The 288,358-nt window shown below is 37.8% G+C and overlaps 3 protein-coding genes, 2 long non-coding RNA genes and 1 pseudogene across 7 annotated transcripts; 4 read left to right on the top strand and 2 right to left on the bottom strand.

Annotated features, from left to right (window-relative positions):
* The first annotated feature begins 72,813 nt into the window (after positions 1-72,813).
* Positions 72,814-82,388, top strand: LOC121393629. 2 transcript variants are annotated; one of them, XR_005961202.1, is made up of 4 exons: positions 72,814-72,916; positions 78,244-78,309; positions 80,479-80,670; positions 82,027-82,388. It is a non-coding gene; the product is annotated as an uncharacterized LOC121393629 (long non-coding RNA). The 2 variants fall into 2 exon arrangements; XR_005961203.1 differs by lacking the exons at positions 72,814-72,916; positions 78,244-78,309 and adding an exon at positions 80,067-80,157.
* A 6,900-nt stretch (positions 82,389-89,288) lies between these two features.
* On the top strand, positions 89,289-140,923 carry LOC108716106 (annotated as a pseudogene).
* A 20,611-nt stretch (positions 140,924-161,534) lies between these two features.
* On the top strand, positions 161,535-223,262 carry xrn2.L (5'-3' exoribonuclease 2 L homeolog). The gene is made up of 30 exons (XM_018262855.2): positions 161,535-162,169; positions 179,796-179,923; positions 180,007-180,118; positions 181,592-181,703; positions 184,119-184,177; positions 184,263-184,352; positions 185,233-185,305; positions 186,079-186,129; positions 187,472-187,629; positions 189,243-189,317; positions 189,397-189,530; positions 189,616-189,673; positions 191,943-192,050; positions 192,139-192,183; positions 192,278-192,412; positions 193,885-193,973; positions 196,657-196,792; positions 199,154-199,261; positions 199,614-199,703; positions 202,745-202,817; positions 204,889-204,972; positions 205,496-205,593; positions 207,630-207,709; positions 208,465-208,521; positions 210,445-210,513; positions 210,628-210,759; positions 211,646-211,782; positions 217,054-217,114; positions 221,418-221,526; positions 222,441-223,262. Exons 1-30 carry the CDS (start codon positions 162,095-162,097, stop codon positions 222,498-222,500), a joined length of 2,796 nt encoding a protein of 931 aa, XP_018118344.1. The 5' UTR covers positions 161,535-162,094; the 3' UTR covers positions 222,501-223,262.
* Positions 223,263-232,886: 9,624 nt separating this feature from the next.
* On the bottom strand, positions 232,887-234,400 carry nkx2-4.L (NK2 homeobox 4 L homeolog). The gene is given in 2 exon segments (NM_001088562.1): positions 232,887-233,827; positions 234,027-234,400. Coding segments are annotated over 2 exon segments (1,023 nt in total). The 5' UTR covers positions 234,388-234,400; the 3' UTR covers positions 232,887-233,165.
* A 136-nt stretch (positions 234,401-234,536) lies between these two features.
* On the top strand, positions 234,537-237,928 carry LOC108716604. 2 transcript variants are annotated; one of them, XR_005961201.1, is made up of 4 exons: positions 234,537-235,020; positions 235,516-235,531; positions 235,957-235,976; positions 237,242-237,928. It is a non-coding gene; the product is annotated as an uncharacterized LOC108716604 (long non-coding RNA). The 2 variants fall into 2 exon arrangements; XR_001935710.2 differs by lacking the exon at positions 235,957-235,976.
* Positions 237,929-256,961: 19,033 nt separating this feature from the next.
* On the bottom strand, positions 256,962-260,087 carry LOC121393628. The gene is made up of 2 exons (XM_041562655.1): positions 259,497-260,087; positions 256,962-259,458 (listed from the first exon to the last, which is right to left on the bottom strand). The coding sequence occupies exon 2, from the start codon at positions 259,382-259,384 to the stop codon at positions 257,549-257,551; it is 1,836 nt and encodes a 611-aa protein (XP_041418589.1). The 5' UTR covers positions 259,385-259,458; positions 259,497-260,087; the 3' UTR covers positions 256,962-257,548.
* Positions 260,088-288,358: the final 28,271 nt, after the last annotated feature.

Here is a 288,358-nt window from a genome sequence, read left to right as displayed (position 1 = left end):
CACCTTGTACTTGATCCAAACTAAGATATCATCAATCCTTATTGGAAACAAAACCAGCTTATAGGGTTTATTTAATGTTTACATGATTTTCTAGTAGACTAGAAGATCCAAATTACAGATAGATCCATTATCCGGAAAATCCCAGGTCCCAAGCATTCTGAATAACAGGTCCCATAACTGTACTTGCATTATTGATACGTAAGAGTGTAAGTAAAATAAGGGCAATAATGCCATATTTCTTGGCATGCTTGTATCATTGTTACTAGGCAAATAATGGCTTTTCAAAATTAAAATGCTGTATATGTTATTGGGGGGGAGGTTGCAGACACAAAGAATATTTTAAATGATATATTTCTGCATGCTGCACCAGTAACATGCTGTACTGTACAATGACTGTGTATAATGCAGGTTTTAATGGTTTTAAAAACCTGGAAAAATTATAACAATATATATAGATTCATTCCAATAGGAAACATGATACAAATACCCATCAGATCTCTTTTTTTCATCCCAATAAAGAGAAAAAAAATAGAGAATTCATTTTATCTGTGGTTCTAAGTGCCCAAGCAATACAATGGTACAGGGCTGGGTTTTCTTTGTATATTGAGGCAGATTATAAAATGGCATTTTGACTGTATTGCAAAGTTGTGATGAGATGCATTCCACAGTTGCTTCCTTGGAACTAAATGCCAGGAAATTCATTTTAGTGACAAACGGTCATAGTTAATATAACGGGAGGGGGGGAGGGGAGCAAGTTCATAAAGTTCATTCATTTGTCTTTACACTGCAATACAATCTTATGTAAATCTCATAGAAGGTAGGAAATGTCACACAAAAGCCAGTTGGCAGTTCGGCTATAAAATGAGGATGGTAAACTCTCAGGGACAGTAACTCCCTGTGCTTGAATGAATTAAATGCCATTCTCATTTTCCTCCTTGCGAATTCTATTATGTGGATTCCCTGAAGAGTTTTGTATTTCCTTAACTGCTGCATGACATAACGCAATAAAATATTAGTGGCAGCTGAATTTCTGCCCCAAGGATGATAAAGAGATCTATTAATGGGTTATTGCAATGACACCTTCAGACGAATTACCATTATGTTATGTTAAGAGTCATGAACCATGACCCACATTAAAAAGCATTCTTATTCATGAATTGTCATTCGTTTGATTCAGATTCCTCTCTATATATTGTGCAATCCTCCACTGTAGATTAACTGAGAGACAACCTTGAAACAAAGGGGAGCATAACTCCTTCTTTTAGAGGGTAGAAAAACCTTTCAGGGGTGGCTATAAGATTATAGCATAAAAAAATAGAAATTGGCAATTTTTTCGCAGCAAGCCTAGAAAAAGGGGGTCCGTTAACATTTCCACAGTTTAAAATGTGAGAATAAAGAAAATATACAGGTATGGAACCTGTTGCCAACAATGCTTGGGACTTATGGTTTTCTGGATAAGGGATCTTTCCCTAATTTGGATCACCATACCTTAATTCTACTAAAAAATCATTTAAACATTAATCAAACCCAATAAGATTGTTCTGCCTGCAATAAGGATTTATAATTTTCTGGATAAGGGATCTTTCCATAATTTGGATCACCATACCATAATTCTACTAAAAAATCATTTAAACATCAATCAAACCCAATAAGATTGTTCTGCTTCCAATAAGGATTAATTATATCTTAGTTGAGATCAAATACAAGGTACTGTTTAATTATTACAGAGAAAAAGGAAATCATATTTAAAGATTTTAATTATCTGATTAAAATAGAGGCTATGGGAGGGGGCCTTCTCGTAATTTGGAGCTTTCTGGATACAGTTATGAAACCTGTTATCCAGAATGCTTAGGACCTGGATATTACCGTAACTTCATGAAAATCATGAAAACATTAAATAAATCCAATAGGCTGGTTTTGCCTACAATAATGATTAATTATTCTATCAAGTACAAGCTACTGTTTTATTATTACAGAGAAAAAGGAAATCATTTTTAAAAATGTTGATTATTTGGATAAAATGGAGTCTATGGGAGACAGCCTTTCCGGAATTTGGAGCTTTCTGGATAATCGGTTTCCGGATAACGGATCCTGTGCCTGTAATAGGTTTCCAGATAATGGATCCAATACCTGTGTATAATACATTAACATTCAGAATATGAGTGCCTGGTTTGTTCACATATTGGCCTTTTAGACTTAAGATTTACAAATATCAGACTTGTTTCATGCAGATTTGGCACTTATTTACTATGAGTGTAATGTGAATAAATGTAGTATGCCCACAACTGTTTACCGGTAGTCACGCGGTTATAAATAGAGGCAATTTACCGGTTGTATCTACGCCTTTGATAAAGCCTGAGAGCAGCGGGTGAAACGCGTGTCAGGTGTTTTTTTTTTCTTCAATTTGGTTAGGCAGGGGTCCGTACGATTATACAGATTATAAGGGCAGTTACAGATTCACAGACTGGGAGGGGACCTACTGCAGGTGAAGGAGTTGGTGGCATCTGCAGATCCGGAACCTCTGAGCTAGCAAGCAATTGCCGCATGGTGGCTTCTATCCGACGGCCTGAGGCACATTACATATGACAGGCAGTTAGCCGATACCAGTGCTTGAGGCACAGTATAGCCATTAGCTGTTGGTCCGTTCCTTTGCCTTTTCCCTTATTTTAATTCCATTGGCACGTACTGGACACATGGGGGCAAATTTACTAAAGGACGAAGTGATGTCATTTCGGAACTTCGCCTATTTACTAACGGTCGCCGGCGTAACTTCGCTAGTGAAGGAGAAAGACCCAACGCCTGGCAAATTTGCACTCTGGCGAATGGACGTTCGCAAATTTACTGCGGATTTTACTGAACTCTTGCGCCAGACTTGCCTTTTCCACCTCAGACCTGGCGAAGTGCAATAGAGTAGATAGGACTTCCTCAAAAAATAGTTGAAAAAAAGCTGGCGTCTTTTCCTTTTTTCAGGGTGATAGGCTGCAAAAGAGCGTAACATTGTTTTGGGGTAACTGGCTTACCCCCTACATTTCCTAACATATGGGCTCATGTGTAGAGCAATATAACAACTCTATTTTATTTTAATGTAGTGTAAAGTATTTTGCTGCAACATATACGTCCATTGAACTTAAACTTCCCGCCGTATGCAAATGAGGCAACACTAGTGCAACTTCGCTTTGCTTGGCGCAGTAATGCTAGTGCAACTTTGCCATCATTTGGCGCCCTGGACGCAACTTTGGATTTTAGTGAATTAGCGTTGTCCTGGCGAATCTATGCCTGCCGAAGTGTTAGGCTGTGAGCTAAGCCGTCGCTGGCGAATTTTCGGAGGTTAGTGAATTTGCCCATTAGTTTTTAATGGTAATAGTTTAATAAAAGTTACGTTTTATTAACCATACCACATGTGAGTTATTGGATGTGATGGATGGTAGGGTTCAGACACATGGGTCTTTTTTATTCCTTTTTTTTTTGATTATATGCCCATAATATGCATCGCATGCTTCAAACAAATAAAGTTTCACTTTTCGAAACTACCACGGGATCACCATGGAAAGTGTCAGAAGAAGAAATACAGCACTTTATAAACATGCCATTTATTCTGCACCACTTTTTACAAGGGTTACCAGTGTAAATAATTTTTTTAAATATACAGTATATATATATATATATATATATATATATATATATATATATATATATATATATATATATATGTATGTAGAAAGCTGACGCACACTGGGATTTCTCAAAAATGAATCATATTTTATTGGATCGACGTTTCGGTCCTCACATAGACCTTTATCAAGAAAGATAAATAATAAATAGTAACAATAACAGTGCCTTATAGATCATTAGTTTTTTGGTGCCGGGGTCCCCAAATAACCCAATAGAACGCTGGAAAGAGCCAGAAGAGGAAGTAAAATAATTCAAAAACTATAAAAAATTAATACCAATTGAAAAGTTGATAAGAATAGAGCTGTTCTTTATATCTAAAAGGTAATCTAAAGATGAACAACTCCTTTACATATATATATATATATATATATATATATATATATATATATATATATATATCTTCTTCATGCGGCTGGAGCACTCTAATCTTTAGGTACTTGCCCGGGTGCAGGTTATCATGAATAATGCATAGAACAACAAAAAAACGCACACATAGGACTTATGAAGTGCAAAAAATAAAACAGATTTATTGCAACGTTTCGGCTCCTGTACTCGAGCCTTCTCCGCCTGAAGAAGGCTCGAGTACAGGAGCCGAAACGTTGCAATAAATCTGTTTTATTTTTTGCACTTCATAAGTCCTATGTGTGCGGTTACCCCTCTTGTAAAATATAAGGATATTATAAGTTACCGAGGAGTTTCATGATCATATAAAAACACAAGGCCGAAGGCCGAGTGTTTTTATACAGGTCATGGAACTCCGAGGTAACTTCTAATATCCTCATATTTTGCAACTGGGGGTACTTTATTTATTATAATACACAAGTTTCAGCGAGTCATGTGACAGAAATGACATCAGAACTCAACGTTTATAACTGATGACATCAGAACTCACCATTTATAAGTATATGATTTACAAGATATTCATAGCTTTTGTGTATTATATAGTGAATAAAGTACCCCCTCTTGTAAAATATAAGGATATTATAAGTTACCGAGGAGTTTCATGACCATATAAAAACACGAGGCCGAAGGCCGAGTGTTTTTATACAGGTCATGGAACTCCGAGGTAACTTATAATATCCTCATATTTTACAATTGGGGGTACTTTATTTATTATAATACACAAATTTTAGTGAGTCATGTGACAGAAATTACATCACTACTCACCGTTTATAAGGATATAATTTACAGGATATTCATGGCTTTTGTGTATTATATAGATATACACTTAACTTCTAAGTCATACTTTATTTAAGAGATATTATATTGACCAATTATGGGTTTAGAAAGCTATAAATTCTTTCTGTTAATTAACTTCTTGAGTAACACAAGTGTACTCCCTTGTCTGAGATATGCTAAATTTAAAAAACTAAAAAAGAGTAATCTGCCATTTTTAATGATTTTTTGGTAATCAGAGAACACTGTCTCGGATTGTTAATTTTTAGATTCACGTTTAGTATGATGTAGACATTTATATTCTAAGCCAATGCTTTTATGGTTTAGCAGCTTTCCATTTTGGTATTTCACCAGTTCTCTGGTTGTTAGGATCTAATTTACCCTAGCAACCAAACAGTGGATTGAATGAGAGATGGGAATAGGAGGTGGCTTGAACAGAAAGGTAAGTTTTAAAAAGAAACAATAGAAATAAAATGGTTGCCTCACTGGCTGTCTGGGCCAGTGACCCCCATTTTAAAAGCTAGAAAGAGTCAGAAAAGTGAATGCAAATAATCCAAAATTTATAATAAAAAAAATACATTATGAAAAACAATTGCAAAATTTCTCGGAATAGGCCATTCTATAACATAATAAAATGTAACTTAAAGGTGAACCACCTCTTTAAAAGAGTAAAGAGAAATATTTAGATAGATAAATAGATAGATAGATGACAGACAGAAATAGATAGATAATAGATAGATGATAGATAGATAGATAGATAGATAGATAGATGATAGATAGATAGATAGAAAGATAGATAGATAATAGATAGATAGATAGATGATAGATGATAGATAGATAGACAGACAGAAATAGATAGATAGATAGATGATAGATAGAAAGATAGATGATAGATAGATAGATGATAGATAGATAGACAGACAGACAGAAATAGATAGATAGATAGATGATAGATAGATAGATAGATAGATGATAGATAGATAGATAGAGAGATAGAGAGATAGATAGATGATAGATAGATAGATAGAAAGATAGATGATAGATTCAGATGAATAGACGGATGGATGGACAGATAGAAGGATGGGTATAGATAAATAGATAGATACGAGCAGATTTACTAAAGGGCGAAGTGGCTAACGTTAGCATCAATTCACTAGGGTTACCGCCCACAGGGACATCACAGGGACAATTTACTAATGGGCACTGGCACCAATTCACTAGCAAAAAGAGACTAGCGGTCATTCGCACTCTGTCGCCAAGTGACTTTTCGCTCTGGCGAATGGACGCTACTCCGCAAATTCACTAAAATGTGGATTTTACTGAACGTTACCTCTTTCGCTCAGACCAGGCGAAGTGCAATAGAGTACATAGATCTTCCTCAATCTTCTGTCACTTACATCATTCTGTGAGTGGAAAATGCATTAAAGTTCAAAAAACTCTGGCGACTTTTCTTTTTTTCAGAGTGATAGGCTACAAAAGTCCTTACAACATTTTAAGGCCCAGTACGAAACTCAGCATTTAGTGAATTGGCGTTGTCTGAGCGAATTTTTGCCTGGCGAAGTGTTGCGCTGGGTTCAAAGTGGACGCTGGCGAATTTTCGCCGGTTAGTAAATCTGCCCCATAGAGATAGATAGATATACTATCTTCTTGTAACCCACAAATAGATATTCAGAGTGTGGCACACAATGAATACTTTATAATGTAAAACATTCAATGCAGTTGTTGTCCTGTGACATATGGAAATAGGACAATGATTTGTGTCCCTCTTCTTTCTGTCTTCTCAGTGTCAGGGTAAAATGGGTTAGTTGTACACTGGTAGCATTTAAGAAACGGTGCAGCATAGGGGAGGGGAAACAATGGCCCCTTCACTTTTTCCTGAATGCATTCTGTTCTTTTCCACACGTCCGGAAGTCATTTATTCTGTCCTACAGACATCTGCAGGCCCTGTTTGTTCATGGTGCTTTCAGGGCACTTGATTTGATCCAGAATGCTGTAAGACACGTTTGTTATTACTACTGGCATGCATTGTTTGGAGAACACTAACATTGGCACTTTGTGCAATAGATAAGCAGAGTTACTGTAAGAAAAACACTAACATTCTGTTGTGCTTTAGAAATAGTCAGTAGGATACAAAGCAATCAGCCTTCAAATAGTTAAATTGCAGCATACTGTATCTATGACCTCCTAACTACTTTATACAGCCTGCTACAAGCTCCCTAAATCGCTGCATCAGTCTCCCACACACAAGTACCATTTCCCATACAGAAAAGCGTACAGGGAGCCCTTTCCATCTTTTTACATTAACGCTCCACTCCATCTGTAAAATAATACAATTCTTTTTAGTGTTTGCCTAAGTGTCCACTTAACATGATGAATTAATTTAGGATTTATTATCCCACACCAGCCACGAGGATTGTTTAGTATGCATGTCCATGTAACATGCAGTTTTAATTTTGCAACATAATTTAGAGCAAGTTAATAGACATTATAAATAGCCACTTACATTCCTTGCTTTATCTGCGTTCTGAAAACAAGAAACTTAAGACCTCAAAAATTAACATTCATAAGATGGTGATGCAAAAATTATTATTATTTTGTAAATAATGAGCAATATAATCCATGACCCCCAGCCCACAGTAATGTGACAGCTAATTTACCATCGTAAATGACTTCCGACACCAAGAAAAACTGGTGCTGGCCCTGGTTGTATGGCAATTGTAGTGTCACACCAGCTGGAATGGCACCTTAGTAATCTTTGTATTACCTAAATTGACCTGTTTTATTTAGAAACTCAGATGTTGGCATTAAACAGGTCTATCCTATCTGTCATCCTCAAGCTGCTCTGGAATTAAAATGTACAGGAAGGGGGACAGGCAGTTCCAGCCCTGGGGTTCAGCGTGCTCCAAGGCAAGTGCCCCAGGTACCTGTCCGCTCATTTATCTCTTGAATGTGTGCACCCCCTTGCGTGCATGAGCTGCCGCACACGTGCACAACTCCTGAGAAGCATACCAATGCACAGACTTCCTGACAGCCAAAACTAGAGGAAAGGCAGGAGAAGAGGTACTTGCCAGCACCCTGCCACTGTTTTGCCTTAGGCGTGTGCCTCTTCTGCCTACCCCTAATTCCTGCCCTGGCCACTTTAAGGGCTCCCAGTGCAAAGAACTCATTGGAGGGACCCTGTTTCCCAAAATGCTCAAAGGTCATAGCATGTCACCACAATTACCGCAATTACTCCCTTATTTTGCCAGACTTGCCACACAAAGAAAACTATAACCCTGTTACCCAAGACATTTGCGGTAGTACTGCCTGTAAACAGGTGCACTAAAAAAGTAATAAGGCAGGCAATATAACAATTGTGTGAGTTACAAAAGAAGCAGCAGGTTGCAAGTGTGTCACCCTGAACCAATAGCCATAGGGCTGATTTATAAAGTTCAGGGCAAGATGCAATGTGTAAAAAACAGGTGCAAACTGCTAGGTTTCTTCAATGTTTGCAGACTGCTCTGCACTTTGCACCAGGGACACAACGGTCTTTGTGCATCAGAATGGAGTTTGACAGAGCTGTGTTCATGATGAGCGTGGGTTGGAGGAGTCATGTCGGTGGTAAGGTAAGGCTTTATGCCCACCTCATGCTGGCAGAGTGGGCCTTTGCAAATGACCTATGAAGTGCCTTGTGTGTGTGCAAACAAACAATGGAATAATTGTACTTGCCTGTAGGGGGTGTTTGCCTTCTGTTTGTAGTTTGTGCCATTTGGTGCTTGTACCTCTAAGAGGTTGGACTGCACTAGTGATATGCAGGTTGACTGGAAACCCACAGGACCTGCAGGTTTACCCACAGGCAGGGCCGGATTTACATAGTGGGCACCCCTAGGCCCACTGTCGTTCGTCAGCCCTGTCCCCTTCCCTTCATTTGTGCACATGCACAACTTTTCATCATCAGTTCGTGAGCACTGAAGATTGGCACATGGGAAATTTAAAAAACAAATGTAATCCCTGAAACAGCCCCAGAGCTTCCAAACCAATGCGGATGTGGTTGGGCTTCATGACGCCCCCCTTAAATTCTGCCTTTCCACAAATCTGGGCCTGCCCACAGGTCAGGTGGGTTTGGAATGAAATTTGAGTGACCATTGCATGTTAGGGTTGGGTGCAGGTCAGACTGAGGAAGTACACTCTTCCTCTACTCCCCAAGACTCCTGTCTGTACATCACTAGACTGCACTACACAGATATTAAAGGGATAGCATGTTCAATGTTATTATTTAAAAAATATGTGAGCGTAAACTCTGCCATACTGAAATGTACCTTCAAACAATATAATAACCAGTGCAAAAAGAATCAGAAACACCAATTTTTATGGGATTCAGATGCACATACGCCAGACCTTCAGCAAATTATATGAGAGTTCCACTGTCTGCATTGTCTTTGAAGAATCGTATTGCCTGACTTCTGTGAGTTAGATCCACTGCCATTGTTCAATAAACAAGTTCACTGGTTTGAAGCAACCCTCTGGACTACTGTTACTTTCAACCTGATTGATCTGTACACCAGGAGACGCACAGGATTTAACTGAGGGTAAGGTGTTTAATGGGGCCAACACACACTGCTGGGAATTGTCCATGGCCTAGGGGTATACACTGCCAGCCAGTCACACTACTAAACTACATTTCTCAGGCCCACCTATGGGTGTGCTACATAATTGTTGCAACTGAAAGCAATATTTTTGTCCCTTTCCAAATTGTTGCTTTTGTCTCTGCAAGGGTTTAAGGGAAAGTTGATGTGTCCTTTAAATACAGTCAGTAGGGTTTCTCTATTCTGATCAGAATACACCTATTAGCATGCTTTGGTTAACAACTTGGAAAGTGTGAGGTGTCAGAGAGGAGCCACAGAAATGATGTGTCACTGGGGATACTCACCCTGCAGTCAAGGGGTCTTCCCAAAAGTCCTACTCGTCCTTCCCATTATAACACATTTTCAGAGAATTTAAGACAGTCAACCTAATGGACAACAGATATGTGTCATGGACCCCCACACCAAATATATAAAACAGTGTTAAACTTTTTTGCATTTTATAAACGTCTGAAATTTTTAAATGATGTTTTCTTCATTGGTCTCTAAAAAGAAAGATTCATGTCAAACAGAATTTGTCCGTAAAAACGACAAAACTTGTGAACTGCGTTGAGCAGAAAAAAAGTATCTTCTCTGGGAGGAATTTCACTGGTACTTTTTCCTTGGGCATTTTATTTTATCATACTATCTTAATTGAAGAATGTTCTTTTGAAAGGTTTTATAATTAATGTGTAACACTGATGAGAGAACAGAAAAAAATCGTTTTGAAACACTTAAAGCAAAGAGGCGAAATCATTTTGCAGTGGACCCTTCCTTTCAGCATCTGTTTAAATAGGAAGTCTACCAACGCGTTTGATTTGTTTTTCAATTTAAATTTCAAAATGTGTGATGTTCTGAGACTGAAAAAAGATACACATATATATTTAAAATATCAGCTCCAGCATCTGCAGATTATAATTTGCATTTTGAAATTGGCTTATTGAATTGCACTGGGACGACTTCTGTCAGGCGGCTTTTTATGCGGCTGGTTTATTTAATGAAAAGCTATAGGTCAACCCTTTGTCCTTAAATTAGTTCCTCTAAAAATAAACCTTCCAGTACTTGTGCTACTTGTTATGAAGTCTTCTGAGAAGGGAAAAAAAGGGACGGTGTTAATTATGCCTTTGTTAAATATGGATATCTATTCACAGTTAGTTAAACATTTTCAAATAAAATTAGCAGAAAGAAACTTGAAGGCCAGCTTTAGGTTTCTTATCTGGAATTTTTCTTTCAGTAAGAGAATGCTCTTCTGTGAGTGCACATTATCTAATATATTCAGCTTACAGTTGCTGTTTCTTTTCCCAGATGAAGATGGGCCTAATTGAGGTTGCGCTTTCAAGTTTGTAGAGCTCTTAAGCATCGCATACAAAAGCATCTAGAGGCTTCTCATTTGTCTCGAGTATGTTTTAGATGTCTAAATATTATTTACTTTAAACTCTAAATCAAAAGGTAATGTAATTATTGTGTATGGAATATTCTGCTCCTGAGACATATGTTTACTGTTAAAAAATGTATGTTTTTTTGCGCCAGGTTCCTTTGCTGGGAGGTGGTTCCACATTTGTAATTTGGGTGATGTGGCCAAAACAAAAAGATACCAGATATAAATCTAAGCTGAAATTGATCCAGATCTTCTAGCTGTTGATACATGAAAAAGGACAACCACTACAACAAAAACTAGAATTCATTATGGACAAGGTTCCACATTTTTTTGCTCTTTGCCTGTTACTACCCCCACTATATCTATGCCTAGGAGAAATCAGCCCAGTTCTCCAGAAGCCTGAAACCCTCCTCCCTACACCAATCTTTCAGCCACGCACTACTCTTCCTAAGCTCCCCCTGTCTTCTTAACGTTGCTCATGGCACAGGTAATACCTCTGAGAAAATTAAGTTGGAAGTTCTGGCCACAACTTTTCACCTAGTTTTTTAAAATCATCTTGAGGACTTGAGGACCCCCTCCTCTAACTTTGTCATTGGTACCTATGTGTACCAAGGCCTCCAGGTCTTACCCAGCCCCTCTCCATAATCTGTCCACTCATTTCAATAGTGCCGAACCTGGTTCCTGCTCCATACATGCCAGTTCAGAGCTGTCCTCCCCAGCATCCTCACCCAAAATGGCAAATCTGTTGATTTGAACAACTATTTCCATAAACCAGTAATTTCCATACTGTAGGGGTGGGGGCCTAGAGCAGTGGCAGATGAAATATAGCCTGTATGTCAATTGGGGTAAAATTTGAGAAGAATTACTTTTTACTCTCTTAGATACTCTTAGATACACCTGAAAGCCCAGCTTAATGGTCACTTAGGTTGAGATTTGGGTAGAAATTATCTGTACTTTGTTATCAGCTATAGGGGTACCGGGTCCCATGACCAAGGGTAACCACGAAGACCAGGCTCCTTTAATAACAATGCTAGACTTTGTTACGTCATTTGTTTTCTGAACTAGGATAAATTCAGTTTGGGTTGACTTCTTAAAAGAGCTGAAGAGAAAAAGAAAGGAAACCGTTAACACTACCCACGTGGACTCTGAGCAAGTGGTCACCATATTAGTGATGCTAGTCCCAAAAAGTATACAGTATCAATTGAACTATATTTGATTCTTTTTTTAAAAGGTACTGGATAAATATTGGCTACTTTTACACAGAGGATAAAAATAAATCCTTGCCTAAATAGAATTTAATAATGTATGCAAATACTTTTAACATAATTACTTTTGCATAAATACTTATGCAAAATCTAGTTGAGTTACAAGGTCACATTCTTTTGTGATAATGCCTATCACGTCAGATTTTAACACTCACTTCAGGTTGGAACCCCTTCCACTTACAGAGTTCTGTTCTCCAGAAAATATAACAATATACAAGTCAAAGGAGGCAATGTAATCTTTACCATACCTAGTGATTAGATAATGATTATTCTTAAAATGATTGATAAAGCTCGGCAAAATCTGGTACAGATACCATAGTTGATTGCATTATATTGAAAAATGCCTTACCTATGTTTATGGACTGATCCCATGCCCATGTCACCATACACAAATACAGGAAGAGGGAGGCAGTGGATCTCCTTAAAAACCACCATCCATGTTCCATTAGCCCAAGGTTAACCTATCATATGTAAAATTAGGGACTTTTCAAGATAATCAGTTTGCAATCAGTGCAACCTATGTTTATGATTAAGCTTATGAAAAGCCATGTATTTCTGGTCAGGTGATCTCTGAGGAGCACAGAGAATATCATACAATTGTGTCTCAAGGGAAATATGTAAAAGGACAATATTTATTAATATTTATATTCCAGTTTGGTAAGATTCTTTAATAGGCCACTTAATATGATATAAACTGTTGGTATTCACGGGGATAAATGTTTCCTTTATGTCTGCTAAAAAATCTTTTATACAAAAATAAACTCAATAGAATTGTTTTGCCACCAAATCAATTCATCATATTTCAGTTTGGATCCATTATAAAGTACTGTTTTATTATCACAGAGAAAAAGAAAAGCATGTATAAAAATGTGAATTATTGGATTTAAATGGAGTCTATGGGAGATGGTCTTCCTGTAATTTGGAGCTTTCTGGATAATGGGCTATTGGATAACGAGTTCCATCCTCTGTATAATGTTGTTGCCAACAATGGGAAGTTATTTATCTTGCAAAGAATCCAATACCTGAACAGCACAGACACATATAATTATGCAGCCCAAATAAACCTTTTATTGATGCCTGTTTAAAAGAGAAGGTTATCTGTATCTGAGGGCATAATACTGGAGAACATCGCTAACATTAAATGATGATAGTAAAGGGTAAATTAGGTCCCCTGACGAGAGATGTCAAAGAAAAGGAAATTAAAATTACTTTAATCACCTAATGATGATTAAAGTCTATGGATAACTTATTATGTATAATGTATTATGATGTATACTGGCACATGCTAGTACTTTCATAATTAATTTAGGAGGTAATCCACAGACAGGTCATCTCTTCAATATCATATGGGTGGGGTTTTTAGATGAAAGAATAAATGAAGTACTAGACAAAGGATTAATATATAAAAGATTTGCAGTGTAAAGCATTTTTAAAACAGAAGATATTAACATGACTCCTGCTATAAACATTAGCACTGTCCTAAAACCAAAAATAAGCGGAATCATGGGTAGAGACATGAAAATTCAACTTTAATGTCTCTAAAGCAGACTATGCATCCAGAACTACTGACTTAAAATAGTTCAGATCCACATATCCAAATTGCAGACAGTCTGTTTTGATGTAGTGTGATCAGTGCAAGATATTAGAACATGGATTCTGATGGGGTTGGACTTGGAGAGCAGCAAGGGACCATAATGGTTGGGCTGAAAATGGCTATAGGGATCCAAAATCCCTTAGCAATGCAAGACATGCAGTATAAAGACTTCTTAAATCCTATTCAAATGCCTCATGCTATACACAAAGCACTGCCTTAGAAAAATAGGCTTTACCCCTTCCATAAAGAATTCCAACCGCTCAATAGCCATGTTCCAATGACTGCAATGTCTGCAAGTTTAGCTATATGGCTCTGAATGATTAGACATATCTGTGCTATTAAAGGGATTGTTCTCCTTCTTTTCAGTTCAGCTGTCTTGAGATTATTTACCAGAAATAAAGACTTTTTCCAATTACATTCTGTTTTCTATTTGTGAGTGTTTATCCTAATATTGAAGTATGAAGTGTCATTTTTCACCTTCTTAGGTCTTTCTAATGCCGCTCTGGGAGGGCAGTCACCGAGGGCGGTCACTGTTCTAAATTAATACATTAGTTGATACATTTCTTATCTTTGGCCCTACTGTAACGTTCACAACGGGGAACCGCTGTAACTGAGGATAGCCACTCCAAGGGGAGTGGATATGGTGGACGCCCAGGGGTGTAGCCATAGGTAATTGTAGGCAAAGACATGATGGTGATGAAGTTATAGTAGGTTTATTGCAGTCGGAACACAGAAACACAAAAGGCAGGAATAAGCAAAATGGCTGATCGAGGAATCCACATGGTGGGGGAAAAGTGGGGAACACAGGAACAAAGGTACTCACTCAGGAAACAAGGTAACAAGGTTTTCAGGAACAAGACATACAAGGTATTCAAGGTTCAGGTTCAGGTTCAGATTCAGATTCAGATTCAGATTCAGATTCAGATTCAGATTCAGATTCAGATTCAGATTCAGATTCAGATTCAGATTCGCAGGTCAGGAACAAACATAATACAATCAATGACTCAGCCCTGAGCAAAGCTCAGGGCGGGGTTTATAAAGGGAAGGTGATTAGGAAATGGGAAACACATGAAGGTAAACGAGGTGGGTGGAAAACGGACTGTGAATGGCAGATAACAGAAAACAATACACACCAGAGTTCAGAATCAGCCCTGAGAGCCCCCAGTGGCTCATCAGGTAAGTGCTGCAAATAAGCAGAACAGCACTACCAGAGTTCAAGTTCCAGGCTGATCCTGACACCTACTAAACAGAATCCCTGAGTTTCATTAAAGGCAGCTGTTATAATTGATACAATAGTTGCTAATAACCCACAGATTTCTAATGAAATTCATATGTGTTTTGTTTTTTTATAATGTGTGATGCAATTTATTAAAATCTTGTTAGTTTTTGCAATTGGCCACTGTAAATAAACACACAGGGCTTCCAAAAAAAGTAGATAAATCTGTGCAATCGAATATGTTCTGATGTTTGCTCTGCTTTGCTGCATTTGAATCAAATAGAACAACATGGTATGGATTTCTGTTTGTTGCAAATGTTAACAATTCTTTGTGTGTCATACTGCTCTGTTCTTCTAGTGACGTGTTGAAAAAGACATTTTTTTCCCTTAATACTTTCCCTTTAAACTCCTAACACAGTTAAGAAAAGGTTACCCTTGAGTTATTTGTGCTCAATTGACTGAGTAAATAATATGTTTCCCACCAAAGTGTCTGCAAATTTGCACTGCCTTGTTAGCAGTGTTCCCAGGCGACACCAATTATTTCTAGACAATAATCCACTTCATTGTCTTCAAATGCAAATGATTTCAATAACAAAGTCAAAGTGGCCAGGTAAGTGCTCAAAGTAAGAAAATGTGTAAGGTTTATTATTGTCAATAGCAAAGTTTGGGTGAGAATTCTAGTTACTAAACCAGCATATAGTTCTGCGGCCAGTTAAAAACCCAAAAAAGTAAGCTTCATGCTAGCAAACTGAAATTGAAAGGTCTGGTTGAGTGGGGACCAGATCAGATTATTCTAGGGTTAGAACAAGATCATGGAGGGCTCCAATACTAGAAAGACATTTTTTATTTAGAAATCATTGGTCCCCTAACAGCAGTTGGGCTGCAATGTAGTGGAATTTGAAGCATGCTAATGTGTATGCAATGCAAAAATATTTGCACCTTAAATCACAGTGTAGCTTTGCCCATTATGAAAGGAAGCATGGCAGGTGACTCAGTGGGGGTATCTCAATAAACTAGGAGACCAAAAAATCTGCACTGATATTTAGGTCAATCACAGCACTAAGCTTCAATTTGACTGCAGGTTTGTAAAATTGTAAATCTTGTAAAGATAATCTAAAGCCTGGACATAATATGTATAGGATTCTGTATTCTGGACTTAATGTTCAGTAAATGTTTCAATAAATGATCCAAGCTTTTCCATAGCAGGTACCATCTTGGACCTGGTTAGGCCATCTTTTAAATGCCAGTGGCATTGCAATCCCATGAACTTTTTACTTACTCCTCGGTGCAGATTCAGGGATCTGAGTTCACAGCAGCCATCTACCGGGTCTTTGGTAATTTGAGAACGAAACTGGCGTGGTGGCGCATGCACAGTTGGAGCAATATGCCGGTTCACAACAATTGCGCATGCGCCGAAATTGACGCATTGCCGAAGTGCCGTAAGAAGACTGTTTTTGCTTTAGTTTTAAAATGAATGACAGGAATGGTCATGGTTTGCCAGTGTTTAGTGCTAATGATAATAATAGATGCAAGAAACAGGAACTCTCTTATGGGGACTTATATTTAATTATTTTTTTCCATTTGTGTAACTGAGTCTATTGTTGTGTAAATCCATACACAACAATATACTGGGACAGCTCCACCAGTTACTTCCTCCGCACACAGCCTAAAGCAATTGGGCCAAATCAGGGTTCATTTTTTATATAGAGGTTAGGGTCATACACTTTTTAAGAAGGACGTTTTATGATGTATCTAATAAAAAGATATTTAAAGAACTATGAGATATTTGGATCCAAGTGTTGTCCTTGATTGCTGTGCCCACGTCCCTTTCCCATGCCGAGGGCATGATAATGGTTTCCTCCAATCATAATTTTTCCATTTCTAAAATGTAGAAGTTTGACATTAAGGTAGGGCATACAGATATGAGAAGTGAAGTCAAGAGTTTGTTGATAGAAGTATGTCGATGACAAACAAATATTGTTTATGTTTATTGTTTAACGGCCTATCTAGGTTTGGCTACAGGATGTTTATTGAATGTTTATAGAATTGTCAGAAAATCGGATCCAAAGCAATGTTTGTTTTTTAATGATCGTGTACTTGTTTTTTATAATGACTACTCATAAACAGTTTCAAACTACAACCTACAAGGTAAAGGACATGTTGCAGGTTACTTACTCAAAGAAAGAACTGATTTTTTTAAACATTTTAAATTGCGTCTGTCGTGCCCTAGGAAACTGTTGAACCTGTCATCATAAGAAATAATTCGAAATCCTTTTCAATCATGTTAAATAAGCAAAACAAACATTATTTACACTATAGAAATTATTTCAATCTTGTTTCCAACAAAAGCGAGACAAACAATGTTTGATTGACAGCTCAGCTTTTTAAGTACATGTTTTAATAGGTATGGATGTTTTAATAAAAAAAGAATTTGGGTTCCATGTTTAATTTGCAAACGGCTTTTATTATACAGCTTTTTATGTTTGGATGACAGGTCCCCTTTAAAGCTACTGCTATAAAGGCTTTGTAAGCAGTGCAATAATCAATCATATCTGTGATACATTGCTGATAGTATTACTATAAGATAAAATGTACATTGGAACAGTAAATATAGTGATAACTGCAACACAAGAAATTTGACAGGCAAAGTTAAGCACAAAAATCTATTAAGCTCAAAAATGTGTCCTGTAATGAGATTTGTCTACAGTATACAGGCTCAGCAAGCACACAGACTTTCATGGTTTTCTTTTTAAATGAACCAGGTGTGTCTGTGTAAAAAAAATCTACATTTATATTTATTTCTGGAGTATTATTTATGTATCTGTTTTTACATAATGAGCTCAAGCTCATGTTAAAAATAGGGGCATATTTTTTGTGCCTTAAAGTGATACAGTGGTACTGACACTAAAAAAAAACTACTCTTCAAACTCGTTAAAAGTACCTACAGTTAGGGGGTTATTTGTCAAGGTCCAAATTTATCTCAGTATTTATAATATCAAACTTCGAGCAACTCCGAATTCCTGAATGGACCCTATTTATGAAGAAAAAAGCCCAAAAAAATAGGGTTGGGCAAACTTTGAAGCTTTCCCCGAAAACTTCAAAATGTTCAGAGTTTTCCGCAAAAACTACGATTTTTTCAGAGTTTTATGAGTTATTGGTGCCGAAACCCTGAAATCAACGGATATCGGTACGGACATCAGCACAGACACTGGGACCTTCCCCATTGACTTATACAGGACCTCGAGAGCTTTTAGATGGCGGGGTTTCGGATTCAGAGTTTTTAGACCATCGGACTTTAATAAATCTTGATAAAAATTCTTAGTTCCCCCCCCCCCGAAAACTACGAATTATTCGAGGTTTGGATATTTGGAGTTTGATATACAACCCCGTAATGTTGATCAGTTTTCACTGATAGGTCTGCTTTTGTAAGTAATTGTTACTTGAAGTTCCTAAACCTGAGAGTTTCTAACAGACTGACAGACTACTGCTGCACAAATATGGCAGCTACCTCAAAGAGGAACATGGGGGATCAGATGGGAAATGTAAAAACATTGTTCAAACAATTTTATGTTGTTGTTTATGATGTTACAAAAGGCTGAATTTCTGGTGTCAATAATCCTTTAAAACTCATGCCCCAATGCTTAATTTGAAAATGGGGGCTATTTACTGCTACTTTTCCTAAAGCTTGCATGTTGTAATTATAAAGATGTTGTGCATATATAGTCAGGGTCATACTGGAGCATTGGAGGGGCCCACCATAGCTGCAACATGAAGGGCCTTCCAGACAGTCACGACTTCTAAACTTTTGCCCAAGTATTTTGTTTTAGGGGGCAGCCAATCTGTGGGGCAGGTCCATGACGGCCGAGGGCCAATGGGTTTTTTCCAAGTTTCCCACCGGCTTAGTCCGACCCTGTTTATAGTAGGGTATATTTATTTTATTCCTTTCCCTTTTATAATGCATTAACTGTGTGTATTAATACTTGTCTCTCTTCTGCTTGTATACTGTCTCTCTTGCACTTTATCCATGGCACATTCTGCTTTCGTTTTACACTATCCTTACATATTTCCATTACAGAGAGGGGAGGTTGTATTTTCTGTTCTACACACTGTCTAAACAGACTTCATGGACAGAATCCCAACATGGCAGCTTACTTGCAGGGTGCTTTGTATACAAGATCATGTATACATGATCCACAGGTGTAGTGGACACCAGGGACCTGCCAGTCACATACAGTGAGCACAAAACAACTATACAGGGGATAAACCAAGTGGCACACCAGATCCAAAATATGTCATAATGGGCCAGATTCAAACAAGGTTTATCATGTAGAAAGTCATGGGCAAGCTTCAATTTGAGATGCAATTCAATTCAGAAAAACGTATCTCACTGTTTATCACATAAAAACTCTACTGAAGCCTATGGGAAAAAAATTGGAACTCAATTTGGAGAAAAGTTTTTTCTCCTCGATTTGAATCTCGTCCATGATTTTTCACGTGAAAAACCACAAGATACATTTTTCTCACTGAATTGAATCTGGTCAAATGTTTGGGATTTCTTACTGAACCCGGATGGACAGCAACAATATGTAAAAAATACATAAAACTCTGTTGCCTTTCACTGTTGGGACAATATTTATTGTGGTGCATGGCAGAAAGGCATAATGGTGATGCAACTGAGATTGCAGGGATTAAAGTCTTCCAGCACTAACACCCTATTTACTAACTTTAAATTTTTTCACCAAATTGATTTTTTTCTCCAAAAAATTTGTTTTTTTAATATCTCTAAAAATTTGAGATTTATAAAGTGTAAAAACCACATAAAATACTTTCATGAAAAACTTTTCCAAGTATAAGAAGTCAAGGTCCTATAGAAGTCAATGGGAGTAACGTTTATCCAATTGGACCTTTTTCTTGTCCATCTTTCCACCATTAAGTGCTGCTGTCTTTAGGCCACCCAACTTGCCTCTATGGCCCCTCACATGTTTACACCACCAAATAAATTGCTTGTATATTAAGAAAGTGGGTGTAATCTACTAACAAGATGCTGTATTGTACAAGTGTCATTCCCTAAAAGAACCAATTAGATCTTTGCTTTCACTGGTGCGCTTTACAACTTCTTTTAGTAGATTAATATAAATGTGGTATATATAAGGGCAATGCAAAGGAATACAATCCTAAACTAGGTTCAGTTATAATAACTGTATTTTAATTGCATAGGGATTAATTAATGAATAGATAAAAATAATCACAGAGGTTTATTCACTTTTCTACTGGGTTATCACAAAGGTCATGTGGCATGTAGCCCCTTCATGCTGTTCTTCACCATATCTTTTTCGATATCCAAATCTCTATCAAAAGTGCAAAAAGTTATTAAGACACTGTTCAGACTCAATGAGGCAGGATGTATTTTTTACGGCCATCTATCTATGTAGTTGTTAATGTAGACTTGTTCATTCGGGTGAAGTGTTTTCATTATGAAGCTAATTTTCACCATCTTTCAAACAGAGCGATGAGTTGGAAGGAAAGAACTCACAGACAGAAACTAAAATTTGCTCTTGGCTCACCCAGCTGTCAGATATGTCTTCATTAGTTTTTGTCATTCGGTGATGGCAAATGTTGTATAAATGAGATGACGACCGGGTCTGCCTTGATAATACGCCTTATCTCATTAGTTCCCACATCAAAGTTAATCAGCAATGTGAATTGTAATTGCCAGTGAAGACAATGCAATAGATCACCGGACCCCCTTTTTGGATGGCATCTTTAAACATCAGCAGGCTGTTGTGAGTAGATAGGCTCTGGAAGAACATGATGTGAAAGGCATAATAAGCAAGCTGCTCAGAATTAATGAGCTTACCCAATACGAAAAGAATAACCAATCAATGTGAGCTAGGCAAATATCATTTAGAAATAATTGTTTGATTGGTTGTCTATAGCAAACTGATTTGACCAGAGAAAAGGATTAGGAATTAAGATGTCAGCATGGAAAATGAAATCTAGGAACTGAGGGGTTGTCATCGGGTTGCTTTATGGCTGCATTTGAATCTTATATTTCGTATGCATTAAATTCATGCAGTGCCTTGACACAGTCTCAGTAGCCTTTATGTGTATAACGTGCATGCCTTTATAGCCAGAGACTGGCAGTCCATTCTACAGACATTATTGTTTTGATCACGTTAATGGATCGTAGAGATAAATTATACCTATATCTATAAAAACACTCCCATAGGCTCACATATTTAGGGAAAGAACTGGTAGCATGAAAACTGAATTAAAAAAAATAAAACACACACACACACATATATATATATATAGCTTAGATTTAAATATAATTATATATTGTAATCTTCATAGATTGCAAGCTCTTTGGGTCACGGACCTCATTCCAACTGTAGATGCAGAACTTGTATCTATTATCTGTCCTCCCTATTTATATTGACTAAACCTTGTTTGTGCTTTCAACTGGTAAAGCACTGTGTACATTTGTAATGCTATTTAAATGAATGTACACAATACAATATTGGTTAAAAGAGAACTTTTATTAATGTGTGTGTATATATCATTGCTGAATATATATTTATATTATATATATATATATATATATATATATATATATATATATATATATATATATATATATACACACAAGCAGAAAGGCTGTTGCACAAACCGGGTCTTGCTAAAAGAGCTTCCAAATTTATTTACAAAATCAACGTTTCGATAAAGACCCCTGTGAAGGTCGAAACGTCAATTTGGTAAATAAAGTTTGAAGCTCTTTTTCGCAAGACCCTGTTTGTGCAACAGCATTTCTGTTTGTATTTATATTCTCTGTTAGCACCAGGGCAATTTTCCCTTAAAAGTGAGTGCATGATATGTCGAGAGATAAATACAATAAAAGCTTAGCGTATATATGGACTAGTGATAATTTGAGTCCTATGAAATCGTTTATATTTAAAAAAAAGTACTTTATACTGTTTTCTTTTTTTTCTTATTTAATCCAAGCCCATTTCTGCATTTAAATAATTGTTAAATTGTTCCCCAAAGCTTATCTGATGGGAATTACCGGATAAATACTGTGTTCCACTGTCTAAACTGTAGTTTTAATTCTATATTATGTTTCTCCTATTGGTACAAATCTGATATTCATAGAGATACATATATAGAAAAAAGTCAGTTTATATTTTTATAGCTAAGCATGTATTTAAGGCTATATATTTTATATATTGATATAATTTATACATACTGTATATAATATACACATGTTGATAGATATATTTTTGTCTATTGCAGTTAATTCGGTCTAGAAGAATGCAATATTAAATGACAAATAAACAACCATTAGTGTCCCGCTCACTGCTTGCTCTCCAACATACACACATGCATTTCCTGCCATTCTACCGGCAGCTTTTCACATTTAATCAGGCCGCTTTCTATTCTGCTATCTAAGCCACAGAAAAGGTTCAGCCAGAAGGTAAATTTGCTTTGATCTACATTATACCTAATTGAGTCACCAGCAATGTCTCTATCCCAACATCAAGAAATGTGAAAATGTTAGATTATTTCACTGGGGATTAAACCTAATTTTCGCGTGTTCTGCATTAACCTATTAGGCTGACTGATCTGCATTGCTAATGCCGCTCTGGCAGCTGTCACCGCTAAAGAAAAACATGATCATGCAATCCTTGAATGAATGATTCCAGCACTGATTAGTTTTAGTGAAGTTAGCTGAGCCACTGTGATAAGGAAGAAAAATTCCCAAGTTGCCAATAGCTTTGAAAATGATCAGACTGTAGGCTACAAATGTACTGTGAGACTCATAGCCGTCTGCACGGGCTACAGTGATAATATTTATGGCCGCCACTGCCTCGTACCCTTTTTTTTTTATCTTAGTATATTCCAGTTCTTCCTAGTATTCAGTCATATTTTAATCATTGTTATGCTGATGGGCCTGCCATGGCAGTAAAGGAGTTAAGGAATATAGATTCAACATTTCTACTGAGTAACATGCAAAGCACTCATTTATTGTATCTCTGGTAACAATGATGGGAACATTTTTTAAAGCATGTTTCCATGCTGTCTTTTAACGGATGATACAAAAATAAAAATTCAAAAATAAAAAGAGCCAATTCATTTTTATTTTTCGGGGCATTTTTTTTTTCTAAACACAGCTTTTTACTAGAGATCTCATCTACAACAAATTCTATTTTGCAGACGACAATAAATCCTGCTAAACAGTACCCATATTATGATGTTGAAAGATGTTTAGTTGGAATGTAGTATTGCTGCACCGGTGCTCATCCTGAGGCTTTACCTTCATTGTACGAGCGCATTGCTATAATCTCATGTCTATACGTGCTTCTTTCTATCTCTCCGATTTAAACAGGGAAGTCGAGGAAAGCAACAATAGCACATCCCCTTGAGATGTGAACATTTTCGGAATGGGTTTAAGCTTGGAGCTGTAGAGCTAGCAACCAATTTAATCCGATTAGAGCCTCCTAACAATGAATGTTGCTAACCCATTGTGGACAGAAGTCCTTACTTTATTTGTTTCTATTAGTCGAGCGTTGAAGATACCGGGAAAGTGGAATATTGCCCCATCTGATTTCTTGGATACTCCAGAAAACAAATTTAGAAAATAATCTAGTGTGTCAATATTTATCTCTGGCCTTAATTGTTATGTAAGGAGGGCTTGTTAAGTGCGCAAAGTTTGCAGCATTTGGTTTGTGGAAAGAGCTCTTGATTCAGGCTTTTGTGCATTTATAGTCACAGTGAAGACATAATGGTTAAGAAGCACTAAAGAACAGAATATACAAAAGAAACATCCTAGTGGGGCAGAGAAGAGCTGAACACACTATAACTGCTCTGCAATATGAACTGCGAAGAATAGATACCAAAAATATCTTTTTACAGGACACATGCAATGTCATGTCACTGCATTGACTAAGGAGCTGGCTTGTTGCGTATATACCCCAAATTCTATTTACACTTGTGTTGAACTTATTTTTGATATTTAAAGCCTACAGGTTTTTTTTTTCTCTTCAAATGTTCATCTTGAATTTCAAGTGGCATATAAGACGACAAACAATGCTGTGCTTAGTTCAGAATACAATGGATTGTCCTATTCATTTCCTCTGCTCCCTGCAAATCTGTTTCATTTGAATCCCCTCATTGGCTGTGCCTTCTAGCTGCTTGCCTTACACTACAATGGTTTCACACAGTTCTCTAAATATTACTCAATGGAAAACATTTCTAAATGGCTCTATTGTTGCAGAGTCCTGAAACATGCCTTCAGATACCGACTTTGTTTTCTAAATGTTAAAGAAACCTGGTAAATGGGACTTTTTACAGTGACCCTATCTCTTGGCTTGTCAGCCTGAAATTTGAGAAGGATAAAAATAAAAAAAAAATAAAAAAAATCTAAGATTTTTTTTAAAATTAATTTTGAGGTTCTAGAGGTTCAACAGTTTCCCCTAGCAAGTGTTATTTACTGGTCTGGTGTCTGGTTTACAGTATCTAGTAATAATAATATTAATAATATTAAGTCTAAAGGATCTGGGCTTGCTGTGTAATCTTTAAAACCTTTAACCTGAGTGTTTTTTTTAGTCTAATGCCTGACTGACAAAGGAGTGCTGCTTGAGGGGAAAGCAAGCAGTGCACCTTAGTGAGTTGGGCCTAGAACTGAGAGTGATGGTCACTCTGAAAATAGTTTGATAAACAACATTTTCAGTCCTGGGGATGCTAAGGGTTTGTTATACCTTGAACTATTATTTATGTTAATTAATTTTACTGATAGTCCTTATTTATAACTCTCCATATTTATAAGACTTGTGGCTGGGGGGTCTCCATTTTGCTTATTCTCTTCTCCTGGTAGAGTATGCACACCAAACACAGAATAATATATTTCATTATACTTTTGTCCCTGTACAAGCATTGATTTGTTACATTGGTGTCATACATCATAGTTACAAAAGGATATACATTTTTTTCCCGATGCTTGGGACCTTGGATTTCCGGATAAGAGATCTGTAATTTGGATGTCCATACCTTAAAAAGCCATTTAAACATTAAATAAACATTTGTCACCAATAAGGATTAATATCTTATTTGGGATCAAGCACACGGTACCATTTTATTATTACAGAGAAAAAAGAAATATGTTTTTATATTTTAAATGGTTTGATTAAAACTGCATGGATGGGACATGACCTTCCCCATAATTCTGAGCTTTCCGGATAATGGATCCCATGACTGTACTATCCATTCATCCAGTTAATAATGACTGACATAAACTTGGTCATCAGTGATTGGCTACAGGTGTTGCAACTTCAACTGCTATCTAGACCTAAGGCACCATAAGCAGCGATGATTAATTTTACAAGGACTTGTTAATGTCATTTGTAAAGAGGATTATTGGTTTCATATAATAATCAAATAAAAATAATAATGACATCATAAATACTGAATGGGCAAATACACAATGTCAGATGCAATGTATGCAGGTGGAGAAAGGGGTGGGATAAAGAAACAGTTGGTTATTTCGGATAAAGCTTTTTATAAATTGGATGGCTGGCATTCTGCTTTCACTGCTCTAACTGCAGAAGAAAGCTAAGAAAGGGGGACTGTGATTATTGAAAACCATCTCAGTGTCCCTTTTTGTAAAGTTCTTGATGGACTGAACGTGATGACACTGTTTACACATGGTCAAACTTGTCTGTGCAAATCTCCACATGGCAGTTGGACGTTGTTGGTTGAGTATCTAGTGGAAAACTCTTCCACAAAATGCAGAAGTTCATGAATGCATTTCAGTGTTATTGGCAATTTGACAAATCAACCATCCCCCTTTAGTAAACAGGCCCATAAATACTTCTTTTCACTGTGTAGCACATAAACAAAGATATAGCAGGTCCTCCTGCTGAGTATTTGCAGAGCCGTGTTGTTAAACTGACGACCCAATGCTCGGGCTATTTTATACAGATTAAGAGCGTGACTAATCTTATGCTAGATACAATGGCTTCCTAACCTAGACTTGTTAAAACATGTCAATTATCCCAGGATAATTCAACTTTCTCTTTGGTAGCCTGGCACACACAAATTAAACGTGTAATTCTGATATGTCTAAAAAGAACAAAGTAGAGGTAATCCAACTGATCATTCACTTTTTGTGCTGTAAGGTGGAACTTAAAATTTGACTGTGCAAGTAAATAAAAATTATTACTTAAACACATAGTTCACCTTAGTTGACAATTGTATTCCAGGTCAATTTGCAGTTAGTCATCTTTTAATTATTTATTATTTTTGCTCTGTAGCTCAGACTTGAAATTAAGCCAGCTATCTGGTTACTAAGGCTTAATTGCCCTAGGAAACAGGCAGAACTCAGAATGGAACTCAGAATGGAAGATGAATAGTAGAAGGCCTGAATGAAAAGATAATCAGCAGAAAATAAGAACAATTGAACTGAAACCTGCATATTGATCTGATTTTTATTCTGGGGTCAGTAACCCAGATAATAAGACTGGTATAACCCAAAGTATTACAACTGATAAATCAAAAAGCATCCAAAATAAAAAATATAAAGACAAATTAGCAGAAAGTTGCTTGAAATAGATACTATACATTTATCATATAGGAATAATGTGGTTGAGTTGCTGGTGCCACCATTTAAAACAAGGAAAGCAAGCATTTGGTTTACTAACCTAGTTCAAAAATAAATTGCTGCTCTAGCAAAATTCTGCTCTGAAATCTGTTTCTCAAAAGAGCAAACAGATTTTTTTATTTTATATTTAATTTTGAAACCTGACATGGGGCTAGACATGTTGTAAGTTTCCCAGCTGCCCCTAGTCATGTGACTTGTGCTCTGATAAACTTTAGTCACTCTTTACTGCTGTACTACAAGTTGGAGTGATATCACACCCTCCCCCCCCCCCTTCAGCAGTCTAACAACAGAACAATGGGAAGGTAACCAGAAAGCAGTTCCCCAACACAAGATAACAGCTGCCTGGTAGATCTAAGAACAGCACTCAATAGTAAAATCCATGTCCCACTGCAACACATTCAGTTACATTGAGTAGGAGAAACAATAGCCTGCAAGAAAGCAGTTCCATCCTAAAGTGCTGGCTCTTTCTGAAAGCACATGACCAGAATATGACCTGAAATGGCTGCCTACACACTAATATTACAACTAAAAAAAAAATAAACTTGCTGGTTCAGGAATTAAATTTTATATGGTAGAGTGAATTATTTGCAGTGTAAACAGTCTAATTTAGAAATAAAATCTACATCATAAAATTCATGACAGAATCCCTTTAACATTATATTTTTGGAAAATGCACCCTACCGTGAATACAGAAGACATATAAATAATATACAGGCTAATTTTATTGGAAGTCACTTAGGAGTTCCATGCCATATAAAAGCACAAAGCCAAAATAAATTCTCATAGCCTTGTAAATTATAGTAGGAGGTAAATTATACTATTTAATCTGCATTTCACTTTATGACAACACATTCACTTGCACATTTCAGCACTTTCACTCAGGTACACTTGCCTGAAAGTGCCTCTGCCTTCTGTTTCTCTAAAAGTAAGTTTGGTCTCTGTGAGTAACAAGGCTACAAATAGCTTCTTCAATTGTCCAAACAACACCCAGCAACAAAGTTCATGACCAAACCCAGTACCCCTTTTTCTATGCATGCATTGAATGTATTGAGGAGCAAACACTTTAACCATATACATCCAACCAGCTAGGTACCATATTTGCCCTTATTAACAACTCCCAGCATCTTCACCCTGATCTGACATTTTTGGTCCACCTTTCATCTCAGACATTTGAAAGATCCAGTACAATGTTTAATTCCTTGCACCCTTATTGCCTTATGTAAATTGCTGCATTAGATCAGTTTTACCTTTTTAAGTTTTTGTGTTGCATCCTCCATAAATATCCAAGAGTTCTGGTTTTATATAGAAACAGGGCCAATGACTGAGGGCAGTTATACAGGCTGGAGAACCTTAAGCAACTTCTATTTTTTTGGGATAATGAGGTGTATTATCTGATATATAAACAGTTGTTTAACACTCAACTTGCAATTTCAATAATAAGAATATTGTGTGTTGCTGTTATTATTTTAAAATTATTTAATTTGAATGATCCTAATTCTACTTGTTGGAGTTTTTTTCTTCTACTTCTTCTACTTAGAGCGACTGGATAATGAAAATAAAATTATAGGCACTTAATATATGAAGATGTCTTGAACAGCCATCAGGTACATGGCATTTGGCTTTGCAGCAGTCCTAGATGGCTGTAAACCTTTGATAAATGGAAACTTATGTCTTATCTGCCAATTAACTACGATAACAAAGTACTGCATAAATATTATAATTTTGACATCTTGTTCCAGGGTGTCACTATAGTAATAGGATGTAAATTGTGTGGGGAATTGCCGTGAAGTCCCACTGACAGACAATGGACAATAGATAGCATTTGTCCTGACATACACTGATCTATTCTGAAAATTAGCATGTTGTGTAAAGCCAAGTTAACATAAACCAGGGAATGATTGCTCAAAGACAATGAGGAAATCATATTTGAAATATTTTTTCTATTAACATTTAATGCTGCCACGAGTTTGAGTTTGACTAGAATATGTCAACGTTACTTGGGATTTATTTATCACTAATTCCTGGCCGCATGGCGTGTGTTTGCATTTTCCATGGGACCCCCTGACCTTCGTGTTTAATAACTTTACATAATAGCCATTGACCTGAAAGAAACAAAATTCAGCTGCAGTTACTTACGAACGTTATCTGACACTTACACATTTTGCTATATAATTATCTTTGCATAAATTCCTCAACTAGTTTTGGCTTCTGTGCCCTAAATGTATCAGTTTATTGGAAAATAAGTAGTCTGTTCTGAGAATAAGTACTGGTCATTTTAACCTATATTATTGCACCACCAGTATAAGATACCAGGCAAGGTAATTAAATGAGTGGCTCGGAGAAGTCTATAAAAAAAAAGGTGGATACAAGGGGGGCTGAGATAAAAATACAGAATTGAAGAGAAAACGTGAACAGAAAAAAGAGGAAATTATTGTAATAAAAGAAAGTAAAAGAGAAGTTAATGGAAAAGAGGAAGAGATGTTTAAAGGGGACCCATCACCCAAAAAAAATATTCAAAATCCTATTTTATCACATTAGTCAAGCAAAATGAACTTTAATTTAACAATATAAATTACTTGAATCTTGTTTCCTTCAGTCTGGGAATTCATAATTATAGCAGGGCAGGCAGGAGCCATTTTGTGGACACTGTTATTAAGAGAAGCCTTGTATCATCTCAGAATCTTGTTTGTGCACCAGAATGGGGGACCCAATGTCCATCCCCATGCCCTGGCTACACAATTAAACACTGAAGAGAGGAAGGGAATGTGGGGAGAGCAGTGACATCTAGGAAGTGCTGAATGGAAAGTGAAAGTAAATGTCTGCCCCGCCTCTATGCCTAAGGCATAGAGGAGGGGCAGACAATATTTGATTGACAGCTGAGATTTTTAAATGAGCTTACAACAGCTATGAATGCTTTATTAAAAAATAGAAATGGAATTATATGTTTAATTTGAAAAGGACTTTTATTATATAGATGTTTGTGTCTGGGTGACAGGTCCACTTTAATAAGCCCTGCAACAAGTCTTCTATTGCACTTCCACCCCACTCCAGTACCACTTTTGCCACACAATTGTTTCTCCAACAAGAGCGACAGTTTAAAAGTTTAATCCTGCTAGCAGTGCCCCAAGGCAGGAATCAATGTAGTGTATGTAGTCATATTGCAGACTTTGTATGCACACATCTCACAACTCCTGGCTCTGATATGTTCATGGCATATGCACAAATGAATGCCCTGTCACTGTGGGGCATATACCTCCATATATTGGGCCATGCATACACATATCTAATGCATACCTCCCAACAGTTTAAAAATGGAAAAAGGGGAAAAAAGATCTGCCGCACTACACTCAGCAAAACGTTCAACCGCACCCATTTTTGTGGCCAAACCCCCAAATACCACATCCATTTTACAAAATTTGGGTCGTATTTTTATGTCTTACTACAGTTTAAAATTGCACTTTAAGTTATCAGTCTCAGTTCCCCAAGAGACTTGCTTGCCTTATTAGTTACAAGCCTCTAATTTAATTATCTTTCAGAAAGTTTCTTTCTCAGAATCTTTTTTTTTGGAATGAGTGCAGGATACATGCGGGACATTTGAGTAAGAATCCAGGACTATGGGCTGAGCTGTCATAATCGTAACTGCCCCTTGAAAATGAGGATAGTTTGGAGGTATGCTAATGTATGTCCTGGATGCAGACACATGTATATGAGTTTGCCAATATAACTGCATGCACCAGCCCCAGTTAATACCCTGCCGGAACAGCACTATTTTGCCCAAGTAAATTTTTCCACTTAGGCACTGTTTCCTCGATTTACCTTTTCTTCTCATTATTAATCTCCACGCGCATACCCGCTTGTCCATGACCCTTTAAACTTGCATAGTTTCAGATTTATGGTTTCTACCCTACTTGTTTATTAGGACACACCAAATCCAGGTTTCCCTTTGGGTTCGGCCAAGGTTCAGCATTTTCAGCAGGATTTGGCAGAATCCAATTGCCTGGCCAAACAGAACCCGAATGATTAAAAACAGGCAATTTGCATTTTTTTTTACTGAGCACAGTTCTTTTAACCCTTATTTGGGACCCTTATATAACCAGTTCTTTTAACCTTCATGAAAGATTTGGGATCTGACTGAATCTCAAACTAGTGGCTATGGAGCAGCCATAATGTATTAAGTGTGTGTGGTTGTATAATTTCTGGTGCCCTGGTATCTTTGTGTGCATTTGTGTAGTTTGGTGCAAGAGCATCTATTTAAGGCTTGGATTCTGTTTAATGCCGAACTGGTACAACTTTCTCTAGATTTTGGTTTCTCTGTAAATAACCTTTGGCCTGTTCTTGGTATTTGCTGTCTTTCCACTGCTCAGACATTAGCCCTTTCTAACCATTGCTGACCTTGTCTGTTCTTTAACACTGTCTTAGCTCTGCCCCATGTTTTATTAGCCATGGCTTTCTGTCCTTGACACAGAGCTTCTTGGCACCCTTGCTGAAGATGGGTAAAGAAAGTGGCTTTTCGTAGTAGTTACTGTTCTGAACTCTACTATTTCTGGGACTAATTTAACTCCATTAAAATTACAGCTTTCACAACACAATACCAGTGATTTTCAGCATAGGCATGGGTTGCCTTACTTTCATTCTTAAAAGCATGATATTAGGCTAAGTGATAAAAAAAATGATATAGAATTTCACAGAGGTACCATACCCTTGACCCAGTGTCCTGGTGGTGTTATTTACTTTTGTTAGAATTGCTGTATTTTAGAAGCTAGAGCAGCCTACAAATACAGAAAAGACAGTTTATGAAAAACTTTAGGCGATTGAATGCTGCGCTCCATTTGGGAATCCAAGCATAGGATCCATTATCCAGAAACCCATTATCCAGAAAGCTCTGAATTACAAGAAGGCCATCTCCCATAGACTCCATTTTGATCAAATAATTAAAGTTTTTTTAAAATGATTTCCTTTTTCACTGTAATAATAAAACAGAGCCTTGTACTTGATCCCAACTAGGATATACTTAAAGGGGTTGTTCGCCTTTGAGATAACTTTTAGTAAGAAGTAGAGAGCAATATTCTGAGATAATTTGCAATTGGTTTTAATTTTTTTATTATTGAAGGGCATTGAGTTATTTTGAGTTATTTTTATTCAGCAGCTCTTTAATCTGCATTGTAAGCGATCTGGTAACTAGGGTCCAAATTACCCTAGCAACCATGTATTGATTTGAATAATAGACTGGAATATGAATAGGAGAGGGGCTGAATAGAAAGGTGAGCAATAAAAAGTAGTAATAACAATACATTTGTAGCCTTACGGAGCATTTGCTTTTTAGAAAGGGTCAGCGACATTTGAAAGCTGCAAAGAGTCAGAAGGAAACGGCAAATAATTATAAAACTATAAAAAATAAATAATGAAAACCAATTGTAAAGCTGCTAGAATTGGCCATTCTATAACAAACTAAAAGTTATCTTAAAGGTGAACCACCCCTTTAAACTGTATTAGAGACATAACAATCCTATTGGATTTATTTATATATATTGGGTATATGTTTAAATAATTTTCTAGCAGGCTTAAGGCATGGCGATCCAAATTACAGAAAAATCCCCAGGTCCCGAGCATTCTGGATAATAGGTTCTATACCTGTAGTGATCAGAAACCAGACTTGGATGTGTATTTTTAGTCTGCTCTAGTTCCTAAAATACAGACATTTTGACAAGACTAAATGCCATCCCCAACACATTAAATAGTGGTAGTCATAGTATTTGTTGACCTAACCTTTAATCATATACCATATAACAAAGTGCTGTACCATTCTTATGACCACAAGGTGTTTATTGAAGTTCAGAAGGTGAGTTTAGGGGAGGAACTTGACGACAAGAGACCATACCATATACCATACCACGTGTCTAGGCTCAGAGCTCAGTAGTACAATTTAGAAGAAAATTTAGTAGGTACTTTTCAAAACCCGGCAATCGTTTTTAATCACGTAAACATTGTTTGCTATATATTATAGTAAAAGGCTCTACATAAAAATGATAATAACTATAAAACTATATTAGATGTTATATTGGACTACTGATCTTTTTCTGCTGCCATATTTCTAGAATCCTGTAGTTATTTAAGCCCCCTTAAAAACATTGCTCTTGATCTCACGGTTGGCTCAGGCTGGTTTTAATTGGCTAAGAAAATGCCTGTGTTGTGGCCGTTTATGAAATTACAAAACGAAAGTACCTTCTGTGAATCCAAATTGATTTTTATTTTTGGCAATAAGAATATAAGATATAGTGCAATATGTGTTCAATGCAATATTGTTTCAACAACAACAAAAAAAACCTTTCTAATTACTATGTTTTACTGTGAAAATGCAAATGCTATTAGTGGCCTGATTGTTGATAAGCATGCTTTTGTACTATGCTTTAACCTCTATTAGTGAGGATTATAAGGACATATCCACAGTGGCATTTTGTAAGTGTCACTATGACAGCACTTGCTGCACAAATGCCTGGCTGTCAGAGTGAGGTTTATCACTAGGTTTTTTCCTCCGAATGCAGACTAATAAGCCCAGAAATTACAATTGCCTCCCTGCCGAATCTGTGATAGGCGGAAATAATGATATCAGTGCCCTGCTAATCTTCTTGCCTCTCCGCTTGGCACCATCCTATTGAGTCACCTGTCATACTCCGCTTTGATGAGGCGAATTCAATCTCTCAGCTATAATGACAATGGAGTAATTTTAATGTTTGGAAATGATTATGTGAAGGTTTCTCTTTGCTCTGTCTTGGCAAGCAAACCAGGTTAATGTTCCCTGTGTGGCTTGCTCCGGCTGTTTTGAAGCAATGATGTATTAAGTGAACATTACCTCTCATAAGGAAGTATATATTGCAAAAACCTTCATTCCCTATCAATCATCAGTGTTTGTGTGTGTGTGTGCGGGTTTATGTATTCAGTATGTACTGTATAAATGAATGTTTGAAGAGACATTAATGTAAGAAAAGGTGAGGTGGGTGGTAAGAGAATTTTAATTCTAGGCTATTAAAAGGCAGTCAGAGGAGGCAACTTTTCAATAGGTCTATAAAGTAAATAAAATATAAGCTGCAATATGCCCCACCTTTGTATATCACTGAATAGTCCTGAGATGCTAATGCTTATCTAATATTTCAAAATATTTCATGCTATACAGGTTATCCAGAAAGCTCCGAATTATGGGAAGGCCGTCTCCCATATACTCCATTTTATCAAAATAATCCAAATGTTTAAAAACGTTTACCTTTTTCTCTGTAATAACAAAACAGTACCCTGTACTAACCAAACTAAGATATAATTAATCCTTATTGGAGGCAAAACCAGCTTATTGCGTTTATTAAATGTATTAATGATGTTTTAGTAGACTTAAGGCTTGAAGATCCAAATCCAGACACAAGATCTGTTATCTGGAAAACCCCAGGTCCCAAGCATGAAAAGGTCCCATACTGTATCCATTCCCTACCATGTAATATTAAAATGAACACTCCTTTATTTTGTATTCATGCACTTTGTTCACAATAATGAAAAAACGTATATATTTTTATAACGTGTCAATGTTTTTTGGAGAAATCAATAAAAAAACCTAGCTTCAAAGTATTCTAAATAACAAATGGTCTCACAGTTTGTTCATGGGCTTCCATAGTCTGCTCTCTTGTTATAAGAAATGATATGTTGACGTTTTAGAACCAACAGACATTTGTTTGACTGGACAGCCAATCGTGCTGCCACCTTCATTATCCGCTTTGGACTTTGGCATGCAAATCATTGCATTGGTTATGTACAGATCAGCAGAATGTCCCAATGTAGAGGAGGAACTCTGGTGGAAATCTACTCATTTGCACATATCCAACGCACTTAATTGAATGGAAGTTTGGATGGGGTCAGGAAGGATGGGCTTTAGCTGCAGTGTCTTTGCGTACAATCTAAAGTATCAAGTACTACATTTATGCAATTGTATTGTTAGGTTTAATAGCTTTGAAATATGTATAAATGAATAAACAGTGGCAAATAATAAAATAATTACTTCAGTCCCAGAATAATAGGTAATAACAATGAATGCAAAGCAAAACTATACCCAGCAGAGAGGAATGGGTCTGACAAATAAAAATCTGGGCTGCTGGCTCAAGTTTTTAATTGAATATGCAGGCGGTGTCATTAAATCACTCTGTCCACAAATATCTGGGTCTGCAGATTTGCAAACTGGCCATGCTCAAATATGTAGAGTTGCCTAAACATTCTTCATTGACTATCAAGTTTTGAAAATGAGAATCTTCAAAATCTAAGAACCGGGGTCAAACAAAAGATGCTCATCTAAAATAGCTTCCAGCAAAACAAAACAGTTATAGTTAACAGTTATAGTTAAAAAATACATATTTATCATTTTACAGAGATATAGCCAAGGGACTTCTTTAAATGCAGTCATACAGACAATTTACAGTGTTAAAGGGGTGGTTCATCTTTGAATTAACTTTATGGGGGTTATTTACTAAACCCCAAATGCAAAAATCACGAAAAATTCGTGATTTTTTAAAATAAAAACGGGCTTTTAAAAAATCACGAATTTTTCGGATTTTATTAAACCCGAGGCTGGAAAACCCTAATTCTGAAATCCGGCATCTCAGACCTGTCAAGGTTGCATATAAGTCAATGGGAGAAGTCTCAATGATTTTATTGATGTGCGCTGGGTCTCATGCCATAACCCAAAGTTTTTGGAGGTTTCGGGCAAAAATCTGAGGTTTTGGGTGAAAACTCTGAAAAAATCTTGAAAATCTGTTGAAACCTCTGGATAAATCGTGAAAATCTGAGTTTTTACCGCAAATCAAATTTTCGGGAAAATGTAATACTAAATAACCGTTAAAAACCTGAGCGGCTTAGATCGGAGTTTGTAGCAGCCAATATTGAGATAAGTTCGGACCTTGATAAATAACCCCCGAAGTGTGTTATAGAATGTCCAATTCTAAGCAGCTTTTCAGCTAGTTTTCATTATTTATCTTTTACAGTTTTTAATTGTTTGCCTTTTTCTTCTTACTCCATCTTAAAAACAAATGCTCTTTCTGGGAGACATTTTATAAAGAAAAAAGTATTTTATTCCATAAATATTTAACAAATATACAACAGGCACTTTATTAACCATCCAGATACAGAAGCATTTGATGGACATCCATGGGCCACCCTGCTAATAATTTCTGCAAAGCCATATAGGTCTGTAATTACCTACCCCAATGGTGTCAACGTTATACTTGGGGACATCAACTGATTGGTTCTCTTGCTTTATCATGATATTAATTTTAACTGCTGTTGGGAAGGTTAAATATTGCTTTATCACATTGGTTTATCTACTTGAACAAGGTTGTGTTGGAAGTCTGTCTGGTGTAATTTTCCAGCATTTGACGTGGAGGTGATATCTACACTTGATTCTTTCGATGCAAGAATGTTGTGCGTATTGACTGTGGGCGCGAAGGGAGCTCCCATCTTGTCAGGAGGTGGCGGTAAGCTACAGGGTACCCCTGCGTCAATAGATGCAGCAGCTCTTTATTTAGAATGGAAGGCAGGAAGGACTGTGCGGCACTGAGCGCAACTATACAGAACTGCCTTTCAGGGATACTTTATTATGCAGTCCCAGACCATTGTTTACCAAATAACAATTTTACCTACTGCCCCTGTATTTACTGTGTTTATATTGTATGTCAGTTAAATACGTACAGTGTTGGGTATGTTATATACATCTATACAAACGTTCATAAATGCTCTGATGTGTATGTTTGGAATCCTTATTCCAAAAAATCCTATTCCGAAACTTGCAAACATATTTATTCCATAAAGGAAATGATAGTTTATGTAGCCAAATAATTTAGGAAATGAGTTAGGTTATTGCGAGAATAATGGTTTCAGTATTCATGGCATATTCTCAGGCACCAAGGGTACTGAATATATAGAGTTCTTAGATACAGCTCCAGGGTAATGATTGGGTTAAACTTATTCCAGGCTTAACCCTTGCACTGCCTGCTAACCAGCAGAGCATTGCAGAGAATTTTATAAAAAACGTTTGGCTTAAAAGTCCCTGCCCCATCCCCCGCATTCCTGACTGAGACCTGATATAACCAGCTTCAGCCTTGTTTTATTTACAAAGAAGAAATAAGATATGTTATCTCTGTAATTTCTGTAGGATCTGTTTGTACTGCTCAGACTTAGCCTCTGTTACCATCCCTTGGATCTTAAATACCCTTGGTGGCCTGATTTGGATGTGAAAAATACATCGAAGTGCATTGGCTCAGCAGGAGGGGAGCTTTGTATGAGGACCTCCTGGGATCACTATGTCTAACCATCAGAGCCCACCACCGAAGAGACAGCTTCCATTTAAAGACAAACTTTATTCTTTCTCTCCCCTAATTAAGCCAGCCAATCTAATTATGTGCAGTTATATCAAATATTTCTCTAAATGCATCCCATTGCAGCCCTGTTGGATTGATCAAAGATTCTGAGGCTTGTGATTAGGATGCTGGCCCCGGTAGGGTCTCACATAGATTTCATCTCACTTGGGTGCATCTGCCTCCGAGTGCTCAGCAATTCGCCCTCACTCATTTGCTCTGTTGCCTGTATAAAGCATAGAATATAATTACCAAACTTAAGAAAACATCTCTGTAATTAGCAAGGCAACTCTAAGCACAAGAAATGGAAATTAGTCACAGTATTACAAATTAGCTTGTGCATATATTACATGCGACAAACACCCTTGGGGCCTTATATTTGCTGTCTTTGGCTTGCAACCCCATGTATCTCAATAAACCATTCATCCCTGTATGATTAGCTTGCAGCCAAGAGAAGGGCTTTTTCTGTTTGTGTTTTTTGTTACTTTTCTTGTTATTGGTTCTGCAATGTTTTCTTTTCCATGTTTTTTTTTTTTGTCTTTCATGCTGTTACAAGTATACCCAATCTAGTGGCCATGGTTCTAATTCACATCCACCATGTCACTGTAAGTTATTGTTTTTGCTTTTCTCTTAAAAATGTGTATTATACTGTATGTGCCTTTGTGTGTGTAGCTGTGCTTAATGCTGAGCTTAACATATGTGTGTTTGTGTGTCAAAGTGTGAGTATGCGTTGTTTATTTCTGTGTGTATGTGGCTAGACAGATGGAGAGATAAACAAATAGATAAGCCCATGAGCCTTTATATAACAAATTAAAAATAATATAATACAGTTATTTAAAGAGTTTTGATGTTTTAATATGCTATGGGTAGACTAGTGGAAATTGCCATCCATACTAAGATTTTAGATATATTTGTACCTTTGCATATTTGTTTTAATGCATACAGTTTTGCATGTATATGTATCTACATAAGTAATTACTTCATCTATGTGCATCTTTCCATACGTTATTCCAAGTTTCTACAAAACGATCCTACTTACTGCCAATTTGGTGTTGCTCCACCTCTGTGCAGCTCCTGTTGGTTGCAGTAGGTAGCAATGTTGATGGAAGCTGAGGATGAAGCAGCTGAGAAGTAGGGGACTTCAAGAATGGCGGAGCTGATGGATAATGCATGGGAAAAAATAGGGCAGGCAAAATTGAGGGGAATGTAATTAAAAAAAGCAGGGATGGATTAGGGAGAGAAAGGGACTGAGAATGGGAAAAGGAATGAGACTGTAAGATATTAAATGGATAGACCTTGGGATGAAGGAGGGACAGTGGGAAGAAAGAGAGAAAGAAGGGCACAAGAACAAGAAAGAGGCACAGTAAGAAAGAGAACCTAAGGGAGATGAGCGAATAACTAAGTTTTCCCTTGTATTTGATAGCTGTTTCTATTGCAATTGGCAGCTGGCTTGGTTGACCTTTAGGTTGTAAATTTTCTAATTGGATGTTAGGTTTCTAACCATTTCATCTTCAGGTCTGTGACCCACAGAGCATAAATATATAGTTGCCAGCACCTCAGTGAAATGCACATTAGAAAATGATTGTGAATAGCTATAAAGGGTAATTTATGAACGCAGTGTAAAAAGTGCAATTTACATAAGGAAGTCATCATTTATTTACCCACAAAACAGTGTTTTTACCCAGAATTCCATTAGTGCACTATTGCATCGGAATGAACGCAATTCTGCATGTGTGCACTTTGCAGAACTTAGCACTATGTCCAGGGTGACGGTAGCTCTAGGGTTCCCCAGCATCAATAGTAAACTTGATTTTAGACTAGACCACAGTTGCACTGTTCATAAATTAAATTCCTTTTCAAAGTATATGCAATATCTGCAAATATATACATAAAGTATTTATATATAAGAAAAACCCAGCTTAATAAATACACCATTTACACCCTTTTAACACAATTTCTTTGGTGTCAAATAGTGATGAGCGAATAAATTTGGCAGGCGCGAATTTCCATGTTTTGCCACCGGTGAATACATTTGCGAAACTGCAGCAAAAATTCTTTATCGAAAAATCCGAGGCATCAAAAAAATTCATCAGAATAATTGCTTGCATAAAGATTGGCGCACGTCAAAATTATTTGGATGCCCATTGCTTTAATGCCTTTGGACAAAATAGACGAGCGTATACAAATTGTCGCGGCCGTCAAAATTATTGACTTCAATGCGTTCAAAATATTTCGCAAATTTCGCGGTAAACGGGAAGAATTCGCCCATCACTAGGGTCAAATTTTAAATACAACTTTAGAAATATGCCCCTAGGAGTTTTACCCTAAGACATCATGAACCATAAAGGCATGCATTTTTGAGGGACAGGCTGCAGATAAAATTAAGTATGAAATACAGAAGAAAATGACAAAAAGGAGAATGACAAGGGATCCAAGAAGGCTTGAGGGAAGGGAAGTTGACTTGTGATTGACAGCCATTAATCTAACACCCATGAATGCTGATGATTTGTGTTACTTTTGCAAAACTACAGTTGACTCTAATTGGAATCAACAACAAAGGGCTACCTTGATTTTTGTAACTATTTTAGAAGACTTCATTTTTTTTTCTGCTTAAGGGAGAAAAAAAATAGAGAAATGGAAAAAAAAAAAACCCCACAGGAAATTGGACCAAGAACACACATAACACGGCATTTGCATCAAAATAATACAGCAGGGCTTCAGAAAATCACAATCACATCACTCAGAAGGAAGGAACAGAATACAAATTAAAGCGATAATGTAAATTTTTTTGCCATTAAGCTTCAATGACCATTTGTAATGGTGCAAGGCACAAAGGTTTTTGATGAGCATCATCCAGTTTGATTATTCATACTTGTGTTTCTGCTTGAATTAAAGTAGAAGTGCCCCAGCCTGTTAAAGGAAAATATTTGAATTGGTAGTGAACTCTCACCTTACTTGCATCCATTTACTTTTCAATTGAATGCCAGATAAGTTGGTGCATTTTATAATCGGCCTGTCTTTCAGTGAGTGCTGTCATTACATACCAATTTCTTTTAGAAGTGCTTCCTAAGAAACATTAAATACTTACAAATAAGGATCTGTCCATCACCAGCTGCAGTCTTCTGGTGACTATTTTACCAGTGATGGGAGACAGAAGAGCATTTCAGATTGTTTCTCTCTGATTTGGTCTCTCATCTTCTCTTCTATTTCCTTTCACAATTATCCTATACAAGCCTTTCAGTGGCTGCTTACATTACGGCAGCGTGATGGCTTGCTGGATGCTAAAGACCTGCGTTTGCCCTCGACCGGTTCTTGTATGCAGAATTAGTTCTTGACACCTGGCTAAGGAAATAAGAGTTGCGGGTATTGCAAATGTTAAAAATACAGATTGCCCAAATACAGTATACAGTGTTTTTTAATAGGAGGCGCAATGTATTCTTATGTAGAATTTTGATTTTAAAAATCTCAATTTTCAGTAAATAAAAAGAATGATGTATGAAATCAACTAATTGGAATAAGTAAACAATTCCTATTGACAATAACTTTTAATTATTGACATTTGTGCTGTTTTTTTAACATTGAACAGCAAACAGAGAATTTAGGGGATGACGATTCTTCAGTTCCACGTGTTTACGGGCAACATACGGCATCGCGAGCGCAAAGGACCATTGCATTTAAAGAGTTAAATGTAGCTCACGTTACTAAGGTCACCTCTTTGTTTTGCACAAATATTTTATAATAAATTATAAGATAATTATATTATAATTTTCCCAGCAAATAGAATACTGCAGTTTCTCTTATACTGTATTCTTTATAGAGCCTGTTTAGGAGCATTTTATTTAGAATGGTTTGACCACAATAGCCAATTGAAATAAATATTTGATAGCTATTAGAATACTTGTTTATATCTTTTTAATGTCTTACTGCCTCATTTGACTGTAGAAAATTCCTCTCTCTCTCGCTCTCGCTCTCTCTCTCTCTATATATATATATATATATATATATATATATATATATATATATATATATATATATATATATATATTGAGAGAGAGAGAGAGGTATAGGCAATATATATATATTGTTTAATAAAGGTCAACATATCTTACAGTTCTGCAAAACAGGGAGAGTATCAGCAAATATATATTAAATGTATAAATGTCCAATATAATATATAAAGTACAAACAAAATGTATAACATAGAAAGACATTGCACCTAAATCCATGGGTATGATAATAATAAGCCACTTACAATAGCTAGAAATGAAATACAGCGTGGGATGTGTGTCCAATGTACTGAGAAGGAAATTCCAGATGAGAAAGGCTGAGATCTTTTCCAACACATATAGCTTGCTTTGATCATTCCATCTGGATGGGCACACGGAGATATACAGTAAGAGGGGATTGCGTTGTAATAGCTGGGAACTTCATAACAATGTGGCGAAAGATGAGCTGATTATTTATCACATGCTGCAAGCGGAATTGGCATTCACTAAAGCAGAAAATGCTACTGGCCTTTTAAAGTGATTCAAATCAAACGTCTCTGAAGCCTCCAACTAGTTATTTAGGGTAATCTGTGGTGGTCTGATGAAATCAGTTTTCATAAACGACATTTTGCTTCCATAAGGCAAATGTTCCACTAAGGACAGATTAGATCTGCCTTTGTATAATAGTCCCTCAATGAGTTTTTTTTTATTTAGTAGAAGGGAAAATCGATCTTTTTTTCTGTTGGGCGTAAAGATAAAAATTATACAGAACCTTTCTTTTGATTTTTATCTCTTTTTTTAAACATACTGAAAAAATGGAAAATATTCTACAATTCCTAAACAAGAGTAACTCAGAATGTGGAAATATATTTATTGCCTCTCTCCTTCTAGTCATTAGCTTTAATAAGGTCCAGACAGCCGAAACCTGTAGCAAGGTAGGAAGAGGCAGAAGGCCACAAGTTGCCCACTCCTGGTACATACACACACTTTCCATAGAAATACAGGTGTAGGAACCTGTTATCCAGAATGCTCAGGGGTTTTCTGAATAAGGGTTTCTTTCTTTAAGGGTCAGGGCACACAGGCAAAAAATGTAAATTGCCGGTGGGATGGCACTCATTTCCATCGTGAGGCAACTTCGGACGACTTCGGAAAACGAATCTCGCTGAGTGCCATCCCGCCAGCGATTTACATTTTAGCCAGTTGGAAGGCAGTTCTGGGAGATTAGTCGCCCCAAAGAAGGGCAGATTTGTCGCCGGGCGACTAATCTCCCTGAATCTGCCTGTGGGCCCTGACCCTAATATGGATCCTTTATACCTTAAGTCTACTCAATTCAGAGCTTTCTGGATAATGGTTTTCTGTATAACGGGTCTGTACTGGGAATGTTTTGTCTTTTGGTTTAACTCTGTCTCAATATATAAAAAATAATATATACACATATATGTAGATAGATACTCAGAGATAAAGATACATACATCGAAAAATAGCAAATAGTATGTATCTTAACATTTTGAGGTCCCTATCAATCAACTGTATCAATCAACTATCTATCTTTATGTAGGTCTATCTGTTTATATAAATCTACCTATCTTTATCTATCCGTATATGTATGTATATATACCTATTAACCTGTTGGCATGTATATAAATCTGTATGTGTGTGTCTGTCTATTATCTGCATATAAATTGATATTCTGATGAAAAGCAATAAAATTGTGTTAAAAATATATATGTATTTATTGCTTATTTATGCAATTAACAGTATCAAAACCCGCACCATCGCTATGTTTCCCAGCTGAGCTTGAGTGAGACTATTAACCCCTGTTCAATGTGAAGGGTTAGATGTCAGGTCACATGGAATGTAAACACAATGTTGTGATTGACACAGCTGCCCAAGTCCCAATTTGTTTCCTGGCGAGTAGAGATAAACCCATAAACAGGTTAGCCAGTTAACATGGTTAAGGACAGGTGAAAGTGACATTTTAGCTACTTGTTCCCCAGACAACTCAGTATAGAAGCAAGGTGATCATTTTTGGAATGTGATACTTGATATACCATATAATCATGTTATACTTCTGTTTATTTAGTCCACAATCATCTCTGCAACAGGGTGTGCTTTATTGATCAATTCCCTCGGTCACCCTGTAATAGAGCACATCATTTACTCCGCTCTCTAATGGGCAGGAACAGAGCTATTAGTCCGCAGGTTAAGTTAATCGATGTGTCTGTAATCCCTCCTGTATATCTTTGGCTCGCTCCCTGTTTCTGCCACTTATTACATTGCAAAGCAATATCAGAGGGATCCCAACAATAAGAAAGTCGAACTGGCTTAAGACCCAGTCTTTGATTATGACCTATCACATGCATACAGACACTATGCTCCTTATAATGCGCTAATAAAGACACAAACCACAATAACAAAAGTATCTTCTGCTTGTATATTCACAGCAATGCAAATGTCAGCAAATATTATGACACATACACAGTCTGAAGCCTGTTAAATAGATGGCTAACTTTAAGAAGATTGTCTCCAACTGTGGTGAAGCGCAACTCAAAAAACCCACAGCCATAAATGATTTATAATTCACAATTGCTAGCAGTGGCAGAACAAGAAAATTAAATGAACATTTGCATATTTAGATATTTAGAGCTCAGTGGCCCCTAAAAGTTGCTGGTTCCCAAAGCATCTGTGTAAGGGCCAACACTCATTGCTAATGATCATCAAATTCTGTTTCTGTCTAATAGTATAATAGAGTACATATACTGTATAGATGTATTTCAGTATTTTAAATCAGATAAAAAATGGCAAAAATAATGTCAGTCACAAAAACAGTAAATTATCTCATGTCTCAAAGGAGATTGTGGAGGATCTTTTTCATTATAGCACAAGGAATTTAGTCCATGATGATTGGGTTAATCTCTTGGTTAAATCTGCCCCCCTTAAATTTAGGGGCAGATTTATCAAGGGTCGAATTTAGAAGTTAAAAATACTTCGAAATTCGACCATTGAATTAAAATACTTCTTTTTTTTCATCGAATTTGGGTATCCTACGGTCGAAGTAAAATCGAACGATTCGAAGGATTTTATCGATCGATCGAACGATTTTGTTTGACTTCAAAAAGCTTAGAAGATTGCTCTAGAAGGTTCCCATAGGCTAACATAGCACTTCTGCAGGTTTAATTTGGCAAAGTATTGAAATCGAAGTTTTTTTAAAGAGACAGTACTTTGATTATCGAATGGTCGAATATTCAAACAAATCGAATTTGAAGTCGAAGTCGTAGTATCCTATTCGATGGTCGAAGTATGCAAGAAATTACTTTGAATTTCAAATTTTTTTTACTTCGAAAATTCCCTCGAATTCACTTCGACCCTTGATAAATCTGCCCCTTAAAGTTGGACCCTTGTGTGATGAAATGTTCATGGAATATTTTTCTATTTAGAACAAGACAATCCGGTGTCATAATACAGCTTCTTCCAACAGTTACAGTGCACTTTCTCACGTGGACTATTGGTGACACATCTGCCCTAAGCCTCACCCACTGGGTTTAAAAGCACAGCCAGGGCAGTGTGTTGATTGGATTCCTAAATGCAGACCAGTTTCACCTTTATTGAGGCTCATCGGTGCACAGCAACGTTTTCCAATCAGCATATGTTGAGTCAAGGGAGTGAATCCACCAAAAAAGAATTTTGGTTGAGGAAAGACATTCCTCTTCCATTTACATGGAAACTTTGGAGCAATCCTGGGTTTCCTTCATTTCTAGGCTTTGTATATGAAAGAGGAATGGCTCTCCTCATCCAAAATTAATTTTTAATGGAATCATGCCTTTAGCTTGACATATGTTCATTGAAAAAAACATGACCCAATAAGGGTAAACTGGTCTGCAGTTGGGGGTCCTAATCAGCATACTGCCCTGGCTGTGTTTTAAAACCAAGTGGATGAGGCTCAGGGGCACATTTTCTATGGGTCGAATATCGAGGGTTGATTAACCCTCGATATTCAACAGTCGAAGTAAAATCCTTCGACTTCGAATATCGAAGTCGAAGGATTTACCGCATTTCCTTCGTTCGTGCGATCGAAGGAAAAATCGTTCGATCGTACGATTAAATCCTTCAAATCAAACGATTCGAAGGATTTTAATCCATCGATCGAACGATTTTCCTTTGATCAAAAAAAGCTAGGAAAGCATATGGGGACCTTCCCCATAGGCTAACATTGATGCTCGGTAGGTTTTAGGTGGCGAAGTAGGTGGTCAAAGTTTTTTTTAAAGAGACAGTACTTCGACTATCAAATGGTCGAATAGTCAAACGATTCTTAGATTCGACTTCGTTCGATTCGAAGTCGAAGGTTGAAGTAGTCAATTCGATGGTCGTAGTTGCCAAAAAAATACTTCGAAATTCAAAGTATTTTTAATTCTATTCCTTCACTTGAGGTAAGTAAATGTGCCCCTCAGTGTCAATAGTATTCCATGTAAATGGAACTTTAGGTGCAATCCTGGGCTTCCTTCTCAGAATTCCTTTGATGTTTCTATAGTTACACTACTTAAATATGGGATCACTAACACAAGCTGTACCTCACTAGTGATGCTACCCTTGGCTCTCAAAAAGGCTTGAACACAGTAAATATGTTAACCTAAACTCTATGCATTTCAAACATAGGGGCACACACTGATTAGATATGCCTTTTCTCTACACCCCTCCTCAATCATAAGGATTATTCACCATATCTTAATGGGTAATCATGAATATGTATAAGAGCTTAATTATAGTTCTATGAAAGGACTTGTGTGGTGCCTCCATATTATATACGTTTACAACCCCCTGTATAGCCTGCTGCAGTTTCATAAATGTACTAATATGTTTATTTCTGTATAACTCCAACATTTTCAAGTGAATAAATGTTTTTCTAGAAAGGTCATGGTGATCACTCAGAGTTCTTTGGCTATTTCTTCCATTCCCTCTTGCTAAATCTGACCCATTAGCTTTTTTGTTTTAACAAATATTACTGTATTTTTTGGATTATTTCGTTTTGCTACTTTTTCGGCACAGATTATCAGTTATTTTGGCACTGATTATTATCAGTTTCTATTTTATACCTACTAATTTGTATGCCAGTGAGCCAACTATGCCAATGTAGCAGGGAATGTTGTTGAAAATCCAGTGCAAAGAAACGCTAGCACTTCATACACAGCTGCACCTGACATGGGGGAGGCAAATGCATATAAGCACCTGAATAGTGTACTTTGCACCTTGCCCCCTTGTTTCAAATGATCTGCAGAAAACCTACCTAGATTTCTGTGAAAAGAAATGATGTCTGTACAGGGTATTACCATAAAAGTGTAGCTAGCATATGTATATCCATGAACTAGGTATACAAATTACATGAGAATACTTGGATTTACCGTTGTTAAGGTACTGTATGAGCATTAAGCCTTTTCCAGCTGCCATACACTTTGTCTGCCCGGTGAATTCTTTAGTGACAGGTTAAGCATACAATCTTTTATTTGGGTACTATTATAATGCTGCCTATAAAGAACTACCAAGTTTAGCACTGTGGAAGCAAACAGTAAAAAACTCCTAGTACCCCAGCAGAAAGTACAATTTATATTCATACGTGTACTTCTATACTTCTGCTTCAGCTGCTCAGTACTCATAATAGACTTTATGATCCTTTAACATAACTATGGCATGGTTGATAAGAAAGAGGCTGAAGTTAAAGGAATACTGTCACAGGAAAACATACTGAAATCTATTTTTCAAAAGAGCAAATTGATTTTTTAATATTTCATTTTGAAATCTGACACAGGGATAGACATGTTGTTAGTTTCCCAAGTGCCCTCAGTCATGTGAGTGGCTTGTGCTCTTATAGACTTTAGTCACTCTTTATTGCTGCACTGCAAGTTGGAGTCATATCACTCCCTGCCTTTCCCCCTTGGCAGCCCTTGAGCAGAACAATGGAAAACAAGATAACAGCTCCCTGGTAGATATGAGAATAGAACTCAGTAGTACAAATCCAAGTGCCACTGTGACTCATGTACATTTAGTATGAGAAATAATTGCCTGCCTGAAAGCAGTTCCATCATGAAGCACTGGCTCTTTTCGAAAGCACATGAACAGGTAAAATAACCTGAGATGGCTGCCTACACACTAATATTATAACTTATAAAAAATACAAAAAAAAGGGCACCAAAAGGGCAAGAGATTATGGTTAGCCCATACCAGTTCTATAGCAGTAGAAGGTTTTAAAAATATGGTGATAAACAAGACTTTATTTCACATACTGAGACCTTTTTCCTGATGAAGTAATTAGACTATGTCAGCAAATCAGACCAAAAATATCTGAGCCAATATCTCAGGCTGAATAGCAGGGAGCCTTCTGGACCCCCCAATGTTCATTAAAGGAGAAAGAAATCCTTAATAAAAAATACCCTACCCCCCTACCCTACATAGACCCCCTCCCTCCCCACCAGCCTAGCTGCCCTGCCCCCCAAGGCAAATGCATCTAACTCTTTACTTACCCCTCCATGCAGATTCTGTCCAGCGGAGTTCATGAGCGCCATCTTCTTCTATTCGGTACTCTTTGGAATAAGACCGGCGAAGCAGTACATGCACAGTCTGAGCAATATTCGGTTTCGTAACAACTGCGCATGCGCCGAAACTCACTAAAGTTGGCGAAGCGCCTGTCTCATTCCAAAGATTACTGAAGCAGTTGAAGATGGTGCTCTTGAACTCCACTGGACAGAATCTGCACGCAGGGATAAGAGTTAGGGGCATTTGCCCGGGGGGCAGTTAGGCTTGGGGGTAAGAGGGAGGGGGGCCTATGTAGGGTAGGAGGGTAGGGTTTTTTTTAATGAGGGTTTGTTTCTCCTTTAAGATGATTCTTATTATATCTAGTTGCCTGTGATGGCCACAAGATGTTCCCAATATATTGGCCCTTAAAAGCTGAAATGTAATGCCTATACTGATATGGTAGGGTCTTCCAAATGTTTGAAGCTTGCATCCTGCTTGGGGACAGCTGGAGTTGAGAAGTGCTAACCTTTCATACACTGTTTATATCTTGCTTGGCAGCAGTGAAATCATCTTCCAAAAAGGAAAAGTGCTGGAGAAGCTGAAAGAGAAAAAGGAGAGGAAAAAGAAGCCGGTACGCAGTGTTTTGTTAAAAGAAGGTTTTCTGTATTATGGTTTGATGGTTTTGAAATTGGCCCTGTGTGGGCCCACAATGATGGATAGTGCAGCTTACATAGCAGAAAATCCATACTCTTCAGACACCTTCTTACCGCTGGAGAATCGCATGATACTGACCTTCAATTCAGTCTGCAGTATAAGCTGATTCCAGCAGATAAGGGGAAATAATCTGTCAGCCTTCAGGCATTGGCTTTATTGACTAAAACTGGCACAAGGGTATTTTCAGAGCCTGCTCTTTGCACAGGGCACGAGTGATTCATGAACCTTCCTTGCTTAGTAAATCTTTAAAAACAGATTAGTACTTTATCTCTACACAATATGCAATGATATAATGATTTGCTTTTACTTTATTTAGGACTTGCTTTTGGTGTGCAGGGTGGCTCAGTATTACAAATATAAAAGTGTTTTTACAAAAAGTTATGAAAAAAAAGTTTCATATCTCAATTATTTTCTATTCTGTTTTTAAATGTAAAAAAGTTTAATAACAGACACCACCGATCACCTTTGTGGTTGGAAGTAAATTAGTTACAAGGAAATCCAGTATCCTGTTCTCACCTCATCCGGTCTAAACGTTGGTGGTCCAACAACCAGTTGGCCCATGGGACAAACCGATAGACAGCATGCAAGTAGCCATACACAGTATTGTGCATTGATAGATGAAATCTTCAAACTGTATGGCTCTGCTGAGCTTTGAACTGAGAACCTGCTGGTTGCTGGCTCTTCTACCTTTAGCCATTGGGACAGGAAAGCAGGTTCCTGGTAAATCTAACCCTCTTGCCTGTATTTTCTATGTCAGCCTAGCAGTCTTATTTGAGGCCAGCCAAATGAGCTTTTCCCGTTCCCTTCTGATCTGAGCATTAGCTTGTGGACTGTGGACTGTCCCTAGCTCTCGCTCCTTTTGCTCTGCCTTGCTTTGGTTGTGCCATTCCTCAGTCCTGCCCATACTCCTGCTTTGTCACGGTCCTGTCTTTCCTGCATCTACACCCAATACATTCAGTTCCTGCCTGTCCTGTCTCAACATCCACATCATACCATCTTCATGCTGCTCCTGTCTGTCCTATTCCTGATTTAAGCCTTACACCTTATATTGTTCCTTATAGGTAACGATATCTGCTTCTTGCTTGAAGGACTCATTTCTACCCCCTAAATGGGAACTAAACCCCCCTTAACTACAGCCCCAATTAATTGACCTCAACTGGACCCTCCTCCAGTGTCCCTATTTGTAAGATTGTAATCCATGCTTGTACTTCAATAAATACTTTTTTTAACTACAACTGTCTGGAGGATTGCTTTTTGAGTGCCTGCTCTACAATCTACATGGTGATGTCCGAATGCTCAGGGCAGGGCACCTGGGCCTCCTCATAAACATGGTGAGTCTCTCAAAAAATGCTTTTTGATGCTATTTGTAAACCTGTCATAAACATGCAGAGGTGAGCAGCAGAGTTCACAGGTACCATATTCAGATACTCTTTTGGCAGTTAATGGAGCCTGCAGGAGCATTCACAGTTGAAGCTTGGTCCAGTAGCGGCTTAAACTGCACATGGTCCTTCAGGCTACATCTAAGTTAAGTGAATGAAGAGGATTCAAACTGGCAGAAGAAGGTGCTTGTGAACTCCACTACTCACCTCTTCAACTTCATGATGGATTCACAAATAAGAACACTTTTAATGTAATATACTGTATGGTTAGGTAGCAGGGAGGGGGTCTAGTGGAGGCCAGTTGAGGAGTCTGAGGGGGTTAGTTCTTTTTTAAATAATTTCTTCCTTTAAACCTGCCTGAGGAACTAACTGTTATCCATGGAAAATAAATATTAAGCAGAATCATTCACGCCATGTACCGAATCATACAGAACTAAATTAACGGTTGTGTGTTGTTTTGGTGGACTTCCCCTTCATGTCTTCTTTGCAAGTTTCAGGGATCTCCTTAACATAAAGTTCCTGCTTCATAGAATCTAGGGTGTCTGCAAAACTTCTTGGTATTATCACATATGGATTACATTGGGGTTCATGGACCTAAAATACCCAATCATAAATATAACCCAAATCACAGTCTGAAAACTTGCTATAAGTATAGATTTACAAATCTACCCAGTTAGATAAAAATATATTTGGCTATTAAGAAATCCATATTTTATGGATCAGTAGCATCTCAGTGAATGTTTACATTTGCTTGTTTGGGTATTCTCAAAAGGAAATAACATATCATTATGTACTCGTAAATGTTTAGGCTAGCCCTTTTTTTTCTCTAAAGTAGGCAGAGAAATTGTTTTGTTGATTGACAGAAAAATAGGAAAAAAGCATAGGTATATCAAGAGGAAAAAATGTCTTTAAAGAGTAATTGCAAGAAGACTAGTACATAATGTAAAGGCTTGGCAACAGACAGTGGTTGATTGGAAGTTGATGAATTCATATAAGAGACAGTGAAGGTGTTGGCAAATAGATAATACAAAATCCAACATGTCAGGAACATCAAGATAGAGAGTGTCTCAGAGGACAAGAGCGTAAGGGTGTACAATGAGGAGTGGATGGTCAACAGTTTCAAAATCCCCAAAGATGTGTGGCACAAGATGAATTGTAGAAGGCTGTTTTATTTCACCGAGTTAATTGGTCATTGGTGAGTTTGATAAGAGCCCTCTGTGTAGAGAGGAATTATTGGATCTTGATAGCTCCGTGTTCAATATATTATGGCTTGAAAGAAATTCAGAGATCTGATTATAGATAAGGTGTTCAAAGAGTTTGGAGTGAATGGGGAGGATGAAAACTGAACAGAAAGCAATCCATTACTTTTCTCTGGATAGGAGTAATGGGAGAGCGTTAAAAACATTGCTGAAAATAATTAAAAATATTTCACATTTTCAGGAGAAGTTAGAAAAATTGACATTTCAAATATTATTGGAATGTATATAGGATGCTGTTGGTCTGGTGGCATACCTAACCTCACCTAATACCTGTGCTATAGAGTAGTACTGGTTAGAGGATGGCCATGCACTATGGTGTTTAATAACCCCTAATTTCTTGTTTCTTCTAAAAACTCCAAATCCAGTGGTTACGCTAATATTTTTGAAAATTCTTTGAGATGTTTCTTCCCATCATAGTGTGAAGCAGAATATGAACTGAGTTGGACAGAGAGACGTGTCTATGATCTGAAAAGAGAAGCTTAAGGTCAGCCTTGCGCTAAACTTCTTAGAATAATTTTATTACATCTGTTTTGTTGGATTAGAATCATGGAAGTTAACCAATTCTGATTTTCAGGAGGAGACATGCAAAGTTTTACCAACCAGTTCTGGGGGGAGGGGAGTTATCAATTCTTATGTTTAGTTGGATTAATGCTGCAGGGACTATTTTAGTAAATAAAAACTGCATTATAAACAATAGTCTGCTCAAAAACAATTAATGGAAATTTCAATCATGTATAGCAACTAAAATAGCTATACATTTGTTATAGTATTATAGTCTTAAGACTGAGCATAAAGACCAGTACAAAGACTAATATTTCAATTGAAAATGCAAATATAGTGTTATTCAAATATAGTGTAATTCAACTAGGGAATAGTTCAAATTAGATTTGAGTTTAAAAAGAAATTTGAAATTTATCATGTAAAGTCCCTTTAAAATTCAAATTCGACTATTCGCCATCTAAAACCTGCTGAATTTGAGTTTTAGCCTATGGGGGACCTACTACAATCAATTCTGAAAAAAAAAATTATTATAATTATATAATTTTTTAGGAGAAAAAATCGAATCGAATGCTAATTCAATTCGAGTTTGCAGGGTGATCCCATTCACCTAAATGTAAAAAATTCCCATTTTTAATAAATTTTGATCAGTTGTTTTTTTTTCGAATTTAAAGTTTATGGGAGTGCAGGCAAATAATTTTAGGCAAAAAATGCTCAGGGAAACTGAGATTAAAAATGTTAATGGCAAGAAAACACATACAGGTATAGGATCCATTATCCGGAAACCCATTATCCAGAAAGCTCCAAATTACTGCATGACCATCTCTCATAGACTCTATTATTTTAATCAAATAATTAGAAATTTGAAAAATGATTTCCTTTTTCTTTATAGTAATGAAAAAGTACCTTGTACTTAATCCTAACTATAAGACTAATAGAAAACGATTGAATAAAAAAGTCAGTTTCATATTTATTATTTAATACTCTTCCAATTTTGAAAAATACATTTCAAAGGGTGCCCTATTCCTGGCAACTTTGTTATTGGTTTTCATGATTTCTTTTTTATAGTTTTTAATAATTTGCCTTTCTCTTCTGCTTCTTTCCAGCTTTTAAATGGGGGTCACTGACCCTGACCACTGACCCTGGCAGCCAAAAACGATTGTTATAGTTACTTTTTATTAGTAGCATCTTTCAATTGCTGCTTGCAATGTAAAATAATTCACTGGCGAATATTACATTGCTCATTATCGCCAGGCAAAGGTTAGTGTAAACACCTGCTCTGGAGTTTCGTTAATTATTTTGTCACAAAAAATGTTTTGCAATTGTGACGTTTTATTACATACACTGCAAACTTTGCGAGGAAGAAATCTGAGATCTGAAATTGGTCAAAAAGGACACAAATACTGAAAATCGTGGTCGCTAATGTTCACAGTGGTCTTTATGAAAGTATTTTTGCGCCAACAAAACATTACAAACTCCCACATTTCTCTAAAAATCACTAATACCTTGTAATTTATGAAAAGATCCATATATAAAAGAATAAAATAAATAAACAGTGAATGATGTGCTAAGGACTACAAAAACCTCTAAAAACTTTAGGTTTTTTTGGACAATTACTAGCAAAAACAAAATCCAATAAAATTCTGGATGGATAAAAAAGGTCCAATAGGATCAGTGCAACTGAAGATTTCATGGTTTTCACACTTCATAAATCTCACATTCTTGAAGTGGGCTTCAGTTGGGAGGTTAAGCTTAGGGATCGTCATAAATTATGAAAACAGCACAAGTCAAATAATATCTGCCATAGAAGCCAATACAGCAAGACTGATTAATAATATGAGTATGCAGACTGCACTGGGTCTGTGGATACAAATCTCTAAACGGTCGCTGGCTACTCTACAGGGAAACAAACAAAGCTGCTCGAGTTCTGGGAAGTAAGATGGGGGGCTCCCCCTAACGTTTGAAAACATGATCCTTTCCCTGCAGAGCAGTTAGGGAGTGTCTGAAGTTTCCTATCCACAGCAGTCACAGCAAGTAAAACTAAGGGGGGATTTCACTGCATACAGTCAGGTTTATTATAAAAACAGTAGCCATTTTTTATATATATATATATATATATATATATATATATCCCACACAGGAACCTTTATCAAGGAAACAATATATATGTCTGTTATGTATAATCATTTGTTAATCATGTAATTGTGCTACTGGTCTGCCAGGCTGAATTCAATTTAGAAAGCAGCTCCACTTATATCTTATTATCTGGCCAAATAGATTGTGGTACTGGCTCCACTTCTCCTGTTCAAATGGAATGAACAAAATGTCTATGCAGAATGTGCACCTCTACAACTGATTTAGTTATATACTATTTTATATTATTATTATTATGCAAACTGCTCATCTCACCAAATGATTTCTACAGGAGTGTTTAAATCTAGATATTAGATATTAAGAATAACCCCAGACCTGGATGTAGTCTGACCCCTTTCTCCTTCAGCATCTGCAGTTTCCAATGGAACTCAAATAACTGTCCAAAATCCTTTCTTACAGCTAGCCACATAGACCTTATTTCATAGGGAAACTGTTGGTCACATGGTATATATGGTAATTTCTAAATATAGGAGCATAAATAAGGCATTCATTCTTCTTTGAATATATAAACTAGGGCATTTCAAGCAGATAAAGTTGTGTTAGACTGGAGGAGAGAAGCAAGGTTCAAAATGTGCCTGATTTGAACTTTGTAACCTTATCCAATACGGAGGAATGGACAAAATTCAATTAACTGAGATGATAGGAATAATTTACTGAGCCAATGCATCAGCGAATTGGGGCTTTCATACCTTTCAAAGAAGCAAATAACCTATTCCTGTCCTAGTTATCTTATGACACAGGAGTTTTTTTTTTTTATTACTCAGCTGGAGTTTCTGAATCTACCTAATGATGCCTATATGTTGCTGCCTAACAGGCAATTATGGATTTAATTGTATCTATACTTCACTCGTTTCCCAGTTTAAGATTCAAAGTTGATAACCTTTAGGAGGGAAAATGGCACTTATTTCTAAATGTGAGATGTCCAGAGGATTGAAAAATCCTATTAGTTTAAACAGAATGATTGCAGCATATTTGCTATCTGAAAAGTCACTATAGACCACATGACCAAATAAAGGCACAAGATTACAGACACAATGTTTTTACACATTATATCAGGGGTGCCCAAAAGGTAGATCTACCAGTAGATCTTTAGCTGGTGATCATTAGATCTCAAGACACTGTCAACAAACAGCTCAACTAAATTACCCTCCTGTTTCATTCTTTTCATTCAGATATTTATTATGTTATGGTTACATAACAAATAGATGTTTGTTAAATATAGCAATATACATTTTCCCATAAATCAATATTGAAGTAATTTTTTCCATGGAACAGAATGCTAACAATGCTTTTATGGATGTAGTTCATAATGGGACAACATCACTAAAAGTAGATCTCAGAATATGGGCGCTCTTGCATTATATGACGTGTACAAGGTGGCCTCTATACCCATATATTTAACATGTGCATCATTTAATGGCAGGACTACAGAAGGCAGACATTTTAAAGCTTTGTCCAACAATGAAAAGTAGAGATGATGGAACAAAACCACATCTCATTACTTATAAACATGGAGGACATGGGCTACAACTATGGAGGAGCAGTCTTTGCTGGGGTCACATAAAAGAATCTTGTTTGGAACAAGAGACCCAAACAGTTGGAAAATGATTGTTTTCTGATGGCAGCTCTGTATGGGTTGCTTCTCCAAGCTGCATCCCTGGGTCCCTCATTTTTCAACCACTTTCCCTTGTTATTAAACCATCTGATTGGATGGGAAGCCAGGCTACCTACCAAGGGACCCTACATGCTGCAGCACCAAATAATAAAGAGATATCACCAACCATTTTAAAGCCTATAGGCTTGAATAATCTGTCATAAGAGCCAGGCAGGAAGGTGTCCTTGCTAAACTTGACTAGGAGGAGAAACTTGAAGCTCCAGTCATTATTACAGAGATACAACAGGTGTGGGCCAAGTTGCAAAACAACCAGGAGGTGTTGCCTTTTCATGCAGAGACCATGGAACTATCTCTAGGGCTGGGATCCGCAACCAGTGGCTCGTGAGGAACATGTTGCTGACCAACCACTTGGATGTTGCTTCTGGTGGCCTCAAAACAGCTGCTTATTTTTGAATTCCTGGCTTAGGGGCAAGTTTACATAAAAACCAGATGTACTGCCAAACAGAGTCTCCTGTAGGCCACCAATCCACATAGAGGCTACCAAATGGCCAATCACAGCCCTTCTTTAGCACCCCAGGGACTTTTTGCATGCTTGTGTTGCTGTCCAAATGTTTTTTAGATTTGAATTTAGCTCAAAGGTAAAAAGGTTGGGGATCCCTGCTCTAGAGATATGGTCATACCTCCCAACATTTTGGAAACAGAACAGGAGTGCAGCGAAGTTTTTTTTTGTCCACACCCATTTTTGTGGCCACACCCCCTAATTACCATGTTAATTTTACAAGATTTGGTAGGTAATGAAAGTTTGAACACATTTCGATGGTTTTTATATGTTATTATAGTTTTGTTAATGAAGTTGAATTGCCCTTTAAGCTGTGAGTCTTCGTTCTAATCTTATCTAAAACTGTTACAAAAGTATCTTAATTATGTGTTCTGGGCTCTCTGCCAAGAGCCAATTAAGTTAGAAACTTTGTATCATTTTCTGGCTGTTCAGTGCAGCAGATCAAAGAGAAACTCAGGAAATATCAGTTCAAATCCAGGACTGCGGATTGACTGCTGTCAAAAGTGGGACTGTCCCGCTCAAAACAGGACAGTTGGGAGGCATGGATATGGCCACTGAGAGCACCATTGGTAAGAAAAGGATGACTAACTACCCTGTCCAAATGCAGTCCAAAAGGGTTGCTTTACCTCAAAGGAATATTCTTTGGGAAATGAAATGTACCCTTTGTGTTAATGGGAAGAGACTTTGTTAAGGGAGTGTTACTTTGACTTTGTCAAACCAGCATTTCCACAGTAGCTGTATAGTTGAGATACATTGCATGCTACAGCCCAAAACTATTTCATGTCTGGTTCTGACCTTAAGAAATTTATAGTGTTTTAAGGAATTCTAATGTATCTAGATGTATGGACTGAGAGTACAGGTTTTAATAAAGTCTGGAGCCTTTGCAGCAAACATATTTTCCAAGGATTATAGCTGAGTTTGTCTGCTTTTAGTTTTCACTCCACCTAGTGGTAGGATGCAGAACATGTTAAAAAATATTAGTTATGGCTTGGGAAACCTATTAATGGATAAAAATGACTCTAAATACACCAAGTTTGCCTTTTATTTCTGCCCTGCCAAAGTAAAGTTATAAAAGGTGCCAAGTTTTCATTAAATCCAGTTACCTACCGCAGCCAGTCAAACAATTGTATTTAAACAGCTGACTTCCAAAGCTACCGATAGATTAGCTGCTATTGGTTACTAATGATGGAGCACCTTTTATAACATTGGCCTCTAATGATTTTTATAATGCTGGTTTCTGGACATGGCACAGCAGCACTTGCATTGATATTTATACAGTTAAGCTTTTATATAGGAATTTTAGGAGCAAGTCTAGAGTGAGGTGTGTATGGAGACCTATCTCTTTAACATACTGAAAAGGTCTCAATGATTATTTTCTAAATAAATAAATATATAACATATGTTTTGAATGAAATTGTGAAAAAAAATATTTACAACAATATACAGTTTACAGTTTTTTTGCATAGAAAAAAACAATTATAGTTAAATCTTTTAGAAAAGGTACATGGTCTAAAACAATGTGGATATGCTGTAAAGGTTAATGTATGGGACATATTTTTCCTACTGAAATTCATCGGTGATGCAGCACTGTCCTGTATATTTTTCCCTGAATTTATTTCAGCCCATCAGCCAGCTGGGGGCATGATCCGACAAAGCAAGAATCATTGTGCCTGGCAAGCTCCATTCTGCAGATTCCCAGCACAGAGACACTAGCGAGCAGTAATACATGCTTTTCTGATCTTAATTTATCAGTTATCAGGTATTTTTGTGCACCATTATCAATAATGTTATTTATATAGCACCAACACAATCCCACTGCACTTTACATGGATTACTCATTATTCACATCAGTCTCTGTACCACAGGAGCTTACAGTCTAATCTATTACATTCACACACAGTAGGGTTAGTTTTAGCAGGAGCTAGTTATCCTGCCTGTGTGCTTTTGGAGTGTGGGAGGAAACTGGAGTACCCTGAGAAAATCCGCACAGACATGGGGAGAAAATACAACCTCTGGTATTGGCCAAGCTGGAATCAAACTGCAAAGTGCTAGCCACCAAGTCACCGTGCTATATGAAATATATATATATGTGCGTGCAATATTATGTTTATTAATAAGTATATACAGAAGAACTCCCATTGTACGTTTTGTACGTTACACCAAAATGGTGTAAAATCAGTGTATGTAAAATTGAGGTTTCACTGTAGTAAGCAATTTTGTATTTGATACATGTTTTACTGAAAGGTACAGTGTTTTTGACAATAATCACTCCAAGTATAAATGTGCTTCCAGGGTTCTGGAAGAAAAATGAAGCTGACGTACATGTTGCTGCTCTGTGTATGTTGGAATACTCATAATGAAGCATTTAATTGTTTCTGTGCCATTCGCAGTAAAAGGGATTCAAAACAGAAAACCAAGCAGTGAACATGCTGTATCTCCATCACAACTGGAAAAGGCACAGGCTACCATTTCGCTTGCTCGGCGAGCTTTATCAAAATGCCTTTTACAAAGCTCACTGAGCGAGTGAAACATGCGTCAGGCACTGGTTCTCTCTTTTAGATTAATCAGGCAGGGAGAAAATCTTTATTCAACGGCCAGGTGTACAGATATACAGTGGAAGTCGGAGGTGGTGTTGGGCTGATCGGGTATTGTAGCTATAGCACTATTGACTCTAATGCACATGGGGGAAGAGACGCCGATGCGTTGAACAAGCAGGGCGCTGCAACTCTCATCCTCCAATACGTTTCGATTGATGTGTACTCAAACCCCTGGCAAAAGGGGAGAATAAATGTAGAGGATACGTGCTTACTACACCGATGTACAAAGAGCTGCAGTTAATTCCGTGAAGGATGCTTTTTATATAAACAATTCATTTTTGATAAAGGTTATTCCATAAGCATTGGGGCTATACTGCAAGTCAATAGCTCACATTGTGCCCCTCCCTAATTAGAATTTTAAGTTTTTTCATTACCCTAGATTATTTTAATATATTATTAAACGTTACGTTTTAATCCTTTTTTGTTCTTGGGAATCATGAAATACCTAATGGGGTGGTGCAATTTTCAAGGTCATTCTTTCTTCTAAATGTTGCATATAAGATATCAAAAACAATTCAATCATGAGATGGATGTGTTCGTAAGGGTCCATGATAACCAAAAGTAGGTTCTGTTCGAACCAACATAAGTCCATGGTGTAGGCGCTATCTTGCGACTGGGTGTCTCAGGTTGAGTAAGTATTTGGTGGATTGGTTATTCCTCTTAGTTCCCATAAGTCCCATATTTTGATATTTAGTGGTAGGTTATTTTGGAGCGTGGCTATACCACGTTCAAACAGCCTATTAGTGTTTACCCGTTGTATTATTTCTGCTAAAGTGGGTACAGTGGCTGTTTTCCACTTAGATGCTATTGCCAGACCCATGGCGAGGTTTTTTAATGAATAAATAGGCTAAATCGTGCCTGGGAGTTTGGTCTTGTTTTTTTTTAATAAAATATAAGATAACTTTGGATTTTTGTAAATAGCCCCACTAGTGTAAAACGTATATGTTTTTCAGACTCTGATGGGGGTTTATCTTTCATAGAGTTGTTTAGAAGATTTTGGAGATTTTGGAGTCCCTTAGCAATTGTTGCAGGAAAGAATAGTAGAAAAGGGTTCTCTGGGAGCTCAAGTACTGTTTCCTTATGCTCAACATCATCATCTTCATTTATTCATATAGCCAGTCAAACAACTATTTACATTAATTTATCATGTTATTGTATGTTGCTTTTGCCATTCCAATGAGAAGGTGCTGCAAAACTGAATGTTGCTGGCGAACATAAATGTTGTTGGAGACAAATCAATCTTAAAATTCATTTTGCTATTTTCACAGTGTTCCATGGGAGGATTGAAGTATCTGATGTGCAAAAGCCTGACCATTGTGCTAACTGACATGGGGACCAATTTGTCTGAGTATAGATAGGGGCTCAACTTAACAGGAAAAAGAAGAACTGATGTAGTGTAATGAGGCCTACTTTTTCCACTAAACACAAGAAACTCTACGGTTTCAGATGTTGTGATAGAACTGAAATGAAGAAGTAAATTAAATGAACCCAGTGCTGTGTGTTTTTATATCCATTGCTTTGGTTGCTACCATTACACTGAGCTGAGCACCTCTGTTCTAAAGTGTGCTTTGGACTGATTTTCATGTTCTGTAACAAGTGAGTCTCATCATTAATGCTCCTGCCATTTACCGCAACAAAACAGGGGATTGTTTGTGCAGGAATGTACGCGAGATGGACATGAATAGGATGAATTCTTTGTGCTGAGAATTCACATAAGGACTAAATAGGGCAATTCATAACTGTACAGTATCAATTACACTAAAAGTGGATCAGCTTTGCCTTTAAGCATCCTACACAATATAATTAAGCGCACCTTTTAAAGGAGAAAACACTGCAAGTGCGGTCGGCATCATGCTTTTTTTTAAAGGTTACTGGTGCTTTTAAACAATGTCTGCGGTGTTAATTAGCACATTTAGCACAACATTCGTTTGCTGCAGAGTAATCATTCTATAATTCACAGAGAGCGCAGAATTGTGGCCAATAATGACAGTTACAAGAGCCAAGGTATTACATAAGTACTAATTACATTCTGCCCAATTAGCATGGCTTCATCAATGTGAATCGCTAATGGCTGATTTGTGCCATCAGCATGTTCTGCCTGTACAGAAATATATCAGTCTGAATAATTTCCTGATCACATTACTGTAAAGTAGGGCATTATTCATCAGGTTTGAGCTATGAAGTGGCACGATGCATGTAACAGACAAGAGTACAAATCAATGTCACATAGGTGTCACCTTCATACATATAAGTATTCCATTATAATCTTCAAAGCTTGGGATGTGCACCTAATAACTAGATAGAGATTGCAAAATTTAAATATCCTACACTATTATAGAAATATCCCCCTTGAAATCACAGTTTAACATTCTCATTTTTTCTCTATTATTTCTTGAAAGTCATTACAGATTCCACCAAACACAGAGCTGTAATTTTATGACTTGGGATATTTTATTCTAGTAATAACAGATAAAGGTATATATAAAGGTTATCCGGAAACCTATTATCCACAAAGCTCCGAATTACGGAATGGCCGCCTCCTATAGACTACATTTTATCCAAATAATCCAGTATGGTTTAACTGATTCCCCCTTGTCTATGTGCAATTTATATGGTCCGTGTGGCCCTTTATCAAGTGTCCTAGCCCGAAACATGTAGTCACTTTCTCAATTAAACATCTCTACCTTTCCTCTGATTGATTAATTTGGGGTATTGACACAGGATACCATGGCGGGATAAGCCACTAAGGAACTATATGGTGAGCTACAGTATACTTATATACTTATCTATGAATTAAGTAGCAGTTATTTATTGATCATAGCAAATCATTTGAGTAAGACACCAAGGTACTAGTGTGAGCAGTAGTTGTCTTTATTACTATCGGCTAGGTAGGCGTTAAGCTATATTAACATTATTAATATTCCACCTGGCCCTACAGTAGATACAGCCCTGTCCAGTGTTCTGGAGTTTATTTTAAAAAAAAACAAAAACAGACAAGTCAACAGTTATTAGCTTTGATAAATGTGCCAATTTGTTAAAAATGTTCCTGACAGTCAGGAATGGTTTAATAAATTGTAATATAGATCGAACTGCTTTAATCATTCTGGATTCCTAATCATAAATCAGTTCCTGTGACTCAAACTCAGAAAAGAGAAACAGGTTTCTCCTCCACATGGCTAAAGATTCCTACCTGGATCCTCAATGTTATATCTAGTTTTATCTTATTCACTTAACATATATGCCACCCCACCAACATCGACCTGTCACAATCGTTACAAAAGGGAAACAGCCTCTTCTCTGTAGATGGCAAGACTATCAACATTCGGCATGTATTGTATTGGCACTCTCCATATAATGGCATGCTAAGCCTTGAATGTAAATATGTATGGTCAATGTATACACCCATTTATTGAACAGTGTTGCAAAATATGCTGACGCTTTCTAAAAAATATGTAAATAATACTGTTGGGGGTTGCTGGGTGCAGTCTTCTTACTCATTTGTACTGCACCCTGTGATTTATGAGCAGGATCTTATTTAAACCCCTAAATATTGAGCCTCTGTGAACATGCCCAGTGATAGCAGAATAACAACATATCATTATAAAAGAAATTTAACTCTTTAGTTATTTAATATAACAGCAAAAGCTTAGAACTTCCAAATAATTGGAATTGCTTTATATCTGGGGACAATATTACCTCTTTCATAATTATACCACAAAATCATTTTGTAAATGAAAACTTAAAAACTATAAACCTATTTGTAACTAATTATGCAGTGATAATAATCTCAGCCCTCATGAACGTTTTGCCTTCTCGTCCTTTACTTTATTTCTCCTCAGGGTTTTACCTGTGGACAGTGCTCACTCCAGGACAGGATGGATGGGGCTCCCATTTTTCCTACTCCCTTTGGGCTATTGTATTCATGCTTACTTTCCTATTTTATTTATTTCTGTCATTGATGTATGACACAGCCATCTCTGCTACCTGCTTTGACATTCATAAACACGCTGAAGTTCTCCAAAGGACTTACACATACAGTATAAGACAATGGTTCACAAAAGGTTGTATTTGTTTATTTGTGTATCTTTTGAGGTACCATATCCCATTTGCATGGACTTCACTTATCAGAGTCAAGTATTTTGTTGTTCCCTTGGATATTAAATATTTTTTTCAATACAAGATAAAGCTGTAAAAATGCAGTGTTAGTTTCTTTGTCATGTTTTTTGCATCTTCTCTTGCACTTTGTTCTGTATAATAATAATGCTTACGAGTACCAAGTGTGATAAAACTTACCGTTCATATCCCCGGCACACTCCTGTCCTGTGCCTTCTGTCCTGGATGCAGGAGCGTGTATCGTCGCAACAATGGTCGTCTGCGTATCGCAGCTAGCATGTGTGCATCAATGCACATGCATGTCACGCAACAACGCATTTGAGATGCAGGCGTCTCGACACTGGAGAATTGGTATCAAGATTAGAGGTATTTAAGGGTCCTTTTGTGTTCAATCTGTGCCTGGTTGTTGTGGTTTAGCCTTATATTACTATTTTCTGATTAATTGTGTATGACCTTTGCCTGCCTTTGATGGTGAACCTTTGCTGCCTGTCCAGACCTCTGCCTGTTTTTCTTTCCTGAAAGTACGCTGCCTGCCTTGAACCCGGATATATTGACTACTCCTCTCGCTACTCCCTGGTACCATGCTCCGGTTGAGCCTCACTGGCTTCTCTCCACACACGCTTTCCCCTGCGCCATCCTCGGGTGGGTTCCCTGTAGTGTGGGCCGCTTGCAGGTCCTTCTCGTCTAGAAAATATCCATCTCCTTCGAAGACAATCTGGTAAACCTGACACAAAGTCTTACTGATTTATTGAATAATCTAAGATTGTGAGCTCTCATGAGCGGGGCCTTATGATCTCTTGTTTGTGATATTAAAATCTTGTTGCTTTATAAGTATACATATAATACTCTTTATTCATTGTCTTTCTTTGTCTTTCATTACTTCTACTGGCTTGTCCTCATTTAATGGCTCCCATTTCTATACTTCACTGTGACCTTTTGCCCAAAACACTGCATATATATTTCTATCCTCCTTAAAATGGTTTTAGGAATGGGGAATGTAATAAAAGTTAACAGTAAAAATATTATTAAATATTGGCAATGTGAAAAATTATGCTTCTACACAAAAATGTATTTCCCTACTAACTCAGGTCCTAGTACCTATTACCTAGGCCCTGGGGGATGGATGTGTTTCTATAGGCCCAGGCTAGAGTGAGTTGTTTTCGTATAGGGAGTACAAGGATGTTTCTCTTTAGATTCTACTGATGCAGAGGGTGGGTAAGTTTGGGAGCCTGGAGCATAAGACCCCAGTAAGAAGATGCCCTATGAGAAGTGATTCTTAAAATTGGGAACGGGCCCTTGTGAATGAGATGAGAAAGTGGATAACAGATTTACAGGATACAAGAAAGAACAGTTTAGTGCAATGCAGTTCCCCAGGTGATTCTCCTCGCCAACTATATGTAAAGTATGTATGCATTGTTTTAAAGCACCATTGAAGTAGCCTAAAACACTTGTGGTGTGTGAGCCAATCCCCAAGAGAACTCAAAGTTTATTTTGCCACTCTACCTAAAACATTGCATACATTGAGACACATCTGAATATTTAATCATTTATTTGGTTATAGAATCATTGCTGCCCTTCATTGTTTTAAACACAGTTGTGTGCTAAGAAAGTGGGTGTAAAGTAGAGAGTCAACATTAAAGTATATGTTCCCCATGTCTCATTTGTATGGTCATGGAATTAGTAGCTACTGCAAGCATGCAAAAGTGTTTCAAAAATGAGTTTTTTATCCAGTCAACTGGTGAGTTGACCAGATGAGGAGTATATCATACCCCCTATCAACATAGGAAAATCAAAAATTTTCACAATATAAAGTTCATCTTCACCTGCCATGGATGTGCCCTGTTATGATCATATACCCCCATGATTCTCCCAAATACCATCCCCTTTTTTTGGCAACACCACCCATCTAAACTGGAATGTATTGTATAGTATTGTATAGTGTGCAAGAGTGATCATTATAAATTGTTAGTTTCACTGACATACCCATGTGTATAATAAATAGTATGTAAATTTGTCTTTAATATCTATGATTACAATACTTCTATAGGATTCACTTTCAGTATGATGCAAATAAGATATGATGTGTTCTGTTCTGTACATGTAAAAAATGTTATTCTGAAACAGAAATCATAGGTCATAGTAATATTTTTGCACTCAGCTCTGGTGTGTGCAAGCATCTTTTATCTTTTAGTAGATAAAACCCTCACTTGGTCCATTTCATTCAATGAACATTGAATAATACATACAAAACAAACAATTCCGAAGTAAAGGATTTCTTTAAGTATCATGCTTTCCATTCTCAATTTTCAAAGATGACCCCTAAACAGATGCACCCTAAAAGAGTAAAAACAAACAGGGGCATTTCAAACTATTTTGGTATAAAAAAAATAAATAATAAATAACATATCAATGAGTGATCTGCACTCAATGCATTTAATATCTTTCAATTTAATATAAAATATACTGTTTTTGCTCCTAGTCCTGTTTAGATCATAAACACTAGTATTCAGTAAATCTATTTTCTGTAATTTCTGTGCACGGCTCAAAAGAGGTATGTATGCCATGACAATATATTTTCATAGAGCCACAATTGGATTCTCGACTTGGTTTGATATACAGACTGGCAGCTTTCACAGATCCTGCATGAATAATAATAGGACAGCTTCTTCTATCTTCCTATGAATATTTTCAGAATATAGATTGTGTTGAGTTACACCTTTCAAAAACTGTTATCTTTTTTTGGTGGGGGGGGCTATACTAAATATAGAGCACTGGCTCAAAGAAAATTTACATAATTGCTGTCTGTGAAAAGCAGAAGCTATTCCTTATATTATCAGCAGAACATTTAAATCTTAATGACTGGCATTGTTGTCTAAAAGACAGTGTTTTTCCTGCTGAGAAACTGCATTAGATTCAAGAAATGGAGCTTATTTCCATTCACTCGGCAGTCTCTCTAGAAATGACATGCAGTGCTTGAAACTGTTTATTTCCAAATTCAGGCCTCCTCCGCATCAGTCATCAGCTTCAATTACCGGTTTTCCGGAGCCAAGCCATCAGGCAGTCTGACACCAGGGTCCAACCTAATTCCCACCTTCTCCAAAGTCAAGAGCATAATGTGCAGATGAAAAGGTGGAAAATAGCCTGGACTTCATTAGCATGCAGAGCCTGGTTGTTCATTTGCTTGCTGAGAATGAAAGTTGTGACACTCAGAGCTTTCTGCAATATGAGAAAAGTCCTCTTCAGAGTATATGATGTCCTTACTGGAAAGGAAAAGGTCATCACAAAAGGCAGGAGCTGACCTTGCTCTCTGCTATACAGGACTAGTTATATTGATTCTCGGAACACCTCATTACATGCTGGATCAACATATTATTGCCATGTTCACAGACTGAATTGTTTACAAGTGTCTTTATCACCAGCAGTATCTCACCAGATGGGGCATGACTATACTCATTTCCAAGTGACCTTCCAATTAGATGTTATCCGATATGTTGCAGGGTGGCTTGATCCCTGACCATGTCTCTTGCTCTCACATCAGCTCAGTCCCATTTACTACATCTTTTTTAACCTTTCTTTCTGCAAGTATCCATTAACCTGACAGAATGAAAATAGCATTTTTTTTCCCCTCTCGCTTCCCTTTCTCTTTCCCGAGTAGGAAAAATCTGCACGGTATTGTTCTGTCATCTGCAATGCATGAGGTCCATCGCATGTTTTGTGAGAGTGGGAATTGCTAAGAGGGGACTTCATTATTTTTTTCTAGTATTCTTTTTATGATAGCCCCATAAGTGACAATCAGTATGTATGGCAACAGGATACAAGGACTTCTTACACATATTGCTTATGTGCAGATAATTGGATCTGTCAGTTCATTATTTTTAAACTAAATATGACCGTCTGGGTGTGTGTGCTTGCATGCCCGCATGTGTGTAATCCTTTCCCCACCGTGTAAAAGGTATTATCATAGGATTAAATTAATACCAAATGATTTTTAACTCTAAATGTGAATAACTGTGTTTAATATTGTGTTCTTTTCCAAAATAAAAATATTATATAAGGGAAAATGTATTGTTAATACAATATTTTTTATTACTGTAGTAAAAAATAAATAGGAGAGGAAGGCTTGCCAATGATGTATATAGTAAGAGATACAAGTAAACGCATATATATATGTATATATATATATGTGTGTGTGTGTGTGCTCTAGGTAAAAGGATTCTACTCAGGGATTATAACAGGCCCATTAAATAAACCTCGATTTTTTCTGGTGGAGGGAAAACTCAATTTTTTTTATGAAACTTTTTTTTTTTAGAGATTTATTATACCCCAAATCTGCTAAAAATCTGAATCAGAAATTACGCCATCTCAAACCTATTGAAGTCAATGGCAGATGTCTGAAGCCTGTAGTTGTTTCTTGACATTGTGATCTGTGCTGGATAATCGGATAAAGTCTGCGTTTTCGTCCAGTTATCCCAAAAAGTCAAGTTTTCTCAGCAAAAGTATCTTAGGAATCGACATTCGATTTTGTTGCGATGTTTTGTCGCTCCGCTAAATGAAGTCAATTTGTGGAAGGGAGATCGGTCGTCTTTTAGTAAATCAGTCCCTTAAAGGGGTTGGTCACCTTTGAGTTAAATTTGAGTTCATTTTAGTATGATGTAAAGAATGACATTCTGAGACAATTTGCAATTGGTTTTCATTTTTTTTTAATTATTTGTGGTTTTTGAGTTATTTAGCTTTTTATTTAGCAGCTCTCTCCAAATTACCCATCAACCATGCACTGCTTTAAATAAGAGACTGGCATATGAATAGATTAGTAAATAAAAATAGCAATAACAATTCATTTGTAGCCTTACAGAGCATTTGTTTGTTTAGCTAGAAGAAAAAGGCAAATCATTTAAAAAAATAGTTGCTTAGAATTAGCCATTCTATAACTTAAAGGTGAACCCCCCCCCCTTTAATGTGTAGAAACAGAGACAGTATGCAGCTCCAGGATATTTGTGGTAGTATGACAAGGCACTCTCCTATAATCCAAAAGGTGTCTCCACTGGTGTCCTATCCAGAATTACCTAGTATGGAGACTATTCTATGATCAAGTTGTAAGTCTGTAAGGTCGGCAAAAATATGTAGAACAAACTTGGTCTTATGCCTTTAAAATGGGTGTTAGTGTTGGGTGTATGGATAGCTATAAAAAGGGGAGGATCAGCCAGTGAGATCAGTGATTTAGTCAGACGACATTGCAAGATGGTGCAACAGAGCAGGGAGGTGCAAGAATATGAAAATTATACAAAAGTTAGGAGCACCATATGTGCATATCAAGTTTGCCTTGATGTTTTATAGTAATTGAGCAACTTTATAATCAAAAAATTGCAGCCAAGCATGAAGCATTTTTTTTAAAGGGGAATGTACATTGACCAATCCCTGTTTTGTATATAAAATAGAATTAGAATTCTGCCCCTGCAAAGGCCACGCTGAAGCATACGACAGACAAATTACCGCCCTGCTCCCCCATATCTGGCTGGTTGACTTGCTCTTTCTGGTAGGATATGTTGTTTTATGACAATATTTATCTCTATATTAATTGCCTAATATTAGGTACTATAGCATTATATAAGTACTATTTAGGGGCGCCTTGTTGGTGATTGGGTTGTGCCCCCTTCTTGTAGTTCTGGGTAATGAGGAATAAATAGAAAAAGGCAGGTGGCAATTTGCTTGCAAATTATGTAAATAGGGAGAGAAACATGTATATGCATTTACACATACATGTGTAATCTAAGTGAAAGGACATCTTGGGCAGTGTTGGACTGGCCCACCGGGATACCAGGAAAACTCCCGGTGGGCCCAGGTGTCACTGGGCCCTCATGCTGCTAAACTTTTGGCCTATTTCATGGCCATTCCCTATTTCTATGAGAACATAGAGGCTAAATAGATGGAATAATTGATTATAGTATGTCAAGAAAAACAGACTAGGAGAATAGAGGTTGATTGAGGAGATGACGAATAATAGTACTGAGAGTGGGCCCCTGGTCTAAGGTTTTATGGTGGGCCCCTGGTCTAAGGTTTTTAGGTGGGCCCCTGGTGTCCCAGTCTGACACTGATCCTGGGCATTACAATTTGGGCCTAAAATGTAGGATTCTATTCAGGGACTTAGTGAGGTATTCCCATATGATCCATAAAGTCTCCACTGGTGTCCTAGTAAGGAAGTAACAAGTCTGCAAGGCACTGGTACACCTTGTGTGGAGATTAGACTATTTAATGATCAAGAAGAGGACTCTGTTCCCGCTAATAGAAAATTAAGCCCTTCATCTCCTAATGACGGCTACCATAGCTTTAGTTTGCTTACAAATTGCTGAGCTTCATCCAGTTTACAGGAAATTAATTTGCCGAATACATAATAACAGCCATTCTCTATATATTTCTATATAAATTGTGAAGATATTGTGAAATGGTCTGCCTTGGGGTTGTGACATTCTACCATCTAGTTACAGTGCGCTGGGACATCTAGGATTGTGGGATTTGCCGTTCGCAATAACTAGAGACCTGTAGCCCTATGGGGGTTGACATCCTTGGCCTGCATCATAAATGGGCAAAGAGATAAATGAGTCAGATATACTGTGGCAACAAGGAGTCCTATTTAATGGCCCCATTAAGCAGGCCCTGTGTACAGTTTTCATTTTCAGGAAGTCCTGCTATATTTGCTCAGCCGTTCTGTGTAAATAAGTAGAAATGAGTTTAGACCCCAGAGGCATAAGAGCGAATTGCCTATGAAGAGATAAACGAGGCTGAGTGAGCTGTCATGTGCTGTCAGAAAAATTGAGTTAGTTCTGGATTTGGATACATGTATAATGCCTTCATTTCCTTGGTATAAACATTCTAGCAGGTGGACAATGACAAGCATACAGCAGAGCCATTTTATCTGCTTAACAAAGTCATTTTTTCATTCATTACAAAACTAAAAATGGACAAAACCGTTAGAATGAGTATGGAAAAAGGAGCTGCATCAGTAAAGTCCGCACAGTCCTGTTTCTGTTTTCTGGCTTGCCAGGTGGTATCCTCAGCATGGTTGAGAGACACAAAAAAGTCATGGGATGCATTATCTGGAAACCCCCTTATCCATAAAGCTCCAAATTTTATCCAAATAATCCAAATTGTTAAAAGTTTTTTCCTTTTTCTTAGTAAAAATAGTACCTTGTACTTGATCCAAACTAAGATATAATCAATCCTTATTCAGTGGCGGAACTACCGGGGAGCGGGAGGTGCAATTGGGCCAGGGCCCCCCGGCAGCTCACACACCGCTGATTCTGGCCGTTAGGTGGGTGGGCCCAGCTGCATGTCCCCCTATAGTTACGTTACTGTCCTTATTGGAAGCAAAACCAGCCTATTGGATTCATTTAATGTTTAAATGGATTTTCTAAGACTTAAGGCATTAAGATCCGAAAACCCCAGTTCCTGAGTTATTATCCTGAAAAACAGGTCCCATACCTTTGTCACTTTCCTCAGGTTGTTATTCTGCAGGAAGGCAGGCAAAGCTTTAATATGTAGAACAAACCTGGTCGTATTCCTTTAAAAACATTGTTAGCCTTAGAGGGGCAGATCAGGGGATCAATGCTTTGGTCAGATGACCATATAAAACTTTTATGAGTAGCCAGGACCACTATATGAGCATATTCGGTTTGGCTTGATGTGGTATATTAGCTGAGCACTTAATGATCATAAATTTGTAACCAAACACCGTTTTTTAAAATTTAAACACAGAGCTGGAGATGTACATTGATCAATTCCTGTTGTACTTATTTCATGGAGAAACCCATTAACACAATGTTGGCCTCACACAGAGAAGCTGCAGTCTACAAGTGAGGGCCAGAGAAGAAATGATGACACCATTTGCGAGTAGTGTTGCCATTAGAGGTTGCAGAGCACAAAGAGCAAAACATTTTGGGGCATCCTATAAAGTAGAACTCACCAACCCCTTGGATGTTGCTCTCAGTTGCCTCAAAGCATATGCTTATTTTTGAATTCCAGGCTTGTGGACACATTTTGGTTGCATAAAAACCAGGTGCACTGCCAAATAGAGTCTCCTGTAGTCTGCCAGTCCACATAGTTAGGGCCGGAACTAGGGGTAGGCATAGTAGGCACGTGAATAGGGCGCAAAGCTGGGGGGGCGCCAGGCACGTACCTGCTCTGTCGCCTACCCCATGTCCGGTCCCGTCTCTCCCCAGCAGCCGCTTGAAACTTTGTGCGTAAATGTGCTTCTGCGCATGCGCAATCAAGCTCAATATCAGCCGGTGCCATGGCTGGCCAGGTTGGCCCATCTCTGCACATAGTGGCTATAAAATAGCCAATCATAGCCCTTATTTGGCACCCCATGAACTTTTTGCATGCCTGTGTATTTTTGAATGTGGCTCATGGGTAAAAAAGGTTGGGGACCCCTGGTTTAACTTATGGCCTAAAAAATAGTCTGCACGTTTCTCCACATTATTATAACAAAATGAAGGCTGCAAGTGGAATATTGCAAAAATTACATGTGCGTCAGATTCTTTAGGCACAAGTCTGCTGCACCTATTGATAGGGCTGCTGCAGGAATCCTGGAGCTACCACCATCTTGACTGAGCTCTGTTTCGGCAAAATGGTTTAAAATTTAGTGGTGAGCACAACTTTCCATTTTGGGATACAATATTTTGAGTTTAGAGTGTCCAGCTCCATGTTGCAGCTCCTAGCATTCGGAGCTATAGTCAAGTGATGCCAGTGGTGGCCAATAAAAAGGGCAACTATTAAGGAGTTTTAGCATTAGATTTCTTAGTGGATCAGATGATTTGACTTAGCTTGCCAGCTTGAGTGTATTGCAACACAATATTGCAATATTCTGATTGCAGAAGACCTCTTGTATTGTCTGTATTGTCACAGGCTCAACCTCATTGCAACCCTGCGTCATGGTTTAAACTTTAGTGGTGAATGTTCTGCTATATATAGGAGCTATAGCATTCTGGATACTCCACACACAGCTCTCTGTCTTCACCAACCTTGTACACAAGGTTTCAGTGATTATAATTAAGGGGTGTTTCACTGGTAACTACATAGAATTGTTCAGTATAAAAACAAAAACTGAGTAAATAGATGTTTTCAAAAAATGTTTTCAATATAGTTAGCTAGCCAAAAATGTAATGTATAAAGGCTGGAGTGACTGGATGTGTATCATCACTACTTCTTGCATTGCAGCTCTTTTGGTTTTCACTGATTGGTTACCAGGCAGTAACCAATCAGTGACTTAAGGGGGGCACATGAGTCATAACTGTTGCTTTTGAATCTGAGCTGCATGCTAAGGATCAATTGCAAACTCACTCAACAGTTATGTCCCATTTGCCCCCCCCCTTAAAGCCGCTAACTAACTCTGCATTAGAGAGCTGAAAATCAGGAAGATGTGTTCTGGCTATTATGTTAAACATCCGCTCCAGTCTTTATAGTTATTATTATACCTGTACTGGTTTCTCATTCTGTCTAGCAAGGCTAAAAATACCTAGATTAACCACAAGTAGAGCAAGGTGTTACTCACCATATATTAATACCAGTGTAGTCAATTAACATGAAGAAGCAAGAGATAATGGAGGATTAAATTACATATAGACAAATTTTCAGTAGCAGTATGCACAAAATGTCTCTGTCTTAAATATATTGATAATGGGTTGAGTGCAGAGGACTCTTGTATTTGTCTATATGTATTTTGTGGTCACAGCCTCATTGCACCCCCGCCTAATGGTTTTAAAAAATAGTGGTGAGCACAACTTTCCCTTGTTTGTTATACTTCTATTTGACAGGCCATCCATTACTGTTTTTAGTTGTTATTAAAACGCTATGCAACTTGAAAATATTTATTTGATTGGGGAGCAAGTAGCCATGAACCCCACCTACTGCATATATCCATACATTATTAACGACTGAAGGGGGTAGTACCTTCTATTTTCTTTTTAACACCATATAAAGCTTTGACAAATGGTTAAATCAATCCTAAGCTTGGCAGATCATTCAGAAACTATTTGTATTAGCTGTTTATCAGATTATTAACTGCACAGATGTTGCTGCCTGAAGAGCAGCTGATCCTTCTTTCTGCCAGAGACACAGACAAAGGTCTGGAGAAATAATTGGAGATGTGCATGGAATATTAAATTAATTTGTGGCTCTTAATTCCTATGCAAATCCTGACCTCTGATAGAGACTATCAATTACCCTGCACAGAATGAAAAAGAAAGGAGACAGTTTCTTTTCTCCCCCCCTTTTTTTTGTTTAAGAACGTAGAATAGAGAAATATTTGAAATTAGCAGTGAGCTTGTATAGAAACTGAACCTTGTGGAGTTGTTTAATTGAATCCCTAAACTTGGAATAATGCCTCAAGAGAATAAAAACTGCATTCACTGAATGAATAAAGAAAGAAGTAAGATGTTTGGCTTAACAGGTCCTACATCTGTGACCGAGATCCCAGTAAAAACACATTCTTCTCCTACTCATAAACAGCTAGGACTGAACCTAAGGGATGAATTACATTGAGTCTCATGAAGAAATGTGTCAGGCATTGAGCATGTTTCCTGGTATGGAGAATCAGGAGACCTCTACAGGTGTGTAATATTTTTATGTGGGGGTAACTTTTAAAAAAAATGTTTTTACAGGTGGTAGACTGGAGTACAACACATCTTGTGATCATTAACAACATTTTTTAATTACTTTAGTCTCTTTATCATCCATCTATCTCTCTTTCTATCATTCTCTTTCTTTCTTTCTCTCTATTTATCTATATCTGGCTGTTGTGTGTGTGTAACTTAATTACTCTAATGATATATGATAATAGGTGTTCTTGTACTTTATTTCCTAGTGTTAGTTTGCCAAATGCTTTGCCTGAGATGCAATGTCTAGTTCCTTTGTTTCTATACAAGGAAGGGGCTCTTCTGTCATTTTAAAAATGTAAATAGTGCAAATGTTTTGTAATTCTACGGTTTGAATCTCATAAATTATAATATACAGCAAATACATGATCAAACAAAACAATAGGAATTATGATTTACACCCACCACAGACATGGTTTGGTTATATTAAGATCTTTTGGTTTCTTCCATTCGGCTTTTTCCCTTGCAGGCTGGCTGTTTAGGCTATTTAGTGGTTCAACGTATTCTTCCATCATATTTCGTAATGAGTAAAAATAAATGGAATGAATACTGTGATCAGTCTATTTGTCGACCTTTAAAAGACCTCAGTAGTGAAATGATGTTCTGTGTTCCTGTCCGCACATCCAATATGCTCTGCCTTTCAGTTCCCTGCAGCCTGAACAAAAGCCATACAACAATATCAATTAATCATGCAGCAGGCAAACAAGGAGATTTATTCCACTACAAATAGCCTCACAGAGAGAAGCTGAATGGGTGTGATTAGCATGTGAAAAGAGAAGCAAAACTCCACAGTTCAACAGCTAAAGAGCAATTTGATGGGGCTGGGATGGGGAAATTACTTGATTAGTGTCTGTAGTAGAGATCACAATTAGAGCATCTTAGTCATAAATCCTGACTAGGAGCCACTAGTCTGGCAAAATAAGCCATAGTATTGAAGGACACGGAGACTGTAATGGCAGAATAATCTCTAAAGGATACTGGGAAGGGTGGTCAAACATAGAAACTGCTGGCATCGCCGATCAACAATACAACCTTCCACAAAGAGGCCATGGGTCAAACTATGTCCCATGTGTTAATTCAGCATCTACTAACATGACTAAACAATATATGTCATGTAATGTGTGATAAATAATACATCAATGCATGGTCACATACATTGTACATGTATAAGCAATTAACAGTACTGTGGAAATGTACAATGTGCACACAGAATGTTAATATATCAGTTCAGGGCCTGTGAACATATTATATATATATATTAATAAGTATTAATACATAGTTTGTATGAGTATATGTGCATTGACATACATTACTATATAAACACAATCTCTTTTTAGATACAATGTATATAGATATATATATATATATATATACACATAAAATTCACATGGATCCGCTTTCATTTAACCAGGGTGCGTAAGACTTAATCTAACACAAGTTTATCACCATATTTTAAATATCCACTTCTGTGATTAGACTCCAGGAAACTAGTCCTAAAAAAATCCTGGTCCGAAAATGGACAATGTGGGTGCTTAATACAATTTAAGATGGCTGTGGTATTAGGTGCATAACGCCAAATGCACAAAGAGGTTCTTCAAAACGATACTACCAAAAAATGCATGCTAATATGCTCAGTAGCAGAATAGCTCTGTAGTTGAATAGAATTGTTCTGAACCAAAATGTTATTCCTCTACAGTAGGAGCCATTGACAAGGGATGACACTAGCATTGTAGGTTATAAATGTTAGTTCACCAAAGCACCAACCACTAGGATGGGCGAATTTTTTCGCCTTGTTTCGCCAAAAAAATGACGCCCGTGGTATGGTGGCATGCGTCAAAATGAAAAGACACGCGTCAAAAAATTTCGCCGCGCGACAAAAATTTTTTGACAACCATAGACTTTAATGGGTGACGGCGACATTCCGCCCGGGGCGAATTTTTGTCGAAACGGGTCAAATTTGCCCATCCCTACCAACCACCAACAGACAGCAGAGCATTATAATGCTACATACTTATTGGCTGTTATGAGTTTCAAGAACTGGGGTAAACTTTGCACCTTTTATTATTACATTGAAGTAAACAGAAACAAACAAACAGCCACAAGAGCTTATAACTGTATCAGTTAGCCAGAATGGCTCACATTCATTCCACTTTGAATTCCTAAAAGTGGCCATACACGGGCCAATAAAAGTTGCCAACAGACCGAGTTGGCAGCTTATTGGCCAGTGTGTAGGGCCCTCCAAGGGGCTTTCCCAATCGATATCTGGCTGAAAGTCAGGCAGCGTTAAAAATCCCGTCGGATTGCGGTCGCATCTATTGGTTGATGCGGTCCCGCAATCTGACCGTCCGTATTGTCTAGGGCCTACGATGAGATCAGCCCGATATCACTGTGAGCACATCGGGGAGAGATCTCTACGTGTATGGCCACCTTTAGTGTCAATGACCCTAGATACAACTGCAAGTTTGAATAGACTATTTTAGATTACTTAAAAATATGGACGAGGGAGGAAGCTATTTTTGGGTAAACTTCCACTTTAACAATGCTACCTCTGCTTAATTGTACAGGCAACATTAATAATGCATTAAATACAATGTCCAACTTGAATGTCATTGAAACGCATCATTAGCTGCTATAAATCAGAGGGTCACATATGTTTAACTTACAAAGTAATTATTATTAGACATCTATTCAAACAGAGTAGCGTGATCACAAGGATAAATGCTAACTTTCCCACCTCTGGCCAGACACTCCACTGGGCTATCAAATAGGCATGACACTGTACAGAATTTGCACATTAGAATTATTCTCTTGTTTACTAGCCCTTGTTTGCATTGCATTTTCCCAATTTAATTGCTCGATTAATGTTCTGGCTTTGTCTTTTCAAGACTAGTGATAGTGTCACTCAAGAACTCTTTGCTCCCCAGTCCATGATGACATCCAATTCCTCCACTTCTCGTCAGTCGTCTTCTCCTTCCTCAATTTTCTGCTTTTAATATGATTAATATGCAATAAAGTATTTTGTAAGTTGTATTCAACATTTGGGTAACACATAGTGGATTAAGACATGGAAAGTTTACATACCTTTTAATGTTGGGGCAAAAGAGCCAATGCAACATACTGTTGCATTTATGATTCTGCATCTTTGGCAATTATTTGTGTTCAGCCATATTGCTTTCACCAGAGACACTCTGGAGACATCATTTCTTCTTGCTGAATTTCCTCTGCTGTTGGCAATTGGCAGCAATGCACAAAGAACCAGATGAATAATGAAAGTATTGCAATTCTTACATTATACAGCTGTGAGCCTTTTGGGTAGTCAGCAGTGATCATTTCGGCATTCTCACTGGCACTTGTCTCTGCTGCTCAAATGCCATATTTAAACTGACATCGTAGCTGGCTATTTAGGCAAACTATAGCTGCTACTAGTAGTGGTGATTAAAAATACAATGGACCATCGTAGGTTGCTCACAGATTCCACCAAAGAAACAGATATTGACCATAAAAATCTATTGTTGATTGAAAGCTCCAGATGTACAAAAACCTTAAAGCAAGCCAACTTTTTACACATATTGGGCCAGATTATTTGAAATATGCACATAATTGTTTGGGGTCAGATTATATTAAAGGGATTCTGTCATGATTTTATGATGTATTTTTCATTTCTAAATTCCTGAACCAGCAAGTGTATTTTTTTAAGTTGTAATATTGGTGTGTAGGCAGCTCTCAGGTCATTTTGCCTGATCATGTGTTTTCAGAGCCAGCACTTTAGGTTGTAACTGCTTTCTGGCAGGCTGTTTTTTCTCCTACTCAATGTAACTCAATGTGTCGCAGTGGGACCTGAATTTTACTATTAAGTGCTGTTCTTAGATCTACCAGGCAGCTTTTATCTTGTGTTAGGGAGCTGTTATCTGGTTTCCTTCCAATTGTACTGTTGTTAGGCTGCTGGGTGGGAAAGGGAGGGGGGATGATATCACTCCATCTTGCAGTACAGCAGTAAAGAGTGACTGAAGTTTATCAGAGCACAAGTCACATGACTTGGGGCAGCTGGGAAACTGACAATATGTCTAGCCCCATGTCAGATTTCAAAATTAAATATAAAAAAGTCTGTTTGCTCTTTTGAAAAAGTGATTTCAGTGCAGAATTCCGCTGGAGCAGCACTATTAACTGATGCATTTAATATCCCTTTAACAAAATGTATGTACCTATGAAACAAAGGGAAGAAATCCACAGTGCTATGGGTTAGCATGCGATCCATATTTTGGCCAAAGTGTGGTACTAACATCTAAAACATCTAATTCTTTTATAATATTTTTTGCACACAAGGTGAATGAGCACTGGAAATTATTTTTAAATACAATTTATATACATAATTGGTATAAACAAAGGAAAACAAGAGTGCAACTTAATAAATATTTTAATCTCAATATATAATTACAAAGGTTAGTATACTCAAAATAATGGACGAGCCTGCCTTATGGAGTTTACAAACGCAAACCCAAATGTGAAATCGATACTTAAGGCTCCAGAGCTCTTGAGAAGGCTGGGACCATAAAAATCATTTGGAGGTCAGAATTTGCCCTCAAACAGCATACAGTAGTTAGACAGCTTTGATATACAGGTATGGGACCTGTTATCCAGAATGCTCGGGACCTGGAATTTTCCAGATCTTTCTGTAATTTGGATCTTCGTACCTTAAGTCTACTAGAAGATCATGTAAACATTAAATAAACTCAATAGGCTGGTTTTGCTTCAACTAAGGATTAATTATATCTCAGTTGGGGTCAAGTACAAGGTACTGTTTTATTTTTAGAGAAATAATTTGGATTATTTGGAAGAAAAAGGAGTCTATGGGAGACAGCCTTTCCGTAATTCGGTTTTCTCTGAATAATGGGATCCCATACCTGTACAAGATCCACCTGTGTAAGGGCATTATTTGCAGACTGGGGCATTAAGGTATAATTACTCTGATCTATACTTTTTCATGTACCACACGACAACAAGCACTTAAAGCACCTTAAAACTGTGAAAAATTCTTCCCCAGTATTACTCCAGCTTTCTCCCTAGAGTTTATCATTACCTTTATTCTGTGTTTTTGTATAATTCTCACATGATCTCCATCTCCTTCTCTCTCAGTCTCGCATGTCCTTGATTTTTTTTCCCTGGCATCCCCAGCCTATTACTATATTCATCCTCTTGCTTTCTTCTTATTTTATTCTCACATGTTCACTCTCACTTCCGTGCAACGTGGTGCGTTGACTGCCCATCAACTATTGGTAACGCAGTTTATCTACTGTCTACTTGAAAAATGACAACAGTATCTTACTGTAGCTTCCAGTGCAAACTTAGAGGTTAGTTTTGAAAAATATTAATGTTACTGTAATGTGTGTTTCATGTGTGTCTGTATAAGGATATGGACCAGCACTTATACAGCCCTGTGTGACTGCAAATAACGAACACTCTAAGGCCAGCCATGCTTCTGTATGATCGCTAACTCACCATAACAATTGTATATTGGTCTGTCTTACATTGTTAAAATATTATTTAATTCTTGTGATGGTTCAGTTTCATTTTCTCTTGCATTGCTACCCCTTTTTATATAATTCTAACCTTATATTGCACATACCTGATATTGCTCCATATAACTCCAAAGGGATGTTTTAATAGAAGAACTCCAAAGGGATGTTTAATATCAACTGGTAGACTTTGTGGCTGAAATGACTTCTATGCAGTAGGACCCAGGCATTTCTCTGCACAGTATTGGCTACAGTATTCCACATTTAACCAGCCAGACAATGTGCAAGGTAATACTGAATAGATATCCCCTAGTTCTAACTGGGAAGAAATCATATATTTGATAGAGATATATCTCCCAAATCTAAGATCAAGGAAAACTCGTTGCATTTATGTTTCAGAGCAGGAAAATTATATAAAAATAACAGATTTTAACCACAAAATATATGTGTTTGTACAAAATACAGAAATCCAAGATCAAGTTGTCATTATGACAGCCCAAGACAGCTCTCAGGGTGTGCCTGGTCGGTATTATTGGTTTCTTGATAGTTTCCACAAAGCCTCGATTCTCATAACATTCCTGTGAAAAGGGAAGAGAGAAGCGTGGCAATTTATTCCAATGGGTGGTTTTTAAGAAACTGGCAATTTAAAGCCGTTGGGTGTTATTTAGTCCCGTATGAAATTAAATGATCCTATTTCTCAAATGACAGTGTCTGTAAGGGAAAGTGAATAGTCTGTAAGGGTAATTGTCTCCTGATGATATTTCCATTAGACTCAATCTTGGGTTATAATGACATCCACTAGCTGGCCTGAAAATACAGCAAGTCTACATCGAACCCAGCATTTAACCAGTTAATTTCAGCTCCCAAAATCTGTCCCAGAGACCTATTTATTGTGGGTTATGAAGTGGAGGAAATTACAAATCTCTCTTCTGCCATAGGGAAAGGAGAGATGGGGCCCTTGTTTAACCCTTGCTTTGCCACTTGCACTGCACAAAAATCCTGTACTGACACCTCCAGGGAGACCACAGACAAAACCTTCCCCAGTACAATTGTAAGGAATCAGGCTGCATTTCATAAAAACCTTCTTCGTATTTCTATGTATTTGGCCATGGTATTGTGGGTCATTTTTAACTGCAAGGTTGTCGGGCATTTAAAATTTGTAGTGTATTATATTCTCTTTATTATATTATATATAGCACTCTCTGCACTCACAAACACTTTATGTACAATATATTTCATTTTAAAGAACCCCACAATATGTGACTAATATTATAAATAAATATACAGTTTATATTTAACACGCATAACATATATATAGTATATATATATATATATGTTATAATATTGTTGTTCACTGATTATCTTTCTCTATATACAGACAGTGTAATATGCAGAGTGTAAATATGGCTATTTAATCTTGTTTAGCTTGAGTGTGATTTTGGAAACAATACTAAAAAAAATCTATTATCCAGTTGAATTAGTAAAAGGGACTAATAGAAATCATTAGGATTCTGCTTTAGACCTTCGCCTACTCCAGCAAAATAAGACGTGCAGACACATGCCGTTCCGAGCAGATCCATGTGTCCCAGCATAATGATGAATTGTCGTTCTAACAATAAGCAAATGAGGGTTTCTCCTCATGTACGGCGTAGGAATTCCAAATGTTTAGAGATTTTCAGATGTGTAAGTGTCTCATCTTAAATTTGAGGATAGCACAAGAGCTGCAGGATTGAGGCAATCTGTTTGGCAACTTCTATTCTAAAGCAGTCAATCAACCTGCATCTTATCTGCACTTGTCCTTTAATGTTAGGAGATCTGATCCTCGGTTTGTTATGTGTTTTATTCAACAAATTACAAGCAAACTTGACCTTGCAGGGAAAAATCACATAACAATTCCGTGGGATGTATTAATTTCGAACTTTGTCTTTTCATACTCATTGTTTAGCTATTTTGTTTCTTGTGTTTATTCCACCCCTCTCCCTGTCCATCTGTCAATAATTCAAGTGACGCACAACAGAAGACAAAACAGATGATAAAGATGCTAAATAACGAAGGGATGCCGGAGAAGGAAAAAGCTTACCTTGCTCATCCAGCAAGCAAGTGGCAGAATCCCATGCCAGGCTGGTGTGATCTGACTGGAACAGAGGGGATTTTTTCTGGAAGGAAAGCGAAAAGGTACTTAAACTTCATGAAGAGGTTGGTGTCACAGCATATACTTAGGGGATACTAATTATTGGATGGATCAGTCTCCCTGCATGTGATTCCCTTCAGCCTTTGAACTCATTTATAGGTGTCATACTGTATATACATACAGGAATTGGAGCACTGGGCTAAACTGATATAAAAAAAGACTGATGCTTTTTTTTAAAAAACAAATCATGTATTTTTGTTGAATCTATTTGTAACTGTGTACCAAAAATAGGCATTATTTAAAAATAATAATAATAAAAAAAAAAAATATATATATATATATATATATATATATATATATATTACTTATAGATGGACCCGCACTCCAAATTCATGTAAATAAAAGCCTTTTTTTCACATGAATTTGGAGTGCGGGTCCATCTATAAGAATTATACATTTGAATTTGACCCAGCACCCGCAAACAGAAGTTGGAGTTCGAGTGCAGGTACCATCTGAACATGCATAGACATCCAAAGGAAGGACGGCACTCCAATACTAGGAATAAATATTTATTCCAAACACATACAAGGATCCAACGCCCTACGCGTTTCGGGAATCACTCCCTTAATCATAGGCATCATCTGAACATATATATACATAGGCACCATCTGAACATATATATGTGTGTGTGTGTGTGTATATATATATATATATATATATATATATATATATATATATATATATATATATATATATATATATATATGTGCCTATATGTGTGTATATATATTTTTATATAGTGTGTGTGTATATATATATATATATATATATATATATATATATATATATATATATATGTAGGACTGATGATTTTGATCATTGTGCTGGGTGGCCAATTGATGCAGATACATCAAAGTATATAGATACAACAATAAATATGTACTCAATTACAGTGAAAGCAGAAAACATTTGTAAAGATAAATGAATATACAGGTATGGGACCTGTTATCCAGAATGCTTGGGACCTAGGGTTTTACAGTACAGATAATGGTTCTTTCTGTTATTTGGATCTCCATATCTTAAGTCTAAAAAATATTTTAAACATTAAATACACCCAATAGGACTATTTTGCCACCACTAAGTAACATATTTAAGTTGGGATCAAATACAAGGCACTGTTTTAATTTTTACAGTTAAAAAAGAAAATACATTTTAAAAATGTGAAATATCTCATTAAAATGGAGTCTGTGGGAGATAGACTTCCCATAATTTGGAGCTTTCTGGATAAGGGGTCCATACTTGTTTAATAAAAAAAAAAAATACTAATGGTGTAAAGTTAAAAAATAACACACTGTATATTGCAAGTTGTTCAACTGCAGTTTGTTGTATCCACAGTAAAATGAATGTCCTGTCTTCTACAGGTTTGAGTCAGTCATTGGGGATCAGTACTGCCATACACCCCTTAAAAGGAAAGATGAAGGATGTCTTAGTCTGACACCGCGGACTGAAAATGGAAGCTCATTTATATTGGACCACAAGGCTAATGCATGCCAACATACTTAACATTTGTCTATTTATCTATTTGTTTATTCAAATATTCGGCGGTTAGGTTGGGAAGAATATTACATTTTTTTTTAAATACACATTTGTAAAAATGAATCAAGCATCGTCATAAACAATTTCCCTTCTTTAACCAGATGTTTTATTTGGAAATGCTACTTTATTTTGTATTGCATTATATAAAAGCACGCCCACATATATTAAATATTTCTTTCAATGTAAATGCCTTGGACTGGAATGTTTGGTTTAGTTAACAATGGGTAGAAGTTAAAGAAGTTGTTCTGCTATTAAATTGCATGTGGTGTTGGTGTAAGATATATATAGTGGAGAGAGATATATTCTGGGACCAAGTCTGGTTTGCTTCATTAATATTAATGTAATCTGTTTTGTCCTGAGACAATATGCATGTAATAGCTTTGTGTTATTATGTGTGATAATTATGGCTTTACAGTATACAGGTATGGGACCTGTTATGCAGAATGCTTAGGACCGAAATGTTGGACTGTTGTACAATGTATTAAAAATAAAAGGGCAAAGATTTTTTTAAGGGTGTGCAGGTTTGAAGATTTGTGTGTGTTTGTATATATATAATACACGTGTGGTGCAGTCCAGTAAAGCATTGTGCACTTATAAAGAAACAGTATGGGTTCATATGCCAGAATTCTATTTGAAATCAGCAGTGATCACATTGCTGCTGATTCCCCATTGACCTCTCATTCTACATAACAATTCTGTTTATTTCTCTGTTGTGTTTTCTTTTATTAATTGATTAATGTCGAGCTCTATACGATATATCCTGAACATACATACAGTGAATCGGATTCCTTTCTATACTAATTAACTGTCTCTAGTTCTGCAATGAAAAACTTCTGAGCTAGATCCAGCTGTATATTTAACAGCATTGTAAATTTAGTGATACATCCTAAAATAATAAAATTAGTGGGACTGGTGAGCACAACTTTCCCTTGTTTGTTATAGTTATACAGGAGCAGTGACCAGCTCCATGTTGTAGCTCCCACCCTTCCCAGCTATAGTCAGGTGATCCCACTGGTGTCTAATAAAAGGGCAGCCAAGTTTGGAAGTTTTACTTTGAAAGCAGCAAGTAAGTTGCAGGTAAAACTAAGTCCCTTTGTAAAATGTATAATGAAGCAATAGAATTCTTAATGAATCAGGTTAAATTGAGCATAGGACTGGCCAGATATGGGATGACTTTGACGTAGTTGGCCAGCTTAAATATATTGCAATATATGGACAAACAATCCCTGTTTTGTTTAAAGGGTAAGGCATTTTTCAGTAGCAGTATGCACAAAATGTCTCAGTCTTAAATATATTGATAATGGGTTGAGTGCAGAGGACCTCTTGTAGTTGACTATATATATATAATATATATATATATATATATATATATATATATATATATATATATATATATACTGTATTTTATTTATGTCAGGGCTACAGTCTTGAAATATGAACTAGATATGAGATAAGTGTACAATGTTTTGGGGTAATTTTCTTTCCAAATTTCAGTTCCATTTTTTTCTGCATTGTATGCATGTAATTAGAGCTGGACTAAGTACATACATACAACAATTCAATATTGTTATTATTTGTATATTGCCATCATTCCACGTGGCATTTTACAGAGTAAAGGGATAGAAATACAAGACCTAGCAGTTTACATATACAAACATTTCACCAAAATTGATTCATATAGTTAGGAGACAATAAGAAGGCACTTCTCGTGAGAGTCTTGCTTTTATACATTTTATCTCTAAATAAATAGGCATGACCTGCTGAAATCTGTAAATATTTCTTAAAGCCATGATTTCCTAGTTGCTTTAAAGTTACCCATGGATAGATGGCTCAACTGTCTGAATCTAAGGATAGCAGTTACAGTGAGACTGGACTTGCCGTATTTTCGTTTTCCTTTCAGACGTTTTGCTGGTCATCTGACTGGCTTTCTGAATTCAGAATGACGAAAATATTTGTGGTTATATACCCTGGAATCTTTCTCCAATCAGCATAATCTGTTTAGTAAAACCAGCGTAGGGTGACCTCATTGAAGCATGATGTTGATTGTATTAGCATGATTGGTTCTAAATCAGTATGGTTCGCGGCAGACAATAAGGGGCAGATTTATCAAGGGTCGATCGAAAATTGGAATTTTTTTATGGTCAAAACTCTCAAATCTGACTAGGGAGTTATTCAAATTCTATTCGAGTTTTTTAAAAATTTCAAATTCGATCTTTGTGATTTATCAAACTCTGGCCCTTTAGGAACTCGAATTTGACTATTCGTTGCCTTAAACCTGCTGAATTGCTGTTTAAGTCAATGGGATAGGTTCAGGGAACAATTTGCAGTTGTTTGCATCCTCTTTCAAATTCGAATCGAATTTGATTTAGATTCGATTTGAGTTTTCGAGTCGATTCAATCCATCATTTAAAAATTCGATTCAATGAATACATTTAGTCAAATTTCGAAATGATGGGAGTTTAGGGTAGGTTTTAAAAACTCACATGAATTCAAATACAACGTTTTATAAATGTGCTTCCCACATGTCGCACCCCCTCCACCTCTGTTCAAACTTGTTTTTTCTGTTATCACATACAGTATATGGCTTCTTTGACCCTTCTTTTGAACCAATCCTCCTCAATGTCCACAATGTGAACTTGGCGGTCTTCAAACGTGTCTTTTTTCCTTTAGATGTAAGTGCACAGCTGAGTCCTGACCAGAGGAGCCGGCTCTTCTTGCCTTCATGAGGTCTCTGACCCAATGCTGGTTTTACTAAACAGATTCCAGGGGATATAACCACAAATATTTTTGTAAAGGTCATTCTGAATTAAGAAAGCCAGTTGGATTACTAGCAAAATGTCTTTAAGGAAGTTTATCCTTCAGGTGACTTTGACCTTACAAGTAATATATGGCTTCATAGTTGAGACAACTACAGATAATGTAATCCCTGATAATCACTCCATTAACTACCTTGGACTTTTTCCTCCAATAAATGTGGTCATGACTTGTGAACGACCAACAAAGGGGAAAAGCTTAAACTTCTTACAAATAAGTAAGGAAATACTGTGGCATGGGAAGTTTCTGTGTGTGGTACTGATTGTAAGCTGCCAAGACAACTTTTGGTTGAATTCCATATCTGCAGTTACCTAAATATTACATTTTTAATATGTGGACAGATTGCAATATTTGGACTCTATCTTAGGTGTCTGACCTCCAGATAACAGTCAAGTTGTAGAGTCCAGTTGTAGAGTCCAGTGCACCTTCCTAAACAACATTTGTACACACATTTTAAAATCTCTGACGATAAGCAGTTTCAGCAAACCCCCCATATAAAATCAAGATTGGTCTAAAACTACATATGGGGGCAGTTTATCAAAGGTCGAGGTGAGATTTCTATGACCATTTGCCATCTAAAACCTGCCGAATAGCTGTTTTAGCCTATGGAGGACCTCCTAGAACCTACTTGGATTCAATTGGTGGGAAAAACTTCAAATAGAATACGCTATTCCTTCGATTCAAATTTGCCCAGATACGGACCTATTTGATCGATAAACGGACCTGTTCGACAAAAAGAAATTCAAATTTCAACGTTTTTTCACTTCGAAATTTGACTCTTGATAAATATGCAATTAATTGCATTTGAATCTGTCTCAAGGCTCAACTGCATTATTATTTAAGGGGACCTTGCATTAGATCTCTCTGAGGATTTGGAAGAGGCCCTAAGAGTTCTCTTTTCTGCCTCTACTAATTATAATAAAAGGTTAACTGGCTCAGTCATGAGAAACATACTTTGGTGATACACCAGCTCTCTTTCTATGTTTGATCAGCAAAAAGTATAGAATACTCTGGACACGATTGTTACCCATGTAATGGGGGAACTTTAGAAGTAAACTTCAGAATATTTCTTCATCATGATTTATTTCTTGCTAGGAAGATTAGCCAAGGGGTATGAAAACAGTGTAACCCCCACTTCAAAAGTGAGTCATGGACATTAAAAATGTCCCAGAGCTGTAAGCTAGAGTGTAACATAAATGAAGGAGGAAGTTGTAAAAAGAAACATGAAACATGTGGGGTTCATTGATTATTCTGTATGTACCTAGTAAAAATATTGCATTTGCAATAAATTCTCATTTTAAGCTGTAATTCTTGGCTGCAAAAGTTTTATACGCAAACAGCTTTCATATACTATAACCAGTCTTCTAACTAGCATATAATGCAAATATTGTCACTACAACCCTATTTGAGTTGAATGACAGTCCCATAGCTACACAGTGTTCTGTTTAAATAAACTATACAGGTATGGGGCCTGTTATCCAGAATGCTTGGGACCTGTGGTTTTGCAGTTAACGGATCATTCCTTAATTCGGATCATCATACCTTATGGGGGCAGATTTAGCAAGGGTCGAGGTAAATTTTCGAAAGAAAAAAAAATTTTGACCTATTTTTGTGTACTTTGACTAGGGAATAGTCCAAATTAGTTTCGAATTTGAAAATAATTTGAAAATTCTAAATTTAGCACGTACTGTCTCTTTAAAAATTCAACTTCGACCATTCGCCATCTAAAACATGCCGAATTGCTGTTTTAGCCTATGGCTCCTAGAACCCATTTGGAGTCAATTGGTGGACTTCAAATCGAATGCGCTATTCCTTCGATTCGAATTTGGCCGATTACGGACCTATTCGACCAAAAAAAACCTTCGACTTAATTTGGGTTGGTCTTTTTGAATTCGAATTTCGAAGTTTTTTTCAATTTGAAAGGTGACCCTTGATAAATATGCCCCCTAGCCTACTACAAAATCATTTAAACATGAAATAAATCCAATAGGCTGGTTTTTGATTCCAGTAAAGGTTCATTATATGTTTGTTTTAATCAGGTACAAGATATTGTTTTATTACAATTTTTAAAAATCTGGATTATTTGGATAAAATGGAGTCTACGAAACAGGCTTTCCGTAATCCGTAGCTTTCTGCCTAACAGGTTTCTGGATAATGGATACAATACTTGTATTATACTTTCTGATGAAAACAATACTTGTATTATACTTTCTGATGAAAACAATTTTACCAGAGCAGGGAAACAGTTTATTATACATAAATACATAAAAAGCCCTTTCATTTTTTTTAGTTGTACCGGCCCTCTTAAGTAAATGGGCTTGGTGGGGGAAGCTTTACAGCAGCAAGTTGTGGTTATTGTCTGCCTGTAATATTTTATTCTGTTCCACCAGAGGAGTATTGTAATGGATATAATGAAGCCAATCTTCGTATTGCTGCACATGCTGTCAAAGCATATCTTTGACGTGCATGAATAAAATATAAAGAAAGAAAAAAACTATATTAACCTGCATCCATACACCACTGCACTTCTTAATGTATGAAAGTATTTCTAAAGATCCCAGCAAAATGTACTGATAAATTCATTTCTAGAACACCATCAAGGTCACCAAGATACAGAAATCGGCAGCCATTGATCAAGTCTTCCAGACAAAGTACACTGCCATTATTTCTTTGACCCACTTTAAAACAAGAAGCAGGCCACTAAAAATTAAAAAAAAAAAAAAAGTACAAAACCTCCCAAATATCTTTGGTGCACTCTTTGCAAGAATGATGAACAGCACTGAAAATCCATTGTGGTATGTGCATCGTTTTATTTATTTTTTTACATTGCCAGGTGCAGATTGTTGAACTTCATTTAGTACACTTTTCCTGTAAAAAAAAAAAAAAAATCAAAGAGACACTAGTGAAAGTGTTGCAGCTTTGCCTCAAAAGTATTGGGTAGCTTAATTGTGACTTAAATTCCTACCTAAATAGCAGTGGATGGGCACTAATCCAGACACTTTAAATTAGTAACTGATCAGACAGAAGGGCTCTGATGTGTTTATTACAACTAACAGGTGCATAGAAAGTAGTACAAGTATGTGGATGCATGTATTACGTGTTAATCTGTGACAGCAACTAAACCAACCTAAACCAGCTTTTGAGTTTAGCGAGCTGTCCAACCTTATAGAGTGCTAAGAAAAGGAGAATGGCACTGGATTGACCATATCTTTCTGTATAAATATTTATACAATAGACTGCTTATTTTTTTAGGCTTCAAATATACACTGGAAAGAGATTATATTTCTTATTCAGTTGCCTTTAATGCTTACACAACAGCAGACGGGGCAATCGCAGACATTTTTGCCCACTGCACATTTCCTTCTTAAAAACATGATGTCAAAGAGCCCACAATCGCCCTTCAATACAGACATTATCCTCTGTGGCAGTTTTATGCTAAGCACCCATTACAAGCAGAAAGAGCCATGAGGTCTGTCAATTATGTAGAACTTTGTAGCATGAAGAAGCCTTAATTCTGCCAAAACAAGTCACTGGGTTCGTACGATTCACGGTGCACACAAACAAACTAAACATGTTGGGTCATATGAGCCAATTAAGAAACAGAGTTCTGTCTTTTTCTTCCAAACTTCATCCTGTTACAGTTAAAATGCAAGAGGGGCTGCTGTGCGATGCTATTAGGGTTGCCACCAGGCCGGTAAAAATGATGGTTGATGCCAATGTTATTAATAGGGAAAAAAGATAAATATATAAGAAGGCCGGTATTTTTTTTTTCAGAAAAGGTGGCAACTCTAGATGCCATAGACAGTCACTATTTATTGGGCTGGTGGGAGGCTGTTTGGGCCTATTTTTACTCCCAGTCCAGACCTGGTTAGAGTTGTAGTATTTCTGGTCAGGTGATCTCTGAGGCAGCACAGAGAATGTCATAAAATGGTGGTTCAAAGCAAAGAGATGTAAAAGGGCAATGTTTACTTAAATATATATACCAGTGAAATTGGTAAGATTCTTTAATATGTCACTTAATATGATGAAAACTTTCTGTAGCTTAAGTATTCATTTTGGGGGTAAAGTTTTCCTTTAAGGAAGGCTGGGGTCCATATGTGAGGTAGGATTTCAATAATCATATTTTCAGTATAGGTCAGGGATAGTCGACCTTCAGCACTTGTTAACTACAACTCCCAGCATGCCCCACCACTTCTACGCTGCGCATCACTTCTTTTCGCGGGTCTCAGTTTTGATAAAGCGATCCATTCGTGTTCCCGATTTTACCGTCGCTATGGTAACGGACAGCCTTGCCGACACGCATTGCACGGCGGGAATAGTCCGCTCGCTAAACTACAGAAGCCTGCCTCCAGCAATACCGGAAAGAGAGGCTGTAAATGCGCAAAGAGATTATGGGAGCTCTGAATACATCAGGGCCATTCAATTGCAGCGGAATCTCAAAGACGGGTCTTCCCTCCAGTATGTGCGGGACACGCAGATACTGTAATTCTTCATGTTTCCCTCCCCTTATGACTGATCCGTTCTGCTCACATTTTGCAATGCCCTAAATGCCTGCTCTTCTATCCCCGTGCCATCCCACTCCCTGCTCCGTCAAGAATCAGCAGACAGGCCGCCCAAATCCACCACCGTGCGCCACCCCTCCATCATCATTCAGCTCGACTGTACACGGGCATACAGCCTTCTTCTCACAACACTCATTTCTTCCCGCCCAATAAACCGTAAAAGCCAATCATTGCATACTTTCAAAAATCTCAGCCAATCATCGCTATCCAGAAGGCGGGCTGCTCAATGGCAGCCAATAGAAAGCTGAATATGCTGTTTATATTCAGCCAATCACGTTTACAAGCAAGTCATAGGTGCTATTGTGTGTGTAAACTCATAGTAAGAGTTTGAGACTGAGATGTCTACAACATAAGTCTTTGAATGACAACTGATGTGTCATCTGGGCAATGATGGAAGATAGTGTAGTCTGTATAGTGCTAACTCAATTGTAGGAATATTTAATCAGCAGGCTGATTGTATTGTTGTAAGGTGGCATGATGGGTGTAGTAGGGTGGACACCACAGTTCAGACTGATTCTAACAATTAGTATAGGGCTTTGGTTCTGAGCAGAGATATACAATTATATAAACAAGCCTGCTTAACTATTATTTTAAGGAAATGATTCCATTTATTAGGCAAACACATTTGGGTGATAATTCAACTAGCATTTCATACAGGAATAAAAGCTGGTCAAGCAGCCCCACTGCAAAATATCTGACTTCAGAGGCATCTCTACAGCTGCCCATACAGTGGCAGATTTGCTTGTTTCGCAAGGACGATGAATTTGCAATCCACACTGATCCAATCATTGGCTGCCAATAACACACCAATGTGGTCTTTATCAGAGGGGAAAATCGAACCTGCCAGACCGTCAAAGTAACTAGCAAGCCAAATATTAAAGCTTATCTCACTAAAACTTCACACCCTATTGTAGTTTGTCTAATTTGCTTGAAAACGTTTATAGCATCAATCATTAACTTTGTAATAGATACACTTATGAAAAACGTATCATTTAATGTAGTAATGACATTTCTGCACTGGAGGGAAAGTTTGTCTTTAAATCAACTTTAGTATACATATATATATATATATATATATATATATATATATATATATATATATATATATATATATATATATATATATAAAAAATGATTGAAGGACTCGCACACCATTCTTCAGTGAATAAAACTGTTATTTTATTCTTTTATGCATTTTCCAGCGTTTCGGCCCCCATTTGGGCCTTTATCATATATATATATATGTGTGCATTGTAAATAAAACATTTATTTTCACAGTGCGGGTCCATTTGCTATGCGCTTTCTCTTAATGAATCATGAATTGAGCATAGGACTGGCCAGATATGGGACGACTTTGACATAGTTGGCCAGCTTAAATATATTGCAATATATGGACAAACAATCCCTGTTTTGTTTAAAGGGTAAGGCATTTTTTAGTAGCAGTATGCACAAAATGTCTCAATGTCTTAAATATATTGATAATGGGTTGAGTGCAGAGGACTCTTGTATTTGTCTATACAAATTTACATCAAACGCAAGTGTACAGTACTAGTATGCCTAAAATAAGCCCATCAATTGCTGTTATTTAAAGCACTGGATTTCCAGGCTGTGTCATTTTTATATTATACTATCAGTCGAGTTCTATGGGAGGGGCTAAGGAAGATTGGGGCCAGCCTGCCTGAGATATACAATATACAAGTATGGGACCTGTATCCAGAATGCTCTGGACCTGAGATTTTTCAGATAAGGAATCTTTCCATAATTTAGATCTCCATACATCGATTCTTCTTAAAGTTGTTTAAACATTAAATAAACCCAATAGGATTTGTTTGCCTTTAATAGGGATTAATTATATCTTAGTTTGAATCAAGCACAAGATACTGTTTAATTATTACAGAGAAAAAGGAAATCATTTTCAAATCTATGGGAAATGGCCTTCCTGTAATTCAGAGCTTTCTGGATAACAGGTTTCCGGATAATGGATGCCATACCTGTACGTAATCTGTAAGGGAGAACTAAGCTAAAATATGAATTAGTCCATACATCCTGCAACATATTTTTTTTGGACTTCTGTACTGGCTAAAGACCACCAATACTCTTTAACAGTAAAGATCTGTGCCCCCTGAAGGTGCTCTTAGTATCTCCCCATCTTCTGCATATGATCTGGGCTACTGTCAGTTACCTGAGCATAGGGACTGGCTCCCAATATACAGAATTTATAAAATATAAACTGTATGAATTCATAGGGCCTTCCTCACCTTTTTGTACCTGTATTGATTGTGATGTTTGTTACTCCATATATTCTATGTATGTAATTCATGTGATGTAGTTGTATAATCACATTTACTTTACAGTGCTACGCAATATGTTGGCGCTATATAAATACATGTTAATAATAATAATAAAATAATAATATGACACATCTGATTATTAAAGGTGACCTGTCAGTCAGTCACCCAGACATAAAAAGCTGTGGGGAGGGACATAGGGCTTAAACGGGGTGGAGGAGCGTGTTTGTATGTAAAACCTGAATTAAAGCCATGCTCCAGAAATAACCATGGATGGCACTGGGAAGGGTGTGGAACCCCTCTGGGTAGAGATTTCAACAGGGCAATACGTTACAAAGAAAATTATCCATGGTGTATGCTACAAACCACCTTGTATAAGCGACATGAGTGAAGTCCAGCTACTCTTACCAATAGAAGTGCTTCACCACTAGGTTAAGTTATTTTTAAGGGTGACTTCAATTATCCAGACATTGACTGGGGTAATGGGGTTGCTAACAGGTCCGGACTGAGAATTAAAATAGGCCCTGCCATTTCAGGTACACAGAGGCCCAATCAGCCCACACAAAGGCCCAAACAGCCCCACCAGCCCACAAAATACTGACTTTCTATGGCACCTTATAGCAGCCCCTCTGGCATTTGCCAGAACCCACAGATTGCCAGTCTGGGCCTGGTTGCCAAGTCAGAAAAAGTAGGTTTGTAAATATACTGAATGACAACTTTTTATTCCAGTTCGTTCAAGAACCTACTTGGTTTTTTTTGTAGATAACAAGTTGTCTAATTCTGGGCAGTGTCATTCTGTGGCTACTAAAGCAAATAACCTACTATCTTATATAAAAAGGGCATAAACTCAAGGGATAAAAACATAATTTTGCCACTCTATAGGTCCCTGTTAAGGCCTCGTCTGGAGTATGCAGTGCAGTTTTGGGCTCTAGTCAATAAGAGGGATACAAATGAGCTGGAGAGAGTTCAGAGACGTGCAACTAAACTGATTAAAGAGATGGAGGATTTAAATGATGAGAGTAGACTGTCAAAGTTGGGATTGTTTTCCCTTGCGAGGGGACATGATTACACTTTACAAGTACATAAGTGGACATTATTGACAAATAACAGGGGACCCTTTTTCCCATAAAGAGATTCAGCATTTTAAGACATAATTGTTTCTTAGGCTTTGGTTCTTCTTTAATTAAAGACAGACTATACAATGGGGTTTAAGTAGAAGGGAAACTGAGTTCAGAGACATGCCAATGTTAGGTAACCTTCCCCAGTGATTTTCAATTTAATATTTAGTGAATGGTCTTCATAAGGACATACTGTTCTGGATTTGCCAGTTTGTTTTGTCATCTAATATATTCTCTGTAATTGGTCTAATTTTAAAGATTTTTCTTCCAGTGAAGGGAAGAGGATTAGAGTTGGAAAGAAAGATATTCCAGCATAGCTCATGTGATGCACACATGTAAGTATTCTGTGATGTCTTGTTTTATACCAAATATACAATATATTCAAATATGTTGCGCCTAATTTATAAAAGGGACGCAACTTTAGCACCAGAATTCACATAGTTCAAAAAATTCCTCCAGGTTAAAGGTCCTTTACTATGGAGAAAAAACACAACACTGTGCATCAGTAAAATTCTTTTTTATAAAGGTGCATTAAAGTAATATTTTTTACATATTTCAAGATGCCATCTCAAGTACATGAAACTGAAAAACTCCTTGAAAGAAGTATGTGAGCGTGGGAAGAAAGCTCACTTTCGAAACCAGGCATTTCTGGAGGAATTTGAACTCATTGAAGCGCTACTCTTTGGGTTGATATCCAATGCAAATGCTGTACAGAAAAAGAAGGTAATAGTACCACATCTTTTTCTCTGAATTTTCATTGCACAGTATTGTATTCCAGTCGTATTCTCTCCCTCCTTATGCAGTGCAATTATGTTCTTTAAACCCTGGCAAAAGTAATGGCAAGTTACTGCTAGTTTTTGTTTAAGAACACACCATATCTTACTATTCCATACAACTGGGTCTGGAAGTCAAAGTAAACATATTGGGGATCATGTACATCCACACAAGTGCATTTGTGATCCCTTCAGTTAGTTGCTTGAAAGGTACTTGCATCAAAATGCACTCCTTGCACTTCTGTATAGTTGCACTTGGCACTTCTCAGTGCTTCCTGCTTTCCATTCCATATCGAGCGCTGCTGCGCCTATTGACATTGGAGCTACCTCCACCTCCTGACTAGGTGGTAGTTGATGGGTTTCCTTTGCACCCAGCCTCAATAGGTGCAGCACACTTACACCTAATGAATCAGGAGCAGATGTCACTCATGCCGTGAACACCGAAAATGATGGCAGATGGGCTTCCATGCATTTGTTTCCAATTGGTAACTAAGGGGCAGATATATTAAGGGTACAAGTGAAAATTTGGATTTTTGAATTTTTTTTTTTGGTCAAAATTTCAAATTCGAATTGTGAATTATGCAACCTTGATTAGAGTTCGAATTCGACTTTTAGATTTATGGTACTCTGGCCCTTTAAGAATTTGACTATTCCCCACCTAAAACCTGGCAAATTACTGTATAAATCAATGGGAGAGGTCCAGGGATCCATTTGGTGATGTTTGCAGCATCAATTTGGTGATGTTTACGGAGAAAAAAACTCGAATAAAGTTTTTATAATTTGAATCTAATTAAATTTGAGTTTTCGGTTCGATTCAATTTGTCCGACTTTTGATTCAAATAATACATTTAGACTGTCGAATTTTGAATTTATGGGAGTTTAGTGGAATTTAAAAAAACTCACATGAATTTGAAATTCGACCCTTGATAAATGTGCCTTCCCATGTTCATGCCGTTGTGGCAATTTTGGTGAATGTGGTGCTATTGCAGTGGTTGCTTTGCACTCTTTCGACCTCAGTTATATTGTAATTCTGGGGTGCTGCATTGTGGGGGGAAATGGACATTGTGCTTGAAATTGCAGTGCTGAAATATGACACAGAAAAAACAACCTCCTATTTAAAAAATGTTATTACAGGACTGGTACTGGCACATTTAAGAGCATTTTTAAGGCTAAAAGGGACCAGTACCAGTCATACAGTATATTTCCTATTAATGAGAAAGAGAGGCAGCACTTTCAGACACCTTTCTCATAGCTGAAATACAACAGTGAAGAATATGTCTTGCATACATACACCTTAGATTCTGTGCATGCTATGTTATGCTAAGACAACCTTACATGACTTTCATCTTGGCTCTGTCTACTGTGAGTAGCTTTGGAGCAGTGAGTGCCTGGATGAAATCATTTGGCTGCTGGCCAGTTCTACTCGTGTCTTTATTTTTGTTTCAACCCTTCAACCCCCCATCCATTGCCACCCAGTTGCACAGATTGCCTATTTAACCTTCTCAGACTCCTTCTTCCCTGTTATCCCTCTTTTTTTTCTCTCTACTCCCACATAATTTATCATAGTTTTATTTTCCCCACTTGAAAGTTATTTGCTTTTTAATGTAGTACAACCATGAACCCTTCCCTTTATGGCTTCAACCATTTTAAAATAGGATTGCACAGAACCCACCTCTTTGGTGTTCAGCCGAATACTGAACCGAATCTGAACCCCGATGCTGCCAGAAATTGGCAGCAATTTTTTTGTTTTATATAGGGTTTGGATTCAATTCATCCAGGCTTTTAGATTCAGCCGAATCCTGCTCAAAGCCTTTGCTAATTTCTGTATACACGTTATAAGCCTTGATCTGACGCCAAGCTGATTACAGGTATGGGACCTGTTGTCCAGAATGCTTAGGACCTTGGGTTTTCTGAATAATCGTAATTTGGATCTTCATACCTTATGTCTACTAGAAAATCATCTAAACATTAAATAAACTCAATTGGAAACCTTTTAAAATATACCCTTTAAAAAATAAACTCAAATGGCTGGTTTTGCTTTCATTGTTTTATTATTACAGAGAAAAGGGAAATCCCTTTTTAAAAATGTGGCTTATTTGGGAGACGGACTTTCCATAATTCTGAGCTTTCTGGATAACAGGTGTCTGGTAACGCATCCCATACCTGTACCTTTATTTACCATGCTCTAATACCAAAAGTAATTTTCACTTGTTCATGATTTCTGATGGGTTAATGCGAACACCGTAATTTCCATAACAGACTACAATATGACTTGTACATACACTTGCACTCCTTAATTCATTTCATTGTGTCTAGTCATGGGCGAATCTGTGGCGTTTCGCTTTGCCGAATAATCTGGAAATTCTCGACGGCGAAAATGCGCCGCGTGCAAAAAAACGGATGCTGGTGTCTGTCCATTACTTTTGCTGGCGAATTTTTGCGCCGGTTTCGCAAATTTATTCGCCGGAAGTGAATCACGGGAATTCGCCGCTAATTTGAGCCTGCCGAATAAATTCACCCGTCACTAATTGTTTCCCATTGCCACAATTTTTCATCTGTACTTTTAATCCTGCTAGAGACCTGCTGCATTAACTGCGGCCATTACAACAAATAAAACGCCATTAAAAGCCAATTTTGCTTATATTCCATATACACAGGGAAGGAGAAAGATTACATATCTTCAGAATTGTGGGCAAAGGCTTGTCAGAGAATACTGAAATGGATTTCGGTTATGTATCTGTAGTAATGCAGGCTTCTAATCCCTCCTACTATCTCCATATAAATGATACAGTTCAAGACCATGGTTTCTTTCTTCACTAAAAGCAGCAAAGCCCTTTCAGATGAAATGTCTAAAAACATTGAGTAATAACTTGGAGCATGCTGGCAAGAGTAGTCACTTGTGACTGTGTGTGAATCCCCCTCAGCAAGTCAATATTGTAATAAGCAGAACTGGTAACATCACTCCATTATTCAGAGAAGCCAACAGCGTGCTTGTCCCTTAGGCTGCAGCATTCATTAAGAAAAGCTTACTGGGCTGAAAGCTGGAAACAGATGATAACGGGATATGATTTTCATATTTAATGCATCCCTTGGAAGAGTATGTGTGCTGCAGATTGATAGAAGAATCAGCTGCTACTTTACTGAGAGACTTTCTAGTTTGCCCTATAGCTACCGATGAAATCATTCAGCCAAGAAATTACCTTTCCCTCCTTTTACCTGCTTTATATATCTGCCAAGCAGGCAGTCAGGCTGCCAGTGAATGTTATTGTGCAGTTAAATGTTTGGTATTTAAGACTCTTATCAGAAAAGAAACAGAGGCCACACAGTTTTTTTTTAGAGCAGGGGTAAGCTTTTAGTCTCGCTTTCTTCAGCATATTGGCCAGAATAAATCCAGAAGTTGCTTCCAGACTTTTTATTCCATATTCTGTCCCTGCCCTGATGCCAATTCTTAGAAATTATTAAACTAAAAAGACCTTTGCTTTCAGTGCTCCTGTAGTAAAGGGTTGGTTCTCTAAACAGTATTAATCAGTAAGACTAATGATAGAGGTAGAAAGTGAGGTGGCAGCCCTATCGCTAAAACACCAAGTAGGACACAGTATATATATATATATATATATATATATATATATATATATATATATATATATATATATATATATATATATATATATATATATATATATATACATTGTAATAACCTGTTCAAAGTAAAAAAAAATTTGTTTGGATCTGCACCTTGTCTTTTCTGATTCACTCAGAGGCACATTTATCAAAGGTTGAATTTCAAATTCATGTGAGTTTTTAAAAACTCCCATCAACTCAAAATTCCACGAAAAATAATTAAAAAAAAACAAATTTGTTCAACTCGAGTGAATAGGATCGACCCGAAAACTCGAATCGAATTTGATTCGCCTTTTTCTCCGAAAATGTCAAATGTCAGGAAGGCTGCAAACAACTCCAAATTGATCCCTGGACGTCTCCCATTGACTTAAACAGCAATTCGGCAGGTTTTAGGTGGCAAATAGTCGAATTCTAGTTCTTAGGGCCAGAGTATGATAAATCTCAAAAATCTATTCTTTTTAAAAACTCGATTCGAATATGCATAATTTCCTAGTTGAATTTGACAGTTTTGGCCATAAAAAACTCGAAAAATTTGAATTTTCAATTCGACACTTGATAAATCGGATCCTTAGTGTCAGTAATAGTCAAGCCTTTCCAAACCTCTGCAGTAGTTTAGGGGAGAAAACATACAGGTTTGGTAAGTTTGTAAGTTATTGAATGAACTGAATGCTTCTGATGTCTACTCATATTTCTGCCCCTATGCAGTTAGACAGATTGGTTATGATTGGGGGGGGGGCAGTGTTTACGTAGCTATAGTTGTATGCCACACAGAAGAGTATTAATGCATGGGAAGCTAAGTGAGAGCTTTAAAACTTTGTTCTATCTATCTATCTATATGCACACACACAAATTTATTTACATTTTTAAATAGACATCTAAAGGTTTCCAAGGTTTTTTTTTGTATGTATCTATATATTTTTTTCTAGAGGCTTCTTGTGAAAAACCGGTTTAATGTGTTATTGGCATACTGTCAGTGTAACATTAAGGAAAATGGACCAAAAGGCAAAACATATTATAGTTCAATCCAATATGTGTACATGTCTGTAGGCATGTTGCTTTATACACTTAGCATCAATTAAATTGGTCTAGTCTTTTTTTTTACTTTATCTCTCGTTACATAACGGTGATGACATCAGAAGTCAGTGATGCATTGATTTGCTGACATATAGCCAATATTTGCTTTGTTGACTCTGTATTAGCGATCCAGTGAAAGATTGCTTATAAGATTTACAGTTACATAAAACATGGGGTACTGACAGAAAATAAAAGGTATGCATCAGGGAAAGTATACCTGATATGTGATCCTTGTCAACTGCAAGTCCAGTTCCATCTTGTCATGTGATCTGCACTCATTTACAGCAGGGCCCTCTTTACTTATTGTATTAGTTATTGGTGGGTTTTGTGTTTGCCTGTATGTATAATGAATGCACCCATTCAGGTTCAGACTGGTGGGTGCAGGGCCCACCAAGGCTGCCCCAGGGGCCCCCGCCGTGACCCTACACCCCCTTACAGGGCAGTCACCAGCCACCCTCCCTGAAAACGTTTATATTAAACTTCCTATAGCACGTCGGGAGAGGGAGATCAGCGGCCTGGGGGAGTGCTGGTGGGGTCCGAGTCTGGGCCGGTGGGGCCCATCGTGTTTTTTCCTTGTGTCCCCCAGCCGAGTCCTACACCCATTTTTTGTACAAGATGTGGGCTTTTACAAATACATAATAATAATAATTATAATAATCAGTGGTACGGTACTTCAGTTGCATCATGAAACTAGCAGCATGCTCCTCCTCCAGAACAATGTGATGTTGAACCATTTCCCATGATCATTAAAATATGGCTAAACGTTCCATTCTAAAAATCCACAGAAATATTTTTTTTAATTTTTTTAAGTTTTCAATTAGGTAACAAGGTCATTTTACAGACTGAGACTTATAATTACACCTGTACCACCTCTATTTTCCAGATGCAGCTGAATTCACATCCACCTCCAGAAATGAACAGAGGCCCAAAGATGTCAAGAAGCATGTATCATCCAGCAACAATCTTCATGGGCCGCCAAATGTCAGCCAGCTCAAGCATTGAACATTGCCGTACACAGAGGAAATCTCGCCAGCCCACAAAGAGCTTTTCAATTTCTGACCCACATTCAGTCAGACAGGCAGCAATAAACAGCAATGTGACAGACAGCTGTGTAGTACCAGCTAATAGTGATATTCAGTGCTTAAATAAGCCTGACAAAATAGATGGGAACACATCCTTCCAGATTAGACAGAAAATGCCGGTCACATCCGTTGCATCTTCTGAGGATGGAAGAACACACCGTGTAGAGATCGACAAGAGTCAGAGTGGTAGGAAACATTTAGTTGAAAGCAAGCAATCTGCACAACTTAGCACACAGACTCTGGAAAGATTAAGTCCAGAGAACAGAGCAAGGGATTTACAGAATGACAGCCCAGGCAACAAGGTGGAAAAATCACTGATGTATGAAAGGCTGGTGCCTAATGAAGAGAGATTTACACACGCAAACCCCTCTGGAGTTTCACCTGATGCCTGTGATTACATAAATAACCAAACATCAGATAAACATAGCGCCAGGGAAAATCTGTCAGGTAAGACGTGTTTCCTTTTTTTATTCTTGGGATGTCTACAAACTGATTTTCTTTTCTTATATTGAAAAGTTTCTCTGTTACCCGGAAACCAGTGATGTATTTTATGTAAATGCAAGAGATGACCTCCTGTGTGTTTCCTTTTATATTTTTATAGGGTTAATTTGCTTTGGTTTGTCCTGAATATTGTGTCATTTCCAACTGAATGATCACAATAATAGCCTACTCTGCAGCCTAAAAGATGAAAATATACCCCAAACGGTACAGTTTTTAGAAACGTGTTAATAAAAATTAATTTTCTTGAGAGGCTGAAGAGTGCAAACTTGGGTCTTTAAAGAGGCTGTTCACCTTGTAGAGAAAGATGTTCTGAGACAATTTGCAATTGGTTTTCATTTTTTATTATGTGTGGTTTTTCGAGTTATTTAGCTTTTTATTCAGCAGCTCTACAGTCTGCAGTTTCAGCAATCTGGTTGCTAGGGTCCGAATTACCCTAGCAACCATTGAATAATTTGAATAAGAGGCCTGAATGGAAAGATGAATAATAAAAAGTAGCAATAACAGTAAATGTATAGCCTTACAGAGCATTTGTTTTTTTATGGACCCCAATTTGAAAGCTGTAAAGAATCAGAAGAAGAAGGCAAATAACTTCAAAAAATAAATAATGAAAACCAATTGAAAAGTTGCTTAGAATAAGCCATTCTATAACATACTAAAAGTTAATTTAAAGGTGAACCACCCCTTTAAGAAAGGATTTATAATTGTGCAAGAAACGGAATTGATGAATATGGTTTATTTATATTCTGCAGTTCTGTATAATATATTGCAGGAAAACATTGTGTCACAGCATTTTAATCTGAAACCCAATGTAACGTGATGCACTAATTATATGATTTTTAAATGAGATGCATTAAGTGGATATTTTTCTATGAACAATAGTGATGGGCGGATTTGGCGCATTTCAGTTTGCCGGAAAGTTCACGAATTTCGTGAAACGTCAAAAAATTCGCGAAAATGCGCAGGCATCCAAAAAAACGGACGCCGGCATCCATTTTTTTGACGACTGCAAATTTTCGTGGCGGTTTCACAAATTTATTCGCTTTTGGCGATTCACGGGAATTCACAGTGAATTCACGCCTGGCAAATAAATTCACCCATCACTAATGAATAACATTATCAATTTCTTACTAAAAATCCATTTGATGACAATTATGCCTTTAAAGGGCAAGTCTTCCCCCCCAAAAAATAGGCTAATAAAAGAAAACATAATTCCAAGCAACTTTCCAATATACATGTATTAAAAATTTCCAGTGCTTTTAAAGTTATTTGTAAAAACAATTGCTATTGAAACAATTGCTATTTGATGTACCTTAATTAATCATTGCTGTACCAAAAATGACAAAATGTTTATATAATCCTAATGTCTCAATTGTACCCTAACCTTTTAGTTTGTAAACTCTAATCTCTAGGTCCTTCTAACCCTATTGTACTCTGTAATCCTTGTTTGTTATCCACCATTTATTCCCTGTTTGCTATAACTGCAGAAAAGCACTGCGTATCTTGACAGCGCTATATAAATAAATGATGATGATGATGATGATGATGAAAGCAACATTCACCTAACTCCTCCTTGTTACTTTTTAAACAATGTTGCTGCTTCCCATCAAAGACAGATCTGTTAGGGTAGGGACACACTGGGCGATTTGGGGAGATTTAGTCGCCTGGCGACTAATCGCCGCGACTTTCCACGACCAATCTTCCCCGAATGCCTCCCCTCGCTCTGCGCTGGCTAAAATGCAAAATCGCCTGCGCTAATCACACGCGGCGATTCGTTTTGCCGAAGTCGCCCGTGAGGCAACTTCGGGCGATTTCGGAAAACGAATCGCCGTGTGTGATTAGCGCCGGCGACTTTTCATTTTATCCAGGCGCAGAGTGAGGGGAGGCATTCGGGGAGAAAAGTCGCTGCGATTAGTCGCCAGGCGACTAAATCTCCCCAAATCGCCCAGTGTGTCCCTACCCTTAATCAACTGCCTTGATTTACATTATATCAACAGTCTGAGCCATAAGGGCAGAGAATAGAAAGGGGCAAACACTGCTTTTAATAGTAATACATATAAAAAAACCTTAAAACCATAGAAGAATTGTAATGAATGTATATTGCAAAGTTGCTTAGAATTATGTTTTATTGTGCAAAAATATTTTTTTGGGTTGACTTTCCTTTTAAGCCTAATGGCCTGTACACTGCAAGCGGAATTACAAGTTGTCTGCCATTGAAATTAGTCATGAAATGTAGAATATTTTGTACTGGCAGTCAGCTACCTGAAAGTCAGCACCTTAGAGCAAATTTACTAACCTCCAAAAATTCACCAGCGACGGCTTCGCTCACAGCCAGGCCCGGACTGGCAATCAATGGGTTCTGGCAAATGCAAGAGGGGCTGCTATAAGGTGCCATAGAAAGTCAGTATTTAGTGGGCTGGTGGGGGCTGTTTGGGCCTCTGTGTGGGCTGATTGGGCCTCTGTGTACCTGAAATAACAGGACCTATTTTAATTCTCAGTCCGGACCTGCTCACAGCGCAACACTTCGCCTGGCGTAGAATTGCCAGGACAATGCTAATTCACTAAAATCCAGGATTCGGTTTTGGATTCAGCCAGGATTTGGCCTTTTTCAGCAGGATTGAGATTCAGCCGAATCCTTCTGCCAGGCCAATCCGAATCCTAATTTTCATATCACGTCACTTTGTCACAAAACAAGGAAGTAAAAAATGTTTTCCCCTTCCCACCCCTAATTTGCATATGCAAATTAGGATTCGGATTCGGTTCGATATTCGAATCTTTCGCCAAGGATTCGGGGGTTTGTCCAAATCCAAAAAAGTGAATTCGGTGCATCCCTACTAAAATCCGAAGTTGCGTCCAGGGCGCCGAATGCTGGCGAAGTTGCACTTGCGTTGGCTAATTTGCATACGGTGGGAAGTTAAAGTTGCATGGACGTATATGTTGCAGCAAATACATTACACTACACAAGCCCGGGAAATCTTAATAAAATAAAGTTGTTATATTGCCCTACACATGAGCCCAGTGTATAGTTTTTGTGCCATATGTTAAGAAATGTAGGGGGGAAGCCGGTTACCCCAAAAAAAATTTACCTATCACCCTGAAAAAAGAAAAGATGCTAGCTTTTTTGGGACTTAGAAAAATGTTCAACTATTTTATTAGGAACTCCTATCTACTCTATTACACTTCGCCTGGTCTGAGGTGGCAAAGGCAAGTCTGGTGCAAGAGGTAACGTTCAGTAAAATCCGCATCTTAGTGAATTTGCGTAGTTACGTCCATTCGCCAGAGCGCAAACTCGCCAGGCGTTAGGGAGCGAAGTACCGATTGAGTTTATCTCCTTCGCTAGCGAAGTTACGCCAGTTACCTCTAGTAAATCGGCGAAGTACCGAAATGACGTCCCAATGGCAAATTTTCGCCCACTTTAGTCACTTTAGTAAATTTGCCCCTATGTGTTTAATTCATCTCTTGTAAACCAAGTCAACAGCCTTATTCCAGTATTTCATAATTAGGGTTGACACCTGTGGACTGTCTGTCCAGGGTCCTGAAACCTGGACAAGACTTTTCCTTGGGAAAAGGTGCCAACCCTATTAATTGGAAATGGGAAAAATTGCACAAATTTATAAATTTCTGCAAAATGTAAATTCAATCTTCAGTGACTCCAAGAACCAAAAAAATAGGTTATGCGACTTTGCTTTATTGCTTTTGCTTTATTTGCTGATCTGGGGAAAAAGTTTTTTTTAATACATTTTTCAAGCTGCCAAACAAAAGTATAAATGATTAAACATAAAATAATAACCCCACTATGTAATAAAAGGCACTAAGTTTGCCCAGGAACAGTAACCCATAGGTCCATTAAAAAATTTTTGGGTAACGGGGTCCATACATTTTCTAACATATGGAACATTAACTATACAATGGGCTCATGTGTAGGGCAATATAACAACTCTATTTTCTTTATTAAGGTTCCCTGGACTTATGTAATGTAATGTATTTGCTGCAACATATACGTCCATGTAACTTTATCATTTCCTGCCGTATGCAAATTAGGCGATGCTAGCGCATCTTCGCTTTGATTGCCGAAGTAAATGTAGCGAAAATTCGTCCGCGAATTTGTGCGTATTTTCCCCTAAAAGTTAACAAAACCCTTGAGATTTAGTTTCCTTTCTCAGATGAAACATTAATAAGTAAAGAAAAAGAATAGCTGATTTGTGATTTATCATTGTGTTACCTGTCGATTCCTAAGTTCCTGTTGGTTATATTATCTACATATTTCCCCATGTGGTAATAAACCCAAACATAACTGTACAGATCTGCTCATTAGTCTTGATAATCCAGATGATTATATTTTTCAAGTACAGCCACCACTGTTATGACCTGTTGATGTGAGCAATTGGTCATTTATAAACAAAGGGCAAATTTGCTCCTGGGCTGTAACCCATGGCAACAAATCAGATGATTGCTTTCAGTGCTCAACTTGCAGCTGACTGAAAAAAAGCTAATCACTGATTGGTTACTATGGATTACTGCCCAGGTGCAAATTTGCCCAGTGTTCATAAATGAGCCCTATCAGCGGGAGACCATATACATACGGTAGATACATGTGGTCCTCAGCCTACCAGATGTTTTGTCCAGCTTAACAGAACAAAAAATACGTGTATTGCTTGAAAATTTAGGACCCAGTGTAGAGCATAGATTACCATTTATTTTGAATGGGGGAATGAGGGCAAATTGTAGCATTTGGCCCCCTCCCACAGAATTGCCCAGTGTGCAGTTATCCCTCAAAGGGCAGACTTTAATCATTTATAAACACGGGGCAAATCTGCACCTGGATAGTGATGGGCGAATAAATTCACCTGGCACTAATTCGCGGCGAATTTCCGTGTTTCGCCGCCAGCGAATAAATTCTCAAATCTCCCGTGAAAATTCACTGGTGAAAATTTATAGGCGTCAATTTCCGATTTTCATATTGTTTTTGTGAAAATGTCAGATTTTCACGATTTTTTAGTGAAAACCTTCAAATTTCACGATTTTTTGTGTGAAATCCACTCAAATTTCATGATTCTTGAGTGAAATCCTTCAAATTTCACGATTTTTTTGTGAAAACCTTCAAATTTCATGATTTTTGAGTGAAATCCTTCAAATTTCACGATTTTTTAGTGAAATCCTTCAAATTTCAAGTTTTTTGTGTGAAATCCTTCAAATTTCACGATTTTTGAGTGAAACATCCGATTTTCACGTTTTTTTGTGAAACATTCGATTTTCACGATTTTTTTGTGAAAACCTTAAAATTTCACGATTTTTGAGTGAAATCCTTCAAATTTCGTGATTTTGGAGTGGAATCCTTCTAATTTCACGATTTTTGCATGAAAACGTCCAATTTGCATGATTTTTGCCTGAAAAAAAATGAATTTCACGATTTTTTCGGGAACTTTCTGATTTCACGATTTTTCATGAAATTTTGCGGGAAATTCGCAATTTTTTTGGGAGAAAATTCGGGAGAAATTCACCCATCACTACACCTGGACAGTAACCCATAGCAATCAATCAGTAGCTTTTTTTCAGCCAGCTGCAGGTTGAACACTGAAAGCGGTCATCTGATTTGTTGCCATGTATTTATAAATGTATAAATGACCACCGGTGTCTTTGCATTGGAGTTTTGCTTGTGCAAAGATGTGCCAAAGCAGTGTGCAATCCATTTAACATTTTAAACAAAAAGTTGTTTATTAGCTTATGTATTGTTTGGCTATTGTGTATCATTATCCTTTATTGAGTTTCTGTTATCAAATGATTAATGAATTCATTATACATTTTTACATGTTTTTAACTGAAATAATTTCTTGATCATTTACATTGTGCCATATTCCACTGTTTGTATAGTTTCTAGGAGCTTGAACATAGAAAAAATCCAACAATTTCTCAGTTGGGATGAACATACCAAAACATATAGAGCAGTAGTGCCCATACTTTACTAATGTGAGGTCTACTCTTAGTTATGAAGTCCCATTATGATCTACATCCATAAAAAAACATTGTTAGTATTCTGTTCCATGGAAAATATTACTTAAATACTGCTATATGGGAAAATATATATTGCTAGATTTACCAAACAACTATTTCTTATGTAGTCTTAAAGGACATGTAAAGCAAACATTTTCCTACTATGTATATAAGTTAGGCATATCTTCCCTACCCAAATCACGTCATTTGTAAATATACCCCCTTCCTTTGCCAGCACCATCACATTTTCCTAAAACAAATAGCAGCTTTCACCCGGTGGCCATTTTCCCTCTGACACATCATCAGTAACATAGGCATGTGCAAAAAATAGGATCAGACAACTAGAGCAGAGTTTCTATGGGAACCAACAATATAATATTTTCATTGGCTGGAGGGTGTGTTTAGTAATCTGAGCTGAGAAAAACTGAGAGTCAAAAGCAAATTCCTGAGGGAGGAGGCCGAGTAAGTTAGAGGAGGAGAAGGATTTCTAAGTGATGCTGCAGCCTTACTGTTAACCTTTTAACAACCAGAGTGCCAGTTATCTAAAGATTTCACAGAGGCTGTTCACTGATGAAATATTTGTGGAGGGGGTTTTCATGTCCTTTAACATTATATATGTCTGAATGAAACAGGAGGATGAAATAGACAAGCTGTTTGTTGACAGTGTCTTGAGATCTACTGATCACCAGCTAAAGGTCGACTGGTAGAGCTACCTTTTGGGCACCCCTGATATAGAGAGTCCAGGTGCACATGCCCCAAAACCTTCAGCTTTCATAAAGTTTCCTAGACTACCATCCCATAATTACTAAGGCTGGCACAAACCGGACCAACAAAAACGTGGTATAATTAAAAATATTATTTTTTTTTAAAAAAAAAAGCATCACACAAAAAGCAGCCTTATGCGTTTCATGCCAAAAGGGGCACTTAAAGTACTTGCGCGATGTACAACACGGCAGCTCGCACCGGGAGTGTCCTAGCCCTGGCGGGGGGCAATTTTTTTTAAAAAAAATACTGCTGTCACGTCCAACCGAATTGCAGGCTCTATTAGCCCGTACCTTTGGTTGGGGATAATATTTTTGCCCAACAGGTGCCCTTTAATATTAGGGTCATGCCTTTGATTAGGTCCCCTGTTGTCAGGAAATGCGTAAGGCTGCTTTTTTTAATTGAACCACCTTTTTGTTGGTCCAGTTTGTGCCAGCCGTTGCAAATTATGGGGTAGTCTGTATAAGTCATCACCCACACATTGAGAATTTGGTACAGATTTTCCTTTTAATAATTATATACCTGCTCTGCCCAAATCTTCTTTTATGGAGACATAATAACTGTCCGGATTTCATATCATACACATAGGGCCAAAAAGCCACAAATGAAAAAATAGCTCTTTTAACATAAAAAAAACCCATAATCTTATCCAAGATCTTTTAATGCTCTGAAGAGATTTGGAGTCAAGGACCAGAAGGCTTATTAATGTTCATTTTAAATGAAATAAAGGCAGATGATATCATTTTTTAACAAAGATGACAAATAACCGCAGTTTAGGAAATAGGGCTTCTTTATTGCTTTTCTTTTTTTCTTATTTTCGTATATAAGCTCAGAGAACAAGGCATCATGGTTATTTCAAGGCCTGTGCTGAAAGTGGAAAATACAGATTTTCTTTCTTTGCCTGTGCTCCTTCACTTGGTTTGAAGAGGACCAACACAGATGTATTGTGCACTATAGAATGTAACAGATATAATTCAAGCTGCCAGCTTAATCAGACTGTTTCCAGGAAGCAACCTGTATAAGAGAAGAACCTCTTGTTTGCTGACCTCTGATCCTGTGCCTGCTGCAGATTGTCATAAATTCTGTTTTTTTTCTCTCTCTCCTGCTAGTGTCCCTTGTCTTCCCGTCTATTTATCCTTGCTTTCCCTTCAAGTGGCACCCTGAAAGACCACCCAGACACGATTACAATGGAAAATGAGCTATCCAGCCAAATAAAGGTTTAGTGAAACTAGTTAAGAAAGCGAAGAAAAGCTGTGCTTAGCAGCAGATAGGTTATGTTCTTTAGCATAGCTTTGTCCATTGACCAAAGTCTACAGCACAGACACTCTGTTGATGCACACGCAGCTGTTTGGAAACTTAAAACTTTGCACTTGTTCTGCTGTCTTACAACGACTTCATTAGGGCAAGCTCTTTCATTTTTCCTATTTTATTTAGATAGATAATTGTTTGGAAAGAAAAAAAAGTCCACTTTTAAAAATTTGTTGTTGTAGATGGCTTCAAAACCTCCAACATTTTTTTTTTTGTGTGGCTGGAAGGATATCTGATTCTTGTAGTGCTTACTTTAAACCCCATACAAAGCTGGCGGTCTGGAAGTGAAGCCTGAATGGCTATTTACAACGCGGTAAAAAGGATTAACAGATTTCCATTGTGGTGATGTTTAAATCTTAATTTGCATTATTAAACAACTGAAGCCTCCACAAAATCCTCATTTGTCCACCACAACAAGTGGATGTATGTGCCTGCAGGTGGTCTCAAGATCTGATCCCACACCAAAGAGATAACCTTGCAGAGCTGTGACGCCACACTAACCAATTGTTCCTTTCTCTCAGGACCTTGCTAGATATCGCTGTAATTACTCCATCATTCTTCCAAATTATGATTAGCGGGTGATCTTTTACACCCATGGCACACGTAGCATTTTCTCCACCTGCAGAATTAAGCTGGTGGAGAAACGCTGTGCTGCATGTAATTGACTTAAATAGAAGATTTTGCCCTGAAAACATAAATTGCAGATGCTTGTCTGTCTAGTTAGAGGGCAGTTTAGGCTAGCTCCAGGGCTATGGTACCTGGTTGGAAATGGAGGTAACAATTCTAATAAATGTCCGGTTTATCATACTGTCAAGCTGTAGATCCCTCAGTTTGGGGAAAAATGATTAGTGTAGGGTTCAACACATCCAAAGCTATGACATGTCAGCTGTCAGGGTGGAACCTAGTGTTCCTCTAGCGGCCGTAGGAAAGATTTTGAGGATCAAGGAATGGGAAAAATCCACAATGACTGAAATTACCAGGAACTTCTGCAATTTAGGGTTAGTCCACACAAGCAGATTCGGGGAGATTTAGTCGCCTGGTGACTAATCGCCTCTTCTTCTGCGCGACAATCTCCCCGTACTGCCATCACGTGTCTGAAGTCGTTTTCCGAAGTCGATCGAAGTTTCCTTGTGAGGCAACTTCGGAAAATGAAGCGCTGCGTGTACTTTAATGCAGGCTACTTGAATTTCAAGCTAATTTTTGTATACTTTGACTAGGGAATAGTCCAAATTTGATTAAAATGTGGAAAAAAGATTGAATTTCGCCATCTAAAACCTGCCGAATTGCTGTTTTAGCCTATGGGGACCTCCTAGAACCCATTTGGAGTCAATTGGTGGACTTTGAAAAATGGAAGGGTTTTTTTGGGAAAAAGGTTGAATCGTACGATTCAAAGTGATATTACTTCGATTCGTACAATTTGATCGAATATGGACCTATTCGATCGAAAACTGACCTATTCGGCCAAAAAAACCTTCGACTTAGGGGCAGATTTATCGAAGTTTGAAGTAAAAAAAACTTCGAATTCAAAAAGACCAAAGGAATGGTGGTCAAATTTTTTTTGGGGTTGAAGTGGGCCTACTTCGAATAGTACGATTCGAAGTAGCGCTACTTTGATCTACTTTGATTCTAAATTTTTTTAACTTCGACTTTCGATCTCCCAAACTCCTCCAATTGCCTCCATACAGGTTCTAGGAGGTCCCCCATAGGCTAAAATAGAACTTCGGCAGCTTTTAGGTGGTGAATGGTCGTAATCGAAGTTTTTACACAAAAAATAGCTTGAAATTCAAAGTTTTTCACTTTGAAACTTCACCTCGACCTTTGATAAATCTGCCCTTAATTTTGGTTGATCTTTTTGAATTTTGAAGTTTTTCAAATTGAAATTCGACCCTTGATAAATCTGCCCCTAAGTGACCTGACTGAATCCAGACCCTTGGACTATTTACAACCCAGCCTAATTACTTTTTTCCTAATTCATTGCCCATGAACACGTTTCAATGATCTAACAGTATATATTTACCAAAGGGCAGGAATAAGCCAGAAACAACTTCTACATCTCATAAGGCAAGACATTATTTTGAATTGAAATAGTTATTTTAGGGGCATATTTATCAAGGGTCGAATTTCGAATTGAAAAAACTTCGAAATTCGAATTCAAAAAGACCAAATGAAATTAAGTCTAAGTTTTTTTTTGGTTGAATAGGTCAGTTTTTGATTGAATAGGTCAGTTTTCGGCCAAATTCAAATCCTTCGAATCGGATTAATAGCGCAATAGATTGAATTCGATTAGAAGTTTTTCCCAAAAAAAACCTTCGATTTTTCATAGTCCACCAATTGACTCCAAATAGGTTCTAGGAGGTCCCCCATAGACTAAAACAGCAATTTGGCAGGTTTAAGATGGCGAATGGTCGAAGTCGAATTTTTAAAGAGACGGTACATGATAAATTTCTATATTCAAATTTTTTTCAAATTCAAATTGAATTTGGATTATTTCCTAGTCAAAGTACACAAAAAATATCTCGAAATTCAAATTTTTTTTTTACTTTTCTTTACAGAAATGCACTATTTAATGTAAATACATCAATTGCATATACAAATTACTATGACACTGGGCCCCCTTTGGGATTTTAAACCGCTGTGGCGAAAGTCTTGCCCATATAAACAGTACATTCTTCTTAGGGCAGTGCTTCATAGTTATTGTAGCAACTGCAGCACATTGATTATAGCTAAGTCATAACCACACTAGATACAGCCTTCTATGCATATATGTAACTTTAGAATAAGACAGAAAATTAGTTTCCATGAGTAGGAGTGTATTGCCAGTATTAAAAGTTGTTCATTAAACCGATTTTCAGTGGAGGTTTTAAATGGGCATCACACATTATTATTATTATTATTTTGTACATACAGTGTAACTTAATTTGCCAGATTATATTAAATGTTTTGGAACTTGCCATGCTGCTGTTAGTTAATGATAGAATTAATGAAAAGTAGGTGTTAATGATAATAATAACTAACCACAAGCTCCAGTGAGACGTACCTTGAGCATCCCTTTGTTCCACTGGGAAGAACTAATATTACTTTTGCTTAAAATTATGGGGGTACTATACCTCATTTACAACATGAGTGCAATGAATAGGGCTTGTGTTTAACATACTGCAAATCTATTATTTTTGCTATTTGAGCTAAACAGGGAGACTGAAGCTACCTCACGTCTGGTTCTTGTGAAGCAGAGTGCACAGATAAGCAGAAATCCATTATGCAGAGCGATTATCTGAGCTATGGTAATCAAATTATTTACCTTGCAAGGACTGAACATGTAGTAGCTTCGCTTTTCCTGTTGTCCCTGTTTAAGTCAAGAAATAACAAAAACCATAGATTTTTTTTTTTGTGATCAAGGGTCAGGGCACACGCTCAGATTTGGGGAGATTAGTCGCCCAGCAAGAAATCTCCTCTTCTTTTGGGCGATTAATCTCCCCAAACTGCCTCCGGCCGGCTGGAATGTAAATCGCCGGTGGGATGGCACTCGGATCTATTTGTTTTCCGAAGTTTCCCGAGGTTGCCCTCTGAATGCCGAATCTGAGCGTGTGCCCTGACTCTAAAACAATAAGCAAAAAGTATGTTCAGCACAAGCCGTATTCATTGAATTCATGTTGAAAAGGGTGTATATGCCCCTTTACTGAGGGTCGAAGACCTTGAAGTCTGCTGTGCACTTGTAGTCTGCAAGATCCAGGAGCTGCTGAAGAGCTGACATTCATAATACAGATGAAAGTAAAGAGAGGTATCTTCACCAGTTTCATTGCTACTACATTGCAAGTGGAGAGCTATGATCAGGCCCTCAACAATTTTGCATCAGGGGATGCATTGTTTTATAGTGCCCAAATTTCAATGAGTCTTGAGTCACACATTACATCCGTAAGCACCAGTTATAACTGATTGTATCACTATACACCATTTGTACATTTTACAAGGTTTTCAGGACTTTTTCATGCTACACAGCCAACTTCTCTTTAATAACCTGCATCCTAGAAAATGTTCAAACTAGATGCTTATTCATCAAAGCAGCATCACATGCAACGTTTTAGGGGCAAATTTACTTACCTTCGAAATTGCGACATCGACGGCTTCGTTGACATCGCAACATTTCCCCAGGCGTAGATTTGCCAGGACAGTGCTAATTCACTAAAATCCAAAGTTGCGACTTCGAAAAATTATAAAACTATTTTTGAACAAACTCCAATCTACTCTATTGCACTTCGGCAGGTCTGAGCTGGCGAAGTAAACTCTGGAGCAAGAGGTAACGTTTAGAAAAATCTGCATCATAGTGAATTAGCTTAGTTACGTCCCTTCGCCAGAATGCAGAGTCTACTTAGCTAGCAAATTTATGCCAGGGACCCTTAGTAAATCAGCGAAGTGTCAAAATGACGTCACGCTGGCGAATTCTTGCACTTTAGTGAATTTGCCCCTTAGAGTGCAAAATATGCACAATTTTTATCTATCAATTTTATAACTGAATGGCTCCTTCTCTTCCACAAGCTTGCAGCCACCAAATCATTAATCTTGTAGTTAGAGGGCCAACATAGGGGTGGATTAATGCCTAGGCTAGCCTTGGCTATAGCCTAGGGGCATATAAGTGGTAGGGGCCCATGGACTGGGAGACAATTTTCGGCAGCAAGGCAGTGGCACTGAAGGCACCTGAAGTGCAACCAAACCTGCCTGGCTGACTATCTTCTTTGGAAGGCGATCACTGGTGTGCACCGAAGGCTTAAGAGAGTTGGGCATGGCACTCTCTCGCACACACGTGGTCAACACACGTGGTCAGACGCAGGCAGAGCTGAAACGCACTCTGACTCTGTCTGGCTTCTTCATCGTCGTCTGACTCACTCAGTCGTCACCACTCGTGCAACACAAACTCAAGAGTTGCCTATTTTATTAGCTTGTAACTTACTGCACAATTTAAGCACCTGCACACGGTTGTCTCTCAGCTAGCTAGAGCAAGGCACGGGGGTGTAATTTGAAAGTTAATTGCACATCTATGTGGAATAATTATGCAGAATAATTCGGAAGTGAATTGCAGATCTTCACCGTGTTTTCGGCACCACGGTTTTTAAAAAAGCTGACCACCGCGTATATATGCTAGCGTCATGTGCCATTGCCTAAGCTTTAAACCACTAGCGTATTTACACTGCGGTCGGCTTTTTTTTTTAAAAAAAAAACAAGCTCCGCCCTAGAAGGGGGCCCTGTGGAGATTGTAGCCTAGGGGCATCACATGTCCTTAATCCACCACTGTGCCAAAAACTTGCTTGTAGTCTATAGTAGATTTTCCTTGCACTAGTATCCTGGTTCCTTCATTTTCATGTTCTCTCTGATGTGCTGGCTTTTTTTATTTGTAATGCTTCAGATTAATTTATCTTGCTAGATACAGAATGTGTATTGCCCTCAGACTGCCTAATTCCATTTGTTTCACTTGCAACTTTGTACCTTGCTTGTATTGTTGAACAAGGTTGTATCCTGCATCCTATTTTACTTCTCTCTCTCCCCTCGTAGCTGTCTAATCTAGAAATATGAATTTTTGGCTGTATTACCTTGAAGTGTCTTGTCAACGGGTTCTTGTCAAGAAAACTGCAGGAAAGTCTGCTTGATCACATTGCATTTCCTAAATAAGCATCATATTTTGAATGACAAAGTTCTTCCTGAATGTTTTACCTCCCTGATGATGTTGGATAATGGACAGAACAGTTGCCAGGTTAGCATTTTGTTTAATAATGACTGTTAGGGGCATATTTATCAAGGGTCGAATTCAGAGTTTATGGGAGTTTATAAAAACTCCTATAAACTCCAATGAACTCGAAATTCTGAAAAAACAAACGACCAATCAATTTTTTTAAACTTGTGTGAATAGGATTGACTCAAATTCATATGAAATTCGATTCGAGTTTTTTCACCCGAAAAAAAAAAAAGTCCACCAAACGACACCAAATTGATTGTAGGAGGTCCCCCATAGGCTAAAACACCAATTTGGCAGGTTTTAGATGGCGAATAGTTGAATTTGAATTCTTAAAGGGACAGTACATGATGAATTTCGAATTTTTTTTAAACTCGAATTGAATTTGGACAATTCTCTAGTCGATTTTACACTAAAATAAATTCAAAATTTGAATTTTCATATCAACCCTTGATAAATCTGCCCCTCAGTGTCAGCATTCCATTTTCCTTGAAATAGGTGTTAAGCACCCATAGAGAATGTCACTTCAGATTCCTGCTTTTTCTAGCTCCAGCTATACCCTTCAGTAGTTTCACATTTCACATTATTCATCATTTGCCCTTCACCATCTGATACATCATCTACAGTTGCAAGTTGCATGTTTCCCCTATGCTACCTGTTCACTGATTTATGACCCACTAATGTGATATGTTTTCATTTGAAATATAGTTTTATCTATCTGTTCTTACTTACTATCTTATCCATGCACTGTGTATCATTTACATATATTATTGCTTTTTATTATTTTATAGGTAAATATTGACAAATTCTAATCACAAGCAGATGCAAAAGCCCATTAATAACGTTGTTGAATTTGGGCCAATGGTAACATTAATGGGGTCATGTGATATAAGGTATAAAGGGCCAGATTTAATTCAGTGAGAAAAAGTTAACTCATGGGTTTTCATATGAAAACTCTTGTACTAGATTCAATTCGGGGAGAATTTTTTTTTCTAGTTTTTTCCCATAGACTTTTTCTGTTTTTCTGAATTACTACTCAAATTGAATGTCGTCCTTGAATTTTCACCTTTTTCTCGCTGAATTTAATCGGGCTCAAAGTTTGCTATACTTCTCCAGCCTTTAAATAGCAGACAATGGTGGTATCATTGTTTTTTAAACAGCTAAATAGATGGGCTTATCAAATCAGAAAATCAGATCTCATGGAACAACTCTGCAAACTTTACAGCCATTTTGGTTCCCATTGGAATCATGGTTCATTAAACATGTAAGGTTTAATTACTCTTAACAACCCCACTGGGCCACCCTTTCCACATTTAATAGACATAATGAATAAGATAATTTAGTAACTGACAGTTTGATTACAGTCATCAGGTAATGGGTATTTAATATCCTCTACATGCACAACAAAATTTAAGACTTTAACCCAACCTAAGTTTAAATCTCAACAGCGTGAAAATGGATACATTTTTATTACATTAAAATGACATTTATTTATACCTTATTATTTTCATGTAGTGTTTGATGTTGTATTGTAGTTTTTTTAGTGATGCACTGCCTCCATAATTGTGTGGTGAGGCCAAATACTGTCTCCTCCACAAAGGATTTTGCCTAAATACTGAAACTTTAAATTTGCATAGTTAAAATGTGTTCATCTCTGAACAAAAATGGTTGAATTCAATTGTTCATCACTTAAAAATGTCATGGCTTTTTGTATAATGACAGACTATGTAACTTGCAACGTTCAAGTATACTGTATATTCATTACATTCGGATGGTGTCGCAGCGTTCGTCCGACGTGACAAGCGTGCAGCGTTTGCATCCGACAGTCGTGTCGGACGTACACTCTGACACCATCCGACTTTTGTATTACTTAGCTTGTTTCCCGTCGCATCCTGTATCCAACGGAAACGCATCCAAGTGTAGTCCTACCCTTATACCTAAAACCTTATTTTTGATAAAAACCCGCTTATTGTAAAAAAAAAAAGCCAAAACCATTGATTGAAAAATCACTTTAGATCAATTTACCAAACAATCAACTGATTGCAGAAGCCGCAAGAGAATTCCAGAAATCACTTGTGGTTTCTGAGATCAATTGAGCGAAGCTTGAGATTTATCAAGGATCTAATTGAAAATTCGAATTTCGAGGTTATTTTAGTGTCTTTCAACTAGGGAATAGTCTAAATTCAATTTGTGTTTAAAAAAAAAATCAATATTCGAATTTTGAAATTTATCATGTACTGTCCATTTAAGAATTCAAATTTGACTACTGTATTTGCCATCTAAAACCTGCCAAATTGGTGTTTTAGCCTATGGGGGGGGGCTCCTACAATCAATTTGGAGTCGTTTTGTGGACTTTTTTGTGAAAAAAACCTGAATTGAATTCGATTCGAGTTTGCAGGTTGAACCTATTCACCGAATTGTAAAAAAATTAAAACTTTTTAATAAATTTCGATTGGCCATTTTTTTTTTGAATTTCGAGTTTATGGGAGTTTATGGGAGTTTTTAGAAATTTGTATATGCTGCTGTTGTAGGATCCAACAGACATGCATTTGTAATAATAATATCCAAACATATTTTCACTAAAGGCAAAACTATAAGAAAAAAATATCTTTGGTTTCAGATGTTTGGGAAAGAAAAATCCTGGCTACATGACCACACACTTATGCGGCTGATGTTATTCTGTAGTTTCACTTTCATTTGTACATTTGTACTGAGATTTCCTTTGTTATCTAATAGCTTACTAAAGTGTTCTTCATTTAGTAACACAGTAGCTTTGGAGTCTTTACTCCTCCCTAGGTGAGTGGCCTTGGAATATGCCCTTAGGAGCGAAACAAATTAACCTTACATTGGTGCCGTGTATAAGCTGGGTAGTAGCAGTGGAATTTGCCATGAAGATGTAAGTAATTACCATTCCTTCCATTATTGGAAATTCTCGTCAAGCTAGCTTTTGTATAAAGTAATGTAGTTAGCTCCGTTACGATAGGGATAAAGTCCCTATCTAACCTTGAATGAAATTCATGAGCTTTGTGCAAAGCAGGTATTTTGTTCATTTCTCAAAGACATATGTCTGGTTTCCTTTTTGTTGTGGTTGAATTGGCTTTCTCCTCAAAGCTATGGGTTATGCGGATCTGTAAACTCCCACACTTGGGTTGCTTGGACTGCTTGCTCTTCTTTATTTGTGTCAGTGAAATATATGGAATATTTCTTTACTGTACCCTTTATAAACTAATTATAAAAATAATTGTACAATTTGAATGCTGATATAGCATCATCATAGCAACCCTCAGCTGCAGTGTACTCACTTTAAACAGCTCCAAGAGCATATTGTTTATTTATACAGCACCACCAATGCATGCAATGCTTTGCAAGGTGTAAACACAGACAGGGGTATATTTAGGATAAGACAGTGAGAATAAATACTTGAGTGCTAGGAGTTTTGATTAGGGATGCACCGAATCCAGGATTTGGTTCGGGATTTTGCCAGGATTCTGCCTTTTTCAGCAGGATTCAGATTCAGCCGATTCCTTCTGCTCAGCCAAACTGAATCTGAATCCTAATTTGCATATGCAAATTAGGGACGGGAAGGGAAATTGCATGACTTTTTGTCACAAAACAAGGAAAGTAACATTTTTTCCCCTTCCCACCCCTAATTTGCATATGCAAATTAGGATTCGGTTCAGTATTTTGCGAAGGATTCGGGGGTTTGGCCGAATCCAAAATAGTGGATTCGGTGCTTCCCTAGTTTTAAAAAAGAGTTGGAATGAGGTCCCTGTCCTGAGCTTACAATTTAGAAGAGAAAACAGACATCGTTACAATGTGCTTGGTGCAAGAAATCCAATTTATTTTAATATATTTATTTACCATCTGTTATTTATTTGGTGCTGACAAATTTACTCTGTGCCATATGGAGATTGTTCAATATTTACATCATTGCCTAGCCTAGTGGAGCTTATAGTCGATCACATTCACACACTAAGGTTAGTTTCATTAAAAGCCACTTAAGCTCCCCGTATGTTTTTGGAGTCTTGGAGGCAACCGGAGTTGAATGCAGATCCGGAGAGAACAAATGCCTTTCAGATATTGCTCAGGTCAGACTTGAACTTAGGAAACCTGCTGCAAGGCAGAAGTCTTTCTTGCAGTGTTATAGCAACATTCAATATTCCTGTTTATCAGACTCTTAGAATAAAATCAGAAACAAGTGGTAAAAGTGAGTTAAAAATATAAATTAATATACATAGAACAACTGAAAAGCAAATACAGAAAAGTTTTAAAGGAGAAGGAAAGGTTAAAACTAAGTAAGCTTTATCAGAAAGGTCTATATAAATTAGGGATGTACCGAATCCAGGATTCGGTTTGGGAATCCTTTTGCCAGGCTGAACCAAATCCAAATCAGACTTCCTACTTTCATCTTAAACCTCCAGGGCTTGGGCTTGAGCATGCTCACTTTGTTCCTCTCCCTCCTCCCCTCCTTGCTATAATGTAAGACCAGAGCTATGAGTGAGCAGGGAGAGACTCAGGCAGGAAGTGATGTCACACCAAGCTAATATGGCAGCTGCTATCCTAAACAAACAGAGAAAGCTTCTAGAGCTGTTTACACAGGTATGAAATAACATTCTGCAGAAAAAAGTATAGTCTTATAGCTTGCACTATTGTGGCTAATCTATTGGCAATAAACAGTTTTCCTTTGTTTACTGTTTGTACTAATACTGTTTGAGAATATTTGCATTCGTGATTTGGAGCTGCCATATTTTTTGCATCAGCAATCACATTATATATATCTATATATATCTATCTATATATATATACATATATATATATATATATATATATATATATATATATATATATATATACACATATACACACATAACAACACCAGACCTAGAGCTTGTAAATTGATAGCACTGTAGCTGTTATTTTAGAAGCATGCTATATAGAGCTATATAGCTCCTACCTGTAGAAATAAATTTTCAGTTGCAATATTAATTCATGTGTACTCTTTATTATCCATTTGATTATCTTAGGAAATCATCTACTTGAGTGGGATACTACAGAAAAAGTTTACTCATTTCCCAATTTGACATTTTGTTTTTTTCTTTGTAGAATGTAGAAAATCCTACAGAAGGTGGAAATTTACCTCAGGTTACCAGTACTATGAAAGAGGATTCTTTAACTATAAAGCCCGGACCGGATCTTTATAAAATCATTGTGCCGTCACTCCGAGAAATTGAAACACAAGATACATTTCACAGGTTGTAACTGTATTCATTTACATATGAAGCGTCCAGCACAATGTCTGCTAACTAACTCAGCAGGGCTTCATCTTGCATTTTGTTTCCATCAAAATAAAATCAACTCTGTACCCCCATTTATATAAGGGAAATTATTGTTGAAACAATTAGAATGTCCTACATTTTAACCTTAACACCTGTACATTTTCCACCATCTCTGTTTCCAAAATTGCAAATAAAATAAAGATGCTTAGGGAGGAACTGCGACGTTTTGGAAGTACTTGTAAGAATTACTGGCGACTGGGGCTTCCCAGGTATTGCCACCAGGACCGCCATCAGAAATCACAGGGCCCCATACGACAAAATTTCCTGGGCCCCCTGGGCTGCGCCCACCGCAAGCCACACCTACAGGTCCGCCCTCCACCCCACAGGTCCGCCCCCCACCACACAGTAAAAAAACAAAAAAAATATTGGTGGCTAGGGTTCCCACATGTTAATGTGACGAAGTCAGCAGATCTCAGAAAGATGGGGGACCCGGCTAATCAAGTAAGTGTGGCGTGGCAGGGCCCACCTTACCCTCGGGGCCCCCTACAACTCTACCCCCTGTCCCCAGGGGCGTAACTATAGAGGAAGCAGACCCTGCGGCTGCAGGGGGCCCAGGAGGTATAGGGGCCCCACGAGGCCCTAATTCATATACAATTTCAATAAATATTGGAGAAACAAGTCAACCTCTAAATTTTTTGGGGGCCTGAAAAATAATTTGCTGTGGGGCCCAGTAATATCTAGTTACGCCACTGCCTGTCCCCCCTGATGGCTGTCCTGATTGCCACTACACTTTTGGTATCGTTATTACAAACTGTTGCCCAAGAAACCCTTCTTTTATTATATCACTGTCGTGCAACTGTTTGAATGTAGTGGGATGATAAATTCTTATAATGCATGCTCAAGAACCAGATGATAAATGATAAAGTCTGTACAGCCCTCAAGAGGTCTAGGGGTCATAAAAATCAGATCCATAGCCAACCAGGACCATCAGATGGATATTTGTTTTATTCACACATTTTACAGAAAGAAAACAGAAAGGCTAATATTCAAATATAATACAGGTATGCGATCCGTTATCCGGAAACCCGTTATAAAGAAAGCTCTGAATTACAGAGAGGCCGTCTCCCATGGACTCCATTTTACCCAAATTATCCACATTTTTTAAAACGATTTCCTTTTTCTCTGTAATAATAAAACAGTACCTTGTACTTAATCCTAACTAAGATATAATTATTGCTTATTGAATGCAAAACCAGCCTATTGGGTTTATTGAATATTTACAATATTTTCTACTAGACTTAAGGTATGAAGATCCAAACTACGGAGCATTCTGGATAACATGTACAATACCTGTACTGAATTTTTTCATGTAGCTTTATGATCATCAGTCTGTCTACTGTATATGCCCTAGACTCCACCCGACCCTCAGATTGAGTAAACTGGCATGTATGTGAATATACCACAGTTTAGTGCCAAAAGCTGAAAATCAAGATGGCTTATTATTGCTTCCCCATTGGCTTATGTAAGGGAGTCATCAGCCAACCAAGAACTTTTGGGGCATACAGTTATTGATAACTGCATGTTCTGCCCAGGTCTGAAAAACCAGCATCTAGTAATATGCCAAAGTAGCCATCTGGTAGAAGTGTGTGGCAGGTTATACTGCTTATATTGCTTATAAAGCCTGCAGTTACATACAATAATTTTATTGTGAATCTAGACCGAACTCTTTTCTATCTTTAAGACTTTCCTGTCCTTTTGCAGCAAGTTTCCTCAGTATAGCACATTCGTCTGCGACTGATGTTTTGTTAAACCTCACTGGATTTGTAACAAGCATAAGGAGGCTTGTGGCTCAACCTAACCTAAAAGCACCACCAAAGGTAAAGATAACCTCCAAAGCAAGATTTACTAATCTCGAGAAAAGATGATCGAAGACAGAGAATGGCTTTTTATCATGAACCATTTCCTCTTGATATTAGATTATATTGCACAAGTTATGTAGGAACCTTTGTAAACTGTCTCTTTAATGCATTTTTCTATTAAGGAACAGTAACACCAATAACTGAAAGTGTTTTAAAAGAATGATAATATAATGTAGTGTTGCCATGTACTGGTAAAACTGAGCAAAATGCTGAATGATTTTGAGTCAGCATAGTTGTCACCTTTCTATGTGAAGCACTGCGGAAGGAAAGTAAGCTGTACCTTGATAATCAGCTTTTTGACATGTAGTCTTTAAAAAGCCTATTCTTAGTTAACAGCTTTCAAAACATTTTTAAGTACTGCCTTTGGGGCATCGCAGAAAGATGGTTTATACTGATTCTTGTAGTCCCCAAGGAAGCACATTTCTCCCTCATTTCCTGTTCTCACACATACAATAAGAATTGTAGACTGCCACTTGTGAAACAAAAGAGATGATAAATGACAAAGTATGATTACATACAAAGCTGGCAGATTGGAATTCACTGCTAGCATTCCTTTAAAATCTATCAACCTAATAAAGCATAATATACCAAATGGCTTTGCGCTATATATATTTATATATATAACAGAAAGCTCCGAATTACGAAAAGGCTTTCTTCTATAGACTCCATTTTATCCTAATAATCTAAATTTTTAAAAATCATTTCCTTTTTCTCTGTAATAATAAAACAAAACCTTGTTACAGTAAGTACTATAGAGCTAGGGGCATGGTCACAAATGGCAATGTCATTTATTTTTATTCAACTTGGAAGTGGGAGCTTATGTTGATTTAGAAATATGTAGTTGATTCTAGTGTACAGGTTGTAGAGGTGTGAATACAGGTATCAAATCCCTAATCTGGAAACCCTTTATCCAGAAATTTTCGAAATACGAAAAGGCTGTCTCTCATAGACTCCATTACAATCTAATAAACCAAATCTTTAAAAAATATTACCTTTTTCTCTGTAATAATAAAACAGTACCTTGTACTTGATCCAAACTAAGATATAATTAAGCTTTAATGGAAGCAAAACCAGCCTATTGGGTTTATTTAATGTATACATGATTTTCTAGTAGACTTAAGGTATGAAGATCCAAATTACAGAAAGATCTATTATCCGGAAAACCCCAGGTCCCGAGCATTCTGGATAACAGATCCCATACCTGTAATTGGTATAGTCCCAATCTAAGGAATGCGTGATTAACCACAGATCTAATAGCCATATTAGCTCTTTGTGAGGGAGGGTTGTGCTTGGGCCTATTCCTGTCTATATGGTGATCAATATCCGTATTAAAATCTCCTACCACTAGTAGGTGTTTGGTATGTATATCTATTATGTACTGCAGAGTATGGTTGAACGATGCGTAGGAGAATTCGGGGCATATATGTTGCATATAACATATGTTTCAGTGTTGATCTGTCCTTTCACAATTAGAACTTGGCCTTCTGGCTCTTCAATTTTATTGTCATTGTCAATCAATGTTTTATGCATTAGTATGGCTATTCCATGGCTGTGCGATATATATGGAGCTGAGTAGCATGTACCTACCCAATCTTTGCAGAGCTTCTGATGCTCATCTGCTTTTAGATGTGTTTCTTGCAAGAGTTCTATGTGGGTATGTAAAAGTTTAAGATGATGAAGCATCTTATAACTTTTAATTGGATTGTTAATGCCCCCTACATTCCAGAACGTGACCCCTACTTCCTACTTCCTTCACCTCAAAATTAACATTCCAGATTGTCTTCTAACATCCAGGTTTGTTCTGCTGCCAACAAAGGTCCACTTAAGTGGTTGGTTGCTCCTGCTGTGTAGTAACAATTGGTTGTATTTCTGCATGTCTATTGATAACCACTTTGCAAGGTCAGTAGCTTGGGCATGATTGATAATTGCCAAATGGTGTACCTTTCAGTTCTGAAGGTTTTTTTCCCCTAAAGTAGTTCAAGTCTCCTGTGTTCGAGTCCAGTAAGAAGGACTGTCTCAAGGCAAATTATGGATATACTATATGACTGTCCAGACATTCCCCATATGCCTTGCTCTAGTGTAATGGTCTTTCTCCCAGTAGACAAGAGGATGGTGTGAAGTTTTAAGATTGAGTTTCCTTATTTGATGTTTGGGGAACGCTGAAAGTTTGTATAAAGTTCCTAGTCAGTTCAGGTTCTGTAAACCAATGTGTGGTCCTTTGGTGTAGTAGTTTTAGTTGTGTTGGGTAGAGCAGTGGAAATTCAATGCCTTGGTCATGTAACTTTTGCATAATGAGGAGAATTGTTACCTTTTTTGTGTGACCGTAGCAGAGAAATCTTGGCAGCAACTTGGAGCCCTCAAATTCCAATGTATCTATTCTTCTGTATGCAGACATGAGTTTGACTGTAGCTACATAGTTAAGGTCTCTCCGTTTCTGGGAGACCTTAAACATAGGTTGCTTCTTCTGTTCCTTTTTTCCAAGTCCTCAACACGTGTGTGAATCAGTATTATGTTAGATTTTCGCAAATGTTCTACTTGCTTTTGCAAAGTTTCCATTGGCAATTAGCAGTTCACTGTACGATGTTCAACTTCATCCAAATGTTCATTACGTTGTTTGATTTTGGTGAGAATTTCTTTAATACATGTATGTATTGAGTTAAATTCTTGCTCAAATGTAGGAGCTAGCAATTTTGCATTGGCAGTTTCTTGTGCTAATGTCTCTGGAGGAGTGGTCATTTCTGAGCTGTTTTTGCTTGGTGGAGCATTCTGTGGAGTTGATGAAAGAGTTGAAGCAGTTGAAGGCATTAGCACAGATAGAGCAGCCTTAGAGCGCAGCCAGACATATCTATGTAGTTATGGAGGTAGGGTACAGGACTTAAGTGTAATATACTGCCATGTTATAACTTACACCTTTGGCTGGGTCTCTCACTTTTTCTTCTTATGGCTGTTTGTTTCTGGTGCGCACAATTTCTTTGTGGTGTCTTTTGGAGAGACACCAGCAACTCTGCCTAACAGAATCCTGCAGGGAACTCCCCTCTCAGGGATTCTCTAGCAGTAGAAACTGGCCACAGGAGCCCAGGGCAGGGTCACAGGTGCCTTGGGGACAGAAGCCAGCAGTGAAGCCTATTTGGTAACACCTCTTTATGCAAATCAATAGGGACAGGAACTTCCCAGGTCGTTCAGGAGCCTTGGGGAGAAGTACCAAGGGCGGGGTGGCAAAACCACCCCAAATCTGGAGCAAAATAAGGGCATAGTCTTTAAGAAGAACAACAATATACTCAACAACAACAACAAATACACCAAAGTCAGCTACCCAGCCTCACAATTCCTTCTGGGAGACATCCCTCTTAAGAAATCAGCCAGCGATAGAAACCAAGCTAGGAAGCGCCGGGCAGGGTGCAAAATGAGACTGGTTCCTCCAACTGATGAGTCCCCTAAAGGGGTAATTACCTTGCACTCAGGATGAGGAACCTGCTGCGAGAGTTCATGGCTGCTCCAAAATGCCTTTGGATTAAAATCCAGCACCCAAATCCTTTAGATTCACATTTGGGGATGTTCCCCTTGTTGTCTCCAGGAATCTCTCCTCTCAAAAAGTCTTTCTGTGTAGGAACTGGCCACAGGAGCCCAAGGCAGAGTCCCAGATGCCTTGGGGGAGAGAAGCCAGCACTCCTTTATTGAAATCAACAGGGGGAGGAACTTCCCAGGGAAATCTTTCAGGTGCCTTGGGGAGAGACAACCCCAGGGCAGGGTTTCTATATGTGGGACCACCATATAATTGCACAGGTTCAAAGAGTAAATTAAGGAAAATTATTGGGAACCAACATATAATCATGGCAGTGTTCAGTGCCTTTGGGGAAAAACTTCTCTACCCAAACCACAAGCTAAGATAAAATGAATCCTTATTGGAAGCAAAATGCACCTGTTTTATTTATTTAATGTTTAGATGATTTTCTAGTAGACAAAGTATGAAGATCCGCATTACAGTGAGATCTGGAAAAGCCCAGGTCCCAAGCATTCTGGATAACAAACAGGTCAACAGGGATTATCTGTCCATAAATTGGACAAACAATCCTTAAGGTCCCCATAGACGCGACGATTCTTCTTGCCGAACGACCGATTTTAGGGAAGCCCGACCAATCCTTCGAAATTATCGTGCATTTAGTGGTATTCGAACGATCGTACATGTTACGATTTTTCGGCCGACATCTGTCGGAAAATTGATCGGCCAGGTCAAAAAATCTTTGTCGGTCCCAGTGCAATCTCTCTATGCTTGCAGGGCCAAGCAGGCAGCTCCCCTTTGTTTTCCTGGTAAATTGGTCTTTTTAGTTGATGGTAAATTCGTACGATCGTTCTGAGAAGATCGTGGTCTCACGATCAGGATCTGATCTTTTAAAAATCTCAACATCTATGGCCAGCTTTATATGGACAAACAATCCCTGTTTTGTTTAAAGGGTAAGGCATCAAGTACAAGGTACTGTTTTCTCATTACAGAGAAAAAGGAAATTATATTTTAAAATTTGAATTATTTGATCAATATGGAGTCTATGACCTTCCTGTAATTCAGAGCTTTCTGGATAATGGGCTACCGCATAATGGATTCCATATCTGTAAGTAAATGTAAATAGTCTCCTGAGAAGTTATAGTCTGTGTGCCAAATAAGCTATGATTCTACAGTATAAGTGAGTTATATTCCTTTATATTTCTATAAAATTTCCCTTTTAAAAACCCACAGTACCTGCTAGAATGCAAGCTCTTGTAGTTTCTCTGAAGACCTGGCCCTTACACTGCAGTGTTTCCAATCCATCGCAAGTCGTTAGCAGGGTTTTCGGTTTACAAGAAGAAAGGGTAGTCTGATTTTTGTTTTAACAATTATGAAAACATTGAAATTATTTCATATCAAACAAAACCAGCATCCTTCCCACAATATTTAGGCAATGCTTCCGAATAATAACAGTAGTAGTAGTCACCACATGATATATTTTAATTATGTCAAGACCAGGAAAGAGAAAGCAATTATGCTGGTGATATATATAAATATATATGCCAAGAATCCATTTTAATAATCAAAGTTTAGTCTAGGATAATGACTGGGTAATATACACTCACTGGGTTATCTTCCTCTGTATCCATCTCATCAAAATCTAAAGAGCCGAGCAATTAGGATGAAAAACTCTTTATATTATTAAGCTGGGCACATTGATTTCGGTCGTTTGAGTGCATGCTTGTTTTATTCACTGTGCAGAAAGCAACTTTGATTCCGGCTAATTAAGTTTGTTGGCTTTCTGTAGATGTCGTGCTATTAAGAGAGATATTGCTGGTATTTATATAGCGGTTTTTATTTCATCTAGTTAGAGTATAAATAATTTAAGAAACCCAGCTTGCACAATCATTTTTATGGCAGCTGAAACAAACCTAGAAGGAACATATTTGATAAAAAAAAGTTCACAGTAGGCATTTCTTTTGAGAGCTAAAAAGGAGAAGGCTAGATCAATAAACTTGAGATAACAACAGTATGTGGGAAAAAAATATTCAAAGCATGGGGTTTAACGGCAACTAAGCCAGGCTAGTCAGAGCAGGCTTTGAAATGTTTCATTATTTTCTGTTTCACCATACAGATGTCATAAACTCACGTGCAGATGACAAGAAAAAGGAAAACTTCACAGGAAAAAAAACATATTACAGGTAAATGGGGTTCTTGGATGAAAGTGTTCTCCAGGCTCATTGTACAGAGTGAAAAATGTTCAAGGATATTTGCTAAATTCTCTATAGGAACAGTAATCAGGATATTTAAGACAATAAATGTCAAATGCCACCTATGCATTGTGCTTTGTACCTGTCAGTTTGTTGAGGGCCATGCTTAAACATTTTAGCTGGTTTTGCCAGTAAGAATTAGGCTTAAAGGATAACCAAATATAAAAGGTATAGGCACAGTGAGTTATAATGACTCAACCAGTGGACTAATGTCAGCTACTGCTGTAGTATAATACAGTTGTATGAAAACATTTCCCAGTAGCCAATGCAATTTGATATTTTTAAGTTTGACAGACAGATTGTTATCAATATACATGTATGGGACCTTTATACAAAATGCTTGTAACCTGAGGCCTTTTGGATAATGGCTCTTTCTGTAATTTGGATCCCCAAACCTTAAGTCTGCTAAAAAATAATGTAAACATTAATTAACCCAATAGGATGCTTTTGCCTCTAAAAAAGATTAATTAAGTCGTAGCTGGGATCAAGTACAAGGTACACTATTATTATTACAGAGGAAAAAAGAAATAATTTTGAAAAATTTGAATTATTTGATTTAAATGGAGTCTATGGGACATGGCCTTCCTGTAAATAGGAGCTTTCTGGATAATGGATTTCCAGATAATGAATCCCGTACCTGTACTATATTCCTAAACTGAGAAGAAATACATCTTTTTTTGGGGTGGGCACAGAAAAAGGTGAAGACTTTGGGCCAGTATCAGTACTATCCATGATGATTTGGTTATTAATTCCTGTAAAAAATTCCTGTAAAAAAAAATCAGAATCAGAATAAATCAATGAAATTCAGATCTGTCCCCAAGGAACCGGTTTGGCGATCCATTCATTTGACCATCATGCAAAAAAGGTAAGTGGAAGTGGGTGAAAGCTTTCTCATCTGTTGATGCCTCTTGAATATACAGAGGTATTTGTATATCGGATTAACTATATTAACTGTACCATGGTCAGGTGGTGTATAAGGTTGGAATCAACCAAACCAAACCAAAATGTCAGTATTGCTTTATGTATGTCCAGATTCTAAAGGCTAAGGTAAGGGATGCTGGGGCTTTTAGTTTTGCAACAGTCAGATTGCCAAAAGAACCTTATACCTGCTGTTGGTAATTGTTATTAGGACAGACTAGTTACCAATACATTTACTATTGAGGCACATAATGTAATTGTAATTGTGTAGGTCCAAAGAATTTAGATCCTATAGTAGATCCTATATCTGTAATGGGGTATTAAAAAGGGGGAAAATAAGTGTTTTATAATATCTGCTAGAAGATTTTAAACAACTGAATCCCAGATTATTTTCTTGTGTGTATATAATACATAGCCAAAGTTTGTTGCTGATGCGTGAGATTTCTTCTTTTCAGTGCTCTTGTGGTAAGCCAGGAACAAATGTCATCATTGTTGGGCCTGTTGTTTTTGGCAGAGTTTGTTTAATGAAATCTAATCTCCAAGACGGCTAATGGCACAAGATGTGGTCTGCTTGGAGAACTGTAGCAGTCAAACTGCCCTTCCTTGCCTGCAGCCACTTTCTATTAATTTCAGCACATTGTCTTAACATGCCTACACACAGGACTATTTGGGGATACAGCTGGGACAATATACCTTGCCAGGCCATAGATTGCTTGAACAATAAAGAACTGATTTATTTATTACCTAGCATTCAGCATGTCATTGCCGATTGGATTATTTTAAATGGCTTAAAGTGGCCATAGACGCAAAGGTCCGCTCGTTTGGCAACATCGCCAAACGAGCGGATCTTTCCCCGATATGCCATTAACAAGCATGGCTATATCGGGGGTAATCTGATTGGTCGGCCGAATGATCCGATTACGATGTGCCATGGGCTCCGGCGGGATCCGTCGGGTCAAAATCATACCTGACCGATCAACAAAACGACCGATCTCCACCGGACGAAAGATGTCGGCACATGCCACACACGATCTGAAAATCGTACGAATCCTCGATTCGTATGATAGGATCTGTGTGTCTATGGCCACTTTTACTTTTGCTTGGTAATAATAAAATAAACCCAAGTTAATGAAAGAAAAATCCCTGTGTTTTTAGTTTATCGTAACAGTTTTTTTACAGATATGTAGATATTATAAAAATGTGCCTGAATACTTTCTTGTTATTTGCATATATAAAGAAAAACTTTTGTGTTTGGGGCTGAACAGAAGGGTTAGTAATAATAATCGTAAATAGGACACATATATTAAAAGTAATAGGACATGGGAAAGTAGAAGGACTATCAATGTTACTATATTACAAGCAAGCCACCACTAAAATTAGGAGTTGTACATTTCTTTATACAGTACATACATCTGCAGAAAATCTAATAAGATGCTGGTTTTTGGACAATAGTCAAAATTCTGAAAAATAACATGCTTGAGATGGTGGTTTCAATTTGCTAAACATTAATTGACAATGCCTTGGCTTTGCTGCTCAGTGATTTGCACCCTGCTGTGCTTTCGCTTTGGTTTCCTATACACAACTACAAAACAGCGAGGGCTGATACAGGGAAATAAGAGATTTTTTCAAAATTCATTATTTCATGGTAAAACAAGTGAGATGTTTGTATAAAGTTGCATAACAAAAATCTATGTGAGTCAATGTTTTTTTTTTTACAGTAGCTTACTGATAATATAAAGTGTGGCTTCATTTTATTATTCATTACTTTTATCACTTTATTCAAAATATTTAGAATCAGATCAGAAATCAGATACATTTTGGAAGGGCTGCACATTATATAATTGACCCATTCCCAATATCCATGCTACTAAAGGATATATTTACTTTATGTTGCTTAGGTTAAGGCCACACGAGGAGATTCGGGGAGATTTTGTCGCCTGGTGACTAATTGCCTCGTCTTTTGCGCGACTATCTCCCCGAACTGCTTCTGCGTTTTTCCGCATAGGCTAGAATGAAAAGTCGCCTGCGCTAATGTACACGCGGCGATGCGTTTTCAATAGTCGCCTGAAACTTTGGGCGACTATTGAAAACGCATCGCCGCGTGTGCATTAGCACAGTCGACTTTTCATTCTAGCCTATGCGGAAAATCTCCCTGAATCTCCTCGTGTGGCCTTACCCTTAAATGGTTTTACATCCTATAAATCTAAATTATATCAAATCAGAATTGTACAAATGAACTGAACCCCTCCTTCCAATTATTTCAAATGTCCATTAAGCTATACCCCTGAAGGGAGAATGCGTCTTTGGTAATTACCAAAATCCTTCTACATGCTACATAGGAGATAGCTTTGACCATAGTGTGTGTGAATGTGATAGGGACCTTACAGGGTAATGTAATGTACCCTGTACATATTTGACCACATACTTTACATTACAAAGCCAATAAATTCTGGAAAAGTAGGTTTACCCCAAGAAACCATATATTTTTTAAAATGTACACATTCTTCTGAATCTAAAATGGGTTACCATGTCTTTCTGCTCCTAAGTACTAAACATTAAAACTTTTCTGAACTTAGCGATTTCTATAAAAATGTATGAAAATTCTGAAAAATCACCTCAAAACTTTTCATTTTGTAAGTGTATGTCTCCCACATAGCATTAGGTACCAAGAAAAAAGATCCTAAATATGAATGTCAGGAGTCGCAATGCTTTCCCAAAATTTGACCTCAGCTTCCATTTCTAACATCTTGTCTCCCAGATAGAATTGGATACTAAGAGAAAGCATCCTAAATGATACACATTGTCCATAGGATTACCGAAGTATCTGGCATTTAGACACCCCAAAATAAATTCAGCACAAACAAATTGTCCCGGAAGTCACTTTAGCTACTGAATAATCTACACATTTTCTGCATTTGTTACAGGGTAAAAATGCAAAAAGAGAAAGTTTCCACAAAAAACATACATTTTCCAAACGTACACATTCCGAAAAATCCAAAATGGGTAACCATGTCCTTCTACTCCAAACTGCAAAGTTGCAACATTTTCCCAAAATTTTGATGAAATACCTGAAAATTGCCTCAAAGTTTCCATTTTTTAACATCTTATCTCCCACATAGTATTAGGTACCAATATAAAAACATCCTAAATATGAACACCAGAGGCCTACTGAACACTTTGATGCCCAACATGCATAGATATACCAAACTATGTGGCGCACAGAGGCACCCAAATGAAAACAGTGCATATGAATTTTCTCTGGCTGCTGCAATATATGCATCCAGTATGTGTATTATGTGCCATAACAGTAGGGAAAAAACTATATATATATTCCAAAAGTACACATTCTGATTAATCCAAAATGGGTAAATATGTCTTTGTACTGCAAACTATGAAACTGGAAAGCCATGCTGAATGTATTGTTTTAATGAAATTTCTGAAAATTGGCACAAAGCTTGAATTTTGGCACATTATACACTCCAGATTTCTTAACGTAACAGCATAAAACATCCTAAATATGAAAGCCAGGAGTCTACTGGACAATTTGATGGCCAATATGCATAGATAAAAAAACATCCTAAATATGAACACCAGAGGCCTGCCGAACACTTTAATGCCAAATATGTATAGATACACCAAACTGTGTGGCACACAAAGGCACCTAAATGCAGGGCCGGAACTAGGGGTAGGCAGAGTAGGCACGTGCCTAGGGCGCAAATCTGGGGGGGTGCCAGGCACGTACCTGCTCTGTCGCCTACCCCGTGTCCTGTTCATTCTCTCCCCGACAGTCGTTGTTATGTTTCGCGTAAATGCGCTTCTGCGCATGCGCGCTGGAGCCAAGTTTCGCGCATGTGTGCTGAAGCCAAGTTTTGCGCATTCGCAGTACTGAGCCGGCGCAATGGCACGACAGGTTGCCTAGGGCGCTTGGCTGGGTTGGCCCGGCTCTGCCTAAATGAAAACAGCGCATATGAATTTTCTTTGGCTGCTGCGATATAAGTATCCAGTATGTGTACCAGTATGTGTATTATGTGCCATAAGACCCCCTAACAGTAGAGAGACCCTAGATAGCCATATATTTTCTCAAACAACACATTCTGACGAATCCAAAATGGGTAAATAATATGGCTTTCTACTGCAAACTACGAAACTGTAAAGCCATTCTAAAAATATTAATTTTTATGAAATTTCCAAAAATTGGCACAAAGCTTTAATTTTGCCCCATTATACCAGTGGCATAACTACCAGGGGAGTAGGAGATGCAATTGCACCAGGGCCTGCACCCTCTCTGGCCCTCCGGATATTGCACAGTGGTAAGTAAAACGCGTACATTTTGCGTGTAGCAAGTCTAGCATGTCTAGAGGGGCCGGGGGGCCCGGGTGCACATTCTACGTTACTGCATTATACACTCCACATTTCATAATGTACCAGCATAAAAAACCCTTATATGAACACTAAGGGACACATTTACTTAGGGTCGAATATCGAGGGTTAATTAACCCTTGATATTCGACCATCAAAGTAAAATCCTTCAACTGCGAATATCGAAGTAGAAGGATTTACCGCATTTCCTTCGTTCGAACGATTAAATCCGTCGATCGAACGATATTCCTTCGATCAAAAAAAGCTAGGAAAGCCTATGGGGACCTTTCCCATAGGCTAACATTGATGCTCGGTAGGTTTTAAAGAGACAGTACTTAGACTATCGAATGGTCGAATAGTCGAACTATTTTTAGTCGAAGGTCGAAGTAGCCAATTGGATGGTCGAAGTAGCCAAAAAAATACTTCGAAATTCAAAGTATTTTTTATTCTATTCCTTCACTCGAGCTAAGTAAATGTGCCCCTAGTAGTCTGCTAAACAGTTTGATGCCCAGTATGCATAGATTTACCTAACTATGTGGCATACAGAAGCACCCAAATAAAAACAGCGCATATGAATTTTCGCAACCGACACTTTGGCTGCTGCAATATGTGTATTATGTGCCATAAGACCCCCATACAGTAGGGAGAGCCTAGACCATATATTTTTGGAAAAAGCACATCCTGACAAATCTAAAATGGGTAAATATTCCTTTCTACTGCAAACTATGAAACTGCAAAGCCATGCTAAACATAGTGTTTTTTATGAAATTTCAAAAAATTGTCACAAAGCTTGTATTTTTCCCCATATATGCTTCATAATTTGTAACGTACCAGCATAAAACATCCTAAATAAGCACAGGAGGGGTCCTCTGAACAGTTTGATGCCCAATATACATAGATTTACCAAACTATGTGGCATACAGAGACCCCCCAAATGGATATACAACAGGCAAAATTTCCATGGGCAAAAAAACAATGCAGAATGCAATAAAATCACTCAATCGCTAAAATTCAATAAAACCACTAAAATCAATGCTTCGTCGACTCCCCCCTAGTGCACGGAAAAAAACGTGAGCGCAAATGCGCAGGAGAGCCTCCCCACTAGTGCGCGCAAATGTCTGTGAGCGTCCATACACAGGAGAGCTCATTTATGTTCAGGTGGCGGCAGCAACACTGTAATAGCTGCCAAGCTGGGGGAAACAACAGCCCGAACTAGGGGAAGGCAGGAGAAGAGGTACGTACCTGGCGCCACTTTACTTTTGCGCCCTAGGCACGTGTCTCTTCTGCCCACCCCTAGCTCCCGCCCTGTGTGTACACTTGGCAAAATTTGTGTTGTATGCATGTGCATGTGTGCAAATATGTGGTGTGAATGTGTGAAAGCCTGATTATAGACTGATTACAGACCTCATGAATGTATTGCAAAGTGTTCAACAAACTTCGCAATTGCAAAGCATTTTTTGCAACAAAATATCTACAACAAAACTCCAAAGAGCTAAACCTTTGCTTAGCGATAAAGCACAATGTAATATTTGCCAACGAATAATTTTATAATGTGAATAGTGCTAAACATTCACAAAAACGCCATTTAAAATAACACTTGTGATTTTTATTACATTCCCCCTTAAGTATTTGTTTATTTAAGGACTTTGCCAATGGGTACCAAAATAGCTCTGTAGGAAGAGCTGTCCTGTAATAAACATGCTAAATAATTTAGCTGTTTTTTTTCAGGCCAGCCAGGAGTTGTGCTACAGAGTGCAAATATCGGTGTTCAAAGCAGTTCACAGGCCGAGGAGGAAAATGATGAGGATGAAATCAGTAATATATCAAAGATTGACATTCCTGGTAAGTAACTTTGGTACAATTATGGTGTGGTATGGTACCATTGTAAGTGACTTTGAAAGTGACAACTCATTATCCAATTCAGTTGAATAAAATTAGTGATGCACTGAATCCAGGTTTCCGTTTGGGATTCGGCCAAGATTGGTCTTTTTCAGCAGAATTCCGATTTAGCCAAATCCAAGTGCCAAACCAAATCCGAATTCAAAAAAATGACGTGACTTTTCGTTACACAAACAAGGAAGTCACAATTTTTTTACCATGCACTCCCCATCATTTCCCTAATTTACGGTACATAAGCAAATAAAGGGTTCAGATTCAGTTCGGTATTACACCAAATCTTTGACAAAGTATTAGGGATTTGGCCAAATCCTAAAAACTATTTTAGGATTCAGTGCATCACTAAATAAAATAGGAGAAAATTATCTCCTGCTGGTGTGTGATGCTGGGATTTGTTTCTTACCAAAATCCAGCAGACTGTATTGGGTATGTTTCGTTTATGTGTACTTCAGGTCATGTAATATACTTAAAAGAGGGCTTCATAACATAGACTATTTTGAGCATTATTGGTTAGAAACAGTACAGAAACATAGTTTTATAACTTGTGTGAGCACCTGGCAGGTTGGACATGTTACAGACAATTTAATCTTATTCTAACGTTTGTTTTTGTGTGATTAAGCACAAACAATGAAAAACTTTGCCCAAGTCTCCCACAGCAACAAGTCAGATGTTTGCTTCCATGATTCTTACCTAAGTTTTAGTCTAAACAAAATGAAACTGCGGATTGGTTGCTATGGGATATAGCCTATGGAAATTATGCCTAATTGTGTATATAACCTTCTTCAAGGATACCTAAACCCCCCTTCTAAAGAGATTCCCCATCTACTAGCCCTCATTTGCCCCCTCTTCCTTCCCGCATAGTCAGTTATTTCAAAAAGTTATTCTGAATGTCGCACAGACCTCTTCATGCAGAGTAGCGCATCGCTGATCACGGCGGCATCTTCGGATATGTTCGCTAAATGACCACTGACACTAAACTTTGTTCGCGCCTGCGCAATTGGAGGTGTTTGGTATTCATGCCTACTGTTATGTTTTGGTAGCCGAGGATGAGTAGAGTATAACAGTGCTTTATTAGCAGGTTCATGCAGCCCTTACACTTCAACAGTAGCTTCAACTCTAATACTTTTAAGCAGTATAGAAAGTACTATGTACACAGTATAACTCTTGTGCACAGTGCCACCTACAGGCCTTTGTATAAACACCCAACCTACTGTGCATGTACTGGAGAGCTCTGTAAATAGCCAAAGGAACAAAGACAATCTGAAGATACAGAATATGGCTCCTGTGAGCTCCACTGCGCTACTCTGCATTGGAGAGGTCTGCACGACAGTATAAGAGGTCTGTACGACTGTGGACTATACGGGGAGGAAGTGGGGGGGGTGAATGGGGACTGTCTTTAGGTGGGGGGTTTAGTTCTCCTTTAAACTGCAGATCTACTCTGTAATCATAAGCAGCACTAGACTCATTTGTTTTTCCTGCACAATCAATAATTTAAGTTCTATAGTTCTTTATGGAATTTCTGCAATAAGTTTGTGTGCTTCATGTGCATCAGTTCTATCCATGGACCATATTTACTTACATGCAAATTTTTGCTTCGAAAGGCTCCGTCAGGCGTTATTTCGTGACGATTACACGTATTTATCAAAATGTGAAATTTCGTCTCGGTAGATGAACGCTGGATTACTTTCGGCAGAGATAATTCATCAGTGTGAACGTTTCTTAACAAATTTTCTCTACCGTTACTTTCATCCTAGCGAAACTTTGTTAACATACTTACATCAATTTAAATATCGTGGGTATTTACATATGTATGTATTTATTAGTGATGTTGGTGAAATTGCTGGAAGTGGTCACTTATTAAAATTGTCCAAGGAAGCCAAAAAGAATAATAGAAAACCTCTATTGTCCTAGACATGAGCCTACCCTAAAACAAATGTGGCATGCTCTTCAATGGTTAAAAAAGTTTAAATAACATATCGTTAACAGTTACAACAAAAAAAAACACCAGTGTTTTTTATGACTTTTTTGAAGAACGGGATATGATGTCAATGACAAAATAATGTTGAGGATGAAGTTTCATCTTGTCAATTCACCAGGCGAAATAGACTTTGGTGTAGCAGGTAACGTATTGAAAAGTTTACACTTTAATAAATTTGCAGATTAACTGTAATAAAAGTACCTGTGCGGCGGAGTCGCCCGCCGCGCCATCAGCGGGGACGCCCGGTGCATGGTTCTTAAAGCGCCGGCTCCATGTTGTTCTAGGGCGCGCGCGTCGAGCCTGCGCAACTCTTAAAGGCGTGGCGTGGTTGCGCCAGCACGTTTTGGTGCGAATTTTGAATGCTATTTAATGGCCATTCATTGTACAGCTCTTTGCCCGTGATAGAACTGTGTTCTGTGGTTCCTGTGCCTTGTGCCATTTCCAGTTATTCTGATCCTGATTTCTTCATGTTTGACCCAGCCTGTTCCTTACTACTCTCCAATCTGTATCCTGACCCTTGTCTACGACAACTCTTCTAGCTTAACCCCTTGATTGTCTACCCGGTTTTGACCCTTGCCTGCCTGACGATTCTGATATCTGCCTGCCTTGACCCAGCCTGTCTAACCATCCTTCTGCCTAATCCTTTTGTACCGTGACCTTCGGCCCAAAAGACTCTGCTAACAGCCGTGCCCCTTTGCTAGCCAGAACATCTCGCCTTGTACCTCTCGTTAAGTCCAGGTGGCACCCAAGTAAGCTGAGGGCAACTCCCGAAGCCCAACGGTGGTCACACTACTGGTGAAGCCGAGACCAGGGTACTTGGCACTTGTTCTGGTATTGGGTGCCGGTCGTGACATTAACTATCACTTGCCTGAGCAAAAATTTGACTTGAGAAACTTCTCTAGTTTTGCTAGCGAATTGTCTTATTCGCCTTTCGGTAAATTGGCAATGTCCCTGCAAATTATAATGTTTGCTTATTTTCAGAGAGACTACATGAAATACTGAACTTGATATATCTCAGTCTATGCCATCATGATATTTGCTGGAGTTAGGTATTGTCCACGTCCGAAGCATTTGCTGAAGTCTCATGATCCATTTGTAGATGTCAAAATGTTTAATTAATTAATTAATTAATTAATTAATTAAATAAATAAAAAAATCAGTGACAATAATTTGCAAAATTCTGTCGACACCCAGCACTGCTGCTGTTTTTCTTTTTTTATATATACACTGGCTGCTAGTATATTTTTTATTATCATGTGTATAAAAACTAGTACCTAATATGGGCCGCCAGTATGACACTAATGGCTTAATGTGATGGCTTTGAAGTGAGGGATCATCAATGGCAGCTTACATTTATAAGCAATCCCACCAGAACAGCAGGAGAGTACCTTTCATGTGTTTGTGAAGACTTCAATGCTGTTTCTCTTTAAATAAAAAAGAAATAAACTTTCTGTATTCTCATTTGAAAGAGTTTTTACTAAAGCTGCAATAATATGTACACATGGTCGCACACAGACATATATATATACCACTGCTTTGATTGCTGTTTGCAGAAAGCTATATTTTTTATTATGTTATGAACTTTTTTCCTTGATATCTAGGGAAGCTGTATTTTTTAATTATTTTATTTGTTATATAGGTATGCGATTCGGTATCTACAAATGCATTATCCAGAAAGATCTGAATTACGAGAAGGCCATCTCCCGACTCAATTTTAAGCAAATAATTTAAATTTTTAAAAATGATTTCCTTGTTCTCTATAATAATAAAACAGTACCTTGTACCTGATCCCAGCTAAGATATAATTAATCCTTACTGGAGGCAAACCAATCAGATTCAGTTTAATTAATGTTTAAATTATTTTTTAGGGAAACTTAAGGTATGAAGATCCATATTGCGGAAAGACCCTTTATCTGGAAAACCCCAGGTCCCTAGCATTCTAGATAACAGGTCCCATACGTGTACCTGCCAGATTTGCTGCCCTATTTTTAATAGCATAAAGTATTATGTTTGCTATTTACTGTATTTGTAAAAATCATGAATCTTAAAGCGATACTGACATGTTCCTTAAAGGGGGCGACTTTGCGGGGGCTTTTAGGGAAAATATTCCGGGTGCAGCACATAATTGATACTGACAAGTTCCTACGATTTTTATAGAAACGTGTCAGTATCGATTTAATGTAAAATTATATATGTGCAAGGTTCAACTGAATATGGCAATTTTCCTTATATCCTAATAGTGCACAGAAGTTATGTCACATATACAACAAATAGAAAAGAGAAAATGTATTCACACCCATATTCAGTATTTGCTTGGACCCGTAAGCTATAAGAGCAGTGGAACTACTAAGGGCACTTTGAGTATTGCTGCTTTATAGGGACAGTCAGAAGCTGGGAATCTCCACACATTGCTTCCCACTTCCGTGCATTCGTGCAAGCAGCCCAAGCTCGGCAAATGCACACCCTTTCACACACCCTTCTTCAATGACTCCTGCAGTGGTCAGTTGGTGCTTATTTGCAGACTGTGCATGTATTTTGGATCTCTGCTTTTGCCTTAGCCCTAAAATAAGAAATATTGTTTTCATATAGGGGGCCTAAATTGGAGCACCATGTCTTACAGCTACTAAAAACATTACAACATTAATAAACTCAGTAAGAGCGTTTTGCCACCAACATTAATTTATGTTAGCTTCGTTAACACTAAAGTGATAAGAAATTTCACTGTCCTCAGCCTAATGGTACTTGCTCTTCAATAAGGGGACTGAGGGCTGAACAGTCAGTGCTGTTTCCTTCAGTCACACTGAGCTGGGGGTGGTGCAGTCCTTCTATAGCAGGGGTCCCCAACCCTTTTCACCCATGAGCAACATTCAGATGTAAAAAAAGTTGAGGAGCAACACTAGCATAAGTTCCTGGGGCTGTACTGCCAAATAAGGGCTGTGATTGGCTAGTAGTAGCCCCTATGTGTATTGGCAGCCTACAGGAGACTCTGTTTGGCAGTACATCTGGTTATTATACAACCAAAACTTGCCTCCAAGCCAGGAATTCAAAAATAAGCACCTGCTTTGAGGCCACTGGAAGCAACATCCAAGGGGTTGGGGAGCAACATGTTGCTCACAAGTTACTGGTTGGGTATCACTGTTCTATAGGATGGATTCCAAATATGAACAGTACTCCAGCCTATCGAAAGATTGCACCCCCTTCCAGACCAGGGACAGTTGGGCAGGTCCTATAAGCCATGTCAGAGTGTTGACGGAGGTAAACAAAAATGCTTGAGGGATGAAGCTTGGCAGTAGGGATTTTTAGGATTTGGCCAAATCCCGAATCCTTTGTGAAAGATTCGGGCAAATACCAAACCAAATCCGAACCCTAATTTGCATATGTAAATTAGGGAAATGAGAGGGAAAGAATGTTTGACTGTCTGATGAAAAGTCAACGGATTTTTTGGATTTTTATTTGGTTCGGCCAGGCATTAGGATTCGAATTCTGCTGGAAAAGGCTGAATATTGCCCAAATTACAAAATTAATCCTGGATTTGTTGCATCCATACTTGGGGGGGAAGATATACATGCCTCAACCTCGCTAATATGGGTGTAACTTTGGTGGCTCACCCCCTGGTGAAAAAAAAATGGATTTCAGAATAATATAACCCATCTTTATAAACGTAAATGTTCTACAATTCACTTATTACCACTCAGTTATGAGCAGCTTCAGATTTAGCTAGAAAATAATGATGGTTTAATTTCACTTTATGTTTCTATACATTTATATATAATCTACTGAGGTAAAATTAGCTAAAACCCTGTTAGTTTTATATTCTACAATATGTGTGAGCATGGCCTTACTGGGCAAGGTCTTTTGCAAGAACTGCCTTTGGATAACGGAATACCCTTTTTTTTTTGTTTGCAAACCAAAAATCTTTCTTCAGAAAGCATAAATAATATTTTTATGAAATTCTTAATATTTATTCTAAGATATAAACTGGTCATCATTAAAAATGTTTTTAGTCTTTTGTAAACAACAGCCTAAATGGGAAAACTAACAGTTTATTTTACCCATGGTAAGTTTTTTTTTCACTGAAACAAGAGATGATATTGTGATATGTAGTACAGGTTTGGGATCCATTAGCCGAAAACCCATTATCCAGAAAGATCCGAATTATGGAAAGGCTATCTCCCATAAACTCCATTTTATCCATATAATCCGAATATTTAAAAATGATTTCCTTTTTCTCTTTCATAATAAAACAGTACCTTGTACTTGATCCAAACTAAGATATAATTAATCCTTATTGGAAGCAACAACAGCCTATTCTATTTATTTCATGTTTACATGATTTTCTAGTAGACGTAAGGTATGAAGATCCAATTTATGGAAAGATCTATTATCTAGAAAGTCCCAGGTCCTGAGCATTCTGTATAACAGGTCCAGTGGCGTAACTAGTTGTTACTGGGCCCCATAGCAAATTCAATTTAGGGCCCCAAAATATTTATAAGTTGGCCTATTTTACCAAGATATATTAAAATTGCTAATTAATTAGGGGCTCACTGGGCCCCCTACACTACTGGCCCCCCTGCAACCGCAGGGTCTGCTTCCTCTATAGTTACGCCCCTGAACAGGTCCCATACCTGTATATACAAAATATATAGAAAATATTTCATTTTAGCACCAATGAGAAAGCATGACAGCCCTCATTTCTATATAACTAAATAAAAATAATTGTCTCTAAAGAATAACCCATGTATGAGTGTTTTATTAAACATAGAAAAATCAAGAATGATCATTTTCCCATAAGAATGTGTACAATATTTTCACCTTAACCAGATCATGTACTTTATGGACTGTTCTTCAGAGAAAACAACCTGTATAAAGGCATTAATTTAATGCAGAGTTTGATTTTGTTTCTCGTTTTCTCTTATTCGTATTCATTTTAGGGCTGACAGTGGAAGAAGGCAATCCTATGACAAAAGCAAGCAAGATTTTCATCCAGCGAAAAAAGTTCTATATCCAGGTAAGTCAAACTTGTGCTACAAGTCAGCTGCTACATATGTTTTCTCTTCTTTTTTTTATTACTTAAAACAGTTATTGGCATACTATAGAAGCGCTAAGCTTTTATTGATTGTATTTATTACCATGCTTTCTGGCTGTAATAACATAATATAAAATCAGTTGTAACTTTTGTGGGCAGTGCCAAAATCACACATCAGACTCAGGTATTGTTTTGCAGCTGTTGTTTTCCCATTTTAATACTCAATTGACATCTCGGTGAACCTCAAATTAGTGTGTACAGCTGCTCTCCGTAGGACTACTTGGAGAGCAGACAATGGAAGTTGTCAGGCTAAGAGCAGGCATAATACAGAAGGAGTCTTGAAGAAATAAAGTGCTGCATTTCTCCTCGTTGTTGCTGAAGGGATGTAAACTAACCTCTGCTCAGTACCTATTTCAGAAAATATATTAACACCATTGTTCTATTATTTTCCTTGTTATGTGATTCCCCAATTAACAGCCCATTTATTGATTTCCATTTTAAAAACCATTAAATGAAAGCGACATCCATTGACATATTTTTACCACAATCTTTACCATTTTACCATGGGTTTGACAGATTTTTGGAATAATTCAAGGGCAGCTGAGGCCTTTGCATGCAAAGAAATAAAGAAAAAAGGTTCAGTTTTTTATAATTATTTACATTTGTAAGTGCCGGTTACTGTTCTAAATCTTTAGCAGTAGCCTTTATGGGAATAACAATCAAGCAAACATTTTTTTTTAAAATTAGCATTTTGTTAAATGTTGTTGGAGAAAATGTCAGAGAATAAAAGGAATAAAATAAAACGCTGAATTCTGGTATTGACCTAAAAACATGTTCATCTTGGAATATTAAACTGTACCATGACAATCAATCAAATGAGAGAATAAAAGGATAACTCTGAATTCTTATACTGGGCTAAAAACATGTTCCTCTTCGAATATTAAACTTTACCATGAAAATCAAACCCGAGAATAAAATGATAACTCTGAATTCTGATATTGACCTAAAAACATGTTCATCTTGGAATTTTAAACTTTACCATGACCATCAAAATAAACCAGAGAATTAAAGGATAACTCTGCCTGCAATTTTCAAAATATATTTTATATTTATATATAGTTAGAGATTTTTATATTAAATTATACACCAAAGAACAGGTTGAGTAAAAGTTTAAATTGTGATTTAAATAATTGTTGCCCTTATAATTAAAAAGGGCACTTGAGTATAAGTCGAGAATACTGTACAATGAGATATTTATGTTAGTGCTTACATCATAAAGAATGACATCATATATTTCAGTTCTACTCTCTATGTCCAGTTATTTAATGTGACATTTCTGTATATCAAACAGACTTTTCCCCTATGTGGCAAAGCCTTAATTACTTCCATTCCTTGAAGGGCATTCCAGATGAATGGCAACAGCAGCTGTACAGTGCACAACTCATAAACACTCTGCAAGACACATGAAATTTTGATCTATGGACATAGCAGCCCCATCCACTGAACACAGTGATATATTTATCCGTGTCCTCCAATTATCCGTCAGCTCTGTCCAGCAATGTAGACTATAGAGCTCCCTTTATTTCAAGCTGTTTTTTTGCTGATCTGCATAAATCATGCGTTCTCATAAAGTGAGTGGCCATTAGTAAGAACCCACTTAGGAAGATTCAATGGGTCTCATGTATGAGACAGATCAAAACCAAACGCGTCTCCAGACAATGAAATCCGTGATAGAGAGAATTGTAATTGCCAGAAGCTGAGACTGTTTTATGTGTCGGTCAAGGCTTTCATTTGAACTGGGACTTTGAGCTTAAAAACATTAACTGATTTTTTTTTTCACGTTGCCTTGCATGTTGTGTCTAATTAGATTTATGTCCTGATTTCCCGGCTATATGTAAGAACCATATTCACTATGACAAGCAAATGAGAATTTCTCTGTTATTCTGTTTTCTCCTTAAAACACGTTCATTATTTCACCTGCCATTCCATACATATTTACATTTTGTTTAGTAATTAGACTATACCTAGCTATATATTTTATCCTGTGGTGATCTCTGTATTGTAGGATCATTATCGCTATGCAACACAAATTACCAGCTTCAGTTGTGAATAAAAGGAAATAAGCAGCACTTTGCTGGTACAGAATTTATTCAATATTCATGTTTCATTTTTCTTAATACATATGACTAGACAGTATTTGTCTCTACTGTAAAAACAAGGGCATTTAGAGCTACATTTGTGTCAATTGTTCTCTTTTTGTTTTATTTTGTCACTTACTATTTGCCCAAGTCTGAGCAAGCATTCATTTAGAATTCACTTATTTGGGGGCCCCATTCCTTAAGGCAAGTACATTTAAATGTTGAAAAAGCCCAGTAGGATTGTCACCAACCTGGTTTTATTTGGCTTAGTTTCCATCACAAGGCACTGTTTTATTATTACTTATTATTTACTAAGTAAAATAGTCAAAAAATAAGAATTGTTGACTTAACTAGGACACTATGGAAAATGGCACTGCAGTATTTCTATGCTTCTTGATAATGGGTTTCTATCTATCTACAGTATCTATCTATCTATCTATCTATCTATCTATCTATCTATCTATCTATCTATCTGTCTGTCTATCTTTTTTATGACTCGCTTTGGTGAGTCACAAACGGAACAAATGGAAGCTAATGAAGCACGCAAGCTAAATATGTTTCCAGCGGGAAGGCTGCACATACTATGCGTCCAGGCAATGCAATGCTGTTTTTGTTGCCATTATAATTTATTTGCCTAGCAGCTGAAGCATAATAGCCTGTTTTTGCTTTACGTTTTGTAGTGCCACATGGTTAGACATACTTGACATCAGCCTGGCAAGGGAGAGATTAAGCAAGTGAAACAGCAAGAAAAGAAAAGGCAAGGGGAGGATGGAAAACATGGAACTCAGGTGGTTGCTTATTTGTGACTGGCATTCAATGCAATTTCATAAAGGCTTACTTTTAAAGATTCCACTTATGGCAGTCACTTCTTGTGCTTTATTGCTTTTACAAGTGGTCTCAAAAACCCAGTACTTGAAAATAAACATAACAGTGCAGTGCTGCTGTGGTACTTTTTAAAAAGTCTTCTTTGCTCTGTTTTGTTAGCGAGCTGATGAGTGACATCAAAGAAGACCCCGCTGGACCTAAATTAAAAAAAAAAATGGCCTCCTCTGATGTCCTACAGACTATAATTATGATGCGCCAGTTAAGTCCCAACTACAGCTGAGGGATTTTACTTTAAAGCAGAGGATTGGGCGCAAAAAATGCATTTATAGCTCTTTGTCTGGCACCTCATTATGTGTGGGTCTGATTCATTAAGTAATTGGTTTGCAGTTGTTTACATGAGTATTAAGGCCTCCTATTCAGCAGCCTTTGAGAGATACATTGTGCAAATGTTGCATGTTATGAATGCCGAATGAGGGGCAGGGGGCCAGTCCTATTGGCTAAACACTGTGCTCTGTTGAAAAGCAAGAGAAAGGGATTGGGTGCTGCTTTGCATAGCAATGACTCTCCCTTAATAAGCTTTACAGATTAATACACACAAGCTATAAAAGATGCAAAGAGATACTCTTAGCACATTTTATACATGCTCATTTCACTATTATGGTACTGGAGACTGAAAGAATTGAACCTTTTCATATTCAGCTTTTTTTTTCTCTCCTATGCTGTGTCTTTAGAGCATGAGACTTAATAGAATCCCATGTTTATTGTATTATAAATCAAGAGAAATAGGCAGATCTGCAACAGTTTATTATTAAAGATTCATTCAATGTAAATCTTTTTTTCCGCTCTTCTATTTGCTATAGCAAAATCATTTTGTGACTGAATAGGGATAAAGGGCATAATGTGCAAAGGAGTGATTTCGAATAGGACGCTGCTCTCCGAGTAAAGACCACTTGTTCCCTTTTGTCCGACCGTGCACGCTTGTTTCCTCCTCTTCACTGCACATTGCCCTGTTCTGCCTCCCATCATTAAAATACTGTTTATTTCCCCCTATGTCTCATTTCTATCCATCTTTACGGACTTAGCAGTAAAACAGTTGCCTTTAGTTTGATGTGCATACTAGGAGGGCTGAGAATGAAAAGTAATCTTTCCTGAGGATGAAAATTATCGAAAAAGCTGAGAAAATAGGGAAAAGCTCCATGTTTTTGGTGTTTATTGTTTATTGCTGAATTTAGCTCATTCTGTAGCACTTCTAGGGGGTTAAGCTTGATTTCCTTAAAGCAATGCCAGTGGTTATTACCCTGTAGTAACAGATTGAACCAGAAGAGGTCAGTCTCACTAGTTACTAGCCCCTCGTTTTATTTATTTATTTATGTGGGCCCCTCTCTAGTCTTTTAATATAAACTGTAAATGCTATTAAGTGAAACAAGTTTACAGGTCAATGCTGTGTCTTACAGGTAATCATCTAAAATCTTAAGCAGTTAAATATTTTTTATTGTTTTCTTTATTTTACATGGTTCCTGTTGCAAGAAAAAAATGTTTTAATGATAAATGCTAAAGACAGTAGTAGAAAAAGATTGAAAAAGATTCTATAAACATATATGTATAAATATATATATATATATATATATATATATATATATACACAAGGTAAATTATTTTATTTAAATAATACATAAAAGACCAGCAACACTGATTTTTTTTTTTGTGAAAATTCAAGCAACTGTATTCAAAAACACAAATAAATATTTTGCCATTGAGCTGATAGCTTTTGTTCTCTGGGTTTTATAGATCTCCTTTAGGCACTGCCTGCTGCTCCATAAAGCAAAAGAGCATTAATCAGGAGCTTGACTAGATTGTGCATGTAGTGTACTAAGATAGCCATGAGATGGCAGTAATATTTTTTCAAATTGTTGCAATGATGTATTTTATCATCTGCAAAATGTGAAGCACATTCAAATCAAAATGCAGTTTTTATGCTAAATATCTGTTGTAGCAAACAGTTGTGTGCCATGGTTATCCGAGTTTTTACTTGTTGTTTGGCTAAATGTTAAACAGAATAAAAAAATACATTTATTATTGCTGCATTATTCTCTTTTGTTCGCAAATCTATATAAATATTAACATTGTGCATAGCAGTGTTCATGTTTATAGCAGAACACCATGTTTATACATTTATAGGAATCATGTTTCCAAGCACTTTGTTATGTATTATCAATGTGACAGGAGCAACAGAACTGAACAAGGAAAGCATTCAGCGTTGCAGGGAGTGCTTAAAGGGATTCTGTCATGATTTACTTTTTATTTCTAAATTACACGTTTATATTGCAAATAATTCACTCTACCATTTAAATATTATTCTTGAACCAACACATGTATTTTTTTGAGCTGTAATATTGGTGTGGGGGCAGCCACCTCAGTGCTTTGTGCCTGATTTTGAGCTTTCTCCCCTTGCCATTTTATTATACCAAGACCTATGTTGTGGTGCTATTCTCGTGTCTAACACTAGATGGGGTACTAGGGAGTATTTTTAGCAATGTATACAAATCCTTCAGCAGAGGTGTCAGGTTCTGCTTCCTGGTTAACTACCAGGGCTGCTGGGCAGGTAAAGAGAGGGTGATATCACTTCAGCTTGCAGTGTGGCAGTATAGAGTGACTTTTTCCAGAGCACAAGTTACATGACCTGAGGGCACCTGGTAAACTGACAATATGTCTAGCCCAATGCAAAGTTTTAAAATCAAATGTTTGCTCTTTTAAAAAATGGATTTCAGTGCAGAATTCTGCTGGAGCAGCACTATTAACTGATGCGTTTTGAAAAAAACATGTTTTACCATGACAGGATCCCTTTACATTCCACATTCATGACATTAACAGTGTAAATAGCCATGACCATATAAAAACACAAGGCCGAAGGTCTCGGCATGGATCTCGTCATGGAACCGGCCATGGAACTCCAAGGTGACTTCTAATATCCTCATAATGTGCAACAGGGGGTACTTAATTCATTATGATTCACAAGTTTTAGCGAGTCATAGGACAGAAATGACATCACTAAGCTCATATCACTAAGACAGATTAATGACATCACTAAACACCATTTATAAGGATATAATTGACAGGATAGTCATGGCTCTTGTGTATTATAAAAAAATAATGTACATTGCAAAAGTTCTCAGAAGAGCACTCTGATTTAACATTAAGTTAAAATATGGGTATATGTTTCCTTAAAGCCTGTGCAAATTCATCCTGATGGCAAAGAAATTTCTTATTCATTAACCCTTTACATGCAAAAGCTTACAGAATGATGAGTTAATAAATTCTATCATCTGCAGAAGGGCCCAGGATAACAGTACACATAATCATATAATATATGCTTTTCTAGGGTCAGCTTACTGTTAGCCTAGCTTACTGTAACCTTTAGCACACATTGGAGTAATTTGTGAAGCTCATTTATGGATTGGTCACACAATGTTTGCTGTAGACACTGTGTGAATCAACTCTATTCTTTAAAGGGGACCTGTCACCCAGACATAAAAACTGTATAATAAAATACCTTTTCAAATGAAACAAGAAATCCAAATTCTTATTTTTTTATTAAAACTTTCATAGTAAACTCATTTAAAAATCACAGCTTTCAATCAAATATTGCCTGCCCCTCCTCTATGCCATAGGCAATTATTTTCACTTTCCAGTCAGCACTTACTAGATGTCACTGCACTTCCCTCAGCTCTGTTCACCATTTAATTATGTAACCAGTGCATGGGGTTGGACATCAGGTCCCCCATTCTGGTGCACAAACAAGATTTTGAGATGATGTAAGGCTTGCCCTAATAACATTGTCCCCAAAATGGCTCCTGCTTCCTTGCTAACCTTAGCATTAGTTCCCAGATCGAAGAAAACAAGATTCAAATAATTTATATCGTGTAATTAAAGTTCATTTTGCTTGAATAACGAGATAAAATAGGTTTTGGAATAATTTTTTCAGGTGATGGGTAGGTATTTTCATCAAAACCAGCTCTTTGCACTTAAGCATAGTTGCATTCGGCACTGCTGCCTCAGTCCCGCCTCCTCTTCCAAAAGTGTGTTTGTTGGCGCAGAGGGACCATGGCGATACCAATCACTTGAAGGTGGCTGTAGAGTCAGGGTTCTCATATCAGCCTGTACCAGTAGACACAATGAACAATGAAATGCTTTCATTTTGGAGTCTCTGGCTCTGCATGGCAAATATTTTGGTTAGCTTATGCATGTTGGGTTAGAAGGCATTTAAATGTATTAAAATTCAGCGTTGTATCCAAGAACCTGTGGGAGGTAAGATGCAGGGCCGAAACTAGGGGTAGACAGAAGAGGCACCTGCCTAGGGCACAACAATAGGATAGGTTCCTCTTAAAGGGTCTTCTGCCTACCCCTAGTTCGTGATTATCACCTCTGTCTTATGCCCACCCACTCCTCTGCCACTCTTCCCACCCCTGCCACTCATCTCTGTCGCTGTCCTGTCACCACAGCCCCACCAGCGCAATGTCACAGTGCATGCGAGCATGTGTTTGGGTTTGTGCACACGCAGGGTGGCGTGGGGCCTACCGGGTAGCCTGGGGCAGTTTTTTGCAGTTTGGTAGTTTGACATATTTACCCATTTTTGCGTCCTGGGTGCAGTCCACGAAAAGCAAATAATACCGAGTAATGAAGAGTGGTCGCACTCGCAGGTCTTACAATATAAATAGTATAATTTATTAAACGGCAAAGACTGATATATATATATATAATTATTCCTGGAAGCATGAGTGCACACTGGGATTTTAATTAAAAAGACGGTCTTGATAATGGTCCTAGAAGTGGACCGAAACGTTGACCAGTTTTAATGTAATTTAATACATTTTTGATTTTTAATTAAAATCCCAGTGTGCACTCATGCTTCCAGGAATAATTATGCTTTTTGATATATGAGTGGCACCTGGGTGCCTTGCTGATTCGAGTGGAGTGCGGACTACCAAGGATCTTATATATATATATATATATATATATATATATATATATATATATATATATATATAACCCTCTCACAAACCGCACTCCAAGGACTTGTAAGGTGTCAAAAATCAAAATGCCTTTATTTCTCAACGTTTCAGCTCTCACTCGTGAGCCGTCTTCAGGAAAGTGAAAAAACTACACATGTGAAACGATTTATACGTGCAAAAAGGGCGCCAAATGACGTCATCATTGGTGGGTGTGTACAAGGACTGATAATTATACAAAGAAGTGATAAACATTGTGTGTCCATGTCTATAATAAACTGATCCATGTGTCCGCGTGACTTTTCTTTAGTGCATATCCACCAAACGTGTATCTTTAAAAAAACCAGCCGTCGCTGTGTCCAGCTGCGACCCCTGACTCGCGTCAGGGATCGTGATTAAAAACACTTACCCCCAGGCGATCTAAGGTGTGGAAAAGAGTGCACCTGACTAGGATTGTTTTATAAGTTGGGAACTCCCACTTCGGTGGGGGGGGCCTTTTGATGGTTGCACCACCACCTACATGAAATAATTTTGTGGATCATTTTTTGCCCATGTGTTTACAGGAAAATTCTACACGCAGCAATCCCACGAATAGGAACTAAGGGCTCAATGAGTATGGAAGACTCACAAAGTAATTTTGAAGTCGACACCACAGGGGAGCATACTTTCAGCACAGAGGACGCCGAAAGGATTCTGTTCTCGGAACTGCCATCAACATCAACAACGGGTAGGACCCCTCGGGACCTCTATCATAACTGGTTAAATCTTAAGAGAAGAGAGATAGATCTATTATTACACGGCACATATTTGTCGGATTATTATAGGAATAAGATCATACCAAGAGGGTTTAGGATCAGGAATGTTCCAACCCTAGGCCGGTCCAATTCAGAATTCTGCAGCAAATGGTGCAGAATTCTCAACAAATGCTCATCAGATTTATTACTACTAGTGGTTGAATACGCAGGTAAAGAGTTAAAACAGACGCAGGGGGACATCATTGAGTTTGAGACACAATACTTGACAAATTTGACACAGGATAAAACTGTAGATTGGGTGAAAAACCTGGAAACAAATATTAATAAATACAAACAGGAACTTATCACGTTTAAGGAGAGAAAACTAGCGACAGTAAAGGAAGACTATAAGCAAAAAAGGGTTTATAGGTGGCTATTAGGACTCCCTGACAATAGATCAAAAAGGGTGACTCGTAGATCCAAACCCAGTTCCCTGACCACCGTTGACAGCTCAGGGGATTCAACAGACTCGGATCCAGGTAACCAGACCAACTCAACGCAAGCTTTTTTAGGCAGTACCCCTCCCGTCCATACCACCCCAGCAGCAAGGGGAGGCACACTATCAGGAGGGGAGGGAAGAAAAATCACAGAGAGGCCCCCACGGAGAGGGAGGAGCAAGACTTAGTGGTAAATCTGTCTAATTACAACCTGACAATGGGAGAAACAAGACTTCTGAATAGGGGGTTGAAATTTATCCCCACCAACCACTTTAGGCCCTTCGAAGTACTCAAAGATACACATAGATTTAAAAGGCAACTAAAACTAAAAGACTACTACAAGGATAAAACACAAGGGGATCCAATCACGTTTAGGACAAAAAGTACTTTTGAACCACAAAATACGGCCCCCTCCATCTCCACTTTTACCCAATTATTGGGGAACGACATATCGAGACTAGGGGTAGACAAAAAAACTACATCCCCCAATTTAACACCTATTGAAAGACAAGCAATAAAATCTTTGAAAAATAATGATGATATAATCATTAGACAGGCGGACAAAGGGGGAGCCATAGTGATATTGGATAAAACCTATTATATAGGGGAGATACAAAAACAACTACAGGATACCAATACATACAAGAGACTGAGGGGGAATCCCATTAGAGAATACAAAATCAGACTAGATTCTGAGATAAAAACCGCCCAGGCAGCGGGATGGATTGATGAACAGACCAGCAAGTTTTTGACCACTGACTTTCCAAAAACTCCTTTTCTGTATACATTACCCAAAATTCATAAGTCCCTAACAGCACCCCCAGGTCGCCCTATCATTTCTGCTATAGACTCCTTGTTCCAACCAGTGGCAAAATATATTGATTACTTCTTACAACCCTTAGTACAAAATATGGATTCCTTTATAAAAGACACCAAACACCTGTTGGTACTATTAAAGGACTTGGAAATCCCTGCTGACAGTATCTTAGCCACGATGGACGTATCTAGCTTGTATACAGTGATTCCACATGAGAGGGGGATACAGGTGTGTAGGGAGGCACTCACAAAGACACACTCAGGAACACCGCCTATAGAGTTTTTGATTACCTTACTGGACTTGATTCTTTCCCATAACTATTTCACTTTCAACGACGATTTTTTTCTGCAAGTGGCAGGTACTGCCATGGGGTCAAATGTGGCCCCATCATTTGCAAATCTCTTTATGGAAGATTTTGAGAGGAAGTGGCTATTACCGATAGGGGCAGACAAAATTTACCTGTATAAACGCTATATTGACGATTTACTATTGATCTGGAAAGGGACTGAAAGTGAACTGTTGGAATTCCAACAGTCTCTAAACAGCTTAGATTCGCCGATTAAACTAACTATGTCCTATGATAGAACACAGATCAATTATCTAGACATCACTATCTTTAAGCAGAATGACAGGTTGGGCACCACATTGTACAAGAAGCCCACAGATAAAAATAGTCTTATCCATGCCCATTCCCACCATCCTCCACATATGTCCCGGGGGGTCTTGTATTCACAATTCCTGAGGGTAATCAGGAACAACACAGCAAGAGACACAGCGGAAGTGCAGTTGTTGGAATTGGCGGAACAGTTTGCGGAGAGAGGATACTCCAGGACGTTGATAAACGAGCAACTACAAAGAGCTAAGTTAATGACACAGGACAATTTGCTAAGTCCAGACGAAACCAAGAAGAAGGGCACGACAGACCTAATTTTTACCACAGAATGGACAGACACTAGTGTGGATATAAAAAAATCTATAATTAACAGATGGGAAATCATACAGGTGGATAAACACCTACCCTTTGCTGATAAAAAACCCCTCGTAGCCTACAGAAAGGGACAGAACCTAGGGGATATTCTAGTGGTGAAAAACTTAACTGGTCCACAGAAGAAGAGCCAAACGTGGTTAGACAGACCCCTAAAAAAAGGGTGCTATAAATGTGCAGGATGTTTAACTTGCAGCGGAATGTCACAGGGTACTTTTTTTACACACCCTAGCTTGGGCACTAAATATAAGATTGAACATAGAGTTACATGTACCAGTGACCATGTAGTATACATGGCTTGGTGTCCCTGTGGGCTGCACTACGTGGGAAAAGCGACCACCACGTATAGGGAGCGCATGAATAATCACAGGAGCGCTATAAGAAGTGCACTTTCCACGGGGAGGTCTGACCAGCCGGTAGCGAGACATTGGCTTATGCAAAAGCACACATTACCGCAATTCAGACACATGATTATTGACCATATACCAGCACCAAGAAGAGGAGGCAACAGAGGTCTGACTTTGCTACAAAGAGAATCGCAATGGATTTACAAACTCAACACCCTAGTCCCTAAAGGCCTAAATGAGACCTTACCTATGTCACCATTCTATTAGTGAGGTTCCTCCCTGCACAAGGGAAGACTAGACAAATATTTTTTTCTGTGGAATGACTAAAATTTTACCAGTGTATACTTTGTTAATACTTTTGAAGATAAACATCACTTCGAGTCCCTGGACATTTGAAATATAAGTGGGAATAGACAATATGATTACAGTGTAACCAATTGCAGAGGATAATATGTATCCATAACTGATGCTACAAAAAGACTAATATGAATTTGATTTTTTTGGCTTTTGACCTGTGATCTATGTTTTTAGGTCGTGATTATACCCCAGGGAGAAAGGTGAGAGGCCGAGAAGGAACAAGAGTCCCCTGGCGATTAAACATACCAGTGTGCGGGCGGATATATGAAGGTATGCGATTGGAGGTATGTACTAAGAGAGCACCTATAAGCTCCGCTAACTTGCTCTACCAGAATACTCCTACAATCACTCCATTAGACCAGAAGTGACAGAACCAGGAGTAACCCTGGGAGAGATTTACACCGCATCCCTGACGGCAGAAGGGGGGCCACAGACCATTTAGTCAGTGTACACCCTGATGCCAGGGAAAAGAGTGAGATAATCATCCAATATGGAGAGTGAGTCACGATCGGGACAATAAGTGCAGGGTCGCCTGCAAGGAGTGATTGGAGTCTATGGTTTCCCCGCAGTTGAAAGCGTTAGTACGCACCATGGTAACGTGGGCGGGGCTAAGGCCGGATACTGCGTGAGAGCAGGGAGCTGTTGTCACTAGGAACCGGAGAGTAAAATGAACGGTCGGGCTAAGCGGCACATTTTACTGGTATGATCTGCCGAGACGGGGGACTGTGAGGGAGTGAGCGGCCCACACCTTAGATCGCCTGGGGGTAAGTGTTTTTAATCACGATCCCTGACGCGAGTCAGGGGTCGCAGCTGGACACAGCGACGGCTGGTTTTTTTAAAGATACACGTTTGGTGGATATGCACTAAAGAAAAGTCACGCGGACACATGGATCAGTTTATTATAGACATGGACACACAATGTTTATCACTTCTTTGTATAATTATCAGTCCTTGTACACACCCACCAATGATGACGTCATTTGGCGCCCTTTTTGCACGTATAAATCGTTTCACATGTGTAGTTTTTTCACTTTCCTGAAGACGGCTCACGAGTGAGAGCCGAAACGTTGAGAAATAAAGGCATTTTGATTTTTGACACCTTACAAGTTCTTGGAGTGCGGTTTGTGAGAGGGTTTGATAGTATTATTTTACCAGCACCCAGGCGGATGTTTTTTGGAAAAGAGTGCACCTGACTAGGATTGTTTTATATATATATATATATATATATGTATATACACACATAGCTATAGCTATGGTAAGGTTATTTTCGGTGTGGTTCTTTGAAACTCTTGCATTATACTTCTGTCTATTATAGATTTTAGCAAGTCTAAGTCTATTTACATATTTGATGGATATTTATGATATTTATATTTTCCTGATATTTCTCTATACAAGTATTGGACCTGAGGTATACTGGATAACAGATCTTTTTGTAATTCAGATCTTCATACCTTCAAGGTGGCCATAGACGCACAGATAATATTTTACGAAGCAAATTTTCGTACGATATTCGGTGCATGTATGGTGGGAAAAGAGCTGACCGATATTGGCAGAAGACTTGGATATCGGTTGGCTCATCGATGGGGCTGGATGGAAAATTTGGATCGGGTGCCTTTGAAGGCACCCAAAAAATGCCCATTGTTAGTGTTGAATGGATCTTCATACCATGGGGTAAATTTATCAAAGAGTGAATTCCGCCACTAGAGTGAAATTCCGCAGCTCTCATTTCATTTCTATGGGATTTTGAAAGGCGTATTTATCAATGGGTGAAAGTGAAAGTTCAGCCTTTGATAAATATGCCTATAAAAATCCCATAGAAATGAATGGAGAGTGGCGGAATTTCACTCTAGTGGAGGAACTTCACTCTTTGATAAATTTACCCCATGGTATGAAGATCCAAATTACAGTAAACTCCAGGTTCTGACCATTCTGGATAACAGGTCCCAATGACATCCCATTCCAATCTATCTACTATTAACTTCACTGTTTGATAAATATACCCCTATAAGTCTGCTAAAAAAATTATTTAAACATTAAACCGAATTGTTTTACCTTGAATAGGGATTAATAATATCTTAGTTAGGATTACGGAGAAAAAGGAAATCATTCTTAAACATTTGATATGTTTGATTATAATGGAGTATATGGGAGATGGCCTTCTCGCAATTCGCAGCTTTCTGGATAACGTGTTTCTGGATAATGGATCCTATACCTGTATCAACTTTGCAATGTGTTCCTCACTCAATGGATTTTTGTCCGAAGTTTACCTGGTGGTCCAGTCGCGTCGCTGATGCCCGCCACCAGGTGGGATCACTCCTTAGGTTGGACTTTAATTTTTGTTTGCTTTTATTTCAAGCAATGAAAAAATTGTGAAAATTTGTAATCTGCCGGCACTTCGTGACCCGCTAGTTCGTGAGATTGTGAAATCGGTGAAGCAGTGTAAGATCATGAAAAAAATTCGGAGTTTGCATTCCGCTGTGGATCGCATACTATACCAGACTGTGTGCCATCTTGGATCCTCGTGATAAGGACATCTGCAGAGAGGTGCATTTGTGAAACAGGCTGAAGGCTGCAGAGAGTGCAAATTACAAGCATACACCACAAGCAAGGAACAATTACTTGATTTTTTCCCAACAGAAAAAGTGATTGCCCACCTGGATTGAATCAACAATTGTTTTTATGTACATTTATTTCTAATTTACTCATTGTGTTTCCTGGCCGGCCAGTGTTTTAGAGATTTTGTATAACTAATAAATTGTACATTTTAATTTACTGGTTTTGTAATCCACCTTCTATCTATTATTTTTACATTGAAATTTATCCTCAATAGGACCTTGGGAATTGAAGGTGTGTATTCTCGACCAGTAAAATAACCCTCCCCTTCTTGTCACAAGACCCTTAGCTGGCATCTGAGTAGTGGACAGTGGAGGGTTCCTCCCGAAGCCAAAGGCAGCTGCTATCGGCAGAAGTGTGAGCCGAGACCGGGACCTTGGGGTTTGCTCTGGGTTTTGGAATACCATACGTTACATTATACTGGACAATGAGTCAGAGCAGGGTAGGGGATTTTATAGCCAGACTAATGGCTTACACAGATCACACGCCATGCTTACTTGCAGTTACAAGCATAGCCATAGGAGTGAACCAGAGCCTTAGCCATCTGCTTATATAAAGCAGCTGTAATATAGACAGCACAGAATCATTAGGTCCCTGGTTCTACTCTTCGAATATCGAAGTCGAAGGATTTACCACAATTCCTTCGATCGAAGGAGAAATCGTTCGATCGAACGATTAAGTCCTTCGAATCGAAGGATTTTAATCCATCGATCAAACAATTTTCCTTCCATCACAAATTGCATAGAAAGCCCATGGGGACCTTCCCCTTAGGCTAACATTGGTGCACGGTAGGTTTTAGGTGGCGAAGTAGGTGGTCAAAGTTTTTTTTAAAGAGACAGTACTTCGACCATCGAATGGTCGAATAGTGGAACGATTTTTAGTTCGAATCGTTCAATTCGAAGTTGAAGTCGTAGTCTAAGGTCAAAGTAGCCAATTCGATGGTCGAAGTAGCCAAAAAAAACTTTGAAATTCAAAGTTTTTTTCCTTCTAATCCTTCACTCGAGCTAAGTAAATGTGCCCCTTGGTATTAGGTACATTATACAAAGGCAATTGTTGTACCAAATATGATAGGTCATAGGGCTTTTTTGCACTTTGCACACTGCCTTCTGCTATTGCAGATTTTCTGCAGCCCACTGTACTCCATTTTTCAGCACAAAAATCTGCAGGAATTCCTTTTTAACAGAGTGCTGCCTGTGGTCAGAAGTGTTCTATCCAAGAGGGGTGGGCAGGGGCCAGGGGGGAAGCATAAAGGAGTCCTGACCCCTACCCATTCCCTAACTTGCATGTCATTCAGATGTGTAAGTTAAGGGGCAGCAGAAGATGCAGACCACAACAAGGCAATGTCATTACCGCCTTCCCTATGTCAGGTAGTAAGGACTAGCCTGGCTTGTGTCTCCTGACATTGTGGTATACTCATCGTGCTGGATTTTCAATGCAAGGAACAAGTACCCCAGCGAGAATAGCCCTTCAGTTTTTTTAAAGGAGAACTAATAGTAGTAGAAGTAGGCTAGAAATGTTGTAAGTTATGTTTGGGTTTCTGTACCGGTCCAAGGCAACCACAACCCTTTAGCAGTAAAGATCTGTGCCTCCAAAGATGTCCCAGTAGCTCCCCATATTCTATTCTGGCGATTTACTGCACGTGCTCTGTACTGTGGTCACTGACTGAGCTTAAGGAGCGATGCACAATATAATGAATATATATAATATAAATGTCACAATACAAGGCTGATTCATAATTAAAACCAGTGCAATAATCAGTCTTGTAGCATCAGCTTATATTACAGACCAACCTCATTATCTGCTTGATAATTTGCCACAACCCCTAAGCTTAACTTTTCAACACCTGCTCGGAGTCTACTGAACATGTGAGTGTCACAGACACTTTCCAAGATGGTGACCTCCTGTGACAAGTATGAATTTCTGGAACATTGCTGCTATTGAGAAGCTTAAACTATTGGCTGGTGAAATAAGTTCATTATATAAAATATGGCATTTTTACCCATATTCATTTTTAGAGTTTAGTTCTCCTTTAAATAGACTTTCATCAAACAAATTGCTTATATTGCAATATTAATTTATCCTGAAATATGGAAATGTACACATCTCAAGATAGGCGATTCCTTTTTTGTTGTCAGCTGTGATTTCAAAACACTTTTATTAACGATTGGTTATCATTACGGGTTACTAAAGGGTTGGGGATTCTTTTCTGAAAACTCTCTGTTTGAGCCAATACTCTTATGGGTTTCAATATTGCAGGGTAATAATTTTAAACTTTTGTTTTAATACCTGAGATAAGGTTTTAATCTGCACCAGCACCATGATCCAATGTGCTACCTGGCATCCTACGATGTTTTTTGCATAAATAAACAAAAGAAAATCTAAATTAACTATAAACATTGAGAAGGGGGAGAAACAATAGATGCATTGGGTCTGGGCATTTACTATTTGAACTTGGGTAATGAAACAGTTGGTACTGCAGGATTTTCAAAACTTGAGGATATATTTTCCTTATACCAGACCCCATAAGAAGCCAAAGAGCCAAGATCTCTACTTACAAATTTCCTGTTGCTGTATATACTGCTTTGCAGCGGCTGTGGAGATTCTTGAACAGCCCCACATAAATGATGAACATACAATAGATATGAATAAAAGAACCATAACTGAAAAGAAATAATAGCTTGCTTGTTCATTCATCATCTGAATGATCTATATTGATATTCCATGTTGATACAGTAATGATATCTGCATGTGAACAAAGGACACCTGCAATACAGGTATGGGACCTGTTATCCAGAATGCTCGGTACCTGGGGCTTTCCAGATAACAGATCATACCTTAAGTCTACTAGAAAATCATGTAAACGTTTAAATAAACCCCAATAGGTTGGTTTTGCCTCCAATAAGGATTAATTACATTCCAGTTTGTATCAAGTACAATGTACTGTTTTATTATTACAGAGAAAAGGGAATCATTTTTAAAAATTAGGATTATTTGAATTAAAATGGAGTCCATGGAAGATTAACAGATCTCATACCTCTCTCTCTCTCTCTCTCTCTCTCTCTCTCTCTCTCTCTCTCTCTCTCTATTTTTTATTTTAGTTTTTAAATGTTGTGCTACATTAGACATAAGAATGATAAATAGTAAACAGGCAAAATGTATGAGCAGGAAATATAAAAAGTTTTGGGAATTGTGAAAAAAACTTTAAATATGCCAAAATACATTTATAACTATATTTGTAAATAACTCTATATTGCATGTGTTGGGTATGTACCATCAGAGCAATATATACACAACAATATTGTCAAATATAGATACATACCACCCAGTTATATGTTTGAGGCAAAAAATAAGAACAACAAGAAGCGGATACACTTGCCAGCAATGAGAATACCCCAACGTTTTGGCACAATAGATTTTGTCAAGGAGGATTCTGTACCGGTGTTGGTGGATTCTTTGTTACTGTCACTAGTTTCTGTGTATGTATGAAATGTTTGACTTGTGCTAAGCGTAGATGATCTAGGGAAGTGGAGTAGACATTACAATTACGAACTTTCCTGGAAAAGATCTTTCCAGGAAAGATTAAGAAGGTATCATTACGTAATAAAAACTGACTTGTCTGCAGCATTATTACACATACATGCAAACTTTAACATAAGAAGATTGCTGGGAGTACAGTAATGAAAGCTGCTTAGGCTTAAAGCTTATATTCAGTTCTGTATTTGAGAATACAGAGAAGAGGATTCAGCTGAACCCTGATTTGCTCGACTTGGTACATTCCTATTAAAGACTTAGGCCCACTAATTTATGACTTAGTATATCTGACTGCTCAACAATTTTTGTTCACTGATGATACAATCTTTTTTTTGGAATTTGTTTGAAACAAAATATTATGAATATGTTCCCTGGGGGGGGGGCTGGAATGCCACTTCCTGGTCTGGTCTGTAGAACAGCTTTACGTAATAAGGAGTGTGCCTTTGGCCACAGTGGTCAGAACTGCAGTTGTTTTTGTGGATCATAAATGGCGGCAGACATTGCAGCAATGTCATCTCCCCGCAGCCCAGATCACTTAGCACCTGCAAGAGGATTTGGCCAGATCAACACTGGTTTTGACAATATTGCACATAACCCGCAGCGAGGAAATTCGCAGCGAATTCGTGCCAGGAGAATGTATTCGCCCATCACTAACCTTCCCATCCAAGGTCGGACTGTGCTGGTGAAAGAAAACCTGGGTGGCTCCCAATCAGCATTCTCCTCCTGGGCCTGTTGCTCTCAGCCAGCAGGGGAAGACCCGTCTGCAGATTTTGGTTAGCAAAGGTGCCTGCAGCAGGGGTTTGGGGCCCCCACCGACTCAGGACTGCTGCCTTCCTCCCTCCCTGATGGCCAGGGTCTGGGGGCATCTTTGCTAGCTGAGATCTGTGGCTGGATGAGCTGAGAGCAACAGGCCTAGAAGGAGAGTGCTGGCTGAGAGGCGCAGGCTCAGGAGAGGAGGTACACATTGGGGCACGAGAATTCACAAAGGGTGTGAGGATGGTGGGCCCTTAAGGCGATGACCCTGGTGGCCCTGCACACCAGTCTGACACTGTTCACATCCTGGGTTCTATGCACTATTGTAAGTCTTAACTTTTTAGTACCTGGGCATACATGAGTAACTAATATTTACGATTTTCTGGATGCTGCCTTTCTGCCTGATTTTGAGTGCTGCCTGTTATTGCTTCTTGAACCAGTGCTGCTACTGTACAGTAGGAAAAGTGAAAATCTTTTCTCAGGAGGAAGTGTGCTTTGCGTTTCCAGGGATTGCAAAAAATCCTGGTAACAGAGTGCATTAGTGATGAGACCCGCTCTTACCCTGGTCAAAGTGCTACTTGTACTGGTGTCCTTGTAACCTTGAAACAGCTAAAGAAGGGCAATGTAACTAAAAGCCAGTTATCTACAAATTCTCTCTTTATTTCACAAACAACTGTTTCCTTCACTTAAAAGTTTTTTCCCCAACAAATCTTCTCTTTGAAAAATACATTTTCCATCTTCACTTTACTTCAATGTTTTTCACCAAATCTCCCACCATTTTTCCAGTTTCGAACGCTCACTCATAATTACTATTCTGCCCACCACTCCCTCCTCCATATTTTTCTTTATCTCCTCCTGCTTAACTTTTTGCAAAACTTGTATATGCTGTTAGTACTCAACCCAGATTTTGCTTCTTATTCTCATCTAAAATGCTATTAATATAATTGCCATAGCAAGTGACTACGGGAAGGCAACATTGACAATATTAAACTGTGCCTACAGGTTCTTTATAGTACACAATGCTTTCCTCATTTTAAATTTATTGTTTCGCTGTTCTAATGTTACAACCGTGAAAGTGCCTTTATTACATTGTAATGTTATGTGTGCATGTGGTTCAAATACATCAAATAAGTTTATTGCTGTGATTTGATAAATACATGAGCACTCAGTTTTTCTTCCATCTGATGCTTAGCTTTATTTTTACATAACCTTACCCTCAGCCCTGTGAAAAATGTGAGCCTTAAACTGCCAAAACTCCTGGACCAGACAGTAACTTATAAGTCCAGAAGCAGGCAGGCTACCTCCCAACATTTTGGAAATAAAAATAAGGACAAAAACATTGCTGCGTGTAGCATGACGCCCATTTTTGTGGCCACACCCCCTAATTACCATGTTCATTTTATAAAATTTAGCAGGTTATGAAAATTTTAACATATTGCTGAGTTTTGTTTTTCAGTTATTACAGTTTTGCTAATGAAGGTAAATTGCCCTTTAAGCTGTGCGTCTTAGTTTTCCCAATAGACTAAGGGGAAGATTCATTAAGGGTCGAATTTCGAAGTTAAAAATACTTCGAAATTCGACCCTCGAATTGAAATCCTTCGACTTCGAATATCGAAGTCGAAGGATTTAGCACTAATCCTGCGATCGATCGATCGAAGGATTTTTCGTTCGATCGAACGATTAAATCCTTTGAATCGAACGATTCGAACGATTTTAATCCAACGATCGAAGGAAAATCCTTCGATCAAAAAAAGGTTAGCAAACCTATGGGGACCTTCCCCATAGGCTAACATTGACTTCGGTAGGTTTTATCTGCCGAAGTAGGGGGTCGAAGTTTTTTTTAAAGGGAAAGTACTTCGACTATCGAATGGTCAATAGTCGAACGATTTTTCGTTCGATTTCGAACGAATTTAACCAATTCGATGGTCGAAGTAGCCAAAAAATACTTCGAAATTCGAATTTTTTTCATTCGAATCCTTCACTTGAGATTAGTGAATCGGCCCCTAATTGTTACAATTACTTATTTGCTTATCTCGAAATTGTTACAAAAGTATCTTATCTAAAGCGGTGGCCGTTCTGGGCTCTCTGCCAAAAGCCAATTAAGTTAGAAACTTTGTTTCTTTTTCTGGCTGTTCAGTGCAGAGAAAAAAACGGAGTTTTCAGTACAAATGAGGGATTGCGGGTTGAGCTGTCAAAAGAGGGACAGTCCCTCTAAAAACGGGACAGTTGGAAGTATACGAGCCAGCTATAGGTGCTACAGCAGCACGTCAATTAACACTATTAGTTCTGAATTGTGATTCCTCCTGGCTTAAATTCACCATTTACTGAACAACACAATACGCTCAAACGAAAGTGGTCAAGAAGAGATTTTCCCTTATTAAATATGGCCGCCTGGAGTACAAAGTTGATATCTCGCTGTAGCCTCGCCCCCTTCGGGTCAAGTATATGAAGTACCGGTATACCCGTCATGCTTTGCGACTTCCTTCTTGCTGCGTAGCTAGTGTGCGCGGCGGCCTGTGAATTTTTAGCTTCTTTCTAACCGTGTGCGTGCAGCATGGGAGTCCCGGCCTTTTTCCGCTGGCTGAGCCGAAAGTATCCGTCGATAGTCGTGCACTCTGTGGAGGAGAAGGTAAGAGAGAACTTACTGAAAAGGTTATTAAACCATGAGCATGAAATCTGCTGCAATAATTGTGTAGGCTGCCCGTCAGCTGTAAATTCCCCTTATGGACAATGAGGCGAAAATGAAGTTCTGAAAAATAGATCTAATGTACTTTTAACCCTTTACTTGGAACAATAGTGAATTTGCTTAAGCAGCTCTAATATACAGTAGAAGCCCCATTTTACGTTTTTAAGGGCACCAGGAAAAAAAATGGGGTACAATTCAGGGAAATGTATTATGCAAAATATAAAGATGGGACCACAAAACAACAGTGTTAAGTGAGGGGGAAACTTAAAATCAGGGGATGTAAAATGGGGGTTGTACTGTACTTTTAAAAGGTACAATGTATTACTATTATTCTCTGTTACACCAACATAGTTTCCAGTTTTTTACAGAGATTACACATCATTCACAGCAGGCCCTGTTGCAGTGGAATTTGCTATCTATATCGTTTGTGTATTGTACAAGTGTCTGTGTAGGTTTCTCCCCCTGTGCTTTCACTCACTTTCCAAAAACATACAGGCAGGTTAATTGGCTCCAGATAAAACTGAACATGTGTTTAAAGGAGAAGGAAAGGTTAAAACTAAGTAAGCCTTATCAGAAAGGTCCATCTAAATATACCAGTAAACCCCCAAAGTAGTGCTGCTCTGAGTCCCCTGTCAAAATAAAAACAGCATTTCTTTCCTTCTATTGTGTACACATGGGCTTCTGTATCAGACTTCCTGCCTTCATCTTAAACCTCATTGCCCTGGGCAAGAGCATGCTCAGTTTGCTCCTCTCCCCCCACCCCTCCCTTCTCTGCTGTAATCTGAGCCCGGAGCAGGGAGAGACTCAGGCAGGAAGTGATGTCACACCATGTTAATACTGCAGCTCCTATCCTAACCAAACAGAGAGTTTCTAGAGCTTTTTACTCAGGTATGGTAAAACATTCTACAGAATAAATATAGCATTCTAGCTTGCACTATTGCAGCTAATCTATTGGCAATAAAATGCCTCCATAGCTTTCCTTCTCCTTTAAATTGGATGTGAACCATACACTTGAAATGGGTGGTTCCGCCTTCTTCTGACTCTTTCCAGCTTTCAAATGGGGGTCACGGGCCCCATCTTCAATTGCTGCGCAAGGCTACAAATTTGTTATGGCTACTTTTTATTACTTCGCTTTCCATTCAGGCCTCTCCTATTCATATTCCAGTCTCTTATTCAAAGCAGTGCATGGTTGCTAGGGTAATTTGGACCCTAGCAATCAGTTTGCTGAAATTACAAGCTTCTTAAAGGAGAAGGAAAGGTAATTTTTTACTTATCTTTAACTGTTGCCTGATCGCACCCCTCCTGAACCGCTATAGTGTCACCAGCCAATTTGTTTTCCTGCACTTAACTGTGCCAGTGAAGTTTTTCCCAGTTACTGAGTTTGCGGCCGCCATGTTGGCCATGTACGCGTCACATCCTTCGTCTCCTCGTTAAAAGTGAGCATGCGCGAAATTGATTCCTCCTCGCGTCATGCATGCAACATCAATCGCATGGGGGAAGTAAGGCAATAATGTGCGCATACGCAGGACTTGCAGAATTTCTTCTGCGCATGTATGAGCCCTGATAGTGCTGGTTTTGTTAGTGCACCATGCACCTAGCAAAATGTTTTACATCGACCTCTGAATGCAGCTAATGGGGAAGACATACAGAGCCACAATTATTGTAAGTAGTTCTCATTTTTGTGGCCAATAGATGACATTTATTTGTTTTTTACTTTTCCTTCTCCTTTAACAAAGCGCTAAATAACTGAAATAAACTTATTCTTAAAAAAAAAAATGAAAACCAATTGCAAATAGTCTCAGAATATCACTCAAGTTAGATTAAATGTGAACAACACCTTGAAGGTCAACTGGGTAAGGGACTGATGTGAATGATGTATGATCTCTTTAATGTCCTGTAGTATAATCAAAGGTCCATTTCACATTCACATGCATGGGTGTGAGGAACTTCGAGTACCTGAAGAAAACCCACAGGGAGAACATGTATTCTTGGCTGGAATCAAATCTGTGACCTCCGATGAACACTGCACCAGCATCCGACCCAAGCTATGTTCTATTCAGATACTTGTTTGGCCCACATTTGCATGGGGCATAACATACATTCTTTTTGTTTTAGTACTTAAAGGGGTTGTTCACATTGCAAACACTTTTTATCAGTTCCGTTGTTTTCAGATTGTTCCCCAGAATAAGACCTTTTTTTCAGTTACTTTCCATTATTTATTTTTTACTGTTTTTTCCAAACTTTAATAAAAAAGTTTAATGTCCCTGTCTCTGACAGCTCAGGAATTCAGGTGAAGACTCTTAACTGTTACAATTTTGTAAGTTAGTTGATACATTTAGTAGATTTCTCAGCAGCATCTCTGGAGTATTGGCAACTATTGTATCAGTTTTAACAGCCTTAAATGAAACACAGGGATTCTGCTCAGCAGGGACAAAGATAATAAATGTATCAATAAATATATCCGTTTAGAACAGTTTACAGGGTCGAAGACCCCCCCCCCCGAGCTGCTTTAGAAGGTGAAAAATTACACTGTACACTTCAATATTATAAAAATGGTGACAGATAATAGAAAGTAATTGGAAACATTCATTATTTATGGTGATCTATCTGAAAACCAATAGTTGTTTGAAGGTGAACAACCCCTTTAAAGGGCAACTAAAGTTTAAAATACAACAATGTTACAAATGCTGTATTTTGTATACTAAATATAAACATGAACTTACTGCACCAGCAGCCTAATAAGACAAATGATTTATGCTTTCAAAGTTGGCGCAGGGGGCTGTCATCTTGTAACTTTAAGACATTTCTGCAATATCAAGACTCGCACATGCTCAGTGTGGTCTGAGCTTCAGTTGGGAGGCTAAGCTTAGGGATCGTCATAAATTATCAAAACGGCACAAGTCAAATAATATCTGCCATAGAAGCCAATACAGCAAGACTGATTAATAATCAGATTATAAAGACTGCACTGAGTCTCTGGATACAAATCTCTATAGGGAATCCAACATTGCTGCTCGAGTTCTGGGAAGTAAGGTGGGGGTGCTCCCCTACCATTTGAAAGTATGATCATTTACCTGCACAGCAGTTGGGGACCGTCTGGCAATTCCTATTCACAGCAGTAAAAGAAGGGGGAATTTCACTGCATACAGTCAGGTTTATTATAAAAACAGTAGACATTTTTTAATTAAAGTATATTGGATATAGATTTATTTTTTTCATTATTTTTCAACGAAAGTAAAAATGGGATTTTATATTTTTGCCTTTACATCCCCTTTAAGTGTGGCCAGCTGCTATTCATGGCTAACTACAGTAGTGATGTACATGAATAGCATCTGGCAGCGCCGCCTGACACTAACCTGGCTCGCTCACCTGTTTATACACCTGTGCTCACCCTGCCCGGCTTTGATGTCACAGAAAGGTGCAGGGGCATGTAAAAAAAAAAAAGAAGCATGCACTGAGGCGGAAGTGGAGCATTAGTAGGTTGTGGAATCGAAGGAGAAGTTAAACCCGAATTCGGCCATGAGCTTCGGGCTGGCCCCCACACCACTAATCTACAGCCATGAATAAAACCTTAAAGCACACTTTTTCCAGGTATAAACAATTTGCAGATGCCTGACAAGCAGATGTAATATTTAAGACTAGACTTTGGCTTGAGTCAAATGTGTGGTGCAGTGCTTTGGCCTCTACTAATTGCATAGTTACATAGTTAAATTGGGTTGAAAAAAGACAAAGTCCATCAAGTTCAACCCCTCCAAATGAAATCCCATCATCCATACACACACCCCTCCATACTTTCACATAAATTATATATACCCATATCTATACGAACTATAGAGTTTAGTATCACAATAACCTTTGATATTATGTCTGTCCAAGAAATCATCCCAGTCACTCTTAAAGGCATTAACTGAATCAGCATCACAACATCACCCGGCAGTGCATTCCACAACCTCACTGTCCTGACTGTGAAGAACCCCCTACGTTGCTTCAAATGAAAGTTCTTTTCTTCTAGTCTAAAGGGGTGGCCTCTGGTACGGTGATCCTCTATGGGTAAAAAGGTCCCCTGCTATTTGTCTATAATGTAATGTAATGTAAAGTGTAATCATGTCCCCTCGCAAACGCCTTTTTTCCAGAGAAAACAACCCCAACCGTGACAGTCTACCCTCATAATTTTAAGTCTTCCATCCCTCTAACCAGTTTAGTTGCACTTAGTCTCTGCACTCTCTCCAGCTCATTTATATCCCTCTTAACGACTGGAGTCCAAAACTATGCTGCATACTCCAGATGCGACCTAATTTTGTTTTCATCCCTTGAGTTAATACCCTTTTTTATGCAAGACAGAACTTGCTTTAGTAGCCACAGAATGACACTGCACAGAATTAGACAACTTGTTATCTACAAAGACCCCTAGATCCTTCTCATTTAAGGAAACTCCCAACACACTGCCATTTAGTGTATAACTTGCATTTATATTATTTTTTTGCCAAACTTTGCATTTATCAACATTGAACCTCAGTTTCCAGTTTTCTGCCCAGTTTCCCAACTTAGACAAATCACTCTGCAAAGTGGCAGCATCCTGCATGGAACCTATAGTTCTGAACAATTTAGTATCATCTGCAAAAATAGAAACAGTACTTTCAATGCCCACCACCAGGCTCCATTAATAAACAAGTTGAAAAGCAAAAGACCTAGTACAGAGACCTGCGGTATTCCACTAACAACACTGGTCCAATTAGAAAATGTTCCATTTACCACCACTCTTTGTAGTCTATATTTTAGCCAGTTCTCTATCCAGGTACAAATACTATGTTCCACTAAGTGTTTTAAATTAATGAAAATATCATGTAGTGTTGCCCTGCACTTGTAAAACTGATGTGTTTGCGTCAGAAACACTACTATAGTTAATATAAACAAGCTGTTGTTGAGTAATGGCGGAAATTGCAAAACGGTTATATGGCACAGGTTAACTAATGGATAACAGATAACACCATTAGACAGACAGCTTATTTGCTATCTGCTGTGTAACTTGAGTTTTTTCTCCTTTGAATGGCTGCCCCCATTGCTACACAGCAGCTTATTTATATAAATAGTGGTGTTTCTTAAAGGAAAACTATACCCCCAAAATGAATACTTAAGCAACAGATAGTTTATATCAAATTGTATGACATATTAAAGAATCTTACCAAACTGGAATATATATTTACATAAATATTGCCCTTTTACATCTCTTGCCTTGAACCACCATTTCGTGACTCTATTTGTGCTGCTTCAGAGATCACCTGACCAGAAATACTACAACACTAACTGTAACAGGAAGAAGTGAGGAAGCAAAAGGCAGAACTCTGTCTGTTAATTGGCTCATGTGACCTTACATGTGGTTTGTATGTGAGTACAGTGAATCTTACGATCTCAGGGGGCGGCCCTTATTTTTTAAAATGGCAATTTTCTATTTATGATTACCCAATGGCACATACTACTAAAAAAGTATATTATTATGATAATGGTTCATTTACATGAAGCAGGGTTTTACACATGAGCTGTTTTACTCAGTATCTTTTAATAGAGACCTACATTGTTTGGGGGGTATAGTTTTCCTTTAAGCAAACACAGCAGTTTTACCAGTGCAGGGCAACACTGCATTATATTTTCATTACTTTAAAACACTTATTTTTTGATGTTACTGTTCCTTTAACCAGTAACCTTCTGTGTGGCACTGTTTCAAATGCTTTAGCATTGCCAGAGAATCGAGGGCCCTGCTTACCTTCTCATAAAAAGAAATTAAGTTAGCCTGGCAAGATCTATTACGCATAAAACCCAGCTGCCACAAACTCCTAGTATTATGATTTGCTATGAAGTCCAGTCTTATCTTATCCTTTATTACCCCTTCAAAAAGCTTTCCTACCACGGATATCGGACTAACTGGTCTATAGTTGTGAGGCCTAGAACAGGATCCCTTTTTGAATAGCGGCACCACATTAGCAATTCACAATTCTCTGCACCATGTCAGACCTCAATGAATCCTGAAAAATTAAGTAAAGAGGTTTGGCAATCACAGAGCTAAGCTTGCTAAGTGCCTGGCGATGAATACCATCATGGAGCAGAGTATTGCAAACTGTTCCATGTAGTATACCCTGTTCAGGAAGAGCTGAATTCTGATCGAGATCTCCAGTTAAACTGCAGGGACTCTTGTATTGTGCTTCATTAGTAAATGCTCTTTAGATAAATAGTTTGAAGTAATGGCCTGATATTTGGAGTGAAGTACTAACCTTGGCAACCAAAAAATAACTTCACACTTCTGATATACAAAAAGGTATGTAAACGCTATCAGAACTTCCCGATATACATGTTTTTTTGGAGGAACATAACTGATCGAAGGAACCCATGATAACTCGTATGAGCTTTCTGATTTTCAAGATCCCTTATGCCGACCGTGTAATGCAACTTCCTCCCTTAGTGTTCCAATGTAAAGTGATGGATTCTGGGACTTTGGAAGTCCCTCTGCTTTCCATAATGTGTGGTGCACAGATTCTCTGGAAAGCAAAGTGACATCAAGTCTCAGAATTCAACACTTCACAATGAAACAAGTTGAGGGTTTGGTTACTGAAAAACAGTTTGGTTATAAATAAAAACAAAGTTGCTGAAACTTTGTGCAGTTTGAGTACTACTGTATTACATCTACTGTGTAAGAGCTTGTTGTGAAGGTAGTCTCCTCTAATCCACCTCATAGTGGTTGCTGGAGGTTATTGTGCAAAAGATGTAGAGCTGTATGGTAAAACTCTGCTTTGGAATGAGTTAGAAATCAATGCAACATAAAACATTGCCACTTTAGATGTATATGTTGTTCTGTAGGTATGAACACTGCATTTGCTTGTGTTTCTGGGCTTTATTCTTAATAAATCATGCATTGCCTGGTCAAGCTTCTGAAATATGTAAATAAAATCACAAAGACTCAGTCATACACATTGTGGCACAACTGGTGTAGTAGCTTAAAGGGGTTGTTCACCTTCCAAACAGTTCAGTTCAGTTTTTTTAGATTGTTCCCCAGAAATAGACTCATTTTCGACCCCCTGACCATCAAGAATCAGGAAGTGCTGTCATTGTAAACCGGAAGTGACGTCATCGGAAGTAGACATGATCAGAAAAAAAGGCGTAAAACAGGAAGTGCTGTCTTTGTTAACCGGAAGTGATGTCATCAGAAGTAGACATGACCAGAAAAAAGTAGTAAATATCGCTATTGAGAACACCCGCGGCCCGACCCGCAGAACTGCCGACCCACGTCTTTACCCGAACCGGGAACTTCTAGCCACAACCCGCAGGGTACCGCATGTATTTGTGGGTAACAGGCGGGTACCCGACCTGCTGCAGGACTCTTTCAGTCTGGCAGCTCAGTAATTCAGGTGCAGTCTCTGAACTGTTACAATTTTGCAATATTTAGTTGATACATTTCTCGTCTGTATCTTTAGAGTATTAACTCTGCCTGTAATGCAACCCAGAGATTTTTTTCAGCAGGGACAAAGATAAGAAATGTATCCATTAAATGTATCAGGTTAGAACAGTTTTAGGCTTAGTCCACACGAGGCGATTCGGGGAAATTTATTCGCCTGGCGACTAATTGCCTCTTCTTCTGGGCGACAATCTCCCCGAACTGCCCTCGTGTGTCTTCCCATCCGCTATAATGAAAAGTCGCCTGCGCTAAAGCACACACGGCGATTCGTTTTCCGAAGTCACCCGAAGTTGTCTCGCCCAGAAGAAGAGGCGATTAGTCGCCAGGCGACTAAATCTCCCCGAATCTCCTCGTGTGGACTAACCTTTACAGTGTCAACGGGCCCCCCTCTCAGAGCTGCTTTAAGCTGGCCATAGACGCAAAGATCTGATCGTACGAATCATCGTACGATCGGATTTTCCCATCTCACGACCTGCCACTAACCATTACGATCAAATAAAGTACAAAAGAACAGATCAGCCGATGTTCTGCCCCTGACAGCAATCGTACGAAAGTTATGTCCGACCAAAGATAGTGACAGTCTCCCACTGAAAATCGTACGATTGGCAATACATGCAGAGATATTATCGGCAGCCGACAGAAATCTTTTAACCTGTCCGATCGACCAAACGACCAATCTCCGACGAACGAAAAATGTTGGGACTCTCCGCACATGGTCGGAAAATGGTATGAATCCTCAATTTGTACGATCAGATCTTTGCGTCTATGGCCAGCTTTAGAAGGTGAAAAATTACACTTCAAACTTAAATATTAGAAAAACGGTCACACATAAAAAATAGAAAGTAATTGGAAAAAGTAGTTATGTCTCGTGATTTATCTGAAAAAAACTAGTGGTTTGAAGGTGAACAACCCCTTTAACATAGTGAGTTAGGTTGAAAAAAGACAAATGGATCAAGCTCTACGGTGTGTAGGTGTGTGTGTGTGTGGAGATGTGTGTGTGAACAAAAAGATTTTACATGATTTAAGCTAATTTAACTTGTATCAGATGTTATCTGCTGAGAGAAGACCAAACAGCAAATAACTATAGACTGTAGCTGTAAAGAAGACAAAGGTAAATGAAAATCCCAGGTGCAAGGCATAGGGAATTCCTTACACTCAATACATGGAAATGCTTTGGTGATCCTATGGAAGCCACAATGAAGGTCATTAACATTCTTCCCAATCCTGTCCCTTTGTGTGTGTGTGTAGTTAAAAGCGAAATTTTTTTTTAGTATATGACCATAAATTCAAATGCACTGATACGAAGGGCTTGTGCATGAAAACATAAAAAAATTACTAGTGTACATACACAACCACTTGCATTTTTCAGTTGCATGAAATTTTAGAGCTAAATATAAGCAAGTGGACCCTGAACATAGTACAACTGCTCTTTTATGCCAATGCATATGTTTATATGATTATTGGAAGGACAAATTAATGAATCTCCGGCCATCTTTATGACTGCATGATTACTTCGGATAATTACATATGGGTGCCATGACTTACAGTCATCTGGAACTGACTTTCAGGATGGTTCAATGAACTGTTGGTAATTTTAATGGAAAGCACAATCTGTTTATCCAGTACACTAGGTTTAATATTGTATAGGAGACTCCCATTTAGCCAATTTATATATACTTTGTATTGTGTCATATTGTCGTTCATGGTTTAGGCATTAAGAGACCCTGTCATCGAGGGCAACCACCCTCAAGTGAGTTATTACTAATTTCATATGATTTTGTATGTTTCTATGGTAGTAACAGGGAGTACCCCTTAAAGGGGTGGTTCATCTTGAAATAAATTTTAGTATGTTCTAAAATAGCCAATGCTAACTAAGTAACTTTTCAATAAGTCTTCATTTTTTTTTTTTTTTTTTTTTATAGTTTTTGAATCATTTGCCTTCTTCCGACTCTTTCCAGCTTTCAAATGGGGGTCACTGAGCTCATCTAAATAACAAATGCTCTATAAGGCTACAAATGTATTGTTTTTGCTGCTTTTTATTACTCATCTTTCTATTCAGGCCTCTCCTATTCATATTCCAATCTCCTATTCAAATCAGTGCATGGTTGCTCGGGTAATTTGGACCATTATAAACTGGAGAGCTGCTGAATAAAAAGCGTAATAACTCAATAATAAATAAATGAAAACCCAAATGCAATTTGTTTCAAAATATCAATCTACATCAAAGGTGAACAACCCCTTTTATGTATCTGCGACATATAGATTAACACTTAGCCTTTTTGCAACATATGAGCATTATTGTGCCCAATATGTCCCCATTACCTTTTTTATATTTGTTATGAGATGTTTTGGGATTAAAACAACCCACCCTTTAGGCTATGAGGCCCATTACTGGTGCCAATTGCTGGTAATTTTTCTTAAAGGAAAACTATACCCCCAAAATGAATACTCAAGCAACAGATGGTTTATATCAAATTAAGTGATATTTAAAAAAAAAAAAAAAACATTTAAAAAAAATATTGCCCTTTTACATATCTTACCATAAACCACCATTTTGTGAAGGCCTGTGTGCTGTTTCAGAGATCACATGACCAGAAATACCGGAGCTCTAACTGTAACAGGAAGAAGCGTGGAAGCAAAAGACACAAGTGTCTGTTAATTGGCTCATGTGACCTAACATAAGGTTTGTGTGCACCGTGAAGCCTAGGGTCCCAGGGGGCGGCCCTTAGTTTTTCAAAATGGCAATTTTCTATTTCTGACTACCCAATGGCACATACTACTAAAAAGCTATATTATTATGAAATTGATTTATTTACATAAAGCAGGGTTTTACATATTTTTTTGACAGGCAGCCTCTTGTATGCTTTTTTATTTATTTATTTATTTTTAAAGTATTTTTAGAGCACCACGTATTGTGCAGTGATGCACTGAGCTAATCTAACTAAACGCAAAATACATATCTTGCTATCGCTCATTAGTGGCTACTCAAACAATGCCATGGGTGCTAAACTAACTAAAGGAAGCTTTTGGCTAACCGTAGTTTCCTCTACAGCCAAGCCAATTTGTGCCACCATCATAAAACAATGTAAGTCCTGTTGGTCTAACTTGGAGCGTGGTTTTGGAGGAAGGACTGTACTGTAGATTACACATTAAAAAACATTTTTTCTTGCATTAGAAATGTTAAGGGAACCCTTCTGTCTAAACAAAGACAGAAACAATATTCTCTACAATCTGTGTATTGCTGATGGCATCTGGTCAGCCAGACTGCAATCTTATAATAAATTATTAAATTCTTCATACGGAAAAAATGACTTCCAGCCTGAATCTTTTGTTCGCCTATTTCTGCATGTCCTCTTGGAAGAACTGAAGACCAGCATAAATATAAATATCTGAAATATGCCCTAGATCAGCCTATCACTGTGCTATATATGAGCTCAGCTGCACCGTACATTCTGTTAAGCCATGCAAAGCAATTATAGAAGCTTATAGCTGCACTTGCATACATACTCTGGACAAAAGCAGCAACTTCACTGTGCTTTCGGATAGGAATGCACCGAATCCAGGATTAGGTTCGGGATTCGGCCTTTTTCAGCAGGATTCGGACGAATCCTTCTGCCTGGCCGAATCCTAATTTGCATATACAGATTAGGGGCGTGGAGGGAAATTGTGTGACTTTTTGTCACAAAACAAGGAAGTAAAAAATGTTTTCCCTTTCCAACCCCTAATTTGCATATGCAAATTCGGGTTTGGTATTCGGCCGAATCTTTCGCGGAGGATTCGGGGGTTCGGCCGAATCCAAAATAGTGTATTCGGTGCATCCCTACTTTCTGATCACTGATCAAAGGGCTAGAAATTTGCAAAGTCTCTGCTACAATGTGAATTCAATTCTGCCGGTTATGGAAGAGCACATATTCCACTGCACCCTGCAGTTTATTTTGTGTGCCAAAGCCTTTACAGAGGTGCACGGCTGCAGCAGCAACATGCTGCATTCAGGAAAGCAAAGCACCTAAAATGTTGTGCAGTCAGAACTGCACTGTGTTTTTATCAGATGTCATGTAGCTGCAAGGTACATCCCATAATCACAAAAAATTTTTAACATTAATTATAACCTATAGGATGTTTTTGACTCATTTTATCTTAATTGGGAGCAAGCACAAGGTACTGTTTTATCACAGAGAAAAAGGAAATCATTTTGTAAAATGGGAATTATTTTATAAAAATGGGTGACTGCCTTCCCTTAATTCTGAACATCTGTAGAACGGTTTCTGGATGATGAATACCATACTTGTGCATTCCATTCTGTCACGTAAAACATATATAAAGGTTCCATTGTCCTGGACAAAACATTTAGAGTTGCTAAGGCGCAAATGCACTTGTTACAGAGGTGCACCGCTTCATTGGTGCTGTATATTTCTGTTTTCCACACTAAGAGTAGGACTAAACGGACGTTTTTGGCACGCTGCGACAAGTTGCATGCGATAGAAATGTCGGATGAAGTCGCATCATTGATTCGACGCGACATGACTGTCGGATGCAGACGCAGCTTCTGCATCAGACAGTAGTGTTGTGTCGGATCAACACTGCGACTTCATCCGACATTACTATCTTCAACCTGATTTCTGTCGCAGCGTGTCGGATCGTGCCGAAAACGTCCAAGTAGTCCTACTCTAAAACTTACCGTATACTGTATAGGCTGATTCAGCCCCTCCAGACCTCAGAAATTCATTTTAGCATAGGGCCTTAATGGACTGTTAATACGACTATAATTATTGTTTATTATGCACCAGTAAGGGAACAGTGCCAAGTCATTGGTTCTCATATGTGGTTGAAACCTGGGTCAAAATTGAAACACGCATGGTTCCAGCCTTTACTGATTACACAAACTTGATGGGCAAAAACATAGTTCACAGGGGTAGATATGAATGACCGCAAACTGACTCCAAAATTACGTTAAACATGTCTCCCATAGACTCCATTTAAATAATACAAATTTTAAAAAATGATTTCCTTTTTCCCTGTTATAATAATACAGTAGCTTGTACTTGATACCAACTAAGATTTAATGAAGCCTTATTGGGGGCAAAATCATGTTTAAATGATTTTCTACTAGACTTAGTCTAGACTTGTATAAAGATCCAAATTACAGAAAGATCCATTATCCGGAAAACCTCAGGTTTCTGGATAACAGGTCCCCTGCCTGTACTATAGGAGATATTTGGGAATCCTCCTATGTTAAAGGAAAACTATACCTTTATAATCTAAACAGAACTTATTTCATAACAAATAACTTGAAGAATCATACCATATCAGTGTATGTACAGGCATGTTTTTGTGTATACAAGATTTACATTGGCAAAGCAGCAACAACATATAGAATGAACAATCATATATGCTCTGACAGCATTATCCATAGTACAGCTATTGAGTAAATTAGATTTATACTAAAACATTTTTGGCAACCAAACATTTCCTTGACCCAGTTCAGGCACATTGTCATAGATCAAGTTCCTTCCCCTCAGGCAAGGTGATGCAGGGTTTCATAGCCATTAGGGATGCACCGAACCAGGGTTCGGTTGGGGATTTGGCCAGGATGCAGCCTTTTTCAGCAGGATTCGGCTGAATCCTTCTGCTCAGCCAAACCAAATCGAAATCCTAACTTGCATATGCAAATTAGGGGCGCGAAGGGAAATTGCATGATTTTTAGGAAGTAAAGAATGTTTTGGGGTTTTTTTCCCTTTGATTAGGATGCGCTTTGGTATTCAAATCTTTTGCAAAGGATTCGGCCAAACCCCAAATCCTTCGCAAAAGATTCGCAGTAACGTAACTAGAGAGGGGCGGGCCCTCCGCCTCCCTCCGTACACTTTTTTTTCAGCCCGCATTTCAGTTGTGCCGGCTGCCAGGGGGGCCCTGAGGGGGTGCGGGCCCTGGCCCGCTCGCACCCCCAGTAGTTCCGCCACTGAAGATGAGTAATAAGTAGCAATAACACATTTTCGATCATCCTTTCCATCCAAGAGCTGGAAAGGGTCATAAGAAGAAAGCAAATAATTTTTTTAAAAAAAATAATGGAGATCAATTGGAAAGTTGCTTAAAATTGACCATTCTGTAACACACTAAAAGTTAATTTAAGGTGAACCACTGCTTTAATGTAATTTAATTTTTGAAGCATTTGCAATTGTATATTATGCAACATATATTTCACTGAATGTTGTCCTCAAAACTAAAGTAGCTTTTATTGTGGTGAGAATAATTATTGTAACAAAAGTGCTATATATAAATTTTGTTACCAGTGCCCTCGGTTGTCCGTGTACCTCGCACAATATATTAACTGTTACATATGTTTTACCTTTGACCAGATAGGTTAATTTGAGTATGCAGTTTTATTTGGCGTTCGGTTTGATGAAATTGAACATGTTGTCAAACTTGTGACTATAGTTACAATTTTGACTTCATGTTTAGTGGGACATAGAGAGTGATATTCTGAGATAATTTGCAGTTGGTTTTCATTCTTTATCATTTGTGTCTTTTTAGTTATTTGGCTATTTATTCCGCTGCTCTCCAGATTGCAATTTCATTAATCTGGTTGCTAGGGTCCAAATTACCATAGCAGCCATGAACTGGTTTCAATAAGAGACTGGAATGTAAAAAGGATAGCACATGAATAGAAAGACGAGTAATAAAATGTGGCAATAATACATTTGTAGAGAAGGCAAATAATTCAGAAACAATAAATAAAGGCCAATTGAATAGTTGCTTAGAATTGGCTATTCTATTACATACTAAAAGTTAAAATAGGGTGAACCACCCCTTTAATAGAACCTTTGGCTTTTTAATAGTTTTATGTTGTGGGGACAGTGCGGATGAGACGAGCCAAACAGTGTGGTGCCCAGTTGCCTGAATTTATTATGAATGTGCTGATTTTCAGTAGCTGACGGACCATTTGTTTGTGTAACCCCGTTGCTTCTCTACTTTTGCTCCATAACCGTTACTATGGCAACCAACATTTCTTTTATGTGCCTTCTTTTAACACTGTGTAACAGAACTATGTGGTTCAACACAATTATTGTATAGTTTGACTTACTATAGCAAACCTTGTAACTTTTGTAAAAGGTTTTCTGGTCAGAGCAGCAGCTTTTAAGTGTTTATTTTTTTTATCTAATCACAGGCTTTTGTCGTATAAGTTTTTATTTTCTATACACAAAGCTTGCTTTATGCATTTGTTTACACAGTTTCTATAACTACTTACCTCTTAGCACCGATTTTCAGGGCTTGTGACACTCAATTCTGACAAACTACACCCTTGTTGGGCAAGCCCTATTGCCATTTTTATCTGATTCATTAAGAATTCTTCTTGGTACAATTAGGAAATTTGCTATTTAGGCTTATCCAATGGCACATACTACTAGAATGGCATTTTAAGCCACTGAGGAGTTCTGTGACCATATAAAGGCCTCAAGCCAAGGGATTTTTTTTTTTTTTTTTTTTTTTTATACAGGGTACAGAACATTTAGTTACCTGATACAATCCTTCTAAATGTTAGTAGAGATCACTGGTTAGTTACCTGATACAATCCTTCTAAATGTTAGTAGAGATCACTGGTCAGCAGCATATCTACAAAAACTTACAGGGCTGTGGAGTCTGAAGCAATTTTGGGTATCTGGAGTTGGAGGCACCAAATAAATTTTACCACTTATAATAACTTTAAATACAAGCACTGAAAATATTCAAATCCGATGTAAGCGCTTCTATGGTGGAAGTAATTGTTTCTAAGAACAATACTTGAGTTAATTTTGATTTTATCTGCTATGTAACCTATTGGCCTTTACATTAGCCGTTTATAATTTCTTTCTTTTATAATTGTAGAAGTTAACCTTCCAAAATGTTTTCGCTATTATTTTCTAATAGCGTATCAGAAAGAACAACTTTTTTTTGCTTTCCAGTTTATTTTGCTCTACTAACACGGTTAAATAGAATTTGGAATTATTTCTTAGAGGACAGGTACCCTATAACCTAAACCCTATTGAGCACCATCATGCAAACATTTTTTCTGTTTTGTTAAAATGAATGAGTCTTATGCTGTTGTAATCTTTTGCTTTAAGCCAATAATATATACATAAAATAACAATGGTTTCAAAAGCTATGTTAAAGGATCACTAAGGCTCATTATGTAATATTACCACATAACAGTTGTTTCCAAAGGGATCTTTGTGGAGCTCTTGAATACTTTGCTGAAATATTGTCTGTCATATTCTAATTGTCTGTTTCAATGGCACATTCTTCTTTGTTCTCATTTAATGCACGTGTTAGTTATTAAAATTATATAATTTTCGGTTATAAATACTCTTTACAAATCTGTATTGTTCAATACAGGCTCAAACTGTGGAAGCTAAAACAGTCACAGTATAAAAGAGGGTAGTTTAATTTTCTTCCTTGACAGAACTAAATATGACATAACTTAAGTTTTTTTCTGTTTGCCCTATTTAGCTAAACAAATAACCAAAAAAAGTACCTTTTTCTTATTGTTATAATCACAAAAATCTACGTTCAGCCCTATTCATTGCCTGTGCGTTGAATATGGATGGTGTACTGCCCCTTCAATGGAACCTGATTTCATATGTTTCTTGGTTGCTTATTTCAAATCTGTGTGTGTGCTGAGTGAAGCATTGTAATGGGTTTTACTTGCTTATAACTAATGTTGCCCATGTTTAATACGTGTACTTTCAGCTATTATCCATTCACCCTGTGAGTCATACTTTGATCTTTGTGCTATTTTACTTTATTCTGTTTTCAGTATTAACTTTATCTATATTAAAAAAATTGCTTCAAGAATAAGCTTGAGACTTTTTCTCCTAAAGTAATTTGCAAGTTTAAAAAAAAAATATATATATAGCTCCAAAACTTTGTTCTATAGTACAAGTATGGGACCTGTGGTTTTCAGATCTTTTCTTAATTTGGATCTTCGTACCTTAAGGGGCAAATTTATTAAGGGTTGAATTGTAAATCGAAGAAAAAAATCCACACAGTTGAATTTTAATCCCTCCCCAATTCGAATGTAAATCAGAATGTGAGATTTATCACACCTCGACCATGGAAACCATTCTAACTAGAATATTCGCCACCTAAAACCTGCCGAGATATACAAGTCATTGGCAGAGGTCTGTTGAACCATTTAAATGTGCTAATTATTTTCCTTACTGACATTCGAGTTTTTTTTTCGGAGGGAAAACTCGATTCAAATTTTTCGGGTCGGGGCTATTCAATTAAATATTAGACTTAAAATTTTTCCATAAATAACCTCCCATTCGAGTTGAGTTTATTTGAATGTATTCACATAAATTTGAAATTCGACCTTTGATTAATCTGCCCATTATTATACTAGAAATTGATGTAACCATTAAATAAACCAAATAGGCTGATTTTGCTTTTAGCACGGATTAATTAGATCTGTTTGGATCAAGTACAAGGTGCTGTTTTATTATTACAGAGAAAAAGGAAATCATATTTAAAAATGGAGATTAGATTATTTGGATAAAATGGAGTCTGTAAGAGATGGCCTTCCCATAATTCTGAGCTTTCTGGGTAATGAGTTTCTGGATAACAGATGCCATACTTGTACAATTTAAAAAAAAAAAAAAAAAAAAGCAGGAATGTTGCTGGGGGACTACACAGCTCCAAATGGTACCTTCTACAAAGGCAACACTATCCAGACAAACAGTAATAAAATAATTCCTTCAAATCACATCAAATGTGTCTGTCCGCCCACCTGTAATGTTTGGTTTTTGACGAATTTGGGAAAGAGAATAATCAATTTTAGTGACGATTTTTGTTATTCTGTACACTCTAAGTACAATAATATAAGGCCCTGCTCTTACAATAGTCCTGATATTCTTAAGTGTTTTTAATAATTTACATGGGTATGTGTGCTCCTTCCTATGGTGTCAAGACCCAAACAGAACTCTTATTCTTTGCTTTAGCATTTTTTTTTTTTTTTTCTAGGTCTGCATTTTATACTGTAGAATTAGGGTCTTGGGCCTCTGTGAGCCCTGTATTTAGTTTTCCTCTTTAAACCTGGTTTAATGAAAGCTGAATGATTGTGTATTGATACTTTTTTTTTTTTGCTTTTACCAGCCCAAAGAATGCAATAACATCAAAATTCCTGTGGACACCACTAAACCAAATCCAAATGAAGTGGAATTTGATAACCTTTATTTGGATATGAATGGCATTATCCATCCGTGTACCCACCCAGAGGACAAGTCAGTACCTTTCACTTGTTCATGCTTTTTCAAGATATAACTTTTAATGTATTCAATTAAGAAAACTTCTATTCAAATTTCAGGCCAGCACCAAAAAATGAAGATGAAATGATGGTTGCTATTTTTGAATACATTGATAGACTCTTTAACATTGTGAGACCTAGAAGACTCCTTTACATGGCCATTGATGGAGTGGTAAGTCTAAAAGCAAAGAAAAAAAAAAAAAATTGCTTTGCTTGTTTGTGACCACCAACAGCCCAGTATTGGAAAGCTAATTTGAAAACCATTTTAAAAAATATAAAGGCCAATTGAAAAGTTGCTTAGTCTAGATCCATCTACAGTATGCTAAAGTAATAAAGTGGACCTGCCATCTTTCTTCTTTAAAACCACACATATCAAATTCTCTTTCTCTTGCTCTCAGTGCTGTGCAATCCAGTACATGTGAATTTATCACAAATGACCCTTGCAATTTGAGGGGTTTTGTATGTTATCTCTCTAATTTAGGAGATAACCAGAGAAATCCGTTTTGCAGATTGGGACATATCGCCTCCATCTGATAGACTGTGGTTAAGGCCATGTTTTACTGAGGTCCAATTCTGTAGCTCAAGGCATTGCACAACTCGAAAAATATTTTGCCCATCTAATGAAAAAATAAGATGAACAACTGAGTTGGCATGTTACCATTTATTGAGAAATTGCATTCGGAGTGATACTTCCATTGCAATATTTAAGTGCTGGCAATCAAGTGCTTAAATCAAAGGGCAACTCATTATAATAAGAATATATGATCTACATAGTGGTTATGGTACTGCTTTTTATAAATGGTGCAAACAAACACAGTCCCAGAAAAATGTATTCCACTTAAGGTGCTTGCATGTACTGCTCAAACCAGGGCAAGTAATGTTTGGTATTGTCAATTTTCTTCAACCTTTAACATCGCCTCATTCTGTTCATATCACAAGTATTCAGTTGTTGCTTCAGTTGTTTCTATCACTGCCTGGTATAGGAAGGTATGTGATGGATGTGATATGTATTCCTATGCAATGTAATAACATTAAATGTGTCTCCTTCATAATATTTGGTTTGTTTTAGTTGGTAGGTTTTAACAAAAGAAATGGTGTTCAATAAATTATTTTCTCAATTAAAGGAGAAGGAAATGCTAAAATTAAGTAAGCTTTATCAGAAAAGTCTATATAAATACCAGTAAACCCTCAAAGTAATGCTGCTTTGAGTCCTCTGTCAAAAGAAAACACACAATTTCTTTCCTTCTATTGTGTATACATGGGCTTCTGTATCAACTTCCTGTTTTCATCTTAAACCTCCAGGACTAGGGCTTGAGCATGCTCAGTTTGCGCCTCTCTTCCTCTCACCCTCCCTTTCCCCACTCCCTTCTCCCCTCCCTGTTGTAATCTGAGCCCAGAGCAGGGAGAGATGTTACACCAAGCTAATATGGCAGCTGCTATCCAAAACAACAGAGTTTCTAGAGCTGTTTACTCGGGTATGGTAAAGTATTCTGCAGAATAAATAGTGTTATAGCTTGCATTATTGTAGCTAATCTGTTGGCAATTAACTGCTTTGGTCGATTTCCTTCTCCTTTAACTACTGCAGTTAATACAGGTCTTAAGAAAAGTTAAATTCAGTACGGTTCAAAATGAATTATTTTTTTAGGCCCCGCGTGCTAAAATGAATCAACAACGCTCTCGTAGGTTTAGAGCATCCAAAGAAGGTGTTGAATCTACAGAAGAGAAGAATCGTATACGTGAAGAGGTCCTATCCAAAGGTATAAAAAAAAGCAATGTAAATAAATGGTCTTGTACAGGTGTGGGACCTATTATCCAGAATGCTCGAATCTCGAGTTTTCCTGGTGACGGGGATCTTTCTGTAATTTGAATTACAATACTGGAAGTCTACTGAAAAGTAATTTATGCATTAAAGGAGAAGGAACGGTTAAAATACATTTTTTTGCATCGCACAGCATTGTCAAACTAAGTTCAAAGCACTTACTGGTTTCTTTAAGTTTGCTTCCGTTCTCTCCTAATGCTCCAGTCTTCAAAGGCTCTCCGTAGCTCTACAGTGATATCATTGCATTCCTACCCTTACACACCCCCACTGCCCGGGGCACAGTTCAATAGTCTCGAACTGTGCGCATGCTCCTTATAATAGCCTCTTTTCCTCTTTCATTGCAGCCGTATAAGTGCATGCGCAATAGCTGAAACATGCCAGGAAGAGCTCACACGGAGGTCATAGATAGAAGGGTGATTTTTACAAGTTCAAATTCCTTAACCGAAAAAAAAACCTAGCGATTCCCTACACTATGAGGAGAATTAGCATTCTATCAAACTAGGATAAATAAGCTTTAGTTCTCCTTTAAACAAACCCATTAGAACTGTTTTGCCACCAATATGGATTTCTGATATCTTAGTTGGGATCAAGTGCAAGGTACTTTTTATTATAATTCTGGAGCAAAAGGAAACCATTTTTTTATTTTTTATTTGAGATCCCATACTTGTTCTTTCTGAGGGAATAATTACAATATGAAAATATGTTGCATCCCATAATGGGCAAGTTATTTTGCCCTAAATATATATCGCATAGCTTTTAGTTTTGCAGAAAAAGGCTTAAAAGCTTAAAGTTTCAGAACTTTAAGGGATACTGTCATGGGAAAACATGTTTTTTTTTCAAAATGCATCAAATAGTGCTGTTCAAGCAGACTTCTTCACTGAAATCAATTTTTCAAAAGAGCAAACTAATTTTTTTTTAATTAATTTTGAATTCTGGATGGGGGCTAGACATATTGACAGTTTCCCAGGTGCCCCAGTCATGTGACTTGTGCTCTGATAAACTTCAGTCACTCTTTATTGCTGCACTGCAAGTTCGAGTGATATCACCTCTCCCTTCTCCCCCCCCCCCCCCAGCAGCCCATCTGCAGAACAATGGGAAAATAACCAGATAACAGCTCCCTGGTAGATATAAGAACAGCACTCAATAGTAATATCCATGTCCCACTGTGACTCCTTCAGTTACAGAGAAGAAGAAACAATAGCCTATCAGAAAGCAGTTCCATAGTGAAGCACTGGCTCTTTCTGAAAGCACATGGCCTGGCAACATGACCTGAGATGGCTGCCTACACCCCAAAATTACAACTAAATAAATATACTTGCTGGTTCAGGAATGAAATGTTACGTTGTACAGTGAATTTTTTGCAGTGTCAACAGTGTCATTTAGAAATTACAAAGAAACTACATCATAAAAAGAATCCCTTTAAGCCATTGTTTGCCATACAGTTTATCAGCAGTGTAAATAGGAGACTTTATGCCCTTTTTAGCTTTAATGGATGCACCCATGGCTAAACAGAAGCTCATATGAATTGCCGTGGTGTTTTTAAAGCAAATAAACAATTTTTACCACAGGAGGCTAATAGTACATTTTATATAAAACACAGCTTTTTGATTGCTACATGGGGAAAGGCAACATTGGAAAACTGCATTTGCAGTGGTTTAATTTCTGTGCTGTAGGCATTTTGTGCTCTTTCACTTTAGGGGTATTTTCTGGGTTATCTTTTAAGGCACTATTTTATAATATGTTTATTAATATAATGTAATTAAAAAGTATTCTATTTTTATTTTAAAGTAGACAAAACATATTCAGCATTAAATCTCCAGCATTTTCTTAAAGTCAAATTCCAATATACAATATAAAAACCTCCAAGTATGTTAATAACAACCTATGACAGGGGTGTCCAAACTTTTTGCAACGAGGGCCAGATTTGGTGAGGTGAAAATGTGTGGGGGCCGACCATTCAGCCTGACATTCTTTGAACCATTAACATTAAATTAGAGGAATCGAGTAACTGTAGCAGTAATATTTGGGCACATTAGTGAAATGATCTGCCACTTGGTCTATACTGCTGCCTGTGTGCTGAAGGTGTTGGCAATAGACACGTTATGTGTTAATGGGGGTCATTTAGCAACACTGGGCAAATTTGCCCATGGGCAGTAACCCATGGCAACCAGTCAAATTGCTGCATTCATTGTTCTACTTGCAACTGGCTTTAAAAAGCTAATCACTGGTTGCTTCGGGTAACTGCCCATTGTCAAATTTGCCCAGTGTTAACAAATGAGCCCCCAATGTGTCTTAAATATAAAAAAAACAAACCTTTTTGTGCAGTAGACCCTATTTCTTTCTTTTATTTTAGGTGGCTATCTCCCCCAAGAACAAGCAAAGGAGCGATTTGATAGTAACTGCATTACTCCTGTAAGTAGTACAATGAGACACTCCTAATTTGTGCAGTGGATAACACAAAGTTGTCCAAATGATTTTACCATTATTTTATTTGTAGGGAACAGAGTTTATGGACAACTTGGCAAAATGTCTTCGATATTATATTGCTGACCGTTTAAATAATGATCCTGGATGGAAAAACCTCACGGTAAGTTCCTATGACTTTTTCTTACCTGTATATTAGTAAAGGTGCTCTGCCTTACCCATCACAGGGCTGAAACCCTGTTGGAACAATGTTTTCTGTTCTACCTACCTATTACTGTAAATTCAGACAGTCATAGTCTAATTCCACATGATTGGAGTTCAAGACAAATTAGACTGCAGTTATTGTACTAAATACTCCCTTTTATTTAACAGTCACAGCAGTCATTTCATCATTTTCTTAGAAACAAGTTTTAAACAAAGCTTTCTTCTGTCATGGGAGTCCCCCTTGTATTCAACAAAAAAGACAATCGTAGTATAATTTCCATATTACCGTTTAAATTTGACCAGCCAGGTTTCTGCACTTTGCATGAATGACCAGAACAATAGAGAGGCAATCATACCGTATATGGCTCCTCATACAACCTCCATCTGCTGAGTGATTCTATTGAAAACTTAGTTAAGAATAGCAGCACTAAAAAAAAAAAAAACAGCAGAGAAGCAGAACTAGCAATTTGGTTGATTTTGCCTTCCAGTGATGCTGATCAAGGTTTTCTGAACAAGCCCAATCAGGTATTCGTTGAAAGAGGACATTTGTGGAGCCATAAGTAGTATGACCTAGTAACTGTTTTTATAATGTGGGAGAGGTGGTAGCAGGGTTAATCCTGTTTTCCAAAAACGACAACTGCTTCAGCAAAATTTCCCTTTCTGCTGCAGCTATGATCAAAAGTAAAGGTTATACATATTTGAATATAAATCTGCTGTAGAATGTGGCCAAATGCTCATAATGTTTTTAATTAGTCTTTCTGTGCTATTCTGCATACAAAGTGCATGCTTGTATTATCATGTCAGGTTCTCTTTAACGCCTCATTTTTTTTTTATTTAAGGTTATTTTATCAGATGCTAGTGTTCCTGGCGAAGGTGAACATAAAATTATGGATTACATCAGAAAGCAAAGAGGTATAAACTTTCTTTTCTTAGCGGTATGATCTATCACAGTAAAGCAAACCAACAAGTTGCATAAATACTTAGACATTGCATCGATGTAGACATGCTTTGGCAAGATGTATCATTGTAAAAATCCTGTATAGACTAAAACAGGCCCTGTGTAGCTGTGCAGTATAGATAAGCATAGAAATATCTTGCATGCTAACAAAGCACCAAATAGTAAAGTACAAAAACGTATTGGGGGGGGGGGTATTTGTTTTTAGCACCGTAGAGGAACAGAAACACCAAAAAATTTGTGTTTTATACTATAGTTTATATAAACAAGCTACTGTGCAGCCATGGGAGCAGCCATTTAAGCACAGGATACACAGTAGATAACAGATAATTGCAGAAGAATCCCATTGTATATTACAGAGCTCATCTTTAATCTCCTGTGTATCCTGTGCCTTTTCTCCCTTTTCAGCTTTGAATGGCTGCCCCCATGGTTGCACAGCAGCTTGTTTATATCAACTATAGTAATGTTTCTGAAGCGAATACACAAATTGTACCAGTGCAGCACAACCGTACATTACATGTTTATTACTTTAAAACACTTTTAAAGTAATATTTTTTTTTGTTACTGTTCCTTTAAATACAAATAGGTAAGCAAAATTTTATAGGCAAGATTTCTTAGTCCAGAGTGCCCTCAAAAGGTAGATTGGGGGCTAATCCCACTGTATCTAGTGTAAATTATAATCTTAATATAAAAAAAATTTCAAAATTAAACTGTTTCTGTTCTTCAACAGCTCAGCCCCATCATGACCCAAACACTCATCATTGCTTATGTGGTGCAGATGGTAAGCGCTGGATTGTGACTTTTTGTATCATTTAGAGATTAACATAATTCTTTTCTGTAATATATTACATTTATTCATTGTTTATATATAAACTGTAGTTTATAAATCAGATGAAATGTTTTGCATGCTATTTTATTCTTGTGAAAACAAATAGTTTGATTACTTTCTCAGAATGAAAGTTTTTTTTTTTTTGTTTTTTTTTTTGTAGAATGCTTAGTCCAAAATATCTTAAAGGGAAACTAAAGTCCGACCCTGCAAAACGGCACAAGTCAAATAATATCTGCCATAGAAGCAGATACAGCAAGACTGATTAATAATCAGAATATGCAGACTGCACTGGGTCCTGTGTTGTCATGTAATCTAATGTGGATTTTGTATTGTTTAAAGGGGATGTAAAGGCAAAGAAATAAAATCCAATTTTTACTTAAATGAACTTTAATGAAAAAGAAACCTATCTCCAATTTACTTAAAAAATGTGTACCGTGTTTATAAGAAACCTGACTGTATGCAGTGAAATTCACCCTTCGTTTTACTTGGCTCTGACAGCTGCAGTTAGGAAATTTCAGACGGTCCCTAACTGCTAATCCTAAATTATCATACTTTCAAAACGACAGGGGGAGTCCCGCGCCTTACTTCCCAGAACTCAAGCAACTTTGTTTGTTTCCCTGTAAAAACTGTGTAGATTTGTATCCACAGACCCAGTGCATCTTCTTGTATTGGCTTCTGGCAGATATTGTTTGACTTGTGCTGTTTTGATCATTTAAGACGATCCTTAAGCTTAACCTCCCAACTGAAGCCCAGACCATACTGAGCATGTGTGTAGTCTTGGTATTGCAAAGATGTTTAACAAAATTACAAGATGACAGCCCCCTGTGCATACTTTAAAAGCTTAAATCGATTGTTTAATTGGGCTTCTGGTGCGGTAAGTTCATGTTTATATTTAGTATACAAAATACAGCATTTCTTACATTCTATTTTAGACTTTATTTGCCCTTTAATAAAAACTTTCTCCAACTCTCCAGAACCAGTGGCTGCAACAAAAAAAATCCTTCAAATGGAATCCCATTTTATCTGTTTAAATCTGGAGAAAAATCTCACACGCCGTTATAAATAACATGAGCTTTATGTGGTACTGTCCTTAAAGTGTCTTATAGTGTTTTATTTGCAACTGCTGCTTTTCTTGAGGATCTCTGATTAAACACACAAATTCTTTCAGGTTTTCTTAACCTTGCATGAGTTTTGCTTTATCACTGTGTTTTTAAAAGCTGCTTTATATAGGCAATAATTTAACCACTTGAGTTCTCTTGTAAGTCATGCTACAAACATTGTGTTTTCTTCCCAGCTGATCTTATAATGTTAGGACTTGCCACTCATGAGCCTTATTTTACAATTATCCGAGAAGAATTCAAACCAAATCAACCTAAACCTTGTGGTTTGTGTGGCCAGATTGGCCATGAGATGAAGGAGTGTCAGGGATTGCCAAGGGAGAAAAAAGGAGAGGTGAGTCAAAAATAATTATTTCTATAGAAAGAGGGCTGGAGATGTATGATCAACTTGAGTCTTGAAAACTAATACAAGAAAAAAATATTTTTGCCTCCCATATATTGAGTAAAATAAAAGTATGCTACTAATGCTATCCCTTTACAATGATGTGGGCATATCCTACACTTGAGAAATTAGCCCTCCCAACTACGCAGAGATTGGATATTGTGTATTAACTGAGGAAAACTGTATTGTTATTGTGGCAATGCTAATCATCAGTTAGATTTTGCTGATCTTGTTTTATATGGGTAACTACACTGAAAGAAATAGCAGCCCATGTTGCTACATAAGCCTCATTTATAACCAGGCCAACCAGTGAAATCCAAAATGTTTATGGGAACACCAAAACAAATGTAAATCGGAAATAATTGCAGTTTAAGCTGGTTATTTAAAGTGGTTTTCATTTTTTATTTGTGGTTTTTGAGTTAATTAGCTTTTTTATTCCGCAGCTCTCCACTTGGCAGTTTCAGCAATCTTTTTGCTCTGGTCCAAACTACCCTAACAACTATGTCTTCGTTTGAAAAAGACTGGAATATGAATATTAAGAGGGCTTGAACAGAAAGATTAGTAATAAAAAGTAGCAATAACATTGCATTTGTAGCCTTAAAGAGCATTTTTTTTAGATTGGGTCAGTGACCCCCTTTTGAAAGCTCGAAAGAGTCAGAAGAAAAGCAAAATGTTCAAAAACTATAAAAAAATAAAGAAATAATGAAGACCAATTGAAAGTTTCTTAGAATTGGCAATTCTATATCATATTAAAAGTTATCTTAAATGTCATCCACCCCTTTAAAAGTTGTATTTTATCTTTTTGTTGTTTGGGCTGACTTGTGCAACAGTGTAGCAGAGGTCAATTCCAAACCAGGTCACGTTAAAAGAACAGTTCAGTAGAAAAGGTTAATAGGCTGTGCAAAATAAAAAATGTTTTCAATTTAATTTGTTTTCCAAAAATGCAATCTGTAAAGGCTGGCGTGACCGGATGTCTTCACACAATAGCCAGAACACTACTTCCTGCTTTGCTGCTCTCTTGGTTTCCACTGACTGGTTACCTGGCAGTAACCAATTAGTGACTTGAGGGCTCCTGGGAAACATTGGTCATAATCATTTGCTTTTGAATCTGACCTGCGTGCTAAGGATCAATTGCAAACTCACTGCACAGTTATGTCCCATCTGGCCCCCCCTTCAAGTTGCTGACTAACTCAAGAGTTAGAGAGCTGAAAATCAGGAAGTTGTATTCTGTTCTGTTGGACATCCAGTCACTCCAGCCTTTATACATTACATTTTTGGCTAATAAACTATATATAAAAAAAATTTATATTGCAAAGCCTATCCATTTACCAAGTTTTTATTTTACTCTGAACTGTTCCTTTAATCGTCTGGCTCATGCTGCTTTGTTTCAGGAGTCAAAGCAAGGAGTGCAGTGAATATTTGGATAGGATAAGGATAGATCCTCTAGTGTGCAGTATATTTTGATGCCTAATCCATCGTGGTGTATTACAAGTTTACTAGTTAAAAGCAGTTAATCATTCTAATTGTTAGAATTTCATGAATACACTTGTGTTTTCATTGTGTAGCATGACGAATTTGCTGATGCTCCACCAGGATGTGAACAAGAGTTCATTTTCATTCGTCTCAATGTATTACGAGAGGTATGCACAGTCACATTTCTTGATCCCTTCCTGAATTAATACTGACTAAGCAGTAAAACAAGTATGGGTTTTCTTTTAGTATTTGGAGAAAGAGCTCACCATGGCCAGCTTGCCCTTCCAGTTTGACTTTGAGAGAAGCATCGATGATTGGGTCTTCATGTGCTTCTTTGTGGGTAATGATTTTTTACCACATCTGCCATCTCTAGAAATCAGGTATGGCTTAAGATCATTCGTTCTGATTATATGTGAAATCATTTGCAGGCAAGCCATTTAAATGTTATCTGTTTTGTTTTCTCAGGGAAGGTGCTATTGATCGACTTGTTAACATCTACAAAAATGTGGTGCACAAAACTGGAGTAAGACATTTGTTTCCTGGTTACATTTTTCTGTTCATACATTTTTAACCTTGACCAGCTTGGTGGGAGGGACTATTTGGGTAGGTTACTTATAAATGGGTTTCTGTAGGATATTTTTCAATTATACACAGATCTTTGGTAGTCACTTGTTTTGTTTATCATTGGCTGAGCTTTCAAAGTAGCAACTTCCTTTTAATATATAACATGCCTTATGGAAACAGTAGTATTTCAGCAGTGACATAGTTTATTGGATTAACAGAAAATGTGCAATATGCATCATAAGAAAATTAGACGGGTGCATAAATTTGGGCACCCCAACAGAGATATTACAACAATACTTAATTGAGCCTCCTTTTGAAAAAGTCACAGCCTCTAGACGCCTCCTATATCCTTTGTTGAGTGTCTGGATTCTGTATGGTGGTATTTTTGACCTTTTGACCATTTGTCCATACAAAATCTCTCCAGTTTAGTTAAATTTTATGTCTGCCGAGCATAGACAACCTGCTTCAAATCATCCCATAGATTTTGAAGTCTGTTTAGGGTTTGTTTTGTTATAATATCCAACCCCTGAAGAATTTGTTGATATTGGGTTGAATTCATCCAACCCTCAAGTTTAACAAGGGCCTCAGTCCCTGAACTAGTCACACAGCCCCACAGCATGAAGGAACATCAACAAATTTGACAGTAGGTAGCAGGTGTTTTTCTTGGAATGCGGTGTTCTTCTTCTGCCATGCAAAGGGCTTTTTGTTTTGACCAAAAAACTCAAAAAATGACTGTGGCTTGTCTAAATGAGTTTTTGCATACAACAAGCGACTGTTTGTGGAGTAAAGGGAGAAAGGGCTTCTTTCTCATCACCCTGCCATACAGATGTGCTTTGTACAAATTGTGCTGAATTGTAGAACGATATACAGATACACCATCTGCAGCAATATGATCTTGCAGGTCTTTAGAGGTGATCTTTGGGTTGTCTGTAACCATTCTCACAATCTTCCCCATATATCGCTCCTGTATTTTTCTTGGCCTGCCAGACCTGGGTTTTACAGCAACTGTGTATGTGGCCTTCCATTTCCTGATTATATTCCTTAAGAGTTAAACCTCTGAGATAGCTTTTTGTAGCCTTAAGCTCCCCATAGACGCAACGATTCTTCTTGCCGAACGACCGATTTTATGGAAGTACGACCAATCCTTCGAAATTATCGTATGGTTAGTGGGATTCGAACGATCGTACATCTTACGATTTTTCGGCCGACATCTGTCAGGAAATTGATCGGCCAGGTCAAAAAAACTTTGTCAGTCCCAGTGCAATCTATCTATGTTTGTAGGGCCAAGCAGGCAGCTCCCCTTTGTTTACCTGGCAAATTGGTCTTTTAGTTGATGGTCAATTCGTACGATCGTTCCGAGAAAATCGTGGTCTCACGATGAGGATCGGATCTTTTAAAAATCTCAACATCTATGGCCAGCTTTACCCTAAACCATGATACGCTACAATCTTTTCAGATCTTTTGAGAGTTGCTTTGAGGATCCCATGCTGTCACTCTTCAGAGGAGAGTTAGAAGCACAACTTGCAACTGGCCACCTTAAATACCTTTTTTCGTGATTGGACACTGCCTATGAAGTTCAAGGCTAAGGGTCAGGCCCGATGACAAATCTCCTCTTCTCTTCTTCGTTTCCACTAATCTCCCCGAACCGCCTTCCCGCCTGCTAAAATGCAAATTGCCGGCTGGATGGCACTTGCCGTGATTCGTGAGGCAACTTTGGACGACTTCGGAAAACGAATCGCGCCGAGTGCCCTCCCGCCGGCAATTTGCATTTTAGCCGACGGGGAGGCAGTTCAGGGAGATTAGTTGCCCCGAAGAAGAGGAGATTTGTCGCCGGGCGACCAATCTCCCCGAATCTGCCTGTCTGCCCTTACAAAATTACAAGGGTACCCAAATTTTTACACAGCCAGTTTGACATTTTGATTTAATTTCATACAACTGAATATTTCTTCACTAAAAATCTTTGTTCAGAAAACACCCCAGTACATATATATGTATGTATCTACCGGTATTAGCCTACTAATGTGCTCAAAAGTGTGAAATTATGAATGACCGATAATGACTCATGTTCATGGGCAGAGTACTTTTGCCTGACGTGATTGATGAAGTTGGCTGTTTCCCTGTATAGTGAGAAAGATACAGTAGTGAAGTGAGCTAACCTAATAAAATATTGTGGTTGAAAATGAATGTTTTTTTTTTTTTTTAAATTTTATCTTTTGTTTTCATTTTAGGGCTATATTACAGAGAGTGGGTTTGTTAACCTAGAAAGAGTGCAAATGATCATGTTGGCTGTTGGGGAAGTTGAAGACAACATTTTCAAGAAGAGGAAAGAAGATGATGTATGTGCTGGATGCATTCAGTAGCTTCTTATGTCAGTTGCCTATCTATGATAAAATGTGGACATTCTAAATGATTTCTGTGTTGCAGGAACACTTCAAACGACGACAGAAAGAAAGGAAAAAGCGAATGAAGGTATTTAGACTATATCAAACATCAACGTGCAATTTTCTCCCAGAGACTGGTTCCTTTAAGCAGTTAGGATATCTCCCATCTCTTACCTGTCCAGGCACAACATCAAAGACCTTCTTTCGTTACATCAGGCCAGTTTGCCCCTCATGCCCTTGGTCAGGGAAGTCGGTCTATGCCCGAAGCCATCAGTAATCCACGGCAAGAAGCCTATAAAATGCGAATGCAGAACACTGTGAGTCTACTTTCAGTTATTTTATTTTTTTTGCAATGTAGGGAAAAAAAAAAGGTTTACAGGCACAGCTTTTAGTGTATTCTGAGTGTTGTAGTTCTATAACCGCTGGGAGCAGAAATCTGCCTGTTGGTGGTTTAAACATACACAGGTTTATAGTGAAAGAAGTATTTCTAGTGGCTCATTTTAAAGGGATTCTGTAAAGATTTTTATGATGTATTTTTTATTTCTTAATTACACTGTTAACACTGAAAATAATTCACTCTACAATATAACATTTCATTCCTGAACCAGCAAGTGTGTGTGTGTGTTTTTTTTGTTTTTGTTTTTTTAGTTGTAATATTGGTGTGTAGGCAGCCATCTCCAGTAATGTTTCCTGGTCATGTGCTTTCAGAAAGAACCAGCACAGGATGGAACTGCTTTCTGGCAGGCTGTTGTTTCTTCTACTCAATGTAACTGAAAGTGTCGCAGTGGTACCTGTATTTTACTACTGATTGCTGTTCTTAGATCTACTAGGCAGCTGTTATCTAGTATTAGATAGCTGCTTTCTGGTTACCTTCCCATTGTTCTGTTGTTAGGCTGCTGGAGGGGTGAAAGGGAGGCGGTGATATCACTCCAACTAGCAGTAAAGAGTGACTGAAGTTTATCAGAGCATGAGTGACATGACTGGGGGCAGCTGGGAAACTGACAGTATGTCTACAGTATGTCTAACCCTATGTCAGATTTCAAAATTAAATATAAAAAAAATCTGTGCTCTTTTTAGAAACTGATTTCAGTGAAGTCTACTGGAGCAGCATTTTTAACTGATACGTTTTGAACATTTTTTCCCCATGACCGTATCCCTTTAAAGTGGACCTGTCTCCCAGACATAATAATCTGTATAATAAGACATTTTCAAATTAAACATGAAATCCAAATTCTTTTTTTATTTAAGCATTCATAGGTGTTGTTAACTTGTCAGCTGTCAATCATTGCCTGCCCCTCCTCTATGCCTTAGGAATAGAGGCGGGGCAGACAATTACTTTCACTTTCCATTCAGCACTAGATGTCACTGCACTACTAACATTCCCCTACTCTCTTTGCCATTTAATTGTGTAGCCAGGGCATGACATCAGACCCCCCCCCCCCCATTCTGGTGCACAAACAAGATTCTGAGAGGATACAAGGCTTGTCTTAATAATAGTGTCCACAAAATGGCTCCTGGCTGCTTGTTATAATTATGAGTTCCCAGACCGAAGTAAACCAGATTCAAATAATTTATACAGTGTAATTAAAGTTCATTTTGCTTGACTGATGTGATAAAATAGAACTTGGAATATTTTTTTTTTTGTTTTGTTGATGGGTCCCCTTTTGCTGTTTTATAAATAGATGCAAATTATCCTTATGTTGCATGTATATGTAGTTTGGTTTTCTGTTGTCTATTAATAAAATGGTACACTATTTCCCTGTTGCATGAATTTTCTTCCATTTTGTAGCATTCAGTAGACAATGCCTCTCCGAATCCAGGGCAGAAACGCAAAGCCGACGGCAGCGACAGTGAACCCGAGCCAGAAGATAATATCAGGTGAATCCATTTTTTTTTGTAACACTTTGTTAGCAAATTGCTGAGATAGGTTGAGTCTAATTAATGCCATTTAGCTTATGATGGCAGTGCCTTTGGATAATTTTCTGTGATCTTTTTATCCATCGGTAATTAATGTGGAGGGTTACAATATTCAGTAAATTCCAGTGAGATGAGTAAGCTAAAGCTGTTAAATCCAAGTATCTAGATTAGTATGCATGCTGGCTTTCTTTCTTCAAGCCACTTTTCCCTTTGAGACCAAGAGCTGCATTGGCTAGACATTCAGTGTTTTTGATTTGATTATGTGATGTGAATGCCAGTTTTTTTAGTGCTGAATATTTAACCCTCAAACCTGAGTTGCTGTAAGTGTGCCACATTATCTGATCTGAATGGAGCATCTGTTTAGCATTTCTAATACTTTGATCTGGATGCTGCAAAATCATACTTCAAAAATAAATATGTGCAGGTGTCCTATTTAGATGGGAATCGTAGCCTAATAATTGTATGTATTTGCAATGTTTGTTTTTGTGTGTGTTTTTTTTTTTTTTTAGATTTCTTTTAAACAACCAGTAAAGCAAATATGTGAATGCATTAGCACATTATCATCTAACAGTGTGATGCTTACTTTGTCCATTTCCAGATTTTTCGTGGAATAATAAAAACATCCATGTAGATGGTTCAGTTTTCATTTCTTGACTGGCAGCAAAATGGCTGTTTTTTTTTAATTGTATCCTAGTAATAAATAAAATCTGCAGCACTGAAAGGAAATCTGGTGAAATGTACACTCCATAGCTTGAGTTTGCCTTCTTATATTTTCTTAGATGGGAAATTATTATGCTGGAGCTTATTGTGTTTAGAACTTTCTTCTTATATCTGAACTGTTTTGTTGAATACTGAGGGACATAGGAACTAGTTTGTCTGCAGGAATAGATCAGTAAAGCAAAATAAAGTTCTGAAGAGCTTACTTCCTAATTATTATTAACATGTATTTGTATAGCGCCAACATATTGCGTAGCACTGTTCTGACTAGGCTAGCCAGAGACTATAGTGTTTTGTCTTCTGAGCAGGTTTCCAGATATTTAATCAAGTAAGCTGAACCCTTTAAGTGCCAGCAGAATTTGACATTTTGGTTACGCGAAATGCCAGCCATTTTTTTTAAACATTTTGTGCTCTCTCACTTTAGGGGCATTTTCTGAGGGGAGACCTATATTTTACCTAGGAAAACTATACATTGTTTTTTCGGGAGAACTTGAGCTTTCTAGATCTGCCCGAGTTTTGATGTATTTCCACCTCTGCAAAAAGATTTATAGTGCCCCAGGGGCCACTCGATCCCCCGCTTTGCTCGTTCTATAGGGGCTGGAGATTGAGGAGGAATGGAGCGAGCAAAACCCGAAGTGCTGCAGATTGTAGAATCTATTTTCTATGACACTTCGGTACTTTATCCACAGAACATAGATTCTGTGGCACTTAAATGATTAACAGGAAAAAATTAATTTTTGTTAATCATTTTCCAATTTCTCAGTTATACAATATCCTACCCCCTTCAATGTAAACCGAAAAAGTAGGTTTAAAAATATAATCCTCCCAACTTCCTTTACCATTTTTTTAATGTACCCATACGCCACATAAAGCAATTTCTGAGCTGTTTGTATGAGAAGATGCTTCATCTCATTCTTTTACTCTGCCCTATACTGTAGAAAAATAGTGTACTGTTCAGCCATCAAGAGTATGAGGTTCAGCCTACCTTGAGGAGTCTTTTGGATCACAGATCCCACAAATAAGTGGATCGAGAACTAAGGCAACTTTTTTGCGCATGGGTTTGCCATCTTTAACTGTGCAAGTGTTGTTACATTGGGCCTTCTCTGAATGAGGCAGCAGGAAATGGGGGCTGTTTTATTGGATATGTTTCCTTCTATTCACCCAAATTAAATTCCCACTGTTATGTTTTTGTGGTGATTGTCTGTATTTCTGCTACCGGTAGCCTAAGCCAAAATGAACATGCCAACATGCTGCTTATGGAACTGTTGGGTTACTAAAGGTGGATAGTCTCTTCATTCTTTGCAAGCGGCAACTGTCTAACTTAATTACGTTGGTGGTGACAGCAAAAGCCACCATCCAATTGTGAAGAGATTGTCAGATGAACCAGGCCTAGGAACCTTCTCTAACGACTTGTCCATCCTACACAGAGATTGTGTAAACATGGTTAGATGGTTTATTCTTTCTGGAATTCGCTAAATACTGCTCCAACGATTTAGACTAATACCATTCCAAATACTAATTTGCATATTTAAATTTTAGATATTTCCATCAACTGAAAAACCTTGTCACCTCCAGTGTTGTCAAATAAATGATATGGTCTGGATTTAGCTTGGCAAAATTATTGGGCTGATTTGATTAATCCTTATTGGTTCAAAAAAATAAACCTCTGGGTATAAATGTAATTTTATAATTATTCTCGTCTTATTGTATTCAAAGTTCCTGTTACCATTCATTATTTATTTTTTTAGTTGATATGTTTAGTGCTTTCCTCATTGTTTTGTTTAAATTGTTTACACTGTCTTCTGCAAAGTCAAGAGTAGGTTAACTGTTTTACAAATGTTCTTTTTTTTCTTAGTTTTTTTTAAACAGTCCAAATGCAGCCAATTTAAAACTGATATTAATGCTTTTGTGTGTTTTTTCTTTTCAGATTATGGGAAGAAGGCTGGAAACAGCGCTACTACAAAAACAAGTTTGATGTTGATGCAAGCGATGAGAAGTTTCGACGCAAAGTAGTGCAGTCATATGTTGAAGGCCTTTGTTGGGTTCTGAGATATTATTACCAGGTATTTTGTGGTCTGCTGTTGATGTTTAACTCGCATTGCAAAACATAACTAGCGCCACCACAATTCCTTAAAGGAGAAGGAAAGCTACGGAGGCATTTTATTGCCAATAGATTAGCTGCAATAGTGCAAGCTAGAATGATATATTTATTCTGTAGAATGTTTTAACCATACCGGAGTAAAAAGCTCTAGAAACTCTTGTTTGTTTAGGATTACAGCTGCCATATTACCTTGGTGTGACATAACTTCCTGCCTGAGTCACTCCCTGCTCAGCTCTGAGCTCAGATTACAGCAGAGAAGGGAGGTGGGGAAGAGGAGCAAACTGAGCATGCTCTTGCCCGGGGCAAGAAGGTTTATGCTGAAGGCGGGAAGTCTGATACAGCCCATGTGTACACAATAGAAGGAAAGAAATACTGTGCTGTGTGACGGACTTGGAGCAACATTACTTTGAGGGTTTACTGGTATATATATGTGGGCCTTTTTGATGAGGCTTACTTAGTTTTAACATTTCCTTCTCCTTTAAGAATAAAAAGTACGGTGTGGAGAATGCAAGCAAAGGTTTTGCGATAACATGTTGGTGAGGCAAGACTTGAGGTGAGCACTTGTTTGCTGGCCTAGATAATCTTGGATCTGTGGTTATGTGCCTGATGTTGCAAAATGATTGTTTTATGGATCTGTAACCTTATAAATTAAAGGAGAAGTAAAGCTACTGAAAGTTTATTGCCAATAGAGTAGCCACAATAGTACAAGCTATAACACTATTTATTCTGCATAATGCTTTACCATACCTGAGTAACCGCTCGAAGTTCTCCGTTTGTTTAGGATAGCAGCTGCCATATTCGCTTGGTGTGACATCACTTTCTGCCTGAGTCTCCCCCTGCTCTGTGCTCCGATTACAGCAGAGAGGAGAGGAGGAGGGGGGAAATGGTTGGAGAGGGGCAAACTGAGCATGCTCAAGCCCTAGCCCTGGAGGATTATGCTGAAAACCCAATAGAAGGAAAGAAATGCTTTGTTTCTTTTGACAGAGGACTCAGAGCAGCATTAGAGGGTTTACTGGTTTATTTATATAGACCTTTCTTATAAAGCTTACTTAATTTTAGCCTTTCCTTCTCCTTTAAGGTTCGGATCCTGACCACATGCTGGATCCTAAAAGGGGCTTTGATTGCTAAAGTCAGAAAACAACTTGGCTAACTTATGCTAAAACAATAGTGTATAACAGAGAAGTCTATATATTTTATGGGTTAACTGGGAACTGTATATTTGACTGACTGAACAACATTTGTGGAGCCCTGGAATAGGTAAAACTGGGGAACTGTTGATTTAAAGCCAATTCAGCATTCAACTTTAGAGGCGGTTACGCCTCCGAGGAGGCCACCTAGACATAATAACCCATAACAGAAGGAAGAGATCCTTACATTAAAACAAACTTTTGCGTACCAAAATCATGTGTGTGTAATTTATCCAAATCCTTCTTATAGCCACCATTGCAAAGTGATACTGCTAGTATGGAGCCAAAGATTTTTTTGTTAGTGAAAATAATTTAACTGATGCAGCTTTTAAAAAGGGAGGTTGTAGTTTGGGACAAGAGAGAAAATTAATGCACTAACTGCAAAAGGATATTTCTTGTAATTTTGTTTGTAGCACCAAGTTAAATACCAACAGCTGTGTATGCTTGCATCAATTTAGCAGTATACAGAGGTTATACATGCTGTAGATCAAATATCATGTAGAATTACTAAATACAAGTGTGGGACCAGTTCTCTTGAGACCTGGTATCCAGAAAGCTCCAAATTACAGAAAGACCATTTCCCATAGACTCCATTATGTTGAAATAATTAAATTTTTTAAAAATAATTTCCCTTTTCTCAGAAATAATAAAACAGTAGGTTTTCCTTGATACAAACTAAGATATAATTAATCCTTATTGGAAGCAAAACCAGCCTATTTGGTTTATTTAATGTTTACATGATTTTCTAGTAGATTTAAGGGATGAAGATAAATTAGGGAAATAACCATTATCTGGAAAACCCCAGGTGCCGAGCATTCTGGATAACCATACCTATGATTCTGGATTTGCTGTCTTCCCTAAAATATTGGTAGAAATTAACATTAAATGGACCTGCCCAATATATGATCTTTTAAAGTGTTTTGTGTGTGGATTGCTCCTACCTTATATCGATCTGCCTGTTTAAATGTACTTCTCTTCAGAGAAGAAGGCAACTCATGCCCTGCATAGTTACAGGCTCAGATTTAGACAACTGCTGTTTCACTATCAGTAATACATTTTGTGCTGGACAAAACATCTCAAAATCATTTGTATACATTTTTTTAAATTCTTTTCCCATTTCTCTCTCTTGTTAACAGGGCTGTGCTTCTTGGAAGTGGTTCTTCCCATTCCATTATGCTCCTTTTGCCTCTGACTTTGAAAACATCTCATGTCTTTTCTCAGAGTTCGAAAGGGGCACAAAACCGGTAAGTGACCAGTGACTACTCTACTCTTAATTTTAAACTTAGCCTGCTAATTTTGCCTGATCTAAATCCTCTTTTTTCCTATACAGTTGCACTATAAAATTAATGATATACACGCATAATCAATGACTTTTTCTCAAAGGGAACTTGATTTTGCTGGCCCTTATATACATGAGAAAGTCAAAATAAGTTTGCCTCCTAGCAGCAGTACTGGTTGAAAAGTGGCAAGTGTTTAAGCTGGTTTGACCCTTTGTTTAATGTTGCTTCTACTGCTAAAATGTAGTTTGGTACTGAAGAAATGATTGATACTTTTTAAATATTGCTGCATTTGTGAAATATACATTTTTCTTTTCAGTTTAAACCACTTGAACAGCTCATGGGAGTGTTTCCAGCAGCCAGTGGAAACTTTCTACCAGAGTCATGGAGAAGCCTTATGAGTGATCCTGTAAGAATTTTCTACTCTATATTTCAATGTTTAATGTGTTGCTCTCAGGCTCGGATTTATAAACGGGGCGCCCCTAGGCCTATCCAGGCCTAGTTGCTCTTTAAAGTCCATGACTTTTGCATAATGAAAGTAAATCATGTAGGTAGCTTTCCAAGATACAATCATGAAAAATGTCGGTGGTTTAAAAGTTATTTGTAAATGTAAATTGTGTTGAAAGTAATATATGCATGTCTGTTTATATTCTATGCACTGCTGACTCAAGGGTGAGGGTTGTGTGTCTCAGGTGGGGGGTTATGAGTTAAAACTAGTGGAAGGGGGTATTTTTCCATTTTTACCATTACATTTTAATGTATATTGGCCGTTTATATTTTTCATTATGCAAAAAACATGGTTAGAGATTCCCTTTAAGGTTGCATTGAGTTCTATCAGAGCTATCCAGACTGCCAGATAATTTTGTCTTGGAGTACCCGGACAGCCCAGTTAGGTTATTTTTCCCAGCTCATGCTAAGGGAGAAGAGATCATTTATTTTGGTACTCGGGGGGACTATACAGGGACAGTTAATAAAACCTTAGCTTCTGTGTTTTCCTGTGTCAGTTGTTTTTACCACATTAGAATTGTTGGATAGTTAAAGGGTGGTTCACCTTTAAGTTTAATTCTGATCAACTTTTCAATTGGCCTTCATTTTTTATTTTGTATAGTTTTTGAATTATTTGCCTTCTTCTTCTGACTCTTTCCAGCTTTCAAATGGGGGTCGGGGACCCCATCTAAAAAAACAGGCTCCACATTATGGTTATTAGTACTTTTTATTACTATTATTTCTGTTTAGACCCTCTCCTATTCATATTCCAATCACTTATTCAAATCTGTGCATGGTTGCTAGGGTAACTTGGACATTAGCAACCAGATTGCTGAAATTGCAAACTCCAGAGCTGCTGAACAAAAAGCTAAATAACTCAAAAACCACAAATAATAAAGAATGATAACCAATTGCAAATTGTCTCAGAATATCTTTCTCTACATCATACTTAAAGTTAACTCAAAGGTGAACAACCCCTTTAACAATAATTCTTTATACTAAACTGGAGGTTAATAATGGAATGTGGCAATTAAGCTTGGTAGTTAATTTATGGACTTTCCTGTGCTTTGCATCCTGTTTAAAGTAACTTTACCTGTTAGAGCATTTGGTGAGCATTTGGTATGCATTGAAATATTACTGTATCACTCGTATAACTAAAGTATACTGCGGATACTGTTGTATATGAATTAACTAATGTAAAGCCGTGGAGGCTGCCAGCCAAGCTTCAGTTGAGTACAACCTACTTTTCAAAGCAGCAAACGGATAAGCTCTGTACAATACAATGGTTTTTGTATCCAAAGCAATACCGACACGTTCCTATAAAAATCATAGTAACGTGTCCATATCTAGGAGCTGCTGCACGACCCCCCCCCCCAGCTCCTAGCTATGGACATGTTCCTATGATTTTTATAGGAACGGGTCGGTATCACTTTAAGTGCTGATATATCAGTCAGATTAGCATTCATGGGTCTCTTCATACATATCGGATACATACCTTTTCTGATAAATATGATTGCTGCCAATAATAATTTTATTTGTAGGTGCTGGACAGTTCGATGAATTGGGCTTGTGATTTTGACTTTGTTGATTTTGCCAGTTGTTTTAAAGGGCCATAATATTCCTTTGTCTCACAATAAATTATGTTTTAGCTAAACAAGGCAAACTGGGATTTTGAAGCTGCTCCAAGTTTGGTAAAGATAAAATTACAAGTACACTGATAATCCCACAGAATAATGCAAGGGAAGGGGCTGTATACTTAAAGGAACAGTAACATCAAAAAATGCAATTGTTTTAAAGTAATACAAATATAATGCAGTGTTGCCCTGCACTGGTAAAACTGGTGTTTGCTTCAGAAACACTACTATTGTTTATATAAATAAGATCATGTGTAGCAATGGGGACAGCCATTCAAAGGAGAAAAGGCTCAGGTTACATAGCAGATAAGCTCGGTAGAACATAATTTTATCTGTTATCCACTATTTAACGTGTGCCATATAGACTTTTTTCAATTTGCTACTCAGCAGCTTGTTTGTTTGAACTATAGAAGTGTTTTTGACGCAAACTTTTTACCAGTGCAGGGCAACAGTACATGATTTTTTCATTACTTTAAAACACTTTTTTTTATTTTTTGGTGATCTTTAAACACAAGCCATATTCACCAAACTCGTGTTGAGCCAATTGGCATACTGTCCCTGTAATTAGGATATATGTAAGATTTTTGTTATGTCTTGCACATTCTATTTCCCTGGTCCTTACAAGCTTGTTAAAATGGTCCACTGAGAAGCTCTCTGTATAAACAATACCCTCCCTACCCCCTGCAGCCTATGTTAGGCTTTTAGTAAATGAGCCAGTCCTTACACAGGGCTTCTCAGCAGAACGTGACTCGGTCTTCTGTTTCAGATTTTGCCCTAACAATTAACGAACGCACTTATATTTAAAAAAAAAAAAAAAAAATTTAACAAACCATGTGTTCAGCCCAAACCCTGTTCAATGAACCAAGTTTAGAAAAAGTGTATACTGCTCCTTTTAAAAGGGTTGTTCACCTTTTACGTTATCTTTTAGCATGTTACATCTATTTCTAAGCAACTTTTCAATTGATCTTCTTTTTTATACTTTTTGAATTATTTGCTGCCTTTTCACTCTTTCTGGCTTTCAATTGGGGGTGACTGACCCCATCTAAAAAACAAATGCTGTGTAAGGCTACACATGTATTATTGCTACTTTTTATTACTGATCTTTCTATTCAAGCATCTCCTATTCATATTCCAGTCTCTTATTCCATCAATGCATGGTTAGTATGGTAATTTGAACCCGGAATATCTCTCTACATCATACTAAAAGTTTATTTAAGCTGAACAACCCCTTTATTCAAGTATTTGCCTTTTAAACATGTCATTAACGGTTCAGTTACATTAACAAGTATGCCACTGTTTACTTTGCTTTTCATTTAATTTATGAATGCAGGAATCCAGCATAATTGATTTTTATCCAGATGATTTTGCGATTGATTTAAATGGAAAGAAGTTTGCTTGGCAAGGTAATTAAGAAATATAATTTGTCTAATGTTAATTTTTTAATTTCTTGGGCATTTTTTTTTGTAGAATCGGTTATCCTTGCTAAAATGTCTAAAGTAAATGTCTGTATATTTAAATGCTATATGTTTGTATGTTATGTGTAATGGGTCTTCCAGGCTGGCCTTTAGAAAGCACCAGCTTGAGAAATGACACTTGCAAGTTTATTAGGAGGGGGTCTTATCAAGGATTCTATTTCAGTTAAATGCCCCTCTCTTTATATCTGCATTGTACTGTTTATTAAGCTGGTGGCATTTGTATCGATGGAGCACTGGATTTGTGACAACAAAAACACCTCATTAGTATTGTTGGATAGGAATAATTTTTGCTGTAAAATGGAGCTAAATAGTGGCAATTAAGCCTGGAGGGGTGTTGGCTAATTCATGTTCTATTAATTAGTCTCAGAGCAATGTAATTTAGTTTTTAATGCTTGCTAAGTGAATGGTTCTTTCTGGTACTGGTATGGGATCCGTTATCCAGAAATCTCGGAAGGCCATCTCCATATATCCAAACTTGCAAGACAGCTGGTTTAAATCTTGTTAGATCTCATCAGTGCACCATTTTGGAACATGGCTCACCCTAACCAGGTTCAGTTTTCTATTTTGCTACTCTCCAAGTTCTAGCCCCTCAGAATCCATTTTCCGATAACTTGCATGATGAGATATTAACAAGATCGAAACAGGCTGTCTGCAAGTTTGTATATATGCTTCTCAACCATTAAGCTGCATCTGTGCTAAAAAAAAGCGGTTCTGAATGCAGAGTTGGCCAGAGACATAAAGGAGTGACTTGCATGTCTCCGCCCATGGGAGAAATAAAACTGGGAGAATTAAAACTCATTTTTGGTATTTAGGCAGTGCTGTGTGTATGGCACGAGACAAGTAATTAATTACCTTCTGATTTGAGAAGGCTTCACTTTGCATGTAATTGCTTGTGAATGGCCTTTTTGGCTCCTTTTAGCCCATTCCACCCTAACCAGGTTTGGTTTTCTATGTAAGTAACGGTATATAGAAACTTAATTCTGACGTGATTATTATAGAGAAAAAACAAATCACTAATTAAAATAGACAGTACTTTGTAGTTGATGTTAAAGGATTGTGCTTGTTAGCTGCTATGTTTGGCAACGCCATTTCTGGTCCCTGGCTCCCTGATGCCAAACTCCAAACAGTGAAAGTGTGCACTAGGTGCTGGCTTCCAGTGCACTTGTTCCTGAATGGCGGTTGGCACCATTTGTACATAGCCATCAAGTTGCACACATATTTTGTAACAATTCGTAAATGAGAAAAAGATACATTTTCAAAATCAGTAACTTTAATGGGATACTGTCATGGGAAAATGTTTTTTTTTTTTTTTTTTCAAACCGCATCAGTTAATAGTGTTGCTCCATACAGAATTCTCCACTGAAATTAGTTACTCAAAAGAGCAGTGATTTTTTTCTGTTTCATTTTGAAATCTGACATGGGGCTAGACATATCTGTTTCCCAGTTGCCCCAAGTCATGTGACTTGTGCTCTGATAAACTTTAGTCACTCTTTTTACTGCTGTACAACAAAAGAACAATGGGAAGGTAACCAGATAATCGCTCCCTTACACAAGATAACAGCTGCCTGGTAGATCTAAGAACAGCACTCAATAGTAAAAATCCAAGTCCAACTACGTCACATTCAGTTACATTATGAGTAGGAGAAACAGCCTATCAGAAAGCAGTTCCATAGTGCAGTACTGGCTCTTTCTGAAAGCACATGACCAAAATGACTTGAGATGGCTGCCTACACACCAATACAACAAAAAAATAGTTACTGGTTCAGGAATGAAATTTTATATGGTAGAGTAAATTATTTACAGTGTAACTTGAAAATAAAACTACATCATTAAAATCATGACAGAATCCCTTTAATGTTTACATCTCTATATTCATATGTATTTTATTGCATTAGGACCGTTTCACCATAGCTTCTGAAATTGCTATTTTTCCCCCAAGCTCTGCTCTCATTTCCTTTTTCACTTGCTTGGTTAATTGATTGTTTCCTTTCCCCTTCAGGTGTTGCTCTGTTGCCATTTGTTGATGAGCGCCGTCTGAGAGCTGCTTTGGAAGAGGTTTACCCTGACCTCTCTCCTGATGAAAGTAAAATGATGATATTTGTCCTTGTTGTCTGTGTAATCACTTAGGTTTTTAGCATTAGTGTACTTGTCGTTCATGCTCTGCTTGGCTGCAAATGAACACCATATAATGGATGGCTGCTATTGATTGCCTTTAAACAATTTTGTAACCTTTTGCTTCGTAGATGATTTAATTGAAGTAAATTGAATGATCCTTGATGCAAAAATGGAGCTTTGGCAACTGCAAAGTAGAATAGAACAACCTTGCGTTAAAACTTGTTAATTAAACTCTCATTTGCAGGTTTCTTGTATGACTTGAATGATCTGTTTTCACAAGAAAGCCTTTTTACTAGTTTATTAAAACAGGAAGACAAAACAATTACAAATAGTGGGGATGTTAGTAGTGTAATTAAGTTGTTAAATTGCTTTATAAAAGCAGAAATTATATGCCTGAGTGATCTAGGTTGCATTCAATTCATTAATTAATGAACTTGTGTTAAGCAACACTTTTCAGCTGCATGTAAATGTTTTTCTGCCCTTTCTATTAGTGAGAAGAAATAGTCTCGGTGGGGATAATATATTTGTTGGAGAAAGCCATCCCTTAAATGACTTCATACATGAACTTTACAAGACAAATGTTACAGAGGTACGTACCATCTAAGCCATTGACCTACAACATCTGTCATTTCTTCTTTATAGCTGTATCTGTCCATAATATACTAGCTTCTGACACATTTCATGAAAATGTAGGGACTGTCAAACAGTGACTTTTTTACTTGGGTAGCTCTTGGTTACACTGGCAGTCTCGATACCCAACAGATTTAATTTCATCAATGAGAGAGGTTGTTTGTCTATGGCACCTTATTCTTTTTATGGATTTGAGCATGTGTAATTGTCAAATATAGGTATATAGGGAGATCTATAGATGTATATAGAGATACGAATAGATATATAGAGAGAGAGATATATAGGGGCAGATTCCTTAAAGGGCGAAGTGACTAACGCTATTGAAAATTCACCAGCATGGCGTCATTTCGGAACTTCGCCGATTTCCTAATGGGCGCAGGCATCACTTCGCTAGTGAAGGAGATGGATGCTAAGGGCAGGCACTGGCGGATGGATGTAACTCCGCAAATTTGCCAAGATGTGGATTTTACTGAACGTTACCTAATTTGCCAGACTTGCCTTTGCCAGCTCAGACCAGGTGAAGTGCAATGGAGTGCATAGGACTTCCTCATTTAGTGCTAAATTTTTCTAAGTCACAAAATACGCTGGCGTCTTTTCCTTTATTCTGAGTGATAGCCTTTCAAGGTCCGTAAAAATTTCTTTGGGCAACCGGGTTCCCACCTCCATTTTCTAACATAAACATGGAACATAAACTATACACTGGGCTAATGTGTAGGGCATTATAACAACTCTATTTTATTTATTAAAGGAGAAGGAAAGCTATGGAGGCATTTTATTGCCAATAGATTAGCTGCAATAGTGCAAGCTAGAATGCTATATTTATTCTGTAGAATGTTTTACCATACCTGAGTAAAAAGCTCTAGAAACTCTCTGTTTGGTTAGGATAGGAGCTGCAGTATTAACATGGTGTGACATCACTTCCTGCCTGAGTCTCTCCCTGCTCCGGGCTCAGATTACAGCAGAGAAGGGAGGGGGTGGGGGAAGAGGAGCAAACTGAGCATGCTCTTACCCAGGGCAATGAGGTTTAAGTTGAAGGCAGGAAGTCTGATACAGAAGCCCATGTGTACACAATAGAAGGAAAGAAATGCTGTTTTTATTTTGACAGGGGACTCAGAGCAGCACTACTTTGGGGGTTTACTGGTATATTTAGATGGACCTTTCTGATAAGGCTTACTTAGTTTTAACCTTTCCTTCTCCTTTAAGCTTCCCTGGACTTGTGTAATGTATTTGCTGCAACATATACGTCCATGTAACTTTATGATTTCCCGCCATATGCAAATTAGGCAACGGTAGCGTATCTTCGCTTTGATTGCTGACGTAACCCTAGCGAAAATTCGTCAGTGTTCGGTGCCCTGGACGCAACGTCGCTCGTTAGTGAATTGGTGTTGTCCTATTGAATTTACGCCTGGCGAAGTGTTGCGATGCCTGTGAAGCAGTCGCTGACCAATTTTCGCGGGTTAGGGTATTTGCCCCCATAGAGAGATGGATATACAGTTTTGCATCCCCTGACTTTTAAGTTTTCCCTCAATTTACATTGCTCTTTTGTGGCCCCACCTATATATTATGCATAATACATTTCCCTGATTTAAAATTTTCCTGGATTTTACACCAGGTCTTGTCTCCTGAAAAACGTAAAATGGGGTTCTGTATAGAGAGAGATGTATAGATTTATAGCCATACAGTAATTAAGAGATATAGATATTTATTTATAGAGATACAGATTTATAAAGATTTAGATATAGATTTATAGAGATATAGTAATGTTTGTTTAATGTGTGTCACTTTGTTACAGATTATTTCCATTATTGGACCTCTCTGTTGGCTTTTTATTTTACTGGGGGGCCCCTGGGGCTGCAGTTTCACGTTTAACTCAATATTGCCCAGAACAAAACACTTAAACATATGCTCTGGCTTGCTGCATGTAGATTTTTTAATTCTCTTTCAGCAAGCCTTGTTTCCTACTATGTTTTGCTAACCGCTAATCTGTTATTGCAGCCTACTGATATACCACCTGAATTGTGCCATGGGATCCAAGGAAAGGTTTTATTAGAGGAAGAGCCTGTTCTCCCTAACACGTAAGTGACAAGACCACTTATGCTGTAAAAGGACTAGGGTTTATTTAGCAACACTGGGTGGATTTACACCTGGGCGTTAACCCATAACCAGTAAGAAATTAGCTTTGTTCAGTTAATTCAGTTCAATTAACTGGATAGATGAGGAAATGGAGCTGGTGTCTTTGCATGGTAGATAATGGTTTTATAGGGAAAAGTTAACTGCAGTGCATGTTGTGTGTGAAGGAAACGGAATATAGAAAAGTGATAAAATGATTCACAAATAATTGCTATCAAAGCTGTGGGAAACAGAAACATATGCTGCTTAGCATTCGTATCATTCTAGGCACTTAGTAGTACACCAGCCCAATGGGAATAATAGTGTTTCATCTTTCTGGCCCAAAAGTAATTTTTTAGCTATTCCTGCCATGGACCTTGCTGTATAAAGAGAGCAAGAATTGCGTATACAATCACTTTCTGTGTCTTACTTTCAAACACATTTGTTTATGATAATTATAAGATTGTGATCCAGTTTAAGCAGTTCTTATGTTGACTTCAGGGTAACAATACACAGTTATATGATGACTGTATATTTTTATTATTAAATGAAATCTGTCTAGAAGAATAGTGAGCTAGTCCAAAAGATAGCATCATTAGACGGCTTGCAAAAGTGATGTATACAAACAGAAATTACACTGCTGGAAGCTCCAACCCTGCAATTGGTAATGTGCTTTTATTTTACTATCCTACATACTTGATTTTTCTCTTTGCCCTTTCAGGATTATTAAGTCTCCAGTCCCTTTGTTACGAGATCTGACTCAGAATTTTGCTATAAGGTAAGACTTTTTTTTTTTTTTTTACTTGACTTGCTTATGCTGCTGGTACATTTTAAAGTAGCACGTTCCAGTAATTTTTTTAGTCATGCTTGCATCCATGGACCCATCCATATGCATGTTCTGACACATAGCAGCCTTATATAATGAGAACTACTCACATCAGACATTATGCAATTATAGATTTATATACCTGCACCCCATACAAGACTAAAGGTGATGATCTTTGACAACATACTGTACATAGACGCACATATCTTTCTGTGGACGCATTGAAAAAAAATCATGGCGATATTTAAATAACCAGTTAACAGCAGAAAATGAATATTTCCTACCTGTTGGATAAATGCTCCCTTAGTCTGTCACATTTCCAAGCACTTTGAATAATTTATTTAATCTGCAGTTGTTTGGATTCATGTTGTATGTCATACTCTCCCATGTAGGTATTTTCTGTTCACTGAATAATTCATAAGTGAGGGTTTTGTCAAGCAAGAGCTAACCTTTGCCTGCTGACAGAGCATTAAAATAGACACCCAGACACACATCTGTATAATAAAAGTCCTTTTCAAATTAAACATGAAATCAAATTTCAATTTTTTATGAAAGCATTCATAGCTGTTGTAAGGTCATTTAAAATCTTCGCTGTCTATCAAATATTGTCTGCCTTAGGCATAGAGGCGGGGCAGACAATTACTTTCACTTTCCATTCAGCACTTCCTAGATGTCACTGCTCTCCCCACATTCCCCCGTTCTCTTTACCATTTAATTGTGTAGCCAGGGCATGGGGATGGACATCAGGTCCCCCATTCTGGTGCACAAACAAAATTTTGAGATGATGCAAGGCTTGTCTTAAGTGTCCACAAATGGCCCCTGTCTGCTTGCTATAATTATGAATTCCTAGACTGAAGGAAACAAGATTTAAATAATTTATATTGTGTAATTTAAAGTTCATTTTGCTTGACTAATGTAATAAAATAGGATTTTGAAAAATTTTTTTGGGTGACTGCTCCCCTTTAAATTAATTTGTGTATACCAATTTATTTTAGTGGACATAAGGGGAAAGTTTTTTTTTTGTTTTGTTTTTTTTCAATCGCCTTAATCACATGACCTTAAGTTACGTGATTTAAAGGGTTCAGCTTGGCTGAATTCTCTTAAAGACTCCTATTCTGCTGAATCCATGATTATGTGCATCTTTACAGTAAACCTATTTCAATATAACAACTTCTGCTTCGAAGAAAACTTATTTCGACAGACTCCTCTCCTTAAACTACTTTTATCGGCTAATGCAGCCTTTTGACCAGGAATGATCAAAATGTCTTAATGTGCCAGTCCCGCTTCCATGTTGTTCTGTGGGAAAAGTGCTGTAGGGTAATGGCACTCCAGGAGATTAGTTGCCCTCGATAAATCTTCTCTTCTGCTGGCGACTTATTTCCTTTAAATGCTTTCCTACTGGTGGTATTGAATTGCCAGTGGTAAAACATTTGCTGAGATTCATGTTTCCAAAGTCGCCCTAAGTTGCATCACAAGGGAACTTTAGATGACTTTGGAAAAATGAAGCAGCGCGTATGTTTTCCAATGGCAATTCACTTTATCGCTAGTGGGAAAGCATTTACAGGAGATGACTGTTACATAGACATTCATATAGAAATTGTGAGCGATCTGTGCGGAATTCCCTCTGTCACTGCCACTTCTGCTTTAGGCAGTGCATTACTTTTCAAACACTATGGCAAGTATAGGATAAGAGGATAACCAAAATAGAAGAGAATCCATCAACATAAAGTAACTCGCCAAGTGATGGAAGAGACCCAGGTGCACTGCCTTCAGCAAGGGGAGCAGTCACAACCAGAAATTTGTAGAGCAGGTGTGTTGTACAAGTGTAGGATAAGACCGTAAACGATTGCAGACTTCATTTCATTTTTTTTCTAGCATCAAGTTTAAAGATCCAGAGTATGAAGACGGTTACATTTTTAAGGCAGTAGTTTTACAAGGTGCAAAGTAAGTAACTACCTTATGTCTCTTTATCTAGATGGATTGTTTTCACATGATAAACCATTTTGATAAGCAAAATATATTGTCTAAACTGATTTTTTTATTTTTTTATTACCATAGAAAGCCAGCTCCCACATTAAAGCCAGGTGACTGGGAAAAGTCAAATCAAGACAGGCAGTGGAGACCACACCTTGGCTTCAATCAGAACAGAAAACAAGTTCACCTAGATTCTTCAGCCTTCCGAACTTTAGGGTATGTTGTATTTCATCTGTATTGTTAGTGATGTTTGGAATTGCTTCTAGGGGCCAGCCTGCTGGTGCTAGTTCATAGTTAAAAGCAAAATGATTTTTTATAATATTATCAAAGCTAGGAGACAGTTATGACAATGTTTTCATATATAGTTTAAAGGGGTCTATCATAAGCTTTAAAAAAACTCCCTATCTGAAATAAATTGGCTATAAAAAAAGCTTAATTTTTTTACAAAGCTTTTTTCTTTGAGCAACTTGCGCCGGAATTTACTTACAAAGGTCTGAAGTGATGTAAAATAATGGAGGCAAATCTGTCATTCTTATGGAGTAAAATAAAAAACACACCGCATCATAAATAGGCCCCTTTAGTGTTTTTTTTTTTTTTTTGGTAGTATGCGTTTCAGTGCACCTGATAACAGGCCTAACGGGGGGACCTTTGTTCTTTACCTTCATTCCTTCATTCACCATCATCATCTTTTACCTCTGTTTCTGTATAGGCCCCCATTAGATGTCTATTTAAGGTACAGGTATGGGATCCGTTATCCGGAAAGGCAGTCTCCCATAGACTTTATCCAAATTATCCAAATTTTTTAAAAATGATTTTCTTTTTCTCTGTAATAATAAAACAGTACCTTTTACTTGATTCAAACTTAAGATATTGTTAATCCTTATTGCAAGGAAAAACATCCCATTGAGTTTATTGTTTTCTAGTAGAATTAAGGTAAGAAGATCAAACCCAGCATGCATTGAAACCATAGTGGAAGTGCAATATGAAGCTCCTGTGTATCTAATTTTAAAATGTGCTATTTCCTGTTGGCATACTTTTTCCTATGGGAACGTGGCTTGGCAGTTTATAATGCAAGTTCATTGTTGTTTCTTTCTGTTACCAGCCATACCTTGCCACAGAGCAGAGGTTCCTCGAGAAGTGGTGGTCACTATAGCAATGCTCCGCCTCCTGGATCTTACAATCCTGGAAATTCCTACAGAATGCCTAACCGATCAGCTCCTCTTCCATCCCTGCTACAAAGTAAGTCTGCAAATCATCTTCTCGGCACTTGTCTTAGGACAAATCAGAGGGTTTTGTTTTTTAGATTACTATCTTAATAAATCATTTGTAATGTGCCCAAGACTATGTGCATTGAGTAGCACTGTATACAATATTTCAGAAAGTAGATGTGAATAATAAATTATCTACCTGACCTTTTTAAAACACAGCTGCTGTTGTGCATTGAAAAGTTATATGAAGTGATTAAAGGTGGCTCTGTTTATGTAGATTTGGTTGTACAGTGTGGCTGATTTCAGGCGTGTAGCTGGCCCATGTAGCTGCCCTGCAGTCTCAGGGAATTGCAATTCTTTCCAGGGTAGTAATTTATCCATTTGTACCTGATATGGGTTATATTGTTACTATTTCTTCTGGAACAAATACCACCCCAACTTCTTTTGTTTTAGTTCTCCCAATTAGCAGGACAGAGAAGCCCACAAGCATGGCAGTGCAATGTAGCCTGTCATTTACTTTGAAGGACACCATTTTCCTGGCCTATAACAACTGTTGCTGCTAATGTAAAATTCCAGGCAGGTAAACGACAGGCAGCACAAGCACTTTCAGGAGGCTTCTTCACAGCTGAAAAACAGAAGCAGAGAAGCTGCAATTCCAGATCATCTTCAACACACCTCCCACACACACTACTAAAAGTGTTGTGGCTTAAAGTATAACTAAACCCTAAAAATGAATGTGGCTAAAAATGCCATATTTTATATACTGAACTTATTGCACCAGCCTAAAGTTTCAGCTTCTCAATAGCAGCAATGATCCAGGACTTCAAACTTGTCACAGGGGGTCACCATCTTGCAACACTCACATGCTTAGTGGGCTCTGAGCAGCTGTTAAGAAGCTAAGCTTAGGGGTTGTCGCAAATTTACAAGAAGGAAATTAGGTTGGTCTGTCCTATAAGCTGATGTTATAAGGCTGATTAGCTAGTTGCTTTATGGGCTTTCTAGTTACTGTTTTCTGTGCTGCCATGTAGTAATTATCTGTATTAATTACTAATCAGCCTTATATTGTGACATTTATATTCATTATATTTATATGTCTACTATGTTGGTCCCTAAGCTCAGTAAGTGACAGCAGCACAGAGCATGTGCAGTGAATCGGCAGAAAAGATGGGGAGCTACTGGGGCATCTTTGGAGACACAGATCTTTCCTGCTAAAGGGTTGTGGTTGCCTTGGGCTGGTACAGAAGCCCAAAATAATCTAAATAATAATAAAGCCCTTTAATAATGTGCAAGTTGCATATTGATTATGAGATATTTGGCCCCTAGGGCTAAATGATCAGATTACAACAAGAGCCGGCAGAGCAAGGACTGCAGCAATGAGCCGATGTACTCCTCAATACGACGGGACAATCAATCCTGTCCATTTGGCATCTGGTCGACTTATAGCCGGATAACTATCGGGTTGGCTTGTTGGAAGGCCCCATTCGCATACCTCCCAACTGTCCCTTTTTCGGAGGGACAGTCCCTCTTTTGACAGCTCAACCCGCATACCCTCATTTGTACTGGATTTGTCCCTCTTTTCTCTGCACTGAACTGCCTGAAAAAGAAACAAAGTTTCTCACTAAATTGGCTTTTAGCAGAGAGCCCAGAACAGCTAACAGGTGCAAATGAGATACTTTGTGTTTTTGTGTCTCAAAATTGTTACAGTTTAGATAAGGAGAAATATTTTCAAACTTTCATAACCTGCCAAATTTTGTAAAACAAACATGGTAATTAGGGGGTGTGGCCACATAAAGGGGTGTGGTCAAAAAATTGCTGCACTATATGCGGAAAATTTTTTTTGTCCCTCTTTTTACTTTCAAAATGTTGGGAGGTATGCATTCATGGGGATATAATCTGTCTGAAGGGCCTAATTGCTAGCCCCCCCAGAAGCATGCAGAAAACGTGGAATTTCCTTTCCTAAAATAAGCTACATGCAACTATTAGTAAATTCAGAGGGTTACTTATAACCCACAGTAGCAGGTGATTAGTCTGCACTGAGCAGGAATTGCGCATGTGTGTAGGGTGTAGTGAGAGATTGTTTGAGAATCCCTGCTGAGGGATGAATGGCAGCTGAACCTGTTCCCAACACAATGGATTTCCAGAATGACCTTTTTTTAAGGGTTTATCCTTAATACCAACATAGTATTACTCTGCCGCTGTATTCTATGTAATAGCACCTCTCCCTTTCCTCTATTTGTTTGTCTCTGGTGTTTTCTCTGTTTACATGGTGAATATATTACTTGTTTCTTGTGTTTGTCCTATTGAGTGAGCATTTTATAAACCGCTGATTGTCTGGAATCTAAGCAGTATGACAGTGTTGTCACTTAAAGAACACATCTTTTATTGTGATTACTTTTTTATTGTAAAGCTAATGACAGGTTGCCGTAGCAATGAAGCAGCTGTATTTTTGCAAGTGATATAATATATAGTACATAATCTCTCAGCCTACTATGGAGCTGCAGTGTTTTAAAGGGATCCTGTCATGATTTTTATGATGTATTTTTTATTTCTAAATTACACTGTTTAGATTGAAAATAATTCACTCTACAATATAAAATTTAATTCTGAACCAGCAAGTGTATTTTTTTTCAAGCTGTAATATTGGTGTGTAGGCAGCCATCAAGGTCATTTTGCCTGGTCATGTGCTTTCAGAAAGAGCCAGCACTTTAGGATGGAACTGCTTTCTGGCAGGCTGTTGTTTCTCCTACTCAATGTAACTGAATGTGGGACCTGGATTTTTCTGTTGAGTGCTGTTCTTAGATTTACCAGGCAGCTGTTATCTTGTGTTAGAGAACTGCTATCTGGTTACCTTTCCATTGTTCTAATGTTAGACTGCTGGGGGAAGGGGAGGGGGTGATATCCCTCCAACTTGCAGTAAAGAGTGACTGAAGTTTATCAGAGCACAAGTCACATGACTGTAGGCAGCTGGGAAACTGACAATATGTCTAGCCCCATTTCAGATTTCAAAGCTAAATATAAAAAAATCTGTTTGCTCATTTCAGAAACCGATTTCTGTGCAGAATTCTGCTGGAGCAGCACTATTAACTGATGCATTTAAAAAAAACATTTTTTCCCTTGACAGTATCCCTTTAAGCTCACAGAACTGCATATTCCTTTTTTTTTTCTAAAGACATAATAATGGAAATTGCATTGCTCTGGCTGCTGCCCTGAATGACAACTGGATTGCAGAATAGCTGATCCTTGAAGGAAAGGCACACAAAATGGATTTTGTGCATTTATGGGAGCACTGTCTAATAAACGCACAAAAGTAACATGACTATGGAGAAGGGCAGCACGGTCAATCAAACTGCCACCTCTTTCAAGTGTCGGCTGTGGGTGTTTCCTTCTGCTGTTCCTTGATTTGACATTGATGTAGCAATTTCCAGCTGATGAATAATTGGCGATATGCTGATAACTTGAAGGAGTCAAGTACAGTGTGTCGGCACTCTGGGAACAGCCGATGTGCTTTATGCTAAGCCAAGTATCCGCTTTCTGACTTTCTCTGCACGCTGTCTGTAAACTTGTCAATTAGCTGAATCCGAAAGTGATTTTGATTAAGCCAATCAGTAAACATAAGGTCTTGTCTTTGATTGCCTTGCTGATTAGGTAAATAGTCACTCAAGTAGCTGTCTGAGCATTTAGTTTATGGCAGAGTGCATTAAAATCAAACTAGCCCCCAGCAGTATATATCGGCGGGCGCATTTATGTATCAAAATCTACCCTGAAAATAATCCGAGTGCATCTCTAGAAGGTACTTTTGAGATATGTTGCTGATTTATAATGCACAAGTGGTTCCTACTCTGAACTGTTTAGGCATGCTAAATTGAATGTTCAAGTAACCGCACCATGGTAAATTGCCTATGACTAGCCATTTAATGTGCCAAAGTAACTTATACTATGGGGCACATTTACTAAAAAGAAATGGTAAAATAAAAATTTACAGGTATCTTTTACTGGCTTTCCAAAAGTTAAGATGGGGTTTTTTTTTTTTCTATCCAAATTTTGGAATTTTTTTTACACTTTTTTTGGGGGGGGGAGTCTTTTCTTAAAGGACCAGTAACTGAAAACTTTTTTTTTTATTTGACTATAAAGGAGTCTATGGGAGATGGCCTTTCTGTAATTCAGAACTTTCTGGAAAACAGGTTTCCATATACAGGATACCTTACCTGTATTAAAAATATCTTTGTTGGATCAAGTATTTTATTGTTAAAGAGAAAAAGGAAATCATTAAAACAATAAAGTTGGATTATTTGATTATAAAGGAGTCTGTGGGAGATGGCCTTTCTGTAATTCAGAACTTTCTGGATAACTGGTGTCCAGATACAGGGTCCTTTACCTGTATTAAATCATAGTAATTTTATTGGAAAAAATAAGTTTTTTGTGGGGGGATCATTTTTGCAAGTAAGTTTCTGGGAATATTTCTGTCCCAGACCTAACATGGGAAATAAGATAAAACATTTTCTAGAACGTTAGTAATTCAGCCTTCTGGGGAAAAAAATCTCCAGCATAGCTTAAAAGTTATTTAATTTAACTTTTTATTTTTATTGCCATCCATGTTATATTTTTGGTTAAAAAAAAATCTATGGCCTATTCTCTCCTGGGTTAATTTTGTCATTTTACAGGGAAAAAAAACTTATTCCGGGGGGGGGGTGTGCAGCTGCTCTAAGTCCCTTTGGGTTTTTCTGTGATCTAGGTCCAAGCGACAGTATCCCGTTAAAGAAAAGAAATGGGTTTGCTTTTCTGTTAGGTTTCAACTTCAACAATGATGATCCTGAGAAGCCCAAGGATTTGAGCTCTGTGCAGTTGGGTGAATGTTGTGTACTGAATGAGCATCTATTGATTAGAAGCCTTTCATGCTGTGTACTGGCCTATCTTGTTTAGAAGAAGAGAATCCATCTAATTGCCTGTTTTGTTATGGCTGTGTCGCTAATGTAGCACTGTAGAAAACAAAGGAGCGAGTGGGTGGTCCTTCAGCACACACTTTTTCTCTACCAGTGCTGTAATAGATATTACTACTTCCTGTACTCCACAATTATCAGCCAATATCATGTTGTATTTCTATAAGCAATAATATTTATATCTGCAGTCTTTTTTGTTTTAATGGATCCCAGAGGCTGCTATTAATTTACATTTCATTAAATCCAAATAGGTTAAGAATGTATTACACGAATAGCTGCCTTCTAGCCTTCTCATAAAATGAACATATTCCGATTCTGTAGGTTATTAGTGTTTGGTTTTATTTATTTTTTCTAACCCCTTGTAGATCAAAGACCCCAAGGTTCATGGTCAAATCGCCCTCCTCTCTTTAACCAGCCACCACAGAGGTAAGATCTGCTTCCGTGTTTAACTTGACTGCAAATCTTATGGGAACATTGTAAGTAGCATTATTTGGGGTTAATTCTGAATGCTCCGAACCTGGGGCTTTCCCGGAATATGGATCCCCAAACCTTGTCAGCTAAAAAAAAAAAAAAATTAAACACTAATTAAACCCAATAGGCTGGTTTTGCCTCCAATAAGGATTAATTATATCTTAGTTTGGATCAAGTACAAGGTACTGTTTTATTATTACAGAGAAAAAGGAAATCATTTTTACAAATTAGAATTATTTGATTAAAATGCAGTGTATGGGAGATGGCCTTCCTGTAATTCGGAGCTCTCTGGATAACTTTTTCCAGATAAAGGATCCCATACCTGTATTTATAATGCTATTGTTTTGTTTCAAAAAGCAATTTTCTTTCATAGTGTCACATAGTGGGACTCTCATAGTACTGCAATGGCATATTTGAATCTTTCAGTAGCACAGACAAGGTCAAGTCGCAATACCAGTTATTCTGGTAACCACAATTTAATTAAATTACAGTTCATTTACAACACTGTAAATAACAGGAGTTCAGAACAAGCACTACTGGTAAGGGCTTAAAGGAAAACTATACCCCCAAAATGAATACTTAAGCAACAGATAATTTACATCATATTAAGTGGCATATTAAAGAATCTTACCAAAATGGAATCTATATTTAAGTAAAAACTGCCCTTTTACATCTCTTGCCTTGAACCACCATTTTGTGATGGTCTGTGTGCTGTCTCAGAGATCACCTGACCAGAAATACTACAACTCTAACTGTAACAGGAAGAAGTTTGGAAGCAAAAGACACAACTCTGTCTGTTAATTGGCTCATGTGACCTAACATGTATGGTTTGTTGGTATGTTTGTGAGTACAGTGAATCGTACGATCCCAGGGGGCGGCCCTTATTTTTTAAAATGGCAATTTTCTATTTATGATTATCCAATGGCACATGCTACTAGGAAAGTATATTATCAAAATGGTTTATTTACATGAAGCAGGGTTTTACATATGAGCTGTTTTATGCAATATCTTTTTTTATTGAGACCTACATTGTTTTGGGGGGGTATAGTGTTCCTTTAAAATTTAGATATACAGGTATGGGACCTGTTATCCGGAAAACCCCAGGTCCCGAGCATTCTGGATAACTGATCGTTCCATAATTTGAATCTTCATACCTTCTACTTGAAAAACATATAAACCTTAAATAAACCCAATAGGCTGGGTTTGCTTCCAATAAGGATTAATTATATCTTAGTTGGGATCAAGTACAAGCTACTGTTTTATTACAGAGCAAAAGGAAATCATTTTTAACAATTTTGATTATTTAATTGTAATGAAGTCTATGGGAGACAGCTTTTCTCTAATTCTGAGCTTTCTGGACAACAGGTCTCCGGATAACGGATCCCACACTGTAGTAGATGGTATATGCAACAAATAACTGTAAATGATGATCTAGTGACATTGTTCATTTAAAGCTACTTTCTACTTTGTTTAATACTTTGTTAAACATTTGCAACATCCTCATGCAATGTACACAGTCCTTCTCGTGCTATATACTGACCATACCATAAACGTATGTAACTGCCAATGAAATGAATTGTATGATTGGTTAAACAAATGTCTCTTGGTTGTGTTCTAGGGTTTAATGAGGCATAACTAATAGTGTTCCACTTCTACCAGCTCTGTGCTGGAGCTGCAGTTAACACAGACATGCCATTGATTCTTGCTACAAACCTCTTGAAGTCCTAATCAGCTTCTTTCGTGGAAGTTTTTTTGGACTGACAAGGCTATTGTAGGGCCGTGTCACTGTAGGTCAGTAGTTATTAGTTGCCACTGAAAACAGTTTCTTTAACTGCTTAAGACTGGAATGAATTAAAAGCAGAAGGGACTTTGAGTAGGATTATGGGATCCACAGACCAACAAGTACCATGCAATAGAAAGAATGTGACATGGTTTCATAATGAGGGATGTTCTACATATGTTCATGGCTAAAACACAAGCCCTTTGCCCAGTTCACCTTAAGAAATAAATACCTTTAGAATTGATCATTTTATTCAGACTGTGACATCGCAAGTGTATCCTGCAAAGCATTTGTTCCTTTTGCTTTCTCATTAATGTCTGTATTTTTTTTTTTTCTTCGTGATTTTGAGTGTGATATTGTTGCTCACCATTCATTTATTAAATTAAGTTTGTGTATTAAATACACAGAAGAAAAACGGCAACAAAATATCAGCTGTGCCTTAGAGCATTTCCGTATTGTTTTCATTAGTGTCTACTGAGCCTCCATCATTATTTATGTTGCACTAGTAAATTGCATAATGCATAGTATCTAACAATAATATTATAAACCATAGGGGAACTATTGCGAAAAAAATTAATATAAGCTTCATCCTACTGAGATAGGAAACTTTCTAAATACAATCAATTGAAAATGCTGCACCGTTCCTGAAATAATCAAGTTTCTTTACTATTCCTCTCAGTATCGGTTTCTCTTTGTTCTGTCTTCATGCAGTACAGGTATGGGACTTGTTATCCAGAATACTCGGGACCTGGGTTTTTCCGGATAACGGATCTTTCAATAATGTGGATCTTCATAACTTATGTCTACTATAAAAACATGTAAACAGTAAATAAACCCAATAGGCTGGTTTTGCTTCCAGTAAGGATTAGTTATAATGTTTGGATCAAGTACAATGTACTGTTTTATTATTACAGAGAAAAAAGGAAATAATTTTAAAAAATTTGGTCTATTTGGATAAAATGCAATTTATCGGAGACGGCCTTTCCCTGATTCGGAGCTTTCTGGATAACGCGTTTCCGGATAACAGATCCCATACCTGTAGTTGGGTGTCAGATATTTATTGACAGTTAGATCCAATATATCTTATAGGGGGGCTAACTGATTCAGTACAAACAAAATCTAACAAAATGCCTTTTACACAAATCCTGCATGTGTAGAGACATGATGTCTGATGATTTTAATAGTGCGCGCTTATACGTCTTCTAGGCAAAAGGAGCCCCCCTATAAGTTATATTGGATCTTTTATCTGACACCCAACTGCTGCATGAAGACAGAATGAGGAGAAACAGAGAAAGGGATAGTGAAGATAAACTTGATTATTTCAGAAACGATACTGAATTTTTAATTGATTGTATTTAGAAAGTTTCTTATTTCAGTATGCTGACGCTTATATTAAATTTTCGCTATCATTTCACTTTAATACCCATGGTTTACAGAATTAAACTTTAAAATTAGAGGCCCCTGCTCACAAGCGCTTGGAAAAAAAAATCTCTGTATATAGTGGCTGTTTATACATATCCCCCACAATACACACACACATACATTAAAACAAAATGCAATTATAGTGTTGGTTTATTTAGCATCATGTAGATAGGAGTATTTTATAATTAATATTGGTTCAGTTCTCTATATAGGGCTAAGAAATCATTATATATTGGCTTATATGTGCACATTGTATTATGAGGAAGAGGGCTGACCATAGAAATCATAAAGCCTTGCACCTGAATTAGAAGGTAATTTACTGCAATGCTGCAGGCCTATTTTTGGTTAGATCTTTAAATTGATTTGCTGCTTTGTGTCAATTAAAACATTTGTTGCTGCTAGTAATATTGGTCGGCAATCTAGATGATAATAGACGTTGAATTTGTGTTCCCATATAAACTGTATAGCAAATGTTAGTCTCTGCCAATTAGTGCTGATGTTGCTAGGTCACCACGGTCAATGGAAAACCGCATCAATAGAAATTGAAAAGGTTTCTTCCCGATCAGACCCCCCTGACATATTGCACACAATAATGGTTGGGAAAAAAAACAGACAAGGCCCCTACCCTAGATTCAAAATTCTTTGCTGTAAGAATTCATTTGCAATCTGCAATTAACTAGAAAGAATGGCGAGCCTAAAGAGTCTGGACTTAGAGAAAATAAAGCATTCTCCCCCGTTGCATATGTTTACACTTAGGATAACGTTTTTTCTCCTGAAAACCCTACTGTGTACTGCAACAGATTTGCAACCTGGTTTTTTTTTCCTGATTGTTACACTTTGTCTGCAGAATTAGTTGCTTGATTTTTAATTTTCTCTCCCCTTGTTTTATCCATCGGACAAATTCAGATCTGGTGCACTTATATTCAACACAGCTGTCCTTTGTAATGTTCTTGTCCCCCACCACACACACGCGCTCTTTCATCTTGCCTTATTACTTTCTAAAGCACCTCAGAATTCCACAGAAGCCTTCATTGAATCTTCCCCTACTTTTAACAGGAATTTTGGACCCATGCAGAACCAACATCCTGCTTTTATGAACCAGCAAATGGGACAAAGAGGACCAAGTAACTATTATCAGAGATATGGTGGGGATTCGAATTGGCAGGTAAATCTCAATTTTCCAGACAATAAAAAAAAAAAAAAAAAAAGAGGAACCGCTCTCGGAGGAGGATCAAGTTCAGGAGTGTACAATATACATTTAGAGGCCCGTTTATCAAAGGTTGAATTTTGATTTGAATATACAAATATATACGAATATACAATTTGACTGGGAGGTTATTTAAGAAACAATCTGTCTAATATTCGAAAGAATGGTTCCCGCCCGAAAAGTCGAAACCATATTCAGTTTGTATTCCATTCGAACAAATCAAATTTTTTTTCTCCCAAAAAATGCCCCTCAAATATCAGGAAGGCTATTAACAACTCTAAATCGCTCAACGGACCTTTGCCATTGACTTCTACATGAACTTGGCAGGTTTAGGCCAAGATTAGGACTGTTTCCATGATCGAGGTTTGATAAATCATCCATTCGAATAGGGGGGTTTAAAATTTGAATGTGTGCATTTTGACACTCGAAAATTCGAATTTACTATTCGACCCTTGATAAATCTGCCCCTTAATGTGACTATAATGGAGTCCCTAGTAGTGTAATGCTACAACTTTATTCCAATAATCGCCACAAAGGTGCTATACATCTGCAGTTGCTTTGTGTAATCAGGACATTAGGGTCTGTGTATCAGAACGCAACCAATTAAAGTACATTTTGGCACCTGTTTTGGAGAGCTATTCATTTTATTAAGTGTCAGTGTATTAATGAAGGAGCACATTTAAAGCATGTCCTACAAACTACTGCTGTTCTTCAGGGCATTGTTTACCGTTGTTCCCAACCTACATTATTTAGGTATCCTTTGTTATGGGGTGTGTTGTTAGCATTTCAGCTTCTCTGAATAATGCCATGTGTTTTGTGCATACTTAGTTCAGTAAATAAACTTCTAATTGTGTGTTTTTTTTTTTTTTCAGGGATATAACCAGGGAAGGAATTATCAGGCGCAACCTCCTGGAAGATATCACCGGAATTAAGCTGCTTCTTTTTTTTTTTTTTTAACAGGGCCCTTGTTCCCTTTTCTATGGAAATTCAAAAAAGACCTGCAGACCTATGAATAGTTTTTTTTTATTTTTGTTTGTTTATTAACTTCCCCTCCACATGATTACTACTATATATCAGTATATGCTTATTTTGCATTCTTAATGTCCTTGTGATATGCTGCAGTATTTTAATTTTTTAGATACTGGATTTTGTCCCAAGGTTCTTGTAATGCAAGCAATGTGTTTGTGTGTCTTCAAAGTTTTTTTTCCTTTTTTTGGTGACTGGCAAGAAGATTTGCCTTTTATGATCTAAATCAGTGGTCCCCAACCAGTTACTCATGAGCATCATGTTCACCAACTCCTTAGATGCTGCTCCCAGTGGCCTCAAAGCAGATGTTTTTTTTTTAAATTCCTGACTTAGATGCTTATTTTTAAATTCCTGACTTGGAGGCAAGTTTTGGTTCCATAAAAACAGATTTATAGCCAAACAGAGCCACCTGTAGACTGCCAGTCCACATAGGGCTACTAAATAGCCAATTATATCCTTTCTTTGGCACCCACATGTAATTTTTCATGCTTGTGTTGCTCTCCAACTCTTTTTACATTTGAATGTCGCTCAGGGGTAAAAAAAAGGTTGGGGATCCCTGATCTAAATAATGTGACAATATATATTTTTAACCATTGCATCTTTATGATATACATTGTTTTGTGCTTTTTTTTTTGTAGGAATCATTTTATAAAGTGGTCTCAAAATTACATCATGCTTTGTGTTTTCTGTGCCGCAGCATCTTTATCGCTTGTGTTGCCTTTAATGCAAAACAGCTTTTCAATGCGGCAACTATTGTTATAGTTTAGAAAAACATACTGGGTTGTCATCGTCTTCTATAGTTACCCTGAGGTTAGTTGTAATGTAACAAGAGCATTAGAATGTATTGTTAAGGGGTTTGCTTTACAGAAAAAATCCAAGACTTGCTTTCAAGATATAAATGATTACTTTGACTGACCCCTTTTAGCAGCTGCTGCTTCTCTTGCACAGGTCAGTAAGCAAAGTAATGGGGGTGTTCCATGATAAACATGCTACTGTGCTCACGCTAATTTTACTGCTAATTTTACTGCTGCAACTACACAACTGATTAGATTTTAGAGTTACTGTTTAGTATAGTTTAGCTTATTGATCCATGTAATTCATTTGCATTTCCCTCTATAGCTTTGTTTACTCTTAATTTATTTAGTACTTTTGCATTAGCTACTGTGCAAGAAATAACACTAATCTACATACTACATTAGCCCAAGCCAACCACATCCCTTTAGTAGTACCTCTGAAGATGCCCCAGTATTTCCCTATCATCTTTCTGCTGATTTCAGCACATGCTTCGTTACCTGAGCTTAATTCTATTATAAAAAATGGCAACTATTAGTAATTTTTAGATGTGTAATTCTGATTCATATTGCATGGACTCTCCGGATCCAGTGCAATTTGTATCTAAATGAAATATTCAGTCCAGTAGCTTCAGCTAACTCATTCCCTGCTTTATTTGTGTTAATCCTCAAAGGGATACTGTCATGGGAAAAAAAAAAATTTTCAAAATGAATCGGTTAAAAGTGCTGTTCCAGCAGAATTCTGCACTTAAATCCATTTCTCAAAAGAGCAAACAGATTTTTTTTATATTCAATTTTGAAATCTTTACTCCTGTACTGCAAGTTGGAGTGATATCACCCCCTCCCTTTTCCCCCCAGCAGCCAAACAAAAGAACAATGGGAAGGTAACCAGATAACAGCTCCCTAACACAAGATAACAGCTGCCTGGTAGATCTAAGAACAACACTCAATAGTAAAAACCCATGTCCCACTGAGACACATTCAGTTACATTGAGTAGGAAAAACAGCAGCCTGCCAGAAAGCATTTCTCTCCTAAAGTGCAGGCACAAGTCACATGACCAGGGGCAGCTGGGAAATTGACAAAATGTCTAGCCCCATGTCAGATTTCAAAATTGAATATTAAAAAATCTGTTTGCTCTTTTGAGAAATGGATTTCAATGCAGAATTCTGCTGGAGTAGCACTATTAACTAATGCGTTTTGAAAAAAACATGTTTTACGATGACAGGATCCCTTTAAGTTTAGCTTCTCACCAGCTACTCACAGCACACAAACATGTGCAGTGTCAGTGACACTTCCAACAAAATTCAAGATGGTGAGCTCCTTTGGGTAACTTTGTATGCCTGAAGCATTAGAGTTAGAGAAGCTATTGTCCTAAGATCAGTATGTAAAATATGGTATTTGTAAACTTATTCATGTTTAGACTTTAGTTTTCCTCTAAACTGATATCTTTTTCACAGTCATACGCCAATTTATCCTTTTACAAGGTGTGTTCTGCTTCTACAGCCACAACTTGAATACAGAATCTCACTGATTTGGAACAGTCTCTTCCAGAATTAAAGGAGAACTAAAGCTTAATTAAAGAAGTAAGAATGAATGTTGTTTATGATTTGGGCTTATGTATCAGTCCAAGGCAACCACTTTTAGCAGGGAAGATCTGTGTCTCCAAAGATGCCCCAGTAGTTCCCAGTCTTCTTTTCTGATTATATACTGTACATGCTCTGTGCTGCTGTCAGTTACTGAGCTTAGGGACCCACTCACAATACACAGTACACACAGAATATAAATGTCACAATATAAGACTGATTAGTAATTAATACAGATAATTATTACATGGCAGCATTACATAGTGCAAGTAGCATCAGAATTTAATAATCAGCCTTGTAGCATCAGCTTATATTACAGGCCAACCTCATTTTCTGCTTGATAATTTGCGATTACCCCCAAGCTTAGCTTCTCAACAACTGCTCAGAGCCCACTGAGCATGTGAGTGTCACAGACACTTTCCAAGATGGTGACCCCCTGTGACAAGTTTGAAGTCCTGGATCATTGCTGCTATTGAGAAGTGTGAAACTTTAGGCTGGTGCAATAAGTTCAGTATATAAAATATGGCATTTTTAGCCATATCAATTTTTAGGGTTTAGATCTCATTTAAGGGGAGCATACATGGACCTACAAAATCTGTTAGATTGGTCCCTCCAGAGTCAACAGCTTATTGGGTCTGCCTGACAAATATCTGTCAGGTTTGTCCTAGAGATCACTCTTGGGTCCATTGTGTGATCCATGCATTGGCCCCTGGCCAGGATGTGGTGGAAATGTACTCCTTTAGCAGTTTTGCCACATCAGCAGATCTCAATGGGTATAACCAGCTTTATAGTCACGTGAACCAAAGAAAATTAAGAACTGGAATGTTATAGCTGGGCACTTTAAATATCTGCAGGTTTGCTTTGGTGTGTATAAAATGTTTGTTATCCATTTGATCTTTATCAGACTAACAAGTGAAGCATGGTGTAACAAGTTAAAGAATACTGTCTATGCAATATCAAGCTCTTTACTATGGCCAGCACTGAAGAGTGACTCTGTCATATGTACAAGTGCACCAAATCTGTTTGATCTGGCTAAGTACCAAATTCTCCACAAATAATTCAACCAAATCCTGAATGGGACCCATATTCTAATTTGCATATTCAAATTTGAGAAAAACTTGTGTCCAGTGGTTTAAAGAAATTATAAAGTATAAAAATAAAAACAGGGTAAATAGGCTGTGCAAAATAAAAAAAAATCTGATATAGTTAGTTGGCCAAAAATGTAACGTATAGTGGCTGGAGTGAGTGGATGTGGAACAGAACAGAACACTACTTCCTGTTTTTCAGCTCTCATGGTTTCCACTGTCTGGTTACCAGACAGTAACCAATCAGTGACTTGAGGCCACATGGGCCATAACTGTTGCTTTTGAATCTGAGCTGAATGCTGAGGATCAATTGCAAACTCACTGGACAGTTGTGTCCCATGTGGCCCCCCTTCAAGTTGTTGACTTACTCAGAGCTGAAAAGCAGGAAGTAGTGTTCTGGCTATTATATTACACATCCAGTCACTCCAACCTTTATACATTACATTTTTGCCCAATTAACTATATTAGACACATTTTTTATCTGTTTACCCAGTTTTTATTTTTACACTGAACTGATGCTTTAAAGGGGTGGTTCAGCTTCCAACATTTTTTTTTTTTTTTCAGTCAATTGTTTTCAGATTGTTCACCAGAAATAACGTTTTCAATCACCTTCTTTGCGACCGTTGAACGTTTCTCTATTGAAGTGTAAAGTTGCGTTTTTTGCCTTATTTCTTTCTAAAGCAAGCTCTGGGAAGGGGGGGGGGGGGGTCACTGATTCTGTAACTGTTCTAAATTGCTTCATTAGTTGATACATTCCTTATCTTTGTCCCTGCTGAGCAGAATCCCTGAGTTTCATTACAGGCAGCTGTTAGAATTGATGCAATAGTTGCTAATACTCCAGAGATGCTGCTGAGAAATGTATCAACTAATGGAGCAAATTGTAACCGCTCAATATCTGCACCTGAATTACTTAGCTGCCAGACTGGAACGCCAGTGACAGGAACTTTAAACTTAAATTTTGGAAAAATTATAAATAAATGATGCAAATCAATTGAAAAAAAAGTCTATTTCTGGAGAACAATATGAAAACCGCTTAACTGAAAAAAGTGTTTGGATGGTGAACAATCCCCTTTATGGACATTAGATTGCTCCAATCCTTGACTTTTATCCCCAAATTAGTGCGCCTAAAAAATGTCTCAAATGCTGCACATTTTGACAACCTTGGTGGGAGGGTTTCTGTATATAGAGGCGTGTGAGTAGAAATAGGAGTTTACTGCTATATAGAGGTTTGCTGGAAACAGGTGTTATAAGTCACACTTTCTCTTTTAATTGTGTGTTGCATTCACTCATTCAAGGAAAACTTATACATGGAAAGCTGGGAGGGCAGTCTTCATACTTATACATATGCTTCAGATGCTAACCAGTCTAAAAGCTTATAGGGAATCTACCCTAAATAACAGTAGACTTCTGCATTTGATCAGTCAGAGGGGGTTTGTGTCACCTTAATACAATTGGGTCCCTCCATATCTAGACAGGGAATGAAAATGGGCCTTGACATTTCAAGTGCCCAAAGTTCCACTTCCAAACTGCCTCATACAAGCCCTCTAGCAAGAACCCTGGTCTATATGGAAACTTCATGCAGTTTCTTGATTGCCAGTCTGAACTCAAGTTGCTATTAACATGGCTCCCAGTGTGCATGCGCCTGCTCAGTGATCCTCTCTAGACTACCCTGGATTTAAAGGCATCCAGCCAGGCTTGGGCCATCCCACACCCACTGCAGAGCCCCCCTGTCTCTTTTGTAATCAGGTGTGGATGGTGCAGTTGGGAAGGCGACCTCTGCAAGGGTTGATGTGTGCTGAGATTTGTAGTCAAGCAAAATCACTGTTTGCGATGTAAAGTTATACAGCTTGCTAGTGCTAGAATAATAGTAAGCACTGCAGTTTTACTAACCTCATCTTTCACTGAAAGTCTTGTGACTGTGTTCCTATTGATTTAAAAAAGTGTAAATTCTGACCTATGAACTGTTATTAAAATACATATGCAATAAACATGCAAGGGGGGGTGAATTATTCACTAATTGATGGCACTTTTGGGGGGAGGTATTACATTTATACCGTTTCTAAACATGTCAAATATATGTGGATATCCACAGAGCCTTCCCCCCCCCCCTTCTGAATCATTCACTTGTACAATAGGTTTGTTGTTCTGTATACTGTCAGTGAATTTGAACCCACCCCTCAGTCGCACACTAGACGTCCCAATAATTACTTTGGACCAGAATAGAATGGGGTAAACACACAGGCTGGATAATGATAACCCAAAAGGCAACATGTAGCCCTCCTGCAGAAATCTAAATTGCACGTCCCAGCATCCCACTGTTTACTGACTAAAGGAAACAAAAAATATGTATTTTTATATTAAGTTTTCATGAGTGTAGTAAAGGGTGACTTCTAGAGTTGTTGGGGAGGAATTTGTAAAGGGGCAGCGTAAAGAAACAGTGGTAAAGTTTTACCTGCATATCAACAAAAACAACAAGCCTACATACAGACAGTAATGCTGTGTAAAGGGGCGGTCGGGCCTTCACAAACTTACTCTGACAATGGTTGGACTAACCAGCTCCTATTTTTTTTATATATATATATATATATATATATATATATATATATATATATATATATATATATATATATATATATATATATATATATATATATATATATATATATATATATATATATATAGTGTCGCACTAAGACGGATGTTTCCAGTTTGTCTGAACTCCAACTTGTTGAGGAGATGGCAAGCCATACCAATCCTTAACATTGTTGCAATAAAGATAGTTCCTGCTTGTATCTTTTCCTTTTAGCCCAGTCGTTCTTGAGTTAGAACAGGGATCCCCAACCTTTAGCAGCTGTGAGCAACTTTCAGAAGTAAAAGGAGTTGGGGAGCAACACAGGCATGCAAAAAGTTCCTGGGTTGCCAAATAAGGGCTGTGATTGGCTATTTAGTAGCCCCTATGTGGATTGGCAACCTACATTGACACTCTGTTTGGCAGGGCATCTGGTTTTTAATGCAACTAATACTTATCTCCAAGCCTGGAATTCAAAAATAAGCTCCTGCTTTGAGGCCACTGGGAGCAACATCCAATGTGTTGGTGAGCAACATGTTACTCTGGGGATCACTGAGTTAGAAGTTACCAGTACCTAAAGTCTCCCTCCCATGGGATATATAATCTGACACTCTCAATTAGTTTCTAGATATCACTAGATAATGGTAAAATCTCTCCTATTCAGTGTGCAGTTTTATACTTCTAAGCTATTCCCTGTAAATCCATAATTGTCCCTTAAATGGAAACGTTCAGTTCTTAGAAATGAAGAAACATCTATTGATTCACTATGAAATCATGGGAATTTTTGTTATATGTATATGTATGTATATATATATATATATATATATATATATATATATATATATATATATATATTGATTTATTTATTGGGTGGGGTTTTCCTTCAACTCCTGTGTGTGTAATTCCCATTAGTACTTGTGAGGCATTTTGGGCGGAAACTTTTATAGCAAAATCCGTGAACTTACTATACCCACCCTGTATTAATATATCTGAGACTTACTATACCACCCTGTATTAATATATCTGAGACTTACTATACCACCCTGTATTAATAGATCTGAGACTTACTATACCCACCCTGTATTAATAGATCTGAGACTTACTATACCCACCCTGTATTAATAGATCTGAGACTTACTATACCCACCCTGTATTAATAGATCTGAGACTTACTATACCCACCCTGTATTAATAGATCTGAGACTTACTATACCCACCCTGTATTAATACATCTGAGACTTACTATACCCACCCTGTATATACCTTATATGAATATGTCCCCAGAAGCTCAGACACACAGACATTGCAACATGAGTGATACACGTTATATAAATACCATCTGGCCGGATTGCGTGTAAACGCGTAATAGCGCTGCCCTGTGCTTTATCTCTTACTGATTCTTAAAAACAACCCCGGGGAGCAGAATTTCTGCCGCAATTTAATACTGTACCTGGGAAAAATATCAAGTGACCATCTGAAAATGAATTTAGACATGATAGGCTTTTTGTTTCCCAAAAAAAATGTTTTTTTTTTCAGTATATGGATATTGATCTCAATCACTTGCATTTTATTATTTTTCAAAAGAAAAAAAAATGCCAACCAAAGCTGTGGATTTATAATAGTAATTCTCATGCAGTTATTGCCCTGTCTGTGTCACGTGATGTGCTTGTATTGCCCAGTTGCCCAATGTCAGCCTCTTACCCCTGACTTTTATAATAATTCCAGATACCTTGCCCTGGGTCTAAGCTCTATTGGCTACTGAAATAGGCCCAGGACTGGGCACATGTGACTGTGCCAGTAAAGAGGCAAATATCGCTTTGCACGTCCTGTAATGGGATTTGCATTAGTGCAAGTAACTTTTTATTTTTTGATCTGCCCTTGTGCACCCGGGAACTGGCGGAGGAACAGCGCTGTGCGCTATTATTAGCCTTAATAAATCGCTCCAATGTAACTGAGAGCTATTAGTGATTTCTACTGGAGCTGCTGCTTATTCATGAAATAAGTAACCCCATTGGCAATCCCTGGCTACTTACACACAACAGGAATGGAACAAAAACTACAGAGAGAAAATGTATAGGGTACACTTGTATATTTCCCTTGTACATTGTCGGAGAATGGTGTAAAGGAGAAAACCCAATATCAAAGAGCACCTGTTGTGGCCTCATTCCTGGAATTGGGAGATAAACAAGTGAAAATTGGCCCCTTGGATATATTCAGACTTCAGGCTGCAGCATTAGTGGGGTCTCTGGGACCCTGCTGAACTCTTTGTCCCTCTTAGGCCAAGTATTTTGTGCCTGGCTCTCTGGGAACTCAAATCCGCCTCTTCAGTTAATGAGTTTCACCTAGTCTGCACATTCGTATGCTTATTGCACATTTCCACTGTCCCCTGCTCTATAGCAACAGAGATCCCACACTTCTATATGCCCCCCATTCAGCCCTCCTTGTGTCAGCTGCTCTTTCACTCATTAACCCTTTCTATTAAACACCGGTAGAGAGAGGGTCAATATTCCTTGTGCCCAATGCAAGAATTCACTACTACCACGAAGTAGGCTTAAAATGAATATATATATATAGTTATATCTATATATATATAGTTTTATATATATATATATATATATTAATATAGATATAGTAATATATATGTATATAGATATATATATATATATAGTAATATATATGTATATAGATATATAGTAATATATATGTATATAGATATATATATATATAGTAATATATATGTATATAGATATATACATAAGCATAAGCAATATATATGTATATAGATATATATATATAGTAATATATAGTAATATATAGATATATAGATATAGATATAGATATATAGTAATATATAGATATAGATATAGATATATAGTAATATATAGATATAGATATATATAGTAATATATAGACATATATATATAGATATATATAGTAATATATATAGATATATCTATATATATATCTATCTATATATCTATATATCTATAGATATATCTATATATCTATAGATATATATATATCTATATATATATATCTATATATATATATATCTATATATATCTATATCTATCTATATATCTATATCTATATATATATATAAATATCTATATATATATAGATAGATAGATAGATATAGTTATATATATCAATATATCTATATATCTATATATATATATATATATATATATATATATATAGAAATGTGAAATATTATCTCTGCGCCAGATATATATACAAAGATAATATTTCAATAGTTGTCGCACTAGAAAACACAGGGAATCGCATGATTTGACACTGAAGTGTATTTGCAATTAATAAAAACCCTTTGATCATATCCAGGTTCTAAATCTAATACAACAGGTGCCAAGCGCTGATAATGGGCATCACTAAAAACGAAATTCAATTCTGAAATGACATCCTTTTGTGTTGATATAAATCTTGAATTTGCATAAAAAAGGTAGAAAACTATTTGTGTAGTTTCTGTTGCTTGTTTCTTTTTAATACCATAATAGAAATATTTCTGTTTGTCTATAGATACCCAAATAATCCGTTTGCAGATCTTTTATTTTCAACTCTTTATCTAATATTTCAAATCTAAAAAATGATCTTCCAGGCAAATGGCAAGGGAGGATAAAACATGGTCCATGATACAAATGCTATTAGTCGCATTCTAATATAGAAACACGCAGAACTGATTTTTGCACTGAAGTTAAATGATTCTAAAAAATAAATTCATAAGTTATTCATCTTATTTTGAAATTTGCTCGTGGCTCTGTGTTTAAGATAGGATTTTCTCAGGTCTGAGTTTCTCCTATGGGCATCAAAGATGTTTCTCTCACACACCCGAATTATTATGGAATATATTTTATAATTTTATAATTCAAGCTAAAAAAATATAGTTTGATCTGCAGGTAATACCGACTCTTTCATCCTATAAATTATTGTGAAGCACTGATATTTAAGCATTTTACTTTGTCAATATTTTTTATTACACTTGAATAATGTTACTCCCCACCCAAATCGAATTCCGAAGAAAATAAATTCTACAAAAAAAAACTGCATGGAAATCACAATTCAGTTGTTCTTTAAAAAAAACAAAAACAATAATCAAACACAGACCAACAAGGTGAGTTGGAGTCAGTTCCCTTAAACCGGACTTTGCCGGGTAATTGTTAATTTTGTTAAATAGCCATACCCCCAAACAAAAACGAAAAAATAGAAAAAGAAATTTCCTTGCCCACGTTTCGTTAAAAACGAGTCTTTGGAATGTCCTCCACCTAAACAGTAAAATCTACCAAGAACACCAACATTCACCAGCAGTTCCACCATAGTTCTCTGTAGGTGCATGGTTGGTAGGTGCATGATTGGTAGGTGCATGGTTGGTGCATCAAGACACCCATCACTGTCATTATAGGCAGTCTTGTAAATCAAGGGGTGCACTATCCCTCTTACTAACAATTCCTGGGCACAGAAGACCAAAGGGTTTATATCAGCTGTCCCTCACCTGTACATGGAGTTTTATTCAGAGCTGTTCTCCCCTTACCACGTTCTGCCGTAAAGCATGCTAGGGTTGACCATCCCGTTGCTGTAGTCTACAGCTGAGGTGTCTATCTGTGCCATACTGGCAACTTGACTGTGAAGTGACTGTGGACTGGGTGACATTTCTTCTAATTCTGAAGCCTGGCTCAACGAGCTAACCTGTTGGTTCTGGTGCTGATGGACAACATTAGAAGAAGACAACCCACCATTGGCGCCGCTTTGTTGCTGGTTGACCTGCTGGTTGGGTGTTGAGGTGCTGGAACTGTTCTGACAAGGTTTTCCATCCTTCACCAAGACTGGTACAGCAACTCGGCGGGGGGATTGCTGTTGACACAAATTGCTCTCCTGATGTAGCTGTTGAGTGACCTTGTCCTTGGCTTGTCTCTTCATCTTGTACCTGTGATTCTGGAACCAGATCTTGACTTGGGTGGGAGTGAGGTGGATCATGCTGGCCAGGTGCTCCCTCTCAGGGGCTGACAGGTACTTCTGCTGCTTGAACCTCCTCTCCAACTCATAAACTTGCGCTTGAGAGAAGAGCACTCTCCTTTTTCTTCTGGGAGCAGCATGGAGAGGAGTCATAGACTTGGCCGCTTCTGCTATGCCTTGCAAGGTGCCCATGCCAGCCATATTCATTCCGGTCGACGGTCCCATAAATCTAGAAACTGACACAGATGCAATTAGCATGATGGCACATGAAGACTCCCCTGAATATTTCATTGAAGCTACATTAGCTGCTGGGCCCATGAGCCATACCAACTCCAGGGGAGGTGAGGGGAACTCTACTCCATGGTATACTTCTATCATTATTCATATTGCAAATCAATGAAATAAATAAAACAAATGTCAACTTAGTCTACTTACTTGTTGAGTATCTGGGATCGGTGTTGGTGCCATACCAGCCTGTTGCTGCGCTATTTCTCATGGAGTCTTGATAGGAAGGGATGTCTCCCATGTTGCCAATGCCCCCATTGCAGTAGCCACTCATTGCGCCATGTGAGAACTGGGAGACAGTGTGTGGCATGTGGTAGGTGGTGGTGACATTGTGGCCCATGCTGTGCTGTTGCATGCCAGTCTGGGAGACGTGTGTCTGTCTGTAGCCTCCCAAAGGGCTGCTCAGGTTTCCAGCGCTTTCCATGGCACCAAATTTCTTGTAGGTCTCTTCAATGGGACTCAAGATGTCAGTCACTGAGAAGGGTGTAGTATGCTTTGGGCTCAACGACATGGTTCAGCCACCAAGGCAGGTAAAAAAGCTGATGAACTGATCAGCCCCAGTGTAGTGTCAGTTCTCTCTCCTGGTGGAAGAGACGTAAGAGAGCGCTTGGAGGACGCCTGAGATCCGATTGATCGCCTTGGAGAAGTAGGCGAGCCCTCAGCTCTCTTATCTCGGGTTATTTTAGCCTGTCGCCAGGTTTACAACAGGCACCCAAAGTGGGAGGGAGTGGGGAGACCTGGGAGGAGCAACTGGAATCCAGCAAACAATGGCCATTCACTTGTTTCAAAGGTAATTGAGTCAAGATTCCTGATGGCAACCACAATCCCTCCAAAAGCACCAGTTTGTGTGCAACTCATGGAAGGTCAGGGTTAGCATCAGGAATCCCTGCAACTTTTCTCCACATTCCTAGGGCAGCACACAGATTTCTACATCAGGTGGACATTGCTCATTGGAATCCATGAAAGGAGACAGTAGAAAAGATCACTACCAGCACTAGATAATTGCTTATGTACCAATAGTGCATAGAAATGATAGAGAAGCCAGGCAGACTCTTTATAGATTTCACCAAAGGGACACCTTCACTGTAGTCTGGAAATGGGCCCCAGTCTGTCCCACAGAGGAAGAAAGTGCCCAGAACAAGAAGTAAGTGTGTCCCCATTTGTCTGAAACTGTCACTTCAACTGCCAGTGCCACTGCCATGCACTCACTTACTGCTCCCTCTCTCTCTGTCTCTCTCTGTGCTTATGTCTCTCCTGCCATTCAAACTGCACCTCTTCTACTATCATATGTATTAATGACATTTGCTTGGAGCATATATATATCCTTATCCTACTAAATAATCTATCAAGCCATATGCTCTTGTATAAATTAGATCTCTCGTACACAGTGTGAACTCTGCATAGACTCATTTAATTGATCTGTAACACTAATGAGAGCCTTGCTTGATATGGTATCTCTTTCCTATAAAATCCATCAATCCATTTACATTCATTTATAAAGTTGATGTATCGCTCAGGTACAATGTGTAGGAGTATGGACTTGTATTTACTGTATATCTCTCCTATTTAATCTGTACACTGATATTTATATTGTTTCTCTCTTTTTTATCATCTGTAAATAATTATTTATCATGTGCAGCTCTCCTATTCAATCTGTAAGTACAATTACCTTTATTTATACTGTAAAACATTTTTAGGCTTTTTATGTGATCTGCAAGTACCCTGGTATTTATAGTGTATACCCCTCCTATATAATCTGTAAATACTCTAACATTTATAATGTACATATCGTTCATATATTTTTACTGTATATCTCTCCTGTATAATCTGCAAATAGACTAACATTGATTTACACTGTATATTGCTTTTTTATATGATCTAGAAGTCTGCTGTATCCCTCTCCCATATATCCTGTACATACAATAACCTGTGTCTCTTCTATATAATCTAAGTACATTATACTGTATATCTCTCTAGCATCAATTATACTGTATATCTCTCTTACATAATCTGTAAATACACTAGAATCCATAAAGCATCTCTCTCCTCTGCCATCTGTAAATACATCATTTATTTATAGAGGACATCGCCTATATATGTGTAAGTACTTTAGCGTTTAGTTATAATGCCTATCTCTCCTGTATAATATGAAAGTGCACTTAAATATAATAGACAGCATGACTCATTATAAAGTATGTCAATTTAAGTACAATTGCTCATATCTCTCATTTACCCTCCGGCTATTTATAAATGTATATCCCATATGATCTTTAAGTACATTAAAGTGTTCTTAGTTTCTAGAGAATGTCTAGAAACACTTCAATTTATAAATATATATATATTTTATATATATATATATATATATATATATATATATATATATATATATATATATATATATATATATATATATACACATACACATAATTCATGCATGTATTTATAATGAATAACCCATATCATCAAGAGTTCATAGATGTATTAATAAAGTATATGTAGCTCACATATAAAGATTACCATGAATCACATATGTAGTTGATTAGTAATGGATATACATCACGTCATTATAAAAAAAAAATACATCATAGAAAATATAAGTACACTTACAATTGCTTAGAATCAACGTATCTCACTTTTAAGAATACTAATATATAATATAAGGGCAAAAAAAACAAATACATATTTTATATGGTAGAACTAAGGATTTTTCAATTTATAATGCCTATAATCTGACATATTTTCAGTAGAACACCAACAGTATCTGCAGGGGAATGTTACAATCATGTATAATTCAATTTATATGTAATATCTGCTCTGACACCTTATTTCATAGCATAGGTAAATTCAATATTCCCAGGAAAATGTTCCATTATGAAGTCTATGACTTCCCTGCAGTTTCCATGCGCCTGTACATTAGCCTGTGATATAAATAAGCAGCACCTACATCTGCAGCAATACAGTTATGCTTTCTATAGACCCCAGTGAAACACATATACAATGAATATCCCAGAAGAGAATGCTGAGAGGGGCGCAGAATTCTGTACAATGCAGACACACGACATTATATTTCTGGTTATTATATGGGTTGGAATCAGTTGGAAAATATGGATTTTAAGTAACCTTTGAGCCTATTTTATGGGAGCGTTAAGTGAAAGTATTAAATAAATTCATAGAAAATGTGTATAAAAAATATTTAAGAGCAAGTGAGAATTTTCTGGGTTTCAAATTTAAAAAGAAAGGCAAGGGGCAATTAGAAGGCGCAGTTTGTGATTGGAGTTGCCCTAGGACTCAGCCCTGTGGCTGCAGGTGCCTCTCTGATAAAAACCTCCAGTTCCCGACATGACTGTGTAGTTGTCTCTCCATAGGAAACATTACACTGGCAGCACCAGGATAAAGAAGAGCCTCCCCGGGCTGCAGCACTGAGCGCGCTAACTGAGGATTTCACTGCGCTGGAGCAAAAGAACGCAACGAGTCGCGCGTACCATATTCGTGCTCCAGTTTAACATTCCAGCACCTTTGTCTGTCTTTGTAATTCCCTATAACCTCCCCTCACACCAGGTTCAAAGGCACCGCTATGGGGGCCAAATGTATGAGATGAATTTAATATAAAACCTTTAAGTTTAGTGCAAATTGTCAGGATCTGGCCAATAAAAAGTTAACCATGTTTTATTCTCTTCTATAGCTTATCTTTCCGAGTGTATAATTAATATATGATTATGATCGATAAACAGCTCCCCATCCGCTCAGCGCTTCTTCCAGTTTTTCAGCGTTCTGTTGCTTTTTATTTTATTGGCAGCGCTCTTGGGTTGCTACAACCTTATCTAGTTAGACTTTATTCCTGTTATTCTGGGTGATACAGCAGTCATTATTTTGGCAGAAAACATTGTGGGGGTTCCAAAGGTTAGTAATTAATATCCAAATAATATAATATCCAAAACGCAGGGCTGTTTTGGCTGCTGCTTTTTGCTACTTACACCGACCCTTTATCGGCAGTATAACCTAGTACCGTTACTAACAGTCTGTCTTGTGTTATGTGTGTGTGGGTAATAGATATCTATTCTATGTTGAATTCTGTATTTAAAAAAAGTATGTAGCTAAAAGGTTGATCCTTTACCTGCTGGAATAAAACATAAAAGGTTATTTTCAGTGCCCCATTGGTACTAGCGCGGCCAGAAAACATTCTCAAGCGACAGAGAAGCGCAAAGACGCAAAAAAGCTGCCAGTGTAGAGAGGATCTGGTTGGTGTTATCTGTCATGTCGCAGTGGGAATCGATATTACTGTATAATAAATGCAATGTGCAGGTAGGTAATTATTTGCAGGGGTGAGATATTCCCCTGCAAGACCTGAGATTGCTAATAGGCAGCTGAAAGCCTGACATGGGGATGTCCCTATTGAGAAATAGTGGAAGGTGCCAGTAGCAGGCTGATGTGTGAGGAGTGGCTGGGGGTGCAGTAGTGAGAGGCCTAAGGGTGCTCAGCAGACTCTCATGGACACTTACAGCTTCTCTATTAAGTACCAGGGAGGGCTGCCATGCCTTTAACCCATAAGGGAACATTTAACCACAACAAAGTCACTCCTACACCCTGAAGGGTTACTTTAAGACCTCAAGTTGCAAAACTAAATATTTTCATTAAAAGAAAAAAAAAAGCTATTTAAACCTTTAATGGTTTAAAAGAAAGTTAATTGTAAATATAATTGCAATGAAAGCAGCATTCGCTAATCCCTGTCTCTTCTTTGGTTCCGACTCTTGACACAATGTAGCACAGGACAGTTCTCATCCAGGTCTTGCAATCAGGTGGTTCTGCTACAGCAGATGCATGCAGCATATAGACAGCCAGACAGATGCTGTTTTTAGTTGCATCCAGAAATAACTTAAAAACCCACTGATAATATGATATATATCTATATATATATATATATATATATATATATATATATATATATATATATATATATTGCTTAGTTTTGCATTTTCTCTCATTATGCAATCTACAATTACTGAGTTGGGGTTACTCTTTGATGTTTTTTTATTAATAAATGTTATTTGGAAACACAACATGAAACTATTCATTGCTGTACCCTGTGACATGCCTTGTGATGAGTCTGTTCAGATCACAGAGGCCTCTAATGAAAGCAAGTAATCAGTGGAAAGACTTTTCTATTTTCCTGCTGCCCAGAACTTGGAGTACTTTGACCAGTGCTGGTTACTCAGTTCCCATGCAGGTGAAACAACAAGTATGGATATATGAGGCCTGTATATACCCCAAGTGGCACTGGTGCACCCCAGAAAGAATGAATACTAACATATTCTCTGGTATTGCTGATACACACAATATTAGCCCCAGTCTGTACATAAACCACTGTCAAGCCTCACTCAGAAGCAATACTAACAGTTAGAATATTAGTAGTGCACTCAGAGAAAAGAACACAGGATATTGTAACAAGGTACTACATAAAGGTACAATATTATATCAGACTCCTGGGCTCATTTGAAAGGTGGGGACAGAGTGCAAATGACAAATACCATATTTTTTTGCACTTTGCATATGGCAATTTGGAGCACATAGAGTTGCCTCTCTCAGAATGCAGCACAACATAAAATAGGGACATCCTTGGACCTCCCATTTGTGCTTTGTTCAGGCCACACCGGACAAGAATACAGGTATGGGACCTGTTATCCAGAATGCTCGGGACCTGGGGTTCTCCAGATAACAGATGTTTCTGTAATTTGGATCTTCATACCTTAAGTCTAGTAGAAAATAATTTAAACATTAAATAAACCCAATAGGCTGGGGTTTCCTTCAATAAGGATTAATTATATCTTAGTTTGGATCAAGTGTAAGGTAATGTTTTATTATTACAGAGAAAAATGTAAATCATTTTTAAAAATCTGGATTATATGGATAACATAGAGTCTGTGGGAGACTGCCTTTCCGTAATTCGTAGTTTTCTGGAAAATGGGTTTCCAGATAATTGATCCCATGCTTGTACTAAGGGATATAAGGTGCAAGGGAACCCTGTATGTATGTATGTATATTTTTATTTGTATAACACTCCTTGAGGGCAAAGCACTGTAGTAACAAACAAAGGGTCATTGCAATAAAATGTAACAATACGTGCATTATTAGAAATACAATTCATATAAATATAAAATATAATTACAATATAGATTAAGTGCTCGGTGTCAAGGAGACAAAAGGCTGGAGGATTCTGCCCCGTAGGGCTTACAGTCTAAATGGGAGAGTAACTTACAGACACAATTTGGAGGGATATTAAAGTGCTGTAGGTTACAGTGTGTTACACTGTCATATAAGCGATAGTTCCCAGCTCAGGTGTTATCCAGGTGCTCCCAGAGGTAGTCTTTGAGTTTAGTTTTAAAGATACTGAAGGAGGAGGATTCTCTCCGGAGAGATTCAGGAATGGCATTCCAAATATAAGGAGCAGCAAGACAGAAGGGTTTGACGCGGTCGTAATTGGGGGTGTTGCTCAGGGCAGCCCCATGGACTGGACTCAAGTACCAATTGTATGAGATCTAAAGGGAATACGTTTGTGCCCCTTATGCTACATCGATTGTGTTCAAGTTTGCAAAAATACTCTTTTTCTTCCCATGAACCTGTGCCCTTTTAATGCACTACTATACTGTATCTGGTACATGCTTGCTACTGCTAGGTATATTATCTACAGAATTCCTAGGTGCGTTTCCATCAGAGATACTGTAAGTTCTATTACGGTTAGAAATATCCTGCATGCTTTTAAATGCCTTACGTGTATTAACATTGAGTCTCTTCTGCCACGTAGGTGCCCAGAGATATCCAGTTTGTCCTCTCTGCCTACATCAAAAATACATCCTGAATGGACCGAATTGTTCTGGGTAGTTATGTGTTACTGGAAAGGACATACAAATTGCTTTTAGTGCCCTCCTCTCAGTCATTAATCAGCAGACTGAATCCAATAAAGAAGCACAAATGACTCAGTCAAGTCAGGGACACAATGTTTAAATGTTCAAAGGCCTGGTTTACCTTTAAAGGGATACTGTCATGGGAAAAAATTTTTTTTTAAAAATGAATCAGTTAATAGTGCTGCTCCAGCAGAATTCTGCACTGAAATCCATTTCTCAAAAGAGCAAACAGATTTTTTTATATTCAATTTTGAAATCTGACATGGGGCTAGACATTTTGTCAATTTCCCAGCTGCCCCATGTCATGTGACTTGTGCTCTGATAAACTTCAATCACTCTTTACTGCTGTAATGCAAGTTGGAGTGATTATCACCCCCTCCCTTTTCCCCCCAGCAGCCAAACAAAAGAACAATGGGAAGGTAACCAGATAACAGCTCCCTAACACAAGATAACAGCTGCCTGGTAGGTCTAAGGACAACACTCAATCGTAAAAACCCATGTCCCACTGAGACTCCTTCAGTTACATTGAGAAGGAGAAACAGCAGCCTGCCAAAAAGCATTACTCTCCTGAAGTGCAGGCACAAGTCACATGACATGGGGCAGCTGGGAAATTGACAAAATGTCTAGCCCCGTGTCAGATTTCAAAATTGAATATAAAAAAATCTGTTTGCTCTTTTGAGAAATGGATTTCAGTGCAGAATTCTGCTGGAGCAGCACTATTAACTGATTCATTTTGAAAAAAATTTTTTTTCCCATGACAGTATCCCTTTAAGTAAATCTTTAGTATGTTATAAAAGGGCTAGAATGCTCTTTTTTTCAATGAATAATTTGCCTCCTTCTTATTCTGACTCTTGACACAATGTATCAGGACAGTTCTCATCCAGGTCTTGCAATCAGCTGGTTCTGCTACAGCAGATGCATGCAGCATATAGACAGCCAGACAGATGCTGTTTTAGTTGCATTTAGAAATAACTTAAAAACCACTGAAAATATGACATGCATCAATTAGAGAGTAAAAGAATCATATGTGACACCTGCTTTGCTGGGAGTTTTTATGAGTTGTTCTCTTTAGCCTGTGTTATAGTACACGTACCTTCCTCATCCAAAGCAAGTTGAAATTTTTTGTCCTTTATAGAAAACAGCCCAATTGCCAATAACAATGCCATTCTCCAGATTCTGCAGAGTTTTGTGAATTCATTGCTGTTTACTAGTCTTTATGTTCAGTACTTTGGAATATGTTTGAGCTCTGTGAACATGTGTTGTTATAATGATAACACTTTACCTTGAAACTCAGTTTGGTGGCTTCATTGCAAACAGGCTTCCAGGGTTGCAGCCCCCATAGTCCATTATCCAGGGACTTCTACCTGCACAAAACATTACAGACTGGGCAGAGAAAGAAAACCAGTTCGAAACATGTTAATTTAACTAACGTCTATTGGAAGTACATACGTCTAACTGTAGGTATGGGACCTGTTATCCAGAATGGTTGAGACCTGGGATTTTCTGTAATTTGGAGAACCATATGTTAAGTCTAGTAAAAAAAATCATTTAAATATTAAATAAACCCAACAGGATTGTTTTGCCTCCAATATGGATTAATTATATCTTAGGTAGAATCAAGTACAAGGTATTGTTTTAATTATTGCAGAGAAAAAGAAAATCATTTATAAAAATGTGAATTATTTCATCAAGTCTATGGGGAAAATATACTTACCTGCACAAATTCGCCCGCAACGGCTTTGCACACATCGCAACACTTCGCCAGGCGTAACTTCGTCTGGACAATGCTAATTCACAAAGATCCGAAGTTGCACACAGGGTACCGAATGCTTGCAAAGTTGCGCTAGTGAAAATACGATCAGCAGTTCGAAGTTACACTAGCGTTCGCAAATTTGGCGTGCAGTTTAAGTACAATGGATGTATATGTATATGGACATATGCTGCAGCAAATACATTACACTACACAAGGCCAGGGAACCTTAAAGGGATACTGTCATGGGAAAAAAAACAATTTTCAAAATGAATCAGTTAATAGGGCTGTTCCAGCAGAATTCTGCGCTGAAATCCATTTCTCAAAAGAGCAAACTGATTTTTTTATATTCAATTTTAAAATCTGACATGGGGCTAGACATTTTGTCAATTTCCCAGCTGCCCCTGGTCATGTGACTTGTGCCTGCACTTTAGGAGAGAAATGCTTTCTGGCAGACTGCTGTTTTTCCTTCTCAATGTAACTGAATGTGTCTCAGTGGGACATGGGATTTTACTATTGAGTGTTGTTCTTAGATCTACCAGGCAGCTCTTGTGTTAGGGAGCTGTTATCTGGTTACCTTCCCATTGTTCTTTCGTTTGGCTGCTGGGGGGGGGGAAAGGGAGGGGGGCGATATCACTCCAACTTGCAGTACAGCAGTAAAGAGTGATTGAAGTTTATCATAGCGCAAGTCACATGACTTGGGGCAGCTGGGAAATTGACAATATGTCTAGCCCCATGTCTGATTTCAAAATTGAATGTAAAAAAATCTGTTTGCGAAATGGATTTCAGTGCAGAATTCTGCTGGAGCAGCACTATTAACTGATGCATTTTGAAAAAAATTTTTTTTCCCCATGACAGTATCCCTTTAATAAAATTATATAGAGTTCTTATAATGTCCTACACATGTGCCCACAGTATAGTTTAGGTGCCATATGTTATCAAATGTAGGGGGGAAGGAGGGTACCCCCCAAAAAAAATTCGCTCTTTTTCAGTCCATCACCCTGTAAAAAGGAAAAGACGGCAGCGTTTTTTTGGTAAAATGTCACTTTTTTTGAGGAACTCCTATTGACTCTATTGCACTTCACCTGGTCTGAGGTAAGTCTGGCGCAAGAGGTAACGTTCAGGAAAATCCACATCTTAGTGAATTGGCGTAGTTACGTCCATTCGCTGGAGCGCAAATTTGCCTGGCGTTAGAGTGTGAAGTTGCGCCAGAGTCTATCTCCTTCGCTAGTGCCCGTTAGTAAATTTAGTAAATTAGCACTTCGCCCTTTAGTAAATTTGCCCCTATGGGAGATGGCCTTCCTGTAATTCAGAGCTTTCTGGTTCCCAGATTATGGATAAAATAACTGGCGGTCGGATTGCGGGACCGCATCAGCGAACAGATGCGGCTGCGATCCGACGGGATTTTAAGTCCCATCCGATCGAGGTCTGCCCGACTTTTGGCCAGATCTCGATTGGGGAAGCCTGTCAGGGGGCCCACGGGCCAATAAACTGGCGACTCAGTCTCTGCATGTATTGCTGTACGATTGCTGTCAGGGCAGAACATGGTCTGATCTGTTCTTTTACTACTTTATTTGATCTAAAAGGTTAGTGGCAGGTCGGGAGATGGCACTGAACAATCGTTCGTCTGATATGAAGGTAAATCTGCACGTCTATGGCCACCTTTAAGCTACCCAAATTGCCTTACCCTTTAAACAAATCAGGGATTGTTTGTCCATTATTTACAATATATTTAAGGCACTCATCGTCTTAAATATATTTAATGGGTTGAGTGCACTTTGCCTGTATGAATTTTGTGGTCACAGCCTCATTTCACCCCCTCTTAATGGTTTTAAAAATTAGTGGTGAGCACAACTTTCCCTTGTTTTATATATATTTATACATTTGCTGCATGTAATTAATTTGCACTTACACAGAGATACTTGCAAATATACACACACACACATACATACATATATATATATATATATATGTACATATCTGTTACAAGGTACTCTCTTGCGAAACAGCAAGATGTATTTTTACAATAAAACACACTTCTTCCTCAAGTAGGTCTTCTAAATGACGCTAAATGAATTATTGTGTTTACTTGGTTCCCTGTAATAAATTCCAATTAGATATGTATTGTTTTCAACACTGAAGCATCTGACTAATTCTGGCATCATAATTAAATTCATCAAAACAAAGAAAATCGCTGCAATTAAATCTGCCCCTTTAGGTATGAGAATGGCTCGCCGGGCTGATCATTAAGGAGATTATCTATATATAGTAAAGGGGATATTATGTCGCCATGGAAACATAACAATTGCTTTTGTTTCTTTTTAAATTGCTTGTGTATTTTCCTTTAAAGAGGCAAATCGCATATATTGAACCCTGTAATGATCCACATTAATAGAACATGAATTAATAAGGCCATTTTAGTGACTAGGAAATTATATGTGGGTAAAGGAGCAATTTTCCAAAAGAGACTAGTTTTATTCATTCATTATTTTGCTGACTGTTTTTTTTTTTTTATTTATATTCATATATCCAGGCAACTTTGCAATAGACATTCATTAAAATTTTTCCTTGGTTTTAAAGCTATCTGTAAATGGAATTGATATTGAAGGGGTGGTTCACCTTTATGTTAACTCTTAGGGGCAGATTTATAAAAGGGCGAAGTGACTAACACTGGTGAACATTACCGTTTTCAGGGACTTCGCCGATTTACTAACGGACGCAGGCATCACTTCGCTAGCGAAGGAGATAGACGCTAGCTGTGATTGTAATCTATTGCCAGGTGAATTTTCGCTCTGGCGAATGGACGTTACCCCGCAAATTCACTAAGATGAGGATTTTACTGAATGTACGTTACCTCTTTCGCCAGACTTGCCTTCGCCAGCTCAGACCAGGCGAAGATCTTCCTCATTCTTCTGTTACTTACATTATATTTTTTAATGGAAATGTTTCTAAGTCCAAAAAACGCTGGCGTCTTTTCCTTTTGTCAGAGTGATAGCCTGCAAAAGTACTTAAATTTTTTTTTGGGTAACCGGGTTCCCCCCTACATTTTCTAACATATGGAACATAAACTATACAATGGGCTCATGTGTAGGGCAATATAACAACTCTATTTCTTTTTTAAGGTTTTCTGGACTTGTCTAATGTAATGTATTTGCTGTAACATATATACGTCCATTCAACTTTATAATATACCCGCCGTAGCGAAGACCTAATTAAGTTGCGATAGGCAGAATTGAACGCTAGCGCATCTTCGCTTTGATTTGCGAAAATTGAGAAAATTCTCCATCGTTTGGCGCCCTGGATGCAACTAAGTAAATTAGCATTTTCTGAGCAAATTTTTGCCTGGCGAAGTATTGCGATGGTTGCAAAGCAGTCGCTGGCGAATTTTCGCCGCTTAGTAAATTTACCCCTTAGTATATTATAGAATGGCTAATTCTAAGCAAGTTTTCAATTGGTCTTCATAATTCATTTGCAATAGTGTTTGAATTATTTGCATTCCTCCTCTGACTCTTTCCAGCGTTCAAATGAACCATGTTGCAAAAGTCTTAGATCCCCAGCAAAGACAGGTCTGTTAATCAGCTGCCTTCTATTACATTGTATCAACAGTCTGAGTCATCAGGGCAGAGAATAGAAAGGGACAAACAGACACTGCTTTCAATAATAATACATATGCAAATAACTTAAACACCATAGAAAAATTGTAATGAATGTATATTGCAAAGTTGCTCAGAATTATGTTACTGACTCCATCTAAAAAAACAATTCTCTATAAGGCTACAAATTGAATGTTCTTGCTACGTTTAATTACTCATCTTTCTGTTCAAGGCCTCTCCTATTCATATTCCAGTCTCCCATTCAAATCAATGCATGGTTGCTAGGGGAATTTGAACCCTGGCAATCCATTCTGGATAATGGATTTCTGGATAATGGATCCCAAACCTGTATTTAGAAATTGGTGGGTTCCTAATACAGTAATCTGTTATCCAGAATTCTTGAAACCTGGGGTTTTCCAGATAAGGGATTTCTCCATAATTTTGGATCTATATACACTTAAGTCTGCTGAAAATAATTTGAACATTCAATAAACCCAACAGAATTATTTTGCCACCAATAGGGTTTCATGAGGCTTAGTTACTGTCATGTACAAGCTACTGCTTTATTATTACAGAGAAAAAGAAAATAATTTTAAAAATGAAAATTATTTGCTGAAACGGAACTTCATGGGAAATGGCCTTGTAATTCATACCTTTCTGGATATGGGTTTTCACATAAGGGATCCCATACCTGTATAGCTTTTTTGATAAGCAGAGAGAGATTGGCTGCTGGAAGCACAGGCAAGCATTTATATATCTTTGCCGGAAGCTGTAGCTTAAGGAAAAAGGTTTTCTTGGGGTACCACATGCGGATATATTTGGGGGAGTCTGGTTCTGGAATTTCATTTATCGCTTAAAATATTGTATGTGAATACAAGCATGTGATAGAAATCTGATCTTCATATTTGTCCTGCTGTGTCCTCCTGCAGTATTATTTTGTTGTAATTTACTGTGTAATTTAATTCTTTCTTTTCTATCTAACGATTCATCAGATAAAATTAAAAGGATCTCCGCGTGTATACAAAGCCTTTTTGGTTCAGACATTCTTAAGTGTATGTGAAGGTTAATAAATACACAATCTTGTTGTTGTTGAGGGAGTGGTACACAATGGGCAGAAGAGACTCAGAAGCACTTAAGTGACTCAATGCATCTAACGAATCAAAAACTCAACGATAACCTTCATCATCAGTAACTTTAGCAGTTAGTATGTCTTATACAAGGAAGAGCCTTGTGGAATTCTAGTAACTTCAGCTCAGAATGGAATCCTGTAATTAACAATGGGACTTGTAGAAAATGCTGAGAATCAGTCTGCTCTTTTTTTTCGGTGGGATTTGGGCACTGCAAAGGAATCTCTTTGCCACTAGACAAGGAATATTAGAATTCATCATATTTTTGATAATTCCTGATTTATAATATGTAGCCAGTTAGTCCCATGTTTCTCCCCTAGCAGTGTTGTAGTGTGGGATTGGGCAGAGGCAAGGGGTCTATTATCCAGAATGCTTAGTAACTGCAGCTTCCCAGATATGGAGCCTTTCCATAATTTGGAGCAATGTGCCTTAAAGGGAAAATAAACCCTCTTTTGGAATTGGGATGCAGCGAATCCAGGATTCAGGTCCGGATTCAACCGAATCCAAGCCTTTTTCAGCAGGAATCAGATTCACCTCGCTCTCTTCCTCCCCGGTTATGTAATTGAATAAAGTTTGTTTTCTCCGTCATACTTGCCTGCAAAGGGATCAGGTGTGCATAATTGGAGTTCTTGTGACTTTGGGTCACACGTTTAAGAACGTTAAATTTTTCCTTGATTCCAGACATTCATTTGCATATGCAAATAAGGGATTGGTTCAGGATTTATGCAAATTCTGTCTGAAAGATTCAGGATTTGGTTAAATCTTAAAAAGCAAAGATTCAGTGCATCCCTTTTTTTGAAATGAACTCCTTCATTTGGACTTGTAGAAAAGGTGCATAAATTCTCTGATTTTCTAATAAACTATTTCCCAGTATTCCTATAACTCATAGTGTAATGCAACTCCTCCCTCACATCTTTCTATTGTGAAGTGGTGGATTCTAGGACTTAAAGGAGAAGGAAAGCTACTAAGGCAGTTTATTACCAATATATTAGCCACAATAGTGCAATCTATAACATTATATTTATTCTGCAGAATGCTTTACCATACCTGAGTAAACAGCTCTAGAATTTCTCTGTTTGCTTAGGATAGCAGCTGTCATATTAGCTTGGTTTGATATAACTTCCTGACAGAGTCTCTGGGCTCAGGTTACAGCAGAGAGGGGAGGAGGGAGGGGGAGAGGAGCAAACTGAGCATGCTCAAGCCCTAGCCCTGAAGGTTTAAGCTGAAAACAGGAAGTCTGATACAGAAGCCCATGTGTACACAATAAATGGAAAGAAATGCTGTGTTTATTTTGACAGAGGACTCAGAGCAGCATTACTTTGAGGGTTTACTGGTGTATTTATATAGACCTTTCTGATAAAACTTACTTAATGTTAGCCTTTCCTTCTCCTTTAATGTCCCACTGCTGATCATAGTGGGTACAACACAGATCTCAGGGCAGAAGAAGGACTTCAAGTCCCAGAATTCATCACTTCTCAATAAAATAAGGTGAGGAAAGGGTTGGATTAAACTTTGAGCTTAAAGGGTAACTATTGCGAAAATGAAAATAGAATATAAACTTTAGCACACTGAAATAAGAAGTTTTCTAAACATAATCAATTAAAAATTCTGAACCGTTTCTGAAATATTCAAGTTACTCTTCACTATCCCCCTCTCAGCATCTGCCTTTCTTCATTCATTCTTCAGGAGTTGGGTGTCTGATTTTGAATGATAGTTAAATCCAATATATCTTTTAGGGGGGTTATTTTGCCTAGAACGTGTATCAGAGCTCATTCTATTAAAATCACCAGAAATTGTGTCTCTCTACATGCAGAATTTGTGCCAAAGGCATTTTTTGTTAGATTTTGTTTGAACTGGAATCAGTTATTTGAGTAAGCTCTAATACATCTGCTAGGAAAGGAAGCCCCCTATAAAATATATTGGATCTAACTGTCAATGAAAATCTTATACTCAAACCTACATGAAGACAGAGTGGAGAGAAACAGATGCTGAGAAGGGGATAGTGAAGATAAACTTGATTATTTCAGAAACAATATAGAATTTCTAATTTATTGTATTTAGGAAGTTTCTTATTTCAGTATGATGAAGCTTATATTAATTTTTCATTTTCACAATAGTTCCCCTTTAAGGGGGGCTGGGAACTGGTTCCCAAAAACAGAGATAGGCTATAATGGTGTCCTTTCAATATGTGGAATCACCCAACTGTCAACATAGTGGCTTGTGGTGGACATCCTTTATTGGTATGGCATTTTTGAGATTGGTGTGGTCATTTAAAAAGATCTGGGAAAGAAGTGCAAGTGCACTAAGGGGCAGTTCACAGCATAGCAATGGTGGGTGCAGACCAGCAGAGGCGTAACTACCTAGGACGCAATTTCACCCGTGCTCGTACCCCCTTGGGGCCCACAATAGATACAATGGTGTTTCATCGTGGGTGAAACAGCAGAGATGTTTGTATGCATGTTTGTCAGTGGGTGATATAGAGGGAAGGGCCTTAGTGGGGGACCTGGGGACACATCCAGGTGAGATTTGGAGTGGATCGTTACTCTCAGTCCTGGATAATCATGGAACTGGGGCTGTAGGCATGTTTAATAACTGGACCGAGCGACATAACTGCTAATTTTAAAGCAGATTGCCTAATGTCACTTTGTGAGCCTAAGACATTTGCTTTAACATGATAAAAGTTTTCTTTACTTGTATTGTCCAGACTTCCTTGGTTGCCTGATTATTACTTGGATCGCTCTATGAGAAAGCCTAGTCTTGGCAAAACGTCTTGGCAAAACGCGTCAGAGGTGACGATTGTGGAAGCAATCTCGCACATGCGCAGTTGGACTGAGGGAACGCTACGGTGATCTGTGCACAGGCGAAAACACGCCCCGAATATATGCTGCGGAGAAATCACACCCGCTCCAAATACTGGTCCACAAGAGAAAAGACGCTGCGTGCTTTGGTTTTAAAAAGAGATAATTTGTAAGTGCAATATATTTATTAAAGCTGTTTTAAAAACGTTTTCCGCACATGCCTCTTATTGTTTGTCCACAAGGAAGGATCTGGGAAGAAAAAAGTCCAACTTTGATATGCAAGCTTTTATTGTGAACATCTGTGAGTATAATCAAGCACTAAGGGGTCCGTTTACTAAAGTGCGTTAAAAATATTCGCACAATATATAGACAGAATTTTCGCCAAATATGTTATCGCCAGTTTACTAACCTGCGGTAAATATAAATTTGCGAATTTTCTTGCGCAAGAATAATTGTTCGCCAGTTATCGCATTCGCTGAAAATAACGCTACGTACACATTAACGCATGGTTTACTAAACAGCAAAATGTGCTAAAGACAAAATTAACGCCAGAATATTCGCAAACTTTTACCGCCACCTATGTAGTGGCGTAAAAGTATTTTTTTCGCCAGAAAATTCTCAAGGGGCATAATATCCCATAATACTTTTTTTTTTACCCATCATTCTTTGCTGACAGGAGACAGATCTGTAGCTATTGCTGACAGGATGTTTTGGCTTCTGCTTCTATCTGTTGTAACAGCAGCAGTTTCAGCTCAGAGGCATATTATTGGCAGTGGATATCACAGTCCAAAAACAGGTAAACAAGCTGCATGGGTATCCCCCTACTTGCTAATGTTTTTAAAGTCTTTAAAACCTCTATCTCATATCTAGCACAAGCGCACTCACACTAAACCTTTTTATTTAACAATGAGCTACTCACTGATAGTGTGAGGAAGCAATCACTTTGAGGTGTAATTATACGTAAGAACGCTACACTATAAGCTTCTTCTTGTTTTTTTCTCCATATCCTCATTTGAGGTACGATCAGAGACTTTCTTCTGGAACGTTTTTTGGGAGTTGGAGAGGACCTTCGCTGTTGCTGAACTGGAGAAAACATTTGGTTTGAAACTTTTAATTGTATTTTGTATTGATTATTACTTGTACAGTCAATAACTCCAGAGCAGGAAGACATTGTGAGACTTGGATGGATCCCCCAAGCAGCCATATCTGCGTCATTTGACAATTTACTATTTATAATTTTACTGTAATTTTTTACCAAATTGACCACTGATTTGGGCCTTTGGCAGTCATGTCAGAGTCTCTATCTCAACTTCACTCCATTCCTATTCTCCATACCTTCCCTGGTTCCGCCCCACTCCTTTTACAATTATTATGGCTCCTCTCTAGGGGGACTTTAAGGCACTCTTCTCTCCATCAATCAATTTCCTCCCAAAAAAGCAGCAAAACCTCTTTACTTTATTTAGGCTAATGGCATGCTTTGCAGCCACAAACTCCAACATTTGTGTAACTCATCTTTCATCATAAGGATTGGGAGATTAATGGCCTTTTGTCTTAATATTTCATACTTTTTCTATCCATGACAAAAATTTAGTATTTCATAGTGTTAGTTAGTGGCAATTAATAATACAAATAATCCAACAGTTTTTCTACATACTGTATAGTAAATATATACTACAAATAGACTAACGTAATTGACATTTCAAAGTTTTTACAGAAATTCACAAACAAAGATTACAAACATAAGAGCTATGTTGCACAACTGCAATTGCCAATAGCAACTAATCAGCAATATGTTAACTGTCTACTACAAATACCTGGTCTGTTGCTATTGGCAAATATACTGTATGTGCCCTCATATGTCTTTCTTCAGACAAACTTTGCAACAAGTTATCCGGCCATTTGTAAACCTAATTAACCCAGTCAGCATTCTCTGGATATATGCTTCTGCTACAAACCCAATTTTATAAAATGCTACATGGAATTCCAAGTAAACAGGCTTAGAATGTTTAACAGATGACCCATCTCATTTAACAAAGATAAAAGATTACATTTGGTTATATGTGGCTAACAGACTCCTATGCAGCTGATTTTAGGATGTGACCCTTCATAGAATTTTCTCCCCAATAGTGAGATTCAAAAGGAAAGTCCGACACTAGTTGTTGCCTGTGATGTAATGAAGCCAAAGTGGGCATTTTACACTGTCTCTGGGACTGCACAAAATTACATCAGTTCTGGAAATTTGGAAGATGGTTGATGGGAAGTAACAAATAAATGGGAAATCTTTTCAAGAAATGGTGGAATAGGTGATTTTCGCAAAACAACAAGGAAACACAGTACGAGACAGTGAAGAAGAAATTCTTGGGCAGCCTGCAGCAACCAGGGAAACTGTTCTCCAACAGTGGCTCCAATAGGTAATAGGTAACATTCCTGATGAAGATGCACTGGCTGGAGGTAATTATCATGAAAGATCATTTTGACCCTTAGACATACTACAATTCTTGACTTCCAGAGCGAATTAAAACACTGGCAATTTTCCATACTGACCCACACTGTGGTGTTATTTTACACTTTGTGCATTTACTGCATTTAATACCGCTTCCCATTGCAAACAAAAGTACAAAAATTACACCAAACTGTTAGCATGTAAACCTAGGGGATCCCAATGCAAAAGATGGGGTGTCAAGTTATATAGAGATCTGGGGTGATTTTCTGTTGTCTTTTCTGGAATGCTCCAGCACTCAAGTTAAATTGCAATCCAGGGATAACCCCTGTGTTTACTTGTGTCCAGCCAAACATGTGAATGTGAATTTACTTTCTGGAAGCCCAGATAGAAGGCCAGTTACGGTGGCACTTTGCTTTTGATCTCCTAGATATTGCCTGATATGGCTGGAAACACATGATCCACTGATGGCCATTTAGGGTAAGATTTGGGGGTAATATCTACTTGCTGTCCAATACTGTAAACCCAAATTAGAGCAGTCAGGGAGAGTACTGCGGTGAATTCTTATATGTGTTCTATATATTTTAGTCTTAAAATTTACTAGACTGAGATTGGTCTCCTGATGTTGCTAGAAGCACATAATGAGGGCCAATTAGGGTAAGATTGGGTATATTATTATTTGCTATGATATACTAGCGGCCGTTTATTTATTGCCCACAGCTGCCTGCAGGCTCTCTTATTTCTGGGCAATCAGTTGCTTCACATTCATTAAAGGTGCTTGCATCAACATGCGCTATCTGAACTTCTGTATAATTGCCTTAGTGTCGCTACCTTTCTCCTGACTCCTGTTCCAAATTCAGTGCTGCTGTACAGGTCTGGGAGTCAAAATAGGCCCTGGCATTCCAAGTACAAAGAGGCCCAAATAGTCCTCCACCAGCCCACTAAATAGTAACTGTCTATGGGACCTTACAGCAGCCCATCAGCCCCTCAGCCCCTAAGAACCCAGAGATTGCCAGTCCAGGCCTGCTGCTGTACCTTTAGATGAAGGGGAACTCTGGAACTACTGCCACCTCTAAACCAGGTCAATATGTTCGGTGCAGATACACCAAAAGAATTGGGTGCACATCACTCTCACACCAAGCCCTGGAAATTACATTAAATGAAAGACGTTCACATTGTGGGTAAAAACAAGAATACTCCACTTTGCAAACTGCATTTACTGGGGTAAATGATCCTCTTCCAAGTGCAATACTGAGAGGAAGGTGCAAGAGTCTTATTAATAAATGGATAAAGAAGCATTTTCCCAGGGCCCACTGTCTGGTATAATTCTTAATTTATGCAACTCCAGAAATTTTAGATCCTTTATTTTCAGCTCTACAACATATTCTAATTTATTTTCATTTTTTTTCTATTGGAAAATATGTCCCAAAAGGCATCCTTCTAATAAAAACCTGATATATTACTAGTGGTATTATTACAGTTTATCCTCTTTCATGGCTGTACTAGGGCGGTGTACCTGGACTTTACTGTTATATAGTGAGCACTGACCATTTCTTTATTGACTTATCTTATTATACTCCATTTCACCTGAGTATAGCACTATCACTAATTTCTTTGGCCTGTGGGGTCCAACCAATTACATCTTTAACCTGAGCCCACTGGCACCTTAAAGGAATATTATACCAGGGCTGCTATCAAGATGTTTTTAATTACAATCACTCAGTCCCTAAAATATCTTCAAAGTCACAAATTCCCTCCAAAAAAACCCCCAAACAATGTGCCAAGTTTGACAGCCATAAATATTCTATATACTACTAAAACGTGACAATAGGAAATCCTAGAATGTATATTTGAAATGTAAATATTAAAAACGATGCAATGAAATCTTGCAAGGTAAACTATCTTTTTGTCATGAAGCATCATTAAGGAGCAACGGCTGGTTTTGTTGTGAGTTTGTTGTGCAAAAAGGGAGCACAGCAGCTCCCATATTTTTCAGGATTTGATGGAGGTCAGTAACTCAGTAAAATACGCTTGTATACAACAAATTGTCTGAGCAGCTTACAAAATTAGCTGCAGGGCTCTGCCTCCAAGTTTGGATAATTCAATTCAAACACAATTCCATGCACAAATGCAAAAAAAGAACCGGTAGTCCTGTAATAGTCCTGTATTAGTCCCATACTACTGATTGGTACATACAAGAGACTTTTTGGAGTTGTAATCTCCATTCTTACAAGAACAAATAAAATGTATGTAGCTCTGTTGTACCAAGCTACATCTATTGTACTCTCAAAGTCCCCTTGTGGGATTGTGCTACAGTGCTGTGCTATTGCATTGTGTATTGTGTTATTCTGTATATGAGTACAGCACCTGAGCAAACGTAGTGCCTTTTTTACATATGGGGGTAAGAGTTAACTTTTCATGGCCAGTCAAACATAGCTGAATAGATTCTAGCCAGCACCCCTTATATTGTGCATGTCTTCTGTTACTTGTAAACTTATATATGGAGTGTATTAAAACACTTGGTTTTGCTCCATCTGTATGTATATTGGAAATGCAAAAAATATGTCAGAACCTTTATTCCTATTTTATGACTTTTTGCGATTGCTGAGGATTTGTTTGCAAATTGGCATCCAAAATGTTTCCATCTTATTTTGTACAGGTTGACTTTTTGGCTTTGTGCAGAATCCTGTTCTAGAACTCTCACCCAATTAGTCTGACATCAGTATTACGAAAGCATTTGGAGGGGTTAATAAGAGATTACATGCATGAATACATTGCAAGTCACAATACATTTGTGTCCGAATGGTTTTATGTGCAATAGATCTTGCCAGACAAATTGAATTGCCTTCTATGTGGTGAGCAGAAACCTAGACATTGGGATGGCAGTGGATGTGATCTACTTAGACTTTACTAAAGCATTCTATACAGTACCACACAGAAGGTTTCTAATTAAATTAAGGAACATTGGTCTGACACATAATAATATCTGTACTTGAATAGAGAACGGGCTGAAGGATAGATTACAAAGAGTGGTGATAAATGGAACATTTTATAATTGGACCAGTGTTGTTAGTGGAGTACCGCAGGGGTCTGTCCTTGGACCTATGGTTTTTCATTTAATTATTAATGACCTTGGGGTGGGCATTGGAACTACGGTTTCTAATTTTGACAATTATACTAAATTGTGCAAAATGATAAGTTCCATGCAGGATGTTGCCCCTTTGCAGAGAGATTTCTTGAAATTGCAGAATTGGCAGAAAATTAGCTTCAGTGTTAATAAGGTGCACTTTTTGGTAGAAATAACATAAATGTGAGTTATACACTAAGGGGCAGATTTACTAAGGGTCGAATTTTGAAGTTAAAAAAACGTTGAAATTCGACCCTCGAATTGAAATCCTTCAACTTCGAATATCGAAGTCGAAGGATTTTTAGCGTATTCGATCAATCAAACGATCGAATAGAAATCGTGCGATCGAACGATTCGAACTATATTTAGCGATCGATCAAAGGATTTCTATTCGATCAAAAAAAACTCGAATGTGGAAGGTCCCCATGGGCTAACATTGCACTTCGGTAGCTTTAATATGGCGAAGTATGAAGTCGAAGATTTTTTTAAAGAGACGGTACTTCAATTATCGAATGGTCGAATATTCAAACGATTTTTACTTCGAATCGAAGTCAAAGTAAATTCTAAGTCATAGTATCCTATTTGATGGTCGAAGTACCCAAAAAAATTACTTTGAATTTCTAACTTTTTTAACTTCGAAAATTCACTCGAGCTTAGTAAATGTGCCCCTAGATGGTAGTAACCGATCAACACTAGCCAGTGTCTTTTAAAGCAAATCAAAATGCTCTTTTAAGGGCATTGACTTGAAGCATTAAAAACACTTGCAAGGAATTATTATTACTCTTTAACAAGTACATTAGAGGGTGTTATAGACAGATAGCGGGGGATTCTATTAATGCTTTTAAGAGTGGCTTGGATGACAAGCATAATATCGAAAGCTTCAGCTATCTCAAAATGTACAGTTTAATAGAAGTATAATTACAGTATATATCATTTATATAGGTATTTCTGCCAATGTGCCTATGTGTGTATATATATATATATATATATATATATATATATATATATATATATATATAAATATATATATATAGACAATTACAAGAGTCCTCAGCACTCAACCCATTATCAATATATTTAAGACAGATCCACACAGAATTAGAGTGCTCACCTGAACGTAATTACCCTCTCGGGTGCCGGGTGCTAAACAGTCCACAGGACCTCCTGCTCAAGGTCCAAATAACTCGAACATCCAAAGAAAACTGTAGCACACCGATCAAACTTGTCTTGTGAAGAAAAGTGTTTTTATTGGCTCACGGCAGACATAAAGTTTGGCAACGTTTCGGGCCACGCAGGGCCCTTTATCAAGCCTAAACTTACATTCAAAGTACTGTGTTAAATACCAAAGAAAAAGAGGGAGGAGTGGAGAAACAATGGTAGTGATCCTTCACGGATTGGTTAAGATTCAATGCTAATATACATAATTAATTGATAAATTTGAATAATGGAGTGACACATGTGAATAATTTAGTGAATCCTCAGAGATAGGTTAAAATTCAAACCCTGCATACATAATTAGTGCAATAATCACAGACCATTATGTTTGATTGGAAATTTTTTGTGCACCCATATAATAAAATATCCATAAAAAGTCCATAAATAGCAAAAACAAAAAAATAGTATGAACATTATGACACAAGTGTAAAAAAGTTACATATGAAAATATTATCACCTTAAAGTGCATATATGTATAAAAATTAATTTGTAATTCCCAATCAGGGAGAATATGAATGAATAAACTGAGGCGCAATCACGGTACTTTAACTGCATACTCAGTCCATTTTTCTCCCCAATAATCTTGGGTTATGCAGATGATGGTACCCGCACTCAGAAGGTTCATTCAAGGACCTTAAAAAGACAAAAATTGTTCGTTAGAATACATATGTATACACATAGTAGATATTTCAAAAAACCAGCACTGGTAAAAAGTCTGCCTACCTACTGATAAATAAACATAGATGGGGTATAGTCTTTATTCAGGCCCCTCGGCCACACTGTGTCCAACCTATGGATCCACTGCATTTCTAATTTTTGTAATGCTAGCAGTCTATTGCCCCCTCTCCTCTGAACTGGAACAGAATCAATTATTTGAAATTTTAATTGACTAATTGCATGTCCTGCGGATCGAAAATGTGCCGGTACAGGTAGAGAAGTTTGTCCTGTGCGAATAGTGGATTTGTGTTTAGAGATACGATCTCTAATCCTCTGGGTTGTTTCCCCTATATATAGCAAACCGCACGGGCATTTCAATAAATAAACAACATATGTAGATTCACATGTGTAGTACTGTTTAATTTTATACTGCTTACCAGAATGGGGATGATTGAAAGTATTTCCTTTAATTATTGAATTGCATTGACAGCAATGTAGACAAGGAAAAGTTCCAAATTTAGGCCTTTGTAAAAATAAGCATTTCTGCGATTTTAGGCTGCCAACATCAGCTTTGACTAAACGATCTTTCAAATTCCTTGCCCTTTTGTAGGCCAACATTGGTGGTAATTGAAAACTTGGGACTTCTGTCAGACAGGATTGTAACAGATGCCAATGTTTACGTATGATGCTCCCAATTTGTTTACTTGCCGTATTATACCGGCTTACAAAGGCTATCCTGTTATTATCCTTATGCTTTGGCACATTGGCAATTAACAATTCCTGTCTGGTTTGCTGGTGCACCTTCTCTAAATTGTTCTTTAAAATCTGTTTAGAGTAGCCTCTAGCACCAAACCGATCCACCATTTCTTTTAAATAAAAGTCACAGTCCTTTGAATCACTTACAATTCGCTTCACCCTCATAAATTGCGAGTAAGGAAGAGAATTTTTTAAAGCATCAGGATGGAAACTGGCAAAATGCAATAAATTGTTTTTATCAGTCACCTTCCTATATAGTTCAGTTTTAAGTATGTTTCCATCCTTGACCACTTTTACATCCAAAAAATTGATGGAAGTTGGATTAAAATCCATTGTAAATTTTAAAGTCTCTTCTATACCATTAAGAAAATGATGAAAGGCATTTAGGCTCTCTAAGTCACCATCCCAGATCAGCAAAAGATCATCAATGTACCGCAGATACAACGTACAATGAGATCTAAATAGGGAATTTTTATATATTACCTCCTCCTCAATGTGGGCCATATACAGATTTGCATAAGAGGGAGCTACGTTGCTACCCATAGCGGTACCCCTCTGTTGTATGTAGAAATTGTCCCCAAATAGAAAATAATTTTGATGCAACACTATTTGCAATAAATCCACTAAAAAAGACTTTTGTTCCTCAGTATATTCAGTGGTATTTAAAAAATGAGTCACAGCTGATATTCCTGTGTCATGATTTATAGATGTGTAAAGGCTTGACACATCAAGACTGACTAATAGAACATTATTGTTGGTTAATGTGGTCCGATCCAATATATTCAGTAGATGTGTGGTATCTTTCACAAAAGAATTAGTATTCTGCACTAGAGGCTGTAATATCTTATCTAGAAATACAGCCAATGGTGATAAGACTGAATCAGTACCAGCGACAATGGGGCGACCTGGTGGATTCTCCAAGTTTTTGTGAATTTTAGGTAATGTGTACAATATTGGCGTAATAGGATTGTCTTTAATCAGGAATTTTTTTAGATCGTCATCCACAATGCCAGCCTCCATTGCATCAAGCACACAATTTGCAATGCACTGTTGTATGGATGCTAGTGGATCCGAATCGACTTTCTTGTACACATTACCATCTGCCAATTGTAGATAAATTTCATCCATATATTTTTGTTTATTCATTACCACCAGGGCACCCCCCTTGTCAGCTGGTTTTATGATTAAATTGTCATTATTAATAAGATCTTGTAAACATCGCCCCTCCTTGTACGTTAAATTGGACCTCTGTCCCATCAATGGTCTTCGCTTAATTTTTTGTTTTAAAACATCCACATCCGTTTGTACCAATTTAATGTAAGCCTCCACTACATTATCTGTCATGGGAGGCACAAACATACTTTTGTTCCGGAGACCCACCCGTTTAAGGGATAGTTGCGAATGACCTGCCCCCACATTACTATATACAACTTCACTAGGGGGTGGGATTTTAGAGAAATGGCGTTTAAGACGCAAATTACGAAAAAATCTCTGTAGATCGACATCCAATTCAAAAGTGTCACATTTACTAGTGGGACTAAAAGATAAGCCCTTTTGCAATAAAGTCAATTGTTCAGATGTTAATAATTCGTCAGATATATTGTATACTAACGTTTCTGTGAGTTCCTCACTGTCCTGGGTGGTTGTTGTCGCGTCTCTGTTGCAAACGTTTTCTGATGTTTCGTGCCCCCTGCGCCTTTTTTGCCCTCGACGTGTCTTGGGGGGCTGTAATCTAAAAAACAAGAAGAAGAGGAACTCTCTGTGGCCGTATCTGGAGTACGTTCATCTGGAGTCTTCCAGCGCTGCTGCTTCTTTCCTTGCTGTTGCTTCCGTTGTATGTGATCCATGTGATCACGTGGTGCGTCCCGACGTCTATTGCGCTGCGTTCCACCAGTTGACGCTGCGTTCCATTGATATATATTGCCGGTTCTGTAATCTTCGGCATCTCTGTGGAATTTGGTTCTCTTTCGCTCCTCCACCAATCTCCGATGTTTAGCGATGGCCTCATCAGTTCTGGTAAGCATTTCCTTGTATTCATCAGATCGCAAAGCATTTTTCAATTGCAGCTCTATTGCCTTAATGCGGGACATCACTTCAGGAATAGCATTCTGTAAATATTCAATGTTCAAAAGTAATATGTCAAACGAACATTTATTCACTATTTGTTCATAGCGTTTAGCAAAGTCAGTATTGTCGTTGAATATAGTGGGTCTTAAATTAACCCTTAGGCCACGTGGGATGCGTCTAAGTTTGTAATATTCTTTCAGCGTAATGGAATGCAGTTCCAAACCTGTCAGACGTCTTTTCTCCTTTTCCAGTTCACGTGTGAGGTTATCACCAGTAGGTTCAGTCAGGAAGGAGTGGTTGCTCTGTTCCTCACCTAAAATCCTAATTGCATCTGCTTCTGTGTAAGCAAATGTTGTAGCATCTTGAGAATATGAGCCTAGTTGAGACATCATGTTAAGTAGTACAGGGAGCTTCTCTTGGCAGGAAAAGCAATTCCACACAGAATTAGAGTGCTCACCTGAACGTAATTACCCTCTCGGGTGCCGGGTGCTAAACAGTCCACAGGACCTCCTGCTCAAGGTCCAAATAACTCGAACATCCAAAGAAAACTGTAGCACACCGATCAAACTTGTCTTGTGAAGAAAAGTGTTTTTATTGGCTCACGGCAGACATAAAGTTTGGCAACGTTTCGGGCCACGCAGGGCCCTTTATCAAGCCTAAACTTACATTCAAAGTACTGTGTTAAATACCAAAGAAAAAGAGGGAGGAGTGGAGAAACAATGGTAGTGATCCTTCACGGATTGGTTAAGATTCAATGCTAATATACATAATTAATTGATAAATTTGAATAATGGAGTGACACATGTGAATAATTTAGTGAATCCTCAGAGATAGGTTAAAATTCAAACCCTGCATACATAATTAGTGCAATAATCACAGACCATTATGTTTGATTGGAAATTTTTTGTGCACCCATATAATAAAATATCCATAAAAAGTCCATAAATAGCAAAAACAAAAAAATAGTATGAACATTATGACACAAGTGTAAAAAAGTTACATATGAAAATATTATCACCTTAAAGTGCATATATGTATAAAAATTAATTAATTAATTATTAATAATTAAAAAATTAATTATTTATCAGTAGGTCCTTGAATGAACCTTCTGAGTGCGGGTACCATCATCTGCATAACCCAAGATTATTGGGGAGAAAAATGGACTGAGTATGCAGTTAAAGTACCGTGATTGCGCCTCAGTTTATTCATTCATATTCTCCCTGATTGGGAATTACAAATTAATTTTTATACATATATGCACTTTAAGGTGATAATATTTTCATATGTAACTTTTTTACACTTGTGTCATAATGTTCATACTATTTTTTTGTTTTTGCTATTTATGGACTTTTTATGGATATTTTATTATATGGGTGCACAAAAAATTTCCAATCAAACATAATGGTCTGTGATTATTGCACTAATTATGTATGCAGGGTTTGAATTTTAACCTATCTCTGAGGATTCACTAAATTATTCACATGTGTCACTCCATTATTCAAATTTATCAATTAATTATGTATATTAGCATTGAATCTTAACCAATCCGTGAAGGATCACTACCATTGTTTCTCCACTCCTCCCTCTTTTTCTTTGGTATTTAACACAGTACTTTGAATGTAAGTTTAGGCTTGATAAAGGGCCCTGCGTGGCCCGAAACGTTGCCAAACTTTATGTCTGCCGTGAGCCAATAAAAACACTTTTCTTCACAAGACAAGTTTGATCGGTGTGCTACAGTTTTCTTTGGATGTTCGAGTTATTTGGACCTTGAGCAGGAGGTCCTGTGGACTGTTTAGCACCCGGCACCCGAGAGGGTAATTACGTTCAGGTGAGCACTCTAATTCTGTGTGGAATTGCTTTTCCTGCCAAGAGAAGCTCCCTGTACTACTTAACATGATGTCTCAACTAGGCTCATATTCTCAAGATGCTACAACATTTGCTTACACAGAAGCAGATGCAATTAGGATTTTAGGTGAGGAACAGAGCAACCACTCCTTCCTGACTGAACCTACTGGTGATAACCTCACACGTGAACTGGAAAAGGAGAAAAGACGTCTGACAGGTTTGGAACTGCATTCCATTACGCTGAAAGAATATTACAAACTTAGACGCATCCCACGTGGCCTAAGGGTTAATTTAAGACCCACTATATTCAACGACAATACTGACTTTGCTAAACGCTATGAACAAATAGTGAATAAATGTTCGTTTGACATATTACTTTTGAACATTGAATATTTACAGAATGCTATTCCTGAAGTGATGTCCCGCATTAAGGCAATAGAGCTGCAATTGAAAAATGCTTTGCGATCTGATGAATACAAGGAAATGCTTACCAGAACTGATGAGGCCATCGCTAAACATCGGAGATTGGTGGAGGAGCGAAAGAGAACCAAATTCCACAGAGATGCCGAAGATTACAGAACCGGCAATATATATCAATGGAACGCAGCGTCAACTGGTGGAACGCAGCGCAATAGACGTCGGGACGCACCACGTGATCACATGGATCACATACAACGGAAGCAACAGCAAGGAAAGAAGCAGCAGCGCTGGAAGACTCCAGATGAACGTACTCCAGATACGGCCACAGAGAGTTCCTCTTCTTCTTGTTTTTTAGATTACAGCCCCCCAAGACACGTCGAGGGCAAAAAAGGCGCAGGGGGCACGAAACATCAGAAAACGTTTGCAACAGAGACGCGACAACAACCACCCAGGACAGTGAGGAACTCACAGAAACGTTAGTATACAATATATCTGACGAATTATTAACATCTGAACAATTGACTTTATTGCAAAAGGGCTTATCTTTTAGTCCCACTAGTAAATGTGACACTTTTGAATTGGATGTCGATCTACAGAGATTTTTTCGTAATTTGCGTCTTAAACGCCATTTCTCTAAAATCCCACCCCCTAGTGAAGTTGTATATAGTAATGTGGGGGCAGGTCATTCGCAACTATCCCTTAAACGGGTGGGTCTCCGGAACAAAAGTATGTTTGTGCCTCCCATGACAGATAATGTAGTGGAGGCTTACATTAAATTGGTACAAACGGATGTGGATGTTTTAAAACAAAAAATTAAGCGAAGACCATTGATGGGACAGAGGTCCAATTTAACGTACAAGGAGGGGCGATGTTTACAAGATCTTATTAATAATGACAATTTAATCATAAAACCAGCTGACAAGGGGGGTGCCCTGGTGGTAATGAATAAACAAAAATATATGGATGAAATTTATCTACAATTGGCAGATGGTAATGTGTACAAGAAAGTCGATTCGGATCCACTAGCATCCATACAACAGTGCATTGCAAATTGTGTGCTTGATGCAATGGAGGCTGGCATTGTGGATGACGATCTAAAAAAATTCCTGATTAAAGACAATCCTATTACGCCAATATTGTACACATTACCTAAAATTCACAAAAACTTGGAGAATCCACCAGGTCGCCCCATTGTCGCTGGTACTGATTCAGTCTTATCACCATTGGCTGTATTTCTAGATAAGATATTACAGCCTCTAGTGCAGAATACTAATTCTTTTGTGAAAGATACCACACATCTACTGAATATATTGGATCGGACCACATTAACCAACAATAATGTTCTATTAGTCAGTCTTGATGTGTCAAGCCTTTACACATCTATAAATCATGACACAGGAATATCAGCTGTGACTCATTTTTTAAATACCACTGAATATACTGAGGAACAAAAGTCTTTTTTAGTGGATTTATTGCAAATAGTGTTGCATCAAAATTATTTTCTATTTGGGGACAATTTCTACATACAACAGAGGGGTACCGCTATGGGTAGCAACGTAGCTCCCTCTTATGCAAATCTGTATATGGCCCACATTGAGGAGGAGGTAATATATAAAAATTCCCTATTTAGATCTCATTGTACATTGTATCTGCGGTACATTGATGATCTTTTGCTGATCTGGGATGGTGACTTAGAGAGCCTAAATGCCTTTCATCATTTTCTTAATGGTATAGAAGAGACTTTAAAATTTACAATGGATTTTAATCCAACTTCCATCAATTTTTTGGATGTAAAAGTGGTCAAGGATGGAAACATACTTAAAACTGAACTATATAGGAAGGTGACTGATAAAAACAATTTATTGCATTTTGCCAGTTTCCATCCTGATGCTTTAAAAAATTCTCTTCCTTACTCGCAATTTATGAGGGTGAAGCGAATTGTAAGTGATTCAAAGGACTGTGACTTTTATTTAAAAGAAATGGTGGATCGGTTTGGTGCTAGAGGCTACTCTAAACAGATTTTAAAGAACAATTTAGAGAAGGTGCACCAGCAAACCAGACAGGAATTGTTAATTGCCAATGTGCCAAAGCATAAGGATAATAACAGGATAGCCTTTGTAAGCCGGTATAATACGGCAAGTAAACAAATTGGGAGCATCATACGTAAACATTGGCATCTGTTACAATCCTGTCTGACAGAAGTCCCAAGTTTTCAATTACCACCAATGTTTGCCTACAAAAGGGCAAGGAATTTGAAAGATCGTTTAGTCAAAGCTGATGTTGGCAGCCTAAAATCGCAGAAATGCTTATTTTTACAAAGGCCTAAATTTGGAACTTTTCCTTGTCTACATTGCTGTCAATGCAATTCAATAATTAAAGGAAATACTTTCAATCATCCCCATTCTGGTAAGCAGTATAAAATTAAACAGTACTACACATGTGAATCTACATATGTTGTTTATTTATTGAAATGCCCGTGCGGTTTGCTATATATAGGGGAAACAACCCAGAGGATTAGAGATCGTATCTCTAAACACAAATCCACTATTCGCACAGGACAAACTTCTCTACCTGTACCGGCACATTTTCGATCCGCAGGACATGCAATTAGTCAATTAAAATTTCAAATAATTGATTCTGTTCCAGTTCAGAGGAGAGGGGGCAATAGACTGCTAGCATTACAAAAATTAGAAATGCAGTGGATCCATAGGTTGGACACAGTGTGGCCGAGGGGCCTGAATAAAGACTATACCCCATCTATGTTTATTTATCAGTAGGTAGGCAGACTTTTTACCAGTGCTGGTTTTTTGAAATATCTACTATGTGTATACATATGTATTCTAACGAACAATTTTTGTCTTTTTAAGGTCCTTGAATGAACCTTCTGAGTGCGGGTACCATCATCTGCATAACCCAAGATTATTGGGGAGAAAAATGGACTGAGTATGCAGTTAAAGTACCGTGATTGCGCCTCAGTTTATTCATTCATATTCTCCCTGATTGGGAATTACAAATTAATTTTTATACATATATGCACTTTAAGGTGATAATATTTTCATATGTAACTTTTTTACACTTGTGTCATAATGTTCATACTATTTTTTTGTTTTTGCTATTTATGGACTTTTTATGGATATTTTATTATATGGGTGCACAAAAAATTTCCAATCAAACATAATGGTCTGTGATTATTGCACTAATTATGTATGCAGGGTTTGAATTTTAACCTATCTCTGAGGATTCACTAAATTATTCACATGTGTCACTCCATTATTCAAATTTATCAATTAATTATGTATATTAGCATTGAATCTTAACCAATCCGTGAAGGATCACTACCATTGTTTCTCCACTCCTCCCTCTTTTTCTTTGGTATTTAACACAGTACTTTGAATGTAAGTTTAGGCTTGATAAAGGGCCCTGCGTGGCCCGAAACGTTGCCAAACTTTATGTCTGCCGTGAGCCAATAAAAACACTTTTCTTCACAAGACAAGTTTGATCGGTGTGCTACAGTTTTCTTTGGATGTTATATTTAAGACAGAGACATTTTGTGCATACTGCTACTGAAAAATGCCTTACCCTTTAAACAAAACAGGGATTGTTTGTCCATATATTGCAATATATTTTAGATGGCCAACTACGTCAAAGTCATCCCATATCTGGCCAGTCCTATGCTTAATTTTCATTTGATTCATTAAGAATTCTATAGTTTTATTAAAAATTTTATAAAAGGGACGAATACGTTTTACCTGCAACTTACTTGCTGCTTTCAAAGTAAAACTCCCAAACTTGGCTGCCCTTTTATTAGACACCAGTGGGATTGAGCATAGGACTGGCCAGATATGGGATGACTTTGACGTAGTTGGCCAGCTTAAATATATTGCAATATATGGACAAACAATCCCTGTTTTGTTTAAAGGGTAAGGCATTTTTCAGTAGCAGTATGCACAAAATGTCGCTGTCTTAAATATATTGATAATGGGTTGAGTGCAGAGGACTCTTGTAGTTGACTATATGTATTTTGTGGTCACACCCTCATTGCACCCCCGCCTAATGGTTTTAAAAATTAGTGGTGAGCACAACTTTCCCTTGTTTGTTATAGTTTTTACAGGAGCAGTGACCAGCTCCATGTTGTAGCTCCCACCCCTCCCAGCTATAGTCAGGTGATCCCACTGGTGTCTAATAAAAGGCCTGCCAAGTTTGGGAGTTTTACTTTGAAAGCAGCTAGTAAGTTGCAGGTAAAACGTATTCGTCCCTTTTATAAAATGTATAATGAAGCAATAGAATTCTTAATAAATCAGATGAAAATTAAGCGTAGGACTGGCCAGATATGGGATGACTTTGACGTAGTTGGCCAGCTTAAATATATTGCAATATATGGACAAACAATCCCTGTTTTGCTTAAAGGGTAAGGCATTTTTCAGTAGCAGTATGCACAAAATGTCTCTGTCTTAAATATATTGATAACGGGTTGAGTGCAGAGGACTCTTGTATTTGTCTATATGTATTTTGTGGTCACAGCCTCATTGCAGCCCCGCCTAATGGTTTTGAAAACTAGTAGTGAGCACAACTTTCCCTTGTTTGTTTTATATATATAAATATATATATATATATATATATATACTGTATATATATATATATATATATATATATATATATATATATATAGCATCCTCTGTGTGCTTTTCTTTACTTTGAGAAAGGCCTCGGAGAGGCCGAAACGTTAGTCCTTTAGTCAATAAACATTTTTATTTATTTTTTAAGACCCGAGAGTGCCACAGTTTACTATATAAATATATGTATATCTATATATCTATATATATCTATATATATATCTATATATATATATATCTATATATATATATATATATATATATATATATATATATATATATATATATATATATATATATATATATATATATATATATATATATATATATGGGCTGGGGACAATCTTGATGGACTGTGTTTTTTCAACCCAAATTAACTACGTAACTATATAACTGTTAAAGGAGAAGGAAAGGTTAAAACTAAGTAAGCCTTATCAGAAAGGTCCATCTAAATATACCAGTAAACCCCCAAAGTAATGTTGCTCTGAGTCCCCTGTCAAAAGAAACACTGCATTTCTTTCCTTTTATTGTGTACACATGGGCTTCTGTATCAGACTTCCTGCCTTCAGCTTAAACCTCATTGCCCTGGGCAAGAGCATGCTCAGTTTGCTCCTCTCCCCCCTCCCCTCCCTTCTCTACTGTAATCTGTGCCAAGAGCAGGGAGAGACTCAGGCAGGAAGTGATGTCACACCACATTAATACTGCAGCTCCTATTCTAAACAAACAGAGAGTTTCTAGAGCTTTTTACTCAGGTATGGTAAAACATTCTACAGAATAAATATAGCATTCTAGCTTGCACTATTGCAGCTAATCTATTGGCAATAAAATGCCTCCGTAGCTTTCCTTCTCCTTTAATAGAGATTGATTTATATTTTATCTTTGTGTCACACACGTTACTTCAAGCTTTTAGGAGTTTGGATGAGTAGAATAACATTCTTCTCCAATTCAATGAGCAATGCAATGCACAATACTGTGTCAATGGGAAAGGAATATGATTGGTGAAAATATAAATTATACATATTATGCTTCATCTTCCTTGCATTTCTGCTTTCTATTTGATTTCCAGATTAATTAAAAGAATAAGTATCTGTACAATGGGCACAGGCAAATGAATAAATAATATAAAATGTTAGGTGCAAGAGATGGCTATGTGTTTTTATACCTTTCCCACTATATTGATCTAAAAAAAGGGTTGCTAAAATAATTCTCCTGGAACATCTCTCCTGTATAAGGGCTGTCCCTTAGCAACAGTTCACCAATGAATAGAATAAGCTCACAATGGCTTTCAGATAAACCTATTTTCTTCATTGCTAAAGGTTTCAGAAGATTCTATTTGAAAAAAGACATGTGACAATCACGAAATGGATGGTGCGGGGAAAGAAAGAAAACTGAATTGTAAGGTGGTCTTCATAGGTCAAGTATAAAAATAAAACACACCGTCTAAAACACATAATCTAAAAGTGTATTGCTCTTCAAATCTGTTATGTAAATATGGGAAACTCTTTAATTTGAAATGTATTTGTTTATTATTTGTTAAGAGGGTTATTTAGCAACCCTACCAATAAAATAAATCTCAGTCTCAATAAACATGGATAACACAGTAAGGTAACCTGGAGAAGCCAAGGCAGAAGAATGACCAAAAGAATGATCAACTATAAAGGTAAAGGGCAGGTTTTGGCAGATATCAAGGTCAGCTGGGTCGAAGACCTACAAGCTTAACATAAAAGTTCAGAAATAGAACTTAGAGTATGCGACTGACAACACATATCATAATGCTAAGCAACATGAACAAGACAAAATTAGAAAGGGACAGAATGTAGCATAATAAAAATAATTTTGCAGATGAGGACTCTCAGTCTAGAGGGTTACCCAGTTACACAGTCGGAGTTGAAGTTGTGCATGTCTGATGATGATGATGGTGGCAAGACTCAGATCTGCTTGTTGATAAAAGGAAAGAGTCTTTTGAAGGTGACTCACATATCTGTTGAATTTGTCCCAAAGTCGACACAGCATTTGGGCCTTCTGAATAAAATCTCAGGTGGTAAGAGTTCAAGTGATGTCTGCTGCAAAGTGTAGATGGAAAATAGAGGCAGTGGCAATGTCTCAGCCACTTTAGTCCAGTGTCACTGCAAATTTTAAGATTTTCATTACATTCTTCAAGGCTACCCCTGCTTTGCAGATGATTAGGCATATGAAGTTGTTGCTGTTTGCCTAAGGGTTTACAGATTATGGAGAAACCAAAACCATTTGACTAGATTTACATTTCTCCCATGGAGAGGCATCAGATCACATGTGAAGCATGAAAAGGGTGCTTTAAAAGGGTGGTGGGTGCTTTAAGACAGTATGAGTGCTAATTGTATTATTATGATTTATAGTTAATGTGCTAACTTTATTTTATGTTTAAATTTCATCTTGTTAACTGCTTGTTTTTCTATTATGAACATGAATAAAAACACATAAAAAAAAGAAAGAATTTGGTTGTAAGTAGATTGGAAGAAAAGCAGGGGAGAAGAGGAATAGGAAAGAGAAGGAGCAGGGTGCTCTAAGTGCTACCACCAGCTGAGGCCTGAGGTGGAGTTGCATATTCTGCACTAGAAAAGCCTAATTCTGTTTTCAAACACAGTACATTTTTAGTTACCTTTATAACTTGTAAAGCCTTACAATAGTGTTGCACCAACACAGCAGCTTTGTCAGAGTTTCTGTCTTTTCGCTGAAGACAATGCATTCCACCCCTGTCTACCCTTTGCTCTGTAATCCACATACAAATGCCTTATTTATCATCAACATATACTTATATTCCCTGCATCTCAGTGATCAATCTGTCAGTTACCATTGGAGGTATAGTATTAAAGGAAAACTATACCCCCAAAATGAACACTTAAGCAACAGATAGTTCATATCATATTAAGTGGCATATTAAAGAATCTTACCAAACTGGAAAATATATTTAAGTAAATATTGCCCTTTTACATCTCTTGAATTGAGCCACCATTTTGTGATGGTCTCTGTGCTGTCTCAGAGATCACCTGACCAGAAATACTACAACTCTAAGGGGCAGATTTACAAAATTCGAGTGAAGAATTCGAATGTATAAAACTTCGAATTTCGAAGTATTTTTTGGGTACTTCGACCATCGAATTGGTTAAATTCGTTCGAATTCGAACGATTCGAACGATTCAAAGTAAAAATCGTTCGACCATTCGACCATTCGATAATCGAAGTACTGTCTCTTTAAAAAATACTTCGACCACCTACTTCGGTAGATAAAACCTACCGAAGTCAATGTTAACCTATGGGGAAGGTCCCCATAGGCTTGCCTGTGATTTTTTGTTCGAAGGATTTTCCTTCGATCCTTGGATTCAAATCCTTCGAATCGTTCGATTCGAAGGATTTAATCGTTCGATCGATCGATCGCAGGATTTGCGCAAAATCGTTCGACTTCGATATTCGAAGTCGAACGATTTTAGTTCCCAGTCGAATATCGAGGGTTAATTAACCCTCGATATTCGACTATTGATGAATCGGCCCCTAACTGTAACAGGAAGAAGTGTGGAAGCAAAAGACACAACTCTGTCTGTTAATTGGCTCATGTGACCTAACATGTATAGTTTGTTGGTATGTTTGTGAGTACAGTGAATCCAACGATCCCAGGGGGCGGCCCTTATTTTTTAAAATGGCAATTTTCTATTTATGATTACCCAATGGCACATACTACTAGAAAAGTATATTATTATGAAAATGGTTTATTTACATGAAGCAAGATTTTACATATGAGCTGTTTTATGCAATATCTTTTTATAGAGACCTACATTGTTTGGGGGGTATAGTTTTCCTTTAACTGGAGGTTTCTAAAGGACAACTGTCTAAAGTGGAATTATAGGTTATACAATAATTCTAGCGCAATTGGTAGGCCACACAGTCCTCACCCCTGAGGGTTGTTCTTGGCACCAACACTACCCTCGGGCATGGATAGGTTTTATCACCATTTCTTAAAAGTTAGGACACACAATGTTGATAAGGAACAAATCATTAACTAATCACAACACAGCAGAGAGTGCTGGAATGGGCTGACCTATTAAAGGAGAAGGAAAGGTTTGGTGCACTTGGGGGCACCAAATGTTAGGCACCCCAAGTGATTGTATTGACTTACCTGAAACCCCAGGCTAACTATATATATATATATATATATATATATATATATATATATATATATATAGACTAACTGTGAAAAATGCTTACAAAAATGCCTTAGAACTGCTAGCCTTGAATCAAAGGGAGGGACGGTATACCCTGGGACAGCTGGACTAGACATAAGGAGATTCCTTGGACTTTTCCATTTTTCACATTCTTATACACGTCACTTACAGATAAGGCATTTCCCAGCACAGACACTCTCTGTCATCTAACACGAAGCTTAAATGGTGAGGGTTACCCAGAGCTCTTTCACCTATCTCAACACTAGATACGGTATCATAGAGAGATCTAGACTTACTAAGTATACTTCAAAAAGCATTTGCAGCAAAGCAATTGTAACAGTTGATAAAGATGTTGTTAACTGTAGGTGAAGTGGGGCTTACGCTAACTCCTGAAATACTTTGACCACAATTAACCACTTATTGATGAAAGCTCAGAGCAAAAGTTATACACATCAATGGGGAAAGGCAAAGTAGTATATATCTTCCTATTAACAACAGAAAGGGGCATTTTAAGTATGCTCAAGTCCCCACAAAGGGTTGCCACAGTTTTGAGTTTGGTTTCCACATGATCTTTCCAGTTCAGAAATGCCTGTTTGGATTTCAGGAGTCTAAAATCTTGACAGGACTTTGCACTGATTGACCTGACAGTCAGTCAATCACCTCCTGCCACGTCAAAATCCAGATATCATCACATCTGCCTCTGACATCACCTGTCCCCTCCCAGGCTTTCAGATTGTGCCAGAATCTGCAGATTGCACCATTTAAATATACGAAATTGGAACAGATTCAGTTCAACTAATGCAATGTACAGTATCTCAAGATTTAGCAGATGAAATGGATGAAAATCACCTTGGGGGTTCAATATAAGAGGAATGATGAAGGTTCCTTTAGTCATACAGAACAGCAGGGGGCCTTGATATTAATAGGACCCCCCAAATGTTTAATCCTATACAGCCTGATGGCTGCCCCCTTATGGGTAAATCTGAAATTGCAATTGGAGATAACCTTTGATCTCAGAACTGTATCTGGCCCACTATTTTGCAAACTATATAATGCAGGTATGGGATTTGTTATCTGGAAACCCATTACGGAAAGGCTGTCTCCCATTTTGTCCAAATAATCCAAATTTTTTTCTCTGTAATAATAAAACAGTACCTTGTACTTGATCCCAACTAAGATATAATTAATCCTTAATGGAGGCAAAACCAGCCTATTGGGTTTATTTAATGTTTACATGATTTTCTGGTAGACTTAAAGTGATACTGACACAAAAAAAATACTTTTTAAAATATGGATGTACATTAAACTTTACCTATAGGTCATGTTGATCATTTTTTGCTGAGAGGTCTGTTTTTGAAAATAACTTTTAGAAACATGACTGTTTTGCGAACCTGACTGTCCCATCTCAGCCTTTCAGTTAAAGTTTCTAATGCTAACGGACTCCCGCTGCACAAATATGGCAGCCCCCTCATAGGCGATCACAGGGAGTCAGATAGGTAATGTAAAAGCTTTCAGCAAATACTTTATAAGTAGCAAACAAAGCCAAAACAGGTATAGGATCCCTTATCCGGAAACCTGATATCCAGAAAGCTCTGAATTACGGAATGGCTGTCTCCCATAGACTCCATTTTATCCAAATAATCCAAATTTTTAAAAAGGATTTCCTTTTTCTTTGTAATTATAAAATCGTAGCTTGTACTTGATCCCAACTAAGATATAATTAATCCTTATTGGAAGCAAAACCAGCCTATTGGGTTTATTTAATATTTAAATGAATTTATCGTAGACTTAAGGCATCAAATTACAGAAAAATGCGTTATCCGGAAACCCCCAGGTCCCGAGCATTCTGGATAACAGGTCCCATACCTGTACTATTATTGATGTAAAAAATGGTTTAATTACTGGTGTGAGCATCTCTTTAAGGTATGATGATCCAAATTACAGGGAGGTCTGTTATCCAGAAAAACCCAGGTCCCGAACATTCTAGATAACAGGTCCCATGTCTGTACAATTTTTATTATGGCCCACAATGGAGACATGTGTGGCCACTTCCATATGTTCTTCTGTTCCTGGGGAAACTGGAATCAGGAAAGCACGAGCTCAGTGGGGGAAAGACAAGCAATATTGTATGTGTCAAGCAAAAGTACAATGGTATAATATATAATGTGGAAGGAAAGGGGGTTGAAAAGCAATTCAATCCATACATTTAGACCATGGAAATAAAAGTGGGAGAAGTATGTATTTCAACCTATGTTTCTAACAGTACTAGCACCAGTGGGGGAGGAAACCCCTTTTAGCATTTATGTGCAACCAAGGACTCTTTAATTAATACTGCTTTCTGTAACTTTTTATTATTTTTCTAGTCATTGTTGCAAAGCCGGGTCCATAACATAATACATATGGCTAAATAGCTTGAGATTGAAAACACATAATATAAAGAGAGCCTTTGATTGCTTTTAGACTACATCTGCTGCACAAAGTCAGGCCAAATGACAATGCGAAGACTTCCTTTGTCTGACGTTTTTTATCCAGCTGCACCTACCTAACTTTCTCAGTCATGTATCAAAGAAAGCCTTGCTGTATCTATTGATTGCCGACAAGTTCAAAAGCCAATCTTCTCAACAAACTCTTCATTTATAAAACCGTTACAAGGGATTTAAAATTAGATTAATATCAAACTGTTGTTTTCAATCCTGCCGTCATGTACTGTACAGCAGTCATAACCTGAAATTGTTATTGAAAAGAACTTTCTCGAGCTCAAAAGGGCAAGTAGGTATTTTCTTATCCTTTCCCTCCTATCATCGAGGCAGATATTTCATATATTTTCCCTGGAGCAGTGGTGCTCAGAAGCAGTAGAGTCGCTACAGTCTTGTATCAATGCCGGCAACGAGATCTTTGAGGAGGTCGACGTGAAGACTCCCAGCATGTTTATTGTTTGTATTCAATAAGAATCCAACAAAAGCTATACAGAATTGTCATAAAAAGATACCTGTATTCACAACAACATTTTATAAAAAAACAAGTGGTTGCCATGTTGCCAATGACATTAAGAGGTGACGTGCCTACCACCTATAGAAAGATCTCAAGCTCAAATTGGTAACCATAAAACAAAGTATTTCTAGTCAAGTAAATTCAGGTGTATACCCTCTACAAACCAACGGCTGCTATTGAAGGACCCAGATGACATCAAGAACACATCAAAATTCTTGTGCCCAACATCAGCTTCTGCTACTGCCACAGAAAAGTCCATTCAATGATCACATTTAGTGATGGGTGAATTTATTTGCCAGGTGCGAATTTGTGGTGGTTTCGCTTCGCTGACAAATTAGCGAAATTCGCAAAACGGTAAAAAATTTGCGAATTTCGCAAATTTTTCAGCAAAGCGAAACGCCCCAAATTCGCCCATCACTTATCACAGTCCATTCTGCATCAACTTGGGTGCTCATCTAAATCTTAATGGTAAGGAATAAAAGCTATGGCTACAGTAATGTAATTATTCAATTTACTGTTTGGATGGAACCAAAAGCAATAAAGGTTCCACCCTGCAATAGACCGAGTTGTCTCTTTTGAATTTTGCTTTCCACTAGTCAGTGCATATGTTGCCAACAAGCACAAGTTTTTTTTAGCAACACCAAATAAAATGATACTGTCATGGGAAAAACAAAACTCGAATCAGTTAATAGTGCTGCTCCAGCAGAATTCTGCCCTGAATCCGTTTCTCAAAAGAGCAAACAGATTATTTTATATTTAATTTTGAAATCTGAAATGGGGCTAGACATATCGTCAGTTTCCCATGTGCCCTCAGTCATGTGCTCTGATATTACTGCTGTACTGCAAGTTGGAGTGATATCACCTCCCTCTCTTCCCCCCCCCCAGCAACCTAACAACAGAACAATGGGAAGGTAACCTGATAGCAGCTCCCTAACACAAGATAACAGCTGCCTGGTAGATCTAAGTACAGCACTCAATAGTAAAATCCAGGTCCCACTGCGACACATTTAGTTACATTGAGTAGAAGAAACAACAGCCTGCCAGAAAGCAGTTCCATACTAAAGTGCAGGCTTTTTCTGAAATAAAATGCAAAATGACCTGAGATGGCTGCATACACACCAATATTACAACTTAAATAAAATACACTTGCTGGTTCAGGAATTCAATTTTATATTGTAGAGTGAATTATTTGCAGTGTAAACAGTGTCATTTAGAAATAAAAATTACATCATGAAAATCATGACAGAATCAAGGTTAGTATTACAAGTATGGGATCCCTTATTCAAAACGCTCAGAATTTTGAGAAGGAATAATCGTGATTTTTGAACAATTTCCTTTTATCTCTGTAATAATAAAACCGTACCGTGTGCTTCCTTCTAACTGAACTGCGTTAATCCATATTAGTGGCAAAAACCCCTATCGGGGTCATTTAATGTTTTTCAGTAGGCGTAACATATGATTACGGAAAGCTCTCTTATTAGGAAAACCCTAGGTTCCAAGCATTCTGGATAATAGATCCCATACCTATATTATTATTAACACATGTTTATAAAGAACAAACATATTCAGCAGAGCTGTAACTGATCCTCCCTATGGACCAATAGTGTATGCTGTTAATTCTATTACATATCCATTAGGACAGATTGTGGATTTGCATTTAAAGCATTTATATATATAGTTTGGCCAGTTATATACAAAATACTGGGCATTTTTGGAACAATTAAAGGAGGTTGAGATCACAGATGATATTTGGTTGGTTACACAGGACATTAGCTTATTGTACATGGTCATCCCTTTTAATTCAGGTACAGGTATGGGATCAGTTATCTGGAAACCTGTTATTCAGAAAGATCCACATTACTGGAAGTCGCCCACAGACTCAATTTTATCCAAATAATTAAAAAAAATAACATTTTTAAAAATGATTTCCTTTTTCTCTGTGATCATAAAACAGTAAATTCACCAGACACGAATTTGCGCCAAATTTCCGTGTTTCGCTACAATGCCAATTCGCCAATGAAAAATCCGCTGCGTAAAAAAAATGGACCAAATAGTTGCATGTATAACAATTGGCGCTCACGTTTCGCAATTTTTTTGTTGTTTCACAAATTTCGCTGTAACTTCGTGAATTTTTTGTCGAAGATATGCCCATCACTACTCCTTGCAGTAACTTTGTCATTGACATTTATGTAGAAATTCCACACAATATGGCATCACTTTTTGTGCATAAGTGTTTATTGGCAACAGTGCAAACATTTTTAATATTAGTTGTATTTATTTTTTCTAGGCTATATATGGTCACCCTTCTTTTTATGCTTTGCGTTATTTCTCAACACCTTTATAATTATTTTTCACATTCCCTGTAAATAACGTAATGGAATCTCTATAAATGCATCTACATTCCTATCTACAATTTCTTTCAGCCTTAAAAAATTTGCTGTACTGTAAATGCTAGCTTATAGTGAGAATAATAGAATAATAGTAATAAGAAGCCAGAGGCCCAGAGGTTATCAAACTAAGGCTGAAGGTCAACAACAGTTCGCTTTTGTGTGAAGGTTTATTTGCTTTCCCTCTGTGCATATATATAAAAGGACTATACTGAAGATATATTAAGATGGAATTTGGGTTGAACCTTGGGTTGTCCTAGATATTCCTGGAACTACTGCATACAACTACAATATTTTTCTCTTAACGTGTTATGGGGCACAGTACATGAGACCATGAAAAATAGTTTGAGCTGAAATTGGGGCTTGAAAAAAAGCTGCCCAAAAACGACATCAAGGCCATAATGAAGGATATCTTAAAAATTACACCCAGGTGTTTTCCTATAGATATTTAAGAAGTTAAGAAGACATTATCATCCATTTATGTCAGGAAATGTGATCTCTGCCTTAATATACAAGGAAGGATCACGTTATTTATACAGATAATCCCTAAACTTCTGCACATCAATTTTTCTAAAATCTGTTTAATTCCATATTACTTACTTAGCTCGGTCAAACTGGTACAAATGATTTAAATGTATTCAGCCTTGGTTTGGGATGGCATACCCTAGAGACCTGCCTTTTATTTATTGATAATTTATCAATAAATTTATTTATTTATTATTTATTGTTTTCAGCTCTTTATTCAGTTTCAAGAATTAACATCTGAATTGCAACACAGTGATGATAAGTCTATGGTTAGGCGGGTAAGTGTGAGTCTCTCAGGAAGATGTAAATACAGCAAGACATAGTTCATCATGAAGGCCATGCACAGTTGAATACCATTATACAGGTAACATATTATCAGGTGGAAATTTGTCATATGTGTCTGGGCAGCCCCTATTCTTGTATGTGATTTCCCTGTATTGGAGTGCATAATTTAAAAGGACTATCCCACTGTTCAGTCTTGGATTTTGCTTGTTATGTGTTTTCTTATCCTGTATAACAGTTCCGCCATCTCTGTTCAGAGGTATATGTTGGGGTTTGGGTCTTCTAGGATTGCAAGTAGGCACACTTTGGAGTTCAATGGAACTGGGGAGCCCATCACATCATGTATGAATCTGGCAGGTCTGGACTAAGAATCAAAATAGGCCCTGCCATTTCAGGTACACAGCCCACAAAGAAGCCCAAACATTCCCCCACCAGCCCACTAAGGTGTGACTTTCTATGGCATCTCAGAGCAGCCCCTCTGGCATTTGCCAGAACCCACAGTTTGCCAGTCCGGGCCTGGAATCAGGTTACTTGTTCCCAGTAATTAATAAGGACTGAACAAGTCTAGATTAGCTGGTAGAATTTAGGATGGTCATAGTGACACCTGGGACAGCTAGTGCCCGCATTTTGGTGGAAATGTCTGCGGGTCAGAGCTCTGTGTAGGTTTTAAAGGTGCGTTCTCTTACATATGGGGAACCGTACCCAGGGGATTCAAGGGCCTCTTCCCATTCCTCCTGGTCAAGCTACCCATATTATCTTTCCATGCCATCTAAGAGCACTCTGTGTGTGCAATGGAAGTGGGCTTTAAAGGAGAAGGAAAGCTATGGAGGCATTTTATTGCCAATAGATTAGCTGCAATAGTGCAAGCTAGAATGCTATATTTATTCTGTAGAATGTTTTACCATACCTGAGTAAAAAGCTCTAGAAACTCTCTGTTTGGTTAGGATAGGAGCTGCAGTATTAACATGGTGTGACATCACTTCCTGCCTGAGTCTCTCCCTGCTCCGGGCTCAGATTACAGCAGAGAAGGGAGGGGAGCAAACTGAGCATGCTCTTGCCCAGGGCAATGAGGTTTAAGCTGAAGGCAGGAAGTCTGATACAGAAGCCCATGTGTACACAATAGAAGGAAAGAAATGCTGTTTTTATTTTGACAGGGGACTCAGAGCAGCACTACTTTGGGGGTTTACTGGTATATTTAGATGGACCTTTCTGATAAGGCTTACTTAGTTTTAACCTTTCCTTCTCCTTTAAGAGGGCATTGTCCAGTCTGAATCTCAGGCCCTTATTGTATCTGGTTTGGATACAGAGAATGTAGGAGCTGATTTCAAGGGTAGAGTACCTATTGGGGTATTGTGTAGAAAATGGTGCAGTTTTAGTTGCCCAAATGAATTAATTGTGTAGTTTTCTAGTACTTGGCCTAAACACCGGATGGTCTGCCTTTTTATTTAGAGGTAGAACTTCTCTGGGATTGGATAAGACTCTTTATTCTGTTCAGTAGATCAAGTCAATCAGTTCTGATATGTAGAGACTATGTATGTGTTTTAAGTGAGTATCAAAATCTCCAAGGGGAGAATTCACAAAAGTTGTAGTAATGTAAATCATAGTGTAAAAATAATAGTGTAGAAAAATTTGTTGGATTTCCCGCCATATTCCCAAACCTCTATCTCCACTTCTGTGAATTTGTCTTTCAAACAGACGTTTTCCAGATTTTGTCTTTCATGGGAGAGGAATTCTTCTACTGTAGAGAGCGCTGGTAAGGCCCATCTAGAATATGCTCTACAGTTTTGGTCTCCAGTGCTCAAACAGGACTAGGATTCAATTAGAGAGGGTACAGAGAAGGGCAACTAAGCTGGTAAAAGGAATGGAAAATATTAGTTATGTATGTATGTATATGTATGTATGTATGTATATTTTTATTTGTAAAGCGCTCCTTGAGGGCAAAGCACTGTACAACAAAACAATATAATTGTAGTAACAATCAAGGTGTTATTGGAATAAAAAGTAACAATAAGTGCATTATTAGAATACAATTCACATAAATATAAAATATAATTACAATGCAGATTAAGTGCTCAGTGTCAAGGAAACAAAAGGCAAGAGGACCCTACCCCATAGGGCTTACAGTCTAAATGGGAGGGTAAAGTTATGAGTAAAGACTGGCCAAGTTGGGGTTGTTCACGATGGAGAAGGTGTTAAGGGGGGATATGAGAACTATGTATAAATATATAAGGGGATCATATAATAATCTCTCTAATGCTTTATTTACCAGTAGGTCTTTCCAGCTGACACAAGGTCACCCATTCCAATTAGAAGAAAGGAGGTTCCGGGTTTTTTTTACAGTGACAAATTCTCTCCCTATGTTACAAAAACAACATTTTTATGACATTATTAATTACTTTGCCTTTAGCTCTTCCTAAACCTATCAGTCTGTCATCAGGTGACTCTCAACTGTACCTGTGCCTTGTACTATTGATTCTGGCTTTCAGATAAGAGATTCATTCCTGCTTCTTTTAAAGACCTGTATAATAGAACAGAAGCTTTATAACTTTTCATTATTTTAATTGTCTACTGCTAAAGGGAAGGTAAAACCTGCAGCCAATGCAGAGATCCTCCATCCTACCTCCCCAACTACATCAGTTTCATTCGCATCGACTTAACTGTGGCCCACAGTGCATACAGAACCCCATCTTTGGTTGTGTAACTTCCATTCCCATCATGGAACTCAACAAAGAACAGGTGCAGTTGTCTTAGATCACAGTTTAGCTCCCAGTGTGCACGCTGATCAGCAAACTGGAAGTGACACAGCTATAAATGGTGGGCAACACTGTTGAGCAGCTTTGCAGTTCTAGATATGCAGACCTGGATTTGAACCTGGGATGACAAAAATCGGGGGGTAATATGCAAGCTCTCTGGCTGAATCTCTACTGGAATCCTAGGCCCTCTAGGAAGCAGCAGCAGCCAGTGGAGTCTGACAGGGGCAGTGTGTGTAGGCAGGCCCGGACTGGCAATCTGTGGGTTCTGGCAAATGCCAGAGGGGCTGCTGTAAGATGCCATAGACACTCACTATTTGGTGGGCTGGTGGGGGGCTGTTTGGGCCTCTGTGTGGCCTGTTGGGTCCTCTGGGTACCTGAAATGCCAGGGTCTAATTTGATTCTCAGTCCAGACCTGTGTGTAGGGGAGACCTGTGGACATGCTATAGGGGCACAGTTAAGTTGGGGAGATTGCCATTGACACTTTGAGGAGTCTAGTATTTTATGTTGGCAATAAACTACTTGTTTCTTCTTTATAAAAATGCTTATAAGACTTTTTATACCTATTGTTATTCTATTCTGGTTACACAGAAAATGGGGCTTCTCTGACAATAAACCGCTAATCAACGAGTCGCCTATACTGCCACTGAAATACGGGTGAATGGCGACTGGATGACACAATGCAGAGCTGAAGAAAAGGGCAAGAGATACACTAAAATTTCATTTTTCTTCTCTGTTTTTGTCATTTTAACTGCACATTCACAAAGGTGTCTTTCAACACCACTTTTATTCCAAAAAAATGCTATCTCCACTTTTGTGAACCCCCCTTCCCCCCGAGAAAGTGTGTAATGCCTAGTGCAGAAAGCAGTTGGGGCAAATTGCACTTGGTCAGTAACCTATGGCAACCAATCATATTTTTGCTTTCATTGTTCTCCCTTCAGTTGGTTGAAAAATACTAATCACTGATTAGTTGTCATGGGTTACTGTCCAGGTGCAAGTGAGCCTATTGTTGGTTAAATAAGTCCCACTATGATTCCAAAACCTACTTTATTTGGAAGGAAGAGCACGGCAGCTTAGTTACACATTATAGATATTAGTCTATGGCACACAAATATAAATCAGTCAAAAAAAATGAGATATTAAAATTAGACATTAAAAATGTTTCCCCATGTAAAATGGATTCATTAAAGCATCTGTACAAATAATACATTTAAGCGGTAGTCACAATTTTTCATCAATTATTCATAACCGAATATACTTGCAGAGCGTTGGGGAGATGAGATATTCCTCTTACATTTCAATGCACGGAGCAGCTGCTATGGTGATTTTTAGCACTTAGTAAGCTATTCAGCATTATTAAATAGACTTTTCCAATAATTAGTCAGTGATACCAAAATAATAAGTGGATAAATCCATCGCGCAATAGCCCCCTTTATTGTAGGATGTCAGATTGACTTGCATTAACATGGCACACTTAATAGTGGGGTGCAGATGGATTTGTGTGGCTTATTATTTGAAAATACATGTAAACATACTTTTATTGTGTCCGTCTATGATTAATTCATTGATGAATCACAATAAGAGATATTTATTGGCTTTAGAAATAACAGAGGCTGCAAACCTGAGCATAGTCCCCTAGTAAAGGCTCAACCCTCCCGTTCATGTTCATTTACTAATATAATACTAATGTTTTTCCGATATACTGCCCCTGACAATAGGCAAATAATGTTTGTCTAGAAAAGCCAGACACTGTGCCGAGCAAATGAAAGCTGTGAAAGGAGCGCATTGAGATATGTTTATTTTTTTACACAATTTTAGTTTAAAGCGATACATTTTGAAAGGGATAAGTAAAACTGGTTTGCAGGATTTGAGATCTGCATGGGGCCTAGCAGTTCTCAAGAGAAAATTCTCTCAAAGGGCAATGTTAACATTTGACTTAAAGGAGAAGGAATGTTTAAAACTAAGTAAGCCTTATCAGAAAGGTCCATCTAAATATACCAGTAAACCCCCAAAGTAGTGCTGCTCTGAGTCCCCTGTTAAAAGAAACACTGCATTTCTTTCCTTCTATTGTGTACTCATGGGCTTCTGTATCAGACTTCCTGCCTTCAGCTTAAACCTCATTGCCCTGGGCAAGAGCATGCTCAGTTTGCTCCTCTCCCCCCCCCCCTCCCTTCTCTGCTGTAATCTGAGCCCAGAGCAGGGAGAGACTCGGGCAGGAAGTGATGTCACACCACATTAATACTGCAGCTCCTATCCTAAACAAACAGAGAGTTCTGTAGAGCAAATGAAAGCTGTGAAAGGAGCGCATTGAGATATGTTTATTTTTTTACACAATTTTAGTTTAAAGCGATACATTTTGAAAGGGATAAAGTAAAACTGGTTTGCAGGATTTGAGATCTGCATGGGGCCTAGCAGTTCTCAAGAGAAAATTCTCTCAAAGGGCAATGTTAACATTTGACTTAAAGGAGAAGGAATGTTTAAAACTAAGTAAGCCTTATCAGAAAGGTCCATCTAAATATACCAGTAAACCCCCAAAGTAGTGCTGCTCCGAGTCCCCTGTTAAAAGAAACACTGCATTTCTTTCCTTCTATTGTGTACTCATGGGCTTCTGTATCAGACTTCCTGCCTTCAGCTTAAACCTCATTGCCCTGGGCAAGAGCATGCTCAGTTTGCTCCTCTCCCCCCCCTCCCTTCTCTGCTGTAATCTGAGCCCAGAGCAGGGAGAGACTCGGGCAGGAAGTGATGTCACACCACATTAATACTGCAGCTCCTATCCTAAACAAACAGAGAGTTTCTAGAGCTTTTTACTCAGGTATGGTAAAACATTCTACAGAATAAATATAGCATTCTAGCTTGCACTATTGCAGCTAATCTATTGGCAATAAAATGCCTCCATAGCCTTCCTTCTCCTTTAACCGGAATGACCCAATAGTCTTACCTTCATGAAGGCTATTTTATAAGGATTCTTCCAATACATGGAAGTGATTGGCATCAGTTCAGAATCTATAATCTATAATGCTGATAGAGGCTGCCATGAATGACAATGTCAGGCCCTACTCAATATAGACCCTAAACTTCCCACTTTAAAAAACAAACCCTTGTTACTCCCAAGTCTAATCTAGTTCGGAGCAGGTTAACCAAAAAGCCACCCATATATTTAACCTGGGGCGGCCTGGGCTAGCAGGAAAAAACCTGGTGGGTCCTGCTGATCCCCGATGACGGGTGCAACAAGATAAAATAAGGTATGCACAAGTGGGGGGAAGGGGGTTACAGCTGGGGGCCCAGAGGTGGAGGGGGTTGTGGCTGGGGGCCCAGGGGTGTATGTGTGGAGGGCCCAGACCCACTAGTCCAGTGCTATATTTAACAACCAATTTCGAGGCAAATGCATCTTACCAGTGTGAGCTAGGGTGCTTGGTAGGTTCAGATTCTACTAAGACAGGGTAAGTATTTGCCTGTGATCCTTTTTCTTTAGAAGTTCTGTGATAAGATTGGGTTAGGGATGGGTTTGATTTAGCAAATAACCACACACTGGATATGGGTTAAGATTCATTTTGTATCCTTTCATCACAATTCTATTCATATTGACTTTCATTTAACTTAACTGAAAACATACACAACATACTGCACCCCCATGCACACCCACAACCCATAAAATAGCTCTGATTCTGCAGAAAGCCACTCTAAATATAAACTTTTGAAGGACTATCTACAAGGCAGGTGTTAGGTACAAGCAGGGTCAGACTGGACATTGGGGAACCACTGGGTTCCAAACCTCTGGGCCCCCCCCCCCCACATGCATGAACTCTGGGCCTGGCAGATCGGGGAAGGGCCTTGTACCCAGTCTGAACCTGGGTACAAGGCTCTCTTGGGCCTAAATGCTGTATTCACTGTGGCACATTTACTAAAGGGAGAAAAATGACAATTCCCAGCGAATTCACCAATTTACTAAAAGGTGAAGACCACAATCTGTTAGCAAAAAAGCTCAGCACTAGAGAAGTTTCACATTGTTTTTCCAGCAAAGTTTCTCTAGCAAAAATCCGGTAACATCTGGTGTGGACAGTACCCTTTTTGCCACAGTGTACTTCGCCAGGTTCAGGCTGGCAAAATTTTAAAGATAGAGCAGTTTTTAAATCACAATCTACCTTGCCCTTTCCACGCTATTTTTCAGAATATACAAATATGGAAGCAGTACATGCAGTGTATTAAGTGCATTAGATGAGCTTACCACTATGTGGGTGCACACGCCCAAGACCTTCAGCAAACGGAGCAAACACCGGGAGACATCAAAAGAGGCCGGCACAAGTCTGGACCCGCAAAGTAGTAGAGCCAAAGTCAGATTTAAAAATGTTAAAAGCTTACATTGTATTCTCCATAATTAATAACGTTTCGTGTCTACCAAGGACACTTAGTCATAGGCTCCCCATGCTACTTTTCACCATGGTAAACATTCTCTAGCGAAAATTATCTAGATAATTTTCACCACTGTTGTATGGGGAAATATATTGGCAAATTTTCGCAGAGAATTTACGCCAGGAAAAATTCACCACATTTCACTTGAAAAAGCGAATATACGATTCTTAGTAAATATAGAGATGTGTTGTGAAAATACACCTGGCGAAGTGAGGCAAACTGTGCTGAAGTTAGGAGAAGAGAATAGTCACACTTTATTAAATGTGCCCCTAGGTCTTTCATCTCAGTAACAGCACAAGGCTCAGAACCACTTGATCCTCTGGCCTAGGCCTTTGCAGCAGATTGGGCTTGAGTAAGCCCTGCAGGCTGTGCAACCCTGTGGGCCGATGATCACTGTGGTTATCTGGCCGATAGGCTGGGGCTGTACACAGCCACACTGATTTAATGATTTTATTTATTTATTACATTTTTTAGCACTTATTGGATTGGTGAAACACTAATCTGGGACAGTGCATTAGTCTTGAGGGCAGATGTATGGCCCGTCAGCTCCTACTCCACCTGAAAGGTAACAAACGTTTTCCAGATCCTTTTAGAAGTCCATTTGTAGTCCGGACCCCTTACAAGTTTTTGGACCGGAGAGGAATAGAGAAATGGACCCCCCTAGCCTTGTGGCGAAGGGGATCTGGAGACCATTGCTTCCTACAGGCCTTTAGGCCAGGGAGGTCAAGAATAAAGGACCCCCCCCAGCTTTACTACTGTTTTTGGCCGGTGACTTGGAGTTTGGGACTATACCTTTTTTTTTTTAAAGGCTAGTTCAATTGCAGCCTTGCACTTTAATGCATTTTGCACCCTTTTGGCACTGTATGACTTGAAGCACTTTGCTCGGGCTTCATTAAAAAAATGGCACAATCCGCTCATGGATGAGAGTTCCATGTGCACATAGGTGCAACTGTTTTTATGTAGGAAACACAATTCTCAGCCCTTTGTAGGGCCTAGTACTCGGCCCATAAATAGTAAATGACCCTTAAGTTCTGCATAAATACACAACACAGTGTATCAGGCTATACTAATTATTTTAGGAGGCAGAACCAAAAACATTGGGATAAAAAAAAGGTAAAGAATATAGAGCAGGTAAAACTGAAGAAACTGTGCTAAATAATATTTGCAATTCTATTTTTACAAATGGCACTCCTAGATGAAACCTCAGCTTCATTTTTATAAAAGGTTGCTTCCCTTCCAGATGTCAAGGTAAGATACTTCAAGACAATTTGTGGCACACAGGAAAGGGAAACAATGTGTGTAGAGAATGCAAATGATGCCACGGTACACACGGACCTCTTTTATTATTGGTCTTTTGTGAGAAAGCAGGGTCACAGTTTTAGTGCATTCTCTGCATTATCTGTCAACACAAAAAGGATATTATAGTGACTGGAAAGTAGTTTGGAACATAAGCAATTGTGTTTATTCCTTTTCTGCCTACCATCCTTTTTATACATGAAAAGTGCCATATTTTTGCATTGAAATGGTAGTTAATTATCTGGTGTTTATATAGCATGGACACATTTGCAGAGGTTATACATGATTCACATCACATCAGCCCCTACCCCAGTGGAGATTACAGTCCAAGGTCCCCATCGGATTCACACATGGGGAGAATATATAGATCCCTTGCAGCTAGTCAGCGTCGGACTGGGGGGGGGGGGTCCAGGCCCACTGGGGCTTCTGCATCAGGGCCCCCACAACTCCCCCTCCCCCAGCCGCAACTCCCTTGCCCCCCTTCCCCTACACCCTACTACCTTCTCTTCATGCAGTTGCTGCGATTGGGGCAGGGGGAGATATGGAAATATTGCAGCTAAGCAGTTTCACAGTTTGCCATGCACAGTCAGGGCCAAGGGGCCCACTGGGTTTTTTCCTGTGTCTCACCTGCCCAATCTGACCCTACAGCTAGTGCCCAAGCTGGAATTGAACGCAAGGCCATAGTTCTGAAATGCAAAAGAACCACCCACTGAGCAAATGTGCTAAAATATGTTTATGGTCCCCTTGCAAAAAAATCTTCAGAGGGGTCCGGCACACAGCAATCCATACCCACCCCTGCTCAGCTACTTCTGACCCCGCCTACTCCCCACCCACTGCCAGCCCTCTATTTTGGTGTTGATTGAGCAAAATAATCAGTGCCGGATTTACATAGAGGGTACCCCTAGGTCTGCTGTCGTTATTGGCCACGTCCCCTACCTTTTATTCACTTCAAATTGGCACACGAGAAATTAAAAAACTCTTGCTCATCCCCAGTGTTTCTAAATCAATGTGGGTGTGGTTAGGCAGCATGCCGTCCCCTAAAATCCTGCCGCCTTAGGCCCGGGCCTTGGTGGCCTTTCCACAATTCCGGGCCTAAATATAATAATAATAATGAGTGGAAACATGACTGGATGTTGGAGGAGAAAGTACCTGTAATATAATGCACATGGCACAGTGAAAGGTACAAAAGTGAACTCCAAATGGAACCACTGGTGAAAGGTGCAGCACACTTTGCTCCAAGGGAAACGTTCACCTAGTGAGTTGTGAGCCTGTAGATATTTGATGTTGTGCCAGTTAAATCATGCAGAACTGAAAAATACATGCCAATTTTGCTGCTTGCGTGCAGACCCTTACCGTTAGTTTGCTCCTTTAGTAAATAACCTAAGGGGCAGTATAACCTTTTTACATATTATACATAATATTCAGAGGAGTCATACATATAAAGAACATGAAGTATCTCAAGTATCCACCTTTATTCATAAATCTTTGAAGAACCAAGGCAGATCTCAGGAAGACAACTGTTCTTGAAAGGCTCTGACTAAGAATCCGATTATTCCAGCAGGTTACTGCTACAGTCGTGTGAAACATACGTAATAGCATGTTGCAATTATACATAATTATAAATCTTATATAATAGCACAGTGCAAGCACCTTGTTGAATCTGCAGAAGCCCTGGCGTTGGAAACACTATTGGGAGCCTCAAAGACATTCCTGAAAGTGGCACTGAAAGAAGATACATTATTCACCGGATGATCCTCTGTTTCCTAAATTAACGTCTCTGATCAGGTCTGAAAAAATAAAAAAGCAATATGGAACCTCTTGGCAGTAAATTAAGGAGGCTGCAGCAGGGTTGGATCTCTGACATGACAAGGAGGAGGTGGAACTGGGATCTAATGATTGACAAAATTAAATAAAAAAAAAGAGGAAATTCAACTATGGGAAGGAGACTGTACAATCTATAGAATGAAGGTAGATAGTTGATAATTGTAAGAGAGTGAAGAAAGATTGCTGGGAACTGGTCAGCATGCCCAGACTGGCAATCTTTGGATTCTGGCAAATTTCAGAAGGGCTGCTGTAAATTTTGGCCAGGGCAGGCGGCAGATTGAGTTTGGAACATGTTGATTGCGGTTCAGATTTCCCATAGGAAAACATATAAAAACAATATATGCCAGTGTCTGTGGATTAAAGAAAAAGTACATCAGTTGGCCAGCAGAGCTTACAGAACGTATGAAAAGTGGTTTAATGAGTTTGGAATAATACATAATGTCTCACTGGATTATTTAAGTAATATCAGCGCCAAAAATGTATAAATAGCAGTATTTTTTTTTTTATACATCAG

Source organism: Xenopus laevis, chromosome 5L, assembly GCF_017654675.1.
Source record: "Xenopus laevis strain J_2021 chromosome 5L, Xenopus_laevis_v10.1, whole genome shotgun sequence".
Taxonomy (NCBI): domain Eukaryota; kingdom Metazoa; phylum Chordata; class Amphibia; order Anura; family Pipidae; genus Xenopus; species Xenopus laevis.
Note: the sequence above shows the minus strand (reverse complement) of the source record. Positions and strands in the feature narration are given on the sequence as shown.

What these genes read in the sequence shown, in the direction of transcription:
- xrn2.L (XM_018262855.2), top strand. Translation starts at nt 162,095, where the DNA reads ATGGGAGTCCCGGCCTTTTTCCGCTGGCTGAGCCGAAAGTATCCGTCG. An exon ending in ACATGGCCATTGATGGAGTG is followed by an intron (nt 180,119 to 181,591) that starts GTAAGTCTAAAA and finishes TTATTTTTTTAG; the next exon opens with GCCCCGCGTGCTAAAATGAA. An exon ending in AGAAGAGGAAAGAAGATGAT is followed by an intron (nt 192,051 to 192,138) that starts GTATGTGCTGGA and finishes TCTGTGTTGCAG; the next exon opens with GAACACTTCAAACGACGACA.
- LOC121393628 (XM_041562655.1), bottom strand. Translation starts at nt 259,384, where the DNA reads ATGAATAAACAAAAATATATGGATGAAATTTATCTACAATTGGCAGAT.